Genomic DNA, 274598 nt, shown 5'->3' with positions numbered 1-274598 from the left:
TGAGGGATTCTGAGCACCACAAGAGAACTGCACAACATCTGCCCTGCGAGTAGGTACTCTGAGAAAGTCAAGATCTTCCTCTTCAGGGTGATTGAGTCCTTGACACAGGTACAAAACAAAAACTGCAAAGGATAAATAAGAAATGAAAGCAGCAAGCCTGTCATCCTGGTCTACACAGCCACCACCTCGAGAGCATGCACAAGTCTGACCTGGGCAGTCAGTCCCAGTGCCACGGGCACCCCAGAACCAACCTCAGGTCCACACAGGTCAAGCAGGGCCACCACAGCATGCGTGCAGGTCCAGCCCTTCCAGTAGTGCAGCCCTGGCTGCTGGTTCCTGCACGGGCACAGCCGGTGACGAGCCAAATTCAGTGTTCACCCAGCCCACTGCACAGTGCCAAGCACGCGGGGCTGCCCAGCTGTGGTCTGTGCCCCCCATAACAGCTCAGAGCATCAGGTCTACGTAAGATATCTGCTGACCTTAAAACCAACACATTTTCCCCCCTCTCCCTGTAAGATATGTAGAACCTCTCCTACTTTGAGGCACTTTTCATCAATTATCTCAACCCATCTGGCTTCTTCTCCAAGTTGCATTGATTATGAGCATCCTGTGCCCTAGAGATAAAACCACCAGCCCCATCTCCCCCCTGTGCCTCCTCCACATTGGCTCCTAACGGGATGAGACCGGTGATGAATAGCCTGCTGGGAAATCAATAGGAGCACAGACATGTCACAGCCCCAGGATTAATGGAACTGACTTGGCACAGAAAACTTCCCTTCGTTCGCACAGCCAGCCCACAACGCTTGTCAGTTCAAGTTTCCTTAACCAGAGACACGTTTGACTTGCATGGTCATCCTCAAAATCAGAGTTCACCCATTTCCACAATCCTTGCTGCAGAGTCACCAGGAAAAAAGCCTACGCCGAGCTAAATCCAAAGAGACCACAAAGACCAAAAAAGTATCTTTCTTCCTAAGTAGTCATGAGCAGAATAAAAAAAGCAGCCCAACAAAAAGCCCCAAACACTGTCTTCACAGATTGGTTCTGGCAGGTTAGCAGCTGTATTTGGTTAATGATAATCATTTTTGGGAAGGCCAATTAACTTCTCTATTAATCCATCAAACCAGTCCCACACCTTGCTTTAGTTTCAAATCTGACACAGCTCAGAATCACTCTTCTCCAGTGTGACCGCTGCACCTGCAGCCCGTGAAGGAGCTGATGGCCAGACCACCTTTTCCACATTCCTCCAGAGCCTGAGCATCCACTCTTCATCCAGCACAACCCTGACAAGCAGGTCTCCCACTGCAGAAGTCCCTTTTCCATCTGTAATGGAAAACCCTCAGACTCTAAAATCTCTAGGAAAATAAAATGGACTTCCCTAAAGAACAGCTGTATTGGTGGGTGAACCCAGCAGCAAGTATTCCAGAAATCACGAAAAAAGCAGGAAGGCAGAGACAACAGGGTGCTACAAATCTTACAACATGTGCAATATGCACCCCAACAGGTGTACATTTTGAACCACTTTTGATTAGCTATTAAGTAGCAACAGCTGCCATCAACTCCAGAACAGCAAGCTCAACCAACTCCAAGAATCTGTTCTACTCAGTATTTTCAGCTCATTTTCCCTCTAGATCCTGTGAAACAGTGCAGTCTGAGATTGCCTTCCCAACACAACGGAAAGGACACGGGGATATCTACACTTTGGCACTGCCTAGCACAAAGAAAAATGTTTCTTAAACCAGATCCCACAAGGCAAAATATTTGTTTCTCCGCACCCTTGGTGTCCAGCCCCCAGTTACTTTGCAATATTCTGAAATGGGGCAGGGTATGGACAGCACTTCTGTTCATTCCCAACTCTTGGTGACACTGTACTGTAATAACATGGATTATTCCTTGATCATTTGAGAGCATGTACAACTGTACGTAACTCCTCCTGGAGGGTGGGGGAGATGGAGGCTTTCATGGCTTTGAGGCCATACCACCACCACTCAATGGATTTACCCACCTCCACACTTAAGACCTGTTAGTTTCTGGTCCTTAAACATGGAATAGAGCACTTGATTTACCTGCAGTAAAGTCAAAATCATCACATATTGATTCCCCCAGAGCTGGATCCTCCATCCACCACTCAGGAAAGGACCTCTGGTGACATTTCCAGGGCCAGTCCTCTGCAGGCAGAATTTCATCCTTAATGTTTCCAATTACAAGGCACTAGAATTAAATAATTTAATTTTCAACCTGTATCTGTAGGGCTTAGAAACCACACAGTACACAGCTGCCCCATTGTATGCAAACTAGAGAGCAGCCCTGAAAAGCCAACCTGGATCCTGGAAACAGAGAGGAGTGGGAGGAAGATGAAAGAGCATGTGTGTAAAATATAGATAAGAAAGCAAATCCCAGCTGTCTTCCTTATCAGCCCTTCCTATTTCTCTGGCAAGAACATGTAATTTTGTGCCGTAATAGCAAAGGTTGGAGTGACTGCTGTCACATTTGAATGATACTGCTATAGCTTCCCTCTTTATATATCTGAAATGGGAATCTTGGAATCTGTTCTCTGGGTACCACTCGTTTTTTCCAGCGCTTGTCTTAGTCCCTCCTTTTCTATAAAATGCACCTTTCTGAAGAACGGACTAGAGATAAATAATAATTCTGTGCCTTGCATGTTCAGAGACTTTCAGATATGTCCTATCATTTATCCTTTCAGTGAGTTATAATTTGTGCTCACATAAACACCAGGTAAAACTGACACCAAAAATAAGATTCACCCAGGCCCAGAGCAAATCCCTGTTCCCTCTGCTTAGGGCTGAAACATACACTTAATTCCTTCCTTGATTAAAAGACCCAAGAATACACTCACCTTTGAGAGCTAAAGGAACAGCCCAATTTTATAGCACCTATGAAAGAAGCACAAATGACTTCAAACCAACAACTGTAGGTCTAAATGGTTGGTTGGATGGGAACAGGACCACTCAGCTTCTCAGGGAGGCACCAGACCTGGGGACTCTGCTTAAGTGTCAGCTGAGATCCAGCAAATCACCTACACAGGCTGTCACAGCTCGTCTCAGTCTACAAGTTCCCTCCAAAATACTTGTGAAGAATCTTTTCAACACTTACCTGTTGTAGCCTTAAGCACACACTTCATTCCCATTCAGCTTAAGAATTTTACTTTTCTAATTGTGTTAGCATTATACATAGATAGTATTATACATGATCAAACGTACATGAACAAGAAACATGAAATTCATGAAATTCTAGATAATCAACAATTTTGCAATGCAACTGTAAGCAAGAGTTGAATTAATCTTCTGTTTCAAACCTTAAATCTTTCCTTAATGTGTACCTAAGGACATAGCTTAAATTCTGCATAAGCACACTTGTCAGGTTTTTTACTAAATTAATGTGGTAAATAGCTGCAGAAAAAAGATTAGGTGAAATAAATTCAGAGACTCGTGAAATTACAAAGGCATTCATTTTTTTCTACCCAGAATTCCAGGACTAAACTATAGCTTCACATTCCAAGCCCCTAGAATACAGCCTTTAAGAATTCACATCAGGTTCCCTTGTTCTGCAGGGAGAAACACCACTGATTTTTTTTTAATGCACTGATATTTCATTAAAACGGACCCAAGCCGTGGTTCCCCTTGCACTGCCCCAGCAGTGGCAGCACTGCCTCCTCACTGCACGCTCCATTTCTCCCATGAAAAACACCTTTCAGCCCCACTTCCCGAGCTCTGCCACTTTGACTGATAGCACAAAATTGAACTGCACTAAGCACACATTAGAAAATCTGATAAATATTGTTTGGAAATATAATTGAGGTTTAACTGGAGCATGAATTTTTCACTTTGAAGCACAGATTTCTCCACTTATTTATGAGAAAGATTTAGTGTTACAAACAACGATGACAGTTAAGATAAATGTTAGCCAAAGTTATGCTTTTCCTCATAACCTGCAGAGCCCTTTTTCAGAAGTGCTTTATGTCACCACTGCACACATCACCAGACGGAGCTGCAAAAACCTCAAGACCCTCCCACCCCCTGCTCTTTTCAGGGGCTGCACAAGAGATCAGAAGCATCCAACACATTTGGGGTTCAAAATCCTGAGGAAGGTTTGTAAGCTACGTGTCAAGGCTGAGGCTTGGTTTACCCTTGGATCAGGTTTTGTGTCAACATGACTTTGACACATCAGTTGATAGCTTTGCCATGAATATTTAAGAGCAAAGCGTTCACCAAAGTTGCTTTATGATGCAACAACACTCATCTGAGGGCAGCTACTTTGCTTTCAGCCTGTACAACACTTCCACAAATTGGTAAAGAGAAATCAGATCAAGACGGCCAGATCTGGGTACCTAGAGATAACAGGAAAAGGCTATTGGTTTTTAACCTAAAGCTTTCTATTTTAATATTCTAGGAAACTTCTTAGCTACGGTGCTGACAGACTGGTGAGAACCGCAGAAGCTATCGTGTGTCAGAGCACTCAGCCACGTCCTCCACCTTGTGCCAAGCACTCTGCAAACAAAACAAACCTCACACCTCCAAAAACCTTCCAGTCCTGGGATGTTAAATAGAACATCTTTAGATAGATGGGGAAAAGCTAATTCATTATAATATTATCACAGTAGTTGATCTTAAACAATATTCTTACACTTTCATCTGTGTTTTCATAGGTTTAATTCTGCATTTGAATGCAACAAGGCTCACACTTCAAGTGCAAAAACATGTGCTGCTCTAATCAGAGCTTCACTAACAAGGAACCACTGGTATCAAACAATGTTAGATTAAATCAAGAATGAACATTAAAAATTCCTATAGAGCATCAGGTCAGAGCAGGCGCTGGACCTGAATGCTGATGGCTCAGCCCTCCTGCTCTATCTGTCTATTAACACTAGTTTTCAACTGTGCAAACAAGATAGTAACAACACTCCACTATGCAGCAAATGCTAAATTCACATCCTAGCGCCATGCCTCATAAATTTTCATCCTGGCATCACTTCTTGTTCTTTTTACAGCATTTTAAAAATGTAGGTTATCCTTTGCATTTTAAGCAGACACGATTGTATGAAATGCCTGGATTTTACAGCAGCCAAGATGTTCCTAAGTTTGATGAACTGATCTCAAGTGAGATAGATTATGTCAGTTGTCTGCTTTGTCAGTAAATCAGGAGTTGACATTTCCCTGATTTGTAAAGGTATGTTACAGTGAAGAGAAGTATGCTCTTGAAAATCTGTATGGCAAGGTTAGATTAATAAGCAGTTTAAAGAAAATGTCCCAATGTAATGGGCTTGGAACATCCAAACTCAATTCCAGTTCATTTGATTTTTCTCAAGCTTTCTTTTTTAGGAATTCAAAAAATGCTGTATAAAACATTTTATGGAATATTCCATCTACGTGCTCTTTTGCTTTACAATAATTGACAACATTTACATATATTTCCATGCCATATTATGCCATAAATTTGCATAGATCCAGGTAAAATTGTTCAGATTTAGACATGCTGCTTCAATGAATTTCAGGAGCTGAATCATAGCTCACATCCAAATTGCACTGCTCCCAGAATTCCCTCTCCCATAAAGCACTGCAGAACATATCCCCAGTTCATACCCTGATGGCACTTCTGCACTGTCCTGCCCAGCTGCACGGGCACCTGTCTGTGGCCATGTCCTACACCAGGGCTGTTCTTCCAACCAGGCACTGCAGAGGTGGAACCGCTCCGTGCTGCTCAGCCCCTCGGCCACTGGCCCCACAAAAGGTCCCGTGCTGCCCTTCTGTAATCGTAACTCTCCCTGGTCTCTTCTCTTATGCTTAATTGAAGGAAATGGGGTTTTTTGGGTGGTGACCCGGCATTGTTCCTGGTGGCAACACATTTCACAAAAAATGGAAGAGAGGTTCTACCAATATTCAGACTGTGAAGCTAATTTAACCCAGTTTAACCCATGTTGTTCATTCATACTGCTTTCTGGAGCTATTTTTACTGCTCTGAAGCCATGCTTTAAAAGCACAGATGGTTCCCGAAAAGAACAAAAACAAACCCTACTTCAGTCAGACTGGGAACAGTTATACTAAAGTGTTATAATTTTTTGTAAGTAATTTGGGGTTGTGTTTTGATTTACACTAAAATGCACTGGTTCGCCGCAGAGATGCTATGAATTTATATGTGACATTTGGCAAATGTACTAGCCATCTGGCCCCTGTAAAGTGTATACAGGGCACCACAGAACCTCACAGGGGAAGCATTTACTTAATTACACTTTGAGCACCATCAGTAATTTTTTTTATAGGACCAGTCATCACCAAATCTCACTGAGTAGAGGCTTTTGCATTGGGAAGTAGAAACTAAAACAATGGGAGGTTACACGTTAGTTCCAATATCCTTTTGAACACAACCAAGAGACTGCTGAACCATCACTTCCACAATGAGCTCAAATGTTTTTCCTTTAGGGAATAAAGCCAGAATCCAGCTACAACACCCAGGGGCTCCATCACCAGTGCAAACTTCTAGTAAGGCAGTCTCAACTCCCAGTAAGGCAGTCCCTTGCCATTGAAGCCGATGAGACACAAGCAGAGACTAACAGCTTTGTAAGAGAAGCTTCCCAGGATCTCAGAGCAGGTCACTAACCCAGGAGCAAATAGCAGACAGTCCCCAACATCTAGCTCTTCCTATTCAACAGATGGAGCTGAAAGGCAGCATTTGAGAAAAGAGGGACTTTGCCCCAGTAAGGAGCTGCACAGCTTCCTTGCAGGAAGTAGAGCTCTGATCTGAGCACGTGTATTTTTAATTACTAAGAGGCAATAAGCAGGAGGAGAAAAATAAACAAAGCATTGACTGAAGAACCTGTACCACTGAGCACATTTAGCTCTTGCTAACTCCAGCACCCTGTTTTTCCTGATCTGGCACCATACAGCCATGAAATCTTCAAACTGAAGACCAGTCAAATTCTTCCCCCAGCAATAAGCCAAGCCTTCAATCATACACTGTAAAATATATTTTTACCTCTGCAACTACAAACCCATGTTCAAGATTTTCAAGTGTAGAAATTCCTCTTCCTTCAACTCCACTTATAGCCATAGCCAAGATGAGCAGTCAGCCAACGTCAAGGGTAATCAGGAAACATTTGCCTCTGCCAAAACATCCCCAAACCCTGTCCAGCTAGAGGAAGATGCACTACTAGATTTGCCTCAGCAGCCTCCCCTTGCCAGACCCCTCTCAGCCCACCCTGCTGCCCCCCAGCACTGCTCTGCCTTCCCCATGAAACCCTCCCCAAAGCTGCCTGAGCTCCTGCTCAGAATTAATGTGGTGCTCGAGGGCAGTTCTAGACAACAGACACTCTTTCCACATATGCACTTCTTGGGACCTCGTTTAGTTGCTGCTTTTAAAGTATAATAGATGCTGCTACTTCCCAGTGGCGAGAAAAGATGAAAACAGTTACAGGAGTACATTAAGTTAAATATTAAAAGCAAGAACTGAAACTTAAGGATGCTAAAACCTAACCCTGTATGCAAATACTTTTAGTAATGTACAACAAGAAATGGACAAGTAGGGACAGTGTATCACAGCCTTGCAAGATTATCTCGTGGAAACAAACAGCATCCAAGCTTGCTAGATGGTGCCAACAGCTCTTTACCTCCATCTGCCTTTGTTATTATCATTTGCATCACAATAGTGCTGAAAGACTGCAACAGAAGTCAGCATACCATCGTGCTTAGCGTTTGACAAGTAGCAGAAATAGGTAATTCCTGCCCTGAAAACCCCGGAGCTCACACCTACAATAAGAGGAAAAATAATTAACTTTTTACCAGAGAAACACTTCAGCTGTGTTTGGAGACTGAGCTCAAATCAATCGACACCCAGTTCAGTGTTGGCATCAGGATTCCTCTCCAGCCTGCAAGGCTGTATGTTTTTCCCACTCCAGGAGCTGGGAGTAAGGGTTTGGTTCTTCCCAGGCCTGTGGAAGGCAGAGGTGGCCACAAAGGAGACTGTTGGTAGTGTTGCTGCAACCTTTTGCTTTCATTTCATAGAGACTTAGACACAAGAACCCGCATTCTGCTTCGTTTTGCAGCCTCCGCGGATGCCGCAGTGCATGCCAAGGCCAATGCCACGCAGGAGCCTGCCCCGTCCAGCCCAGGGCTTGGGCACCGGGGCCATCACAAACCTCAGCTCGCTGCTGGTGAGCACTTCCTCGCACCTCCCAGGAATGAGGCACAACCGAGACCCAGTCCGCAGCAGCAATCCTCTACCAAAACACCCTTTGCTCATGGATGCGGCCAAGATAAGCACTTAGCATCAAACAGGCGAGTAAGAGGGCTGGAGGAGCAGATGACACCAAAGATTCCCAACAGCCCATGGCAGTGACCACGACAGCAGGACAGGCAGCTTCATTCCACGGCTGTTCGATTTCTGTGCAGCCCATTTCCCAGCCAGGACAGGAGCACTGGGAACACAGGCACCCAACCCAGGTGGCCCACACATGGCACTTACATGCCCAGGGAAGAAGCGAGCGAGGATCCTTTTTGCATCAGCTGCTTTCAAAACAACAGGGGATGTCATTGCTCATCTTTTGGTCTAGATTTGAGACCGAGTTGAACTCTGCTGGCTTAATTAGCTAACCATAAATAAACATCATTTACAAGACCTAAACATTTAAAACACCCTGTTAAGCATCTGAAACATAAATGCTTTAATTATAGACTAGCTCGAGATTTAAGTAACACTGGGATAAATGCTATAGAGCAGCTGTCTATGAATATTTTACAATGAGATTGCTCTCTGTTCTCCAGGTCCAGAGAGACTATCAGGTCGGGAAGAACAGTCTCTAAAACGCCTGTTCTCCTTTCCCTGCAGGGTGCAGCTGCCCAGCTATCACCACCAGCTCTGTTTGCTGAAAGCTTTGTCCTCAGTGAAGTGCCCACAGTGAGCCCAGATATTTGGGGTTTCTCTGCTGCTATCCTAAATTCTGTTCTTTTCTTCTGTGTCTCCACTCACTATCCAGCAAAACCACTAGGATTCCCTTGACTGCTTTGGACCAGACCCCAGAGTCTACATGACCATCCTTAAAATCTACAGATCAAGTCTGGTTTTCATTTTCTCTACAAAACTCATTTACATTAACAGAGCAGTGCGAAGAGACCAACGGCTGGAAAATAAGGCCACAAACAGCTTCAAATTACAAAGACGACCAAAAGTCACTGGTACAGCATTTACTCTTGTCTCAGCTCCAGCACATTATTGCAGTGGTCCCTGCACTTGTGCTGACTCCAGCTGGGACTCACTGCTTCGCAAATGCAGCCCTGGGAGGTTTGACTGAGCAGGGAAGGATCGGTGCTTTCCTGGCTTTGTCCTGCTGATTCTGAGATTTGCATCTCAGAGCATCCTGGTTTCTGACAACGAGTTATGTACCGTGCAAGAGCAGCTTGTGAAAGCCCAGCCAAGCCACTATTGGAGCTGATGCTGTACCCTCACAATGTAAAAATTGTTTCTTACTCCAAACAGATGCAACAGAAAAGCCATCAGTGGCTTGACCCACGATCAAGTCTGTCTCCTGAGTTCCAACCTAATGCTGAATCTCAGACTTGGATATCTAGAAAATGGCAAAAAGGACTTACACTGCTGACATCCCTATTTCATCAGGAAAATTCAAAATTTCACTAGTTTGAGTCAGTAGAATTTACTCTAAAGATAAGAATACTTAAGGGCTTTTGTCCTAAATATTAATGATGGTCACAGGTCTCTTGTTTAATGCACAATATGAGCAGACAAACAGAATCAGTCTTCAAAGAGCAGAAGGCAGCCAATTTCACCTTCAGACAAGGAACACTTCATCCACTGAATCTGTTCAACACCTGCGATACACTGATTGCACTTAAACAGCTGCCTTTAGAATGCTAATTTCATCTCTGCCTCCAAAACGCAGCATTTCTTTACACACTAAGCTCTAGCTGTTCAGCTTTTTTTTTTGCTATATATAGTAAATGGAGCGAATTATTCTTTTTTTTCATTAACTATAAACTGGAAACTTCATTCTTATTACAGTGACAGTAATCTATTAGTTAAGGAAATCAAGTTTTTACTCACTACAGGAGGGGAAAGAGATACTCAAGCTTTTATGTCAGTTCATTCTCCATTAATGATAAACACTGGAAGCCTGGCAGGAATAGATCATCTTGCATTTGCTGCTATGAGTATATTAAGAATTAAGAGCAGACAGCGCAGTAATTAAACACCAAATGTCTTTACCCACCCCATTGCCAGAGCCCTTCACTGTGCAACGGGCTGACCAGAAGCACGTACCAAAGAGGAATCTCAGTGCAAACCGACAGGAGCTCCTGCCAAAGGCACGGCAGCCCAGGGTTATCCAGCCCTGCCCCAGGAGATGCAGGAGGATGCCAAAGAACCTGGGAGCCTGCAGATGCCTCCTACCCCCTGCAGCAGCAGGTGCCTCAGCCCTGCTCCCCAGGGGAAGGCTACCAGCATCCCAGGGGATCAGCCCCACCCACCAAAAAAACTGCTTCCTATTGTGTTACTGTTACTAGTGCTGGAATTAAACTTTATTTTAAATTTTATATTCTTCTATTATTGCAAGTTTTTTCCTACCAGTTTCTTTTACTGTTATTGCATCAGCTTAAGGTTCCCACATTCCAGTTTATTTATGCTGTCATAATAAATTTTAAGTGTATTCCATTTGCATTATGTTTTCCCTTTTCTCCCTTATTCAGTGCTTCCAGATTTATTAAATACAAGTGCTCTAATACATGCCAGCCTTGTTATCCTTCTAGAAGACCTCAGGGCATATTTGTTTTATTAACCATCTTAGATCAAAGTACTTAGTTTATATTAATGTAAACAAAATACAGATTACCTTAATGAGAAGTTAAAGCTTCATTCGATTCTTTATATAATGTATGTGTTTTCAGATGACAAATTTTCACAGCCCATAATTTTTACTCAGGTTACATGCATTCCCTTATCAGGAAAAATCCTTAGAAGTCCACAAAGAATTTTCAAAAAAAATAAAGTGCACATTTTTATTCTGTCTCCTAAGGTTACTTTTCCCCATCCTCCAAAAGAACTTTTCTAAGCAACTTTCCACAACTTCGAGTTCTGTTCAGTTTAAGTAAGTGTCCACACATTCTGATGATCATCTGAAGTTTGTCTGAACTGCTTTGGAAAAAATCTGATTGATTTGCACTGTGCATCATGTCTCAAAAGATCCAGCTCTAGGCCCTGGGAGAAGAGCGTAAAAGCCTAGAGCTTTACAAAATTCAAATGCTTTTTGCCAAAATCCTGCCAACAAATTGTGCTTTGATCCACATTAGTGCACGCTACCCACCTCTGGAGTTTCAGCATGACTGTTCACAGCAATCCAAAATCTCTATACAAAGTCACAGCCAAAAGTTCTACTTAGTTTGATGCCAAAGCCAGTTTAGAATTTTATTTTGTCACACATTTAGTAGGAAGAACTTAATTTTTACTTTTTTTTTTTTACAAAAATCTGTTGTTTCCAGAACACTCATTTCTTTAGAAACCCTCTTGAGTGGTTGGACCTGCAGCATATTCCAGACATCTGATGGGAAGCCCTTGGGGGAAGGTACCATGTGCTACAGAGCATGTTATACACACAACCTCCTTTGGACAACTCCAGAAAATATGTAAAAATCAAGACCTCTGTAACAGGAGATAAGGCTGCCTGCAGCAGCCAGACCCTCCAGCCCGAGCACGCTGGCCCGCTCACAATACAGTGGAACAAATACACCACGCAGCCAGGTCTGCTAGCTGAAAAAGCTTCTTGAATGCCTGTGTGCACAGCACAATAAATCACTGCTCCTGCCTTTCCTGGTTACTGCTGCCAGCTGAATGGCCTGCAGAGCTTTTCCCCACTGTTTCTTATACTGACAATTAAGCAGATTTATGCACAGAACAAAGTAGTGAGGAAAGATGCAAGTGGATTTTCTGTAAGTGAAAAGGGCTCTGCCTTTGCTGCACACAACAACTCCAGCTGTCCTCGGTGCATCCACAGGAGAAGACGAAGTAACCAGCTCTTCTTGGAAGAGCAGCATCTGCAAAGTTACAGTAGTTTCAAAAGCTAAACTGTCCTAAGACAACACAATCATTTCACTGATGCTCCTGCTCTCGCAGGACTCAAGCCTGCAGGATCTTTTACTGTTTCTTAAGAGATCTGGACTCTGCTAGAGCAGGTCTTGGGGTGAAAAGGAATGTTCATCTGGTTCCCACTCTCAAATAGGTATTCTTGAAAATTCCAGCCTAACTTTCACATTATTTGCTTTACGAAACAATCTGAAAGAAATCGGAACTTTGGAAGGACTTCTATCAAATGTACATATTAGCAATTTTTGCTATGACCTGTTTCTCAGGCATTCTTATGTAAAAGTATTTATAGCAGTTCTGCAGAAAGAACTGAAATTAGAAAAACTCCATGAATAGAGCAGAACACACATTGTGGTTCATTTTATTATTTAAATGTGGTCCTTTCACTCTAAACAGCAAAATTAAATAAAGAAGGAAAAGAAATATTCTAGCATTCAGAATATTTCAAGAGTGACTTGCATTCATATCTGTGTCTACATCTCTATATTCATGCATATAGGGGATGGGAATGCATCCATTCTATCCAGCAAATGGAGTTAACTCTCATACATAAAATGTGCCATTTAAATTCCAGAAGGGATAATGAACAGCACAGGAGAAAAGACCACAAGAAAAAACACGATAAGCAATTGAAAATAGCTTTCAACAACTACAATGTATTATTTCTTTCCAAATCTGCTATGCAGTATTTCATTGCTGAAGGTATGGACACTTGCCCAGTTTGCTGGAGTAGGTAAGTCATGTAACCTATCAGCCATCTGTTCCAATTGGACATGCAGCCCAAAGAAACATTATAAATATGCGAAGAACCACAAAAACATCCTGATGGAATAGCTAGATAACAATAGCTTTAATTTTTCATTTGTTTATTTGATTTGCTGTAATGAATGAGTTACTGGAGCAACATCTGAAGTAAGTGAAATGAGACAAATGAAACTTTAGGGCAAAATAAGGCTGTCAGAAGCAAACCTGCACTATTTTTTTTTTTTTTTTTGAGTTAACACTCTTTGCTCAGTCATCTGCACCACTTTGTCATGGATAGATGGATGGGGGTCCTGGTTTTGTTTATGTATTAACTGCAAGCTTTGAGGGACTCTAGTTAAATCTGGTAAACTAGACAATTTCATGGCTCTGTCACTCACAATCAAAACGGCTGATTTAATGCTTGGAGCAGACCAGAGGAGTCACTGCCCCAAATGAACTGAATGATGTATCACATTTTGCCATCAAAGATGTTGAAAGCATTTTCCCCAGATCTTTGCAATTCAATAGCATCAAAAAGTATAATTGCAACTGGAGGGCAAGGACGGATGGACTGATGCGAAATCACTTGAACAAAAAAACTGTCATATTATAAATGACAGGAAGCTCAGGGTAGCCAAACCTACACTGCAGCTTTGCCAGAGAGATGAGAACCAACAGCAGAACAAGGTCTTCAGAACAACTGTAAAAACTTAAGTGCTTTTATAGAAACAAGGGAGAGATCCACCAGAACCCTACACCATCTCTTAACAATTGAAAACCACCAGTAGGCATTTAGTACAAGCATTTTCCCAGAAATTTTTTTTCCATACAGCAGGTCACAGTCTCCCAGCAAGGCAAACCCCAGCAAAATATAAGGTGAGAAAACAAAAGACACCCACAACAAACATCCTTGAGCCCTGCAGTGTTTGGCCAAGGTGTCCAGGTGATCCTCTCAGATCACTGCTGCAGGACACTGCAGCTGGATGTGACCTAGATTTTCATTTTGCTTGTATTTTGGTTTGGAGAAGTTGCCTTTGAAGAACAGAGCAGTGACAGGATCCACACGTTGGTAGGAGACTCACAGTAGTGAGGTAGAAACTACCTCTGAACAACACCTACTCCCAACACCAGCAATTCAGACAGAGCTTTAATGCACCTTACTTCAAGCAGCAATTCTGAAGAGGAAACAGCAATCTTCATTAAGGATTAGGTAAACAATTACCTTATTATGTTCAATCTTTTTAATGTGTGTCTGGATACACAGAAATAAAAACACAAACATTACAAGGGGGAAAGTTACATTGGTTTCCTTATCTGAAATGAACCCTTAGTAAGTTTTGCCTTTGATATCTCAAACTTAGTGCTCCAAAATCACCTCATCTGAAACAGGCTGGTTAATCATGAAGCTACAGAAGACACAAGTCTTGATGTCTCTCCCAGTCAGTTTAAGGAGGTCAGGATTTGGTCCTGCATCGTTATCTTCTGGTCTACACATGCTCAGGGTATGCACCGCCCTCGCCTTGAAGCTGTATTTAGGCCTGATACAGCCCAGAATAGTTGTTTTAATAGTGCTTAGGTTATTAAGATTTTATATTCCACCACAAAACCACTGTTAATCTGGTTTCCAAAGAGTAGGTGTCATGCTGCAATGCCAGTTACGAAGCATTAACTTGAGCATAAAACACAGGAGCCACCCCCAAGCAACCCATTCCTCCTCCCTCAGTTCTTCTCCACTGTAAGGAACAGCAATAGATCAACAGCACCAAGACACCTGACGTTTTCCAGAAAATCTTTGTCACATTCTGCTCTAAGCTTTTTTGTTTCTTTGTTTTATTTTTATGGGACTTTTAATAGGAGGTTTCAACAACCCCATCGTTAAAAGAAAAGAAAAGAGAAATAGAAAAAAGAAAAAGAATAATTAAATTTTTAAAGGTTCTTTCTGAAGGAAAATGGTCTTATATCATTTTAAATGTTTAAAATCTAGCTGACTCCAGCATTTCTGCTGATGACTTCAGCAACTTACAGAGCAATTTAAAGAAATGAAGAGAGCTTGGAAATACAGTCTCTAGTAAAGCTACATAGATTATCCCATTTGAAGGAAGAAACAGCAGAACAGATGTTCTTTACTTCTGAGGAGGCTTCCATAAATCTCACATTCGTATGGGCCCTCACAACACCACTCCCCACCGCTGTGGGTCCGGACAGTCAGCACGCAGTAAGGAAACAGATCCCTGGGACTTGGCTGCCCACGGGAACCAGCCAGAGAGAAGGAAGGGAATGAGTCTTCCACTGGGACAAACGGGCCCAACACATGCAGCACACGCTGAAGAGCTGCAGCCTGTTCCATGGACGTTTCTGCACTCAGGTCACTTGCAACAACGACTTATTTGGCATGTTGGATACCCAGAGACTGCGGGAAGCCAAGCAGCACCCATCAGGAATCGTTCCACTAAACAGCAGTTCACCCAGCTGCTTTATAAAGCCTCTGGCCACGGCCAGGGACACACCTCTGCTTTCCAGTCCCACCAGCACATACCACAGCACAAACCAAACCACACAGCCCTTCGCTTGGGCGCAGCATTTAGGACGACACACAGCCACAAAGTCAAAGTCTCCAGCCAACAAGGGGTGCAACACATCCCCAGGGAAGCCGCTCTGAGGCTCAGTGCCTCTCTCCATTAAAAACCAGCACCTTGCTTCAAGCTCAAACTGTCCCACCTTCAGCTCTGGACCACCAGACCATCACACATCTGCTAAATTCACACTTCACCTGCACCGCGGGCCTCACCGCGTGGGCACTGAGCCGCGCAATGTCCTACCTTTTGGAGACAGGCAACACGTCCCAGCATGCTGCTCCGACGGCAGGGACCGGCACGCAGCAGCCTCCTGGCTGGCAGGGGCTCCGGCAGCATCTCCTCATGGCAGTGTCTCTGGCAGCGGGCACCCAGCCTGGGCAGTCCAGCAGGGATGGCCTCAGGCCCAGACCCTCGAGAAGAGCCAGCTCATCCCACTGTCAGCTGGGGTGCAACTGGGATGGCGTGTCCCTCATGGAAAGGGCACAGAGGGGACCCCACTGCCAGGGCCCACCCCACCATCACTGGTGAGGCAGTGCAGCTGTGGGTCCGCACCAACAGCCCAGAGCACGAGGTGCTGCAGCAGGACAGCAGCCACGGTGAGCACAGGGCACGTCTGTGGCAACGGGGCCAGCACAGTTCCAAGCCCGGGCCACGAGCAAGCAGGGCTGCACAGGGGCCACCCCGAGAAGGTCACACAGGATCAGGCAGAGCTGGGCAAGGCCAAGGTAGAGGCAGAGCTGGAGACCAGCGTCCCACAGCACAGCAGGACCGACGGTTCGGCTGGGCGGCGATGGGCTCCGGCAGAGAGGCTGAGGTAACAGCTAACTGGGGCGGCCAGTGCCCTCAGGGCGGCCCCCGCGCTGCGCTGCGCTCCCGTCCGGCTGGCGAACGCCTCCGTCCCACGGGAACGGTGCCTCGCGGGGCGCTCCTGGGGCCGCCTCCGCCGTCCCCGCGCGTTCCCAGGAGCAGACCCCGGGGGTGGGGGCAGGACCCCATTTATTGCCCGCGGCGGGGCGGGCGGGGCGGCCGCTGCCCTGTAAAGGCGGGGGGGGCCGCGCCGCGCGCGCCCTTCGTTAACGGCCGCTCGCGCGAGGCGCCGTCGGAGCGAGGAGCGGCTCGGGGTCGGGGTTGGGATCGGGCGGACGGACACCGAGAATTCCCCCGGGCGCTGTGGCGAGCGGGGACCCGCCGGTGCGGTCTTTGGTGTTTAAAACTCTCGGTCCCGCTTCTGCTGAACTGGAGCCACGGGGATGGGCGCTGGGAGAAAGGGGGGAAGGTGCTGTCGAGTCTGTTCTAGCAACACCAGCGGGTGCGGCTGCAAAACAAAACTTTATGAATTGTTGGGTTTTGAACGTTGTTTCCTGTATCAGCGTAAACATTGCTAAGGAATGCTTCCAGTCCCAGGTTTGTCTCTTTATTGGTGCAGGATTTTCTGCAGAAAAAGATCTGTGGAGCAGCCTGAGTTAATAGCAAATTACAAATGTGATACAACACTAGGAACTGGAAAAAACTTGAGAGCTTGCTTCAGAAGGGGCTGGGAAGAGACCTTAAAGCTTGTTCATGCTGTGGAGTGATTGTTTTGCTTCTGCCTTATGAAAGGTCCTGGAGCTGCCAGAGCCTGGCTGTGCTCCAGGAGCAGGGGCACACAGCTGCTCTGGATGTCATGGGTGATGGAGAACTGCCCTGTGAGCTCACCTGAGCTTGTTCTGCTCACTTAGAAAGGAGCAGCAAAGCCTTTTCTGCACAAACTCTCAATTAGAACTGAGATTTGGTATTTGTAGATACTGCTAATCCAGTTTTTGAACTCGCTGTGGAAGGCGTAAGGAAGCTCATAAAGCCCAAATTACATGGAAGCTACAAGTAGGATCAAGTAGGGAGAGATGAGATTGTATCTGTTTAGGTTTTTCCCACCTGATTTTGTTTAAGGTTGCCCTTCTTGCTTTGATGCTGGCTTCAATAGGAGTCTTTTTCTCCTGATGTTCCTAAGCTACTACTGAGACTCTACTGCTGACATTTATTTCTGTGAATGCTGCAGAACTGTTGTAGAAAGTTCTAGCAAACTTTAACACAAAGTGTTTTCCCCTTTTCTCTCTTCTGAGCTTTTAGGGCACTCAGCTGTACTTTATTTGTCTCTAAGGGTAATAAAGTAGAAATGTTGCCAGTTGCAGGTGACGGGAATGAAGATCCTCACATAGTTACGAGACTCCCAGGTGTTTCCATCAAACCAAAGTCAAGAGTCTGATGGTGAAGTAGATTGTTGGCACCTGGGCAGCCCTGCTTTCACCTGCCAGGGGAGAGGAGCAGCTTTCTTAAAAGAGGAAAGCTGGAAAAGGGAGCAGCAATCAAGTTGCACTTGGTTGAAGCTGTGAGTAAAAGCTGAAGCAATGCGTTCAGCCTTGATGCTCTTTGGGTTCTGATGTTTTTAAATGAAGAAAGAAGGCTGGGCTGGGGGAGGGAGGAACAAGAAGAAGGGAAAATGAAAGAAATGTGGAAGCTAATCCCAAGCACTGTGGAAAGGTCATGTGTTTTGATATGAGTAATTAATTTTCTTAGAGCAATGTTGAAAAGGTTAACCTGATTTATGGAATGCAATTTAATTTAAAATGTGTTGTGTACCTTGTTAAAAGGGTCCAATTATAACTGCTAATTCTGTGGACTGACACACATGCTATGGTCTGATAATAACCCAGTGTGAGGGGGAATGTGTGCCAGTCAATAATTAGACATGGGCTCTTGAAATTTGAAGGGGAAGGAAAAGGGGTAGAAATGCTGAAAGAACAACTGCTTTCTTTGTATCCAGATCCCATCGTGTCCTCTTTCAGCTACCTGCCCTCTGAGGTACTCGGTGATTCATTTCGAGTCGGGTTTGCAGCTAGAGTGGTTTGTCATGGTGCTTTGAGACAGCAGTAAAAATGCCAGATATTTACAGATCGGCCCCTTTGCTCCTTGACCTTCATTCTGTTAATTCTTCTAGCAAAAACGAAAATAAACCCCACCATCCTCCCTCCGTGAGTTGGTGAACAGTGGGTGACAGGATGACAAAATGGCACTAGTGGTGCTTGTATGTAGATCTTGGTAATAATCCAAATACCCCAGGCTGTGTGGAGGGGGGGTCCTCAGCTAGAAGGACTTGTCTGAATTTCCAGTCTGGAGATTTTTGTCCTAATTCACTCCTTGCTGAACTGCTCATCCTTCCTGGGCTCTGCAGTGTCCCCATTACTCCCAGCCCCTGGGGACTGTGTGCCTGGCATCTGCAGGGACCTGCTGCTGTGCCCCTCGGAGCCGCCGTGCTGCTCTGCTCCTCGGCAGTGGGTAGAGTGAAAACATCCAATGATGACGCAGCCCTGAGGCCACTCACTACCCAAGTTGCAGTGAAATATGTTTAATTTCCTCTTGCACCTTCTTACTTTCTGTTGGTAGCCAACATCAGCAGCCAATGTTACTCCCTTTGTATTTTGTAGCCACTCCTTTAGTGAGCAATTAATGCAGCGAACGTTAATGCAAAGTGACTAAGAGCTGTGGGGGCATTCCTGCATGTGGTACACCCCCCAATGTTCTCCATTATTCCCTCCAACAATGAGCCTCTGCTCAGTTTGATGTGTTTAAGATTAATGGAGGAACAATTGTAACCCAAAGAACTGGTTGACAGGATGCATATTCCTATTCCTACAAGGACCAGAATAAATTAATTGATTAATGCAGCTCCAAGCTACCACTTGTTCCTAAAGTGTATTGATAAATGGCTGCCAAAATTGTGTGGCTACGAAGGGGTAGCCCCAGCTGCATGGAACAGGAACCGTATTGCCTGAAGTGCAGGGCTGTGCCTGGCTCTGAGCAGGAGAGGAGATCGGCAGCTGAAATATGCTTGTGGCTGCCATTTATCATGAAGCCAGAAAATATGCCCTGTATTCAAAATGGACTTTACCTTCAGAAACTGGAGGTGTTTCTGATGTCAAATGTAGTTAGTGAGATGTGTGCAGATGGATTCCCAAATTATTGTAGACTGTAAGTACTGAGCAACTGCTACATGACAGGCACTGCGTCTCCCTCCTTCCTGGTACTCTCTCATGCATCATCTGTCAGCAGTCTTTGGGGAAAATAAGCTGAGATGTACTCAAGAAGGGTTATTTGTTGATGATGAGCACAGCATTCTTATTCCTTTGGTATTACATCTGCTGAGAAAAAGAACATGTGTGTATCAGGTTTTCCTAAGAAACTTCATAGAAGTGCTGTACTACCGGAGAAATGCTTTTCTGCTCAACAGCACTGAGTGGGCAGAGGCGAGAGCAGCCCGTATTTATATTAACCTTTCAGATTCCCATTGCTGCCACATTGAGCATTGAAACTTTTTTGACGTTTTTAGCAATCAAAGCATAAAAAAACCTTGTCTGAAAGGGCAAGGATGGTGGAAGAAACCACCTGTCTCAAATAACTCCAACTATCTTCATGTTTGCTTCTGCAAACAAAGCCATCTTCCCAACCTTTACCCAGAACTGGTTTATGTTACCATCCCCAAATTAGCTCCGCAAGCTCCATCTTGTGATAACTTCATTATGTTATATTGACTTCTCGGGGAGCTGAAAGGAATGTAATGGCAATTTAACGTAATGGATAACTGGAAGGGGAAGCCAGGCCAGTGAAATGGCCGTTCCTTCCTCTACTCGTACCCAGTCAAACCACTGTCACACATTTCATTTTCTGATACGCGTGTTAGTCTCTTATCAAGCGCTTTCTTGCACAGAGAAGATTCCGCCCTCAGAGGAGCATACAATGATTAGCATCAGATGAAAAAAAAAAAAAAAGCTGCTTGTATTATCAGAATATTAAAGGGGCAATTGTAATTTCTCAGCTGCAAGGAACACTTAAAGCAAATTACCTCGATTAAGAGAATAAGAATCAGGGAACTGCTTTAAATTTGTGTTGAAAAAACATTCAGATAGGGTGCTCGGTGTCTGTCATTGGAGGCTTAATATTTACTTCTGTTGATGAGGCTTTGTCATGCTCTATTACAATTCATAGACTTGTGTTCCCAAATTTTGTGCACCAAAATGTTTTGATTTATAGGGTATAAGTTCTTTTTTCTCTGCAAATTCCTTTTATATTGTCATAAATGTGGTCAGTGATGCTTATCTCATGACATTAATGTGCCTCATTTAATTATATTGTCTTGCTCAAGAAGTGCACTTAGTTTGAAGGAAACTACAAATTGTTAACTTCTGGTAAATGCACATTTCTCACTAGAGAACTGCGATGGTCCCTTCTGCAGACAGCAGTAGAACAGACATCTGGGCAGGATGGTGTGTTACTGCCGGGTCAGTAACAACTCGGGTCCTTTCCGTCTGCGTCCTGTGGGAGTCCCGGCTTCACACCTCCTGGCCACCAGGTTCTGTGCTTGCTTCCTCATTCCCTGTTCTGGGGCTTCCCCCTCCCACCATAGGCACCCACTGAAGACACATAACACCCTGCTCGGAGCAGACACTGGTGCATGGTGCTGTGGGGTGCCGGTGCTGCCTGGCTCACCCTGCCCTCCTGCCTGGTGCCCAGGGATCCAGAGGGTGCTCCTGGGTTTTTACTGCCCTGTTTTTAGGGTCACAGTGGTATGATTCCCTATTGATTACTTGATCTGTGTAATTACGATCTAAACTACAAGGATTTCAAGCCTGATTGACTGCAAATTAGAAATCTATTGGCTTGGCCGGACTCCTAATGACCAGGATTAGGCGAGAACATGGTTTGGGTCTGCGTTGTCTCTGCCGGCTTCGTTTTAGGTAGCTGAAGATTTGAGGAGGTGGTTGTGAAGGGGGGCACGCATCCACTCTGCAGAGTGGGGTGGAAGGGGGGATTTAGCTCCTTCATATGTGCCCAGCTGTGGTCAGGAATCTGTGCAGCTGGCATCCTGGTTTTGTGACCTTTCTGCAGTGACATGGAGTCTACAGGAGCCAGAGGAACAGAGGCTGGGAGTGACTGCAGGAGGGGCCAAGGAGTTACCTCGCCAAAAGCCCCACTCCCAGCTCCTCCCTCCATCTGGGGGTCTTTGGCATCCGTCCTCCTCTCTGGTGTCCCCTTAGCCAGCCCAGAAGCTGGCAGTGGGTTTCCCCTTCCCATCACTGTGCCAGGCACAGCAGCCCCTGCCGTGCCCGGGGAAGGCAGAAGTGCCAGGGAAGGGCAGGGCAGAGGGTGATGGAGCTCACCCATTCTCCCTGCCCAGGGGCTGACCAGCAGCCAGTACTTGCTGCCAGAAAAAGTCTGGGGCCTGAAGTTCGTCTGTCTCCCCCCTCGGAAGCTGAGCGAAGGAACATCAGCAGGCAGGGAAAGGACCTTTTTCTTTTTTTTTTAAATAGGTTTTCATTTAAAAGATGCCAGAGCCAGCAGATTAGTGTCTTGACTATATAGGTTTCCTAAAGATAAGGCAGAGAAATTGATTTCAATTACCAAAGTGGATAGACAGGCTGCTCTGCGCTCTCCAGAGGATTGTTAACCCTCGAGAGGCAAGAAGTAAAAACCAGGAGGGGATTTTTGAACCTCAAGCCATTTCCTTAGGAGCAGCTGTGCCTCTCACAGAGCATAAATCCTCACAAAAGGAGAGAAGTAAAGAAAGGAGGTTTATTTAAGGATGTACAATGATCCTTGTGATACTCTGGGATTTCAGCAAGCTTTCAGATCCTTCAGCGAGGCTCAGGAGGCCAAGGGTTAAAGTGGCTGCAGGGATTAAAGGATTTGGTGACTTTCAAGCACCGGGTTCACCTTTTCCAAGAGCAGCCTGGCTGCTGGGAAGTTTCCCTGCGAGGCTCCAGAGCTGGGGTAGCACAAGGCTGCACAGTGCTGGACCCCAGCGGCACTGGGAGTGGGTTCCCACGGTGGGACTGGGCTCCTGCCGAGGTTGCCCTCAGCATGTCCTGCTGCTGAGACTCACCATCACCGGGGGCACAGCCGGGTGCGTTGCAGAGGTTGCCGCTTGCTTGTGACAAGGAGCTGGGGGCCGTGTGGCTGCCTGCTCCGGGCACTGTGCAGGGCGCTGCACGCGTGCGGCTGCAGGAGAGCCCAGCTCTTTGTGCCAGGCTTAGACCGGAATGAGCTAACAGAGCCTGGTGCCCACAGGGAAAGATCAGCTCCTTTGAAAATTCCCACTAGGACATGCAAGGGGCATTGGGAAAATTCCCAGTAGGACATGGAAGGGGCATTGGGCTTTGTTGCAGAGCTTGTACCATCCGTCACCTTCACCTGCAAAGCGTTTATGGCACAGGGTGGGCACTGTGACATGGGCTGTGGGAGCAAAGGAGCAATTCCCCCTGTGTCACTGAGAGCCAGAGGGGACCCGAGGGGCACAGGCAGAGGAGAGGCTGTGCAGGGAGGGAGCTGTGGGGCTCAGGGCAGCGGGAAATGGGGTCCTCCGTGTGCTGCTGGGAGGGAGGGAACTGCCTTTGGCAGCAGAGTTGGGGTACGGAGGGGACAGCTGCCCGGGTGCGGGCGGTGGCAAATGCAGGAGGGACCGTGGTGGGACTGGGCAGTGTGTGGGAAGGGCAGGCAGCTGGGTGTTTCCTTGGCACGTGTGCGGAGACCACTTCTACCCTTTCATCCTCGGACCTCTCCCGTCTGCTGTTCCTGCGTTTACACACCCAGCAATTTCTGAAATGCCTCTGTAATTGTGCCCACAGGGTGCCTGCTTCCCTTCCCTCCTCAAATTCAATTCTCTTTTTTTTTTTTTTCAGCTTCACTGCTGCTTGATAATGGGCACCTTGCAATAGATTTTTCTGCTATTCACTTGCTGAGTCTCTTTGTCCTGCCACAGGGAAATTTGCCCCTGTAGGTCTCTCAGTAGGCTTCTCAGCTGGATTTCGCACTGGCTTTTATTGCCAGCAGCATCTGCTCTCCTCTCCGATTACTCCAGCACATTTCTTTGATAATATGCTTTACTGGGTTCACCAGCAGCTTCTGCCTCTTGCTAAACTCCCATGCAGACTCTCCCCCACCACCTCTGGGTATTCTGGTGAGGGGTTTCACTGTGGTCAGAGATCTTACGTTGCACATCATCATCTCTGAAGAGAAGGAATTCGGTGGTGCTGTGCTGCAAGAAGACCAATGTGATAAGCATATTTAAGCAATCACAGAAAAACACAGCATATAAATAAGACTTTGTTTCAGGCCATGGAATACGTTTTGTTCCTGGAAGCAGCTCAGCAACTGCAGCTTTTGTCCTTTCAGATACAATTACATATTTCAGAGAAACATCCTGTGATGTGTACTTTGCATTATTGGTAACGTGGCACAGCAGTCTTTTTTCCTTCCTTTTGCATTTCTCAAAGCCCGGCGTGCTCCCAGGACAGAGGATGCTCCTGCCCTGCCAGGGTGGCACAGCCGCTTCCAGGTGTGGCCTCTGGCACTGTTCCCGGGGCAGGAGGCTCCCAGGGAGGTTGCAAACCAGCAAACAATATTTCTGGAGATGCTCGGTTATTTCCTCCTTCCTAGTGAAAAATGTTTTCTGACATACTGGAAATGTTAGCAAAAATACATCTAGATACGGAAATATTTAGGCTTTGTGTCTCAAAACAAGAATGTTTTCCATTCCCAGCAGTGTTTTCTGCAAGGAAAACCTAATCATTTCCTCCCCAGCAGCTCGGTTATTTTCCATCTTACTCTGGACAACTCCTGGCTTTTCAGATAAAGATCTCCTGCTTGAATGCTGAAGGAGGGGGGTGTCAAAGAATGTATTAATGGCATTTACCCTCATGCTTGCCCAGCTTTATCCTCCTCTGCTCTTTGGTGAGGAACATGCTAAACCTTGGTGAGACTGTAATGGACTTTCTGGAAGTGCTGGAGGTGGATATTGCTGAGACAGGGATGCTTTGAGAGGGCTGATTGGGTAGAACTGGGTTCGCTCATAACCCAGGATTTCCAATAAACTGGCAATTTTTTTTCTCCTTTCCTCTTAGCTGCTGGCACCATTAATGCCTGGATTTAAGATGACAGAGCTTTAATTGTACAGGACAAAGGCGCCTGGTTCCCTGCTTCACTGATCAATTCCAGTTCATAAATTATAGCAGAAACAAAACTCTTTAGCAAAGCTGACAATTAAGTAACATCCTGATAAACATCCCCTTTTGTTTTATTTAAATGAAAATGCCTTTATTTCCGCAGAGTCGCATCTTGTAACAATAAGATTCACTGTCCCTGAAGCTTGGTTAATTAAACACAGTATTTGCAATCTACCAAAACAAGCTGTTTTATGCAAGCTGATAACAGGGTTTCCATTTCATAATGTGAACAATTGGGTTATGCAAATGCCAGGATTTTAAGCCCCTGTGATCTGTTTTTGTCGCCTTATTATCTGTTTCTGTCTGCAAACTCCAAATATAGACATCCCAATTAAAGCAGCTAAATGCCATTAAATCCAACTAAAGATGTTTTTATCAGTTAAAAACTTCCCCAATTTAATTAAAAATATGGTTTGAAATTGGCCTTTGTTGGCCCAAACTCCACTCCTACAGTTCCATCTGTTTGAAATAATTCTCCCACTGTCTCCACCATGGTTTTCGTTTCTCGGCATAGCTTTTGAGATCTTTGGAGATGCAGTGAGAGACTGTTACCCACCTTCTCCCTCCAACTGACTCAGTCAGCCTTGCTGGATGATTTGGTAAAGGAGAAGGACTTAAATGTGATAGATTAAACCACCTGCCCAGGCTCCTAGAAGTGGTGATGCTCATGGGAGCTCATCCTGCGCAGCTGGTCTGGTATCCACTGTGGCATGTTGTGTGTTTGCTGTGTTGAGCCCATCCCATACCTACAGGTTAGAACCAAGAAGAGAATGTAACTGGGATAGAAGGGAATAGACACAGGTCTCTTCTCCAGAGCCATCCTGATACAGACAGTGGCTCCTGGTGTGCCCTCTGACATGGACACTGGCTGCGGATCAGCCTGCCTGAGCACGTCTATGGAGTGGTGCTGTGGGCACCAGGGACAAATGTGAGAGTCCTGTTCCCTCATGGACCAGCTGTTGCTGGAGATCTTCCCCTCCTCTGCGGGCACCGCGTGCCCCGTGGCCCCTGCAGAAGGATGGGGCCCTTCTCTGCGTTGTGACTCGCAGTTTCTCCGCGCAGCAGAGGAGACACGAAGCTGGTGCCGTAACGGCCGTGCGTGGCGGCGAGGTGGGCACGAGGCTTCCTGAGCGCTCTTGTGATGAAATCGGTGGATGCCTCGACTCCCAGCTTTCCGCAGGAGGATGTAACAGATCACCCCAGCTACATTCAAAGCTTTGCACAGCTTCCAAAGTGCAGTAATTTAACTTTATATCAGCCATATTTGCAGCAGCTGTCAGTCACCATGACAACAATATTAACACTTGATATCTTTGTTGTGAGCAGCAGAGAATGTAATATTCTTGAGGGAAGAAGCAGCGATTGCTTGAGCAGTTGCTTACAACCCAAGTGACTATTGAACTGGGAGAGGCTCAAACTGTATTTTAAACACACAAGAAAGGACTTGCTTTTAGAGTATAAACTGATTTGAATTAACTTTAGGCTGACAAGAGGAAGCAAAGGGACTGCTGGAAAAAATGTGTGAGACAGGGGGATGAGAAGGACATTTTCTGAAGTCTCATACAAATGCAAGCTCACTCTTTTCCAGGGCACTGACTCTGAATTGGCAGATTTACATTTCTTTAAACTTGGGAGGAGGAGAATAAGGGCGATTAAAAGGGGGGTTGCCAGCCTTGTGGTTCTTGTTGTCTTAGGTAAGTATAAAATGGTTACTCAGAGTATACTAAGGGTAGTTCCTAGTCTGAATTTTCTCTAAGTAAAACGGGGGAAATAAGCATACTGGGTTTCAAACACTGGAGTTTATCTCTTCATCTGTTTCCTTTATTGGGGAAAAACAAGCAAGCATTCTCTCTCTCAATATTTAGTTTCTTTAATTGTTTCCAACCTCCCTCCTTCCCCTCCAGAGATACCCTTACATTAAGATAAGGCATTGATCGTCTACACTGGTAGAATGCATCCTAGTTAATTAGTTCATTATTCGTTTTTTTTGCACAAGATTGATGACTTATTAAGCCATGGTTAATTACAGAGTTTATTACTTTGAAAATAAAATTAAAGAAAAAGTCCACATCTTCAGCTGATTCTGCTCTTGGCCAGTCTATTTCTGGCATCACTACGTACCTGTACGCTGTATCTGTTTGCTCTTCTTCTGCACCCTGCTCTTCATTGGAACCTGGTTTTGGGGTGTGCAGCTTTGCACCTCTGTGGCCTGATTGAGAAGATGTGCTAGTGACCTTCCAGCTGCTGTTTTTTTGTGCAGGTCCAGTGCTGGAGATCCCCATAAACTTTAGCAGTCTGCCTCAGAAGCTGTTGTTGTAGGGCCTCGGTGAGTCCCAAAGCTGGAGCATCACCCCTGGCCAGAGGCAGGGGAAGGCTCTGCGAGGAGCCCAGCCTGACCTGTTGGGAAAGAAGAAGAGTTTGTGAGAGGGGAGAGCACCAGCTCAGCCAGCGGAGGTATCGTGTGCGTGCTCGGAGCGCGCCCTGGGTATGGCTCCCTGCTCCTGAGAACGGAGCCCGCGGCACCGTGGGCTGAGCACCTCGTGCTCCTCGGCAGCGTACGGTGGAGATGACTAATGGAGACACAGGAATAGCTTGCGGGCTCATCCATCACGTCAGAGCTGATATTATCAGTGGCAAAAACACCCCAGCCTTTGCCTAAGAAGCAGCGAGGTGAGCAGCGAGCGCAGGGCGGCGGGGGGGACCGCTGCTGCAGCACCAGCCGTGGTTTGGGGAGGAGCTGCCAAACCTGGAGGGCAGCGAACGCGGTGTGCTGGGAGGGTGCTGCTGCCCAGTGCCAAGGGAGCCCTCAGCAACAGTTGTTACCCATGTTATCAGCTGCGTTCTGAGCTCTAAAATAGAAGGTTTAGATGCTAAAATTAACACCAAGCAGGCTGGAATGAAGGAAGGTGTGATAGTGGATCGTGTAACTCCGAAGCGTGAGAGGACAGAGAGCAGGCTGCTTGGCTTGCTGCTTGCACAGCTCCTGCGATTGCCTCTTACGTGGCATTTGCACTAGAGCAGTGCCAGTTTAGTGGAAAATTAAAAAATAACCAAACATTTGTAACCCAAACTGTTTGCATGGGACAGTCTGCAAAGCAGTGGACCAGAGAGGAGAGGGGCAGAGGGAAAAGTCGGGATTCGGTGGCAGATTTCTCTCCCAGCACGGCATTTCTGAAGCAGTGGTGGTCTCTCCAGGCTGTGTGTAGGGCTGACACAAAGGACAGGCTGTAAAGACACCAGTTTTCAAGCAGTATGTGAAACGAGCCAACGGGCCAAAGTTGGAGCAGGCCCATATTTTTCATTGTAAATATTCCAGGTGGTGGAGAAGCCATGAAGGAGATGCTGCAGCCTACAAAGCTTTCCTTTGGATCCCCTGCCTTGTTTCACCATCAGGACCACAATTAGCCATGAATCCCACCTCTCCTGCCTTGTGAAAATGTCAGCTTCCCTGATAGTCCTAAGAGAAAACGTTTTCAAGAAAAACACAGATGTTAAATCAATTCTTCCATCTTTCCTCCCTTCCATTTTTTTCAAGCTACTGACATTGTCCTTTTGGGAATGTACTTACGAACCATAAACATCTGTCAGTTTGCTGCAAACAATTCCCAACCTTTAGCTGAATGGCCTCCTCTCTGGTTCTTTGTATTTCCCCAGCAGCCTTCCGAGTTGCACTGGGTCTGGTTTAGGATGAGTGGCACCAGCGTGGGTGCCCACAGGCAGAAGCCAACTGACGTTTTGCCTTGATCCATGGAACGAGTGCTCATGGCTTGTTTTTCACCTCCAGAGGCAGCAATTTAGAGAAAAAGGAATTAAAAGGCATGGGGATAGGAGCAGAGATCGCTCCAACAGCAACTCAAGAGAATGAATGACAGAACATAGAGGTTACAGACGCGTCAGTAAGTGAGCCTCGTGGTAAAAGTTCTGGAGTCTGTCCCCTCGCTGTGTCCTGCTCCGGCACCAAGGTGGTTGTGTGGGTTTGCACCACGCGTGGCCCGTGCTGCCTTTGACGGGAGGGACAGTCCCCCCGGGAGCCGTGCCAGCGCCCGTGCGGTGGCACCGGCTGGAAGGGACGGTGCTTTTCTCGGGTCAGCACGGGGGGAGCGGGCACTGGCAGCGCTCGGCTCACCTCGCTGGGCGTATCGCTTTGGCCCTCATCTTTAGAGAAATGTAATCCGAAATTTCCATCCCCAGGCTCCAAAATCAATTTAAATTTTTCTTTTCTAGGGGCCAGGACCCACCTTTTCTGCCTGTGCCACACCATGTAGCTCAGTGTGACCTGGCAGGGCTCTGTCCCCTGCAGGGAGCGATCCTCCCTGTCCCCTCTGGCTTGGAAATTCAAGGGAACACCCTGCCCAAGCGAAGGGGATCAGATCCTGGTTCCCAGCTGTGAAGCCAGAACAGCTCTGGGGGCTTTTGGATTCCTTCCAGCTGCCACCTACTTCCCCTCCATTGTGTGGCAGTTGTCCCTACTGAAAAATAGCTCAGCTGTGTGGCTTTTATTCTCAGTTTTACGAAGAATATTGTTGCTGTTTTGTTTTATTTTATTTTCCAGAAACATTCACACTCAAGGATAAAGTGCCATTCACACAGGAAGATTTAGTCCCTCTTCATAAAGTTATATATTACAAGTGAAAGGGGAACAAGCATGGGCTGGCAGCAGAAAATTGAATTAGCTCAGCAGCACGCAACACAAAATAAGATAAATATTGTACAGAAATATAATTGAAGCTGTATTATTTATCCTCCTCTTTGGGGTTATTTGTCAAAGTGAGCTGCAAGTTGCAAATTAAAATAGCTATTGACTCTAAAGTTGTTTTAAAATATTTTCTACATTCAGATTCTTTGAAACAATTATCTCAAAGTGGCATCAAACAGCCAAATCCTTATTTCCATCAGGTTCGGGGAGATAATGCGTTTCCAATCTCTCTTCATGGTTTGTGGACATTCAAATGATACTTTTTAATAGAGATGTCATCCTCTGGGAAGCAACAGGAGTAAAGGTGGGATCAGGGCAGTAGGTTTGTGGTGTTGACTTGAGCATCCTGGTTAGTGCCAGCGGCACTGGAAGCGGTGGTCCACGGTGCTGGTGGCACGGCATGGCTGAGCCGGGGCAGCGGGGCCGTGCGGCACGGCCGCTGTGTCGGGATGAGATGGATGGGAGTGCGGTGCATGTACAGGGAGCAGTGCCCGCTGTGCCCTCCTGGCAGGATCTGGGCTCCTCCTGGGCTCTCTGTGCTGAAACAGAAGGGAAAACGCGCCTTGTGGTTCGTGCCCAGAGGAGCATCTTTGATCAAAATTCTCCCCATCACCCTTTGATGAGCATACACCTGCGGATTATTGCTCTAATTTAAGCCCGAGGTCAAGGCAGGAGAGCACTAAGCCACCATTAAACTTGAACCGACGTGACGCAACCTGCAATTTGCTCCTGCTCCCGGTGATTAGATGGAGCTGCGAAAGGAAAACGCATCACGGGGTCTGAAATTAATTTAGAGTGCAGTACAGCAGTGATGGGACGAGCCTTGCAGCCTCGTGCTGTCAGGCTGGAAGGAAAGGAGTTCAAATGGCAGCGTCGTGGTGGAGCTGCGTCGTGGTGGAACAAGGACGGAGCTACGGGCAGGTGGTGGACGGGGGCATTGCAGCCGTTGCTCTGGTTTGACCTGTGCTACTGCTCAGGAATTGTACTGATGTCTCAGTGTAGGTCTGAAGTATTTTGCAGTGAAAAATTTCCACTGGTTCTCTGGAAGGTACATGCTTACTGTCAGTTATCTAAAAAAACAAACACATTGTAATTTTATGTCATTTTATAGTCATTCTACTTCCATATTTACTTTTAAACACTGATTTAAAACCAGAAAAACCTTCCTGGACCAAACCAACCAGCAGCCTTGGGAATATGTTGCTGCGTCATAGAGTTTAACTCCTCAGTGAAAAACTCTTTCAGCTCTTCAAATTTACACTGTTACGTTTGCTTCTTCCTGTGCAGACGTTTGAGGCTCACTTCATCAAGCATGAGTTTTCATTCCATGGAAGAAATCATAATCTTCAGCCAAAGCCAGTGTCGATCCCCGGCCCAGGACCCCGCCGCCTCCAGCCCTCAGTCCCACGCGCATCCTCTAAGCCTTTCGAAATCATCTACTCCTGTGCTTCACCAGGACTAAATGGAGCATTCATCCAAGTCTTGATGAGCTAAGGACTAATGAACTAATTAAAGAGGCTTCATTGTCTCAACACGGTAGATCAATACCTTATTATCTTCACGAGAAGAAAGGCTGAAAACAGAGCAGCCCCGCTTTTCCAAAGGAGCAGCTTTCATCCCAGCATCGAGTGTTTTTTCCACAGTGGAATTACTTTTACACTCCTGCTAAACTCTCCCGCTGTAGCAGGAGGGCAAATATTCCATCAGATTATGTTGACCATTCGTTTTACAAAACCTGGAGAGGTCACCCCGCTGTTTTCCCGTGCAGCCCATCCAAGCCTGGATGGATGCCAACGTGCTGGCACAGCCTTCCTGCCTCGCCTGTGTCTGTGGCAGAGGAGACTTGGGGACAGTTTAGGGGGGCTGCTTTTGTTTTGCAAAATAAACAGAAAACAGCCCTTGTGACTATGAAAGAAAAAACAAAATGCATAAAAAAATCCATCCGCTGCAGCGTTTGAGCCGTTCTCCATGGGTCCTCGGAGCCTCTTACTGTTTGAGTTAAGGCTCCTTATATAAAGTTTATGGGTCCCACCGGGGTGTTTTTAGTAGATTACATTCCAACCAGCTCGCGCAATGCCGTGCGAAGCAGTCAGTAAATCAGCTGGCTGCGCTCGTACATGGCTTTCACGATGGGTCTCGGGGCTGGTATAACACCTCTGGTTAGTAGCTGACATCTGGTAACCAAAGATCCTGCTTTGGCACGCGCCGTCGGTGCCCGCGCAGCCTGGGATGCGCGCGGGGCGCTCCGAAGGAGCGGCAGGTGTGCCCGCACCGCGGTGACAGCGTGCCCGGCGGCGGGAGAGACGCGCTGGCTTTTCGCGGCCGCTCGGAGAACGGCCCCGCGTCCCTCTGGTGTCCGGAGGGGTCGGACCCGGAGGGAGATGGCATCGGGAGCTCTCGGATCTGCTGCGTCTTGTGCGACCACGTGGCAGGTGTCGTGGTCGGTGAGATTTACGCTTCCAGAGCGCAGGTTTTAAGATCTCCCCAGCTCTGCAGGCGGCACCAGTCTGGGTTATTTGGTCGATGGGAGGACAGGTTTGTGTGAGCTCCATGAGCTCTGGGCTGCGACAGCTGATGCGTGTCACGGGCCCCTGCAGAGCGTCTGGTCCTCCTGGCCAGAAATGAGACAGAGACTTCACTTCCTGGGCTTCTGTTAGGGAGACATCTCTCTCTGCCCGTCACTTGACAATAACGTGTCATCTTGTTTCCAAACAGATGCTTCCAGTCTGGATTTCACTCCCATACGTGTGTTTATTGTTCTCGGCAGCAGGCTTTGATTCGAGCACCAGGACTCCAAGCAGCTCGTGTCTTACACATCGCTCTCACGATGCTGCTGTTGCTGTCCAAGAGCGAGCGGGAATGGGAACCTGCCATCTGCATGGAATGCATTGCATTGGAAGGAACAGAAATCATTTCTCTGACACGTGGCGACAGTAGATATGTGATTTGCAAGGAAAGTCATCAGCAAATAATTCTTCCAGTGGCAGTTTATTTAAATCAACTGCATACTGATTTATTTACTGTGCTCTAATTGCTGAAGGAGAAGGACTGAATGTCTGGTATTAGCAAAATCCCTCGGCTTGTAATTGCCACCGTTGGCGTGGTTTGTGTTTCACAGTGCGCCACAACACGATCGCTGCCACTGCCATGAGAACTTCAGCGTTTCCTTAAGGGCAGATAAACTGGTATCTTTGCCATTTCCAATTCCAGTTCTTGCACAAAGCTGTGCCTTAGGAGAGGCAGAAGAGTCTGTGTGCCGGATATCCCCTCTGGAAAGCTCAGACAACCTAACACAAAGCTATTCTCTTTTTTTCTTTTTTCCCCACTTTACGTGGGAAGAACTGCGTTTGCCTGGCACATCCAGCATCTGCTGGAGGTGTCCGGGCTGGCAGCAGCTCTCTCCAACAAAACGTCTTCGTGTGTGCAGGTGGCAGCAGGAGGAGCTGGACTGGTGCCCACCCAGCATCCCGGGGGCGGTGGGTCCCTCCCAGGGGCGAGGGACCGCTGCCCCGGGACACCAATGGGATCCTTCCTTCCTTTTCTCTGAGGAAAATGAAATATTCTTTGTTGTTCTGGAGCCAGAAACATCTTTCTTTCCTTAAGATGTTAGTCATTTGAAAGCTGCAGCTTAGGCCTCTGGAGCAGAAAAAGCTGAATGTTTCTACATTTAAAAATGTTTTTGAAGTTCTGAATTTTTAGAAGTAAAACCCTGAAATGTTCAGTGAAAACCCTTTTCTGTGGGGAAAATCTGTCCGAATAGACAGTTCCGAGCAACCCTGTAATTGCCACGGAGTAAATAAACAGTCTTGCTTATCAGTGTCTGCCATAAATTCTGAGAAAAATAACATTTTAAGATACAGAAGCATATCTCTTTTTTGATAAACACCTCTCCGAGTGGCACGTTCCGCCTCCCCTGGGGTCTGTCCTTCTCTGCTCGTTATGTTCTGTGTTCATCATCAGAGAGTCGCATCTCCTCATCGTTTAGATAGCGCAGCTGATGGTGTTACGTGTGGCGTAGTTGCCAATGGAGGTTCTGCTCCAATTTCCATTATGCATTACCTCGTCTGACTCCCTTCTGTTGTGCAGTGGAGTAAACGACCTCCCAGATATGCAGGTTCAGATGTGGATGTGATGGTAAATTTAAGTCCTGAAATTTCCATCCAGCGATAAAATGGAATAATAAAAAAATCACTTTCTTCTGCTAATATCTGAGCTCCTTTTGGCTGTCACAGCAGCGTTATGACTAGATTGTATTTTGTAATATATAAGCATGGAATTCAAACGGTACATGCTGGTTTCTCTTGTTGCAAAATAATGCAGCATAGGTAAGAAAAAATATCAGTATATGAGTTGTTCCACTTTTATTGCTATCAGTTTTACATGAACTTGACAGATGATTGTTGGTATCACATTTGTCGAGCATTTAATTAAATATTCTTCCTCTTACCAGTATTGAACATCACCTTGAATAAAATTACTTGCCTCAGATTCAGGCTCAGAAAGGTATTAGCAGAAAGGAATAGGTCCTTAATTGTGTGGAGTCCCGTTGGTGCGAAGGCTGCTCCTGCTCCCGCTGCCGTGTCTGAACTCCGCTGGGTTGCAGCTGGAGATGGCTGCTCGGAGCCCACCGTTAGTCTTACTGCTGTGTAGTCCAGAACATGAACAGTCCTGTTTGTTAGAACACAAGTAAATGGAGAAAACTCGTCTCTCCTCCTGGAGCCAAATGCCCAGAAGCTCCATCAGTGCTTGTGGCACTCGTCTGCCCCATCCTCCGGCCACCCGCGGCCCGGGAAGCACCAGGAATGACACGAGAGCACCGAGCGAGACCGTCAGCTGCCACCTTGCACCTTGTCTCGTCCCTCACGGGGCTGGAGTCCTAGTTTGGGGGTGCAGAGCAGCACGGTGCGGGAGCAGGGCTGGAGCCCAGGGCCGTGCCAGGGCTGTGCCAGAGCAGGAGAGCTCGTGGGGCTGCGGAGCGGGCAGGAGCGCGTGGGGCAGGCAGGGCAGCTGTCTCGGACGCGCCTGCGTGAGTTCATCAGCATCTGTGGCATTTCTCAGTGTCTTTTGAGGGTTAATTAATTAATGGACCTGATGCCTGAGCTTCGTATTAGTGTATAACCTGCGTATCAGCTGCTCTGTGATTGCTGCCCGAGAGCCCTCGGTGCTGCATTAGGGAGCCCAGCGTTTTGTTATTACGCTGGGTAAATGTTATCGTGTTCATCTGATGCAGAAATTTATCCGGTTTACACTGCAACCGAGAAACATTAGTTCTTTAAACTCAAGTAATCTTTCTTTAGAAAACAACTACCCAATTACTAACATTACTTATTGGATTGGTTGCTTTCTCTATTAAATGGGACACGGTGCCAATCAAATCAGATAATTCAGCCACAAAATCAATGGCACCACATTTACTCAATCAAATACATTGCTTAGTAAATTATATCCATATGAAATTAAATAGATGAATGTACTAGCTGCACACTGGAATTGGGCTTCATGACTTTGGCACATGCAGGTTAAAAATAAGGAAATCGATGAGCAAGAGAGAATGTATTTGACATCAGTCACTGCTTTTAATACATTAATTTCTTCACTAGATTAATCAACTATCGATCATCCTTCAGCTTTCCGAGAAGCCAAGCATGTGATGGCTGTGTGCTGAGCGCTCCCCGTCACAAACCCTGGGCACAGGGATTAAACATCCCGCCAGCCTCTGCCCGGGGGTTTGGGTGATGCACGGACCAAAGATGCGACTCTGAAGCAGCGCAGCCTCATCCCAGCTGCCCGTGTCCTGGAGCTGTGCCTGGGGTGAGCCAGGCTCATCTGACCAGGCGTTTGCTTGGCCTCTCGGGTGGACCTGGCCGCCCGTGCAGAGCTCTGCGCCGAGGGGGTGGGTGTTTAACGGCGAAGAGGCTGGTCCCCCTGTCCTGCTGGCTCTCCCATCCCTAGGCTTGGCTCAGCACCCACCTGGAGACTTTTGGTAGCCAACACAGAACCAGTGGGCCAGATTTGCTGCTTAAATCTGCTCTTTGCTTTTGTGATGGCATCACGGGGGGGGGTTTCCGCGTGGTGTGCATGTACTGAGAACAGAATCGGGTTCAGTCCTTCCACAGTATGAGTGGAGACTTGATCCTTGCCTTTTCCACTCCAAAGTGAAGTGTTCAGAAACCGTTTGAATGGAAAATTAAAGTGCCTTGCACGTAAGAGGAGGGCAAGAAATCGTCGTATATTTGCAGGCAAGCGACAATTTCTAATCTCAGCTTTGTGCAGAATCTGATTTACACCAGAACTGCTTATCTTTATGCCATTGCTAACCTCTAGCTTCCCTTTCTCAGCACTGTGCCAGTAACACAGCTGTTGTTTGTCTCCAATAAAAGAAAAAAAGAGGGGAGAGGGAGGAAAAAAAAACATTATAAAAATACATTGTAAGGTACCAAAATAGAAATCGTCCAAGTGCTGTGTCCTACTTTAGAACACACTGATGCAAGTCAGCAGAGAGCAAGTGCTTCAGATTTGTAACTGGAGTTGGCTTGTAAGAGCATATATCCCTCCTTTGCCCTGAAGTCAATTCTACAAGGCTTAGGATTGCCTAGGTTTGAGGAGAAGATGACAAGGGTGATAAAATTAATTAGCAAAGCAAGAGACAATCCTCAAGCTGGTTTGACTGGCCCAGTATATGACACATCAACAATGGCTTTATCTGCCCGACAAAGAGGGCGGCGCGTCCCGCTGGAGGTTATCGCAGGTGATGTGACAGGCACAATTGTTTCCATTTCCAGATTGTGCATGACGGAGCCAGACAGGTTATTGAAACAGCGATTTTCCCGCTAACACATGCCTGCCAGTCAAGTGAATTAGTAAATAAAGGGCTCTGCTCACATCCTGAACTTACATTAAACCCACGGATGAACTGGAGCAGCCTTCTTGCTCCCCCCCACCTCCTCACCCATCCGCGCTCCACACTGAGCCAAATTCCTGGGGCCAAAATTCATGTCTGTGCAAATGTTGCCCATCTCCAGCTCTGCCACAGGAGCCGATTTAAGACCAGTTCAGGGAAGTTTCCAGGCAAAGGGGACCGTTGTCATGCATTTTTACAGATGGCACCGCGAGTCACGCCATGGCCAGCACCTGTTGGTAAGACTCGTGCTGGCATGTAGGATACCAGCAGGTGCTTGCAGAGACTTTCACTCTCTGGTGTTTTCCAAAGATCCAGGCTCATGGGCCGACACGCATGGCTGTCTGCGTCCCAGGTCAGTGAAATGACTCGATGGAGAATCTGCAGAAACGAAGCAGATTCATTCCTGAAGCCCGTTCATTAATCTCGGCGCTCTGACACAGCAGCCTCACATCGACTCGCCATCAGACTGTTCGTCGATAATCCGGTCACACTGGAGCCCATGTGAGAAGACCGTTAGACAGATCTCTAATAATCACAGCTACTCTTGGAAGAAACAAAGCGTCTTTCTTTCCAAATGCAGAGACAATAAACTAGAAGGATCAGTTTCTTGATTTCAGTTTTCCTATGGATGTGTTTTGACCATGAGAAAAGCTTCCCACGCAGAGATACAGGACAGGTAGATTCTGAGGAAGTGAAGTCAGCCCTTTTCTGCGACCCAGAGGTGGGCTGCCAGGAGGTGAGATGGCTCTGTAATGAAAAGATGAGGCTGAAATTCCACACTGGAGACATCTGAGATACACATGCAATGGGAACTTCTCTGCAAAATATAATCCTTTCTCGACTAAGTAAATCAGCTTTTGCTTTTTCCGAATGGGTAAGAATGACCAAAACTATGTGATGGGACATCAGAGCAGACCCCGTACCAGCGGGGCCAAGGCTGACCCAGAGGTGTCACGGCTGGTCAGACGCCGCAGCTCGCCCCAGCAGTGGCAGCCCGGGCACGTGCCGCGCACGGGGACCCATCCCAGGGCACATCCCTGCAGCCACTCCGACCCCTGCAACAGACATCGCAGCCGCTCCAGCCCCAGCCAGGAAAACTGGTTTCAGAAAACGAGGCAGGCTCGTTCCCTGTTTCCCCCAGCAGCTTTCTCCCTGCTCATTGACCGGCTGTCTCGCGTTAGGCGCACGCAGCCTCCCCTACTTCACAGATCGCCATTTATCTCCCAGGATTGTTTGCTCTCCTGTGCTCTATTGACGTATAAATCATAAACTTTAATGGGCAAAGAGACTACATCTAAAAGCAAAGACTCCAGAGCAGAGGAGCAGGTACCCGGGCAGGGGAGGGCTGTGCAGAAGCCCGGGGTTCGTGCCGCAGCCAGCCCGCGCCGCAGCGCTGCGGTACCCGGGGTCAGCCACGGCTCCTCCTGTTCGGGGCATCCCCCGGTGCCAAATGCTTCGGCTGCAGAGCTGTTGGAAAGAAACTTGGGAAGGCTGGAGCCTGAGGCACAAAGCTTTTGAGGCTGAGAGGATTTATCCTCCATTTCACAAAGAGAAAGGTCCGGATGCACAGCAGGAGAGTGCGTGGGAGGGAGAGGAGAGCACAGGGGAGGAGGGCAGGGACCTGTTCCCAAAGCACCTGTGTCTCAGGAAGTGGCATCAGGAGCACATAAGTAATTCAACAGTGATTAAACTTGGGGTGGAAGCTTCCAGCGTGGTTTTGAATCCCAGTTTCAGGCACAGAGGTTTGCATGGCATGCGTGCAGCCAGCCAGCGTGGCAGGGCTGGTGCCCCGTGGGGAGCAGTGATGGTGACCGTTCCTGCAGCAGCTCTGGTGGGAGTGACAGGTGTCACACAAGGATTTCTCTCCCCAGGAAGGCCCAGTAAGGGAAACTCCCCTCCGTCAAGCCAGCGGTCTCCTCCACTTCCGAGGATGTCCTTTATCTCAGCCCCACGTTGCAGGAAGCCAACTGAGCCAGAGCCCGAGGACAAGGGCAGCTCTCCAAGGACTTCAGTGGACTCTGAGTTAGGTCTTTGGGGTCCTGACGTGGTGGCAAAGTCAAGCTTTTCATCAGCTGTGGATCCAGGCAGCAGAGGTGATCAGTGCTCAGGGCCGTGCGCTGCTCCTCTGCGCTCCACACCTGCCTCCCGTGCGCTGCCACTCTGCTCCTCCGTAGCGTTATTCCGTTGTTCCAAAGAGGGATGCAGGAAAGCACAGGGTGCTTAGCAAAGCACAGAGCATTTGTGAGTGGCAGTGGGTGTGCAGGTGTGCGTGTGTACTCAGGGATTAGCATGTACATCCTCACTTAAGCAATCTCGTTTGTAAACCTGAGCAGAGCTTAAGGAGCACAATTCTGCAGAGAGAACTTCTTAGCTAATTGCCACAGTTTTGTTCGATTGACTCTTTGGCAAAATGCCCTGCGCTTATCAAAACAATTAAAAGCCCAAATACCCTCAGTTGGTGTGTAGATTTATTGGATGAATTGGGGTAAAATGTCACCAGCCAGCTCTGGGGGCTTTCTCTGGATGTTCCCCCCACTTTTCTGGTGTGACACCTGAACTAGCAGTACAAGACACCCTGCAGACCCATTTTTAGTGTCGCTGTTAGAGATATAAAAAAAACCCAACACGCTGATACACAGTGGCCCTCAAGGGACAAAGGCACAGGTGTTCTGTGCGGTGTAACCGTTCCTGTCGCCGTGAGCCATGTGCAAGTTGTGCTTGGGTTAATACTATTCCAATTATTCTAGTTCAGTTATTTGAAACAAAATGTCTTTCTGCAAATTTAAGTGATTAAATAAAAGTGCCTTGGTTTCCAGAGTCGAGGATCCCATCAGCTCCAAGGAGAATTGCAGTTGCTCACGTTCCAGGAGCAGCCTGTCTCTGGATTTAAGCGCTGTCCTCGGGCACAGGGGTTGCAAAATGGGAGCCACGGGCTTTTGGTCAAACTTAGCTACTCGCTCCGAATTGCAAGCGCTGGGGAAAGACGGAGGAAGAGCACCAGAACAGATCGAGGATTGCTTGAAGGGATAAGAGCTTCTTACATGCAGAACAGTCAGAGATTGTTCTCTTAAAATGCAGCTGGGCTCTCATGCTGATATTAGGCTTTTATTACAAAGGATTTGGTAAAAAGTGACATTTTTTACTTTTGCGGCTTTCATTTGTGCTGTGTAAAGTGCTGCTGCCTCTAATTATCAAACTGCCACGCTTTAAGTGAAAAATAGCCAAGGAGCAATAATGATTCTGGCCTTTGGGCTGGATGCTTCAGGCCAGCAGGAGGCTTTTGCAGGGACCGTTTGCCCGGTGGCTGCAGGAGGTGTGCCCTGGCGCCCGGCTCGGTGTGGCAGTGCCAGCGGAGGGGCTGCCCGACTCCGGCACGTGTCCGGGTGGGAAAGGCCGGCTGACGGTGACCCCCACCCCTCCGCTCTGCGCCTGGCGCCTTTGCTGCTCGCCGGTGGGGACCCTGGTGCCGCCGTCCCGCGGTGCGGGGGGCTCCGGAGCACCGATGCCGATCCCCCTGGTCGCGGGGAGCCTCCCGCGTCGCCCGCGCAGTTATCCAGCAGCACGGAGCGGTAACGGGTGATGGATAACCTCCAAGGTGCTTCCCGGCAGCTTTTACAATGCTTAATGGGGTAAACTAATTGTAAATTGCAGCAAAATGGGAAACTTAATGACACTTCAGCTCTTGAAAGGAATTTAAATACTGAGGAATTCGCTAATATTTCTAGGTGTTGGGAAGCAGCAGGGAAGCCCCGGCGTTGGCGCAGATGGGCGTCCCGGTCTCCCGTCAGCCTTGCCGCGCTCCTGCCGCACGTGCTGATCACCTCACACACGGATTCGGTCCCTGCTGGAAACGTGGTGCAAAACACATTTTTAATTTGGTGGTTTCAAAAGCTCTGGGGCTCCAGAACAGGAGCGGGGAATCAGCTGCAGGGGCCAGGAGCCCCCTGCCCAGCCCTGCTCGTGAGCCCTCCTGCCTGGCAGGGGCGTAACCCTGCTTGTCCTGGCACACGAGTCCCGACATGGGACCAGAAGTGCAACCAAAATGGGAAGAATCTTGGCGTCTGGCTGATTCCAAGGAGTAGGAGCCTGTTCTCACTTTATCTCTTGTGTTGAAATTTAACTGGCTGCCTGTCAAATTGCTGAATGCGAACAAAATTACAGCGAAGAATCCTGAAATCCTGGAACAAGCTCGTGTCATATGTTCCCGCTGAAACACTGCTACCCCTCAGTTACACATCCCCACGCTGCCAAGTCTGTGAGACACATGCAAACTTTTCATATTGTATAATATGAAATATTCATACTGGCTTTGCAGCAGATGTCAGTGGCTGCACCAGCTCCTCCGCTCCAGGTTCCTTCCTCTGCTCCAGTGAAATTTCTTTCTCTTTACACAAAATCCGTGAAAGCTGCAGATGCTCTGATCTTGCAAACAAGCAATAACATTCCCTGGCATTTCGATTCAGACCTGACTTTGCTTTCTAGCTTTCCCTTACATGTCTGCAGTTCGGTAGAGGTGGTTCCGAGATGTCACCTGCCCAGTACGAATAGTGAGCACCGGGGAACTGCTTCCCGGCCGGCCAAGGCTGGGAATGCTTCCCCCTTTCCACTGGGAATGTCCTGGTTCTACAGAAGGCTGCAGCAGCCCACCTCAGTCCCTGATAGGAATTTCCCCTGTTAAGTTACGGACCCTAATAAAGGGCAGAGGGGTTGCGGGGATCCTGGGTACACTGAGGCAGGACTGGTTTTGCCCGTTCCTTTACGCAGCCTGACGAGACGTCTGGGTGGCCATTGAGGATGGGTGTTTATGGAGCTGCACGTGCACAGCTGACCCTGACCAGATCCAACATCAGTGGAGCCGTGTGGAGTTTTTCCAGCTGCTGTCCCACCTGAGTGGAAATTTAGGCTGACTTTTCAGTGGGCAGATGCAGAATGCCTCCCCATCCTCTGATAGACTCAGTAAGTTTTGCACATTCAAATATTGACCTTTCATAAATCCTTCTCAGCCTCCCGCTGAGGCTGCCGGGAGTGAAGGGAAGGTTGGCAGGACATGAGCAAGCTGAATATCATTCTCCTTAAACAGCTCTGAGATGTTCAGGGCATAAAACCTTTAAGAGCTCCAAATGGCATTTTTCAGCACGCTGCCTCCTTCTCAAAGGTCAGATGGGAGTTAAACTGGAGGCTCCTCTTCTCTCCATCTTAATCAGCCATTGCACACGCTTATCAAATTTCACTCCTGTCTCCCAACTCCGATGGAATTGATAACCTGATCTGAATTCTCCCAGAGCTTCACTGACGGAAGATCGCCGTGATGCAGAGCAGGGCGATGCCAGGTGCGCGGTGCCAGCTCTTCAGCTGCCCCTGACCTGCCGCAGAGCCGTCGGCGCTGAGCTCCAGTTCCTTTCTGTTCTGAGGACAGCTCAGCTTTCGTGTTCCTCTGAGCATCTCTGTGCCTCCGGCCCTTCCCAGCTCAGCCTGGCAGCTCCTTCCCTTGGCACAGGGCTCGGGGGGTGCAGGATGGTCAGTCTTTGAGGGGAGAGCCAGGGTGGGTCACGCCGCAGGGCTTAGGGGAATAGGGGAAGCAGGAGTGGTAGATGAAATGGGAAGAGGCAGAGATTGATGGAGATGGAGGAGGAGACTGTGGGCACAAGGAGTTTGGCACCAGAGAGAAGGAAGATTCTGCAGCTAAAGCGTGAAGCCCGTTGAAGCACGGGGAGATGTCCTGACAGAAAGCAGCTGTGGGCCCACAGCATTGCTATGGTTCAGCTTCCAGAGGACAGGAGGTGGATTCACACCCTGTCCCTCTGCAAGAAATGCTGCTAATGCCTCCGTGCTCAGCAATCCTTCGCTCCAGAAGGCTGGCAGTCACAGCCTGGCCACCCAACTCACGGCTCGCTTTCCACCCCAAACACAGCGTCGCTCTCAAAATGTAAAATGAAAGCACCTAAAAAAACTTGAACCATGAATTAATGAAACCTTTAAATTAAAAATAAAGCTCATCGCAAAGCCAGCATGCGACCGAGCTGTGACAAAGCGGGAGAGGTACAAGGAACTCCACAAGGTCCGTGCTTCGCTCCTGCCAGTTTTGCAGAAGGGGAGGTCATGAGAGGAAGGCAGTGGGATTCGTTTGAACTGAGCATCACCCAGTTTGCCTCAAGCCAAAGCTGCCTCTAGAAGGAAGGGCAATAGCTGCAGCTGCCAGACATCTGCACAAAGTCAAGTCATTGCAAGAGCTGTGAGGTTTGGATGCTTCAGCTGGTTCAGTGCTCAGAAGTTACTGCCGGTGCTTTACTTGCCTGTGGTACCTGCTCTGACCCTGTCCCATTCCCTCTGGGATTTCCCCCAGTCCCCGCAGTCTGCGGGCAGCAAGGCGGAACCCGCTGCCCTTCTCTGAGCTGTCGCAGGCTCTCGGGACAGGGCACAGTGGTGGGGAGCAGCATCAGACCCCGTCTGCCTCTGCTCTCCCCATAACGTGGCTAAGCTGAGAGCTTCGTTAACATTCTGCTAATGAGTCATTTCCAAAGCTCCCTCCTCGCCTCCCTCCTCCTCTCCCCTAATTACTCGCAGACAGACATGCCACCGTATCACCAGTGACAGTGATGAACCAGATATTTAGATGATCGCTTTCCAGGAGGGACTTTTCCTGCCACCCTGCCTGACTTCAAAGGTGCGTGAGCGTAGGGAGGGGAGCGAGGGAGGGACCCCCGCAGCTCTCCTGGCAGCTCAGCTCCAAACCCCGGGCACCCGCTGCTGCAGGCACTGAGCAGTCGGCTCTCCGGGCAGCCTGGCAGCACGGCGACCTGATTTTCCTTTGACTGTGGTCTCACCAGCCTCCCCAGGGAGAGAAACATCCATTCCCTGAGCCAGCTGCACATCCAGCTTCTCCGCTGCGGTGCAGGAGGTCCCTGCAAGCAGGGTGAGCCGGAGGCTGCTGCTCGTCCTCCTTGCCTGCGGGTGACCCCGGGGACGTCCAGGGGGTCGTACCATGGCAAGGTGGCTGCGAGGAGGAAGGGACCTTCCTCTGTGCTGGCTGGAAGAAGCTGATTTGAGAGGAAGACCGAGATTTTTCCCAAGAGAAGAATTGTTGCCTTCCTCCTCTCCTGATTTCTTTTACCTCCTTTTTATTTATCTTCCCCAGATATTTTGCAGGCGGTGGTTGAACTTGTGTGTTCCGTTGCAGACACTTATCATCAGCTCTGCAGATCTTCCCCACACAGTGCCCACAAACCTGCCCTTCCTCCCGTCCCTGCGCCCAGGACAGTCCCGAGACCATCCGTGCTGCCGACCGAGTCCGGAAACATCCCGAGCCCGAATCGCCCACCTGCCACTGCACTTGTACCTGTCCTTACGGCTGCGGGCGCTGAGGTCCAGCATGCTTTGGGCAGAACTGGGGCAGGATTCTGAGAAACGCTTCTCTGGTTTTTAGAGGAATTTAAAGAACTGTCACATTTGGAGTCAAAATCTGGCAAAGACATTTCCCATAACTGGTTCACCAGCCACAAATATTCAGAACTTTGGAACTTGCTTTATAGCAGCAAATATTTGCTGAAAAACTCTCTGTTAAACAAAAAACTATTTTTCCAGCAATGTCATCACAGAAATGTTTTAGCCAGCCCAAACCCTGAGCCTCTGAGAAGGAACAGCAGGATGGAAGTCAGCAGGGGCCGGGCTGGAGTGGCCGTTCGCAGCCATGTGTGCGCAGCCGTGAAGGATGTGCAGAAAAGGACAGATTTGGCTGCTTACCCGCGAGTTCCTGCCCTTGCCAGGTGGGGAAAGCATTTGTTATGCCTCCTGAAGCTCTCACCTTTGCAGAAAAGTCTTTCCAATCCACGAGCGTGGTGGGCAGAGGGTGAAAATCCTGCCTCTATTTCTGGGGCAGGATCTGTCGCGCTGCTACCCCCGGTCGGTGCCAATCTGCTCAGCTCCTTGGATGCAGCCCCACTTGCTGAAAGCAGATGCCATGCCCAGATTTCTTCTGCTGTTGAATCTCAGCTGTAGTTTGGCAGTTCCACATTGATTTAGTGTTTTTCTCTCCCTCTCTGTCATGCCATCCCTCCTCTAAGGTGAGCTGGCCACGTTTTCCGTCAGCTGTTCATTCACCCTGATGTTTGCATTCCCGTCTCCTTCCAAAGCACCACGGATCATTCTGCTTCTCCCTCATGCAAATATCGGCCTCCCGAGGGGAGAGGGAAGGCTGCAGAAAGACATCCTGGGAAAGGAGGTTTAGTTCTCTACCTGCTTCAAAAGGAAATAATTTTAAAATGGGAAAATCTCTCCTGGTGTTAATTAGTTGTTTAAATATTTGCTGTACTTGAAGCACTAACTTGCTTTTCAAATTCTGGAGGGCAGGAAATATCACAAGGATTTTGACTGAGGAAAGTGCATACACACCCCCTCACCCCCTATACCCCCCTAGCTACCAGCACGTCCCAGTAGTGGACGTCCCAGTGGTCAGCACGGAGCACTGAGCATCCCACACGCCGGGGCTTGCGGCCTTCTGCAGGAATCCTTACCCTGGCAAATGACTGCAGCATTTTAAAAGTCAAAGAGTTGCATTATGTGTCAGAAGTGGTCAAATTAAGTTAATTTGACCTTTAAACTCCATTTTTTAATCCCTTGCTTTGACATCCAGTATGATTTGCATTCCGCTATACTGACACTCAGCCTAACAAATGACTTTCTTTCCAAACTGCCTTTGAAGTATCTGAACTTAATGGACTATAACATTTATGAACATCTGAGTTCTTCTCTCAGCAGCTGCACTAGGTTATTGATGATCTAATTGAAATGCTGGCAAATATATCCCAGCAGTATATGGGGAGCAACAGACTACTCGGCAAGACCCAAGAGTCTTGGAAGCGTATGTTTTTCATGCTATTCATTAGAAGCAGGCAGTATATTTTCAGCTATGTAAAAACAACAACAAAGAGCAGAGTAAAGACACTTGAAGAAAAAAAAAAATCCACATGCAAGAAAAAGGCTAAGATTTGTTGATCCTCCGTGGATCCCTTGGCAGCTCAGCCACGCAGCGGGGATGGAGGCCAGCCTTTACAAATGGGATGCCTCTTGGAATCTGTAATTTATTTACAGCAAGTAGCCAAGGGCAGTTCAGGTTATTCAGGGTACAGTCACCTTTCTGCCTGCACAGTGTAAAAATACGTGGACAAGCTGGAAACAAAACAACTGAGTACCAAGAAGTGGGTTTTCTTGTTGTTATGTCCAACAATCATCCCTCTCTTCTGAGCCCCGTGAGGGTTTATCTAAGCTGGAACTGCCCTAATTGGAGGTGGGAGCCCATAAGCTGCCTCCATTGCTGCACAGAAGCACAGCCAGCATGTGTTCCCAGCGAGAGTTAAATAACTTGAAGTTTGGAAATGCCCACTTACTTAGTAAGATCTGCAATTTCATTGCACTCTAATATTTATCCAGGAACCAGCTGATAGCACTGCTTTGCTCTACACTGATTGCCACGTAATTAAGCAAAGGAAAGAAAGTCATAATGTTTAGCAGCAGCATCACTTGAGTATTCAACAATAACAGGAAAGATATGAACGGTATGCTGCTAAAAATAAATAGGGAATGTCTTATTAGGAGGTGTATTTAGTTCCCATGCAGTGAATAGCTTCAGGCAGTCCATTCCCTTCCATTTCATTTCATTTGATAGTATCCGATTTACACCAGGGATAAAAGAGGAAGAAAAAAGGATATTGAAAAAGAGGAGAAATTTTTTGACATGAAAATAAAGACGAGGGGAAATCAAATTTGTATCTTAGAGCAGATGGAGGCTGAGCCTTTCCTGGCATCATCCACACAGCTGGATTCACTCTCCTGGTCCAGGCTGGCTAAAAGACGCCGATAAAAATGAAAAATGCAAATGAATTCTCTACACCTTACTGGACATACAGAAATGGAGGGTGCCACTCAAAAGGCAATCTCTCCAAAACATTTAAAAACATTGTGCAATTTATATCTTGTGCTTGACAGAGCATCCAAAAGTAATTTCAACACTGTGTACCAGTGCCACAGCTCTGTGCAGAGGGTGCCAGTCACCGCGCTGCGACTGCGGCGCTGCTGTATAATTTCCCTTTCCTCTCCGAGCTGCAGTGCTTTAAAATGTAATACGAGTTGGCTGCTGGCCTCTCATTTCTGCTGGAAAATCTGGCTGTGCCAGCATGTGTAAGGTCAACTGCACAAAGTCTGCTTATTAACTGGAAATTTGGGGGATCTGGTGCCAGAAAATAGCTTTCAGCCTTTGTGAAAATGAATAAAGAGGTTTCGGGGCAGTGGTTTGCTACAGAGGAAAATCAGGTTTGAGCAGATTTCATTGACCACCCATTGCATATATTTGCCTCCCTTCCCGGCTATCAGGAGCTGTGTCTTCTCCTTCCAGAGCGTTCAATGAGACCTTTCTAATCCAAGCATAAAGCTCTTCCAAAACGCATCGCCTGCCCACAGCGTTCCTGTCGCACAGACCACCCGGGGACGGTGTCCCACGACCCACAGGCACTGGGGGAGGGTCTGGCTCCTGGCTGTCGTAGCTCCAGGTGTTTGGTTATTCAGGGGTATCAATACCATTTTGGGATGAGTCACACACGAGAAACTCCTGGCTGCTTTCAGGAAAAATTCTGGGCTTGGCTTGGCCAGCATGAACGTCCAGTCCTTCCTCCAGCGCTGCGTGGCCCTGGTTTGCTAAGCAGAGATTTACTGTTGAGAAGGGACGGTCGGAGCAGGGAGGAGCAGGGGTTTATTTCCCATTTTTTCCTCTAAGTGGAAATTTGCAGTGAGATTTTTGAGTATGAGAAATCTTAGCAACTGGGCTGCAATCCGGTAAGGCATTTAAGTGCGTCCTAAACACAGGAACATCTTCAGCTCCACCGAGCTTCACAACGCTGCTCACGGACTCGAGTTTACACGAGGGCCCTGGTGCTTTGCTTTTGGGCCAGTGGGGTTAAAAGCAACACGGTTTGTCATGTGAGAGATGGGAGGAAATATTTCCACTCATTTACCACTTTAGTTTGAAAGTAAATCTCTGGGTGCTAACAAGCTGTTGTTCTCTGATGCACCAAGAAGTTCTTACAGTTTGTCCGTTGCTGGATCTGACATTGTTTTCAGGTAGAAAAGTCAGGAGGAGAGAGTCAAACCTGAGATTTCTCTGCGCCCACGTACCAGATCCAGATGGAGCAGGCAGCAGGATAAAACAACCAGTTGTTTGTCTTGCACACATGGTACGAGCAGTTCTTTAAGGCTAAAAATGTCTCTCTCTTTTTTTTTAACTTTTAGCCTTTTTGACCTTGAAGTCTCTCCCTGCTCTTGTTGCAGTGATGTTTTAGGAAACGGACAGTAGTTCACGAAATGAATTTCTCCAGTTCCCAGCAGAGGTGAAAGGATTTACACTTTCGATGCTAAGAAAAGAGTATTAAAGCAACAGTATTCCACTAATTTTGCAAATAGATTTCGGATAGAAAGATTAACATTTCTACTCCTGGCTAATGTATCATGTAAATTCTAATGATAACGCAGCTCCCCTCTCTCTCGAGCTGTTAAATGGTTTCCCGAGGCTCCTCGCAGAATACATGCTTCATTTAAATCCCCTCTCTTCTCTCTTGCAAATAATGAATACCAGATTCATTCTGTGGATTTGTCACTTAAAATTTCTATTAGGAAAGGGAGTTTTATGTTAAAAGCGCAAGAGTTTTGGGCCAGTTAGCACAAGCTTTGACAGTGCTTCATCAGTTCTGTTTCCATACTAAACAGTTACTGAGACTTTCAACATAATTAGCTTTCCTTTGTAAGCACAGACAGAGACTGGGAACAATGGTACCCTCTGGTCGGGGATTTGGATGCGTTTGGGCTGGGAAATGAGCACACTGAAGAGATAAGGCAGATTAATAATGCAGAAGGGATTTCTGCAGACCGTTCTGTCAGTCTCACTTTGTGCGTTTTTGTGGACTGAAATTTTATTCTGATTTGAAGTTATGCAAAAAATGCACGGTATAAATCATGGTATAAATCAAGCGATGGAGCTCTGTCTAGGTCAAAGCCAGAGGGAGCCTGGGAGCCTGGTTTCTTTCCAAACATATAAATCATCCTAAAGTGATTCCAAACTCACTGGAATGCTTCATGAAACTTGGGAATGTTTCCAGCAGACCTGGCATTAGTCCCAGTGTAGAATAAAAGTTCTGTAAAATTAGATAAATTTCACCTGAAACGTCACCTGTTTTCAAGGTTTCAGCTACAGACTTGTGGACCCCTCCTGAATGTGACCCAGCGTCCGAGGAGAAAAGGCAGAAATACTCCGTGTGGATTTCAGGTTTCTGTTTAGGACAAGGTGGACCAGCAGAGGCATTTCATATCAGGATGCTGATAGACCTCCATTCCAACAAACTCAGAGGAATGTTAAACAGCAATTATTAATGCTAAAAATAATGTTAAATTCTACAGATTTGGATAGCTTACCATCCAAGAGCTGCTGAAGAGCTGGCCAGAGTGGTCTCTAGATCATTAATACTCGTTTTTTTTCATGAATCTTAAAACACTGGATAAAGTTCAGAGGCTCAGAATCAGGTTAAGGCTGTGTTTGTGTTGAAAAGGGGCGGTGTGGTGATACAGTCGTGGTGCATCTGCTAATGCAACGTCCAACCAGTGCGACGAATGGCGAGGTCTTGATTAGTGAAAAATTAACAACTGATTGACGTGGCTTTGGGGAGCCCACGGGTGGGCTGGAGCAGCCGCTGCCCACGGTTATCCTGTTGCTTTGACCACGGGCAGTGCCCCGTGGGATGCCTGTGAGTCGGTGGCGTTTGGGGGTCCCGCCAGGGACCAGCCCCAGGGTGGCCGTGCGGGCAGTGGCAGAGGCAGGGCTGCACCCCGGGCACTGCCCCTGTCCCGTGCCCTCCCTCCACCCAGGGGCTCGGAGAAGCTTTGTGAAAACATCAGACCCCGTGGCAGCGTCTCCAAACCAAATGCCAGCTGCTCCTGAGGTTCCCCCTCGCTGCTGCGGGGGTTTACATTAGAGTTTCATGTAATGGAATATCAGACAATTATTTTTTTTTTTTTACAACGTTTTTCGTTCCTAAGTGAACACAGCGTGTTTTCTGATCTGCATTTCCCTGCTTTGATCATCTGTTCTGCAGATCAGTTTTCATGTTTAGAGGTACAGCAGGGTACGTAATGAATGCAAATGCAACGCGTTCAGAGATAAATGTCTAGACTTCAGAGCCTAATCCTCGCGAATCTTACACCCCGATACAATGTTTTCATATTAATGCATTCTGAGGGATTTTACTTTTATAAATAATGAACTAATCTCATCTTCAAGGCATCACTTTTTGCAGTTTAGGTGTTAAAAAAAAAAGCAATACTCTGTGCTCAAAAAAATCTATTTTAACCAATATTAACAGATACCTCCCTTCAGATAAACGCTGTTTCGAGTTTGGCAGGTGATTCCTTTTTGAGTAAAAGTGTACTGGAAAATTACATTGCAGGGGGCATGGCAGGAACTGGGATGAGGAGACACCAAGGAAGCGGGGGGACACACGGTCTCTGCGGGCAGGGAGCCCATCTCTCAGCCCTGGGCTTCGGGCAAACCCCGCGGCCGAGGGGCTCCTGCTCTGCCCCTCCTGCGCCAGCAGCCGCTGTGCCAGCACGCTGGCTCAAAGAGAAGGACCACAGGTGGGCAGCAACCAGGATGTGGTTGGTTGTCCAGACGAGATTATGGTCTTCGTTAGAGTGAACACGTACAGTCGCGCTCCGGAAGCGACAGTCGCACCGACACGAAGCGCTCGGTCCTGCGCGTGAGCGTGCACACGCGTGGGAGAGGTGCTGTGGCACAGCACGTCTTGGGGCCCTGGCACGGAGGAGGGCAGAGGAGCTCATGGATCCCACGCACATCTGTATTTCCACCGTGATTACGGCTGCACGCACTGCGCGACCTTCCCTCTGAGCGAACGTGGAGGAGCTGTCCCGAGTTATTACAAAATAATACGCTGTCTGCCATATTGCAATGGGTAATAATTAGCAGCTCTAAACTTAATGCTGGAACCGCTTTGCAGGTTGCAAAAGAAATGAGGCAGAAAGTAGCCTTGATTGCTCGAGACCATATGGCTCCGCACGCAACGGCTTCACGTAGCGAAACACGGAGAAGGTGCAGAAAGCAGGATGGGTGGTGGGGAAGCACCTGCAGCTCCCTGAGCTCCTGCACAGCCAGACACACAAGAAACAGTTAACTGGAATAATTGCCCAAAGCATACACGTGAGCTCTGCCTTGGACCAGCCTCGTCTTCCTTAGGGAGCCCTTCTGTTTCCATTGGATGACATGAAATGGATTTTCCTGGTGTCTGTTGACACCTGCAAGGGGAAGAAAATGTTCCGGAAGGTGCGTGAAGGTTCCCTGAGATCTACCCTTGTTGTGCCTTTGTAAAAGCAAACCAAAAATCGCCGTCTAGAGGTGGAGTTCTGGTGGTTTTCCGTGTCAGAAGGAAACAGACCTCAACCAAGTGCTTTGCAAAACTCCCCATCGTTTGTCTTCCTCGCATTCGCTGCCGCGGTGCCGGTGATGCCGTCTGTCCCTAAATCTCACCGCGCAGTATCGCACGGAGTTCCACCGCTTCTGCTCGTGTGGCAGAGTCTCACCTCCCCCGGTTCCCACTTACCCCTCCGTGAATCCTCCCGCTTCTCCGGGCTGCCGACCTGCCGCTCGCCGTCAGCACGACGTCCAAATACCTGAGAGGTTAAAAACGAACCAATTTAAATACTTTTTGTTCAATGAGGAGAGAGCAACGTTAATATTGTTTGGAAGACTTCTTTGCATAACTAATATTTTAAATTTACGAATATCTTATAATTAGTTTGAATCCCAGGGCTTGAGGTTTTGTTCTAGTAAAACCAGGTAGAAGAGATGATTTGCTCTGAATACCATATTAGCGTAATTCTGTTTCTCTGAATGCCAGCAGAGATTTTCACATTTCCTCCCAGCTTAATGGCATTTCAGTGCCTCAAAATAAATGGGAGGCATGGAGCCTGCACTGCAATAAGCAGGAAAACTCCCTGAGCTCGGGACGTCGCTGCTCAGCGCGGGGCACCGGGCATGTCAGCACCCCGGTGCAGTGCGGGCAGCGGAGCGAGCTGGCCGGGGGCACACGGGATGCCAGGCATCCGACAGCCTGTGCCAAACACGGGAGCAAAAAGAACAAAAACGCATCTTTTGGAACAGGGATGTCTCCTTTAGAATTTGTCATCTAATGGCAGGAACACAAGGCTCCCTTTAACACAGCGAGCCCCAAAAGCTGTCTGCGAGGGGGGAGAGGAGTGTCGGCTGTGTGGATGTTTGTGGAGGAAAGCACTGACAGCAGAATTACTGCATTTCCATCCCTGCACGTAGATCCCACCTAATGGCATCCCCAGAGAGGCGCCGGAGCCCGTCGCTCCGTGTCCCTGGGCAGATGCAGACGGCGGCTCCTGCTCTTGCCACCTCCTTCAGCACAGCACAGCCCATGGAGAGGATTTAAAATAATTGACCGTGGCAAGAGAATGTTTTTAAATTGGGAGCAGAAGGAGATCTGGATTGTTTCCAGGTCAGAGAGAAAAACAGGTTTCTCCCAAGCATGGATTCGGCTCTCTTGCAAGATTTTCCCCACTGCCTCGCGAGAGGACCAGCCCCATCACCCCGACCCCATCCGCGCAGGGTGATGGGAACAGGGTCTGCATCTCCCTCCCGCCCTCTGAGTGGAAGTGTGCTAACTCACACGTTACTCATGTGAGTAGCCGCCTGCGCTCTGCCAGGCTGCTCCCAGGAGTCACTGTTTGCACAGTTAAGCCGTAATTACTTTCTCCTCTTTCTACAGTCAGCCTCCGAGCACTTCTTTGTGGGGGGAATTGCTATTCCCTTGTCAGGAGATGGGATGCTGGTGTAATTGAGAGAGAAGCAGCAGCCTCTGGTTCTGACCGAGGCTCCTTCCTCCCTCCCTCCCACTCGCTGTTGCATGGGAAGGAGAAGCCCTCAAGATATGCTGGACAGACTCTTGGAAATAACCTTTTTCATCTCAAAGATCCTGCTGAATTTTAGATTAAAAAGGAACCTTTTCTTTCAATAATGTATTTCCCCCTTAGGTCCCTGGCTATCAAGTAACTTCCCCTGAACAGAAAGCTCAAAAGATGAAGCTTCCTCAAATTCAGATGCATGAACTGAATCTCCTGCCTCCCAGAAGCCTGGCTGGAGAGAGCAAAGGCAATCAGCACATGAATTTCATATTAAGAAGAATAAATAAAGCAGAAACTCTTTTATTTTATTCCTTCTGCCCGAGCAGGTGAGATGGGGTTATTAACCATCATTTAAATTAGCACATGTGGAAGGAGAGGGTCGCCCAGCCCCGTCCCTTCGCACGCCCTGAGCTGTCGCAGCCTCCAGCAGGCGGGAGCTAAGCCGCAAGATCCCAGCGTGTTTGGCCTTGGAGGGAGGTTTAAAACACGGCATTGCATTGTGGGTCCAAAGGAGAGAAAATAATTTGTGTAATCCTTCCCTTTGGCAGTGCCCTCTCCGCATCTCTAAATCTTGGCAGAGCGTTGGCGTCAGCGGACATCCCTCCTGCAGCCGCTGCCCGTTGCACAGCGCCAAGGAGACCCAACGCGCCGTCGGACGCGCAGAGGACTGAGTGCAACCATATCCTCGGTGCCCGTGGCGGACCTTCAGGAAGGGTGAGACTGTGTACAAGTTTTCCAAAAGCTGCTCTTCACCGACATCGCTTCCCAGAGGGATCTGGAATGGCAGGCAGTGACCCCGCGTGCCTGAGCTGCGCTGAGATCCCGGGAAAGGTGGGAGCAGAACGGTCCTTCGGGTCACCTTGGCAACTGCAAAAATCCTGCCCGCAGCCCACCGCAGACCTTTTCTGAGCCACTGCAGGTCTGTCCGTGCTGTGTCCCAGGCCGACTGGCACACGAGCGTGTCCGGAGCACCCTGAGCAGCTGCCGTGGTACTGAAGCTACAGCTGGCAGCCTGTAGCCAAGCGATCCGTGCGGGTTTGTGTGCACACACAGGCGTCCGGGCACGTGTCTCCTGTGGCGCGACCGCTCCGTGTGAAACGTGTAATGAAATAGGAAATAAACCTCCGTGGAATAAATGAATCGCTCCAAGCTGCCTCTCGGCGAATGATTTAACACGCTGACCGTGGCCCTGGTGTGGCTCAGCCCCCTCATGACTCAGTGTGTTCATGAAGCCTTTAATGAGCAAAGTGCTGCGCTCGTTGCGACAGGGACCGTTCCTGCGCAAACAGATTTAGCCCAGCTAAAGCGAGCCGCCTCCTAGCAGGTACTGAAGGTGTTTTTTCATTAGGGCTTGCTACTTCTATGGGATTACATTTGTGTTTATAATTCTTTTTGACTGTTAAGATGACTCCGTGCCACTGCACAGAGGGCACACCCCTCTGGCAGTGTTCATCCCCGCAGGCTGCCCAGGTCGGGGGCTGTGGGGGGGAGCCCCTCTGGCACCTCTGCCCTCCCAGCACATCCCCACCGCTCTGTCCTGAGCCGTGCCGTGCCATCGTCTCCCCGTGCCCTCTCCAGTCGCCTTCCACACAGCACCTGCATCCCTGTGACAGCAGATACACGACTTCTGCTCTGGCTGTATCCTCCCGTGCCATGTCCCCGAGCTGCGGTGGCACGAGGCTGTCCGTGATCCAGCAGCAGAGTCCCGCACCAGTGGGGTCCCGCAGGAGCCCAGGGCAGGGTCCGATCCTGCGGCCCCGTCCAGCACAGCCCGTGGCCAAGCAGCATCCTGTGCCTGCTGCAGAGCGCAGTGCACAGCCTGGGTGCTGGATGCTGGGGAAACCGGGCTGCAACCGGGACATCTCCAGATGCCTTCTCCCTCCCAGCCAGCAGAAATCATCTCCTCAGGATAAGGTTCAGTCTTTGGGCTTTGTTAATTGCTAAACGAGAGCACAGTAACACCTCCCAGGTACCTCAAAGCCTCAGAGCAGCTCCGACAGCCCCCCCGTTTCCCTGGCAGCTTAACGAGAAGTCGCTCTGCTCGGGCTGACAGCTTTGGGGGTCACTCCAAGCATCACCCCGTGCTCTGCCAGGCAGTGCCCAGCACTCCCGACCCCAACCTCACACCGTGGCAGCATCATCAGCACGGGGGACACCCCAGAGTTGGTTCCCAGCTGCTTCCACCTGGCTCGGGGCACCAGGTGCCCAGGATGGAGGTGAAGACGGCAGCACAGGGCACAGTTCTGGGCACCTCCCACCGCACTGGGGCTTGCCTGGGATCTGCTGTTGATTTCGGGGACGCCTGGAAATCCCATCCAGGCTAAAGCCTCAGCTCAGGCTGCAAAACAGCGATCCTTGTCGGGGCTAATGATGTCAATACTTCGCTGAACTGGTTCCTGCCGTAATTCCTCGAGACCTATTGTTTCTCTGTCATTGTAGCTGCTTAATGATCGCCTGGGAACCACGAGTAACGCCGCAGCCCTTTATTTCCCCGTTAACAGCACACACGTAGCAGCGGCAGAATCAAGCAGAAATGGCAGGACTCTCTCTTTTTTGACTAAGAAATAACAGAAAGCTCCTGGGGTGGTGATCCAACCTGCAATAAGGAGCCCCAGCAGCGCGTACACCCAGGGAGAATATTGATGGCCTGATCTCCTTTCGAGGGCTGTATTCCTGCACTTGGACACGGGTAACAAAAAGGCTGTGATCGATAGATGCTACGGGGGTTAGTTCTCAGGGCACTAATAGAGCATTCACTACACGTCCTCGGACTATGTGAACATGCAAGCATGCTGATTGCTTCGTTTTCACAAGCAAAAAAAAAAAAAATAGAGAAGGGGCTTGAATTCCTTTTGCTTTTCACACTGCCTAACCCTAAACTGTCTGGACTTCATCTGCTGCGGGCAGACAATGCAGACAATAATCGTGTTTCGTTCTTGGTACAGCGTATTTTTGACATAATGGCAGCAGCCAACAATTTGCAACTCCATAAACTGAATGCACGATTCTAATTTATGTATAGAGCTAATGGATCGTTGCTCCTGTAATAAACTGCTCAGAGTGGGTAGGATTTATCAGCAAGTGGGTTGCCCTTTACACGTTTGTATTTAATTTTGCTTTTTTCCGTGAGGTGCCAAGTCAACAAATGATTAAATATGAGCAAATATTTCTCCACTGGAGTTTTATCAAGTTACCTAATCCAGTTAAGAGATGGAACGTAATTGCTTCTGGAAGCAAAACTTGTTTTCCGCCAGGGTTGTCAATTAAAATAAATAAATAAATACAGGTTTTCCCCTTCTGAGTAAAACAGGAGGCTATGAAGTGTATTGTGTCTGGAAAACAAATAGGAACCTAGTTGAGATAATGGAGGCTTTGGATGGGATCTTACACACCTTTACTCTTGCAGTCGGTGTCCCAAGCAGGCGTTTTCTTCCCTTACCCGATGCAGGAAGCTGCTCCTGCCTGTTGCTGCTCAACAGCCTTGGGAGAGCCTGGTCCCCACACAGCATCGCCTCTGCCCCTTTTCCGCCGAGACGCACAGGGAGCCGAGCCGAGCTGAGCCTCCCTTCCCCTGCCCTGCTCTCCCCTCCCCTCCCCTCCCTTCCCCTCCAGCACTGACCCTGCACTGGGGCAGGATCTGCTCCAGCACAGCCGTCGCTGGGGCACGTCCCGGCTCTGCGGAAGGTACGGTGTAAGAAGCCCATTGCCTGCCCAGCTGCTCTTCTCTGTAGTTTTCCCCAGCAGCAGGGCAGCAATTACAAGAAAACACTGCAGAAAGCATGAGGGAAGGGGCAAGGGACTTTCACAGGAGGGACACGGAACGTTAGAAAGTCTGTTGGCAGCATCAGGCAGTTCATTAAACTGCTCCCAGGAGCCTGGAGACGTCCCTCTGCTCGTGGCGGCGAGGGCAGAAGGCTAAAACACTTCGCTTGGCAGACTTGTGTGATTTAGGGCTTCAGGTTCATTAGGTTGAATCACAAACCGTGTTTGAGTTACCATCAGTCACTAGAAATACTGGAGATGTGAGGGCTTGGCAAAACCTATCCATGCGAGCTCTCCATCCCTGTCTCGTCTCTCCCTCCGTGCAGCACTCCCAACCTGCCCGTGGAAGCAGCATCTCGTTCCGTGCTGCCTCTTGGCAAGAGTCGGGGTGACAAAACCTCTCCGAGGAGCAGAGCCTGCACGGGAAGGCGACGGTGGCCCAAACTGGAGGGCGGAGGAGGTGGATGGTGGCCGGAGCCCGGCCAGGTGGCTCCCGGCCGCTGCCAACAGCGAGCCCAGCCGTGGGGTCAGCTCTGCCCCCAGCATACGGCTACAGCGAGGCAAGCTCTTGCGCTCGAGGTTGCCTATATCGTATTTTCTGTTGTATTTTGTGTATTAATTATCCCAATAAACCCAGCGGAGGAGCGGGAGCCTCTGTCTCGCCAATGCTGCCATCTATAGCGGCTCCGCAGCAGCGCTGCACACCGCGCGGGGGGCACGGCACAGATTGCCCATCCAAGGGCGGAGGCACTTGCGGAGCCGCTGCGGAGGATGTCCTGGGCAGCTGGTGTGACCCCGAGGCTTCGCTCCTTCTGCCCCCCAGCCTCCCTCCTGCTCCGAAGGCACAGCTCACCCTTCCCCTCCGCCCTCGCACCGGCTCCTGCGGGCGCCGAGATGCTCCAGATGCACAAGAGCTCTTGAAGGAAGCCTTAGAAACAAGAGCTGGGCCCTGGCAGAGAGGCTAAAGGATAGAACAGGAAAACTCATCCCGGGAAAGGAGTGGGCAGCCCTGAGCTCGGACATGGAGAAGCAGAGAAGGAGCGGGTGGGGGTGAGGCTCTGGCTGCGCCGAGGCAGAGAAGGACCAACGTCGGCTGCTGCCCTGCAACTTCTGATTAATTCGGTGATGGAGGGAAAGCCGGGTGAGGGCTGTCCGTGCCACCACGTCTGCCACACTGATCCATCCCTGGCTGCCCACGGTGCTGGATAGGGCAGGGTGGGGACCAGCACCAGCTGAGGTCTCCAGGGAACCAGGCGCTCATGGGTTGGCCCTTCCCTGTGGGGATGAGGACAGAGACAGTGGAGATGGGACCCGCCTGGAGGTGGGTGTCATGGGGGGTGCCAGGTGTGGCGTGATGAGTGCCCACGGTGATGGCACAGGGCTGGCGGGAGCGGAGCCTGGGCAGAGCTTGGCAGGAGCGGGGCTGGCAGGAGCGGTCAGCCGGGATATGCCAGCTGCAGGGTGGATGCAGCTGGCTGCGGGAGCACAGCTGTCCTGTCCGTACCCCGTACTGTTGCAGGGGAAGATGCAAACAGATTTCCAAAAACCGAATAGCAGGCAGAGCCCCTGAGAACCTCCTTGTCCTTCACAAACGTGTCGGAGAAGCCCCACGCTCTGCCTGCCCAGCAGGGCCGGCACTGATGTACACGCAGTCAGAGCTGCTTCTCAACATCCACATCTCAGTGAAACGACTGTGAACGTTCAGGATTTGCTGATTCAACCATCCTTGCACCAGCCTCCACCTCCGGCTGCTCCCCCTTTGAAGTCAAACTCTGTGCCTGCAGGTACGGTTCTGATTGTAACTCCAGCTACCAGACATGATATGTTCCTCCTAGATTTCCAGCACATGCAGAGCAGCCTATAAATATTGTAGCTTTTTTTTTATTTTAATTTGAATCTGTCTTGCAAACTGAGCTATCTAATCCTTGGAACATCTGCTCGGAGCAGGCAGCAATCTCTTAAATGCCACTGTGCACTTAAGAAGTTCTCCTCTTCTCTGTGGGAGCCCCTGGAAGAATTTAACTGATATAAGGCACCTCCCACGGCTCAAGCTAATGATCACAATACAGATGACATTTGCACGCTATGATATTCCTTTTGTGCAGAAGTCGACCCGCGCGCTAACATCTATCCATCCCCGGCAGCTTGTTTGCCCTCCATCCGAAGATGATGGTTTCCCAGCCCGGGTGATAACCAGTAGCCACGCAGATGGTCACCCCCAGCCCAGCGCCTGCCCCGATCTCCCACTGCCCCTCGGGTTTCTCCTCGGTAACGGGGTGAGCGCTGCGGCCCCTTCCACGCTCGGGGGATTTCGCGGGGGTTTAGGGACATCTTTAAGGGGGAGCGTTGCACACTGGCCCCGTGCCGCGGCGACAGCGGCAGGAGCAGGTGCTCCCTTGCCCCTGGTTTCGTGCTGCGGTTTGGCAGCAGCCGTGGGCCACCTCCTGCGGCGCCAGGTCCGTCCTGACCCGCGCTGCCAGGGATGAGCAGCTGCCTGGTGGGGCCGAACCGTCCGCACCAAAATCTGGGGAAAGCGAGAAGCACCAGCGCGGCTCCAGTTTCCTGCTGTGGTCCTTGGTGGCACCAGCAAATCTCCTCAGCTCGTGTCTTTCTTCCTAATATTTTTTCACTCTTAATTTACTTTATTTTAATTCATTGGACTCTCCTGTGGTGTAACAGCTTATTGGAAAGGAAGGCAGTTCCAGATACAAAAAGAAAAAAACAGCCCTAATATTTACTCATTTGCCTTGCGGCTTTTCACAGCTCCACTGCCCCAATCCGTAATGACAGGAACCAATAATGTTTAAGCTATTGAAGTCCAAGTGACTCAAAATCAATGGCCTGATATTGGAATTCTGGAAGACTTTGTTAAATATTTTGTTTCTTATTGTTTGCTCGCTGAAAATCCAGACAGTCCCGCCAGAGCAAAAGCAAGTTAATGAATTAAAAGCTCCCAGCCGACAGCGGTTTGATAATAGCATTAACGCTGTAAAATGCATCATTAGGTCAGTGTCTGTCAGCATCACACGGCATCGGGGAGGCGAGCAGAAAGTCAGGCTGCTCACTGGAACCAGAGTCAGGAAAAAAGTTTCCTTCTTCTAAATGGCTGCATTTTATTCGCTCCTCCGTGTCCCACTGCTGCTGCTCTGCCTGCCCCGCTGCCGGGCATCCCTCCTGCCCCGCTGCCGGGCATCCCTCCTGAGCCGCTGCCGGGCATCCCTCCTGCCCCGCTGCCGGGCATCCCTCCTGCCCCGCTGCCGGGCATCCCTCCTGCCCCACTGCTGGGCATCCCTCCTGCCCCGCTGCCGGGCATCCCTCCTGTGCCGCTGCTGGGCATCCCTCCTGCGCCACTGCCGGGCATCCCTCCTGCCCCGCTGCCGGGCATCCCTCCTGCCCCGCTGCTGGGCATCCCTCCTGCCCCGCTGCCGCGTCTGCCGGGCAGCCTGGCCCTGCTCCAGAGCCCCCCACGAGCCGGCATCGACTCCCAGACAGGGATGCACTGGGGTTCACTTGCTCTGGAGAAGGTGACCACAGGCAGGCTCAGCCCGAAAGACAGAATGGGTTAGAAACCACCCGAGTCATACCCCTGCGCCCCGTGCCCCCACCGCCCTGGCAGGCGGGTGCCAGTGAGCTCTGCCGAGCTGCCGGTTCATGGCCATCTCCCGCTGGCAGGGGCTCCAAAGCCAACGCTCTCTGGCTGATTTCCTGAAAAAGCGTTTTGGTTTTTTCCTGGAAGAACAACTTCTGGTATTTCCTTTTGGAAAATAATTTACGGAGATAAAAATTAGGAGATTCCCAGGTCAGTTTGGGTTGTACTCCCTGAGCAGTGGCTGGAAGGGCTGTGACACCCCCTGCACTCTTTCACCTGTTTCCTTTATTTTTATGGGCTGTGCTTTGCCTGGATTTCGGAACACACACAGTTTGGGGATGTTAATGCATGTAATGAGTAATTGTTTGTGACAGGTGAGTTATGAAATGTTGTGTCAAACCAGGTTGGCCGCGTTGGGCGGTGGATTAGCGTGGGGTGAACCGACCCGTGCGCTCACGGGAAGCGCAAGCGCAGCCACCCAGGAAGAGACCTGCTGCCATCCGTGTGTCTGTCCCTGAGCCGTGTCTGTGCCCTGTCCAGGGCAGGGAGGGCTCACAGGGAAATCTGGGCACAGCGTGGCAGGAGCAGGATGGATCCCGAGTAACACATGTGTTTCCAACACCCCTTTTATCTTGTTGTGCAAATCCACAGCTTATTTTACAGAAGGGACTTGAAGACTAAATAAAGTAACAGCCCTTTAATTTTGCAAATCTCTCCGACCTCAGAACTGTAGCAAGAACAGGAATCTTTCTTTTCCTTTTGTTTACTCAGTGAAATGAAAGAAAATACAACAGAAGTAGCTTAGAAATAGCAACGGGTTAACCTGCTTTGAGTCAGGACAGACCTTCAGCAGAGAAATACCTGAAATGCCTCTCCCCTGCCTGCCCTTGCTGGGCTCTTACGAAGCAGCCAACAAGACAGATTTTAATGGGACTTACAACTAGGAAGACAAAAAGAGGGGAAAAATGGAGAAACTGAATTAAAAATGTTTCCAGAGCTGGGACGCCAGACAAGATAAATAGGGATCATCATTTCTTCTCTAAGGGAGGGTGCTGCCGCAGCGCCCTGCGCCTGATGAAGGCAGAGGTAAAATTAATGCCGGTTGCGGGCACGTTAATGCCGCTCATTCCTCGTCCCATTTGTCTCCCGCTGCCTGGGCTCAGCCTGGCACCTTCCCCGTGCCGCGGGCAGCCTCGCGGCGGCAGGGTTTACTCCGTGCTCCTCGGGCTTCGGCTACGAGACGGCGTTTCTCGCCTCCGGTGCTCGAGCTCGGGGCCGTCCCCGCTGCGGAGCTCCCCAAAGGCTGAGGGGGCTCGTTCCTGTCCCCGTGTCCTTCTGCAGACAGTCCTCCAGGTGACATTTCAGGAGAACTGGAAGCTGTGAAATTTAAGCGTCGGGAGCTCAATCCATTAGCATCCTGACAAGCTTTTCAGAGATTTACGACGGGTTTTACCACCTGCTGGAGGTGCAGCAACAAATTTCCATTTCTAACTCATTCTTGGACCGAGATTTACAGCTGCCATCAGCCCCGTGCTGTCAGTCAGTCCCTTCTGACACGGGAAAGGTCACTTCTTAGACACATAAATGATAAGGCTGTGACCGAACCATCTGCTCACATCCCAGCCGGGCTCTTGGCCACCAGTCCTGCATTAGCCTCTGTCCCCAGAGGAGCAGCCATCACCGAAGGCTCATCCGAGGGAGAATTAACTTCCCTGCTGCCTGTGAGAGACCCCCAGAAACTCGGGGGGTTGTGTCGCTGCTCATGCCTTCCATGGGCTCCCCGAGACCACGGAGGTTTGCAGCCAAGAGGAAAAGGGATGTTAACGAGACGGGGCTCTGCGTGTCTCCCGGGGAGGAACGAGCCCACGTGCCACTGCCGACAGGCGCAGAAGGACCCTCGGAACAGGGACGATTCTTCCCCCGGGCGTGCCCATCGTGCCCAGAGCAGAGCCTCTGGAGCTGTGGGTTGTCCCCAGCCCGTCCCGCGGGGACGTGGCCCTTGCACAGCCAGCCCTCGGGTGGCAAACGAAACCTGCTGTGATTCGGGGTCCACAATCCCTGCCAGCTTCCCACGGTCAGCAATTTATCTGTTTTTCCCAAATATTACAACCCCTGCATAACAGCCCTTCTCCTCAGAAACTCCTCTGTGCCTAATGGCTCTCCCCAATAGCACGTTTCCCTGCTGTTTAGAGTAAATCCCATCTCTTGATTTCACTCCCTTCCTCCTTCAGATAAATCTCTTCCCCTCCTTCACGCCGGCTCCTTCCAAGGATGTGCCGGGAGGTATTGTATCCTCCCTTTACACACTGCTCTTTTTTGGATGCTAAAGTGGAACATGCTTACCAAAAAATAAACCTTTTCATAACTTAACAAGAACCGCAATTGAACATGAGTGGGAGTTTATAAAAGGAAAGAAATAAAAGATGAATTTCCTCCTTCTATTTACACTGCAGCAGTTAATATATGGCAGCGGTTATTCCTATTGCCTCCAGAGTATATAAGTGGCAGTAAACATCCCTTCCCTGTACACAGTGTGCTGAGCTTTCCCTACAAGGGAGCTGGAGTGGCTTGTAAACTCAGGGGCCGGTGAAATTATCTCTAAACAAACATAAAACTGCAGCCCTTGGGAATAGCAGGAGAGAGGTGAGACAAGCACAAACACCGGAGTTTTTTCCTGCTCCGGGTGAGCGGCAGCAGCAGTAACCGGACGCACAAGCGCAGCCCCGTGCCGGGGCAGCACAGCGGCCGCGGGCAGCGTGCCCTCCCAGAGCAGAGCTGGGGCTGTCCGTGCCCACTGCGCACACACGTGGCCGCGGTCAGCCCCGTTTCTGCCCGCGGAAGGAAACCACCCATCGCAGCGTGCTGCCTTGCCCTTGCTCCTACATGCATTTAGGGTCCATTTCCAAAAGAAATCACGGAAGCTGCACCGTCAGACATTAAATGGGTAACTTCATTACGGGAGGGAGGCTGTTCTTTCTGAACGAGGTGGTTCAGAAAGAACCAGGTTTCCTGATTTCCAGTTCAGCTCTGTGGAGAGGACCGGACCTTCCCAGTGGGTCGTGGGGAGGCTCAGGGGGATGAAGGCTCAGGGGGACGGATGCTCAGGGGGACGGATGCTCAGGGGGATGGAGGCTCAGAGGAACAGAGGCTCAGGGGGACGGAGGCTCAGGGGGACGGATGCTCAGGGGGATGAAGGCTTGGGGGGATGGAGGCTCAGGGGGACGGAGGCTCAGGGGGACGGAGGCTTCATCAACTGCCCAGCTGCGGAGGCAGGGGGCAGGGAGGGAGAGGACCAGCGCTGAGCCGACTGCCGCAGGGTCCCCAACACTGGACCTGCCTAAACGCCCCCAGCCAGAGCAAAAAGCCCGGGTCAGGCAGCACTGTCTGATAGAGCAACTCCAGTCACATCCTTCTGGAAAGGTCCTGCAGACATAATAGCAGTGATGAAATCAGTGGGCCTGAATAGAAATATAAAAGCCTGTAGTAATCTCTCTTGAAACTGCAGAATTCAAGAGAGAATGACATCCCTTCTGTAAGGGGGTTTATTTTTATCCTTCAATTGAATTCTCAGAATTGCCATTCTCTCACCAGCTCCGTAAGATAGTAGGAAAAGGAGGTTTCTTCCCACTTCCAAAGCTCAGCTCTGAGCTCAGTTTTGAACTCGCAGCCCAGCTGGAAACCTCTGCGCAGCGTTACTGGGCGTGCGGCGGAATGGCCCTCGAGGGCTGCACAAGGTGGGTTACCCCGTGCCCGGGGCGAGCCCCCAGGCTCAGTGGGACCGCGGGGGCACAGACAGGATTTAAAAGCCTCTAAAACTCCCAGGCTGACTCCGGGGGCAGCTCACCCCGGCTCCGGCTGCAGTTTAAATAACCCCCACCCTGGCAAACCCCATCGTGCGTCACCGCTATTTCCAAATCGATTCCTTCGCAGCAGAGCAGCCCTTTTTGCTGGATCTTCCTCCTGCCCTCCTCTCCCCTCATTTCTCATACCACTCTGGTTTTTTTTCCTGCTGCTCTTTCACCAGATGCTTTGCACAACGCGTTTGCCCCTGATTTGCTACCGGAGCTTCTCCTCTCCCCATCCCGCTCGCGTCGTGCCGGTTCTCCGGGCGCCGTGAAGTGCCACTGCAGCCCCGAGCAGGGGAGTGCAGGGGCAGGAAGGGCACCGTGACGGGCGTGGGTCTTTGCTTGGTTTCCATGTCACCCTCCCACGGGATTTTGGGCTCCTTTCTCTCCCATCTCAACCACTTCAGTGTTACCTGCAGCAGCGATAGGAGAAAAACGCTGGGGGAAGTGCGATTTGTTCGTTGACGTTGTCCTTATAATGCACATGGGGAAATTAACTTAAAGCCTGGGTTATGAAGAGAGCTAATTAGTTAATCCATGTAAAGTGCTTTAAGACTCTCAGATGAGGGGAAAGAATAGCTAATGGGGGAGCTCAGGCAGGGCTCTCTCGATGCAAAGTGAATTTCAGACAAGAAATCCTTACTGTACAGAATGGAATTAAATTCAAGGGCTTGTCGAAAAGAAAAACCTCAGAATTGATCACATCCCAGTGAATAAAGACAGTCCATCAGTTCAAGGGCATCTTACACATATATCCATGCCCACTAATTATTCTGCTTGAAACCAGCCTTCCTGGCAGATTCCCAGAGTCGATGCATTGAGGACCTCTGTGTCAACATTAGCTTTATAGCAGACGGATAATTGGTGGTAAGTACCCAGAGCTGGACTGTGCTGGACAACATAATGGCAAAAATTAAATTCTTCCAACAAAATAGCTCTTTGCAAGCACGCTCAAGCAAAAACAGGCTCGAGAGAGAACTCCACTGCGAGGCAGAACAATTACAGAGCAATTAGAGGGGTGAACTTCACCAACTCGCCTGCACAACACCTATTTTCTCCTCTACAATCATCTCCGCCAAGCTTCAATCATTTCCTTTCTTCCCAACAACACTCCCTGGCTAAATTCCCATCGGTGAGAACACTGCAGCTGTACAGCCAGCAGAAATCTGGGGAACTGTCTCAGAGCATTTGCCAAAGGCTCCTGCGTGCCCATTCCCGGGTGAATCCTGCACTCTTTACTCCTTGGGGCGATGTTAACGCACACGGGCTGTCCCAGGAGACGGGATTGGCACCTCTGCACTGGCCCATGCAATACCTGCCCACCCTCGTGGCTCATTCAGCTCTGAAATGGGTGGGGGGAGCACCCAAACTGGGGCTGCATCTCGAGGAGCAGGGATGGATGTTGTCTGCCCAGAGCAGCCCCCGGCCCCGTGGGCGAGACTGCGGCTTTGGGTGCACCAGTGCGTGTCGGTGGGGACAGTAAATACTCCTCTGCCTCCATCCCTCTGCACTGATCAGGGGCCCTGTGGACCTCAGATAAACTTTTCCATATCTATTTTAACCCTTTCCTCCCCTGCGGTCAGCCCTCACGTGGGTGGACTTTGGATGGGGGTAACCAAGTTGGCACCGCTGCGGCCAGGGATGCCGCTGCCCTGATGCCCTGTCACCCCTCCTGCCCGGCATGGCGGGGGGCTGACCCCAGGGGTGCTGGGACGTGGGGCACAGCCGGCACCCCTACCCAGGGGTTGGCTCACCGGCGGGCAGGCGCCGGCGCTACAGAAGGGCTGTGCCGTGCCATGCTGTGCCATGCCGTGCCATGCCATGCCATTCCATGTAAGGCACGCTGGCTTGTGCTCGCCCTGAGTGGCACATGCGGGAAGCAGAGGTGACAGCGATGCAGACGGCTGGAATTGCTCCGGCTGCTCCGTCTAGTGAACAGCATAAATTGGATTATGTTGTGAAGTTCTCTACGAGGGCAGCTTTGCCGTTTGAGTGGCATTTCCATATTCCGTTGAGCAACCCACACGCCCATAAAATCTGATAAGTTTTCTCGGTCATCACTTTGTGTATTTTTATGAGTCTATTAAAATGTGATTTACATTTTTTCAATTTCCCCCCTCCTCTCATCCCTTCAATATGCCCAAGGGATGGGTGAATTGGATTGGAGGGAGCCCAGGACCATATGGCCGATTGGATTAGGCTCTCCTAAGTGTTCAGCAGAAAGTAATAGGGATTTTAAACCTGTATCCCAAATTCTGGATGCCTGTCTTGTCTGAATTGCCAAACAGCTCCATTTTTTAAGCCTCTTGCGGAGTGCTGAAGCGGGTGGCATGGGGACAAGGATGCCCAAGGTCTGTCCTGCCCACTGACCCGGTGCCAAGGACCTCGCGCTGCTCCGAGCATCGGGCCAGCGCTGGGGCGGCCGTCAGAGCGCGTGGCCACGGCTCCGGAGGACTCAGCCACCCTCACCCCCCTCCCTCCAGCTCTGAAATTAATTACCAGTTACTCGTTGCTCAAACTGAATATTTTGAGTCAGAAACAACGCTTTCTTTTCGCGACGGCAGAAGCGTAAGTCGTGCTTCCCGCGTTTCTGCTCGCTCCCGGGGCGGGAGCACAACGGAGCCGCGAGTGCTGCCGGATGGAAATTTGCTTTCAAATTTAAGAGGATATTTGTAGAAATTCCTTTCGCTGCTATTTGCTCAATTCTGCCGACAACGGGTTGCCAGCCAGGTTCAAGGACAGATGAGCAAGTGGGCCTCGGAGCAGCCTCTGTAATTCTCTTTTCTCTGAAAAGGCAGAGGGAGATTAATAGAAAAAGCGGCAGCAGGAGGATTTGTCAAGAAAAATAATCATTTTCAGATCAAGGAGGCATGCTATCTTGAAAGTGAGCAAATGGCAGGAGCAAGAGGACTCCTGAGCCTGCCCCTCATTACTGAAAGAAACAAATTAAGGCAATTGCAGTTGAACACAAAACCAACATTTGGCTTTCTCCCTCATCTCTCACCCTCTTCCTCCCCGAGACCCTCTCGGCCACCCCTGCCCGGTGCCAGGAGCCATTTCACTGCCCACATTTTGCATCCGCAGGGCAACCAGCAGCGGTTGCTCCGAGTTTCCCCGAGCAGCGCTGGGGCACCGCGCGCGGCGGGATGCTGCTGCCATCCACGGAGAGCGAGTCCGGGGGATGGCGGGCACCGGCACGGCTGGGTAACGTGCTGCACGAATGAGCAGCAGAATTACTCGTGCACCGTTGCAGGGAGCCGCAGACGGATGGGGGCAGGAGGAGGTGATGCAGCCCCAAACTAACGCCTTCCAGCCCCAAATCTGGGCCAGAGCGTCCCGGAGCCTCGGGGCATCACCCGCCTGGGGCTGCAGGAGCCACGTGGCACACTGGGCATGGGGGATGCTCCACTATCCACACCGGACACACCAGCGTTGCAGCTGCCACGGCAGAGCTGGGCAGCTCTCAGCTCCCCGGCAACACGTTCCTCCTCGAGGAGCTGCCGGGCACCACGACACGGCACCGGGACATGGCACCAGGACACAGCGCTGGGCTATCAGGGCATCAGGGCACCAGGGACAGGGTATGACCTGAGCCCCCGCAAAGGGGCAGCAAACGGGGGAAATGCAGAGTGAAGGTTTTCGTGCTCTCGGGGGCTGGAGTGTTGTGAGCCGCGTTCCCCATCTCTCCGTGGACAAGGGACCAATTCACACTGATTAACAGGCAAAAATAAACCAGATTCTCTTTCCACCTCCGTTTGCATAACATGGGGCTGCAGTTTGTTTGTTTTCCTTCTCGAATAGCCTTTGTATCCCCTGACAGTTTTCTGCTTGTAAATAGTCGAGTATCACATTCCCTCTGTGGAAAACAGGGTCGACAAAAACCTGAAATCCACTTCTTATTTTTTTTTTCCTTTTTTTGCAGCTGTGCTGCAATTTCAATTAACATATGCCTTGTTTTGCCCCCCGGGGAATGGTGGTGAGAAGATGAGGAATAGGGGAAGCGTGGCAGGTAATGAAAGACACGTACTCATTTCTGCTCCAGCAGATAGTGCAAGTGCCCATTAAATGCTAAAATTAATTGTTTAAATTGTTCTGAACAGCATTTACGAAAATCGCCTTGTCAGTGCAGCTGGGCATTTGGTTTCAAAAGCTTTCCCTGCGTTATCTGCATCTCAACGTTTCAGCGCCAAGCTTCTTCACGACAAACTAATTTGTTCTACACACATTTATTTTCTCCCTGCACAACACTTACGAGAATACGTGGCAAAAATGCAGATAATTTTTTCCCTCGTTTTCATGCCCTTCCAGAGACAAATGGCTTCGGTGCTCGGTGACACCCCCCCCCCCCGCAGGAGCATCCCGAGGCACCTGCCTCACTCCGCTCCCGCCGACAGCCGCACCAGCTGGAGCTGGAAATGCCGCTGCAAATGCACCGGTGCCACTGTCTGAGGGCACGGCCAGTGCCCGCACAGAGGGCACAGGGGCCACCCGAGACCCAGGAGGGCCAGCGAGGACGGAAGCCCTCCTGGAGTCCCCAGCCTGCCCCATGCCCTCCACCCCGCGTGGGCCCAGCTCCACTCCCATCCCGCTCCCACTGCGATGGAGAACACGTGGGCTGGCAGCGAGGCAAAAATCGATAGTCCATCCCATTTCAGAGGGCAACTGCTGCGGTGACAAGATAACATTTTGCCTGTGTGATGGAAGATTAAACAATCCCTGGCTGGCGATTGCTGGTCCCAGAGGCTGCTCCCATCAGGGACCCCGTCCCTGGTGCTGGGGCCACACTGACCACAGCCCCAGTACTGGGGCAGACGCTGGAGTTGTGGCGGGCTGGACAAAGTCAGGGAGAGGGGCAGCGTGAGGTCGAGCACTGCGAATACCGAGGGAGGCAGCAGCGGCCAACTGATATCAAACTCCAGCACAATAATAATTCTTTCTGCTTTTCCAAAGCCATGGTGCCCGGGTGCCAGCAGCGGGGACAGGGGCTGGTACGGAGACTGGCTGGGAGCAGACGTGCGGCTGCGCGGCGGGGGCAGGACCCGTCGCTGCAGGTGGGGTCTGTTCACCCTCCTGGATTTTCCTTGGTACTTTTTAATTAACTGCTGCAATCAGCGAGCTCCCCCCGACCATCCCATCGACTTCATTAACGTTATTGTCATTATTAGTTCTGCGTTTGCTGATCTGGGTGCTGGGAGGGTCCAGCCCATCCCTGGGGGTCCCTGGCCTGGCCAGCACTGCCCAGCTCCTCCTGCTCGTGCAGAAACACAGGATCAGACCCCCCCAGCTGGGGGGGGTGCTCGGGGAAGGGGCAGAGACCCTCCGGCAGCCCCGGGGCAGCCCAAGCGCCGTGCGCTGAACCCATGCGGCTTTTCCTTCTTAACCTTGTCTTGAATGGGCTGCCTTTGGGAGTAAACCTCTGAACCAAAACGAGCTTTGAAGGAATGATTTATCCTTCCAGAAAGAGCCGTCGGCTCCAGGAGAGGCTGCGAAGCCGAAGCTCTTCTCAGTTCCAGGTGCCTTCTGCTGGCACTATTTACCTACGGTGCCAGCGCAGCCATCTCGGGCGTGAGACCTGAAATCACTTATGTGACTATGAATATTGTATGGCTGCTTAGAAATTAAAATGAATTTTGAGTTGTGTAGCGTTTATATGCACTCCTAATTTATATTTGAACAGGAGAGGAACTATTTTCCGTCTTGAAATCCAAGCTTAATTTTTATCTTTATTATCTTTAGAGCTTAGTGAATAATTAATTCTTGTTCTTGCAAGTTTTTTGTTGGGTTTGAAGCAAAATTAATTCAGCCAAGGCCCTGGCTTTGTTGCTGCTGACTTTGCAGGCGGCTGTGGAGGTCCCAGAGCTGCGAGGGTCCCGCTGGGGCCACAGAACGAAGCAGGTTCGGGGATAAGGAGCCTCATCCTCGGAGCGGGGGAGCTGGGGGAGCAAGGCCACATCTCACCACCGGCAGCAGCTCAGCACGGGGGGCTCGGGGGGGGGTTCCTGCTGGCTCCGTGCCCGCAGAGGGTCCGTCTCCTCCCGCTGCCGGGCTATTTCAAGGTGCAGGATTTCCCTACCCACCCTGAGCCCTGGGCAGTGGTTTCCAGTCTAATTACGTACCAGGGCTTAAGCAGATGCTAATTCAGTCCTATTTTTCATGCTGATACATGCACAAAAAAATTTCTACCACTGCTCAGGCAGAAGGACTCTGAGGCCGTTAATTGGAAACGAATGAGGACGATACGTGTGTGATACCCAGGCAGGCAGGGCAGGATCGTGCCCAGCTTGGGCTGGAGCATTAAGCGCGTTCACCGGCAGAGCGTAGTCCCCATCCAGGCGGTTTCCCACCCGTGAGCCCTCGTGAGCGCTGCAGGAGGAACCGTGTGGGTTCGCCGTGTCCGGCAGGTGCCGCGGCTCCTGCACCGCAACCCGGCCACGCAGCATCGGCCCGCGGCTGCTCCCCGAGCCCCCCGGCTCCGGGGGACGGGGACAGGGATGGGGACCGTGATGGACAGGGACAGGGACCATGATGGACAGGGACCGTGATGGAAGGCCGGGTTGGATGAGGCTTTGGGCAGCCTGGTGTAGTGGAGGGTGTCCCTGTCCATGGCAGGGGAGTTGGAACCAGATGATCTTTGAGGTCCCTTCCAACCCAAACCGTTCTGTGATTCTATGATTCTATGACCGTGATGGACAGGGATGGGAACTGGGATTGGGACCAGGATGGGGACTGGGATGGACAGGGGTGGGGACTGGGATGGGGACCGTGACGGCCTTGTGAGTGAGCGCTGGGCTGGGGGAAGCAGCTGCGAACACCAGCAACTGCTCTGTTAGCTGCAGGGTGGGAGAAATGGTGCTGGATGTCTGGAAGGTAAACAGGTTTTGGAGGAGCGGGTTGGGCGCATGGTTTATTGGACTCTGCTCCACTTCAAGGACCGATACCTGTTTCAGATGAGATTTTTATTTTTTTTGTGTCATTGCAAAAGTTTTATTTATCTTTAACTAGAGATGAGAAGCACATATGAATAAACCTGTAGCAAACGAGGAGGAGGAAAGCACCAACTCAACTGGTAAACAGGCGAGCGGCAAACCCAAGAACGTGACTTTGCAAATAAGGAAGAGAGAGAGTCGCCATCAGCTCCAGTGCAGAAACCAGTAGGAAAAGGAAACCGGTGCGTGCAGAGGGTCAGCAGAGTGCTGAGAGCTCCGTCAGCAACGGGAATGGTGTTAAACCAACTCTTCACCTTCACTGGGCACACAAACAGACAGGATGGAGGGTGCTGGTGGCACGGTGCCCAGCTCTGCTCGTCTCCCGGGGTCTCTGACTGGTGTTCACAGCCTCCTCCAGACTCGCTCATCAAATGGGCCGGATTGGGGCAATGGATTATTTTCACAGCCAAAGTTCTGGGAGCAAGTGCCTGGCACGGGCACGTGGGCATTAGAGCAGTGGCAGCGTGTGGCTGTGCCGATGGCTCCGGGCATGAACGGCCCCGGGGAGCGCTGGCAGCCTGTCTGCTCAGGGCACAGCGAGGTTTTCTCAGCTTTTGGGATAAATTCGCTGGCAGCTCAAGGTGTGAATTCACAGAGATTAATTCTAAACTTTGTGAATATGCATTTTATTATTTCAGTGGGAGGAAGAACCCGTTATCTTGGCAGCATCCCTTTATACCCAAAAATTAGTAGGCTCGGAATAAACACGCTGTTTCAATAAGCTGTTTGCTGTCGGTGTGGGCAGCCAAGATCCATTGCTGACAGCGGGTTTGTGTGAATGAACCCAACAGCTTCACTCTCCGCATTTAATCAGTTTAGTGCCCTGTGCCAGCTTGGTGTTGAGTTTCTTCTAACAACTTTGTTGTTTCCGGGTGTTTTCCAGCGTTTCTTGTTCTCTCCAGGCTACATACCTTTACGTGCTGTTATCAGCATCCAGGGCCTGACTCTGCCCTGGGCTGTGCTCTCTGGCAGGGCTGTCGCCAGCCCATGGCCCCGCGACCCGACGGGCACCGGTGACGCCCCCGAGCCCCAGCCAGTCTCCTGGACACGGTGCCGCCGGGCTGCGGGTGTTTCGAGGGGCGTTCGGAGCTAACGGAGGGGAAGGAGGGAGCACGTGGGGAGATTGAGCTTCCACAGACGTTGTTGCTGAAGGGATTTCATTTGCACTGGCAGGAGCTGGGACCTGTTGCTGTTTGTGCTTCGCGAGATGACGACAGCCCCCGCTGTGATTGGCATCTTCATCAATCAAAGCATTCTGCTGCCCGCTCGCCTCCTCCCGCCGCGGTGTATTTCACTCCAGCCTCGACGTATTTATGAAGCAAAGCCTGTGTTTTGCTAAGATTATTGTTTCTCCCCGGCTGATGTATTTGCTCCTGTGAAGCCTGGGCCAGATGCCGCCGCCGGCACTGCCATCTCTCGTGGGCTCACTGCAAGTGCTGCAGATTTGTGTGGTTTTTTCATGTCTCAGAGCCTGGGTGGAAGGAGAACCCCGGGTCCCTCCGCGTTTAGGATGAGCTGTTTCGCAGACACTGGGGAGGAGGCTCCGGTACTGGGGCAGGACAGCTCAAACAGGGAGATTTTCGACAGTGTTACAGTGTGTACTTGACCTCCCTGACCTTAAATACTTTCACCTTAAAACGGTCTTAAAAGAGCTGTTTAAAGGAGGGAGCAGAGCTGGCTCTATTTCAGCATCGATTTGCTGCCAGCACGCTCTACCTTCTGTAAGATAAACTTCACTGATCCCCCCGTGATCCCCCTCCCGGGACGGGGCTGCCCTCGCTGCGGGGGGACAGGATGGGCAGAACACGCGGCTCGGGGGGCGAGACCACCCAGGCTGGCTGCTGCGGCACCCTCCACCGCCTGCACCCCGCTGGGAGCCAGTGGAGAGGGCCCGTGGTCCGGCGGGGACCGCAGCGGGACGTCATGGGTGTCTGCGGGTCCTCGGGCATCTCTCCACTCGAGGCGTTGATAACACACATGCTGCACAGCTCAAGCACTGACACCAGGAGAAGAATTATGTTTAAACAGAAAGATTTTGCCAAGTTTTTCTAAGAGCTTTGAAGTCTTTTTAAACAACTTTATCTCTTAATTCAAAAGTCTGTTTGAATAACCCAAATTGAGATCAGTATGGAAGGAGTGGAAGATCATCTCCTGACGGATAACAAAGAGCAGCAATTCCTCCCCATTCAACTCAATTATCCCCGACTCAGTCTTGGGGAAACAGCCACGATTGCTTTTCTGCCAGCTCTTGGCTGGCAGTTAATAGCACTGCACCCTGCGCTTGATGCACCGGAGGATTTTGCAATTACTCCTGAAGAATTTCCCTGGAAGGGGCTGGGGAGGGGCACAGGGCACAGGGCACGTTGGGAGGTGAGATGCCTCGTGCGGTTTGATGTCACCCTGCCCCTTGCTCCCTCCTGTCGGGACGCTGCGGGAGGACGGGCACATGCAGCCCCCCGGGCAGCCCTGTGCCAGCCCCGCGAGGGGTGGGCTCTGCCCGCGTTGGGTGCAGCTGAGCTGCATTGGGCTGATCTGGTTTGCTCCGTCACTTGCAGAGCTCATACACTGCAACGAGCAATAGCACGTGGCAGCCGTGCTCCCGCCCGCAGCACCGAGCCCCGCCGCGTGAGACTGGGAGGAGGTTTTGTCGGGATCCAGTTGCACGGGGCTGGATTCGCTGCCGGAGCCCATTTTGGCGTTGCAGAGAGTGGAGCAGCCCACAGGCAACACCGCCTGCCCGGCCTGGAGCTGGACCTCGGGACAAGCATCCCCAGGCAGGAGGAGCGAGGGAGGGTGCGTGCCCGGCGCTCTCGGGCAGGAGACGCGGGCCGATCGCCCGATGCTGCAGCAGCTGCGTGTCGCGGTGGACGCAGTCAGAGGGGTCTCGTGCCAGGTGGGTCTGGGCCCGGGCACTGCAGGCAGCGAGTGCTACAGGCAGCACTTGGGCAGAGGTGCCCATCCCTTCGTCTGGAGGTGATGCCCGAGGCTCAGCTGTCACCATTGGGCTGTCTCTGCCCTCTGCAGAGACACGTGGCATTGCTGCTGACCCTGACGTCGGACCCTGACGTTGCCTCCTTTATTTCCAGTATCGAGCTGCGGCCGTTCCGGCGGGACAGGCTGCACCGTCCCCTTTGCCAGCGCGTGCCTACCGTGCCGTGCTCGTCAGCCAGACCCACAGCCGCGTCTCCTCGCAAACCAGACCAGGACGGGGTGACGGGCTGAGAACTGTGTTTGCCAAAGCCGTGCGCAGCAGGGAGGGGTCCCCAGGGAGAGGGGGCTGCTCGAGTGGGGAGGGGGCACGGGGCCACCAGCCACCCCCAGGGCTGCCAGCTGGGCACAGCAGCTTTGCCAACAGGTCCTGCAGCACTGGGCTCTGGTTTCTGCTGGTGCCAGAGGTCAGCAGGCAGTAACTGGGAGTTCCAGTGAGGAAAGCTAAATAAATAAACAGATAAAATCAAACAAATAAAGAAATGTAAATAAACGAATTACACAATGTAAACACATAAACTAAACAACAACAAACAATTAAATGAACAAATACAATATAAATTTCAGTGTAAAGAGTGTTTCTTGCCCTGCTGGCTGCTGGGGAAGGGGCAGCCCAAGCCGAGTGCAGACCCCAGGCTGCCTGTCCCCAAGGCAAGGGACAAGGAATTAGGGGCTGGGACAGGTTTTGTCAGTTCAGCTGCTGACCTGAAAAATCTGGTGTTTGGGGATGGTTTGAAATCCACATATCAGGCAATATTAATTTCAGATCAACCTGTGCTTCTTCCCCTGCCTTCGAGAGTGCCACAAGCAGGAGCCGATGGAAACATTCGAGCCCCTCGTGCTCTGCTGCCGGCTCCCCCCGGAGCTCAGGGGGTGGGTGTCCCACTTTAACTTCTGGCTATAGTTAATAAATGTCGTGTGCTCCTCACCTTCACCTGGTCCTTTCTGATTCCACCCTTACACCTCCTCGTACGTTCCCGGGCTCCTCTGAGAAAGGCGTTTCACAAGATGATAAATCCTGTCTCTGCTGCGAAAACCAGCGCGGCAGTGGAAACGATGGAGGGTGGCCACGGTGCCAGCGGCCGGGCCTCGCGCCGCAGCACAGGAACCCCCTCACCGCGAGAGCGTGGCTCCCCGGCCGCTGCCACACTGTCAGGCCACGGTGTCAAACCCGACCCTCTAATCCCTCGTTAAGCACGTCGGTAACGAGAGGCTTAGCCGGGCTCCTCCACTCGCCAGGCACAGTAGCTGAGCCCGAGAAATCCCGTGCTGCCGGCGTGAGCTCTGGTGCCCTCCTGCATCCCCTGCCCACCCCGTCCCACTGAGGGGCTTTGCTCATGCGAGGACGTTCCTTCGGTCCCTGCTGTGCCCCAGCCCTGGGACGTGCCAAGCCTGAGCCTCCGGCAATGAGCAGCCCCCACCTTGGCCAGTCTCTCGTGGTGCCCCGTGGGGTGGTGACAGATGGGGCAGCGTGGGAGCATCCGTGGGCAGGAGGCCTCCACTCTGCGCTTCTGCAGGACATCTGCCAACACGTGGAGGCTCTCGAAAATCCCGACTGTCCCCAAACTCACCCTTCCTGCTTTGAACTATCACCCCCTGGCAAAGCCCTCTGGACCCCAGCAGGATGTACCTGGGACACGTCCCCAGCTCCGTCCCCAGCCGGTGCCCAGGGGCTCCCTCGGGGCACCCAGAAATGGTCCTGCTGCCCCCAGCATCTTGCTGCCCCCAGACTGTGCAGCCCTGGCCGTCCCCTCCACCCTGGCCCCACAACGGGACGACGTTTGCCGCAGACCTCAGCTCTGCCCCCAGCTCCACACGCCCAGCACAGCCATTATTTTTAACGATGGGCAAATCGGCTTAGGGCACAGCAATCAATCAGAGGCTCAACGCCTCGGTGATGGGGCCTGCTGGCTGCTTATCCAGGGGTAGGAGCTGCCTGGCAGGGCTCTTTGAGCAGAGGAGGGGGGCAAAGGCTGCAGCCTGGCTGGGCGTCTGTGCCCGCCAGACACGCGGGGAATTGATTTTGGATTGTGTTGCTGTGCAAAGGCGATATAACAATCAGATATATTTCACTTGTGGGTCTGAGTGCGGAGCTCTATTATTCATACTCCGGCTTTAAGTTATAGCCGGTGTCGTGTCAAATGTACCAATTCCAGCAGCTTTAATGGAGTTGGCCTCTGCACCCCTCGCCAAGTGGCAGCTGATATTTTCTGCCCACATCAGTTGTATCTACGCGGGAGAAATATCGAGCGCTCCCCGCGGCTGTTGTTCCGGAGCGCGTTAAGGGCAGGGGAGGTTTCCTGACCGCGCTGCCGGCGGGGGGGACGCCGCGCGTGCCCCGTCTGCCCACGTACATGTGGCCAGGCACGTGGCGTTCCCGGTTCAGACAAAACGCAGCGTTCCCACTGCAGTCGCACACCGTCGCCGCGGGGCATCGCGGCCGCCCCGCGCTGCCGTGATCCAACGGGCTTTGCTCTGGCAGCTGCAGCCCAGGGAGCCCGGGCGGCCCCTGCGCTCCCACGACGTGCTCCACACGGTTTGCAGCTTTCCTTGCTCCCACGTGCTCCACACGGTTTGCAGCTTTCCTTGCCCTTTGCCCACCGGTTGGCAACCTGATGCCCAGTGCGACCTGCCACGTATGGGTCAGTGAGAGGAGAAACAAGACGTTGCTGGGGAGCCCGGGCAGGGAGTGCCACGCAGAATGCCCTCTTCTAGCGCCCGCTCACTCGCCAGCCCGGAGCCTCTTCCCCCCCACACACCCCAGCCCCATGGCTGGGACCTCACCGCGGGGTCTTACAGTGGGAGTGGGCTCAGAAGGGGCATCCGGTCATCCCTGGCAGCTGATCCTGGCACTCCTCTGGACCCGCCAGGCATGGAGCAGCAGCTCCAGCACCACATGGGACCGAGCAGGGTCAGGGCATGTTCCCACGTCCCCTGGAGGGGACAGGTCCCATCCGTGCTCCGACACTCCTGCTGCGGCCAGGAAAGGGATCCCAGCGACATTCCGTCTGCCTCCCGCTGCTGCTCAGATCTCAGCCTTTGGTCCATAATTGGATCAGATGTTTTAAAACAAGCTTTGATCCCTGGGAAAAGGAAATTCTCCTGGCTGCCCCCATCACCGTGGCACCTATAAACAACTGGCAACCTGCCCACCTCCTCATTTTTGTAACTAATTACCTCTCGTTATCTCGCATCAGGCCGGTAGCCAGCGTGTCGCTGGATGATTAATACAACACACGCGGCAACGCGGAACCGCATCCCTCATTCACCACCAGAACGATCCTATTTGCCCTCTTGTTGTTCAGCTTAATAAAATGATGAGAAAAGAAGGAAACGCAAGAAATCAGTCTCTGCTGCTGGGTGAGCAGCTGGGACGGTACAGGAGCAACAGGGCTGGGTCAGGATGTTTCCAGGGCAGGAGAATTGTCTTTGAGGAATATGTAATAAAGGTTTAATACACAGGAGCCTCTAATTGGCTTGTAAATTCCTCTGACCCTCATTCTGCGTGACCAGCAGACACCCTGTGGGGGGGTATTTTAAACCTAAACGTCTTGATCTAAGAGAAGACAATTTCCAGAAGATGGAGAAGGTTTTGGTTTATTTGCTTTCCGTATTTTTTTCCCCGTAGCTTCTCCAACACAGCCGGGAAGGACGCAGCTGTGGGGGCTCAGGCTGCACCGTGTGCCACCGGCCAGCCTGGGCTGCGGCAACGATGGAGCGGCTGTGCCAGCCCCGTGCCCGGCGCTGGGAGCTGCCAGCCCTCTCCAAGGGTGCCCTGCCGCGCTCGGACCAAGGGGAGGAGGTCCCCACCATCCCCAAAAAGCGGATCAGAGCGAGCAGGGTGGCTCGGTGAGACCTGTGGGACCCGTGGTGGCACCGCGGGACGCGGGCAGGTCCCACAGCAGCGGCTGGGCGAGCACCCGCGTGCCCTGACGCCATCAGCGCCCTGATGACGCTGCACTAATTGCGTTCGGCGGCCGATCAGGCGGGATTAGTGCTCTGCCACGCAGCAGCGCTGGAGCAGCAGCTCCGCTCCCCGGCGAGGCCGCGCGGCTGAGATGGCGGCCACGTCCCGGTGCGCGGCGAGCGGCTCCAGGCGCATGGCTGGGCACGGCTGTGTGCGCTGAGCCAGGAAATTAAATTGGAGAGCCCGAGCAGAGGCACCAAGCTGGCTCAAAAAAACCAAATAAGCTGGTTACCCCTGAATTTATCCCATTCCACCCACTTCATCCTTCGGCGGAGGGTCGCTGCGTCGCCCTGGGAAGGCTGCGACAGCCCCGGTGCGGTGTCGGTGCTGGGAGCAGCTGGTTTGGCTGGTGGGAGGAATAACGGGGTGGGGGGCAGCACCCACTGCTCCTCGCCTGGCCCCTTCTTGCCCCTGGCAGCGCCCTGGCTCCCCCTGCTACAGGGCCAGGCGGGCGCTCACAGCGATGAGGCATTCAGCACCGACACCTTTTAATTCCCCAAATGATTAACTTTCGGCGGATTGGAGCTCGGATGGCTATTTAATTAACAGACACGTCAAGCTTGCTTATGAGTCATTAAAAAAAACCCACCCTAGTGATTGACTTGTTAATACGGAAGAAATCAATTAGATTTTTTTTTTCCCCTCCTCTGAAGTTTTTGGCTCCAGTCGAAAGGATGGAGGAAGAAAGGACGCTGGGATTCAGCTGAGCTTTATTCTTTACAGAGGAGATTGCGGAACAGCTTAACGCAGGGATTTGCAGTTTCCTGGGAGGCAGACAATGAGCCCTGACCCAGGGAGCAGCCCCTCGACACCGGGCTGGTCGGGGGGTGCAGAGCTGCCTCGACCCCCCTTGATTCCCCCTAATCTCTCCTACAGAGCCAGATTCCAGGTTTCCTGCTGCTCCCGCTGCCCCTTCCAAAAACCACCTCCCCTGAACTGCCGGGCTCTACTTTCCCAGTGAACCTGGAAGCAGGGTCGGGAATGGCTGGAGTGGGGCAGGGGGCGAAGTGAGGGCAGTGGGGGCAGCGGGAGCAGGGGCTGCCCTGGGGCTGCAGCAGCCCCCCCCCCCCCGGGCTCAAAAGCTGGGGGGGATTCTGGTGCCCAAGAAAACCCGCGGTGAGTTAAATGCCTTTCTTATGCGCAGTTAAAAATTGCTGTCTGCGGAGCCTGACTTTACGCACAGAAACCCTGATTGCTCAAATCGTAGATTGCCTCTTGACATTAATTACTATGTAAATCCGGCAGATTAACATTGTCAGATGATGAGTGGCAAGTTTCGCTTGCAGCCAGCCTCCCAGGAGCTCGGCTGTTGCAGAAGTTGCCATAGCAATTTTTTTCCTCTTGGAAAAAATGATAATAAAAGGAAACCAAAACAAAACTGCGCATCCTGGTGCTCCCACTCAGCGCTGGCGCTTTCCTGCGGCCCCTGGTACCCCGTTCAGACCCCACTAGAGCAGAAGATGAAGTTGTATTTTGAGCCATCAGTGGATTTAATGGTCTTCAACTTCTTGCCTTGGAGAGTTCGTCCTTGATGCCTAAATGACCATGATAGGGAAGACCATCACGGGGTACAGGCCAGCTCCTGCTGCCTCGGCTTTGGCGGCTCCACGCACCCCTGGTGCTCTGGGCACGGTGCAGTGGTGGCACACAGCCCCACGGGTGATATGGCTGCCTCTGGGGGAGAGGAGCTGCCCCTCTGTGTCTGCTGAAGGAGGAGATTCGGTTTTGTTATCTCGGTCTCTGAAAGCAAACAGTGAAAAGAAAAGAACCCTCATTTTTCACTTGAGATTAAAGATGCATGAGCGGAATTGAGCAGCGCTGCTCACCGCGGAGTCGAGAGGCTTTGAAGGTGAGCAGCAGAGCTCACTGAATAAATTGATAAACTGCCTCAGGTCCCTGGGCAGGAGCAGAACAGGCAGACGGTTCAAAACTGACTAAACCTGGGAGTGCTTTGAACTGCCCCCCTAGCCCGGTGCCCCTGACACGTGTCAGCCCCTGGGACTGGCAGGTGGGTCCCGGTACCCCTGGATGCTGCCGGGAGCCAGGTCTGCTCTGGTCCAAGACATCCCTACCAGGGCAGCGATGCTTCTGCCTCAGCCCCGGCCCCAGGACCCCCCAGACTCTGCTCCTCTCCCCATGGAGCTGCTGGGACGGGGATCAGCCCCTGCTCGCTCGGGGAAGAGCCGGGGCCAGAGCCCAGCATGGGGCTGGGGGGCTCCGCAGCACCCGTCACCCCTGTGTCCCCCCAGGGACGCTGCGCGGCAGAGGTGGTTTATTGCCTTTGCAAGGCAAGAATATGTTTCTCATCCATGTCATACTTCTAAAAATACCAGACGTGTTGCCTCGACTTTCCTCTTGTGCGGTAACGACAGCTGAGGAGCGACATCTGTATCATAATAGATGAGAAACAAATTCCTCTTTACCCCCGGAGAAGGCTGATTATTTTACTGGCAAGCTACATTAAAAAAATGCCTTGTGACACGAAGTAACATTAATGTCAGGAAACGGCAGCGCGGTGCCTCCGGGGAGCCCTGCTCCTGTCACCCTGATTAAATTAGCGCCTTCCCCCCGCGTCCCGCTGCCCCATCAATATTCATGCCGGAGCCGCTCCTGGGGTGTGCTGCCAGGCCGAGGCTGCTCCCGCCTGAGCGCCGGGAGAAAACGCCAGTCGGAGATGAAGCAGCCCCAGATACGGGATGCAGGAGCGGCCGCTCGGGGTGGTGCGGGAGCATCCCTGGCTCCGGCCGCAGGGCAGGGACCTGTGCCCCCGGGCTGCCCGGGGCGATGCTCCGCAGCAGCTCCCGCTCCGTCCGCCAGGTCTTCCCACAGCAAAAGACAATTCTCAGAGTGGAATGAGAACGTGCCAAACCCACAGGTTTGATGCTGAATTTTTCACTTCCAAAAACCCCAGCCCGGGGCGATTCCCGGGGTAATTCCCAGGGCTCCCTGGCTGGAAAACCCCCTGCCTGGAGCTGACACCCCCCCTTCCCCACAGATGGGAGTTGCAATTCAGGTCTCCTGCTCTAGGTAAGAAGGTAATTATGCTCTACTGGGAATTGCAAAATTCCTACCTATGCATCGCTCGCAGGGAGGAAGGTGCTGTAACTCATGAGGAAATAAATGCCAAAATCCCAACAGGGGCAATTGAACGGGGCAATTCCCAACAGGGAGTTTCCAAAGACATCACCACTTTGCCCCCTGAACACCAGCCACTCTGGCAGCCCAGCCCTCTCACTACCTGAGGGGTCCCAGCACGCACGGCCCCCCTCCCCCCGGCAACCCTGTGGTGGGACGCTTGCTCTGCTGCCCAGGGTGAAGGGCAGCGGGTGCAGGATGTGCCCCAGGCACACCTGGCCTTGCTGCTGCTGCTGCTCACAGGGCTTTGCACTCCTGAAGGGGCTCATCAGTCTGTGGTTCCAGATCCCCCTCCCCACCCCTGGCCCTGGCTCAGCAGTTTGCCCCCGTTGCACGTCATCATTCAGCTGCTCAGGGCTTGAGGCCATAACTTCTCCTGGACTTAATAGCAGCATCTCTGTAGATCTCCATGAAAGGGAAGCACGAGCTAAACACGCCCCGGGGAGTTGGCAGATATACTGCTGGCATTACCAGCTGCTGGCAGCGCTGCTAATGGGACATAATTATTCCATAACTCTGCTCGCTGCTGCAGCCGGGTTGGTTAACGAGTGAGAACGGGCCCAGGGTGATTTAAGGAGCGGTGAAGGGGCTGCCCTGGTGCTGGGCTGTCTGAAAGGTGCTGACCTGCTTGGAAGAGGGAGCCTGGACCTCATGCTGTGCTCCGGGGAGGTGCAGCCCACCTGAAGCATCACCCATGTCCCAGGTGATCCCAGCTCCATCCTCGGTTTAGGTCTGACTTGCAAGAGGACAAAGCAACATTTTATTTCAGAGATTTCCCTCCGTGCCAGCCTCCCTGCAGGTCAGTGCCCTGTTCTGGTGATTTATTTTTTGGCTGGTAACACGTGCATGATGCAGCATGTTGGGTTCCAGACACGTGCACATGCAGCTCCCAACAAGGAGCCTCAACGAGCTCCCCACCAGCTTGGGTGTGGGTATGAATTTTGTTCTGTGCTCCCCACTGCCCACTCTCCTTGGTGTAACACAGGTGGCAGCAGCAGGATTTGCCCTGGCAATGCCCAGGTGGCCGTTTCATTTGAGACAAGCTCACCCAGTAACTGCACCGTGCCCAGCTGCTGCAGGTGCCCCCGTCCTGCCCCACGCACGTCACAGAGCGGCTGGCATCGTGCCGTTCCTGTGCAGGCAGGGGTTTTGCTGAGGGATCCAAGTGCGGCAGCGAGCACCAGCCCAGCTTGGCATGTGCTGCCCGGCAAGCACTGGCCTTGCTCCTAATTGCCACCAGCCCTGCTGCAGCGTGTGGTGGTGTCGGCTCCCGCCAGCCCGGCGGTCAGTGTAGCTAACAACCTTCTTAAAAATTAACTCCCTGGGAAGATGTTATTCCAGGGTTCCGGCCATTAAGGGCTTGTTAATATTTATGAAATAATTAATAGATGCACCTATGTTCTTTAATAAGTCATTTCAAATTGTGCCATGGAATGCGAGCTGTTTGGAGGCGGTAACGGGCGTTCTGCGACGGGGCTGTTAATTATGTATTAAACGTATACGTAGATATTACAGAAAGTAATGAAAAAATAAAGGCATCTAACTCCAGAAATAACGAGGTGAGCTCTGCTACCTGGAGACCTGTTTTAAAGAGTCACCTGGCTTTGGAGCACTGCTCCGAGGACAGATTTCCAGGGAGGACCCAGCCCCCCGGGCAGGGGGGTTTCCTCCCTGCGGGTGTATTCGGTGCGCGCCGACGGGGGTGTCGGGATGGGCGAGCAGGGTTCCCCATGGGGCTCTGCCGCAGCTGCCAAGTGCCAGCTGTGCACATGTGGGGCACACACACACACAAAGCTTTTCTGGAGCTTTTCCAACACCAGCTCCTGTCGGTTGGCACGAGATGCTCCTTCACCCCCGTGACGCGCGCACAGCTGTCCTGGTTTCGGGGGTGCAGCCGTCCCCACGTGTGGGCTGAGGGTCTCTGGGGCCGCGGTGCACCGGGCTGGAGGCACTGGCAGTGAGCACATGCACGTGCTTCTACCCAAACAATGATCTATATTTTCAATTTTCCAAAAGATTATGTTTTCATCTTAAAAGATGTTGTCTCCTGCTTTTTGACCTGAATAAAGTGAAAGATAATAGAATCCAGATGAAATATATATCTGTATTAATCTTGCACAGAGAGAGGCTTCTCTGAGCTTCCAGGTGCCGCAGCAGGAGCGGACCCGGCGTGTTGTCAGGCAGACACCTTTATCCGAGCAATTTCCACTCTGCTTTAACAGGATTAAGTGGTGCTGTGGGTCGCAGCCACCGCAGCGTCCAGCCTGCTGGCACGGAGCGAAAGCATGGAGTGGGAGTACACCCGCCTGCCCACGCCTGCTGGGGGGCAGCTCGGGGGTGCATCTGCCCCAATATGCGTACCTGGGTGCATGTGTGGGACCCTGGCACCTGCGCCCGGCGAGAGGTGACACTGGGGGTTTGATGGCAGCTCTGTGCCCAGGCTGGGGCCCCGCGGCTGCCACCGGCGGAGCGGGGTGATATTGGGGTGTCAGCACTTGATGGGGACTTGCAAAGTGGGTTTTGGCAGCAGAGAAAGCGGGCAGGAGCTCGGTGGGGGCTGCCTGCTGCCCAGCCCCAGCTGGGGGAGATGTTAACGGCCTTCTCCACGCAGGAGAGAGGGTTCACGTTGCTTTGTATCTTCCCAGGTTCCTCCTGCAATTCGCATTTCAAAGCATCTCCTGCCTGTCCACCTGGTGCAGAGCTGTCCCCAACGGTGGGCACTGGACGTTGTGCAGGTGCAGGCACCTCCAGCCCCATTCCGGCCCCTTGCCAGCACTGTTCCCTGCCGGGGACAGCGTTGGCCCCCCCAGCCCAAGCAGAGCCTGGCGTGGTGGTGGCTCTGGCCAGCAGCGAGCTGCAGCCGCCTCCTTCAGCGCCAGGGAGAGGGAGAAATTGGATTTGGAGGCAGCAAATGCAGCTCCCCAGAATGGATGTACATTTTCATTATACTTATACGCTGAGTAATTGGTGGTAATACAAGAGATATGGGCAGTATCATTATAGACCAGGCTGTGCTGGAGATGTATTATCATCATCTGTCATTATCTGGGCTTCCTTGTGGCTGCTAAAATTGTAGAACATGATTTTAATAACCCTGGAAGGCAAGAATCATTTTTCTTTTGTCACTTAACAACTTGGCCTCATTCACTGATACCTTTAAATAAGAAGGGGGGGATTAATTTCTAGTGGAATAAATGCAGACCTGGTTGTTTTCTTCTCTCTCCATTTGCACAGGTGCCCCAGCGAAGCCTGACAGCTTTCAAGGAAATTGCAGATAACGAGGGGTGGCCGGCAGCGCGGCGCAGGGTGCAGAGGAGCACCTCGAGGCAGATGAGGCTGATGGGGGCACCAGCCCCGGGGGTTCGCCCCGAGCTCCCCACCAAGCAAAGAACTGCAGCGGCAGCACTGTCCCGCTGTGGCAGTGAGTGCCAGGTAGGGCGATGGCAGCTCATGGACAGCACAGCGTGAGCCTGGAGATGTCCCCAAGGGCTGAGCAGGCTCCTGTTTGTGGCAGGACCTTCGTGGGTGCCCATAGCACCTCCAGAGCTGCCTGGGCTGCCAGTGCTCAGGGCTGCATGACCGTCGGTGGGACCCCCATGGCACGGCAGAGGTGACCCCGCAGCCCCGCGCAGATGCCGTCCCCAGAGAGCCGCCCTTCCCAAGCTGGGGGAGGCAGCCCTGTCCTGCCCCTCGCCCACAGCCCGGGGTGGGGAGCAGTGGTGGAGCGCCCGGTTTGGCAACTCCTCAGGGCCGAGACCCTCAGCTGAGTCCCCCTGGAAAAACAGGCAGAAGGAGCCAAACCAAGGGGAGAGAAAGCAGAGGGCTGCGGGGAGACCGGCTCGGCATCGCCCCGATCCCTGCGCTGCGCTCACGGCAGGGTGGGCTGAGGGGAAGGACCTTAATCTGTCTTGTCAGAAAAGCCCGGTGAAATTAATTGGAATTTGCAGAAAACAAGCCAGCCTGGGCATGTGACAGCAGCAGCGGAGGTGGCATCCCTGGCAGGCTGCTCCGGGGGTACGGGCTGCCCTGCGGCAGTGACGGGTGTCCCCTGCCTGGTCTGTAGCTCCGGGCTCTGCCCCGCTCCCTGGAGCACTCGGCCATGGTGACGGTGGCAGCACGAGGCTTGGACTGGCACAGTCCTCCCGGCCGGCTGCTTGGGCTGCCACAGTGCCAGGGGCTCACTGCGGTGCCAGGGGCTCACCGGTGGGGATGGTGCGGGCACCCCGAGCCCTCAGTCCCCTCTCGCAGGGCACAAACACAGCTGCTTCTCAGGAGCGGGGAGCTGCGTCGCTCCTGACCTGCGCGGAACCGTCGGGGTTCGCGGGTGTGAGGGTGTTTCATTTGTCGCTCCCCTTGGCCGTGAAAAAAGCCAGCAGCAGGAGAGGGACAAATCAAATTACAAGCCAGCTAATGAAAATAATGGGGAACAAAGTACTTTTGGAGGCTGCTTGGTTGGATTCCTATTTCCGTGTGTCACTGCATTCAAATGGGTGATGTTTACAGCCCTCGGGAAGCAGCCATTTAATTGCCCTTTGTGATTAGCTGCAGCCCAACTGACCACGAATTTCTCGCTCTTGCGTTTGGCTGCTGAGCAGCGACCGACCCCGCGCCCGCCCCCCCGGCTGCTCCCACCCCCGGTGCTCGAGCACCCAAAGCGGGACCCTGGGGCAGCACCTCGCAGCTCATCCCAGGGTAAATGGGGTGGGGGGTGCTGAGGGTCCTCCTGCAGACGGTGCGTTTGTACAGGGGGAGATCTGGGAGGGGGGGCTGCTGCTCCATCCCGTTTCCATGGAATGGTCTGGCTGTTCCGACAGCGGTCGTCAGCGCCTGCCTGGCCAACAGCCGCCGTTTGCAGCTATTGACTCTGAGGAAATAATCTCCAGTTATATTTTTCTCCTGATAAAAGCTGATTTTTTTCTATTATTGTCAGGGGTGTTTATTAGAGCAGAAAAATAATAGCGCTGTGCTTGCAGCCCGATTGCCGGGAAGTGGCAGGAGTCGGCTGTGCCGCCCTGGCAGCTGGCATCAAACATGCTGCTTGGCACCGCAGTCGTGGGGGGCTGAGGGTGTGGGGGGGGCACAATAATCCCCCTGCCCGGCTGGTCCAATGTGGGGTGGCATCAAAAGGAAATTTCTTTTCAGCAATGGCAGAGGGAGGAGAGGCTCCACACATCTGAGGTCTGGAGCATCTTGGCAAAAAGGAGTGGGAATCTCCAGGAGCGTCAGGGGATGAGGGGCTGGCATGGGGCTCAGTCATCGGGCATGGGGGCACTCCTCTGCTGCAGCTGCCCGGGCATCAGAGCCAGTACCACACGGACATGCATGTTTTACCTGGTGCCATGGAAGATCTCTCCCTCCTGCCCACCCACCCGCAGGACCACTCTCTGGTGCAGGAGCTGCAGCCCCTTGGCATCCTTCTGGTGTCTTCCAGATTAGAGATGAATGATGGCAGGCAGCTGTCTGCCCCTCCTGCCCTGTCCTCCCCCTCCCTGTGCCCACCAGGGCCTCCCCAGATCCCAGCAACGCAGAAAATTAATCCTCCTGCCTCATTAATTACAGTAATGTGTCAGGCGCCTTGTTCAAGGTCAGCCGCGCGGACCCCGTCATCAATTCTCTCCAATTTGCAGTCGCGGCGCTGGGCAGGAGCTGGATGGCAGCATGTGAGGATGGGCACCATGGGCATCCCCGGTGCTCAGGGATCTGGTGACCGGAGCCTGTGGACACAGGAGGGTCCCGGCTGGGCTTCCCTCCCTGGGGTGGCTCCATGCTGGCAGCCCAGGCTCCCTGTGTCCCCTGTGCTGCCACCCCGAGCCGAGGGTCTGCTCCCTACCCCCCGCCTGCCCTCTGCTCCCTGCCCACTGCTGACGGCCGAACGAGGTGGTTGGTTTGAATTAATCACGTTGGACAGCAATTAGACAGCTCTCCTCATCCGTCAGAGGCTGCGGCGGGTTTTGCACTTAGATCTTGCATCCTACATGCCCGGCAATATTTTATTTTTTTAGGGAATGAAAAGAAGAAAGCGAAAATCTCTTTAGGGAGGCCGGTTCTTGCTGACAGCCAAGCTGATACAAGCCGGTAATGTACTTTATTCTGCTTAATAGCAATGATCTGCCCAGCGGGGATTAAAGGAGAGGCGCTGATAACGCGCCTGAGGAATGGAGGCAGCTGGCAACCCCCAGCGCTTGCGGTGGGAGCGGTGGGAGAGCGGTACTGGGGGGTGGGAGCCCCAGCCCCGGGGTGCCGCGGCAGCAGCGGGGTGCACGGGGGTCCCACTGCCCTGCTCCACCCTGCATCATGCTCGGAGCCCAGCGGGAGCTTCAGCAGCAGTGGTGGGAATGGAGATGCTTCGCACCCGCCCTGCGCCGGGACCCGCTGTGCCCCAGGGGGATGGTGGCAGAGCCAGCGGTGCCGCCGGGCACAGGACTCTGGGTGCTGCAGTGTCGGGAAGGGTCCGGGCCCGTCCCTGTCCATCACCTCCAGTGCTTTTGCGGATTGTGATTAGGGCTGCCCGAGGGGTCTGGCCATGCCAATGGGCTGCTGCCCAGTGCCATCAGTCCCGTCCCATGTGCCGCTGCCCAGTGCCATCAGTCCCGTCCCATGTGCCGCAACCCAGGAAAAGCCCTGCGGCCGCTTCCCCTTTCCGCCTTCCCCCTCGGATGGCAGCCCTGGGCAGGGGGGGACTCTTGCACCACGGGCTGGGAGCCCACTGCCCCACCGCTTATCCCGAAATGTGCCTCGGCCGGGCTGTGAGCACCCACCCTCCCTCCAACCGGTGCCCCCCGGTCTGTCCCACACCGCGGCCCTGTGTCACCACCTGCCTCTGCGCTGCCGCAGCCTCATCCCACAGGACCCTCTGTCACCCAGCCGGCTCTCGCGCCCAGCCAGCCGCCTCCCCACGCATCCGCTGGCCCCAGCCCCTCCAAGGACTCTCCACCGAGTGGGCCAGGACCCGTGGCTCTGGCTGCGGGTGCCCAGCAGGGATGGCCCCCTGCCTCCTGCCCCATCCCAGGGACGGGATCTGTGGACTTGTGAGAATGACTCAGAGCCAAAGGGGAACCGAGAGCACCGCCATGGGGACACGTCTGCTCCACCCCTCATCTCGGGAAGGGGCTGCTGCCCCTGGCACGGTACAGAGACCCACACCAAGATCCATGGCCCGATAGCTTGGCACACTTGGAGCCTCCTCCAGCACAAACCCTTTCCCTGCACAGCATGGGCGAGGGGAGCCTGGGGACAGGCATGCATGGTCCCACGGTGGGCGCGGGGGGAGCAGCACTTGTTTGTGTCCAGCCAGGTGTTTGCGGCTCTGCTGCCCTCCCGTTCCCACGGAGATGTCCACGTCGCCATGGCTACCCGCGGATATTCCTGCCCTGGCTGGTAAACAGCCAGCGCGCTTCCGCCCCAAAATACTGGGGGTTGCTACACCCCAGGGAAATGTTGCAAGAGCAGCTCCCCCGCCCCAGGCCAGCGGCTGTGGGAATCGCCCCGTGCCCCATCCCAGGGAGCCGGGTCCCCCACCGCCCCTGCGGGCAGCCTGGCTAGTTCCGGGCAGGGGGCTGTGCCCTGGGCAGGGGGCTGTGCCCTGGGCAGGGGAGATTTGGGGGAAAAAGACCTTTGCTCGGAATGTCGGGCTGCGAGGTGGCTGGCCGCAGCCCCAGACCACCTCCCTCTGGCTGCTGGGATGCTGGGAGTGCGTGTGTCCCTTGGGCTGCTGTGCCACGGCCCCGGCCACGCTGCCTTGTGCGGGACAGCGGGGTGGGGGGCTGCGCCGGCCCCGCGGTTGTTTGCAGCGCGGGGTTGCACGAGCGCCGGGTAACGCGCCGCTGCAGTCGAGACGCGTGCTGCAAATCCCGTAGTAAACAGCTGTTTGCACAACAGCCGCCTCCGTTGCGAAGGCTGCGAGCGCGGCGCGGGTTGGGCAATCCCCTGTTTACCCCCATGCTCCAGTCCCGTCCCGTAGCACGCGGGGTTCCCCGGCTAGGGCCGTGATGCTGGCCTGGCGTGGGTGGGCAGAGCTGCCCGATGTCCCAGTGTGAGCCCCCCGGGGCGGCTGGCAGGGCCCTGGGCAAGGGGCTGCTGGAAGAACCCGGGTTAATGGTCAGCATGGGGAGGCACCGGTGGGAAGGTGGGGTCTCGGGTCACCCTTGGGGCATCTCACAGGTCCCCTCGCTCTGGGGTGAGCTGGACTGGGTGGTGGGAACACGGACAACTGGGGTCAAATGGGGCTTCACAGGGCAGCTCACCCCGGGGCCGGGCTTTGGGAGACAGCACAGGCTCAGCTGGAAGGGGCAATGGTGCTGTGCCCGGGGACCAGGGCAGGGATGCTGGGAGGCACGTCCTGGGACAGGGACGGAGGATACAAGGATGAGCCCAGTCATCATACTGGGTGAGCACCCAGTGAGAACACGGCACTGGGCTGAGGGATGCGATCTGCGCCCAGGCAGCACCGCGCTGCGCTGGCAGCCGCGGCTGGGTCTGCCTCCTGCCCTCCCACATCCCCCTGCCCTGTCCCCCAGCCCAGTCCCACGGCTCCGGGGCAGTCGCGGCAAGGATTCGGTTGTGCCACATCCCAGCTGTGCCACGTCCCACCCGTGCCATGTGCCTGCTGCTGGAGCGGGCAGGGTGGGAGGCCGGGCGCTGTTCCCGCCGCTGGATGTGTGCGTGCCACTGGGCTTTCCTTCCTGCGGCGAGCGAGGCGGTCGCAGCCTTCAGGGAAGTGTTTTGCAACCACCTTCTTCAGAGAGTCGCAGCAATTAACGGCACTGGTTTTGAGGAACTAACGGTGAGAGCAGCATGTTGGCAAACGGGCTGAGCACAGTGAGCAGGCGGTGAGCAGCGGCCAGACGCGCCAGGCACGGAGCGAGGTAGGGATGGAGGCCAGGCAGGGATGGAGGCCAGGCAGGATGGGCACAGGGTGCTTGGGTCTGGCTGAGCACCTTGCCCGCGGCTGCTGCACGAGTTGCTCTGCCCTGTCCCCTGCCTGGGACAGCCCCAGGTGCCGGCTGGGTGCTCGGGGGTGGCTGCTCCCTCATTTCCCACAGTCGAGTCCCTCGTCTCCCTCTGGATGTCAGCTTGTAGGGGAGAGCAGCTGTGGGCACCTGGAGGTGGGCACGGTGTGGGCAGCCCCTCATGGGACAAGTGGCTGGCACTGCCAAGGACACAGTCGAGACCAGGCTGGGGCAGAGTCTGAGCCAGTGGCTGGGCAGGGGCAGGGGCAGGGGCAGCCACCCCCCCCGGGGCCATTCGCAGCAGCAGTAGGGTGCAGGTGGAGGGCCAGCACAGGGGAGGGGGCGCGGGCAGGACCCCGCAGCTCCGGCCAGCCCCACTGCGCTGCCATCGGCCATTCGTTTCCCTCTTTTGGCTTATCACCTCTGCCAACCCCAGCCCCGGCACTCACCGTCCGCAAAACCACAAATCTCTGCCCGGCACAGGCTGAGGAGACCCGAGATAAAACCAGCCGGTGCCCATGGCCAGGCGCGGGGCGGTGCGTGGGGCTGAGAGCCCATGGCGGGCTGTGCTGGAGGGGCCCTGCCAGCATCTCACCGCCACGCTCCTCCATGCCAGCGCCTGCAGCGGAGCGGCGCGGGGCCGGGGGCGGAGGTGTCAGCGCTGCACAAGGGCTGCGGCGGAGAGGCTGCCTCCGACGGCAAAAGGACATTTTGCTCCAGGAAGTGTCGATGATGGCAGCGACGCGGCTCCTCCAGCCCACCTCGTGCCCAGCCCCTTCCCGACCCACCAGGACAAGTGGCTCTTTCCGTTCCAGGTGATGCCAAAGCCACGGAGGAGAACATGGCCAGGCGCGGTGCCAGGACACCCTTCCTGCTGCGGCTCCCCCTGCTCCTGCTCCTCCGTCTGGGTGGTGAGTGGGACCCGTCCTGTTCGGCAGCTGTGTGCCCCACGCCCCCCCCACGCCATCCCCACAGGGGCTGCTGCAGGCAGGCAGGAGTGCCAGCAGCACGGTGGGTGCTGGCAGGATGGGGCCTGGCATGTGCCCGCCGGCTTGCCCAACACCCGGCTCTTCCTCTCCAGCAGCTGGGGGGCCCATCTAAGGGAAGAGGCGTGGGTCCCCCTGTCCTGCCTGGGCACCGAGGAGCTGAGATGGCTTCGTCACGTCCGTGCCCTGGCTGTGACACATTTTTCCTGCCTGCAGGGACCCTGGGCTGTGCCTTGGTGGCCGTGGGCTCACCCGTTGTGCCCCTGGGCTCGGCCGTCACAGCATCCTGCACCATCCGGAGTGAGCTCTGCCGTGGCTTGGAGCAGGGGAAGGTCCGGATCACCTGGATGCTGGACAATGAGCCCATGGCTGGGAGTCAGCACCAGGGACCAGGGGGCACAGAGGTGTCCAACCTCACCTTGCCCCAATTCAACCGCACGCGGGCCAAGCTGTGGTGCTGGGTGGAGTGGAATGGGACCAAGCAGCGCGTCGGCATGGCCGAGATCAGGGCGGGCTGTAAGTCTGCTGCTGCCATTGGTCACCTGTGTGTGCCCACGTGCACTTGACAGAGGTGCAACCTGGCACCGGGGTTCACGTGTCTCCACCCCGAGACACACGTCTGCCCTGGGTGAGCCGGGCAAAGCCGTCGGGGTGGGAGCAGCAGCCGGGGCCAATGGCTGATGGAGGCTGTTTCAGGGCTGTGCTCGGCCATGTTCCAGCGCAGCGGTGCCCAGCAGGCAGGCTGCGGGGCAGGGCAGGATTGGGGAGTGGTGGCACGGCAGTGGGGTGGGCACTGCTCTGCAGCCAGGACGGGCACTTCGCTCAGGCTCTTCCACGGCAGTGGGGTGGGCACTGCTCTGCAGCCAGGACGGGCACTTTGCTCAGGCTCTTCCCCGGCCGCTCTCTCCCAGACCCACCTGTGAAGCCCTTCAACCTCAGCTGCATCCTGAACCTCAGCGACTACGGGCTGACGTGCCAGTGGGAGCACGGAGCCGACAGCCACCTCCCCACCAGCATCGTGCTGAAGTGTGGCAGGTGAGCCTCGGGGGGTGCCACGATCCCCAGTATCCAGCCCCTGGCCACCTCTCCTGACCCTTGCCCTCTGCGAGACCACGTGGCAAGCCTTGTCCTCCGCTGAAGGCTCCCCGCGAGCCCACCCCTCTCGCTGCCGCAGGAGCAGGGCCCAGGCAGCGACAGGCTGCACGCCGCAAGGCGGCCACAGCCACTGCACGGTGCCACGCCGGCTGCTCCAGCTCTACCGGCAGATGGAGATCTGGGTGTCTGCCACCAACGCGCTGGGCACGGCCGAGTCGGAGCACCTCTGCATCGACCCCATGGATGTGGGTGAGTGATGGCCAGAGCCGCCTGCCTGGCACAGAGGTCAGGGGCCGGGGAAGGTCATCAGCGGTGACAGAGGGGTATCAGAGTGCCATTAACGCACGTCGGGCTTTTAGCTCGTATTTTATGGGCAAGTTCCCACGATAAATGGCTTGCCGGGATGAATAGACGCCAAAGCCACGTTACAGACTGAGCAGCGTGTGCCGGCGGGTTATGAGCCAGCGGTTGACCTGCCGCACTCTACAACTCTCTCCAGCAATTGATTACCCATTTATTCAGGAGGTCTATTAATAATATATCCAGCTCCTATAAACTATTTATAAAAGGAACCTTCCCAGACAGTGCGACTCGTCCTCCCTGCTCTGCACCAAGGGGAGGGCTGCCATGAACCAGCTGAGCCCTCCCATGCCCGTGCTGGGCTCTCACCCCCTGGCAGACCCAAACGTGGGGCTCTCCTGGACGTGTACCGGACTCCAATCCCACGGGATCTGTTTCTCCCGTGCAAGCATTAACCTCGCTGGGAGCCCGGGCTGCCGAGCGGTGCTGGTGCTGTGCTCCCGGCCAGGGACACGCGCTGGATCCTGGCCCTGCCACGAGCTGTGTGCCCAAATACTTCCGAGCAGTTTCTCCCCATCCTCATCGCGGGGTCCGGGCAGGCCAGCACCCAGCCGTGGCTCACAGTGTTAAACACAGCCCCGTCGAGGCTGTGGCCCCGCACACCTCTCCAGCTCTCTCCTCGGCTCTTCCTCCAGCCAAGCTGGACCCCCCGGCCCTGCAGAGCATCCAGTCCATCCCCTTCCAGACCGACTGCATCAGCCTGGCCTGGGAGGTGGCCCGCAGCAACGCGCACATGGAGCTGCAGTGCGAGCTGCGCTACCGGGCGCCCGAGGACCCCACCTGGGCACTGGTGAGTGGTGTTGGGGCAGCGGGATCAGGAGGGAAAGAGCAGGAGCCGGGACCCTCCCCTCGCTCCCAGCTTGGCCAGCTTTCCTGCAATGGGAGCGCTGGGGTGCCCACATGGGAGGGAGATAGCAAGGTGTCCCCTGGCACGCCCTGCGCAGCACCTGCACCAGGGCCGGACCCTGCTCAAGGCAGGAGCTGGCACAGCTCTCACTCCGGCTGCCACCAGGTTACTGGCATCGTCGGCCAGGCCGGCACCACGCAGCGCTGTGGCTTCCTCTTCGGCACGCGGTACCACTTCCAGATGCGGTGCCGGCGGAGCTCAGCACGGGGATACTGGAGTGAGTGGAGCCCGGGCAGGAACTACACCACTCACGAGAAAGGTGGGAGCAGAGTCGCCCAGGGGATCCCCTCTGCCCGGTCAGGCGGCACGGCCACGGTGGCACAGCCACGCTCGCCCCTCACAGCTGCCCACCCGCCCTTCTCCTGTTGCAGCCCCCGCGGGGAAGCTGGACGCGTGGTGGAGCACTCGGCTGGCGGCGGGCGGGTGGCTGGAGGTGCAGCTGCGCTGGAAGGTGAGCACGGGTGGGCAGTGGGGGCACGGGGGCTGCAGCGGCATCGCCCTGGGGACTGAGCACCCCCGCACACCCTGCCTGCACCCAGGCCCCACGGCGGCAGGAGGCGAATGGGCGAGTGCTGGGGTACTGCGTCGCCCTGAGCCCCAGGAGAAGGGGCAGGGACCCCCTCACCGTCTGCAACACCACCCACACCCAGTGCAACTTCTCCGCACCGGCGGGGACCAGGAGGGTCTACCTCTCTGCCTACAATGCCGCCGGCGAGTCAGCAGCGACCGAGGTCATCCTCCTGGAGAAGAAAGGTGAGGGCAGTGCAAACCTCCCATGGTCTGAAACCTCCGTGCACCCCACCCTGGGGCTCTGCCCCCCCGCCCTGGTACCTCTACAAGCTCTCAAACTGGGAGCTGCTCCCTCGCCCTGCACAGGGGATTCACCTCCCGGCGTGCGCGAGCAGGGGGCTCCCGAGCAGTCTGCCCACGGGGCGCAGAGCCAGGGCGAGGAGCAGGGCAGGCACCTGGGCAGGGGGCACGGGGGCAATGTGGCAGGGGTGCTCCCCTCTCCCATCATCCCTGCTGGTTGTTCCCATGCAGGTCCGCCCCTGGCTGGGCTCCGGGCAGTGCCTGAGGGCGAGCACAGCCTCTGGGTGCACTGGGAGGCACCGCCGGCACTGCCAGCTGCGTACGTCCTGGAGTGGCAGCGGGTGCCCTTGGCACCCAGCCATTGCAGCACCTGCTGGCACATGGAGCGTGATGGGGCCGCCACCACGGCCCTCATCCGGGGTAAGCCGGCGGCTGCCGGGGGGTCCCTGCCCTCCTGGTCAGCTTGGGGGGGTGCACCAGGGGGCTGCTGGATCCACTCCCGGGGTACAGCAAAGGGCAGGTGGGCTGGCGCTATGGGGCAGGCGCAGGGCAGCCAGAGCCCCAAATCCCTGGCCCCTCCTCTGCTCTCCGTTGCAGATGGCATCGAGCCTTTCCAGCGGTACAACATCTCGGTGTACCCCCTCTACAAGGACGCCGTAGGGGTGCCTGTCCACACGGCAGCCTACTCCAAGCAGAAGGGTACGTGTGCTCGCAGCAGCCGCTGGCAGGGCCCCACGGGACGTGCCCCAGACCACTGTGCCTTTGCCTTTCAAAAAGGAGAGCAGCCTTTCTGGATGCTCTCAGCTGGACCGAGCCCCACAGTGGGGTGCAGGGCCTGACGCCCAAACCTCGGGAGTGGGGCTCACCACTCAGCGCCTCCCCCTGCCGGTCCCCCACCCCGAGGCAGCAGTTCCGCACAGCGCCCCGTCGCTTGTCCTGCTCCGTTTCAGCACCGTCCTACGCCCCGAAGCTCCACCTGAAGAGCATCAGCAAGTCCGACGCGAAGCTGTGCTGGGACCCGGTGCCGGTTGAGATGCAGAATGGCTTTATCACCAGCTACACCATCTTCTGGGCCAACAGCACTGCAGAAGTGGCCAGTGAGTCCTGCCTGTGTCACCACCTGCCCTGCCCTCCCCTCCCTCCCACCTCAACGCATTGGGTGGGGACATCAGCAGACTCCATGCCCTCGTCAGAGAGGGTCGGGGGGTGTGTGGGTCCTGTAGAGGGCCCCTCGCCAGCAGAGCCCCAAGGGGCCATGCAGGTGAGGGGCACTCGCAGAGCAGCCCCCGCCGTGCCAACAGCCCCAGGGTTTCCCCAGGTGCCACCGTGAATTCCTCTCTCAGCTCCTTTGTCATCCGGGAGCTGAAGCCGTCGACCCTGTACAAAGTGCACATCATGGCATCCACGGCTGCCGGCAGCACCAACGGCACCAGCCTGACCCTGGTGACCATGGTGCTAGGTGAGGATGTGCAGCCACCCAGGAGGGTGTGGGGATGGGAGGGGACCCTCCAGACCCTGGGTCCTGCCCTGGTCTCACAGCACAGCGGAGCCAGAGGTGCCCCATGGCGGTTCCCCCTGTGACCCTGTGCCCTGTCCGCTTTCCAGATGACATTGAAATCCAGTTCCTCTTCCTGACCCTGGGGCTGATCTTTGTCCTGCTCATACTTCTGCTCATCTGCTTCCAGAAGAACGGGCGGTGAGTGCCAAGAGCCGCCGCAGGCTGGACTGGCCCTGCACTGGGCTGGGCTGCCCTGGGAGTCCCCGTCCCAGGGGCTGCCGGAGGGACGGGGTGGCTCTGGGGAGTGGCGGTGACCCGCTGGGAGCTCAGTGGGAGCTCGGCCAGCCCCAGGGCCACCGCTTTCTGCCCCCTGGCTGAGTGCCCTCTCCTGCGGCTGCCAGGGTGAAGCAGCAGTTCTGGCCCAGCGTGCCCGACCCCGCCAACAGCAGCCTGGGCACGTGGGTGCCGGCTGAGCTCCAGCAGGTGAGACCTGGACACTGCTTCCCTTGGGCACTGCCCGGGCACCGCTCGGGCACGGCACCCAGGGCGTGAGGCCGTGCCGGGATGGGGACGGGGGGCACAGGGAGCTTCCCGCTCCTGATGCTGGGAGGGTGGGCAGAGGAGGGGCTACACCCCGTACGGGCCATGACCACCGGCCGTTCCTCCAGGAGCCTCTGCAGGTGCCCAGCACGAGGGAGCCCGGCCTGGCCACCATTTCCGCCGTCACAGTGCTCGAAAGGGCGGCGGGGAAGCAGCCGCCCGCCGGGGGCAAGGAGCCCACCGCCGAGCCCACCGGCTCCTGGCCCGCCCCGGCCCGGCCCTACGTGCGGCAGGAGGCGCCGGGCCGCGGCGGGGCGGCGGCGGAGCCGCGCGGGAGCGGGACCGGGGGAACCGTCCAGTACGTGCGGGTGGTGGGCGACGGGTACAAGGGGCAGCGCCGCGCCCCGCCGCGCCTCCGCCTGCGCTCCGGCTCCGGTTCCAGCTCCGGTTCCGGCTGCAGCCCCAGCCCCAGCCCCAGCCAGCCGCTGCTCCCCGGTCCCCCGCGCTACGAGAACGCGTGGTTCCACGAGCCCGCCGCTCACGGCTGCCCCGGGGACGGGCACTGCCCCGAGGAGCCGCCCGCCACCTTCCCGCTGCTGCAGGGCCTCCGCATCGGCGGCGCCGAGGAGCTCCACGACTGCCGGGTGTTCTAGCGCCGGGGGCCTGCTCTGTGCGTCCCCTCCCGCCCCTCCCGCAATAAACAGGGACACGCTGAGAACGGCCCGGGACGCGTCTGCGGCGGGACGAGCCCGCAGCGCCCGGCGGGCCCCGGGGTGGCGGCGGGCGGCGCCCGGTTCGCGCCCCGCCCATCGACGCGCTCGGCGCTCGGCTCCTTCGCCCTGGCTCGGCGCTCGGCCGTCGCGCCTGGGCACGGCGGCGGCGCCGTGAGGCCGGGCCATGCTGGCGCTGCGGGCGGCGCTGGGCCGCTGCCTGGCGGGGCCCCGCGGCGGGGCCGCCGTCCTGCGGAGCGCTCGCGGCGGCGACCGAGCCGGTGAGGCGCGCGGGGGGAGCTGGGCCGCACTGGAGAGGCCGCTGGGAGGGAGGGAGGGCGGGAGGGGAAGCGGGGCCCGGAGGAGGAGGAGGAGGAGGAGGCGGAGGCGGCGGGCGGGGCCGGCGCCGGCGCCGAGAGCGGGGGGAAGGGGCGGTGTTGGGGGCGGCCGCGGGGGGAAGGAGGGAGCCTGAAATGGCCCCGAGAGGGAGCAGGCGGCTGGGGGACCTGGGGTGCTGCTGGGCAGGTGGGGCCGGGCTGGCGCTCCAGGCCCCGGGGGGCAGCGGGCAGGGCGAGGCGAGGGCCAGCCGGCCCCGAGCGTGCCGCAGACACGGAGCCGGGCCGGGGGCTGCCCGCTGGCCCTGCCCTGCGCGCGGTGGGACCCGCGGGAGAAGCTCAGGCGGCTCCGAGGCCGGAGGCCTCTCGGTGATCAGTCGGAGAGCCGGGCCAAGCGGCGGGCAGAGCTCCGGCGAGGCTTCTGCCGGTGCCGTTGCTGCACGGCACGCACGGGGTGGCGTGCGGAGCCCTGCGCCCTTCAGATGAACACAGTTTAGCTGGGGAGCCCTGGCACTCTCTGCTCGGTGTCTGTCTCTTCCTGCTGCTGTGTTCTCACCATTTGGATTCAGATCACCCTGAAGTGGCACAGCCTCACCTTTGGTTTGGCACTTGCATGAGAACCACGCTGAACTGTTCCACACCACTTCGGGACAAAAGACCTGGGCTGGCCACTGATCACCTTGGACTCTAAGTGCTTTGACTGATTTTCTGGTACAGACTGGGCAGTGTTTAATGTGTACATAACTAAAAAGGTGCACACAAGTTTGATAAATCTTTTATTTTCCTCTGTCAAGCTTGCAGTCCCTTCATTCAGACAGCCAGATGTTACGCCAGACCTGTGAGAAGAAAGAGGAAAGGTATGTCAGGATGAACGGGTCCACGTGCAAAACGTTCTACTGACGATGTTATCGGAGTTGTACCCTAACGCCACAGGAAGAGAGGGTATTTGGAGAAATTAGGGATTTTCACTTTAAAGATGCAGAGGTCATCATGAGAAGAGAGAGGAAATATAATCCCTGTTGCAGGATTCTGCCATCCTGCAGCTTCTTGATGAGTGTTTACAAGGGTGAGGGAGCCAGGCTCTTCTTGGTAGTGTCAAATGATGTCATGAGGGGCTGTGGTCCCAAATAGCAGCTTGGAGATGTTCCAGCTGGACACAAAAGGAAAAAGAAGTCACTGGGAAGACAGTGCAGTGTGGGAACACGCTTCACACAGGGGCTGTGGAATATCTGTCCTCAGAGGTTTTTGAGGCTTTGCGAGACAAAGAAATGATGACAGTCCCACCGTAAAGGGGAGATTGGACCAGAAACTTCATGAGGTGCCTTTGTAAAGCTTTTTGTGGTTCTGTGCTTCTAGAAATAATTCCTTGCAAAAGTTGCTCAGAAAATTCAGCAGCTCATGGACGTGTGGGAAATAATTGTCAGTAGCAAAAGATCAGTGATCTTGGTGGACTGTAGACCATGTTGTAAATCCAGAGTGCTGAAGACAAGAGGCTGGAACCAATTTTATTCACTCAATTCCTGCTGTCTCAGCTTGATCTCTTAAGCTCCGTCTTCTTGTTTGGAGAATACAGTCTGTTTTCTTTGCAGCTTGTTTCCTCTGATGTAATTTGCAAGCATGTTCAGAGCTCCGACTTTGTACTGCCCTTTCTCAGACGTTAATCTTCTCTTTGTAGACATCCCCAGCCATTTGGATGATCTCCCTCCAACAATGCTCAAGAAAGATTATGCCAATGTCCCGATAATCAATAGGTATGGTACAGGGAGAGGGAATGACTGTTCAGAGATTTGTATCGTACACACACACGACCACAAGACGTGGAAGCTGTCACCTGCTCAGTAGTTAATTAATGCTCTGTGGTCACTGGTATGCAATTTAGCATAAAAATTGCAAAGTCGTTTGGAAAGTCAAATTTGCAAAAGCAGTCGCCGATCAGGGTTATGTAAGGGGCTTGTTTAGTTAATGCAGGGTCAAGTGTTGATTGCCCATGTCTTCTGTGGACTTGGTGGTCCATAGAAAAAAGAAATAATCTTGAAATACTAGAAATAATCTGTGCCTGTCCTGAACTCAGATGCTAGAGAGTGAATAGCTCAAAATGAGTAGCTGCTTCTGACATGTGGACCTGCTGTTTAGCATTTCTGTGCTTTGATTCCAGAAATGCTCATGTGTGGTGCATGGAGAGCCCCCAGTGGCATAACTGAGACTTGCACAGCTCTTTGGAGGAGCCAGTCTTGAAATTAATTATTTTGTCCTTGTGCACTTACTTAGGGGTTAGTCTTCAGCACCCAGTTTGCATGTGACGTGTTTGGAATTGATAAGACTTCATCATTGTTTGAAATAACTGCGTACCACAGCAGCAAAACTACTCAGTGCTTCTGTAATCTCAGCCATGATTTTTCTTCGGAATGCAAGAAACAGTTTATGGCTGACAGGTTTGGGCAGGGAGGAGGGTTGCTGTAAGGTTGTAGAGTCAGTTAAAGTTGAGAAAAGTCAACGTGTTCTGAAAACCTAACCTCACTTGTGGTGATCAATGTACTTTGTTTCTAGTTTACAAACTAATCTGCAATCTCCTTGCAGTGTTGACGATGTAGTGAGAAGACTGTTGTCACTGGAAATGGCAAGCCAGGTTAGTTTCATTCTACTTGCATAAAAAAAATGAGATTTGTGACCACGTTTGTGTAAGACTTGTCTGTATTGTTACGTGCCTTTCACTTACTGTAAGTGTTGCTTGGTCACTGCAAATCTGGGGCTGTTAGATACATCAGAGTGATAAGTCATGTATGCTCTTAAGATTTTTCGTGCAGTCGTCTTTATGATAATCACGCGTACTGAATGAGAGAAGAGAATATTAGGCAGTCGTAGGGCAGATGAGCTGTGCTGTGTTACTGCTGATGGTTGGCCTGTGTTCTAGAAAATGGTACACCAGGCAGCAGATGTTCTTCACATCACTTTCACTTCTTGCATGCCCATAAAACAGCACAATTACCTTGCCAGTTGTAAGGCAGCACAAAGATCTTACCATTCCTTGCTGCTTACCTAAGCTTAAAAAGATGCAAAAAGTAAAAGCTACTTCCGTGTGAGACCAGCTTCAGTTCTCGCTTCCGTTGATGAAAGCAGCGGGGCCTCTTCCACACTCTTCCTCTGTAATCTTGGATCGAAGGTGTGTCTGGACTTTTGGTTTGAACAATGGTGACTCTGTGTTCTGCTGAGATCTTTTTGTGCTGCTTCGCTCTGAGCACTGTCCTACAAGCAGCAGGTCCTTTTTTTGCGTCGCTTTTTACACGTCCTGTGATGGACACTGAATAAAGCTGTTGATTACAAAGCCTCTGTCTGGGCATTTGGGAAGAGAGCTGGTGTGCCTCAGACCTTTGGTGTTCCTGAGAAAGTGACAAGCTCTTTTCTGTCATCCACAGAAGGAGAAGATGAAAGTAAAGACACAGCAGCTGGTGGAGAAGGTCAGGAGGTCTCCCAACGACAATGGCTCCTTTGAGGTGCAAGGTAAGTTAAAGTAGAAGGATATTGTTGGCAGATGATACATCTCTGCTTTTATTCCGCTGTTCCCACCCCAGCACTTCAAGTTTCCTGGATCAGTTAGAGAATCTCTTTCAGAAGAGCACCCAAGAGGCAGGTGGGCTGCAGCGTGCCCTGGGGGGTCTGTTCAGGGTTTGGGAGGTTGCAGAGGCAGTGCATGCACTTTCCAGCAGATCCCTGCTGGGGTGCTTTGCAAATTCCTACTCATACCCACCCTCCAAAGGCAGCGTGTGCGTTATTCTGCTCGTAGTGCTTGTATGACATGAAGCATTGCACTGCGTTCGGAACCAGAATGAACTACTGGATTTAGCCATGGAACCCAAATTTCCCTCTGCATCAGAGAGCTCTGGCTGAAGCATAGTGTAGGGACAGCGCAGGGGTGAAGGCCACACTGCCACTGACCATGATGCCCTCCTTCATCATTAATAAAGGTCTTCAGTGTCTCGGGATGCCACCAGCACCTTTCTCTGAACCCTGAAATCGCAGAGAGCTGGCTGCTGCCCTTAGAAAGAGCCTCTTCATTTGTATCTGTTCCTTCAAAGCGTAAACCAAGTGCAGTGAAATGAATGTAAAGTCACCAATAATTGAGTGCAAGAAACATTTAACAGCTAAATTCATCTGAGCTGTTGTTAAAACTTTAACCTCTAATTAAGCAGCTTCATAACAGTAGCAGTTGTGGCTCGGGTTATGTGGGTTGTAGTTAGTGGTTTGCTGGGCACTCAGAGGGCTGTGCGGTGTGTTCGCTGTGGCACGGCGGGTGCCCGGGAGAACAGCAGTCCCCAGCTGGCAAGTTGAAGGGAATGCAGGTGGTCCTGTCTCACTCTGGAAAGCTGCTGCTCTCACACGGCTGCTTCTGTCTGTCCTTTGTAGTCGCGATGTTGACTGCCAAGATACGCACCTACGAGGAGCATCTCCAGAGGCATCCCAAGGTAACCGTCAGTAATCCGAGCCCGCAGGGCGGAGACAGCAGCTGTTCAGGTGGTTTCCTCAGCTTGGAACAAAGGGATTGTAATCCCAGGGGTTGTGGCTTTCCTAGGAAGGTCTATAAAATAGTTATAGCTGTTCCCTGGAGCCAGTCTGGGAAACTGCTGGCTCAGTCACAGCTACGTTCTCACTGACAGAAATTTGGAGTGTGTTCTTTTTTCGTTGCTGGGTTGGTGGCGGTGGCTGAGCAGATAGATACCTTTGAGCAGACCTGAGCTCAATTTATCCTTGCTGCAGATGTGGCTTCACGGCTTAGTTTTCCAGGTAATTAATGTTCGCACTTCCGCAGCTGCGTTCTCTCTGTTCTGCCTATGAAAATTTCAGTGGCCGGGACTGTGTTACTGTCACAATGGCCACTGCCCTGCCTGAAGCTACCTGGGTTGAGAGCCCAAATTCCAAACATTGCAACTACGAGTTTAGGAGCAAGATACATTAAAGACTCTTTATGTAGTGCAAAAGGTGGGAAATGGAGTAATTAACTGCATTTTTAAAAAGTGCATAATTATTTGTTAATCATAAAAGCTTGAAGGGTAAAACAGAATAGAATTCAGTTTTTAGAAGAAGCTAGAAGTTGTACGAAACGTTTTGGCAGAAGAGACCTTTTAAAATTGGATAAAGCCTGTTTTTTACACAAACGGCTCGTATAGGATGGGGAAATTTGTCCCATGGGGAATTGCCCTGGATGGCATGGTTCGAGCTATGCATATTCTCTTCCAAAGAACAGCCCAAATGGTCAGATAGAGCCAAGTCACATTTTATTTTCACATTTAATTTCTGGAAAAACAAAGGTAAATGCTTCCGTGTTATTTCTGGAACAACACATTTCAGAGGAAGCAGAGGTTTTAGCCAGTAGACCTTCCCTACAGCCTTTGCCTCCAAGCCACTGCAGCTTTTGCCACCACCTGGAACTGTGTATGAGCTGAGAACAAGTCCCCAAGGTTGGGGAGGAAGGTGCAGACACAGGATGAAGAAAGCAATTTCAGTGAAAAGTAAATTAAGTCTTCTCAGATCTCCTTGTAGTGACCTAATGTGCTTGCAGTATCTGCCAAGAAAAATTGTTCTAAGATACTGTCCTTAACCTGATTGTTTCCTTTCAGCCATAATCTGCTTTACTCTAAGTAATTTATTGGGATGGAAGTATAATCTGTCTGCAATCTAGTGAACATTCGGCCCTTTGCAGGACAAAAATAACCGTCGCCGCATGCTGATGGACATAGACCGCCGGAAGAAGCTGCTGGCGTATCTCCGCCGCGTCCGCTACGACACCTTCGAGAACACCTGCAAGCAGCTGAACATCCAGTACACCCCGCGCCCGCCCTACACCCGGAGAATCACCAAGCGCTGGGTGGTGAAGAAGGCCTTCTGCATCAAGGTATGGGGCGATCTGAGAGTGCCGTGTAGCTGGAGCAGGAAAAAAGTCGCTTTATGGAAGGGCGCAATTAAGAAAAGACTGATTGATAGATCGTTTTAATCCATAATTTGAGGAGACAGTGATAATGTCTGTGGAGAAACGCACAAGCTTGGCAAAGAGCTCTACGAAAGACAGTTGTGTAGTGGGCAGTGACACGTGCTGTGCTTGAGAACTTCGGGTTGTGCTATGAGTTTGCTCAGAAACGTGTGTTTCAAACCAGCTTTGTTTCAAAGCCTGGTGTAGGGACTAATATGGGAGACAGTTAAATTGGATGGCAGCTTTGGAACGGAAGTGGGTGTGCCCGCTGTCTGCTCTCGGTTGCTCTAAATACATGGGTGTAACAGCTGTGTGCAATACATCTTGGTGCAACTGAGCAGAATCAAAAAGCTGGATGTGCCTCCAGTCTGTAAATATTAAATTTCAGTCCAGTGAAGTTATCACCAAAAGACTGGGTGGCTGTAACGGAGACCTCCGATGGGCACCCTAAAACCGGGCTGGCTGGAGCCCTGGAGGAAGCGCATGGGGAGGAGTTGCTCTTGTGCCCACCCTGCCTCCGAGCCTCTGCTGCAGGAGCTGGGATCCGTGCTGCAGGTGGTGGAGCAGCTGTGCTCAGCAGCAGGCAGCCGTCCCTCCCCTTCTCTCACCTCCTCCTCCTCCTGCAGGTTTTTCAGGAGGTGCGGAAGCTGAAGGCGCAGGAGAGGCTGAAGCAGCGAAGAGAGCAGCAAGCAAAAGCTGCGAAGGAGCAGGAGGCGCAGGGCGAGGGGACGCCGGTGTAGCGGCACGTCGGGGCTGTCGCAGCCGGTCCCTGACAATAAAGAACCACCCGAAGCCTCTTGGCATGCACTTGTCCGTGCCACGGGGAGCGCCGGGAAAAGTGCAGCGAGGGGGTTGAGTGGTTCAGAAGTTTAATTTTAAGGCTGAGGTGCTGGAGTGTGATGTGAGCGGTTCAGTTGGTGAGAGAGGAGTGCCAGGGGGCAGGGGTGCCCGTCTGTGTGCCCCCCCGAGCCGTGTCCGTGCCTGGTCACTGCCCAGCAGCCGGTGGGGTTGTGCTGTCGAGCACTGACCCAGCGGCTCGGCAGCGTTCGGCCGGGATTTGGGCAGTGGGGTGCCAAACGAGGTGAGGTGCTGCTGGTTTGGGCACAGAGCAGCTGTGCCAGCAGCTCAGGACGCCGCTCCCTGCAGGAAAACGCGGGTAGATTCGGAGCTCTGCAGCTGCAGGAATCCTGTTCCTGGTCAAATCCGTAATTCCCGTGCTCCGGTGCTCTGCCCTCCGGCACTCCCCGACTTGGCCACTCCGTTGCACCAAAGCCGCTGTTGCTGGTGACTGGGGGAACTGGTGCTGCGATCCCGGCGGTGCCCGTGGGCCAACCTCCCGCCGCAGGTGCCAGTTCCCGCGGCTGTGGCACACACGGTGCGCAGGTGGCACCGGGCTCTTTTTTTACTGTAAAACTTCATTATTTTAATAATTGCCTCACGATTTTTTCGCTTCCCCCGTGCACCAGAACCGAGGAATCGGCGTTTTAGGATTTGCGCGCGCGCACCGGGATGCGCCGGGCGGGTGTGCGCACGCGCGGCGGGCGGGCACGCGCAGGGGCGGGGCTTACTCGGCCAAGACGGCGCCTCCCGATTGGCCCCTCGGCTGCCTGGCAACGGCGGCGGCGGCGGGGTCGGCGGTCGCCATGTCGGCCCGGGCGCTGCCGCTGCTGTTCCTCAACCTGGGCGGGGAGATGCTCTACATCCTGGACCAGCGGCTGCGCGCCCAGAGCATCCCCGGGGAGAAGGCCCGCAAAGGTGAGCGGCGGCGGCGGCGGGGCCCCTCCGGAGCCGGGCCGGGCCGTGCGGGGCCGGTGCCCAGCAGAGCGCCGGGATGTCGGTGGCGATGTCTGTCCGGGCCTCCCCGGCAGACCGGCCGCGGTTCTCTGGGTGCGATACGGGAATAAACGCGCGCGCACTGGCCGTGCTGGTGCTGGACGGGCGCCGGGAAGTCACGGAGCGTCGCAGCGTCTGGCGGCGGAAGGGGCCGGCGGTGCGGAGCGGGGAGGGGGGGGTTTGGCTCGGATTTGGAGCGAAGCCCGTTGAGTTCCCGGCTCTCACGGAGCTCCGGTGGGCGCAGCTGCCCGGGGGCGTTAGAGAAGCTCATTGTGAACCGCGCGCAGCTGGAGGACAAATCCGACCGCGTCCTCGGCGTGTCGGTGCTGTCTGCAGAGGTTGGAGCTCCGGAAATCCGCTCTTGGAGTCAAAATCACTCGGGATCTGAGTGGCTCCATCCAGGTCCTGAGCTGTTTCAGGAAGACCAGATCGCTTTGCAATCCAAAGTAGCTTCCAGGAATCATTTTGTAAAGCCCGAGCAGAAGCAGCACGCGCGATTATAAAAACTCCAAATAACATAAATACGGGTCCTGAAACCCTTGTCCGGCTTGTATAAAAATCTGTCGGCCCAGCATTTTGTCAGAATTACTGTGAAACTAGAGCCCTGTGCACACACATGCGCAGGCAAAAATGCCAGCTTACAGCTGAGCATCTCTCTGTTTACCACTTCTTGAATTAAAACAGCTTTGCTTTTCAAAATCCTTGCAGCTTTCTGCCCTGGGATGAGGAATGCGCTTCAGGAAGCTTTAGCATTTTGTAATAAAAAAATCAACTCAGTATTAACTCACTATTGAAGAGGTTGTTACTGTTTTTTCTTCCCCTGCCTCTCCAATGTGAAGAAATGCTAAACAGGAGCAAAGGTTTCCCTACAGCAGTGCAATTTGTAATTATTCATGTGTGTCTTCAGAGAATGATCTGACAAAAGTTTACTACTGTTCATAAAGGCCTGAGTTTAGAGCTTAAACTAAATTAGCTAGACTTGGTGGAACACCTTAGCAGGAGAATTAGGTCTGTACTAGTTGATCTACACGTGTGTTTTGTCTTCAAAAAAAGTTGGGTGTCAATTTTACTGAGATGTGGCTTCATCTGCACTGAGGTTTTTGTTAATGCTTAAAACTGTTCACTCAAATATGGTTCACTTGTAAGTGCAAAAAAAAGCTGAAAACTTTGCAAGCTCAATGGAAAACTTGCTCAGATTCCATCAAGGGTAAAATTTTCTCTCCATTGGAGCAACAAGACTATTTCCAAGGGGAGGCCACAGTTTTGTGAAGGTGAAGTGAAGGTGTCAAGAAGAGTTGGTTCTTGTCAAGCGCTGAATGCTGATGAGAAAAACAAAGTCCAGTAGTTAGATGATTTTTTTTTTTTTTAGTTTATTTCTTTTATTCTCCTTGAAACGATTGTTCTTACTTCTTGAACTGATGTTTTTGTTTTGTATGCTTCGTGTAGATGAATGGACAGATGTGGACAGGAAACGAGGTACTGTAATCTCTTAGCTGCATGCGGCAGACAAACACCACTACATGCACACATGAGGCTCATCGTGCGTGAACACCGTGTGCTGTTCCTGCAGCCCTCTAGTCACAGTGCCAGAGATGAGTAGTGCTGCTCACTGTTCATTAAAACGCACTTTCACTACAGATCTTGGAAAAAAAATACACAGTATCTCAAAATCACGTGGCTTCAAAAATACGTTGCTAATTTAACCAAGACTATCAATAGATCAAAACCCTTTATCGTAGCAGACTTTCTGGCCAAAACGATATTTGGATTTTTCTAGCATCATATTAATGCAAACATATAATTGTGTGAGCATTGTGAAGGTCGTTTTTCTGCTTAAATGCAGGAATATTATGTATACTGCGTTTTTCTAAGTTTTTTTCTAAGTCAGTGCTTAGGGTTTTGATGAGTGAAATCCAGGGAAGATTTAGGGCATTTCCATCCAGCTGCTTATCCACCTCTGCTGGTGGTCACCGCCCTGGCAGTGACGGCAAAGGAGCAGGTGCTCACGCTTCAGCCAAGCTCATCTCGACCGAAGTTACCCCTGAGCCATCAGGTTGGGCAGTGGAGCAGCTGAGGAGTGAGCGTGCGCTTCCCCGGGCTCTGCCTTGGAACGGCCCCCTCCAGCACAGGGACTGGGCAGGAGCTGGATGGGGAGATGAATCTCTCTGCCTAGCAAAAAACCTGAGATGGTGGAACATGAGTAGAACCTTCAGTGTCTTTTTGAGCAGCCCTTTTTTGAGAGAGATCGGGGTTATGATTCGTGTTTTTCAAAATAAGCGTCATTTGTAGGTTTTGAATATTTACTGAAGGTAAATGTTGATATCCTGGAGTTTGCCCCAGCTTTTTTTTGCTACCGTTACGTGCTGTTTCCAAGAACACTTTTTTCCAGCATTTACTATCTCAAAAGTCTAACAGATTCCATGTTCCTCGCTCACCACATCCAAAACGATGAGGAGTTGCGTAAAAGCCGTGTTTGATGCTCGCGGCACAGAGGCAGACCCCGCAGTGCCCAGTCAGCTCCTCCTGCGGGAGAAAAGCGTTTGCCCCTGACGCGGCTCGGGGCGATCTCCGAGGAGTTACAGGGAGCTACAGCCCAGCCCGTTGCTGGTGAAGCCATGACGAGGCGTTTCCGCTTGTCTTTGCCCCCCTTACGAACTGTGAACCCGTAGCAAGTAGAACGTGTGACTGTTTTGAACTCATAACGTTCCCTCTGCTGCCCCGAATGTCCTCCAAGGAGCAGGAGCATAATCTGGACGTAAAGACTCCAGTCTCATGTTGTGCATCTGAGCCATGTTCCGTGACAGACGTTGGAATGTGTCCGTCACCGGTGCCATGGCACGTGTAGGCAAAAACCACCGTAAATCCTCAGCCTCTCTTCTGTCCATCGCATTGTCTATACTTGGTGTCCCTCTCCCCATCCCAGTTGATGGAACCCCTGCTGAACTGCTTTCTGCTGTGTCGCTTGGCGTGCCATTTTCCCTGAGCTAATGCTCCTGCCTTTGTTATTTTCCATTGTCGGAGTGGTGTAAGTATCTCCCCAGGGACACCTCTGCTCTAAAATCTCTTTGCTGTGTCATTATCAAACATACCGTGTGAGATTTGCCCTTTACCATGATTTTTTTATGTCTTTCTCAGTTCTTTTTATAGCCAATACAAGAGGTTTAATTTCAGAAGATAATTTATATGAGGCTGGGTGTGAGGTTAACACAGATCTTCCAGTTCCATTGTGAATATCCACCAGCCACGGTCAGTGTCCTGGGACGTTGTGTCTCCTCATGGTTTTGGTTATTAGTGACTCTCCAAAGACAGAGGAGAAGCCTTTGTGCAGACAACATATGAAAGCAACGTAAAAATATTTTTCTTGATAGCAGTATAAGGCAAAAGTTCTTACTTTTGTCATAATGGATTATTTCCAAAATGAAATATGTACTAATGCATCTAATACTAATGCACTTGATCTTCTCCGGTGAAAAAAGTGGGAATTTTTGCCTCAGACTGCATGTAAGGGTTGTTTTATGGGCAGTTTATCTGAACAGAAGGGAAGAAGAGGAGGGATTTTTTTCCCATTTGTAATGAGGTGTATTTGTAGTCCATGGTGCTCAGAAGCGGAGCTCACATCTGTCTGTATTGTCTGGGTACTTGGAACAGGAACCAGTAAGCCCCATTAGGTACAGCGCAATGGCTGTGGAGATGCGCGTGCCACCAGTGGCGTCCACCAGCCTCGCAGCAAACCTGTAAGGATCAGGTTTGAGCAAACAGAGAATTGCATCAGGAGGCACTTGCCCTCTGGAAAACAGCTGTTTGTGTCCAGGTCTCAGTGCCCACAGTGTTCCAGCAATGTTCCCAGAGAGTTAATCACCTAAGACAAGATGGAGTGAGTGGGACATTAACTTCCTGTGGCTGTTTGGGAGCCTCAGTACAGCGGGTGTGAAAACCTGGGTGTCTAATCCTCCAGTGAGTAACTAGAGCAGTACTTCAAATAGCTGATCACTACCACTGTGTGTACGTTCACTTTTTCTCCTTTTTTTTTCTTTATTACTTCTGCTGAGATTTTTCTAATCCATCAGCATCGACTGAGCTTCAGTAACAGCCATCCGCTTAGGAAAACTGTACAGTAATTGTACATTACTGCTTGTACAGTCATCTGTGAATTGAAAGAGAAATAAATCTTTATGATAATTCTGTACAATGTATCAGGTCTATGATAAAATTATGAAATCCAGCACAAAAGCTAAGATACTGCATCTGCTTGAATCACTGCAATATGTTTTCTATCTTCATTGCATGAAAAGCTCGATAACCAGAGCACAGCCCCATACTCAGCACTCCTGACCTTTGCATACTCCTGAGTAAGTCACATAACAATTCCATGTGTAAATTTACACGTAAGAAATGAAGCACTCGTGAGGAAGTGGAGAGTTCTGTGCTTTTGAACTGCTCCAGTATCTGCAGATGTTGCTGTGCAAGAGCCCTGGCTGGCCTGACGTAGGTCCCAGTGCTATAAATGCTTCCTTAAATACTTCTCAGTGTTAATCCATTTAACACAAATACTTCAAGGAGCCTTGAATCATTCAGGATCTTCTCTTTGGAAGAAAAATAGACTAATGGTGTGAAAGGCTAAAGAGAGAACAAGCAGAGTCAGCTAGCGATAGTTTGCAAAACTCTAGAGCGATGCAAAACAGTCTTATGAAGCAGAACTGTAGCTTTTAGAGATAATACTTGTCAAAGTGGCCTGGAAACACCGTTATTTAAAAAGGGAAAAGTGCTAGTCGTTGCTGTGAAAACAAGGCGACAAACCCACTCTTATTGCCACTGGAAAACAGGGTTTGTTGTCTACAGCTCGAGCAGCATCTCCGCCCCTGGGGACAGTCAGCAGGAATCGTGCTGCTCGCTCAGCATGTGGGTTTGAGGAAACATTGCATTAAGCAGCGATGTTCCTCCTCCTTTTTCCTTCTGGGGCTGTCCCCACTTTTCACAGGTGAGCATTCATGTCAGTCCTCGCAGCCGTCAGTGTCCGAGCCCTCGGTGTGGGATGGATCTGGTGAACGTGCTGTTTGAGAAGCAAAAACCAGAGGCTCTTTGTCTTTGCAGTTATGAATGACATCATCACGACCATGTTCAATAAAAAATTTATGGAAGAGCTGTTTAAACCACAGGAGCTCTATTCCAAGAAAGCTCTGCGCACAGTGTACGACCGGCTGGCTCACGCGTCCATCATGAGGCTGAACCAGGCGAGCATGGACAAGGTACAAGCCCACCTGCCCCGTCCCGCCCCGCGCTGGGCTGCCCGCGGGTTCCGGACGGCCGTAACTAGCACGCGGCGCTGTGTCACTGGAATTGTGAAGCGTTTTGCAACAGCTCTTTCCGTTTGCTTTCTTGGGAAAAATGGTTCTCAGCCAAGGAAGCTTTGGCAAAATCCATGGTAGTATCAGATATTTCAGTACCTCAGTATTTCTGCTTTAATGTGTAATTGATTTTAAGAGGTTCAGTAAGCATTCTTTATCAGATTTTTAAATATATGTTTAAAATATATACATCTGCAGCTGTGTATAAATACATATATTTCTATATTGACACTTTTTTGCAGTTGCAGGTGTTCTAATTTTTGCCTGCAACAGTATATCCAGCAGACAATTTTGAAAAAAATTGTAGTAACTGGATCACCTGTGAGACCTCTGCCCTGGCGTCAATGTCGCTGACATTGGCAGTGGTTTTAAAGGCAGTCGGAGATACCAGCAGGAGGGCTTATTTTCCTGGGAAACAAAGCTAAAATGGTTCTTCTTGCCATAGGCAGGTGTCAGCCCGAGTGTCCCAATCCCTCTCGACGTCAACGGGAGTGGTGTCGCGCTCTGTGCTGTGATGGAACCTGGGTTTCCCTGTGTTACTTTGCAGCTCTACGACCTCATGACCATGGCTTTCAAATACCAAGTGCTGCTGTGCCCTCGGCCCAGAGACATTCTGCTGGTGACATTCAACCACCTGGATGCCATCAAGGATTTCGTCAGTGATTCTCCGGGCATCCTGAACCAGGTGGACGAAACTTTCCGACAGCTGATTGAAGTAAGAATTCTTAGAAAAATGGTGGGACACACTGTTGTTTGAGATGATTTTTTTTTCTTTCAAGCTAATCTTAGAGACTAAACACTGCATCAGTAAGTGCCATATCAAGTGCGGAGGTTGGTATTTCTGAACCTCAGGGAACCATCCAACCAACCTTCCCCTCTTTTTAACCTGAGGGAGACCAGTTGGCCTCCCAGTTAGCAGCTTTTGCTCATGTAACGGCTGTAATTCTTTGGACAGAGAAGATGAGTGTCCCAGTGGAAGGGAACTGGTTTCATAAAGTGTTAAAAGTTCTGGGAAGTCGTGAAATGTTTCCAAAGGGCTTCTGGAGAGGGAGATGTCTACGAGTCAAGTGTTATTTTTCTGCTGGCCCAGTTTAAATCAATACACTGCTTATTCAGCCTGATCAAAGTCTCTACTGACTTCAGCAGACATTAAATCAGTCCCTTAGTCACGGATAATAATTACTGATAATGACCAGCAGCCTCCCTTCTGTCATTGCTGCTTCCCCTGCCACACACGGACCGGTTTGGGCTAGCAGTATTCTGATACTCTTGTTTCCACCTTCGCCTGTTGGACATGGAACACTTGCAAAGCCTTACGTGGTGGGTTTTCTTTTCCAGACGTACAGCCGTCTCTCTGCTGGTGAACTTCAGCTCATCAGGCAAACACTCCTCATTTTTTTTCAGGACATGCACATAAGGGTAAGAGCCCAATTTAGCCAGTCAGTAAGAAGAGAGGGGCGTTTGTGGCTAGAATACGAAGGTGTCTTGTCATAATTACACTGTAAGTTTGGGTTTGTTACCTATGCTTTTCAGTCATCTTGATGTGCTTGCAATTTCAATCTTCAAAACTTTACAAATCGAGCACATTTACTACAATAATAACTCTAAAATGCTATGAAAAAAGGAATATCTACTAGTACAGGTTTGCTAGTTGATAAGTATGTTTTTCCTCTTAGTAGAAACTTGATATGAAACTGAGAACCTGAGCTTGAAGTCATGGGGCTTGTTACTCGCTAAATAAATTGATCATACTCAAGGGCATAAATCTCTGTATATACATCAAAATCTTTAGGAAACCAATCCCAGTCTAGACAGGAAGGCTTGCAGCCTTCAGACTTCAAGGAATTCTAATCAGAAGAAATGTAATTGATTTTCTAGAAGGTGGAATATTCTTTTGCAGGTCTCTATCTTTCTGAAGGATAAAGTGCAGAACTCTAATGGTCGCTTTGTGCTGCCCATATCAGGCCCCGTTCCTTGGGGTGCAGAAGTTCCGGGACTCATCAGGTGCGTTCTGAACCACTGTTCGCAGTGCCGGGCACGTGTGGCTGCTCACGGAGGACCAGTCAGTCCCACAGGTCTCCTAGGGATCCAGCTTAGACTGTCATTCATGTTGCCTGGACAGGGGAACCTCCAGTACTGTTTAAAGGGCAGGATTTGGGACTAAGTCACCCAGCAATGAAATACTAAGCTGTTTCTGGTGTCCTCTACTCCAGTAAATTAGCTATTAGTCACTTAGTCACTTACCAATGTACAGAATAGGGTTTTATTCCTGTTTCTCTTGTACAGTAAGCAGAGGAAGTACTGAAAATCAGTAATAAAACTACTAAATATGTCTCAATAATGACTTGGTTTTAAGGATGTTTAATCGCAATGGAGATGAAGTTAGAAGAACTGAGTTCACCACTGGTGGAAATTATGTTACTCCACAAAGGGAAGGATCTTTTGAGCTTTATGGAGACAGAGTCCTCAAACTTGGAACAAATATGTAAGTAATTTTTGTCCTACATAGAAGCATGAAATAAACATTGATGGTTATTGAATTGTTCACGAGCACATCTTCAGCCTTGTGTGTTTAGTTTTGCCTCTTCTGCTATTACCAGCTCGACTGCTTTACGAAGCGATGGCCTGAAACAGAAGGTGTGTGGATAGATGTGTATAAAGAGCTGTCAGAAAGAGCAAAAGTTTGATTTATGTCTGCAGTAGAGCAGAGTAAAGAGCGTTCTCATCTGGTGCTGCATATTCTGTGAAATGGAATTTAATTTTAACTGCTTTCAAGAAATCCTTTATTTTCTCCATGTTTGTCTTATGTAATTTTTCTGTTCACACAGTAAGACAAAGCAGTGTTCTTTCTTACAGCTCTGTCGCTCGTACATTTAATGCCTCAATACTCCTTGGAAGTGAAATGTAACTTCTCATTTCAGTTACTTACAGTCCTCAGAAAAATATCCTAAAATTCATATTTAGATCCTGTGCTGCTCCCTCCAGTTCCTGTATCCCATACAAGTAACAGGCTGCTCTTCCTCGTGTGTTCTTCTCTCCAGGTACAGCGTTAGTCGGCCAGTAGAGACACACATGTCAGGATCATCCAAAAACTTGACATCCCATGCAAAGGTCAGTGTTGTTCTGTTCCTGCCACTGGTTAACTGGTTAACCGGCCTGTGTCAGTGAGACCTGCAGCCGGTCACACGTGGTGGGAGCATGTCCTTTGACCAGTTTCACCATGTCCACCAGATTTTACATTCTGCTTCCCTTGGCTCTTCATAGATGGGGACACTGAATGCAACACCCACATCCATCATCTCCACATCATTTACTGTACAGTTCTACTGTCTCTCCCTTTGTTCATCTCCTTTCTCAGGGAAACAATAACCATCTTTTTAGTCTACACTTACAGGATAAATTCAGGAGAACCTGTTCAGCTCTTCTCAGAGCCCCATCCAATCCTCCACGCTCCCATTTGAGCTAGGGGAAGGGCTCAAAGTTTTCCTAAAGAATCTTACACACAGGCTTATGCAATGGTGTACTTGCTTCCTATTTTAATCTCTTCAGAAAACAGAAAGCTGGGTTTAGAGATTTCTCAGCTGTTCCATTTAGCTGGAAAATTATCTTGTCCTGGGTTTATAAATTCAAGCAACCATTTTAAATATATAGCTGATAATTACTAGTTATGTGCACAATCTGTACCATCAAGGATGCAGAAATGTATTTATATCACTCTGAAGAACATTTATGTCATACCAGAAAACACAAACATTATTACAGTCCTCATCTCCCTGGTAACCTGACCATTGCTGTTTTCTGCAGGAGAATTTAGCCCCTAACCCACTTGCTAAAGAAGAACTGAACTTTCTGGCCAGGCTGCTGGGAGGTCTGGAGATCAAGAAACCTGGTGGCAGCGAGACAGGATTCCGACTGAACTTGTTCACAACTGACGAGGAGGAAGAGTACGCTCGAGTCCTTCTTGGTCTGGGGTTTGTGCTGGAGGGCCATGAGGACAGCCTTGGAGGCTGAAGCAGGCCCTGACCAGCTTTAGGGATAGAATAGCAGGTTTTTAGCATTTTCTTACGCTGGCCCAGATGGTGCCTGCAGGAACAAAAGAGGAGCAGTTTCCCTGGCTTGACCATTTTGTTCTGGCTGTCAGCGAGGAGAACCATTCCCCTTACTGGTGTCTCCTGCCATGCACGGCCTTGAATTCCCTCCAAGTGACGCTGGTGGCAGCAGCAGGTGACGATCTGTGCTTAGTTCTGTTGGAATCTGACAGACTCTTAGATCTGTCCTCTGCAGAACAGAGACATCCCTTCAGCCCTTTTATTTCTCCTCTCCCCCAAATACATCTATGTATTTCGGAGATAAGAATATAACTGCTGGGGGTGGTGAGCCTGCCAGGTGTGGACACGGTAGCCCCTCCTGGCAGGGAGCACAAGGGTATGAGACTTTTTGTTGTCATTTCTGCAGAATGTTTTTACCTACTTTTAATCTCAGCTGCAGAGATGTTCCTGCTGTTCTACACTTAGCAGAACAAATCTGGGACAGGGAAGTCTCCAAACTGGGGAGACAATTAAATACATTAATTTCCCTAGTAGGAACAGGGACATTTTCCAAACTTCATGCCTACAGGAGCCTCGTGAAATCTGATTTTTCTAATTTACTTGTATGCCTTGATGAGATTAAGCACTTTTTTCATGTTTTTAATCAAGACACGCTGCATTGACCAGACCAGATGAGTTATCTTACAAGGTTGTCAACATCGAAGCCACGCAGGTACGTACAGTGTGTTTCAGATCCCCGATTCTCATCGTTCCTGCCTTGCTAAAGGCCGAGTTTCACCCAGACTACTAACTTAAAAAATACCTTTTTTCCCCATTTCGTTTAAGCTCATTAGTAAGTAACAGCACTAGGGATTTGTTGACTATTTAATACGAGAACTTAAAACCTGACAGACATCACAGCAAGGTCTCAGCTGCACAGGCTGGAGAACCGCTGCTGGATCATTTCCCTGCTCGCGGTTACAGCGTAACGCCTGCGGCTCTTTTTAACGGGGTTCCCGGGCATCAGCGGGCAGCTGGGCATGGCCCAGTACAGCCCAGTGTGGCCCAGTACAGGCCCGCGTTAGCAGGTGGTGGGGCAACCCCAGTACCCCCAGTACGGGCCCACGTTAGCAGGCGGTGGGGCACCCCCCAGTCCCCCCCAGTAACGGCCCGCAGCAGCCAGCAGCCGCCCCGCGGGGCAGGCGGGCTCAGGCGCGGCGTCTCTCCCGCAGGAGCCGGGGCGGCGGGCGGAGCTGTCCCGCATCCTGGGGCAGCTGGAGGTGGCGGAGCCGCGCCCGGCGAGCCCCGAGAAGGGCGAGGAGCTGCTGGCGCTGATGGACGGGCTGTGAGCGGGGCGGGCGGCGGGGCGGGGCGGGCGCAGTGCGCAGGCGGGGCCGCCCCTTCCTGCCGGCGGGCGAGCGCGGGCGGGCGGGTGAGTGTGCCAAGGGAGGGGCGGGGGGGTGAGTGTGCCAGGGAGGGGCGGTGAATGAGTGTGCCAGGGGAGGGGCGGCCGCAGCACATGCCCGGGTAAGGGGAGGGGGCGAGCGGAGTGCGTGTGCAAGGGGAGGAGGGGCGCACGCTCGCGTGGGCACGAGCAGCGTGTGAGTGTGCAAGGGGGCACGTGCAGAGCGCGAAGGGGAGTGTGTGGGTGAGTGTGCAAGGGCGGGGGGCACATGGAGAACACGAGTGACAGGTGGGAGAGTGGCGGCGTGCAAGTGAGTGTGCACGGGGGGGACCCAGTGTGCGGGGGGGCACGTGGAGAACGCGAGTGACGTGGGAGAGGGGCGGCGTGCAGGTGAGCGTGCAAGGGTGGTGTGTGTGCACACGAGCGTGCAAGGCAGAGAGGGCGGGTTTCCCCAGGGGTGCAGAGACGGGCACCCGGCTGGGGCACGGCACGGCGTCTCCCTCCGCCCCAGCACAGCCGCGCGATGGAGGTCAGCCACTCCGTCAAGGAGCGCACCATCGCCGAGAACAGCCTGGTCATCCTGCTGCAGGGCCTGCACGGCCGCGTCACCACCGTGGACCTCCGCGACGAGAGCACGGCCACGGGGCGCGTCACCAACGTGGACGCCTTCATGAACGTGCGGCTGGCCGAGGTGACCTTCACGGACAGGCAGGGCACGGAGTCCTGCCTGGACGAGCTCTTTGTGACCGGCAGGAACATCCGCTACGTCCACATCCCCGACGAGGTGGACATCAGGGCCACCATCGAGCAGCAGCTGCAGGCCATCCACAGGGTCCGCTACTTCGGGGCCCGTGACAAAGGCAGGAAGGAGTTCCCTCGCACCAAGCACAAGTGAGCGCCTGCGTTGCCCGCAGCGGGACCAGGATGGACCTGCCCCTTTGGCCGGACTGCCAGCCGCCTCCACACCTCGCCCCGGACATCCCGCCCAGGAACTTGGGGCTCTGCTGCTACCCTGGCCGGTGCCTGCGGGGAGCAGGGTTGTTTTTTTCATTAATAACCCTGCTTGAAAGGGTCTGTGACCTCTCAGCTCGTTTCCTGTTCGTTGGCAGCTACTCGTGTCTCTCCTCTGGTGGCCTTGCAGTTCTCAGATAAACAAAGCCCTTTTGTCCACAGTCGCAGCCTGGAGTTGTTGGTTGGCCGCAGCCTCTCGCGGCTTTGCTTTCTCCTGCTCACAGAGTCCAGCGCCCTGCAGCTGCTGGGGGCATCACTGCCCGCAGGAGGCCGAGACGCTGGTCCTCAGCTGGGGAGACGGGGTCATGGTCACGGTCTGTCCTCTCAGCTTCCTGCTAGACAGCCGCAGCCCTGAATGCATTTCGCAGGGATGCAAGTCCGACGTCTGTCCAAAGCAGCGCAGGGCTGGGCTCGAGCGAAGAGGCAGCGCTGTGTGCCTGGAAAAGCACAAAGCTGCTTTGCCGGGGACACGGGGAACGCTGCTGCTGCCGGCTCCTCCACTTCCCAGCACTTCCTCAGCCCACCTTCACCCTGTGCCTACAGGGACCGCTTTGTCACCCGGTGCTGCCCGGCCGCCTGGGATGGGCCTTGGTGGCCCGGGCACCTCGCCGGAGCACCGGCAGCTCTGGGGCAGCCGGAGAGCAGCGCTGCTGCCTCGTTGTCCCCAAAGAGCCGCTCAGGTGGGGATGGGGCGGTTGCGGGATGAGGGACCGCGGGGCCTGCCGCGGCCAGGGTGGGCCGGGGACGTGTCCGGCCACGGGAGCGGCTGGTGATGCCGTTCGGGTGGGCGCTGGGGCGGCCGCGCCGGCAGAGGGGGATTTCGCGGCGGTGCCGTGGATTCGCTTCCTTGTGGATTTGCTTCCTTCTCCGGGGTCGGGCCCGGAGCGCGGCCCGGGACCGGCGGGGCTGAGCGCCCGCCCGGGCCGGGCCGCGGGGAGCCGGGCGGGGCGGCTCCGGGCACCGCGGGCTGTGGCGCCGGACGGGCGGGGCGGGGCTCGCGGGGAAAGCACCCGCTTCGCGCCCAATCAAGGCGCGTTCAAATCTCCCGCGTGCCCACCAATCCCCTTGGCTCCTAGCACCAGCCAATCGGCGGTGGGAGTCATCCCGCCCCAGCCAATCAGCCGTCGCTCCTTGCCTCCCTGTCCTATCCGCACCTCAACCAATCAAAGTCTGCTGCAAATAGCCCCTCCCAGCTCCCGGGCTCTCCCCCAATCACAGTCGGCGCTGGCTCAGCCGGCCAATCAGCACCGCCCCTGCCCCGCCATCTCCGCTTCGGCCGCCCGGAGGCGGGCTGATGGCGGCGGCGGCAGGGGGCGGTGGCGCGTGCGTCACTTCCGCTGTCAGGTGGCCGCCGCCGCGCAGCGGAGCGGAGGCCGCGGCCGAGCGTGGGGCGGCGGGAGGCGCCGGCGGCCGCGGCGGCCCCGGGGCCATGGGTGAGCGGGGCCGGGCCGGGCGGGGCGGGGGCGAGCTGGGGCGCGGGGCCGGCCTCGCTGCGTGCGGGGAGGGCGGCCCGGGAGGCGCCGCCGGCAGCGCCGTCTGTGCGGGGCTGCGGGCCGGACCGGGCGCTGCGCGGAGTCGCGTGGTCGCGGGCCGGGCGCCCGCCGATGTCCGGCCGCTGTACGAGGCCTCTGGGCAGCGTCACCCGGCGGCAGCCCCTCCGCTGCCGGCAGCTCGTTTGGGGCCCGGCTGAGGCCCCGGGGGAGCCCGGCCTGGCCGCCCGGAGCTCTCCGGGCCTGCCGGTGGCGGCCGCCGCGCCGGTCCCCGCGCGTGTGCGGTGGTTCACGGGCGCTGCCGCTGCTCCTCGGGCCCCGGGGCGTGTCAGCGCGGAGCTCCGGGCCGCTCGGCAGAGTTCCCCGGGGGGGCGGCCCGGCCGGTCCGCCTGCCGCTGCACCGGCCACTGGCCGGCGAAAGGCGGATGTAAAAACATCCCGCAGGAAAACTCCTGTGCTGCTGCTTCCCCGCGACAGCGCCGGTGGGCGTCTGGGCTCTGTTGGCGGCGCAGCTGGTTTCGCAGCGCGCTGGCAGGCTCGGGGCTTGCCCACGAGCAAAAGGCCCGTGTTCGGTGCCGAATTTGCGTTCGGTCTGTTCAGGAATATCTTGATTTAGTCGTTTTGGACCTGTGTTCCGAGGGGGAGTCGCGTGCGTCCCTGCAGCGAGGCGTTGAAGGCTGAGTGAGGATGAGTAAGGCGGTGAAGTATTGCTGCAGAAGCCTGGCGTGCCCTCGCCCGGGAAGGAGCTCTCCCGAAGGAGATGGGGAGGCGCACGTCGGGATTTCCTGCGCTCAGAGCCCGTTTGTTACGTGTCGGCTCCGGCCGTGGCCTTTGGGAGCTTCGCTGCCACAGCACGTGGGCGCGTCGAAGGTCTCGCAGGCTGCTGGCGGAGGGGGCCCATGGCGTGCCGGGCATCGTGGGCTCCCGTCTTGGGCAGCACTCCCGTGTCAGGAGGGAGGCAGAGAGGTTGGAGCAGAGGCCAGTGCCCGGTGTGGTGGGCCTGAGCTACTGTGCCTCCGCTGCCCATCTGCTGCGGGACAGCCGGCTCCCTTCGGGGCAGAAGGGTCACAAGCTGGGTGCAGGTGGAGGGTGGTTGGGTTCGCGGGGTGCCCAGGGTGGCGTGTGCCTTGAGGACCGGGGCAGCGTAAGGCTCACCTGCTGCCTCCGGTAGTGGTTGGGGTGCAGGACGTGTCTCCCCAGTGCTGGCGTGTTTGTGCTACATCCTTCTCTTGCTTCTCTGACATCCACGCAGGTGGTTTGGGCACATAATCACATCACTTAGAAGCACCCTCGTGTTCAGCTTTTTGTCCTCAGGATGTTACGGAATCGCTCCTTTGGAAACCACATAGAGGGAAGCCTCGTAGGCCCTTCGCTGCTGTTTGACTAAGCACAGCCCTATTGATTTTGCGGGCACTGCCCACTGTGTTTTTCCCATAGCCGAAACACGGGATGTGCCAGCTGTCTGCAGGGACTCAGCGGTGCTCTGCACTTGTGCAGCGTGTGCCTCGCTCGTGCCTGGGAGCTCTTGTTAGACTGGAGGAGGCTCCCTGCTCTTGTACTTTTCTATGTGAAACATTCTTTTTTTTTGTTAGTTGGGTCTGTGAACTTACGATGTCTGTCAGCGTGCTTTCACGCTACAAACGATAGTAACGTTAGCATGGTGGTAAATGCAGATAACTTAAACTTACTTCTTTCCGTCTAGTTAGGACTAGATGAGTAGATTATCATTAAAAACAGCAACCACACCTCACTAAAGAAAGTGTCAGCACGTGTGTGAGTCATGCGATAATCTTTGTGCGCATGAGGAAAGTCCTGCTGCGGTGGATTTATGGAATATTAAGTGTACATAGTCACATAAGCTATAAACGAAAAATAAAACCTCGTAAGACAATACACATCTCACTTGATGGTGATTTTAAAGGTAATGACTGCCTGGCTCTGTGGGAGCAGCCCGAGGTCAGGAACTCGTGTGCTGGGAGAGCACTGCAGTTGGATTTCCAGACTCTTCCCCTGCGCTGTGCCCTGCTGTGGGTGCCCCTGCTGCGAGGACATCAGGCTGGAGCGGGCATTTTTCCTGGTGGATGTGGCCTGTGCTTCCGCATGGAAGGGTTAAACTGGAGCTGGTGTTTATGTAACCAAACAGGGAACTCCCAGAGATGAGTCCTTGGCTATCTCGTGCGTTGATGCATCAGAAGGGTTTAAAGAAAGCCCAACTTGTTGCTTGCACTGTAATTACGCTGCTGGAATCCTGTGCTTCAGAGTTTCCTCAGCTGCCTGGGGAGGCCGGGGAGGAATTTGCTTTCCCTGATGGATGGCTTGGCTTGTGGAAGCCTTTTTTTTCTCCCTGAGCAGCTGGATGAGCAGCTGGAGACTGGCCACTGCTGGATGTGGGGTGCAGGCACGGCGGATGGGGGTCCCTTTTCACACTACAGCCTCTGCGGTGCCAGCTGTGCCTCGCTCGCGTGCCCGGGATTAAACTCACCAGCGGGTTGGGCTGGGGAAGGTGGTTTCCCAGTGCAGGAGGGGTTTGTGTCTCCCAGCTGGTGAAGCACGGCTCGCTCCGTGAGTTCCTGCTTCACCGGGTGCCTCCGGCAGCGCGGGGGTGCCCCGGCCCTCGGGATTCTTCCTTCTCGTCTGGTTTTGAGCGAACTTCTCGCTTCAGGAAGAGCCTTGAATGAGTCTGTGCACGTTTCCAAGAAATCTCTGAGTCAGGGCTCCTCTGTTTCTGGAGAAGGCTTCCCTTCCCGGAAGGGCTCGCGCAGCGGTACGGCGGCACTGCTGGCTGAGTCATCCGATGGGCCTTTTCTGCTATTGTTACTTCTCCTACAGAACGGATAAACTTCCAAAGCCTTTGTAAAGTTAACGTTCCTGTACAGTGGATCTGCTACAGCGCTTTGCAGAGGGAGGGTACCCCGGGAGCCCACCCCACCTGTGCCCGGCTGCCACAGCTCCTCCTTCCTGCCCGCCTGCTTTGCTTGGGAGCTGCCTGGCAAACATCTCCTGTAATCCCCCAGCCCGTGACTCCTCCGCAGGCCTGACTGATCCGAACCCCGCCTGTTCTCAGGGAAGCTTTTCCAGTGGGACTCTGTCCCTGGGAGCGCTGATGACTCGGGTCTGAGCTGTCCGCAGCCAGGTTTGCCCAGGGAAGGCGTGTGGCAACGCTCCGGGATTGTTGCTTCTTGCAGCGATGCCAACCTGCCTGTTTCCGTGCTGGGAAGCCGGACCATAATCGAGAGGTTTGGCTTGTTTAATATTGGCGTTCATGGAGGTTTTTAGGTCGTGTCCAGCATTGCTTCTCATGAGCTGGACTTTGCTGTGAGCCAGGCTTGAGTGTGAACATCGACTAATCGTCACTGGCAAATACTGCCCAGTGTGTTGTTTAGGTGGTAAAAGGTGCAGCCTGATGCTGCTCGTTTGAATCAATTTTTTTAGCTCTGTTGTTGCAAAAGCTGAGGCCTCCACTGGCTGAGAGGAGAGTGGACAGGGCGAGTGAAACGAAAACCTTTGGATGGGTCTCCAGCTTCGCCCCGGGTGCTGCAGCATTGGCTCCCAGCAGAGACAGCCGGGCAGAAGCACTGCTGCACTGGGTGGCAGGTCTTTTCCTGTCTGGGGTGGGAGATAGATAATTCATGAGCACGGAGCAGTACGGCGCTTCCCTGGGCGCCTGGTGCCGCCGCTGCGGAGGTTTGGAGCCCGGTGACGAAGCCCGTGGGGAGCGGTGATTCACGTGTCCTGTGCGCAGCCCTGGGCTGGCAACGCGGCAGCTGCCTGTGACTTGTGCAGTCCCGTCGTGTGGCCACCTGCAGCCTTTTCAGGTCAGGAGTGAGAGGTGGGTGTTGGGTGCCAGGGTGCTGGTGGCGGGGCGAGGGGCAGCAGCCGCAGCCTGGCTCCTTCGGCTGCCTGGGAGCTGCTCCTGTGGCACCCGGGCTCCAGAGGCAGGTTTCCTTTACTGGTACGAGCTCCTCGCCAAGGGAGCTTGTCCTTGGTAGCCCTGGACTTCCAGCAGACACTGGTAGGCTCTGTGATCTGCTGCTGGTTCCCAGCTGCCGGTTTGTCCCGTCCCCTTACTGCCTTGTCGCGGTGGCGTGGGGCACCTCCGGTGTCACCAGTCGTCATGCTGGGAGGTGTAAATAGCTGCTTGTTCGTCCTGTCCCCTGTTGCAAGATACAACAGCAGAAAGCGTCACGGAGGCTATCGGCCACACCGGTGTCTTGACGAGTTTCTGTGCGGCTGAGTAATCCTGGTGACGCCCCAAAGGTACTTTTTTTTTCCTGCTCCAGCTATTAGCTGCGGCTCTGGACTGCGGGACCTGCGTGTGCTTTAATCTGAGACAAAATGGGCAGTTTCCTCCCCTCTCGCTTTCCTTTGTTGCTATGCTGGGCGCTGGAACGTGGTGCAGTAATTCGGGAATTAGGCAATTTCCTCAAGCTACGTAATTAAAAGACGTTACATCTAGGTCTCCGAATTATTTGATGAAGAATTCTATTAAAGCAGAGCGAGCGCAGTTACGAAGCTTTAGTCGCTTCCCCAGCCAGATGGTGGGTACTTTGCTGCATCACGTTACAATAGTTAAGGAATGAATTTTTGTGCGAGACTTGTGACTTCGTTGTCTGTGTGAGAGGGACCGTTTGTGGTGCAGATGGTGGGATGGGGAGTGGGGGTGGCTCGATTCAGTTTGTACCGATTGGTTTTGGGGGAAGAGGCGGTGAACCCACCGCATCAGTGTCTAACAGCCCTGTTCCTAGGACAGAGTGGCTTAAGGGAGAAGTGGTTTTGTTCTGGTTCTTTGCAGAAACGTTGGATGCTCTTTCTTAAGGCTGATCCTGCAGATGTTAAAACAATTATTTTTTTTCAGTCTCAAGAATCGGAAAGTCCCGCTGTCCGTGGGGCTGCTGCAGGCAGAGGCGTTGCCACAGGGGCTGGGGGGTGCTCTTTGCCCTTACGAGGCTCTCCCCCTCTCATGGAAACGTTCTAACTTCTCAACTTTGGGCTATTTTAAATCTCGGCTGTGCTGCGGTGTAACCGGTTCGCGTGCGGGACTCCATGTGCCCTCTGCTCGCTGTGTGTGAGCAGGAACGCCGTGTGCACCCCCTTTGCTCTGGGACCTTTCTTCCCTCTGATTCATCTTCGTTCTGGTCTCAGAGGAACCTGAAATGCTCAGGTGTGAACCCTCTGGGTGCTGCTGAGGGCCCCTGAGGTTTTTGTGGGCTCTGCCACCTTCGTGGTGCAGCCCAAGCAGCAGGAACCGAGCAGGGAGACTGGGTAGACAGCGCCGTGAGTGGCACAGGATTGTCTTTAATAGCCGAGTGCCCTTTTATGTTGTTGTTTTTCTTTCTTACTCGCTCTGTGCTGGAGCTGTGATATTTAAGCTGGTGGATGTCCTTTAAGCAGCAGTAGGGCTGGGGCACCTCCGCTCGCTCTCGGCGCCGAGCCGACTCATACCGAAAGTGCTGGCTAGCCGGTGCGCGGGCGAGCGCGCCGCCGGCACGGCGCTGCCTGGCGGGCTGTCCCGCTGCCTGGAGCCGCGGCTCTGGACGGTGCTCATCAGGGTGTGCAGAGCTTCAGTGCTCCAATTCGGAAAGACCTTCAGCGTTCTTCGCAGCTCCCCTCGGTCATGATCCTGTGGTGTGTTTTGGGCAGTGGTGAGAGTTGGGTTCCTGTGTCCCAGGTGTTCCTTGTGCACTGTCCAGTTGATCTAACTGGATGCTGGTGAAGTAAACCAGTTTGGGTTAACAAACGTGCAACACGTGCAGTATCTGAGGGTTGAACTTTAAGCATTTGGTAGAGATGACATAGATTCCATTCTGGAGCGTCTGATTTAAATTCTAATTTAAATTTCTCCTTTTAGATGAGACTAGATGAACTATTAAGCAGCACTTGAGTTGAATTAGTTAGATTTTCTTTTTTAAGAGGCCAAATATAAAATGTAAAGAGGAATTAACTTGCAGTGGGGATTCGCTAAGAATAAAACTCAATGTATTCTTCTTAGCCTTTTGCAGAAATTATCTGTTTAAAGTCTGAACTTTAAGCATCAACTCTTACAGTGATTAAAAATTGCTTCTAGTGGTGAAGATTCTGTTGTGGCACTATTCTGGTTTGGATGTATTTAAGATACTGTTAAAAACAGGCGAGCTAGTACCATGTGGGGGAGGCTAAAATAGAGAACGTGTTTGTTTCTGCTCCGAAGGTCTTTCTCGCGTCACGAAATGCCTTTTGAGATCCTTGACACTTCTGTTTGTCTTGCTGTGCAGGGCCACGTGTCTGTGACTCTTTGGGGACGGAACTTCAAGAGCCCTTTTATTCTCTCATGTGATACCAGGAGCTTCGGGCCTTTTCTAAGGCAGACGAAGCCCAGATGTTTCACACTGCAGAGTTTTGGTGCATACCACGTTATCGTAATCAAGAATAATCCAGAACCACAGCATCAAGTGTATCTCGTTTCGCATTACAGAGTCCTCGACCTTTCGACCATCCAGCCTTCTCCAGGGTGATGACTCCTGTCTCCTGAGACGTTGGAAAACCTAGTTTGGAAGAAGAATAAAGATACAGTTGATGCTGAACTACGTGAGTCCTCAGATTATTTTGTTTACGATAACGCCATTTGCACCAGTGATTCCTATCCAGCTCGGATTGCACAACGGTCATTATCTCAGAGTTTCTGTGCAGTGGGGTTTCTCCAGTGGAAATCTTACTCATACATTTCCAGCAGGGATGATGTTGCAAGAAGTGGAGAATTTTATAAAGCACAATCAAATATTAGGTCAGGCATGCGGAATGAACAGAACAAGGAGCATACGGAGCTCAGGACTTTGTTCTGCTCAACTAGCTGGGTCTGGTAACGCTCCTCTGTCGGAGATCTGAACGGCTGGTGGAAGTTGGAAGTGCAGGGATGCAAAGTCTGCTGCAAGACTTCTCACCTTATCTCTCTTGCTATCTCTGATCTTGGTGACAGGTGCTGCTGGATGAGTTAATGCAGTGAGATCACGCTTGTGTCCACAGAAAGGGTGGGACTGCCAGAGGGTAAACTTCACTCAAAGCATGGTGATTTATCAGTCTCTTACGTGGTGAAACACTGGGACTTTTTTAAAACAAATAAGTACAACCCCAAAATATTTTCCCAGTCTGCTGTAGTAACCTCTTAGGGAAGACTACTGGGGGTTGGTTTTGACTTGCTCAGAGTAAGAAAACGGATCTGTGCTTAGTTCCTCCCCTTCCCCACCCCCCTCAAAAACCAGTAAAAATCTTTGAAGTGTTAGAACATGAGCATTTAATGTTTAGATCTTTGTAAAAGTCCTGGAAACTCTTTTCCAAGAGGTAAAGGTGAAGAGGAGGTGTATTGGGAACAAAACTTCATTTTGATGGAGCTGGTTTATGCTTGCAGTGAGCACGCAGTGTGTGAAGGCTAACCTGGCAGCAAACAGAAGAGGTTCTTTTCCTGCTAAACTGAAACAAGACTTTTCTTTGGGGAAGAAGTGTTTTAGTCACAGAGGCTTGAATTTATTTGGCCCTTTAGGCATTGATTCTGCAATGCCACCTCAAATTCTCTTTAGGTTTCTGAGCAGCAGAAAATGTGTGTTGGAGATCAGATTTTCTGCAATACCTGAATAAGCAGGAGTTAGTTAAGCTTTTAGTTGTTTGTGTGCTGAGTTGTAGTGGTGTGTGGACCTTGAATAAATACTTGAATGCAAAGCATGAGATTCGCATTTCATAGGTTAAGTTGCTCTTTGCATGGAGTGGTAGTGCAAGAGAGCGTGCGTACTGGCACCACAGTGTTTCCTTTCACTGGAATATCCACTGAGGGCAGGTAGTAGTGTGTTAAACCTAAACAAAGCATCACTTCTGCACGTGGAGACCAAAGTGACAGTTTTAGGTGTTGGATCTCACAATAACTAGCACGTTTTAGTCTTCTGTGCCCTTGCTGGAAAAGGTGAAAGATCCTGTTTGGTTTTATGTTCAGTGAGTTTTGTGCATTCCTGGCTGTTTGAGGGACAGGCTTGAGCCTTCGAGTTACTGGGTGAGCTGGCTGCCATGCCTAGTGGGAAGTCCTCAGAGCAGGAACCCACGAAAGTCCGTAGGCTGAATCAGAAGTAGACATCCATACAAAAGGATGACTGAGGCGTTTTCTTTCAGAGTTTTTTGGAATATGTTGATCTGTGAACTTGTTTTTGCTGTAAAATAAGCTTTAATTATTTTGACTTTTCCCCGGTATGTGTCTCAAACAACTGTTCTGGGAAATGTTGCGTTGAATAATGAGGCTGATTTATACCTTCAAAAACACATGAAGCTTCCAACCCACAACTGGTCTGTCGGTAATGAGCCGTAGCTTTTTTGCAGAGACACGAGTGTATCAGCAGGTGAAAGCCTCTAGTAGGAAATAAGAGACAGTATGAGAAATTAACTCAGTTGCTCATCAAATGTGATCTTTTTTCTTTTTCAAGAGCCAAGGATGAAGCGGCGAGCATCAGACAGAGGAGCTGGGGAAACATCCACTAAGGCAAAAGCTCTTTGTACAGGGATTTCTGGAAATAATGCCAAGAGAGCGGGCCCTTTTATCCTAGGTAAGCAGGGAGGGTTTTCTTCTTCAGTTTTCAAGGTAGCCACTGATTGCAAAACTGAAAATAAAAGGCACTATGAAATGAGGCAAAGCAGATGTGTAATTTAGCATCGTACCTCAGTGCGATTCGCTTGACGTAGCAGAGCAGCAGCCCTTGGAGCTCCGCAGCTAGTCGAGTCGAAGAGATTTGTGATACTGACGTCGTGTTACAACTGCATTCTGATAATAACTACATTTGCTCAAGAGCAAATTCATTCAAGGGGCTTTTGATCAGAGCTCTGGGGAGGTTTCAACCCTGCTCGCGTGGGATTTGCTGTCAAATCAGCATGTGGGCAACTGAATAACGCAGTAGTGGTCGTTATCAGCGGTACGTGCCAAGGCCAGACCACTCTGCTGCCTTCTGAGAGTTGCTGGAGTAGGGGTTAGTTCAGAACTAGTTACATAAGCTGTCCAAAAGATGGTGGGCTTGGCAGAGAAAACCAATGGATAACCAGTTGAAAGCTGATTGATTTAAAGTGGAGAGTGGAGGCTGTGTGTTAACTCGAAATGCGGACCGACCCGCCAACCCGCGCAGTGCCCGCGGAGGTGGCGGCTGGGTTCGGGGGTGTGCTAACAGCAGTTGCCATGGGTGTTGCTAGTAAACGTAAAAGTCGTGTGGTTCAGGCATGCAGAAGTTTGAATTTCTGAAAACAGCCGCGCCATGTGTGGGCTTCTGTTAAATGTTTCTCCAGTGAACAAATGAAACGTTGTCTGAGAAGGTTTCAGAGTTCAATACCATTTTTTTGTCCTTTAGATCATAATTTGTGGAAAGACATTTAGTCTTCTGAAAAAAAAAAAAAGGAACTTAGTTTAAACTGATGTAAACTGCGTGACACTTGCATACTGATGTAACCCCGAATTAGTCATTGCTGCTTAAAGGAAAACAAGTCTGTTTTTGCTTTGTGCTGTTAGGTCCACGTTTAGGTAACTCCCCTGTGCCAAGTATTGTTCAGTGTTTGGCAAGAAAGGATGGGACAGATGACTTTTATCAGCTAAAGGTAAGCAAACGGCAGAGCTTCCAGATCTTCAGGGCTCTTGAGCTTTAGCCCCCACGACAGAAGCGCTTGCAGCAGTGTGTGGTGCAGGCTGAGCCAGAGCAGTCGGAAACGGCTGCTGGAACTTCCCCTCGGCAGGGCAGTGCTGCCAGGCGTAGGTCTGGTGTTCAGACTAGCCCTGAGATGAGGCCTCTGTGGCTGCCATGGTGCTCTCCAGGAGCCCTCTGATCTGCTCCGCTGTGCCTGAAATGGGGGTGGATCCAGTGGGGAAAAATCGCTTGGGATATTTGCAAAAAGACACCTGATCAGCTTTTCTGTGTCAATCAAGGTCATGCTATGCATTCTGCACAGATGTTCATTCAAACAGCTTTGTGACAAGTGTGCAAACGTCAGAGCAATTCCATCAGCTGCTAAACACACGTGAATACCTAAAATGTGAGAGAGGTTTGGCAGCATTTGGGTTTTTCTGGGAGCTGTAAAGGTCTTTTCCCTTTTCCTGAAGATTCTCACCTTAGAAGAAAGGGGTGATAAAGGAATAGAAACCCAGGAGGAACGACAGGGCAAGATGCTGCTGCACACGGAGTATTCTCTCCTTTCCCTGCTCCATAACCAGGAAGGAGTGGTTCATCATCACGGGCTCTTTCAGGTACCGCTGGTCACCGTCCAGGTTGGAGGAATGACAGTAATTGCCATTGACTTGAGCTGCTTTTGTTTAATGTGCAGTTCATGTTGACCCTGTTCTTACCTGTAAAGAAGCCCCAGCACGCTGCTGAGATTGGCCGCTGCTGCTGCTTCAAACAAGCAAGTTTGTGGCAGAGGCTTTTTAGAGTCAAGTGGGATGTAACAGGGTTTGGGATTTGGGAAATGTGAGAACGTTCGAAGATGGGACGGGTGCTCAGTAGCATCCCCTTCGAGTAGGAAAATAGCTGCTTCACTGGCAAATTAATTTGTGCTCATAGAGCACCTGTTAGAACTGAATTTGTGCTTTCCAGTCTCTGTGCTGGTTTATGATGACTTGTAAGGGGACAAATTGCCAAGAAACTGTTTCAGCAAGTTAAACGAGTCAACGCGCCGATCGATGTCTCACGACAGCGAATTGCACGGCTGTTAACACCGTCAGAGGTGCTTGTGGATGTGATGGGCTGATAGGAATTACTGGTTTGGATGTTGATATCGCCTTGCTTGCTGGTTGAATTTGGTCAGCAGACCCTTCACTTGAGGCCATCTGTACTATATCTTAAATAAGCCAAACGTCCAGCTCAGCTGTGTCTTGTTTAATGTTATGGAAGAACTGCTGATTGTGTCTTAAGATTTCCGTTCTTCTCGTTAATAATGTGTTGGATCCCTCGTGTTCAGAGTCTGTACCACTGCAGAGTGTTTCCAAGTTTCACCTAAAAAGTGTTCATATGTGTGTAAACAGTATGAGTACTGACACACACATGGTCAAACAGGATAGACTTTCTCTGGCTTCTTTAAGTAGAGATCACGCATCTTCTTTTTGAAATCCCAGCTCGGGGCAAAGATCAGGTGCTGCGAGTGCATTTGCTTGTTTTGAGGTCACTGTGTAGTTGGTTACTCTCTAGTGCTCTGGATGTGCACTTGCCCAGATCGCTTCCCTGAACTGTTGCTCGTTTGTTTGCCTCCCTGTAGGACCGAGCTTGTGAAATTATAGAAGATCTAGAAGCCAACAGAATGGTCAGAAAAATGAAGAAGCGCATTTGTCTTGTGTTAGACTGTCTCTGTGCTCATGATTTCAGTGACAAAACAGCAGATCTGATCAATCTGCAGCATTATGTCATTAAAGAGAAGAGGCTCAGCGAGCGGGAGACAGTAGTGATATTCTATGACGTGGTACGAGTGGTAGAAGCATTACATAAGGTAAGACCTGGGATCCCTCTCGGTGCTGGAAGACTCTTTTCCCACGTTGGTGTAACAGATGTTTTAAACCCTCCTCGTGCAGACGGTGGCAGGGTTGCAGAGCACGGCTGTTTCCCTGTAGCCGTGTTCTGCGTGACACCTCGTGCCCCAAGCCGTAAAAGAGCATTCCCTTCCCCTGCCCTCAAGTCTCTCTGGGATAATGCAGCAGCTGCTGACTGGAGAGGGGCCAAACTGGACCAAAGGCAGGTCAGGGGAACTGCAGCGTTAGTAACCTCAGACAGGGGTGGTTGAAGGGGAGAGCGGAGGCTGATCAAATACAGGAAACACTTCAAGCTAATGGCCTTTGGAAGCAAAATAAATCTCAACGTGAGAGTTGATTTCTGAGATCAGAACCTCAAGCTACAAGTTTGACATCGATTGAACTAGAAATTATTGTAGCAAAAATAGATTCTGACCATGTTTGACTTCTTACCCTGTGACAAGGGACGCCCATCCTTCCTGGGCAGAGCGATGAAGCGTGTATCTTTTGAGGAAATGCTCATCATATTGGTGTTACTGAGCCTGGACACCTGAGTTTCAGGCCTCTTAGTTTCTGTCAAGTCTGTCTGTGTGTTCAAAGCAGCAAATTTCCTTGTTCTGTCCTTCTGACCAGAGTTGAAAATGAAGTGCACGAAGTACCTCAGGATGGAACCTGACTTGAAACTTTGATCTGTGTTATTTCTGAGACTGAAGATGACATGATTTCGAAAGATACTTAGTGCTTGTGTCCAAGTATCGAATTTATACTTCTATAACCAATATGCTTTTGCTCATGTTGTACTATTTTATGTTTTACAGAAAAATATTGTGCACAGAGACTTGAAACTAGGAAACATGGTGCTAAACAAAAGGTAAGTCTGCTGGAAAGCTGCTGTTCTGGCCGTTGTCTTATGTGTCTTCCCTGAAGGAGATTTCTGTTAGAAACACAACTGAAGCAGCACTCGTTGAGAGTGCTCTCGTGTGAGAAGGGTGAGGGAAATGGAAGCAGGCTGCAGAGAAATACAAATCCAGTTCAAAGTTATGTGAGTTAGTCTCGAAAAATTAATTGAGCCCAACCTACATAGTTCACTCTTCCCCCAGGCTTTGTGACCCCATATCAGCACTTCTTTTTGGATTCTGACTTCTGAAAACTGAATTTTGTAGTAATTCAGAAACCTGCAAGAGAAATGCTGCTTTTGTGTATATATATAAAAAAAATAAATTAAGATGTGGTAGGTGGTTCTGTTCACATAATTCACTTTCCATGCTGCTAAAGGAATTCCCAGCACTGCAGTCTGCACTATAATCACAGCAGTGTTAAGTCTTTGACTGTTGCACTGCTGTGTTTTTGCTAGCAGTAAAATATTTACTTATCTAAACAAAAGTTCTTCTGTCTAGTCTGTGTTTGTGTTTTAAATAGTGTCCTTGTTCCCATTAGCTGCTTTGATGCAAACATTGGGTTTTGATGCACTGATGTCCAACGTGTTTGGATGCTGTGTGGACACAGGAGGGCCCAGCCCTCCCGGAGCAGAGCGGACAGCGATGGTGGGGCGTGAATTCAGCAGGAGCAAGAGGCAGCTGGTGGCACTGTGCTTGGCGTGGTGGCTCCTTGGAGGCTTCTTAGTTGTCTTAGGTTATGCAGTTGTTTAGCTGGCAAGCTAGTTCCAGTTCACTCTGCTGTGTCCTTCAGTATTATGTTGCTGAGTAAATATTTTGCGCTAACTTTAAGAATGAGTGGAATTCATTGTCTTCACACTGTCTGGGTTTTCTGTGGAATGAATAAAAAACTGGAAGGCTCTAGGTCTGCAGGCTTCCAGAGTCTGCACGAAGCATGCAGGTTCACTGTGGTCACAGCTTGCTTTTGTCTCCTCCTTAATACTGTTTGAAAGCAAACAGATTTTACCTGCTGAGGTTGAACTTCTTGGTTCCACACACCCCTCCACCCACACAGCAGCTAGCAGTTTTCAGGGCCACCTGTAAATTCTTTTAAGTCGTTTCTTTAGAGCTGCTTTAAGATAAATCTCTTCTGCTTGCTTCTTTGATTCTCCACCTTGCTAGGAAGAGGCAGACAAAGGCTGCTGCTTTAAAGGATCCACCTAGAACTTCCCTTCTTTTTGGGCAAAGTGTGCAGTGGAGCATCCCACTGACAGAGCTGCACCCGGGGCCCCGCTAGCAGGGAAGGGCAGGTATTTGAAGCTTTGTGAGCACACTTGCCAGAGTCATTTTTTTTTGTGTTACACGTTATGTTTTTGCTTTTTACTAGCAAGACCATCAGCTGTGGTGAGGAAAAACTGTAGCCTCTAGAGCAGTGAGTCATATGAAAGGGTGGGTGAGGCGTAAGAATAGATCACCATGGAGAGGACCAGTCATTTGGGCTGATCAGAAATGTTTGTTCTGCTCCAGCCGTGCGCACAAAAGAGCAAGGTCTTTTCTGTTGGTGGTGGAGTGAAGGAGGCTGCGTATCACTGCAGAGCCCTAGCCAGGCGTGTTACACCCTGGGCTGGTGGAGATCCCTCAGACGTTGCACCCTGCAAGATGTGGCCGTTAGAGCCTCACGGCGTTTCCAGTTAGCCAGTGCAGTAGTTGGGCAATTGCAGGTTAGATCCGTTTTTGGTGACTAAATAAAACCAAGCAACACTGAACGTTTTAGTGTCCTTTAGAACACTGAGTCTTCTAAACCTTTAGCAAATCCTGCAGATTGTTGTTCAGCCAGGGAAATCTCTTGACAGTTGAAGCTAACACTTCTTAAACACAAGTCTGTCTTTCTTAATAATCAACTCTCCGTTGCCAGCCCACGCTTGGTTTTATTTCACTTGCCTGTTAGATTTACTGGAAATATTTTTTGGTTATTTTGACTGACTTAATTCATGCTCTCAGGTTGTGGTTGTGTAATACTTTTCAAGAATATAGAAATGTTCTAGGCAGTGTTTTTCTTCTCAGTGCTTTAAGTTGTGTGTTAAAATCCAAATTATCTGAGTGACTTGGAAGATTTAATGTGATAGTTTTGTAATGAGCTCGCTTTCCCTGGAAAGATTCGTTAATTGGACTGGGCAATACCATAGGAATGTAGGGGTATCTTAATAGAGAAATAGTGTGTACCTGCAGTCCTCACCTTTTCTGTAGGAGGTTTTTTGGATCTTGATTAGACTTTTTGTTCTGTGTACTTGCATGTGAAGAACAGTCCTGCAGATCAGGTAGAACCACCACCAGACTCCTGCTGTGGGACTGTTGGTAATGCAGAAGTGTTGGTACTGAATCTGCTCAAAGGTCCTGTAGCTCATCTGCTGGTGACACGTAAGCAAGCAGTGCACAGTGGGCAGACATGGGGCAGTCCTTCTGTATGGGATTTCCCTCAGCTTCCCGAGAACGTTGGGTGGAGAAGATGCTTTTAGAGATGGTAGTTGGGAAGCGTAGGGGAGAATCAGCAGTTAAAAGAAACTTCTACTTTGTTAACACTCGAGCCCTGCGATGGTCAGCAAGCACACAAGTGCAGCTCCTGGTGCTGCTGATGCCTGCAGGGTGCTGTGCTTCTGGCTGGGATGCTCCTAGGAGGCTGGGCGAAAGGCGTCTGCGTGGCTGCAAGGTGGGCAGGTTACGTGAGCACACTGTGCTTACCCTCAAGTGGGATGTGGGCATTGTCCATAGCTGTAAAAGAGATTCTCTTATTCCCTTTGTCAGCATGGCTTGCAAGGCTCTTACAGGTGTGGTATCCCTCCCGTCCTGTTGGGATGGAGTTGATCTTACAGGTCTGCTTGTCTTTTCCCAGCACTTCAAGCTTCCCAAAAAACCCCATAGACACATCTCTGTTTTGGTGTTAACTTCCTCTGTTTGTGTTGTTTGGGTCGTGCGGGATGGCCCTTGTTCACTGATGCCTTCCGACTCCCCCCAGGACTCATCGAATAACCATTACAAACTTCTGTCTCGGAAAGCACCTGGTGAGCGAGGATGACCTGCTGAAGGACCAGCGAGGGAGCCCTGCCTACATCAGCCCAGATGTGCTTAGCGGTAGGCGATGCCCTTCAGCCCCTGGTGGGAGTGCGCAGCCCCCACGCTTAACACGTGCTTCGTTGACATTAAGTGAAAACCACCTGGTTCTGTTCCCACATGGGACTTGCCTTCTATGAGAGCCTCGTAATTAGGGTCCAATTATGAGTCTTGGTCTGTTTTTTCCAACTGGGAAAGTATGGTGGGAATGAGTGAGTGTAACTTTTTTCTTAAGGCTAGTCTCAACTTCAAAGCTAATTAAAAGCTCTCTGCCTGTTCCTAAATAAGTCTGACTGCAGACAAGATGTTCCGTTTCCCACGTCTGAATCTTGTTCCTGAGGCTTCCCTTAAGCTGCAGGTAAATCCTTAGGCCTAAGAGGCAGTTGGTCCAAGTCCCACCATAATGTCAGCTTTTTCCAGGCCGTACACGAAGAGGAGCAGTTGCTGCAGCTGCTGCTTGCTTTCGGAAGGGAACTATTGACCTCCTGGGCTGACTGAGAGGAGTTACCTAAAAATAAAGGAATGGTCACAGCAGGCCAGAGCAGCAGTCTGTCCCGGCTGTATCTGGTCTCCAGCATCTGGCCTTTGCTTTGTCTCCAGGAGAGGCCTTAAGCAGAATTCTGGCAAAGAACAGCTTTCCCTAATGCTCTCCCACCTTTTAACTGTTTCCAGTGCGTGGCACTTGCAGAAACAGATGTGGTTTCTGTCTGTTGAGCTGCTTCAGGAGAGTCTCTTCAATGAACTGTGCCACTGTGCTGGCTGTTGTGCTGGCCAGTGGGTGTCCTGTTTGTCAGGGCAGTGGCCGTGGTGGCACTGGGGGCTTTTTTTGAGGATTCTTTTGCTCTCATCCAGGCAAGCTCGATTAGAGCGCTGGGAGGTGTATTTGCAGTTGGGACTGTGCGTCTGAAGCACCTCTCTGTACGTCTGCGTAGGCTCCCGTTACTGTGCGTTAGCTCTTGCCGTGAGCACAGATAAAATGCCCTTCGGATGGATCCCTGCAGGATGCAGTCCAGGATCACCCCCAATACATCCCATCAGCCAAGGATTATCGGTCCACAGGGCTGAGCTGGTGTTTGGACGATGGGAACGCTGGTGGCGCGTTGGGCAGCGCCGCTTGCTGAAGTGTCCGTACAGCCGGTGTGAGAGCTGGGCTCCTTCCCAGCTTGTCGCGTTTGTTTGTGCGAGGATGGCGTCTAGAGTACTGGAAACACCTCTGCTGAAGGCTTGAATTACTTTTACGGTGCCCCAAGCTATTGTATTTCAGAAATGCCCTCAGAGGGAATTAGTCTGGAAGTTTCCAGGCCTGCTGGACTCCTCTCAGTAAGGTTGTTGTCAGGTTTACAGGCAGCAGCAATAAATGTAGCTGAGCTCTTCCGTTGTCATCTGCCAGGCAGGTTTGAGGCTGCTTCCCTCCTGGGCAGGGCTAAGCCAGGAAGGGAGCAGAGGCAGGCCAGGAGGTGGAACGTGTGTTTTTTGCAGGCCTTTCCTGCTCTGCAGGATATCCTGAGGCCCCTGTAACCAGAGGGATGATAGGATCCAACTGCTCTGCAGGAGCTTGGAGCAGTTGCAGCCCAAGTGGCTGGTATCTGGTAAGGCTGCATGGAGCTGCTCCTTCCTGCTTGTCTGGGGTACCCTTCTGTCCTGGACTGCAGCCCTGCTGCCCTCCCTGCCAGCACAGCTCGGCTGCGAGCACCCGCATTTCTTCTGATGGCTCTCCTGGTGGTGGATGGACTGCCCTGTCCATGGGCCACGTGCCACATGGCACCAAACAGGCTCTTTGCTGCTGTCTCTGACAGATGAGGCTGTTGGAGACGTGCAAGGAGCAGCCTTAGTTACAGATCTGCATCCTGGACTGACCTGGGGGCGCGATCGCACTGCGATCCGGCTCTGGCGTCTCTGCGGATAGCCCGGCCCCGCGGGCCGCCTGTGCAGCCCCGTCCTGGGCTCTTGGAAATGCTGTTCCAGAATGGCTCAGTCTGCAGTTCCCCTGCCAGCATCGAGGCAACGGTTACTTGAGGACGTTCCAGGCTTCACCACCACCGTCAGGCTCTGAGCATCCCTCGGTCTGCGTTGGTAACGCTCCTGTGCAAGAGGGAGCTGAAACGCCCGAAGAATTATTCATGGTTTCAGGTCTCCAGAAGAAGCTGACTTCTGCCAGGAGGTGCCTTGTGTTTTATGGCTGCTGAAATGTCATCGCAGGAAAAGCTGGAGGAGGAGGGAGAGGTGCCTTTTTTTGAGCGTATAAAGCAAAGAATAATTAGTACAAATAACAAATGCTGCAGCAGTGACTCACTGCGTGAGTCAGAGGAAGCCATTCCCTCAGTCCTGTGCTGTGGTGCAGCACTGGAGCTGAGTTTTTTGGCCCTGGTGCACGCTGCTGTGTGCTGACTGTGTGCGTGATCCAAGGGGCTTTAAAGCAGCGTTTGCATCGAGCGGCTGCCAGGGCTGCGGCCGCTCTCGGGCACCTTCCCAAGCCCTCTGCAGCTTCCCAGCACGCTCCAGCGCCATGTGCTGGATCCGTCCTGGAGTCAGAGTCCCCTCTCGATGGGCTCCATGTGAGCTGGCTGTGGAGAGTCTTGGTCCGCGCTTCCATGCAGATCTCTGGTGCAGCGTGGCAGTGAGGTTGGTTCATCTTGGGCCACTCTGCACCTGAGGAGCGCTTGCTCTTCCCACGCTTTTTCTTTCCTGCCACCCTGTGCTTGCTGGCCCTGAAGTTCCCTTCTCCTCCGACCCAAACTCACCACAGGGTGCATCCATGGAGCTGGCAAGGCTCAGGCTGCCGGCAGGGATGGTTGGCAGGGCTGGTGAAGGGCAGTGAAGTGGGAACTCCAGCACAGGACGTGGTGGTTCCGATTACTTGATGCTCTTGGGTCGCATCAGGGCTGTTCAGCAGGGATGGCCCTGCTCTGTAGGGAAAGGGAAGACACCTGAGTGGAGATAAACAATTTGCTAATCTGCGAAGGATGCACCTTTGAAAGCGGTCCTTGATATCTTGTGAATGAAGTCTTGAGCATTTTGGTTAATGCTTAGAAACAAAGGAGCACATGCAGAGGTTGCTCAGTGCCTCTGCCTGCTGGTGGTGGGCCGCAGAGGTGAGCAGTGTTGTAAAGCCTGTTGCTTTGGTGTCTCCTTGCTCCCTGCAGGCCGGCCATACCGTGGAAAACCCAGTGACATGTGGGCGTTGGGCGTGGTGCTCTTCACCATGCTCTATGGCCAGTTCCCCTTCTACGACAGCATACCTCAGGAGCTTTTCCGCAAAATCAAGGCTGCCGAGTACACCATCCCGGAGTGAGTACAGCCTGTCCCGGGGAAGCCCTGTTCCTGGAGCCTGTGCAGGCGGTGCTCCAGGCCTTACTGAGATGGCCAAAGCTGGAGCGGCTTCACTTGAAGCCTCTGAGGGTGGCAGCAGTACTGGGGACAAAGGCTGTATGCAGTAGGCACCAAGGCAGCAGTAGCAGAGCTGGGACATCTTGTGCAAAGGTGGGAAAAGCCCCGTGCTGCAGGGACAGGGAATCAACCTCCCGTTTAATTCTGGGGTGTCTCGGAGCAATGGTGGCTCCTCGAGTTCTGTACCTCCCAGCACGGCCATCCTGCTGCTGCCCCTGCCCACCTCGGGCACTGGGGCTCACCTCACGTTCTCTCTCCCAGGGATGGACGAGTCTCAGAGAACACTGTGTGCTTGATCCGAAAACTGCTGGTCTTGGATCCGCAGCAGCGTCTGACGGCTTCTGAAGTGCTGGATTCTCTCAGCTCCATCATAGCATCATGGTATGTGCGAGGGGAGAGACAGGAAGATGGTGTCTCTGGCCGCAGGCTGTGTTGTTCCAGCTGCAGCCAGCAGACAGCTGCCAAGCAGGACACCAGAGGATGATCTGTGAGAACTGCAAAAAAGTCTTTAAACTCTGTGTCTCAACCACTGGTGTCTGCTGATGGATACAGCCAGAGTGCCTGTGCAAACAGTAGTCACTGTGACCAAGGTTGGAGTCGGTAAAGCAGTCATGTGGCTGCCGTGCCCCCCACACACTCTCCAGTTTTGATTTTTAAAGAAAATCTAATGGTCAGGAATATCTTAGGTGTAGAAACAGATCCAACCAGACGCAGACACTTCCCGCTTGTAATTAGCGCTGCGTTGTCTGCTAAGTAAAAGCAGGCGAGAGATCTCTAGGGGGGAGGAGAGGAGATGCCATCGCAGGTGGGAACACTACGTGTGCAGGGTGGGGATGCCATTGAGGGTAAAGCTGACTCCAGAACTGGCATGAACCAACTGGGATGAGATTCCAGTAGCACACTCCAGCAGATATGGATCCTGGTGGTGTTTGCCTGGTGCAGCCCTCTCTTGTCAGCCCCGTGACCTTCTGTCTGTGCTGCACAGCATGCCTGGGCGAAGTTCTTGTGCTGCCTGTTGAGTCAGCAGTGAAGTCTGTGATTTTTGGAGCTGTGGCTGTTTTCTCTGCTACCTATGCAAGAGTTAGTTCCACATCCTGTTTAAAAAAAAAAAAAAGGCAGCTCTGAGGATTTTCATGTGATTTCATACCAGGGAAATTGAATTTGGAATAGCATCCTTTAGTAGCAGTAGCCAGTGTGGCATCCAGGCAGCACTGTGCCACGCTCCAGTGCCCAGCCATGGCCAGCCAGGTGGGATTGCCCTGGCCAGGCTGTTGGGTGAGGGTGGGCGAGCTGGGTCCCTGCTCCAAGCCCTGAGGCTGTGCTCTCCCCGCAGGCAGTCTATGTCCTCGCTGAGTGGCCCTTTGCAGGTGGTGCCAGACATCGATGACCAAGTGGCTAACCCTGAAAACCCCCAAGAGGTAAGCTTTCCTACTTTCCACGAAACTGCTTTTCCATGCCTCTGTGCCAAGTCTGTCTGTAATGGAAAGGGACAGCAGCCCCTGCCACCCCTGAGCTGGGGAGGTGAGGGCAGTGGGTGAGGACCCAGCGGTGGCAGCTGCTCTACAAGGCTGCTGTGTCCATCAGAGTGTTGTGCAGCAGAAGGAAAGGCTCATGCTGCAGGAGTCACATCCTGGTGATGTTTGGAAGTGAGCTCAGCAGCCCCAGAGCCAGCGGAGGGGTGGTGTGCTCCTCTGAGCAGCACTCGCTCCCTCGCACACAGCTGAGAGCTCACATGAACTGGGAGAGCTGGGAAGAGGTGGTGGTGTTGGCTTGTGCTCCCCGATGGTTTCTGCGATGGGAGCAAACATCCTGTTTTCTTGCCAATGTATTTTGTGTTGGAAGTGGCGGCCGGTGACCTCACTGCCTGGGGACAGCCTTGTCAGAGCTTTTGCCTGCGATGCTGCAGCCGGTGTTGCCATCAGAAATCCCTCCACTGGGCTGGGGGGGACGTGAGAATGGGGGTCAGACAGCTGCAGCCCCTGGACATCTGGCAGGGTTGGGATGAGCAGTGTCAGGACGGAGCCACTGAGGTTTCCAGACCTCTGTTCCTGATGAACCGGTGACTCCTGGGGAGCCCTGCCTGTGTCTGGCAGCAGGTCCGGTTGTCCTGCGGTGGCTCAGGACCAGCAGGGGGGAGCTGTGGGACCGTTGCTGGTTGCTGTGGCTCTGACAGGCCGTTCTGTCGCAGGTGAAGGTGACCGAGGAGTGCTCGCAGTACGAGTTCGAGAACTACATGAGGCAGCAGCTGCTCTTGGCTGAGGAGAAGAACACCTTGCATGAGGCCAAGAGCTTCCTACAGAAGCGACAGTTTGGGAACATCCCCCCAGTGCGACGCCTGGGCCACGACGCCCAGCCCATGAACCCTTTGGATGCAGCTATCCTGGCCCAGAGGTACCTTCGGAAGTAGCTTCCCACGCACCCGAGAGCACAAGCACCATCCTGCAGTCTGCCTTTCACGTCGCCTACTACAGCTCAACAGCAATACCAGTGTCCCGTGATGGAGAATAATGTAGCAATTCTTCTGAGCTCTGTTCAGGGACACACACTCACACTTGCTCTGGAGGGAGAAGACTTTTGGAAAAGCTAGTTTTGGAAGCAGCAACCTCTTGGCATCTTCTGGAATCTGTTTTTTAAATCGAAGCCTCGATGACTAATCTGCTTTTAATCATGACTGTAATCTACCTCTCTTGTCTTTTTAACCATGCTGTTCTCTGGATCGAGCAAAGCCTGTGGGAAAGGAGAAGACTTCCAAGGGTGAAGCTGGTTTGCTGGCACAAGTCGTGGCTGTGCAGTACGGAGAGTCGGCTGATGGCGTTCGCTCCATGTGGTTTGAATAAGCTTAGATTTATCAGGGGTTCTTGAAAGGAAGAATTTCTTGAAACCTCCCACTTCCCTTCATCAAATCTTTCTCTGTCCTTAACGTGCCACCTGGTTTGGCTGCGGTGTCTGACCCTCGGTGGCCACGTGTGGGCTGCAGCGTGCCGAGGCCGTCGTGCGTGGCACAGAGCTGCCCGGTTACCCGGTGTGACGGGGGCTGCCCGCAGAGCCCAGCCACCACCTCGGGCAAGAGTTGCCCTTGCAGGGGATCGCTGCGAAGGTCGGATCTTGTCTGCAGTTCAGAGGTTTTGCAGGACTCGGCCCAGTGTGGCCTCTGACCTCTTCCCCGCCTTTCACTGATTCTTTTAGTTTCCTGAGGATTTATGATTTAATCTTATTTTTCCGTAGCTTATCTGAGGTGCAGTTACAATTGCATTAATTCTGATTTAGCATTTTCACACTTCAGTTGTGGTACAGATATAATATATGAGTTACAATGTGAAAAAGCTTCCCAAAATAATCTGCCTAGAATTAGGAAGGGGCTGGCTGAAGTCTCTACTGTATTTGTTCTCCAGCTTATCTTGCCATCCCAGCCTCGCCACGTGAACCTGGGGCCGCCTGTGCCCTCCCCGCGTGGCACCGCGGCGGGAGAAGGATGTCCCGGTTTGTCACCGAACGCCCCTGGCAGCGCGGGCGCCTGTGCTGAGAACGGGAACGATTGTTTCTGAGCCTCATTTTGTGAACTGGATGCCTGTCTTGCCGGATGAACTGTTCTCACACAGAGGTGCCAGGGCTCACGGTGCCCTGACCTGGGCTCCCGCTCCGGGCAGCGGCTCCCCAGCTGCCCCCTTCCCCTGCTCCAGCTGCTCCCAGCCCCGCGGCAGCTCCAGCATCACCCTCTCCGCCAGCCCCCGGGCTGGGCATGAGGAAATGTGTGAGCAGGGACAGGAAAAGCTGCTGTGGCCTGGGCTGGGGGGGCTGCCCCTGCTTTTTGGGGTGGGCTCTGCCGCCCCGGCGAGCGCAGGCAGGCAGCGAGCAGCAGACGTGTTTGTAGCGTGTCGCCGTCTCTTGCCGCAGGCTGGGGAAGCGGACTGCGTCCGTCCTGGGCCACCCCACGGGTGTCTTCGTGGGGACGTAGGGATTGACCTGCAACTCCTTGGCAGCGTCGGGCATTATGTCCTGCCTGCGACCTCGCCAGAGCCGCTTGGCAGCGGGCAGGCAGGGAATTGTGAACACTAACACAGACTAGAACAGTTGCACCAACCCCAGCCAGCTGAGCCAGTAGCCTTATTTATTTAAAGATGGTAGGTCTGTCCTGGCACACCCCGGCGTGTGCCTGTCGCCCCCCTGTGCCACCAGCAGCAGAGCAGGGACCACCTGGACCCCCAGCTGGGACCCTGCTCTCTCCATCTGGTTTTTCTCCTCTCTTGCTCCCACCTCTTTGTTTTGTGTTTTTTTTCCCAAAGTTAAAGCAATATTCTGGGGACTCTGCAAGGCTGTATCATACCCAGTGTTCCTGCGTGCCGGTCATCACCAGTAAATCACACTTGTATCGAAGCAAACTGGAAGAGGGGGTGGTGTGGGGAGGGCAGCAGCGGCGGGGGGTGCGGGCGAGGGGCCGCGCTGCGGGAAGGAGCCTGTTGTAAGAAAAAAGAAAAAAAAAAAAAAAAGGAAAAAAATTTGTATAAAGACATTATTTTTGTACTACATCGAAACTACTCCTGCATGTCGGCAATAAAACTTCATACCGAGACCCCGGCACGCAGTGACCCCGCGGGGACTGGGGAGTGGGGAGTGCAGGGACTGGGGGTTGCTATGGGTGGGGAGATGTGTGAGAGGGTGCTGGGGGCCCTGTGAGGACCCTCTGCCCTGACCCAAGGGGCCCAGCTCCCCTTACCAGGCCTGTCCCTGGGCCACTGGGGGCACACATTGGGCACAGAGGGCTGACACGTGGACCCTGCCCATGCCCTTGGTGCTGCTGCTGCTCTGGAGCAGCACGAACCCTGCTGGGGAGAGCCAGGACGAGGGCAGGACCCTGCCCATCCCCACACCTCCGCGGGGCTGGGGGCTGCCCCGGGAGCCCCCACATGCCCATCCCTGTGGCTGCCATGTGACACATGGGGCTTCGTGGCACCGAGGCGCAGCCCCATGGGCTCGGGGTGCTTGGTGAGGGTCTGGTGCTGCCAGCCCAGCTTGTGCCCGGCGGGCACAGCCCAGCCCAGGGCTGTGGGGCGGCTCCATGGCGGGGCCGAGCGCAGCGTCCCGGGGGAGCGGGACGAACCGTGGCCCCGCGCCCCGCTCGGCGTCGGGCCGGGGCTGCCATTGGCTCCGGCGGGGAGCGCTGACCGCCAGCCGCCTCCGAACTATTTCCTGTTGCTGCGGCGTTAATGCTGAACAGACCTTGCTCTCTCTTCCCTCTCTCCAGCCGAATTCGGTGCAGCGGGCTCCCGCCGCTGCTCGCCTCTCCGCCCCGCTCCGGGGCCACCCGCCACCCCGGTGAGTACCAGCCCCTGGGCACCGGCACGAGGCTCAGGGCCACAGGGGGCCGTGGGGCAGACGGGACACCCCAAAGGACCCCCCAGCACCCTGCATCCAGCCAGGTGTCGTGGATCTGCCCTCCCAGGGACATGGGGCTTGGAGGCGCCGGGCTCGGGGGCGCAGAGCTCAGGGTCTGGGGACGCAGCGGCTGAGGACACGGGGCTCGGTGCCCGGGGACTTGGGGCTGGGAACTTCGGGACTCAGAGCTTGGTGCTCAGGGATACAGGGCTGAGCACTCCGGGGCTGTGCCCGCGGGCACAGCCATATCCCGGGGTGATCCTACTCTGGTGCCCACAGGGTCCAGGGCTGCTCTGGCTCCGGTGGAGGGGACTCCGCGTTCTCCTGCTCAGCACACAGTGCCCAGGGCCTGGCACCCTCTGCCTGACCCTGGGATCACTCATACCCTGTGCCCGCTACAGCCCTGGATGTCCTGCCACGGCCCACAGCCACGGACACGGAGCACCCCTGTGCCCCTGGGGCCAGCCCTGTGGTGCCCTGGCCAGCAGCCATGCCACTGGCCGGGCTTCGGGAGTCCCTGTTGCCCCATAGCAGGACTTTGTCCCTCCAGCCCAACGGAGGGGCTGTGCAGCTCCCAGCCGCCCCCCTTGCAGGGGCAGGGGCTGACACCGGGGCTGCTCCACAAGAGAGGGCACCGGGACCCTCCTGGGGACGCTGCTGGCCATGATTCGGGGTGCCCCGCTGCGAGGGGCTGCGCAGCCCCGGGACGTGCGGCGGCCCCGCGGTGCTGGACCGTCCAGGGACGGTTGTGCTGATGTGTCACATTTTCTGCATTTCTTTCCTCATTCCTCCCTCCCTGGAGCCGTTTCTGGGAAATGAGCTCGTCCCCAGCCAGGGCCAGGCTCTGCACCGGCTCCCGCCCTGCCCACTGCCCTGCCCGCTGCCCAGCCCCATGGCACCCCACAGCCGAGGGGCACTCAGCCCCAAACCAGCACCGTGGGCAGTGAGGGGGCTGCGGGGATGGGCTGCCAGGGCTGGAGCTCAACTGCGTGGAGCCACACAGGGCTCCGGGCAGGAAGAAGTGGGTGCTCAGATGGGCACCCATGGGGTGTCGAAGAGATGGCACGGGGCACCCATGTCCCCTCCCAGCTCCCAGGGCAGGTTTCCGTGCCTGGAAGGCATGGTTCCCATACTGGGAGGGCATGGGCAGCTTCTCTTGCAGAGGGTCCGGCGCCTGCCCCTCATCTGTCCTGCCTGGGGACACGGTGGGAGCTGGGGGGGGGGCACAGGGTCAGTGTTCCCTGCGACTGTCCTGCTGGCCTTTGCCCGTTGGGCCGGTCCTTGCCCCCGCGCCGCGGGGCCCCACAGCAAACAGCCGTGGCTGGAGCTGGGCTGGGAGCGGCACGGGGGGGGTGGATGCTGCACAGGAAGGGGCTGTGTGGGGGTACACGTGTGTGCACACATGTGCACAGGCAGCACCAGCCCCGCTGGCACGGGCGGGCTCACAGGGGTGTGCGGGGACCCGGCCCCGCGTCCCAGGGGGGCACGGGGTGGAAAGCTTGGCTCAGTGCCGCAGAGCTGCTCAACGCAGTGTCCTGGAGGGGCCATATCCGTCCTGGTCCCGCAGGAAGGTCAGCAGGGTGGTGGGAGCGGGATGCTCCGGTCTGGCACCTGGTGGGGCTTTGTCCAGCTGGAGCAGCCCGGGCAGGTCCAAGTCCCTGTGCCAGCTCAGGGCATGGGCGCATGTGGGAATGGCCCCAGAGGGAACGAGGGGCTCTGGGAGGGCTCCAGTCCCCAGCAGCACCGTGCTCAGCACCCCCTGCCCCACAGATGCCAACCATGTGCCTTCCCCAGAGACGCTGAGTGTGACCGGGTGCGGGATGGAGAGCCGCCGGCGGGACATGGAGCTGCTGAGCAACAGCATGGCCGCGTACGCGCACATCCGAGGTGAGCCCTCCCCCCCGGAACCGCGGTGCCACGTCCCGGGGGACCCCGGGGCCACCGCAGGCCCTGCGGCAGCACGAGCAGCCCCTCACCCTCTCCCCTCTCCCTGCAGCCAACCCCGAGAGCTTCGGGCTCTACTTCGTGCTGGGCGTCTGCTTCGGGCTGGTGCTGACCCTGTGCCTGCTGGTGCTGCGCCTCTCCTGCCGGTCCCCCCCGCGCCCCCCACCCTGCCCAAGGGACCTCAGTGAGGATGAGGAGGACGACGATGATGAGGACGAGGAGGAAGAGGACACTGTTGACCATGTGGCATCCGAGTCGCTGCTGCCGGTGACCGAGATCCCGCTGGAGAGCCACGGCCCCGGGGACGGAGCGCTGGCCATCAACGTCTTCGCCTCGGCGGAGGAGCTGGAGCGGGCGCAGCGGCTGGAGGAGCGCGAGCGCATCATCCGCGAGATCTGGCGCAACGGGCAGCCCGACATCCTGGGCACTGGCACCGGCACCCTGGGCCGTGTCCACTACTACTGAGCTCCGGCGCACAGGCAGCTGCCCCGGCACTGTGCCCCGCTCGCCCCGGTAGCTCAGCCGACACTGTGCCACCCCTGGGAGCTGCCAGGCCCCACTCTGGGGCCAGGAGCGGGGAGGACACGGGGGCTGCTCGCCGCAGAGCAGCACTGCACCACTGCCAGCCAGACCCTGGTGCCACGGGCACTCCGGGGCCAGACTCGCCCCCGCTGCTGCGGGACACGATGCACTTTGAGCCATCGGTACGACTGCTGGCACCAGCCGAGCGGCGCCGGACCCTGCGGGGACAAGGACAAGGACGGGGCAGACGTGGCTGGGCTCAACGGCGGGCACTGGCCCCGTGGACTTGGCACTGGAGGGGCCCGTGCCCATGGGTCGCGGCTGGGCTGTACGTCTGTGGGAGCCATGGGTCCTGCCCCAGAAACATGGTGCTGTAATAAACCACCTGTGCCCAGCGTGGGGGGGCCCTGAACGCCCAGGGGTCCCTGCGTGCCGCGGCGGCCGTGGATGCGGTGCCGGGGGGGGGGCATCTGGCCACAGTCACCCCCCCTGGCCGTTTCCCTTCCCCGGCCCCACTAAAATTAGCCGTGTCCCTTCCGGCACCGCCCGCCCTGACCCAGCGCCCTCCCGGGGGGACCGGGGCGGATGTTCCCCCCCCCCGGGCTCTCGGGATGGCGGGTGCTCCCTGGGGATGGGGGTGCTCCCCGCAGGGCCGGGCCACATCCTGCCCACGCTCCCGCCACCAGCTCAGCTCTGGGGGACTGCGGGGGCCCCCGCTGCCCCCTCCCCAGCCCCCTCCACGGCAGCTTTACAAAAATAGCTCCTTCCCAGGCTGGTCCCCACGCTGCCAGAGCCAGCAGGATCCAGATGTTTTCCAGATGTTCTCCCAGTCCCATGCTGGTGGCTGGAGGCCAAGATGCTCTGGGGCTGAGGCTGGGCTGGGAAATGATGCGGGGGCTGGAGGAGGAGGAGGTGCTGCGGGTCCTACCTCCGCACCCCAGCCCGGGACGAGGCATGGGGGCTGGCGGGGGGCACTTGGCCCCCCCAGGACTGGCTGGTGGACTCTGCAGCCCTGCCCGTGGCTGCCAGCAAGTCCACTCCGGGCACCCGGGGCTGAGCGCTGCAGGCGCCTTCCCCGTGCTCTGCAGCGAGTGAGCCCTGGGGGGACCCCTGTGCCACAGTGGGATCCCCTGTGCCACGGTGGGACCCCCCCTGTGCCATGGTGGGACCCCCTGTGCTGCAGTGGGACACCCTGTACCATGGTGGGACCCCCCTGTGCTGCAGTAGGACCCCTGTGCCATGGTCAGACCCCTCCCCATGCCACGGTGGGACGCCCCCACCCCATGCCCAGTAGCACCAGCTCAGCCCTGCAGGGACATGGCAGCCCCAGGGCTCTGCCCTCAGCAGCGTCCACACAACCCAGCAATGCTCTGCACCCAAAATGGTTTATTTTAAACAAAATCTGTACCTGGGGGGCAGCTGCTCGGCCTCAGGGCCGCACCGCAGAGCTGTGCTCCGGTGCAGGACACGTGTTGGTGCTGGATCAGTGCAGTCCCAGGCTGGGGCAGCCAGGCACGTGGCACAGCACCATGTGCACGCGCCAGCCCCTGCGCCCACCCAGGAGGGGTGGGCACCGCAGCCCTTGGCCACGCTAGCAGGGCAGCACCTTCCTCACCCGCTCGATCTCAGCCTGCGGGGAGAGGCTGTGAGTGCTGGGGGGGTGGCAGGGACCCCGGCCCAGGGGCAGCTCCTCGCCCCGGGACTCACCTGCAGCTCCTGGCGCTGGGCACGCTCCTGGCACAGCTCCAGCCGCATGTCTGCCAGGTCCCGCCTGCAATGCACCGGGGATGGCTCAGCCGGGGCCGCTGGGGACCCCCCAGCACCCCGACACCCCCGTCCCCACTCACAGGTGCTGGACTCGCATCAGGTCCACGAGGATGTGCAGGGACCGGACCTCAGCCTTCAGGTCCTCCAGGGCCAGCCTCTCCTCCGGCCACGGCACTGCCGTGCTCCACGGTGGGCCGACGCCAGGCAGAGGGGTGCAGACCTCGGCACGGGGAGGCCCCCGGGGCTGCTCCCACCCGCAGGGACCCCCCGCACTGGGCGGCCGCTGACCCGGCACCCGGGGCCGCGCGGCAGTGGGGTGGCTCAGCTTGACCGTGGTGACGGGCACCGCGTTGAAGCTGTCAGCATCTGCCGAAGGGAGGGTGTCAGCACCTGGTGCCGGCACATGGCATGGCCTCAACGGCGGCTGCAGTGCCCAGTGGTGGCACCCAGCGCCCACCTGTGTCACCGGCTCCGTCCCACTTGTTGTCGGCCGGGGTGCAGGGCTGGGGGACACTGGGCCTGGGGATGGCACAGGTGGTAAAGCAGCACGGCCGGGATGTGCTCTGCCCTCCTGGGGAGACACCGGCCCCGCTCCGGGGGCCGAGCATGGACACCAGCCCGACCCCGGTGCTGGGGCATTGTGGCAGCCCTGACGCCCCGGCACAGCCGCGTGTGTCTTACTTGCTCACTGGGGCCAGTTTGGCCTTGGCAGGGATGGGGGGAGCAGGAGCCATCCTCTTGCTGGGAGGGAGCTTGGCTGGCTCCATCCTTGCTGGTGCCGGGAGCTCTGGGGAGAGGAGGCAGGACCGGGGCTGGGACCGGCACCGCGAGAGTGGGGCGGGAATTGCTTCTCACTGGGGACCCCCGGCCATGGCTGTGCCCCGGCACCAGGGACCTGCCCTGGGCACGGGGTCCTGTCCCAGGCACATGCCCATCCCTCCCCCCAGCCCAGGGACTCACCCCAGGGCTCCCTCTCCTCGTCTGCCGCGTCCTTCGCTGCCGTACAGGCTGCCAGGGGGCAAAGGGGCTCGTTGGGCACTGGGGGAAGGACCCTCGTGTGGCCCCTCTCCCAGTGGGACAGGGATGGGCTGAGTGGGACAGGAATTGGCCCCCCCCACCCTGCGAGGACCACCCCATCCCTGAACCCTCCACATCCCCACACCCTGCTCCTGCCGGGATGGGCGGGAGGCATCGTCCTGCCGCGCTCCTGGACTCATGGTTCCCACCAGCACCGTCTCCCACATCTGCCAAGGTTGGCAGCGGCACTTGGCGGGACACAGCCCCATGGCCCCACTGACCCCGGCGCCATGTGCCCAGGGCCCTGTTGGTTTGGGGGCAGCTGGTCCTCCCTCCAGCCCTGCATCCATCCCAGCACCCATCCCAGCACCCATCCCCGCACCCATCCCCGCACCCATCCCGGCACCTGGCCCCGCTGCGGTCGGCGCTTCCTCTGCACACGGCAGAGCAGGCAGCTGCAAACCTCCCCAGCGCGCTGCGCGCAGCACGGGCAGGATGCCGTCCCGCCGCCGCCCACGGCGCAGCAGCATCCCTGGCACCGAGCCCCAGGGTCTCACCAGGATGGGCTCCCCAGCAGAGCGGGATATGGGCCGTCAGGCCACAGGCATGTGTCCGTGGGCCACCGTGTCCTCGTGGTGGGCCACCCTGTCCCCATGGAGCACTGACAGCCCCGGTGCCACCTGGTCCCTGCTGCCCCCAGCATGGCCCTCACCATGGAGGCCACACAGGCACCAAAAATGCCGGCGGCTTTTATTGCCCGCAGCCGGTGGCAGCCATGAGGGCCACAGGGACGAGGATGGGGACGAAGGCGCCCGGCCCCGAGGGTGCAGGGAGCTGCTCTCCGGGCCCCGGGGCTCCATCGCTCCCAGCAGCGCTGGCTGATGGTGCCCGGAGCTGCCCAGCATCCCGCCAGCCCCTGCTCCTCCTTGGCAGCTGCCCCGGCTCCTGGTGCACTGGCACAGCCTGGGAGCAGCGTGGCCCCGCGGGTGCTGCCACCAGGATGGTCCCCAGGCATGAGACCCCCAGAGCCGCGGCCACTCCACCCTACCTGCTGGCGCGGGGCTGCCCACGAGGCCGTGCGGCGCGGTGTCGTGCCAGGCTCCCCCAGCTGCCACAGCCCCACACTGCGCACGTGATGCCGGAGGAAACCGGCTCCGCACTGGGAAGGAAGTCGAAGCAGAGAGCATCTCGGTGCTGGTCCACGCCGCGTCCCCGTGCCCCGCAGGGCTCCTCTTGACTCCTGGCGTGGCTGGTGCCCTGGCTGCCCCCACCCACCTCGCTCCTGGCCGTGGGACCGCCTGGCCGTCCTGGCAGGACACTGAGGCCCCCGGGGCTGGACAGCCACCACAGCCGGACTCACTGGACTCTGCATCCCGGGATGGCATCGCTGGCATCAACTGCAGGAGAGCGGGGTTGGGTGAGGACGGGGCATTGGCGGGCACTCAGCGCTGGGACTGCAGGCAGGGACCGCCGGCACGGTGCAGCCAGATGCCAGCCTTTGGCCCTGTGGAGCCCTCCAGGGTGCAGGGTCCAGCCACACGAGCCCTGGGGCAGCACGAGCATGGCAGCTCTGGTGCAGCCCCCACTCACCGTGGGCACCGGTGCCGGCAGGAGCTCCACGAAGTTGCTGGGGAAGAGCCCTCTCCGGTGCTGGCACTGCCCATCCCACCAGCCCTCCACCTCCGTCCGCTGTGGGCAGGGCAGGCGTCAGAGCCAGGGACCAGCCCCGGGGTCGCCCCCCGTCCCCGCACCCCTCACCGTGCTGAGGACCCTGACGACATCTCCCCGCCGCAGCGGCAGCTCGTCCGGCAGCTCCGGGGCATAGTCGACCAGGGCCTGGCACAGCTGCGACTCCTGGTCTGCATGGGAAGGGCAGGATGGGGACACGGGGTCTGGCTGCTCCCCAGGTCCCCCCAGTACCCAAAGTGAGCCCCCCTGGGCACAGCCCCGGCCTGCAGCATGGCGAGGGCTGACTCACCCAGCTTGGGCAGCAGGATGGGTGCCAGGCGCTGTGCCAGGATGGGTGCCAGGCGCTGCACTGCCGGCCGCGGCTCTGTCTGCGGGAGACGAGACCTGCTGGGGCACGAGGGTCCCGGCTCCGAGCCAGGGTCGGGGCCAGCCCGGGCAGCACCCGCTGGCTCGCAGACCCCTGTGTCACCCCAGGCCACCCTCAGCACGGAGCCCCCCACCCACCTTCTCCTCCGGGAGTCGTGCCCGGCGCTGGGGCAGCTCGGAGCCGCCCGGGTCTCGCTGTGCGTATGGCACCTTCGGGGTGGAGGGGGAAGTGAAACCTACACCGCGGAATGGGCCAAAACCCACAAACCGCAGCGCCGAGGGCTGGCGCGGCCACGCCACTGGAGCCCCTCCGCGAAGCGCGGCAGCCAGAAGGGTCCTGGGTGCCCCAGGGCTGCCCAGCTGGTCCTGCCCAGCGCTTGCTCCAGGCTGGCAGCAGGAATCTTCCTTCGGACCAAACGCTTTTGGCTCGGCACTACCGAACCACGGAGCGGGGAGGGGGCCTGAGGAGCAGCACCAGCAGTGGAGGTTTCTGCTGGGGAGTGGGAAGCGTGAGCCCTGCCCTGGGTTCGGCTGCTCAGGCCAAGGAGCTGGGAGCACTGGGGGCCCTTTGTCTCGAGACGGCTCAGGGGCTCAAACTCAAGTGCAAAGGGAACTGCCAGGGAAATGCCAACCGTTAACCCACAGCACTGGCTCAACTGCTGTTGGCCAACACCGTTAACCAACACCAGCCAGGAACGCTCCTCTGCAGCGCTGGCAGACGCTGAATTCCCCACGGAGGGTGCGCACCCAGCACCCCACCGCAGCACAGCACCCAGCACCCCACTGTGGCAGAGCAAGGAGCGACCTTCCTCTGAGGTGGCAGCAACGGAAAAGCATTTTTTGACCGGCGCCAGCAAACATGATGCCACCACTGTGCTTGCCAAGCGTTGGGGTTCAGTGCTGGCATCCAACTGGGCTGCCCAAGCCACGCTGCAGTGAGGAGCCTGGGCTCGGAGTGCCCGTTCACGGGTGACACAGTCCCTCCTGGAGCAGGGCTAGGGCTGGAACAGGGCCCGTGGCCATCTCTCGGCCAGGACGGACCACGGTGTTTTAACGCTTCCCTTCCCAGCAGCTCGGCCCTGGGGCCGGCCACGGGCCGCCGGTTCGTCCGGCCTCACCCCTGAATCCAGAGCCCCCCGACTCAGAACACAAAACAAAGCAGAGTTACACCTACTACTCATTTTATTGTATTTTATTTGCATAAACAAACTTCAGGGCTTTGCTAAACAGGAACTGTTCAAGTCAAACCAAACCGAACTCTAGTTGGTGCGCGGGGAAGCGGCACAGCAATCCTGGGGGGGGGGAGGCGGGATGGAGAGGAGAGGGAGCGCGGAGCCTTTACAGCACGTGCACACTCGGCGCCGGCGCGTGGACCTGCCTCTCCTGCCGAGAGGGCTCCGCGACGCGGCCAGAGCTACTCGCAACTTCCTCGGAGTATTTTTAAGAAGATAAAAAGAAATACACCATAACGGCCGTCCTTAACCAGCACAGGAGGGATTCGCCTTTTGTTTTTATAAAAAGATTAATAAAAAATATTGAAAAATTCTCATCTGCTTTTATAGTTTTAACCTAGTAGAATTCGGAAGTTTCTTAGAAAACTATGTTACCGTGGAAAGAGCACTCGAGTTCACAGTCAGCTGCAAAGAGGTTACACAAAATGCCTACAAGCGGTTTGGGACTCCAGCACACACCAGGCCTAACAGTGTACACAAACAGTGGTGAAACGCAGGGCGTCATTTCTTCTCTTTTTAAACCATGCTAATTTGGTTAACTTTCAACATAAAAGGAAAACAATCATTTTTAAAAGGCCCTAAACTCAGCTGTTACATTAAAAAAAAAAATGTTTAAAAAAAATCGTAGCAGTTTGGTCCCAAGGAGTTAACATTTAGATGTTTATTCACATGCTTCATCATTTTCTTATTTATAAGAACCAAAAATAGTTTCCAAAATTATCATTTAATCGATGTTACTACATACGTAAAGGCCTAAAATAAGTAGAGTATGAATTTAAAAAATTGAATACACAATTGGGGAGAAAAATTTGAACTGGCGAGTTAATCCCGACCTTCACTATTTCAAATTATAAAAGAAAACAGAAACGCCAAGACTACCGGGTTGAGATGGGCACAAACCAAAACCACATTGTCTCCAAAGCCTATCACCAAAAAAATAACCGACCGTCCAGGAAGGTCACAGACGAGAGAAAACCCAGGATCTCACCCAGTACTTGACCTATTCAGTCCAGAGGGTAAGTCTTTGGGAAGAGACTCCGCGAGTGGGTCCAAGCGAAATGATTTACCAGTTCTAGCCCACGCTTCGGGGGGCCGAACTCTGGGAACGCAGTCAGTGAACTTCGGGATTGTTCAGAGCTCCTCTGCGGGGCTCTGCTCAGCACGTCGGGGTCGCCCTGGCAGCCCCCAGCAGCAGCGTCGTGCTGCACCCTCCCCCCCGCCAGGGCGCTCGGACACGCGGCCGCTGCGGCTACTCGGCCGTCGTCTGCAAGTTGTCCTTCTCCTCCCTGTTTTCCGTTCCGCTTTCGTCGTCTTCGATTTCTCCTTCTTCTCCGCTGAATTTGTCGTGAGCCCACTTGGGGCTGGTGCTCGACTTCCGGAACATGAAGCGGCCTCTTCCCCGGGGGAAAGCACCCCGGCCACGGCCTCTGCTCACCCACTTGTCGGCGCCTTCGCCCTCCCGGTCATCGTGCTGCACAGGGGAGACAAGGACATGGGCTCACACAGACTGGCTTGTAAGAGCTGGAAAGCTCCAGGTCGGGACACGCAGCGCCGCGGCACGAACCGGACTGCCGTGCTCATGCCACAGCACATACTGTCCCCTACAGAGAACCACGGGCTTGTTCTGAGGAAGACAAGCAGCAGATGAAGGCAGCACTGCACAACTGCTGCACGGGCTCTGTGCGCACAGCAACCCGGCCTTGCCGGCAGCAAGGGTTCTACGGAATGTTTCGGGGTGGGCAGGGACGGGTGTCAGGCCTGCAGGACCATCCTGCAGTACTGTTTCCCCTTTATTTTCCTGCCAACGACACCACCTTGGCAGCTTCAGTCCCTCAGCTTTGTACTTGGGGAGGTTGGCAACACGTGCCGCTTTCGGCAGCGCTGTGCGCGAGCTAAGGCACATGCAGCTGGTGGAAGCTGACACAGACCATGTCATTGGGCTCAAACTGATCCATTTCTGCACTTAAAGTGCAGTGTAGAGACTGGATATCCCCCCAAAAAATAGAATTCTGTTTTCAACAAGATCAGAGAAAAATGCAGTAAAAAAAAAAAAAAAAAAAAAAAATCCAGGCTTTCTTGTTGGAGTTACAAGATTGAAATATCGCATTACTTAATGAGAAGGTTCGGCACCTCAAGTAGAGAGGTGGAGAAAATTTTTTCTCAGGAAGAGAAAAAATGAGCTGGTGTCTGTTTAAAAGTGCCTCTCTCAGAGAGCACAGCCAGTCACCCAGGGTTCCCAGATTAATGCCTGGTAGGGTGACAGACCGCTGTCATCAGCATGAAAAAGGAACAGTGTTAACCCATCCGGGAAGCTGGACGCTTTACGGGGACAGAACCACCACAAACAGTGAGCTGATGTACACCTTGAGTGTGTGTGCACGTTTCAGGGCTTCAGACACCTACCAAGTAGTACTTCTTGCTCTTAGGAGTGTACTCTGGATCCCACTCCTCATCTCTGCTTCGCTTCTGGAAGTCGTTGCTGCCACCGCTGTTGCTGTTATTGTTGCCTGAGAAGTTGCCTCTGCCCCATCCTCTCCCTCTTGCTCTGAACTGCTGCAACAGTAAAACACGGAAGAAAAATAAAATGGTTGCGGTGGCAATGCCCTCCCACCCCCAGACAGCTTCCAGGGCACCTAAAAGACACAACTTCAGTTCTGTAATCATCCGAGAACACCTTTAACCTCTCACGAAAATACGAGCTCAGTACATTGTAGGGTCTTTAGCTCCTCTGCTCACACAGTGCACCGCGGTTTCTATCGAGCTGTTTAACATCATGTAGAGGCATTTCCGGAGCACCCAAGAGGAAGCATTTAGCAAACACAACATGCACACATGACATCTGTGTAGCCAAGGCAGAAGAACTGCAAACAAGCAGTGTGGTTATGACAGATGAGTCACCTGGTAGCCTGCCCCAAACTGACTGATGCGCACGGTGCTGCCCATCAGGGTTGCTCAGCAAGTGACAATGCACAAAAGCTTCCAGGCTTGATTCTGTTCCACGTATCTCGAGTTCAGCTGCCCAGACTATATCCTCAGCACCCTGCTTTGTGCTCCAGACCTGGAGCGATCACATTGTGGCTCATCATCCACAGCCAGACCATGCCTTTGGGGTTTCTCCTTCACAATACGCTTTAACAGTGACAGAGCAATACCCCATGGCCGCTTTTTGACTTTAGGAATTGATTCTTGGGGCAGGGGGTGGAGAACACTTACAAAGGTTCCTCTAGCTCTTCCTCTCTCATTCGGACCAGTGAATTCTTTAGTCCCAAGTCGGGACTTGTCAAAGCCTGTGGTGCTTTCCTCCCTCTCCTCAGTCTCCTCAGGATACTCCTCCGCTTTGACAGAATGAGAGGACCGCGAAGACGATGAACTGGATCTGGATCTCTCGCGCACCCTTCGGTGTTTCCTGTTTCAGTGATAGGAAATGGAGCAGGCTTAACTCAGTCATCACTTGTTTGCTCCAGAACCATTTCTTTATCACTCCCTGCAAAGCAATGCTCTCCTCTCCTTTCCCTGCTATGAAAAGGAAGAGCCATGGCGAGAGCTCAGCATCAGCTAGAACACGCAGACCTAACACGGGTCCGAAGTCTTCTCCAGTAAGAACTCATCGCTTCTCTCTGAGGTGTTTACACCATCTTCTATTGGATAAGCATGGATCTAGGGAGTTCTAGTCAAATGGAAAATTAGGCTAATAGAAAAGGATTAAATTAACATTAAAGCAAAGCCGTTTAAACCTGGCTGTTCTCTACAACACGACAGGAACAAGGAAAAGTGACTCACCCGTGGTGACACATGGCGCCTTCTCATTTACCTTTAACGGTTATTTAGTGTTTCAGACACACCGACAATCAAGAGGACACGCAGATAACTCGTGCCACTGGAGTGCGTGTCAAAAGGCGTACAACTACACACGCCGTGCTGCCTCCGACCTTAGAGCAGAAACGGGAAAGGCAGAAGGAAACGGCTATTAGGCTTCCTACATACTTTTTCTTTGAGCCTTTGTGACTTTTCTCCGTTTTCTCAGTTGATCTTTCCCTTGAGTGACTTGAATCTCTCGAGTCCACCGATTCTCTGGATTTATCGCGTTTAAGATCTCTCTCCTTATGTTTTTTACGGCGTTCAATATCAAGGCGCAGGTCAACAGGGTCGTCCTTATATTTCCCTTCAGCCTACAAAGGCAGGAGGAGGGCAGAGTTTAGCACCAGGCTTTACAGCGCGCTAGCTCAGCACCATTACTTTGCTACTGACTGCACAGACTTCTGGAGAACAGGAATTTATCTGAATACTAATCAATGATGTAAAATAATGCACTATTAAAATAAGTTTGTCAGACTTCAATTTTCCTACTGCTTTCTAAGATCACTTTTATTCTTTTGATCTATTTTGTCGCTTTTTAACTTCTATTCTCTCTTAAACAGCATTAGAACAAACAGCCTGGTAATAAAGGAGGGAGAAACACAGAAGCTGACTCTAACGTGTACCACAGCCAGCCAGAGATGAGAACTTGGAAATCCAACTGGTTATGCACCAGAACTAACAGCTCACAGGGGTTTGCCACTGAACAGCAGCACGCTCGCTACCCTGCTGACGGGCATCACCCAGCAAGGTGGAAGGAATATTAACCACCAGGTCTGGAAACAGTACTCCAAGAGAAGCAAAAGCTGTTTGTTGCTTGGAGATACCTCAGATAGTGATTACTGATCAAAGTGGTAAGAGATGGAGGCCACTGAGTTGCTGCAACCAAGTGCACCTGGGAGAATGCCAACATCCCACTGACGTGTAGCCTTTAATGTCTGTCAAGAAAATTTACCTATAGCACTCCTTCCCCCTCGAGTGGAAGGCACCACGTGAAAGATGCCAAGAAGCCACCACAGGCGAAAGCAGGCGCTTCTCCACAGAATCCTAGCAAGTCTACTACTCCAAGCTACCCCTGGTGTTCCACTAAACAAACACCAACCAGCTGTATGAAAAACAACTAGGTTTGGGGTTTCTCTTTTTCACATTGTTAATTTACAAAAAAAAATAAAAATCTGGTAGTGATTGCTTTGAGTTCTATTTAAATTGCTACTTAAATAACGGATTACGGTAAGTCTCTTTGGAAAACGAGCAGCTGTGTTACCTGCGTATACTTTAAGACCAGTGGTACCTGGATGAGCTTCTGCTGACTGCACACACAGGAGCAGCACACGGGGACTGGCTGTGGTTCTGACAAACATTTAACTGAGCAGCAGCACGTCTGCAGAAGCCTGTGCACGACGTGCTAGCAACACCACAGAGCCTCCATGGCCGCGCTCAGCGACTGCGACTTTATTTACACAACTCTAGTCTTGGGAACTGAATGACTCTATATGCAACACACATCATATTAATCGTCTTGAATTAAATACAAAAGGATTAGTAATTCTCTAGCTATTAAATTTTTTACTTACATGAGTTTCTAAACACTTTTTTGTTTAAATAAATATGTCAAATAACGCAGGAGTGAGAGCAGGCGTTTTGTTTTGGTATTTTGCTCTTCTGCTTTCCCCAGGCAAAGAGCTTTAATTTCTACTCTGAGAATAAAACTGCTCCCAACACGGTGGATGACAGATAAGTGACAAAATCATCAGCAGCTCCCTTATGTGGTACAGCAAACACCTATTGGGGTTTGTGAGGGCACGTCTGTTTCACGGAAGGCTGGCGAGCCGTTTGGAAACCACGTTTATAACACACTCTGCCAAGCTGATGCTCAGAGTTCAGGCCCATCAAATCCATCTCACCATCGTCCATGTCAAGCCACAAGTGTGTTTGGAAAAAATCGGAAACAAATATGAAACAAGTAAGGTTTCAGCAGGACTGTTTAAAAATCTCTTCAACGTTCAACGTAAATATGTATGAAGGTGAATAAACACAGGTTAAAATCCCAAACATTCCACGTTAAGCCACTTTTATGATTGTTTACAGTGAGTGCGATGGCTTAACATTCATCTACTCAGAAAAGCTAATGCACTAAATTCCACATGGTCTGGATCTACTACAACAAGTGCTGAATGTTAAAGTAACAGCAATCAACAGAAATGGTACAGCAAGTTGTTAGAACAAAGTTTATCATCTGCTTAACAGTGTATTTGGTTTAGATAAGTATTTAGTTTTACTTTCCTCTTTTTGACATGCATGTCTTTTTGAAAACATGGTTGGAAATATCGCATGTATACAATTGATTTAATAATACTTACAAGCAGAAAAATATCACAAAAAGTCTCTTCTCTCATCATGGGCACTTGCTCCAAAAATCCTCTCTTTTTTCTCAAGCTCACCTCAATTGACTTTGGGGTCATTTACCATAGTCTAACCACTTCACAAAGGTTGTTGATACATTTTTAATAAAAATTAACCCTTTGTAGTTCATTTTTAGAATTATGCCCATCCTTAAAAGAAAAACACAAACTTAAGTAGAGAGTAATTTAAACAAAAACATCACTGTTAAGTTCATGCCCAATGCACTCATTTTGTAGAATTAAACTAATCAGAGTAACAGTTCACCTTGAAGCCAGGATCTCTGGAGCTTTTCGTTTCCTCTTGAGAGAATCCATGTTTTCTAAAAGTACTGGGAGATATATCTATCCTCCTAAAAGTAAAGAAAGTACACAGATATAATCTTGCTCATAAGAAGAATCTGAAGTTTTCAGATCAAATGTCATTTAAAGCAAACCAGTATTTCCAAAGGTACTTATAACTCCCCGTATTTTTCTGTTTTTCTGCTGAAGCTAGTCATACACTTGAATTATTCTAGAATTATTCCAGGGTTTAAGAGAAGGAGATGTGAAATACCCTGAAATGTCAGACAGTGTCTAATGGCACCAACCTGTGGATTTCAGGACTCTTTTTGTTCTTAGATGCGTCTTGTTCCATTCCTTTCTTTAGATATTTGGTAAAGCGTTCATTCAGTGTCATTCCCGACGACCCAAAGTGATGCTCTGTTGGGAGTTTGAACAAACAAGGCCAAAATATTAACACCACTTTCGTAAAAGGAAAGCACATCAGTCCTACAGCTTGGTTAAATTCAGGACACGTGAAGTACGCTGGTGATGAGCTCTAATGCTGCTTAAAAATTTCAATTTCAATCTTGAAATTGGCTATTTCTTCTTTAACCTTCCACTGGAGCTACCTTGTCTAGTGGCAGGTGTCCCTTCCCCTTCATCTGAGGGTACGTGGCCTTCTGACCTACCTCTTACATGATGGACTATAGTCACTATATGCTGAGCAAACAGTTCGGACGGACTTCGCTGAGACTGAGCAGACTGAATATGATGGAAAATCGAACGAAATTCTTGCTCTTTTTTGTTGCTGTGCACAAGGTCACGACACAGCTTGCGCTCCTGAGCCAATATGCCACTTGGACTAGAAAAAGAACAGACCACATGAGATAGAAGAACAGGGTAAAGGGAAGCCGTTTAAGATGATTCACGTTTCAGAAGTTGGAAGCTGACTGCATTTTTTATGGACTATTATGAAGGCACCTAAGAACACTGAGTAGCATGAGCAGGACGATTGTTTAAACATCGCTAAAACACACCGATCTGGGTCACTGTAACGACGTGGGTCACCTGTTGTGCTGTACTTGGAGGGCTGTGTAGGTATTGAACCCTGACGTCCTGTGAAACACACGCCTGTTCTTACACCACTAGCTGGCTGTGGCAATTTGCTACCGTTCCTAAATTAACCTCTACCATCTCACAGAGCGTGTTAACCCCTACTGGCTACTGCCATACAAATTTATGTTCTGGAATAACTTTTTACTGCCTTAAAATTTCTGGAAGCAATGCTGAAGTGGGTTCTAGAGCTTTCTGGAGTTCCAGTAACACTCTGTTGAGAATAACAGTAGTTAAACACTCTCCAGAGAATCAAATGTCATTTGAGCAGCACTGTAACTCCCCTGTACCACTAAGATTCTAGCAGCAAGTAGTCACTGAGTACCTAACTCTTCCCACAGCCCAGCGTAGCACAGATGCAGAAGTGCTTACATTCTGCATTAATCTTATATCTAGTCATAGAAAAGATTAGGAAAACTTATTTAACCTTCATGCTATACTTTCACCATCTGCAAACATCTCTAACCTCCTATCACACACACAAAAAAAGTGTCACACAAGTATTAACAAGTATTATAATGCCAGAAAAAAAATAATCTCTATCTGTAAAAAAACGAAAACTGTGAATGCAAAATTATTTAGCCTTCCTCACACTTGGGAAGAACATGAGGATCTCAGGAAGAGAAACAGGAAAAAAAAAAAATCACTATTTAGACTTCCCAAAAACCAGCAAATACTTACCGTGCAAGATCTTCATCGAAGGAATCCATTCGAATATTGACCTGGGCCTCACGAGTAATGGAGAAGGAGGACTTGCCAGGAGCTAGCCCCTCCACTTTGGTGCCTGGTTTCTCCTTTACCTCAGAAGCCTTCCTCAGTGGGGGGGAAGAACTTTTTTCCTGGCTGGATTTGTAAGTGGTCACTCTAAAATTCTTCTCAGGAACAAAGCCCCTGTGACCTGGCTCAGCTCTCTTGGCTGCTGGTCTCTCTTCTTTTTTTGCTCTTTCAGAATAGCTTTCCTCCTCCATTTCATCAGGTTTCCTTTGCTTCTCTTTTCCAGGTGGCAAGAACACCACCCCTTCCCATTTTCCTGGCCTCTCCTCTTCTTGACTTTTACTTGAAGTTGCTACAACTTTAGACATAAATTTGGGCTCATCATCAAATTCCGAATCTTTTCGGACTTTTGCCTTGTCTTTCTTTTCCTGCTCATCTGCTTCCTCTTTGCCATAATGACTCTCCTTGTGGAACTCCGGGACCTTTAGCTTGTCAAAGTCATCCCGGAACTTGTAGCGCTTGGGCGACTGGCTGCCACGGTATCCCTTCTCGGAGTCGGCTTTGGATGCATAGGAGTCAGATTTTGCCTTTCCATCTGTTGATCCCAACTCAGAGAAATTCCCTTTTTCTTTATTTTTTTCTTTGTCAACATTTGTTACTTTCTGTTCTTTGTCTTTCCCATTCTCAGTCTTCTGCTCTTCCAGATACCTGTTCATAAAACAGACGTGACAGCAGTTCTCTTATTAAAAATCAAAGAGGTTCATACTTCAGCTGAAAGCAGTCAAATTCTAGAGAACATCACGCTATACATGTACAGAAAGCTGTCTCTAGGCCCTAAAATAGTTAAGATGTAAAGCAGATTACTCAGCCTGGACTTAGACTTTTAGTTCTCAACAGATTCAGCAAATGTAGAAGAAAATGGATATGCAGAACTGATGAAATGAGGCTTAAGAACAAATAAAAAACAACTTACCCACAGATTCATTTTAAGGAAAATAGTAACGTCTTACCCACTCGGTTTATTTACTTACAAACCTGGTTCAGGAGAACAACACATCAAAACTTTCAAACTGGGCTGTTCTGCTTTAAACAACACACTGGAAATAAAAGCCTCAAAAGCTACTTCAAATTTTGGATGCAAGTTTCATAGGTAAGCTAAATATTTCATGACCGACTGTAAATACAAATAAGAGCAAAAAGGTTAACAGAGGAGAATATTTTGATGGAAGAAGACAAAACACTTCTAGTGAGAACAACAACTCATTGCAACCTAGTCTAAAGCATCAGAACCACGTTTTAAAGCACCCACTAAGCAACACCCCAGCTTTGAGGAAACACCAGTAAAGCCCAAGCACATTAGCTCAGTGCTTTGAAAGGCCCAAACGAGTTACAGAGCTTTTTATTTTTTTCTTTTTAAATTTCAGACACCCTTGATATAGAATCAGTGCAAAATAACTGTAATGAAGAGATTTAAAAGCACTCGTGAATGCCACTGTGTCTTTTTAAACCAAACGAACTGGCAGCGTTCTGACCAGGCACACAGAAACGCGGCGAGCTGGTGCCACCTGTGTGAAGGACGTCTTGGTTTGGTGATCATCTCGGTGCTTCGCTTCCTCGCACCGCCCACAAACACCGGCACAAGCGTGGCAGCTGCAGCGCCCCAGGCTGCTTGCAGCAGGACATGCACTAAGATTTAATTACATTTTGCTAATTTATAGTATCTAATGCAATTCAAGAATGCAATATTTAAAAAAAAATAAAGGTCTCTAACTGAAAAGTAACTAACCTAGAAAGGCAAGCTTCCCGTGTGCACTGCCAGGGAATCACGGGGCACATCTTCACTTCAAGCACTCATGAGCTATCAACACTTTTGCAGGAACCTACACAAACTTGTGAGCTACCCAAGCCAGGAAACTAACTCCAGCTTCCTACAACGCAGGGCCAGGTCTGTGTTTTGTTCTTTAATTTAGACAGGACCATGCCCAAACGGTGGCAGCTGGCACGCACCGAGAACCCTCACGGCGCTCATGGAGAGCGCTTACACGTGCCAGCTGGCTTGCCAAAACACTGCAGCACAACAAAACGCATCACTTGCCTTTTGGAGAAGGCTCCTCCTCCAGGAGCTGTGGTTTCCTCCTTCTGAGATGTACCGTAAATCGAACCGACTGGCGTGGGACTTTTGCACACAGGGCTCTTCCTCGTTGGGCTCAAGCCTGCCGAGCCGTGGTCAAACGGGCTCTGGTGAGAACCTGCCTGGAAGGAGGAGCTGCTGCTTTGTAAAGCAGAGCCCATCTGTGAGGGGCTGGACAGTGGAGGGCTCGACTTCTGCAAGGGACTTGGCCGAGGAGAACGCCGCCTCACCACGACCGACTGGAGAGGGCTTTTTAACGCAGGGCTGCGTTCCCGCGGGCTGAGCTCGGACACAGAAGCTCCTCTCGACGCCGAGCCTGTACCATAGGTGGCCGCATCTTGCCATGGTTTCGACCCCTCAGACGCCTTGACGTCTTGAGCCGCTGCTCCTGAAAAGGGCTGCTCCTTAGACTCATCACCTTGATTATCTCCTGCAGCCTGAGACGCCCGGGCATCCTTGGAAGATGACTTTTTCTCCTTTCCAGATTTACGCTTGGAAGACTCAACTCGGCTATGATTTGAGGAAGACCGGGAAGAGGAAGACCTCCTTGACCGATCAGAAGATGACTTATCAGAATTCCTAGAATGACTTCTAGACCTTGGTGAAGGAGACCTTCTCTTGGGTGAACGAGAGCGTGACCTCCCTCTACGAGGGCTATACGCTTGGCGATAGTTTTGCCAGTTTGACCTGTAATTCCCATATCCTCCTCTGTTATACTGGCCCCACGGGTAAAATCCTCGATTCCGGCCTCGAAAATAATACGGTCTCCTGTATCCTCTGTTATGACCTCTGAAATCCCGGTTCTGATAGACTCTCGGATGGTTCCTTTCTCTGTTATGAGATGGAGAATAGGATCTTGAACGGGATCTAGAACTGCCAAAAGAAAAAAATCACACAGATATTTTAAAGTGTATTCCTCTGTCACAAGTTTGAGTCCTTACGAAAAAAGAACTGGAAAAACGAATTCCTAAGCTGCTAAAAGTAATTTATTTGGTTTACCCTCATCCATTTGCCCTCAATAAACTGCAGTGGAACTAACTTGCGTCTGTGATACTGTCAAACAAATATGTGACTTCAGGATCACTGCAGAGGCCACTACGAGTACACACTGCTCTTCATTTTTCTAGGGTGAACACGGCTGCTATCCAGCCTCAGGAAAAGGGACAGATCTCAAACCTTCAGCCCTAGGTTACACCTCACCTTAGATCTCCTTCACAACAGAAGCCTTTCTTTATGCAGGTCATGCTACCATTATTGGAACAGATTAAAAATCTTCCTCTGCTGTCCCTCAGTTATCTCATGTGCTTTTGAAATCCTGGCGAGATGAAACCGTGCTTCTTTGCCCGGTGAGCTAATAAACTGCTACAGCTCAACAGGAGAAGAGCAGTACTGGAGCGCACAGCAAGCTGCTCTGCATTTCAAGTTTTGGAAGGTGCACCCCTTGCCACAGTTCTGAAGCTGGAGCTCCACCAAGCAGCAGGACAGCAGAGGGACATGCTTGCTCCCCAGCCCAATGCCGGGAGATGGCACTGCTCGGTGTCCCTCCGCGCCCACCACAGCGGGTGAGAGCTCTCAAAGAACAGAACTGGATCCAAGACAAGTACAAAGCCTGTAAGAATACAGATTCAAGCAGCAAAAGATTGAGGGATAATTGTTCCAATAGCCTCTTCCATTAAATTTTTGGAGCTGCAGTTGTGTAACTGCAAAAAAAAAAAAGCCTCACTGTAGCTCAGGATTAAATGCCAACTTTGCAGTATTTCACAGCTGTTGGAAAAACACAAACTTCTGAGGAAAGTCTGAGATTCTAGCAAGTTTGCATTGGTAAAACAGAAAAAGCTTCCAAACAAGTAACTTTAAATAGAAAAGAGATTTTTCCAACTGGACTTTTAGTAAACAGTATTCACTGAAATCATTCCCACTGTCCATTACATTAGGAGAGCGCCAGGCAGCTCCGAACCACTCATCAGCCACCCCAACAGACGTGCACTTCTGTTGCACACTGGCAACTAACTCCCAACTCCCTGCAGCCCCCTCTCTGCCCACCCCTCAAGCCCTGCAAGGAACGCAACGCTGCCGCTGAGTTCCTACACCATTAGCGTGCAGAAAGGAACTTCAGGTCTGGTTTTGGTGTTTCCCCCTATCAAATACAGTAAGCTCAGCAGGAAACAGTCTATTCATACTACAGTCATTGCTAGTTTAATGATAGTTTTAACATATGGCTCATCCTTTACTTCAAACAACCAAAAAACCCACGCAACTTAATCGGAGACACCTCCTCGTTTGAATAACGAGAAGGAAAAGCCCAGAGGCAGGTGGCAAGAACCAGCTGTGAGGAGCCCTTGTCAAAAGCACTAAACACACACGTTCCCATTTTCAGACAACTGCTGCATTTGTGATCAATTACCAGCAAGGGATGTGTTGTAAGCTGCTTCCAAAATCTGTTCTATCATTTTAGAGAGGCTTGCAGCAGGAAAATTTCACTCCAAAAGTTGTAAAGACTATTTACAAGAAATCTTTTCAGAAAAATACCGTAAATGTTATGCAAAAGAACCATCACAAGTAATAATTCTCCCAACTCTAGCAGCCCCTGCAGCGAGCCAGCTAACACACACTGCTCCAGGTCTAAAGCACCTACCACTTTACAACAGGTAAAAACAAAAAATAAAGTTGTAAAGAAAGTAAGAAATATTAGGCAGACTCCAGCATGGCAAGGTAATCGTTTTCGTTGTGTATGCTGAAGCACACAATAATAGATTTTTATGCCAAGATAACATATGAGACCTACCTCAGAGAACATCCTAACGCCATGCAAGATGGCTTGTCTGTACTAACCTCCTCCATTTGGATTCTTTTTTAAAAAAGGAGTTATTTACAAAGCACAAGTAGATTCAGCAGCAGCACAGAAGAAACGATCATGTTTGCACAGGTTTTGTCTTTGTTTCAGCTGTCAAAGTTCCTTCATAGCTAAGCAGATATTCCCAAATGACCACGTATCTTCCAGCATTCCAGCTTCCTTCTGTGAAGAACTCTGCTTGACTCAAGTCTCCGCCTCTAATTTAGTTTTGCCATGTCCTTCTCTTTCCAACTGCACATTTATTAGAGCCTCTGCATTTAAAAAATCTCTGTAATTGTTAACAGTTGCATGTGCTTACAGCATAATGACTTTCAGAATACATGTTTTAATTTAAGATTAGTGAAAAAGCAGCTGAACATCATTATACCCAGCCCAACTGGAATGTCTTTGCCGGATACAAAATGCTTAGCCAAAAGAAAAGGAAAAAAACAGATATCCCGATATCCAGGGAAGAGATGAGCCTTTAACTGGCCTGATCAGAAGCCATTCAGGGAGGTAAGAACAACTATTACGCACATTAATGACTTCTCAAAACTAACTGCAGTGAAATTAGCTTTATCTACTTTGTCCATCCAGAAATATCATTTCTGTAACTGACTCCTGTGTGTTGAGGCGAGGGGCAGGGAAACAACAATAAAAATTGCCCCTACCTTCGACAGCAGTATCTTAAACTGACATTAGAACTTGTTTGAATTCATTTTTAGAAACAGGGGAAAAGCACACAACGTCTGCAAAGGCCCCTCAAGTCTGGAATCAATTAAATTAAAAGCTTTTAAAAAAGCCAAAGATGTTTAACACAACAAAGGAGCACATTTTGCTAAGGACCTTCCCAACTCTTCCCCACTCTGACCAGGAACACAAACTCTCTCACAGCAGTAAAGCAAATGTCTGATCAAAAGCATTTATCAATCTCTAAAATAATCTCAGGTCAGGATAAAAAGGTATGATTTTTTTTCACTTTGTCCTGTTTTGGCAATTTCAAACACCATCATTAACCACGAGTACCTTTAATATAGGAAATTGGATCTCGGAGATCGTGTACTCAGCGTTAGGAAAAGCACAACAGGCTGTCCCACTACCTACAGCAGCAATTAACAACTGCAGAAGAACATGGGGGGAAGAACACACGTGCCTTTTGACACGGGCTTCTATTAATAACTTGGAGGAAAAATGAAGTACAGAAGTCTTCTCTAGGGGCCCAGTCTAAAAAGGCTGCAACAACTTCCCCGTGGACTGTATTCCCAACAAAATGAGCTGTACTAACAAAAACCCCTTCTGATTTAACAGTAGAGTATCTGTTAGTACTCATACTAGAGGAAAGAGACGTGCACGGAAAAGTAAAGCTATTGTTCACCAAAAACCATGCTACAGAGATTAGGTTAAGGGCTCAAAAGAAGTATTTTGACAATGCTGAGAAACAGTCACAATTTATTCTCCTAGCTCATGGAAAACACTTCAGAACAGCTCAGGCTGGCAGGAAACAGCCTAAGACACAGGATGCTATCTGTCCTAGAATCTAATCAAAGTCTTTCCCTGGAAAAGAACTAAGTGACAAACCATCTGAGCAGGACAGAGAGGAAAAACAGTTGCACCCTTGGGCTTCAGAGCTGCACGCACTCACCTAAGCCTGCGTTTTCTTGAGCGTGAGACAGAACGAGAACGGGAGCGAGACTTGGAGAAGGAACGGGAGCGGGATCTTGATCCAGACCTCGAACGGGAAGAACGGGATCCCGATTTTGATTTGTTGGTTTTAGACATCTTTGCAAGCACCTGTCAGTTGCACCTGAAGGAAAGAGGGAAACAGAAGTATTTCAAAAATGAAGTCACGTGGCAGATTTGAGAGAACAGGCAACATCTGGCAGCCTGACAAACCAGAGTGACATGAAGCTCGACAAGACTGGAAACAAGAACGTCTGAAGTGGCTGCCTAATAGCAGATGAATGGTGTTGGGCTCAGAATAGAAGGTTTATTTCAGTCTAAGGAGGAAATCTGCAAAAAGAATAAAAGGCTTTCAACCCAGAGTAATTACAAATTTGAGAGCTACAGCTGAAAGCAGCAAGTTAATGCAAAACCCAGGAGCAGGCAGAGGCCACGCTGCTAGCTTAAGCAAGAAACCCTTTAGAGAGACAAGCCATTTCCTTTCAGTCACATCACTGTCATACAGCCAGCTGTCACTGCGTCCAAGAACAGCGAGAAACAAAAAGGCTTACCGTGAAAAAAAAAAACAAACCAAAACACAGCACCAAAAAACTCACCCCCTAAAGTCTTCTCTAAATTTTCAGAAGGAATCATGACCAAAAATGATAATCCAAGATACATGATCACAACCCTGTTTGCACAGATCTGCCTTGCTATGATGCTCACAGTAAATCCTGGACATGCATCCTGTGCAGGTCATGCAGTTGCCATGATCAGTTACAAGTGTGTATCATCCAGGGAGGAGTTCTGCTGCAGCCAGAATAACTCAGACCTCTTTCCAAATATTCACAGAGTCATTCAAGCACTAAAGACAAAGCACGTCATCGTTCATCATGAGAGCTGGTACTTTCCAGAAATGGGAAGTTGGCTTTTATTTTAAAAATCATGTTACATGTTCCCATTCTTCCCTTCACTATATTAAAGATGCTGTATCGATTCAACTGAACTATTTTAATATATTCCACAGTGCAAGTATGTAGGGAAAAAAGAGATTTTAATGCTTCCCGTTACATTAGGAAAAAATAAATCACACCAGGGATGAAAATCAAAAAGCACTACCACTGAAGAAGCAAAGTTCCTTCTTATGCATGGTCATTTTTCAGAGAAAGAACGTGTGAAAGGCATTTATAAATAGTTCCTTTTCATTTACTAAATACATCTGTTGAAACAGCCACATCTCCTAGTCCATTGGCCAAAACAATCACAAGTTCAGCACAGTAAACCCAAACATGGAGGAGAAGCAGAAGAAACAAATGGTAACAGGAACTACTAGAAGACACAAGAGGGTGATCTAAATTGGAATCTAAACCAGGGAGCTGCTCCCAACTGACTCCTTAGGGGCTTTCATACAATAAAACCAGGAAAAAAAGTTACATGCTTTAAGATTACAAACAAATCCCATAAACTATGTAATTTCAGGATAGTTCTCTACTAAATGACAACTCTGTAGATCAAGAACAAACTACACTCAACATACTATGATCTGTAAGTTACCTTTATCTACACTGAACTCCACACTGCTTGAAATATTTTAATAGACTAATATAATTAAAACAGCTTTTGCCACAGCTCGTGGCGTCTCTTCTAGGAGAAATAAATCATTTTCCAAGAAAAATCACGTGGTTAGAGCTGACTGACCAAGTGGAGTAAAAGTAGCAGCAACTCTCAGTAAGCCCTGAGAAGGCTCCAAACTAGACTGTAGACGTATCACTTGCTTTGAGCTGTTTAAGAGTCTTTGTATTTTACTTTGATCCACAGCACTTACCAGCCAAACATTAGTTTGCTATGTGTGATGCGTGCCAAAGCTCTCTTCAAAGTTTTTTTTTATCTTTGTCAATATTTTTGAAGTTGATTCATTCCTAACATGTGAGGTAACTCCTACGAGAACAGAAACTGAGTTGCTGTGCTCTATCAGCACTCCAAAGGTTAAGCAAACCAAGTATTGGAGTCATCTCGGCTCCCCTGTGTTAACACTGCAGTTGCAAACTTCTTGCAATATACATTTAATTGTTGTGAGAATTAGTGACTGACTCAGATAAAACATCTTCAGCTGGTAAGCCAAGAAAACTGTTTGGAAATAATCTGTTCTTACAAAACATCCTAAGGATTACTCCGAGTCTCAAGAAAGAGGTGCCTGTAAACGGAGCAAAGGCAAAGTGAAAGCCCTCACGGAGCCCAGGGGATGCCACTCAAACACTGGAAGGTGAAACGTGTCTCGTGCTGAGAGGGGACTGCAGTGGAAGCGTTAACATGGCACTACGGAAACTTGTTAGCAACCTGCTCTGCCAGAGGTCATCTTCCCTTCCTGCTCACAGCTTCAGACCTGCCTTCCCACCACACCAGCTCCACCACTACCTTGAGAGGGACACAGCTGATCCCTGCTGCCTGATCCAGGCCTCCTCTCCCAGCAGGGACAAGCACGACTGCACACATCTGGAGGGCATGCGCCCCTGGAAACATTGCCAGGGATTTTCAAAGCTCTGCTTTTTTGCTTTGTCTTGTCTGCAGACCCAGTTACAAACAGTCCAGATGATCTTGCCAAGTGGTATAATCTCACATTCAAAAACATCTGCACTGATCCTGAGTGCGCTGAGTTTAAAAGTTCTGGTGAGGTATCACCCTGTTTGGAAACAGGCACCTGACATCTTATTTATCTGCCATAAAACTACACTGTAACATCCCTCATCATTCAACACACCCCAGATCTGAAGAAACAATCTGTATGCCAAATTAGTTCCCTAAATTCACCCACCCCACACTGATTTGAAATTAGTTACGTTTACTGAAAGCCAGATCTGAAATCACTGAAGTTGGTCCCTGAAAGAAATCTAACAGCGAGCTGGTGAGTCTGCTGAAAGCACACTGCCAAAGCAAATTATTAAGCATTATAATTTTTTTTAGATTCTTATTGTAAGAAACATGGACATTTCAGCAGAAAACATGAAAATCTGCAGATTCTCTCGTTCTGTGAGTACCACCAACTCAGAGGTGTAAAGTTCAGTCTTCTCTGAAAATTAGCAACAGACAATGCTTCACTGAACAGTACAACAAACCAGCAAACATCTCTTATTGGAATAAACCAGTTTGAATCCTTCTTCCATAGCTTATGGAAAGCAGAGGTAGAAAGTTTGCTTGAGCTGTGAAAGTCTTTGACAGCAATCAGTGACTCCAGTGAATCGGATTTCTTCCAGCAGAACACTGACTGCCACATTACTCGCATCCCCTCCCTGGCACCAGCGATTTCCCACCCTGACCCAAAGGCACGCACCGGGAACTCTTCAAAGCTGTTTCTTGGGAAGGAAACAGGCACACAAGCTGATCAGTTCTGCGTGTAGTTTTAGTAATATTTATACAAGCTACTTCATTCTGGAAGTTCTTGAGCTGCTTTAAGATAACTTTTTTTCCCCACACTACAAACAGTGCCATTCAGAAAGGGAAGACTCTCACAAAGGCAGCTAACGCTACGCTGCACAGAATGAGCTCTAGTCGAGAGCAACGAGACTTTCGTCTTTATAAAACCGGTGTGAATCTTTAACATTTACACAGAAAAAGCCATAAAACCCTGTTTTCTAAGGACCTTATCCAAACAGGACTCCTACTGCGAATTGTAGGCAGCTTGAGTCATCTACCAAGGGAAGACAAAGGCCGAAGTCTCTCCTCTTTGATGTTTAGCAGTAACCTTTGCAGACAGTGCTCTGCAGAGATCTACTTCCTAAAGAACCAGAGCAAGAATTAACACAGATACCTCTGAGGATATTTCTGCTGATGTGCAGTTGGACTAATTACTACCTTAACAACAAGGCCCATGTAGAAAGCTCCCATCCTGCCAATACAACAAACTGTTGTTCATCTACATGCCCACCTTAATCCACGTCATGACAGAGGTTACAAATGTTCTGGTTTACAAGAATGTTTCTAATCCAGACTGATTCTGTGAACCCGTTCGTATGCGCCCTACTGACAAATAAGGAGAGGTCTGACATGGAGAACCAACAAATGGCCTGGAAGCCTCTCATTCTCAGAGTAAGTGTTTCCTAAAATTTGGAACCTGTTTCAAGAAGCAAAGTTTGCCTTCTCCATTTCTAAATCCTCACAGTGATCCATCATACCACTCAAAGGGGTGAAAACGATGGAAGAGCAAATGGTTCTGCTATGCAAACCACAACGGACTTTGCCTGGAAGACAAACTTTTGTCATGAGACAGTGACAGCAAAGTTAATGTTTTACCTGTTTTAATTCCCCGGCAGAACTCAAAAGAACAGCTCAACTCTGCTGCACAGCAATGAAAAAAGTCACTGTCAAGAGTCTCTTACTGCTGTACACTTCCACAGCTTCAGAACTTAATTATTCCAGATAGTTAAGCAGAACTTTTATGGCGACTGACTGAAATCAGTGCCACACTTCAGCAAAAGAACAAATTGGGAGGGGAGGGGGAAATACGAGGGTTTAACAATTTAGATCAGTATGGCGTTTAACAATCTGGTCAATTAAAGTATACAGGGGAAGCACTCCTTTAGTCCCAAAAGTCACCGGGACGTAAATCCAAAAATCACTCAACACAGCAATAACCAAAACCAAGTAGGCACCACCTCTTCCAGGACATTCAAGAACACGTTACAAAATTGTTCTATTTTACCCTGACGTTTACCAGCTATTTGGAAAGACAGGCCAAAATATTCCAAGACATAAGGTTGAAGTTTTTTTCTTCAAATCCTGCACAGTCCTTTTGGCACAGCAACAGTAACAATGAAAAAATAATTCAACTGATACCGTTTAGTTTGCAGTATGACCAGGACAGAAGGGTGATAAAAGAAGGTGCCAAATCCCAAGGCAGGCAGTTTTCCCACTTTTGAAGATTTTATTTTCCACTGTGTGCCTACCTGCTTGAGCAGGTTCACACCTTGCACCCTTCAATAGTCAGGTGTCACCGTCTCAGCTGTCAATTAGGAAATCAGGAAGCAAACCTGCAATGAGAAGAAAATGCACTGAAGCATCTTTGTGTGCACACTGTGATACTCCCTGCTGCCAACGAGCAACAGGGGCCCAGCTTCCTCAAGCTGTCGTCCAGTGCCGCGCTCATCACGTCTGAAGTCTTTCAGCAGAGAGCGAACGCTGCAGGAGTTCATCGCCCACTTCACCACGAATTCCTTCATGTGCTTTTATGAAGAATGGAGTTTTTAAAACGGTTATTCAAGCTTTCAGAACTTTAAGTCCACTTGTTCGCTCCTTCCTCCGCCCCCCTGCCCCATCCCACCCCCTGTTACACACATACTAATTGCTGCCATTACACCGGTACAGCTGCATTGAAGTCATTTCTCTCAGCTCATTTGTATGGTCTTACTGGACTCAGGACTAAGGATTTTCCCATACTGTTAAAGAGAATCCACAAGCCAAGAGACACGATTGTTTTCCTGACAAATCCATCCATGTCGCCGTCTTCAAAGGGTGCCACCAGTCCACTGAGCTGTTTTGACAGGTCTACAATTACATTTCAGTATCCTTCCCCGCACTGCGAGAGGAGTGTAAGTTTTAAAAAAAGAAAACAACAGTAAACACAACCTCATAAATTACTGCATGTTATTAAACTCCTGATCCAACAGCGGGAATGTCATTTACCCTGTGTTCAACCATAAAATGAACTTGTTTAAAGCTATTAATTTCTTCTGTTTACTTCACTGAAAAAAGGTTTCGCGGCTACTTGAAGATTACACTTTCTCTGAAGCAGCAATTAAGTCCTATTCCCACCCAAAACGGAAGGTTGTATTGCAAAGTTTCGTGTTTTCTAAATCATGCTTACCAATCTTTGAAAAAAGCCAAATAAAGCACAGATTTTTTTTTTTTTTTACTGTTGCCATGTCCATCTGTCTAAAGGCCCGTGAAAGACAGCAATCTTGACTTCTACCTTACAAGGACCTTCGACATTCAGCCTTGTACAGGGGCTACCAGAAAAAAAAAAATCCCCATAACCATTTTTTCTTGCTTTGTGATAAAACATTTGGGTTTTGTTTGTTTTTCAGCCTGTCCCCCAAACACCAACATCACCACAAATATCTGGTACAATGCACTGTGCACAGGTGGAACCCAGATGAAAAGCTGGCTGAATCGTGTTTGTAGAACGCTGTTCTCATTTTTGGAGTACTGCTACAAAAAAAAGAACCAAGACAACACACAACAAGCAAGGACAGCTAACCTTTCTTCCAGATATGGAAAGGAAAGTAGGAAACGTGCTCAACGCTCTCTGCTGAAGCAGAATCATAGTCCAGGAGTTTCGTGTTCCAGAACACTGTTGAGAACATTTCTATAGGCCAAGCCATGGGTGAAATGAAGAACGTTTCTAGTTTTCACAAAGCCTTTTTCCAGGAATTTGTTTCCTGTTTCCAACTGGCCTGTATTACTTTAATGACTGTCTTTTTCCATCCTCAACTCCTTTTTTTGCAGTGTTTCAAGCAGCACTCAGCATTATTTCAGACCTTTCACAGGTGTTAAAGCAGAACCACCACAATCCTGCACGGAAAAGCCATCTAACAAAACGTTACAGCTGACATCCCTCCATCTCAGGCACGTCATCGAGGATGGTTGTATCATGCAGCACCACGATTTGCCGGCTCAGAGAGAAAAACACAGCAGGTATGTCCCTACCAAAAGAAGCAATTTATTTTCTTCATATCTGTCTCTAATACACTGAGCATAAACTCTGAGAACATTTGGAAGCAAGTGATGGACAGCTTATGTACATACCTTACAAGTGTGCACAGTGCTGTAAAACTTGGTGCAGGAGTTTCGGTTTATTAAATGTTAACTTGCAAATATCACATATTTTGTAAAGGCATTTATAGAAAGCTCTGTATAATTGTGGAAGGAAAACAGAAATGTACTTGTTCCTTTCTGGCTATCATTTAACAGAACAGTTATAGTTTATTTTGCTGTAAGACCCAAAGCAAACAAGATAGCACCTCATTAGAGAAAATATTCCTGCCTGGGCATCTCGTCGTCCATTCAGTGTTCACTAGCATAAACGTTCAGTCTGGCAAGAAACATCTGAACCGCCTTAATTATTGGGGAACAAAAAAATTAATTCTCCTTCAGCCAACTCTACAATTCATAATCCTGAGCTCCAAAACCCAAACAAGATTAGTTAAAAGAAAATCTTAAAATCTTTCTTAAAAGAAAATCCTACAAAATCCTTACAAAGTGTACTTTATATAACAGAGTGACAGCAATCACACAGAAATAAACTTATAAAAAAGTCACAGAACTACACAGTAAAAAAATCAGTCTCATGTCCCACAAACCAGCTTTTTAACATTTGGATAAGATATCTAAAAGGCTTACATCAATTTAAACTGTGGCAGCGTCTGTCCTAGCCCAGAAACACCTCTACGAATTTAAAATCCCAGAATATAAACGTTGTTTATTGCTGTTTGACCCCATATCCCAATTAGCGCTCTACAAAGAAATCAAAGATATTAGAAAATGCTGACAGGAACAGAAATGTCAGCACTGTGCTCTTTTTGAAAGCATTGAAAATAACAGAGGCAGAAAATCTGCCTCCCAGAGAAGAAGAGGAGGCAAGTGGCACCTGTAGAAACGTCAGAAGACCTGGGTAAAACTGCCGCTATGAAAAACTGCCACGTACCAGGTAAGCTGCAATGACAAACTACAGGAAATAAAAAGTGTCAAATAAAACACAACAGTAACTAACAACTGCCTTTTAAAGTTAATTTCAGTATGATCTTGTTTCAGTTTAGCTATCTACCCACAGAACGAGAGCTGCACTATGCAATAGCAAATTGCTACTTGAACACCGAGTAGCACCAGTATAAACAAACTGGTTAAACAAGCCAGATGTGAGCAACGGGGCTAATGCAAAACCACACGTGGAACTGTAATCCATGTGGTCCTTCGCACCTCCTCTCGTGCCTCACTGCACTCAGTAACAGCAGCCTGGCACTAGTGTCAAATCAGAGCCATCTCTGTCCGCTAGACGTGTACCTGGCAAAGAACAGCAGAGCTATTCTATTTTTTCCTGCAGCAAGTGCCCCAGCAGGGCATTTTCCACCCTGTGCACGAATTCCCTGGAAGGACCAGCAGCGCCTGCACCTGTCGAGGCTGCTGCGGGGACCGCAGCACGCTGGCAGCTCAGGCCAGGGACACAGCTAGAGGGCACCCCGAAACCCGCTGCCCCTCAGCCCAGCCACGGTCAGCACAAAGGCGCTGACTCCTGCTTCTCCTTGCAGCTCCCAGCTCTGTGCTGTATCAAGGAGCAAATCAAAATAACGACCGTAGCAGTGTCACTATCACAAACCCCTGCGTTAGATTAGAAGTTGACAATAAGATTCCTACATCAGTGAAGTCTGACAGCCATCAATACACTGAACTGAAGCTCCTGTTCTACAAGAGCAGTCCAGAAGCAGGACAGATTAACCTTGCTACGCATGACAGCTGTGTAAAAATTGATTTCCCAGCAAGCTTTATACCCCAGTTGCACGAGATTTTGCTGTGAACTTACTTGAAGTGGAAAAAAGTTTCATCTATCCACATGCCAGAGCACAGTGGAAGTGCCAGAGTGCAGAAAGCACACGTTGGTTTTGCTAGTTCAGAAATCCAAGTCGAACGACCTCGCTTTCCGCTTGCTTCTCCCTTTTCAAGCCACAGTTTGGTCTTGCACCAAAAATTAAGCATGCTCTTGATATCCACGGAACAGTTCAGGGGAAGGAAAAAGAGCCACCTGTACAGCTCCCACTGCTGGTCAGGGGCACTGCAAATTAACATGCTATTTCTAATCATCCAGTTCAAGTGTCATTAGGGCAACAAAAAGCAGAACAATTCCTCTCCCTAGATTAAGAACCCAGCACACGTTTTCAGGAGATTAATGACACAAGTTAAACTAAAGCCTACAGCTACATCTACCAACCTCCTGAACAAAAACGTTCCTGGACACTGCTAAACCCAAATCCAACAAAAACCAAACCAAAACAGGGTGTTCTACTTTAATACACACCAAACGTGCTTTGGGGAAAAAAAGCTCAGGTTATTCTGCCATGGCAAGAGAAGCGCTGGTTTGTCAACAGCAGTCCCAATTTCTCTCTAGTCTAAATGCTTTCAAAATGCAGATTTTCCTTCAAGCACGTGTGGGTTTTCACACAATTAATCTAAACCCTAAAGAAGTTTAATATCAGCTCCAGCCCCGGCTTCAGATAATCAGAAGTAGGTTCTGCAGAGTGGCAGGAAGGCTCTTTACAGGTTCTTCCACAAAGGACTGATTCTGCAGATTACAGTGCTGAACAATTCCTTTCCAAACAATTTGACCAGCTATAAACACCAATCAGTGACTTGAATTCTGACACTAGTTACTTGGCTAAAAATTATTTTACATATCTTTGAGCTTAAAAAGTCTTATGTTGTTATTCAGACAGTTTGGTGATAGGGAGCTCAAAGAAAACAAATCCAAGAAAAAGCTGATTAGAAATCTGAATGGTTTTGTTACAAAAGTCAGGTAGTTGGATTTTCTGTTAAACGTGGAATAAAACCATTCATAATTACAGAAAAAACCCACAACACCAAACACCACTTCATCAGCTTTTTGCTTCCAAACCTCCACAGCCCGGGAACAGACAAGCAGAAAAATCAGATCTTTCTCAAAACGAACGAGTCCCTCGCAGTGCAGCCCTGCGATTTTGGACAGTTCTCGGACGTGAACTGAACCCTGTCAAGGCTGCTGGGGGTCTGTGGATCCTTGTGCCTGTAGTTTCAGAAGCAGGAAATGGTCCAATTTACATAAGAAAACTATTCACAAATCAGTTAATCGAAAGAATTCAAACTGGTGTGCAATCAAAGTTATTGTGCTCCTCCTCTGCCTACATTCAGCCCGTATCCCGGGCTAAGCAATAGTCAGCTGTTCTACTACCCAGTGACCCCTCCCCACTCCAGAAGGGGAATTAAGAAAAGGAAGGAAGACCCATGGGTTGAGGGGAGAACTATTTTATAACTTAAATAAAATTATTATTAATAATAATAATAATAATAATACACAGACAAGTGATGTAGGGTGCAATTGCTCACCACCCCTTGACCAATGTCCAGCCCCTTTCCAGCTAGTGATCCTGGAGCAGGAAAATCCTGAAACTGCAATCCCAGAAGAGAGAGGGAGTGGGCCTTGGGAGCAGAACAATGGGCAAGACCCTCCAGGGACAGCGACCGTTGAGAAGGCGAATCCATCCCCAGGAAACTTCCCAATTTACGATGAGTGTGACGTTAGGTGGTGTGGAACGCCCACTTGCCAATTTAAGTGTCCGTCGCCCTGGCCACACTCCCCCCAGGTTCCTGGACATCCAGATCACCATCAAACCAAGCTGAAAAGTCCTTGATCACTGTGGACACCTACATACACAGCTGTCTACAAACTAAACCAAAGCGTCTTATCGAGTTTTTCCTCACCTAATCGGGTGCTGCAGTCGTCTTAAAGATGCAGCTTACTTTAGAAACATAGCTTTTCTGAACAGAAAAACTAATCCTGTGATTCTATCCCAGTGAAACCAGGACATCCCCATGTAGCAATGGAAGAATAAACTGTGGCCTCCAGTGAAGTTTTCAACTCTCAGGTCACGGCAGTCTGGAAACCACGCTCCCCAGGCCAGTATGGCCTTTGTTAGAGGGAGCACAACGCACTCAAAAACGTGAAAGTTATGCTTCCAAAGAAACAGCAAGTAATGTAACAAACAACTGAATCTGGGGCTCCTTGGACTATCTTCTGAAATACATGGCACAGTTAAAGCCAGAACCAAATCTGTCCTGAAGCATTACTACTCTTCACACATTTAACCCATGAAAATACACGCTCGGTAGCTTTCAGTTAAAAGGTGCAAAAAGCAAAACCATTCACACATTTATTCTCAAGCCAACCCTTGATTGAACTTGAATCTTGTTACCTCAGGGGAAAACAAGGAAAAGTATTTCCATGGCTTGGTATAACATTAAAACATTTTTCAGACAGAGAGTTTTCAGTGCTGAGCTTACTTACCTTACACACGTCTCCCATCAATTATGTTTCTGAATACTGCTTTATTAGAAGCAATTGAGCTCTCACCTAAGTAAAAAAAAAGAAAACCAAATTTAAACCAACCAAGATACTGGCAAATCCTCACATTTTACAAGTACAGGAAAGGATTCTGATTTTAGCCATTCATCCCAGCACCGTTTCCCAGTAAAAAAACAAGGCTGCCAGAATTATTTAACCTAATCAGATAGTGCACACGCAGATCCTTAACTCAGGAAACTGATCTCGCCCACAGCCCTGTAAGAGCAATTAACTGTTACAATTTACAGATACATGGCCCCAAATAACCAGTATACACCCCTGCAAGGGGTACAGCCCCTGTTACGGCATTAATGAGTTAACGGCATTAATATTCAGCCTAATTCCTTTGAGAACAGAATTCCAGCTTAATCCCCCCGCTCCCCCCCAATCCGTCACCCGTCGTGCTCTGGGAGCAGAGAAACCTGTGAGTTACCTGCCCGGCTCTCCTCCTGCCTCTCCCTGGAGCACAGGCACCAGGGAAGCGCGGGCAGCAGCGGGCCGTGCGTGGCACAGCAACGCCGGCGTTACGGCGGGGGCGCGGGGGCTGTGCAGCTGCCTGACACTGCAGATCACGGCAGGCTAAAAACGGCTGGATGACGAGCTCGGAGGTGAAGCGATGAGCGGCGCGCTCGCCCTTGCACCAAAGGAGTAGTAGCTACGAGCAGGGCTTGGCGAGGGGCCTCCTTCCGTACAACGCGGGAGAAACGCACAAAGTATTTTCACGTGTGGAAGGGAAAAGGGAAACTTCCTTGGGCAGCAAACTACACCCACCCCCTCACCCCCTGAGGGCCCAGCGTGCCCGCCTTCCCGCGGCGAGGCTGCTGTCATCTCCGTGAGCTTTTTTTTTATTACTTTTTTTTTATGGAGGTGACAGCTTCCGGTTACCATGGAGCGGAACAGCGCAAACACCATTCTCAGCTGGCACGAAATGTAATCCCCTGGGCTCACTATTCATAGCCCTGACATGACAACGCTAAATTCAGCAGGAACTCTTAACTTTCCCAAACCTGATGGCAGTGCCCACCTCCACCATGTGCCCGTTTCTCTGAGCAGAGGGGAAGGACATTTGCCGTGAGGGTACGAGAGACTCCAGACCTGCAAAGCCGTCGCGTCGCCCAGAGACAAAATGGCACCTCCTTCTTCGGCGCGACTCCAGCAGGACCGGAGGGGACAAGGGGAGCCCTTGTGCTCAATCTGACACCTTCTCCTCACCGTGGGGCCCCTCACAGGAACCCACCACAGAGTTCTAAGGCACGGTCCCAGCCTTGCCCAGCAGCGGGTGTTTGCTGAACCACAGCCCACCAGTACAGGAACAGGGGGCGGTTCAAAGCACAAATAAGGTGCCACGCACGGAGTAAGGCGGCACAACCCCCGTGCCCACCTTCAGCTGTTCACACCACCTTGCAGAGTACCTTGCACAAGCCCCCCAGGGAGCCAGCCCAGCTTTCCCAGTGAACACCACTATCCCTCTCCTTCAATGCCCATGGCCTGAACCATACGGATAAATCCACGGCAGGAATCCTGCCGCACAGAGGAACCATCTGTGTCTCCATAACTCAGAGGAAACCACGTTCCTGTACTGGCACATGCAGCCATTAAACACTGCTCAGGATATCATGAACTTTCCCAGATATGGAAAAAAGTTCAAGGGTTATGCTGCTGCTCAAACAATTGACAAGTTCCAACACAGCAAACTGTCACTTTGCAAAGACAAAGCTAAGTGAGCTAAAAAAAGATAAAATCATCAAGCTCCTGGCAAAACCGCACCATTCTTTCAGGGAGCTAGTGATACAACTCCAAAGGGAACACCAGGGTTTTACAACAAACAGCATCCTCAGGCTTAACCAGCCCAGCTCCGTCCTTCCAAGGCCTTGCAAAGCAAGATTTTTTTTTACAATAGAGAAAGTGGGAACAGGTGAAAAAAACATTTCAGTCTGCTGACTTGCACGGATTGTCACCTATTTTATATCCTGGTGTTTTATACATGCAACATTTTTGTTTTCTAAACCAACAACCATGTCAGAAGATGTTCACCAACTTTTCTGAAGCACATCAATCCCAAACACCTGAACCCACAGGACAGGGGCCTGGCTTGAATGACTGTTTTCTTAAATAGTTTACACGGCTTAAATGAGCCAAAGGAACCAGCAGACAGCTACATTACACTGTCATAACCCCACGAGAACAGCCAGTTAATTTACAATACACACGACAAAACTTCACCTTCATTAAACAGAGTTAGAAACAGCACACGGCTGCTCTGACATCCCAGCGCACAGGGAAACCTGCTTCCATCCAGTGCTTAGCGAGAGACACAAAGACACAGAGCTCGCAGAGAGACGGGAAATAGCAAGGGAGGAAAAAGCAGAAGACACCAGAGCATAACTCAGCAGAAACACAAGGCAGGGACTCATGGCCACACACTCCTGCCCAGGGAACGGTGCAGCGCCGCAGCCGTCCGTCCTCTCGGACTCCCCGCGCTGAGATCACCCGCTCTCACGTGTCACGAACGCCAACTCTGAGAGACATCCCAGGACACCAAGGCCCATCTCAGGAGCAGTATTTTGAACTGGCAGTGTCGGCTTCTTAAGGACTCCAGAGATAACTCTTCAAACTGACTTCTCAGACGTGCCCCTCCCTCTTCCTGCTAAGTGGCAACAACTAATTCAGTCCGGAGGGTGCAAAAAAAAAAAACAACCTACAGCAAGACCCAAAGCAAACTTAGACACAATCACAAGAGCCTAGACTCCACAGAGCATCCCATGTCACAAGAACATGCATTTTAGAAGCTCTGCACAATAACTGCCTTATTTTGTCCCCTTCCCTGCTGTGAGATTGTGTAACTCACGGCGCAGTTCGAAGGCAGCCATTTCCTCACCCCGTGCTCCGTGCTGGCCGCCTGCACAGTGCCAGAGCAAGTGCACAGAGGAGCTACTCAACGCCCCAGGAGAAGGCACTGTTGTGTCCAAACATTCGTTTTTTTCTGTCTCTACAATATACTCCCTTAAAAGCAACCTGAGAGGCTAAGCTCCCAGACCTCTCTCTCCAAAGGACTGGAAATGAGGTTATGCAACACGAACCCAAAGAACAGATCTGCTCTTCAGCCACAGGCACATTGCAAACACACCTAAAACGTCACACTGGCCTCACCACAAACACTGACACAACCATCTGCCTTTGCTGCTAGCGAGGAGGAACGCTGCAAGAGCCCTCTGCAGAGAGGGACTGGATTATTCCATCGTCTGTGCTCTTAGGAAGGAGCATCCTGAAACCGTCCACTTGCTGATGTGCCCCTGCAGCCTCTCACACGTGCACTCCGTGCAGCGCTGCCGCGGGAGCGACAGGTAAAGGATTCTCCTCCCACCACCAGCTATAAGACAGCCTGTAACGTTTTCCAAACGGCTTTACACGTTGTTTATTTCAATGAACAACTCTGTTCTTATGGCACGGCATCAGACACGTCACCGCACACTGAAACCCAAGAACGAGCACCCCACCTCTGACAAGCCCTGAGGAAACGCTGTTGCACACACACCACCACCCACTCCTCCTCTACACAGTCCTTACATGCAGGAGCAGACAGAAGTGAACCTGCACTTCCCCAGGCTGCTACACGGAGTACTGCTTACTCCAAACTCAACATACCACCTTCCGGCATGTAAACGCACTCAGAGAGACGTTCAAGAGGCAATTACAGAGACAATCATCTTGTGGAGACTTTGGAATATATTTATAGCAGCTTCAAACGCATTAACCTCCCTAAACCAAGAGCAGCTAGGGAAAGGGGCCCTCACCAGCCCACTGAAAATGAAGACTTGGGGCTCACACGTGTCGCTGTGCCCCTGCAGAGCCCATTGTGCTGCATCACCTGAGCTTCTACCAAGCTCCACTTTCACACAGGAAGATGCAGAGCGGGGAATGCAAGTGAACAAACCCATCGTGCTGAGCACCAGTGCGAGAGTCCCGTGAAAGCTGCGCAGTACCGGGGGTTCAGCCCCAGTTCACGGGGTCACAGCTGCGGCCCGCACAAGCTGCTCCCCCTGGAAGCTGCCGCTGCTCCCAGCGCGGCGGGCCCAGTGCCCTCGACCTCCTCCCTCGGGAATACAGGCAGAGCCTCCGGTGCCGGTGACCCCAGTCAAGGGGGGAAACCTCCGCGGACGGGTCGAAGGCCCGAAGTGGGGGAGGAATCCTCGGGGACGGAGCCCAGAGGCCTGGACGGAGGACAGGAATCCGCCGGAAGGGGCTGGGCCAAGGCAGGGGGATGAGTCCCCGGGGACAGGCCCGGGCCGGGCCGGGACAAGGGCGGCCTCCAGGCACAGGCCCGGGCCGGCCCCAGGGACGCGAGGAGGCGGCGCGAGGCCTGGCCCGGCGCAGCCACGAGGCCCTGCTCGGGCCGGGCCCAGGGCGGCCCCGGGAGCGACCCGCGCCGCGTTCCAGCCCCGGCCGGGGGGCCCGGGGCCGCGCCCGGCACGTGGCGGCCGCCGAGGGGCTGAGGCCCGGGCGGGGAACAAGGCCCGGCCGGGGCGGGCGGCGCGGCCGCAGAGGGCCTCGGTGCGAGGCGGGGCGAGGGGAGGGGAGGGGAAGAGAAGAGCGAGGTGGCGGGAAGCGGGGCCGGGCCCCCCCGCGCCCGCCCGGCCCGGGCCCGGGCCCGGGCCCGCTCGCACTCACCGGACCCCGCTCCGCCCGCGGCCTCCGCAGCGCCAGGCGCCTCCGCCTCCTCCGCACGCACTTCCGCTTCGCGCCCGCCCGCTGCCCGCGCGCGGGGGCTGCCGGGAGCCGCAGTCCGACCCCGCGCCGCGCCCATTGGCTGGCGGCGTCACGCTGACTACACCCCCCAGCGGCCTCAGCGCGGAGCTTTACGTCATTTCCGACTCCTCCTCAGCCCGCCCCTGGCGCCACGGAGAGGGCGGGGCTTCCGGGGACAGGGGCGGGGCTACGGCGGCGCCGGCGGGAAATGGCGGCGCAGGCGATGGCGCGGGCCGCGCCTTCCCCTGCCCTGCCCGGCTCCCCGGCGCTCCCGCCGGTCGGGCCCTGCGGGTGCTCGGCGGCGTAGGAGCCCGGCTCTTCCCGCCTGCACCGGGCCGGTTGCGGTTCCCTGCCGCTCCCGCCGAGCGCGGCGGTTCCCGCCCCCCGGGACACGGAGGCACGGCGAGCGCGGTTGTCCGCTTTTATTGTCGGCGAAGGTTGTCCGGATGCATAACACTGTCACAACGGCACGGAGAGCGGCGCGGGAGCACCCGCGGGCACGCAGACACCCGCGGGCACAGGGGGATAGGCGGCGACCTGCCCCCGGCCGGGCTGCGCCCCCCGCCCCGCCAGCCCCGGGCCGGGCCAGGCGCCCCCGGTGCCCGCCGAGCTCTATTTACAGTATTCACATACGTTGTACCCAGCGAGTTAAATAACTACATCGTTACACCACACGTGGGGGCGGCCCTGGCGGCTGCTGGGGCGGGGGTGTCAGTCTGATAAGGTGCGTGTTTAAAAAAAAAAACAAAACAACAAAAACGAAATAAGAACAAAGAGAGAAACCAGGCGTCCCCGCAGCGGGCAGGGGGCTGGCGGCCGCCTCGCCAGGGTCCCGGGCCGTCATGGCAGCGGCGGGCGGTGAGGAGCAGCGAGGTTCTTCTGACGACAGCTACGGTTCTGCGCGGGCGACGTGTGCGGTGGCACCGCGGGGACGTCTGCCAGGGGCTGGCCCTCACAGCACCTCTGCGGGAGCAGGGGGGGGACGGCGGTGAGACCGGGCAGCCGTGGCATCACCCCGGCCCCCCGTGTGCCTCCCGCCTCTCACCTGTCACCTGGGGGGGTTTGACCACCGCCTGCTTGAGGAAGGGCTCCTTCTCGCCGAAGGGGATGATGCTGCCAGGGCTGCCGCCGTGATGGGAGAGCTCCAGCAGCTCCTGCGGCCCCCCCGTGCCCGAGAAGCCATTCTCGTGCTTGCCAGGCTGCACGCCGTTCACCAGTGGCGCCGGGGATGCCGCCTCCTTGGCCGGGGAGCTGGGGGGCGGGTGGCTGGAGTCAGCCACAGCTCTGCTGCCCCCCGGCCCCCCCCCCCCGCCGCCCCTGCGCTCACCTGGGCTGCAGCCCCTCACCGGCCAGGCCCTTCTGTCCCCCCGGCGTCCCTGCGCTCGGCGTCTCCGTCTCAGGGAGTTCCTCCTCCTTCGGCATTGGCCCCGCACGTTTCTCGCGGCCTGGGGGTGTCGGCAGAGCCCCCCGCTCAGCCACGGCCCCAGGCGGGAGCACGGCGGGGGGAGCTGGACAGAGCGGTGGCTCCCGGGACCCCGGGCACCCCGGAGGTGCAGCAGGCTGCGGGAAGGGGCCGCGTACCTGGGGCATCCTCCGGCTCGGCTGCTTTCCCATTCACCACCTTCTTGTCCTCCTTCTTCTGCAGGGAGAGGAGAGCCGTGAGGGGCAGTGGCGGCGCTGGGCAGGGGTGGGAGGGTCTGCAGGGTCCCCCACATCCCCAGGTGCCTCGGGGCAGGGGACAGGCACCCACCTTAGCATCCGCTGCGTCCGATTTGCGCGTCCTCTTCATGATCTCCTCCAGGCGCTGCGGGACAGAGAGGGGCTCATGCACCGCCCTCACCAGCAGCACCTGCCTGGCGTGCTGGGCAGGACTTGCAGAGGAAGCCCCAGCTGTGCCACGGGCCCAAGGGTGCCCCCAGTCCTCACCTTCTTCCTCTCCAGCCGCTCCTGCTCCTCACGCTGGAAGTGCTTCTCGCGCTCCAGGCGCTGCCGCTCAGCCTCCTCGCGTGCCCTCGCCTCGGCCTCTTCCCTCTGCGGCACAGCGGGGCAGCAGGGGACGGATGGGACAGGGCACAGATGGATGGGACGGGGCAGGGATGGTGGGGATGGGGCACGGATGGATGGGATGGGGTAGGGATGGTGGGGATGGGGCACGGATGGATGGGACGGGGCAGGGATGGTGGGGATGGGGCACAGATGGATGGGATGGGGCAGGGATGGTGGGGACGGGCTGCTCGGGTGGCTCAGCACGACCCTGCCCCACGTCCCCTCCTGCCACCCTGAGCATGGAGGGGCTGTGCTGGTCCTCACCCCGGCATCCGGCTGGGGTGGGGGCCACAGGACAGCATCCCTGCCGTCCCCATCCATCTCTGCCGTTATCCCCCATCCCACCCCGCCTGCCCTGCAGCCCCTCGCCCCTGCACCCTGCCACCCCGGACCTGTCTCTGCAGCCGCTCCGTCTCCTCCCGCTCAGCCCGTGCCCTCTCCTGGGCCTCGCGCTCCTCCTGCAGCCGCCGTTCCTCCTCCCGCTGGCGTGCCAGGGCCTCCCTGCGGGTCTGCTCCGCCGCCGCCTGCTGCGCCCGCTCCTCCTGCAGCCGCCTGCAGGGACGGAGCCCTCAGCAAGGTGGGGGGCTGTGGCCGGGGGCTGGGGGGGCAGCACCCACCTCTCCCGCTCCTCCTGCTCCCGGCGCTCCCGCTCCTCGCGCTCCCGCTGCTCACGGGCCTGGCGCCGCTTCTCCGACAGCAGCCGGGCAGCCTCCTCCCGGTCTGTGGTACCCGCTGAGGGTCTGCCCGGGGGGGTAGCTGGCACAGGGGGGGTGGATGGCACAGGGCCGGGGGCTGCAGGGGCCAGGGGTGCTGCGGGGTGCATGCAGTGTCAGTGCTGCTCCTGCTTCCCCCAGCCCCACTGCCCCACAGCCGTCCCGGACCCACCTGCTGTTGGCTCTGCGGGCACCTTGGGGGGCTCAGATGGGGCCGCGGGCGTCGGGCCCCGCTCCTCCTCCTTCCTCTCGCGTGCCTTCGCCTGGCCCTCCTGCTCCCCCCGCTCCCCCCGGGCCCTGGCCCGCACCTTGGGAGAGGAGTGGGCGCTGCGGGGCAGGGGTGGCTTGTGGGGGGAGCCGAGGGCCGGGCTGGGGGATGCTGGACGGGCTTTGAGGGTGGCAGGGGACGAGGGACGGTTCTTGGGGCCGGGGCTGCAAAGGAAGCAAGAGATGGCATCAGCGGGGCGGGGGCAGCCCCCACGGTGGCAGGACGGGGGCACGGGCAGCTCCTGTGACGGTGGGTCCCTACCTGGTGTCTGCTGCGGGCAGGAGCCGGGGCTGTGCCGCCGGCAGCGACTGCCGCTTCTTGAGGCTGCGCTCGCGGGACAGGGCGCTGCGCTCCTTGGCGTTCTCCCGCTCCTTCTCCTTCTTCTCCTTCTTCTTCTGCTCCGCCGGGGAGAGACAGAGACAGCGTCAGCGTCAGCGTCGGGTGCCCTGGCTCAGCTGCGAGCCATGTGGTGCCCCGCGGCTGCCCTGGCGCCGAGGGTCCCCAGGGGAGGTGGCGCTCACGGGTGAGGACTCGGTCCTGCGGCGCGGCGTCACGTCGGGGCTGCCGGCGGTCCCCTTCCGCCTCTCCCAGCAGCGGTGCTGCAGGCGGTGGTTGTGGCAGGGGCTGAGGGGGCTGGCAGAGGCCGAGCGGGGGCACACGGGCACTGGGGGTAGGAGCAACCGCACTGTCAGGACGGAGCCCGCATGGCACCGGCACCAGCTGTCCGCTGGCTTCAGGCTCCCTCGTCCCAGGCACCTGCCTGTGCCAGGACCCGTGTGGCCCCGTGCCCCTCCCCAGCGCTCACCCTGCTCCTTGCCGTTCCCAGCCAGCGTCACGGCGCTCCGGCTGCGCGCGAGGAAGGACAGGGTGGGCGTCATCAGCCGGTCCACGATGCTGCTCTCCCACGGGCTCAGCTGCAAGCTCCGGTCTGGGGAGGGAGAAGGGCCCTTAGTGCACCCCCGAGACCCTGGGCGCCTGCCCCAGCCCCCAGCCCCGCGGCCGCCCGCCGGGAGGGAGCAGCCATGCGGCTGCAGCAAGGCCAGGGCACATGCGCAGCCCCGGGAGTGCCCGAAGCTCGGCCACGCTGGGGAGGGTCCCCACTGCCCCGCACGGCTGGCTGTGCAGGACGAGGGGCCGTGCGGGCACAGGCGTGGGTGGGCAGCTGGGTGCCTGCAGGACGCTGCTATGGCACCACGACGATGGTGTCCCCGTGCCTCACGGACACCCCAGCCACCGTGCACCCACAGCGAGTGGCACCAACGGCACCGGGGTGCAACCCTGCTGGCAGCAGCCCCATCCACTCTGGTCTCTCCTTGTGCCCGGCGCTGGCACGCACCCTCCCTGTGCCCCTGCCCTGCTGTGATCGAGCCCCAGCACGCTGCACCTGCTGCAGGGACACCGCAGCATGCCCTCACCCTGAGGGAGCCGTGCCGAAGTCGCCAAGCATGCCACAGGAGCCAGGCCAGGCTCCTGGCACCCAAGGAACAGCGGTCCCTGGCCATGCTGCCAGCTCAGCTGGGCACGGGGCTGCCACTGGCTGCCCTCCAGCACGTTGCCAGCACCGAACACCCCATGGGTGTGCGGGAAGCACCCACAGAGCCCCTCAGCCCCTCTCCGCTGGGGCCACCGATTAGGCCAGGAGCAGCACCTGCTGCCAGGAGGGAGAAAACGGCGGAGGGGACAGGGCATCGGGTGTGGCACTGGCCCAGGGAGATGCTGCTCCCACCCAGGCGGTGCCAAGAGCCCCTGGGTGCCTCTCCCTGAGCTGAGCCCCCAGTGCGGGGCTGGCAGGAGCCGCCTGCGTCATCACCGCCGGCAGCCACCCGCGTCAGCTGCTCCGGCTATTTATACCCGGCCGGGAAGGCGCGCGCCCATCGCCAGGCAACCCCGAAACACAACAGCAGCCCCGGCGCTGGACGCATCCCTCCGGCGTGGCCGGCAGCCTCGGGCAGCTCGCCCAGGGCCAGGACATCCTCACAGCACCCGACACAGCACCGCACCCACGGCGCCCCGTGGCACCCAGCCCTGGGTGCCCATGGGGACTGGCGTCAGGGTGGTGGGCACCAGCAGCGTGCCCAGCCCTAGGAGAGTCCGGTGATGGGCAGCATTGCTCTGCAGCTGCAGCTGCACCCACCGGCGCTGCCCTGGGGCAGGGAGCCAGGGCTCCCTGTCCTGGCACCCCGCAGGGCTGCCACCACCCAGTCGCTTCTCCTCCTCCTCCTCCTCCTCCTCCTCCTTCTCCTGCTCCTCGTCCCATCCTGCACGCAGCCTCAAGGAGCCGCCAGCCGGCTCCAGCCTCCTCCCGCAAACAGCAAACGGCTTCTCCTCTCTCCGCGGGCACCATGCGGCAAGGCAGGGCCTGGGGACGGGGGACCCTGTCCTCGGGGGTCCCCAGCGCTGGGCGGGGGCCGGGCTGTGCCCCCTGCGCTGGGGCAAACGCAAAGGGCTCTTACTTCTACTGGGAGAGTTCCAGAGGGTGGCGGAGGATTTGGAGAGCCGCTTGTTGATTATAGAGTCGACGTGTTTGGGGAGGTTTACAGCGGACACCGAGCACCGGCTCGCACCTGGAGGAGGGAAAAGACACAAGGGCATTAAGGTCCTGGGCCGGGGCTGGGCCCCCCGCATGCAGCATGCACAGCCGCGCCGGGCACTGGGGCAGGAGTGGGAGGACGTGGCACGGAGAGTGGGGCCGGGAGATGCTGGTATCCGGGGACATCACATGTGGCACTGGCATCTGGCACCGCACAGTGCCTGAGCCCTGGGGCGTCATGCTGGGATCATGCAGGGATCTCATCCGCCGGGAGCCAGGGCAGCTCCTGGGCCCCGCCATGCCAGGCCCCCCTCAAGTTCTGCTTTCCAGAACTGGGAGCCGGGTGGCCAGGGACACTGGCAGCACCGGGCGAGCAGCCAGCCCGGGGGAGAAGGTTGAGGGCAGCACATCCAGACAGACATGGGACAACGCTCACACCGGTGCCAGGTCCCTACAGCAGTGCCAGGAGGGTGCCGGTGGCTGGCAGAGCCTCCACAGGGTGCCAGGACCCCTCTGCCCCAGCCTGGCTCCTCTGGAGGGAATGGCCAGAGGACATCACTGCTGGCAGAGGTGGCAGCCAGGAGATCGGCGAGCGAGAGTGCCAGCAGTGGCTCTGGCAGCGCGTCCCACGTGGGAGTGGCAGGGGAAAGTGTACCCTTGCCGGAACCTGCTGGGTGCTGCACCACAGACACACAAGTCTGTCCCTGAACGTGCCACAAGCCACAGCTGGGCACATGGTGCCCATACGCATAGCCTATCTGGGCACAGCTGGCTACACAACACCGGTACGCGCAGCCCGGCCGGGCACAGCCAGACACGTGGTGCCCTTACACACGTGGTGCCAGGCACAGCCAGGCACACAACACCAGTACGCGCAGCCCAGCCAGGCACAGCCAGGGCTGCCACAGCTGCCCTGTGGCACAAGTGGGGCAGTCAGGCCCCGGGGGGCACAGCGCTCCCCTCCGTGCCATCAGCCTGCCATCGGACACGCCAGGCAGTGCCAGCACCTGCCCACGCAGCCCTGTCCCCTCGGCGGTCAGGGGACGGGGAGACTTCCACATGCCCAACACCGGTGCCGAGCGCCACGAGGTGTCCCCAAGGAGAGGGGTCGGCTGGGCTCAGTGCTCCTGCTGTGGGGCAGTGGGCACGGCTGAGCCTCCAGCAGCCGCCCCAGGGGCACGGCACGGCACAGCGAGGCACGGCACGGCCATACACACCCAGGAGCACACACAGCCACGGTCACCCCCACCTTGGGGCTGGAGGGGCCAAATGCTGCCCCCAGCCAGCCTGGATACACACCGCAGCACAGACCCCAACAAGAGACAGCAACGGCCTTGCACAGCTGCACAACCCGTGCCCAGCTGGCAGAGACCAGGCAGCGTGGCCACGGGTCCCCGCAGGCAGCCAGGGCTGTCCCTGAGCATGGCTCTGTGCAGAACAGGGACCGTGACGCAGCCTCCACCTTACGTCCGGCCTGAGGGACACGGTGCCACGAGAGCGGGTAAAAGCCAAGGGACCCCAATGGGCCCTGGCACAGCCTGGCACAGCCCGCGGTGACAGCAGCATGACCGCATGGCCGCGCGGAGTTTGGGGGTCTCACCCTCCTTGCAGAGAGCACCGCAGAGCCGTGCCCAGCCGCCCCCGCCAGAGCCACGGGGCCGTGGGTGCCCTCGCCCAGCCTGGCACTCACCATCCTTGTGTGCAGGGGAGCCGTGGTGCAGGGCCCCAGCCCAGGACCACCGCTGCTGCCGGATCTCTGCCCACGTCTTCTTGGCCGACCGCTGGATCGCCGCCTCGTAGCGCTCCTGCCCAAGGGAGAGGGATGGGTGAGGCTGGCAGCCGCGGGAATGAGGCAGGGACTGGCCGGAGCTGCCTGGCACACGGATACCGCAGCGATGGAGATGCTTGCAGGGAGATGGGGCAGAGAAGGAGTTGGGCACCGCAGAGGCTCTGCACCATGAAGGATGTGCCCCGCGGAGGACGGGCACGGTGAGCAGCTCCCGAAGGGCTGCTGGAGCCACAGGGTCTCCCCAGGGAGCGCATCCCCAGCCTGCCACCCTGACCCCCACCCGCTGCGCCCGTGATGCCCCATCCCCACCTTGTTCTTCTCCAGCTTCTGCCTCTGCCTCTCCTCCAGGACGGCGCGGCGCTTCTCCGCCTTCAGCCGCTGCTCCTCCAGGCGCTTGCGGCGCTCCTCCAGCTGCTTCTCCCGCAGCAGCCTGGCCTTCTCCTCCTTCTCCAGCCACAGCACCCGCTTGGCGGCTGCGGGAGGGAGCCGGGGCGGAGGGGTCGCACCCAAGGCAGCGCCCCAGCGAGCCCCGCGATCAGAACGCGTGCCCGTGCCAGCGGCGTGGGGCCGAGGGCTGGCTCCGGCCAGGGCACGCGGCTGGGCTCCCCGGGCGCGCGGGGGCAGGCGGCATCGCGGCCGGCCGGCGAGGGAGGGGTTTGGGCGAGGACAAAAGGGAGGCCGGGAGCCCGCCGAGCCGCGCCGGCAAACAATGGGGGAATGAGGGTGGAAAGAGCGCGGGGACGAGGAGGCCCCATGCGCGGCGCGGGGGCCCCGCTCGCCCGCCACCCCGACCTGCTGCGGGGCTGCTGGCAGCTGCCTGCTGCTGCCTGCACACAGGGGAGAGCCGGGCACTGGGCTGTGGCACCCGCACAGACCATGGGCACTCATGTGCCCAGGGGGCACTCGGACCGTTGGGAGCAGCCGGGGAGCGTGGCAGCAAGGGCAGTGGCGTGCCCGGGGCCAGAGCTGTCAGCACAGCAGCTCCTGCCCGGGCTCAGCTCATGGCAGCTAATGGGATTGGGATTGCCCATGACCCGGCAAAGCTCCTTAGCTCCTGCCTCCCCCCCCAGCCACTTTCCCTCCTGGCACGCATCCGGGGGCTCGGTGGCCCCACATCCCACCCCGTGCCCCCAGCCCCATACCCAGGTACTTGGCCCGCTCCTCGCGCCGCTCCTTCGCCTGCTTGTGCCTCGCCTGGGCTTTCTGGGCATCTGCAGTGGGGAGAGACGGTCAGAGCAGCGCCCGGACCCCCAGCCCAGTGCTGTGCCAGCACCGGCCGGGCACGGAGGCACTCAGCAGTGCCCACGGGGTGCAGCATCCCTGGAGCACCCCTGGCCCCCCCTGGCACCTACCTTGCTTGGGTCTGGGGCTGGCGGCAGGAGCTGGTGAGGCTGTGGCTGGGGTGGTGCGGTCACTCCGGGGGGGCATGTCCTTCGAGGGCCCGGCTGTGCCACCCGGGGGGCTCTTGGCATCGGAGGGGGCCCCTTCGCGTGCAGCCGGGGCTGGAGGACTGCTCCCACGGGGCAGCGTCTCTGCCGGGCAAGGGGCTGCGGCGGGGGGGCCAGGGACGGGCTGGCCGGCAGCACAGGGACGTGCCTCTTCTTTGGGGTGCTCCGTCGCAGGGGGCTGGGGGGGCCCGGGGGGGGAGGTGTCACACCATGGGGGCACGCTCTCTGCCGAGGGGGCTGTGGCTGTAGGGATGGGGGAGACGGGCTGTCCCGACGGCGTCGCAGCTGGAGGGACGGGTCGGTCACGCTGCGGGGTGCTGCTCTCGGGCGGGGGTGTCACGGCTGGGGGGCCGGGGCAGACGGGCTGCCCAGAGGGGGTCACGGCTGCAGGGACGGGCAAGATGGTCTTTTCGGAGGGGCTGATGGCCAGAGGGATGGGTCGGTCCTGCTGCGGCGGGGAGCGCTCTCCCTGCAGGGCGTCCCCAGGCGAGGGGGGCAGCGAGGTGGGGGGGGGCACGCTGTCTCCCATCAGGGACGGTGGCTTCCCTGCAACACAAGCAGAGCAGAACAGTGTCACTCGGGGGGAGCCTGGGGCAGCCCCGTCCCCCGCAAACGCAGCCCTCGGGAGCAAGGCTGTCCCTGCCCACAGGGGCTGCAGATCCCCCAGGTCCCCCCGAGAAGGCAGCAGGACCCCCACCCAAGCCCTGCTGCTGCCCCTGTCTCGGGGGGCACCCATGCCACCCCACAGTGGGTGCCAGGCACCGGGTGCACAATGCACAGAGTGCCCGGCCAGGGCTCTGCCAGGCACCACAACCACAAAGCCGCCCTTCTTCCCGTGGCAGCTGCCACCCCGGCCCCACCACGGGGGGACGCGAGGATGGAGACCCCACGCAGGCACGGAGACCCAGGCGCTTCCCCGACGCTCTCCCCGGAGGATGCGAGGCCGCTTCCGCTGGCGCTCATGGCACAGCCGGCGGCAGGATGGGCGCGGGCCCCACGGCCTGACGTCACCGCCGTGGCCCACGTCCCCCCGCGCCGCACCGTGCCGCGGCCGGGCTCGCGCATCGCCATGAACTCACGGCCCAGGAATGCACACGAGGCCACCGCTGCCAGCAAACAGCCCCCTCCCCGCACAGCGCCCGGCTGCTTGCCCTGCCATGGGGCAGGCGGGGGGCATGGTGCCTCGAGGGCAGCAGCCCAGGGAAGCGCCCACCCTGTCCCGGCCAGTCCCAGGGAACCCAGCAGGTGGGAAGCCCGGGGTGCCCGCTGCACGCCCCGGTGATGGGGATGCGGTGCCAGCCGCCAGCCGCCCTGTGAAGCCACAGCATGTGCCCTCCGCAAAAGCGTCTGTGCCAGGACTGCCCGCGGTGCCCAGCAGCGGTGAACCCCCCCCGGCCCCCGCTAACCAGTCCTTTGCAAACGCACCTGGGGCACGTGCCGGGATGGCAGCTCTGACCCCGCGCAGCGCAGTGCTCTCACTCCTGCCTGCACATGATGCCCGACCTGCACCGGGGCCATGGGCACCTGGCTCCAGCACCACAGGCACGGCTGCAGCGTGTGGCCCCAGCTCCGGTGGTGTGGGATGGCAGGAACACCAGCGACGGGCACACGCCAGCCCCGGCGAGCAGCTCTCACCGCGGGTGATGTCATGGCCCGGGCTCGGCCGTGTTTGCAGAGCTCTCCACGATAACTGGCGAGGGGCAAAGTGTGGGCTCCGCAAACACGGCCCGGCGCCGCTCCTCCACCCCACGCCGGAGCCCGCCGCGCTGGGGGCAGCCCCAGGCTCCAGGGAAGGCACCGCCAGCCCCCCCTGCACTGCAGACATGAGTGCACCCCATGCATGGGTACCATGCTGTGGTACCACAGCACCCACACTGGGTGCAGCACCCACAGCAGCACCCACATGCCCAGGGAGGGGCTGGGGTCCTGCTGCAGCCCCCCAGCAGGCCAGGGCTCATGCCAGCAGGATTCACCCACCGCAGGCTCCACAGGGGACACAGCCAGCCCCAGCCCCCCTGCAGCCCCGCGCAGCCTTCCGGGTATTTTCTGCCACAGGAAGCCGGCCCATCCCCTGGCCCTGATCCTGCACATCCCGCATCCCCACAACTGCACCCCGCAAGCTGGGCATGAGTCTGATGTGCGACCAGGAAGGTGCCAGGGCTGCAGCCAGGGGTCCCCTGCCCTGTCCTCCCAGGGCCTCCTCAGGTTGGCACCTGTGGGCAGGGAGTCTTGGCAGCCCCCAGGTGCCAGCTCTGAGGACAATACCTGCAGGGGCACTGCATGTGTCCTGTCCGGGAGGGGTGACCCCCTGGGAGTGCTGCGGCGGCACAGCCGGGCACTGCCCGCAGGGCTACCAGCCGAGCAAAAGCTCCAAGGGCAGGGTGACGGCCCTGAGCAGATGGGAACACCGCCTGGAGCCCCGGACATGTGGGAAGTGGTATGGGGGGATGGCAGGTGCCTCCTGCCACCCCACGCCACCAGGCATGGAGCCCTGGGTGCAGCTCTCGGCAGGATCCAGAGGGACAACAGTGCCCGTGGCCAGGGCAGGGCTGCCAAGCACAGCCAAAACCCCCATGCACGGCCAGGGCCAGCCCTGCCGCCATCTGTCCCTGTCGCTGCTCCAGCGCGGCAGCTGCCCTGAAACCCAACGCTGCCTGCGCCCAGGCGGCGCGGGCGTCCCCTCTCCCCCGGCCGGGGCATTCCGCAGGGGATTAGCTCCCCGGCCCCCCAGACACACGGGCACGGCTCTCCTGCAGCCCCCAGCCCAGGCGAGCCTGCGCAGCACCAGCCCCGTTGCCAGCACTGGGATGGCGCTGTGCCCAGCCACGGGCTGTGGCCATGGGGCAAGGTGCTGCCCCTCGACGCCAGAGTCACCCTGCCCATCCCGGCTCCTCTCATGGGTCTGTGTGGCACCAGCACCCGCGCCACCGAGCACCACCCGTACCTCTGACCCGGCGCGGTGCTGCTCTGTGGCCGGCACATGGCTGGGGATGCTCAGCCAGGCAGAGGCAAATTCCCCGGTGCCATGAAGCGAGAGCACATCGAGGCCCCGCGGGGCGCTCCGGTCAGAAGGCGAGCAGCCCTCGTTAACCGTCCGCCGCGCACCCCCGCGGGGCGCTTCCCATGGAGGCGGGGGGCACCCGCCGCGCTTTCACCTCAGCTCCCCCCTGGCCGCCGTATCCTCACGTACTCGCTCAGCAGCACGGCCGGGGCTTGCCATGGGCTGCTCCACGTGCAGCACCCGCCTGGGGCTGGGGGCATCAGACAGTGATGACCCCCACCCCGGGAGGAGAGGAGGGCACCAGCGCCCGGCGGGTGCACCCCGGCCACCCTGGCCATTGCACAAGTCCCTGCAATGCCCAGGGACAAGGTCCCGAGGGGAACCCCAGCCCTGAGAGCCACCGCTGGCTCTGCAGGGCTGCTCCCTGCACCCCGTGGGGACACCCGTGCACCCAGCGTGCCCTCGGGCCCTTCCCGCTGTGGCTGGTTTCCAGCTGCCTCCCCCCTGCCCCATGGCCATGCCAGAGGAGGGGGAAGGATGGGTCCGTGGGGCCTCTCCGCATGGCCAACAGGTCTGGTGCTGAGCGGGGAGGCAGCCGTTGCTCCGCAGGTGCTGGTGTCCAGCATGGAGAGTGTCTGCCCGAGGCCACTGGAGAGCCATGGGGTGCACAGGGGTGCCCAGAGCCCTGGGGGTGCCCCCGATCCCACCTTACCTCGCCATGTCTGAGATGTGCGCTGGAGCTGAGCCCTGCCCCGTCCCACCCAGCTCCCGGGATTCCCTGGCGCTGCAGCACCCTCACACCTGGATGACAGAGACAGTGAGCAAGCGTCCCTGGCACATCCCTGGCACATCCTGGCTGCAGGCGCAGCGCTGATGCACACCCTCGGCCCCAGCTCGCATGCATGGGCAGGGAGACACGGGAAATGCACAGAACAAGCACCAGCAGCCATGCATCGCGAGAGTGCCCAGTGCCACCCTGGCAGCCGCTGACAGCAATGACACCCAGTTCCCCGTGGGGGGTCCATGGTGCTGCCACCCACAGCCACCCGCACCCTGGCTGCAGGCAGCACGGGTGCTGTAGCCCAAGGCCGGCTCCTCTCCTCGCCGGCTCAGAGCCAGCAAAACGCAGCCAGCAGTGCCAGGGCAGGTGAGGCATCGTCCCACAGTGCCCCACACGCTGCCTGCAGCCCCACTTTGGGGACGGACCTCGAGGGCCAAGCAGGAGCAGGCAGGATGGGCACAGGCAGCAGGGCAGGGCTGGTGCAGCCGGATGCCCACGGTGGGTGCCAGCCAGGAGGAAGGGGCATGGCAAGGCATTGCCCACCTGGCTGGGGCCACACTGCCTGTGCCACGCTACTCCTTGGAAGGCTGATTTGGGAGGGGGCTGCACCCACTACCCAGTCTCCCCCAACAGAGGACCAGCACCACCTTCCCAGGGTCCGTACCCCGCCAAGGCATCGGGACAGGGGGCATGGGGGCAGCCACAGGGGAACCGTGCCAGCCCTCGGCGGAGGCCGCCAAGCTCCTGCGGCTCAGCACCCAGCCAGCGGTGACGTGCCGAGCTGGAGAGCAACAAGGGGAACTTGGGAGATGGGATCTCGTGGCCAGAGCGGGGCCAGAGCCGGGGGGTTTCCAGGGTTTAAAATACACACGGAGCAAAGAGCCTGAGCTGCCGCTGCGCCCCGGCACCCCCACGGCAAACTTTCCGTTTGTCTGCGGTCACGGCACAGCCCCCAACGGACCGAGGGCAGGGGCAGGCAGCACCTGCCTACCATCCATCTGGGCAGCGCCAGCAGTGGCGACAGGAGGTGCCCTCGTCCTTGGGGCGACCCGCGCGGAGCTGCCAACGCCAAGGGCAGCCGGCCCAGCCGCGCTCCTGAAAACCTGTCTGCTAGCATCACACCGGGAAAACAGAAACCTGGCTCGAAGGCAGGGCCTGCCGGGATCCGGCCTCTGGGGGAGCAGGTGCCCAGCACCTCCAGAAAATGAGTCCTGAGCCTCACAACGCGGATGGGGGCACCTACCGGGGCTGGGGCTGTGCAGGATCCGGCTCTGGTCCCAGCAGGCTGCCTGCGCCGTGCCCGTCCCTGCTCCGAGCCCTCCAACGCACGAGAGCTGCGCTAACTATTTTGGACATGGCACCACGGGACTGTCACATCACCGCTCCGCACGTCGCATCACGTTGCTCTGACGGTTTCGCAGCAGCGGCTCTGCTGGCGTCCCTGCGCTGGGAGAGCTCCCGAGCTGCCCGCTCCCAAACACAGGCACTGGCTGCCAACCAGCTCACCCTGCACCCTCTCTCTCTGCCGTGCCAAGGGAGCCAGGCTGGAAGAGCCAGGAGAACCCGGATAAGAATGAAGTCCTGCCTGCTCCCTGCCTCAGTCCTTGCTTCTCTGCCCACCCGTGGGGCAGCATCCCACCTGGGCAGCTCCTTGAGGCAGCACCCTGTCCCATCTGCTCTCCGTGAGCTCCTGCTGCCCCAGTGCCACCGGCTGCCCCACACCACGGTGGGTCCCAGTCCCTGGAGTGAAATCCTGTCCCCGTTGGCAGCCAGGACATGGCACACTGGCGGGCCGTGGGCTCCAACCAGCAGGACAGGGAGCAGCCCGGCCGCGCGAGTCACCCAAACGAGAAGGATGGGGACGGTCCCTGGAGCGGGACCCCCGGTGCCATCCTGTGCTCACGGGAGAGCAGCAGGGTCCTCCCCGCGCCGGGGAACCGAACGGCCCGGGGGGCGCGGGATGCCCGGCTGGCCGCAGGAGAGGCCAGCGCGGCCGGGAGCGGCTGGTCCTCCCTCCCCGGGCAGCGATGGCACCGGGAGGGAAGAACCGGCCGACACGGGCGGGACCCGGACGACATGTCTGCAGCGCGGCCGGGGAACCGGAGCCGGTTCGTTCGAGAGCTGCCGCTAAAGGGCGAGCGGCATTCCGGCACGGCCGGGAGCGATCCCGCCCCGCCCGCCAGGGCCCGGGAGGCCGCGGGCGATGGGTCGCGGTGCGGCGGCGGGCACCGGGGCCGAGGGGGAGGGGAGCTGCCTCTTCTCTTCCTCCGTCGGTGGGAAGCGGCTCCGCCGCCGAGCCCTGCTTAGTCACAGCCCCGCGCCGAGGGCGAGCGGCCCGGCGGGGCCAAAGAGCGCCTGGCTGGAGCCCTGCGGGCAAGAGCCAAAACAAACGCTCGCTCGGAGACTCGGTCCCGCCGGCCGCCGCCCTCCCCGGTTCGCCGAGCGGCAGAGTTCATCCCGGGGCAGCGCCGGGACCGGCCTGCCTGGGACCCCCCAGATCCCGCGGCGGGGGCGAGCGCATCCGGCCCCGGGCAGGCGGGACGGGCCGCGGCCGTGACCCCGGCAGAACCGGGGCGCGGACCCCAGGGCCCCCCACGCCCCGCAGCACGAGTGGGGCTGCCCGGGCAGGCAGGAACCCCCGCCGCGCCGCGGAGCAGCTGCCGGGAGAGGGCAGCGGGACTCGGCACCGCATGCGGCAGCGGGGCCCTGCCCGCCGGGACCCCCGGCAGCGGCGGATGCGGGGGCTCGGGGCCTGGCCGGCATCTCCCACCGGCTGGCGGGGAAGAGCCAGGGCAGCGGCAGGCGCCGCCGCCCCGGACACCCCCGCCATGGCGGGGCCGCCCCCGGGAGGGCTCCCCAAGGGCAGCTCCCCCTGCACCCCCCCGGCGGGGACGGGGGTTGCGCGGCTCCGTCCCACCCCAAGATGGAGGGGCCGTGCCCGGGCTTTGTCCGTTCCGGGAAGATCCGCTCGCCCCGGCCGCTCCCGGCCGCCCCGGCCCCGGCAGCGCGGCCCCCCGGCTCCTCCACCGCCCCCCCGGGCCCCCGCCCCGCTCTGCCGCCCGAGCGGCTCCGCGGGCGGCCCCGCCGCATCCTCCGGGCCCGGCGCAGCGCCCCGCTCCCCACCGCCGCGGCATCCCCGCCGGCATCCCCCACGGCGGGATCCGGCAGCCCCCAGGACCGGGTCCCGCACCCCCCAGGGCCGCATCGCGCTCCCCCCACGGCCGGATCCCGCTCCCCGCCGCGGCCCGGCTCCCGCCTCCCCCATGGCCGCATCCTGCGCCCCGACTCCGGCGCGGCCCCGCGGTGCGGGAAGGGGCCTGGGCGCCCGCCGGTGCCGGAGCCGGGACCGGGGCCGGTCCCCGCCGCGGAGCCTTACCCTGGGCCGGCTGGGGCTGGGGCTGGGGCTGGGGCTGCGGCTCCCGCCCGGCGCGGCTCCTCTCCATGGCGTGGCGGGGAGGCGCAGAGGGTTGGCCGAGCCGCGCCGAGCCGAGCCGCGCCGCCCCGCTCCCCCCGGCCCGGCGGGGGAGGACGCACGGCGCTCCCCGCCCCGGCCCCGGCTGCGCATCCCGCCCGGCCCCGCGGCCCCGGGCTGGGGGGAGTGGGAAAGCAGGGGATGCGCTGCCCGGGCTGGCCTCTCCCCTGCGCCAAACGCGGCCCCGCAGCTCCGGCCTGGCACCGCTGCCATCCCCCGGGGCGTCGGCCACCCTCCCCAGGGCTGGGACCCCATGCCCATCACCCCGGCCTCAGGCCTGCCATGCTGAGTATCCCCTAGCTTTACTCCGGCACTCGCCCATCTCCAGCCCCTCCTTTCCCAGAATTTGAGGCTTGCACCCACCCTTCCTGCTCCCCCTCCCCCCCCCCATTTTATGATGCTCTGATCACTTGCAAAGTGCTGGCCCTGCAGCAGACACCCCCTGACCCCCCCCTGCACTGGAGCCACGGCCAGCACTGCTCGGACCAGCTGTCCCATTTCCAGGCACCCCAAAAGAGACATTGATGTCCCGTCCCGGAGCCCCACCTCGGCTGCTCGCGAGGCCTCGCAGCTGCTTCCCCCAGCACCCACCCGTCGCACGTGAGCCTTAGTCACCGCCAGCAGCTGCCCCCCGCTCCCGGGGACAAGGGCTTCTCCGCCGCGCATCCCACCCTGCCTCGATAACAGGCAGATAAGGAGAGGCCTCCCCCGCTCCCCAGACGGGAGCAGAGGCTTTGGCTCAGCCCCGCTCCAGGGTGAAACTCCTTTTGGCCTTGCAAGAAGGGGTGGGCCAGGAGTGTGGCCCCCACCTATGCCCCACGCAGCATCCTGGAGCAAACGCACCCCGTCACGCCGGGCATGGGTGCCTGCCTGCTCGCAGCATCCCATAAACCATCTTTGGGTTCACAGGGATGTGTTGACGAACAGATTCATTTTTCTGTGGGCAGTGCCCATCACAGATGCCTGCTTTTAGGATGATGTCACTGTGGGGCCAGGAGATCCCCTGCCACCCATCCTCCCTCACCTACCAGGCAAACAGGTTTCCCAAAATCCCAGCCTTCTCCTCCGGAAGCGTGTTCCTCTGACTCAGGGGACGAGGAGCGGGCAGGAAGGCTCCTTGGCAGACGGGGCAGCCCCACTCTGTGCCACTGCAGGGGTGGCCATACGCCCCGAACACCCCAGAGCCCCACACTGTGGCTAAGCCATTGTCTTCTCGTGGCCCCTGGCCATGCCACCCGCCAGCTGCTTGCCCGGCTCAGCCAGCGCAGAGGCTTCCCCGAAACTCCCAGCAGCCTCACCCGCCGGCTGACTCCCCGCCGGGGAATGCTGCGTGGCCGAACGGCTCTGGGAGCTGTGTTGCCCCGGGGGGTGACGGGGGACAGGAGCACACATGGCGCAGGAGCGTGTCCCGGTGAACGCACAAGCACAGGGGAACAGCCCTGCTCACACGCCTGCGTGGCAGAGGCTCCGAGGGGGCTGTGGGGATGCCCTGTTTCCATGGCACACAGGGACTCGGCAGAGCAGGGCTGGAGCCCCCGATGACTTGCTCTGAGGGTGCCAGGGGGTGGCTTCCAAAATCCCTTTGCCTGGCAGGGCCATGGCCCTGTGGGTCCCGGTGGGGTGGGCAGGGGGCCCAGCATGGCATCGCCCAGAGTGGATGAGCATCCTGGGGCTGCAGGACAGCCTGGCACCGGGTCCAGCCGTGCCCAGGTTCCCTCTCCCCCACCACAAAGCCAGCCTGGAGCAGGGGGCACGGTGAAGAAGGGTAACTACGGCTGTACAGGGCCCGCGGCTGCGCTCCGCCGGTGCTCACGGTGCGGGCAGCGACACAGAGGGCTCCCGGCTGCCCTGCCAGCCCGAGTCGATGGGCTTATACAACAAGAGGAGCACGGATCGATCACTCCGCTGTAGGCAGCCCCGCTGCGTCAGGGTTCCTGTGTCCAGCCCCCCCGTTCCTGCAGTGCTGGGAACAGCCGCCCTCCTTGCGCGGATGGAAAATCCGATGAGCTCATGACGAGCACCCGCCCGCCCCAGCAGCTGCGTGCCCCAGAGCTCCCCGTGCTCCTCAGCCCCGCGGCGTGGGGTGCCACACTGCCAGGCTCCCTCGGGCTGGCCTGGGGAGGGGGCTGCACCCAGGGGGCTGTTGCCTGGCCATGGCTCGAGCCCCTGCAGTGTGCCCAGCGCCTCGCCCTGATGCTGCCTGCCGGGAGCCAACGGGGTGCCGAGCACCCCAAAATCAAAGGACAATTACAGCCGCGGCTCGGCCACTGCCCCGCCAGCACGAGCCGACGCTGCGGGAGGTTGGGTGCAAACAGGGATGAGGACGGCAAACAAAGCCCACCGGCACCTCCGGGCAAAGTACCGCACCGGACACCCCATCCCACCCGCTCCCACCCCGCTCCCCACCCCTCCCTCCTCTGGCCCCAGGACTTTGCCCCCACCCCACACTGCTCCCACCGTTCTGCTCTGTGTGGGGTGCTTTCAGGGTCCCACAAGGGCCGATCTGAACCCCTGCCCCCAAAATGCTCCAGCTGACCCGCACTAGGCTATGGGGCAGAGACCCAGAAGGAATCCGAGGGCAAGAGTCTGTCCCTGCATCCTGCCGCTCTGGTGACAGCCTGTCACCAGCAACGTGCCGGGGCAGCCACCAGCCCCTGAACACCTTGCCACGGGGCCGACATCGTGGCTGGCCGCAAAGCCCCACGGCTGCAGGACAATCCCCTGTGGGTGCAGGTGACAAATGGGCCAGGGCTGGGCTGAGCCCTGCCCTGCCCTGCCGCAGCCCTCGCCTGCTCAGTAATTATCCCAGACCGCATCTGTAATTAGTGCCCTGATGTCATGGTGTCACGCCTGGGCAGCCCCACACGTTCCCCACCAGCCCCACCTTGGCCTCCGGCCCCAGGGCTGAAGGAGATCCCAGCCCTCCAACGCCGTCCCGAGGAGCTCCTGCCCAGCTCTGGCTACCCGCCAGCATCACTACTGGACCCCTGCCCCATTCCTGCCCCACAGCACCCGCGCTGCCGTAGGGCTGGATCCATCCCTCTGGCCAGTGCAGGGCTTGGCTGCTCCCACTGCAGCATCTCTGCGCCCCGGCGCAGCCAGGATCCTGCCCACTCCTCGCCGTGCTGGCACCGCCGGCTGCCTGCACGGCTGCCACCCTCCTGGGGACAGATCCTGCCTGGGCAGGAGAGGGGCCAGCCCCTGCCCTCCTGAGCCCCCCAGGGTGGGGATGAAGGCAACGCTGCCGGTTCCCCACCCCCTCGGCACGGCACAGGGAACGCGCTTGAGTGGCCCCGGCAGCTATAAATAGAGTGGGAGGCACAGGCGTGCGGCGGCTGGGGCACACGTGGGCCTGGGTGGCCACTGCCCCACAGCCGGTGTGGGGCACGGGCAGGGTGTGGGGCTGCGGGACATGGAGGAGGAGGAGGAGGAGGGTGAAAGCCCCGGGCAGGGCAGCAGCACTGCTGTCCTGCTGCAGGGAGGCACCCAGCCCTGTGCCGGGGCACGGGAGGGGAGGATGCACACAGCCGCCGCGGAGCAGCACTTTATTGCAAGGCAGACCACCGTGCTCCTGGCATGAGTGGTCACCGCGTGCCCCTTCCCTCTGCCAGCACCCCGGGCTCCCCAGCCCTGCGGCCGCTCCCACCTCTAGCACCCGCGCAGAGGCTGGGCTGTGCCCGCGACGCTGAACCGCGCGCTCAGCACCTCCGAGGGTGCCCGTGTCTGCTGGCCCGGCTGCTGCCCTCCGGCGAAGAGGGTGAAGGTGCCAGGCTCGAGGCGCCAGTCCTGCGCCCAGACGGCGCGCTGCTCGGCTGCCACCTGGAAGAGCAGCTTGGTCTCCCGGCCAGCCGGCACAGCCACGCGGCGGAAAGCCACCAGCTGCCAGTGAGGCACTGGCACAGACGACTGCTCCCACCGCAGGTACAGCTGCACCACCTGCCCGGAGGGACGGGAGTCAGAGCCAACGGGACCCCCCAGCTGCCCCACTGGCAGAGGGACCCCAGCTGCATCCATACCCCCACGGCCGCATCGGTGTGGCGTGGCTGCGCTCACCTCTTCGCCATCCCGCTGCCCTGTGTTCTCCAGCACCACAGACACAGAGAGGTTGGCACAGATGGGCAGCACCAGGGGACTGAGCACCAGGTCCCGGTAGTGGAAGGTGGTGTAGGACAGCCCATACCCAAAGGGGTAGAGCGGGGCCTCCTGCCCGTAGTACCGGTACGTCCGCCCCTCCATGGTGTAGTTCTCCATCGGTGGCACCTGCAGCACACAAGGCCAGTGGAGCAGGGCAGGGCCGGGCGGGCACGGTCAAGCATCAGCCCTGCATCCCGCAGCTCTCCCGGCACCCGAGGCAGGGAAGGGCCATGAGCGCCACCGGTTGCCCCAGCCTTACCTGGTGCATGCCCGCAGGCCACGTGGCCGGCAGCCTGCCAGCTGGGTTCGCCCCTACCTCACCCAGCAGGACCCTGGTGATGGCGAGGCCGGTGGCCTGGGCAGGGAAGAAGCATGCCAGGATGGCCCCCACACCCTCGTGCGCTTGCGCCCAGCTCACGTCCAGGGGCCCCGCGTTGAACAGCAGCAGGATGACGGGGCGCCCGGCGGCTGCAGGGAGATGGCTGTCACCAAGAGCCCCGTGCCAGCGCTGCTTGGACGTCTCCAGGGTGCCCCATGGACGGGGAATGCCTTGGGGGGTTGTGGTCGCCCTGCCTGTGCCCCAGCCCATCCCCACCCGCTCTGGGCTGGCCCTGACCCCTGGGACAGCAGCCAGTCCCCAGGTGCCAGTGCGCTGCCCCAGAGAGGAGCCAAGCCCTGCAGAGCCCCTACCCGCCTGCACGGCGTCCTGCAGCAGCTCCAGCTGGTGGCCTGGCAGGGACAGATCCCTCCGGTCCTTTGCCTCCGTCTCCACATCCGTCCCTGCACATGGGGACAGCCAAGGGACAGCCCCTTACCCCCCACCTGGGGCACTGACCGCCTCGGGGGGCGATGGGGACCCGTTCCTCGGGGGGCACTCTCCGTCCCCAGGCAGTGCCCACCCAGTGCCCTCCCCGTTCCTACCTACCTGTCCCCAGGCAGACCACCACCACGTCAGCTGCCCCTACCACAGCTGCCACCTCTGCCCGCGAGTACTGCTGGCACTGTGGCTCGCGGCAGCCTGCTGCAAAACTGACGTTGGCCAGCAGCATCTCCAACCCTCTCCTACACCAGGGAAGAGCAGAGGGCACGGGGGCTGCTGTGCCACAGGACTGAGGCACCTTGGGGATGCCCCTCCTTGCCCCAGCCCCCAGCAAAGGGTCGAGTGGCTCCAGCAGCAGCCCCAGGCAGTGCCCAGGACCAGGGGACGGACGGCAGCACCGTGCTGTCTCACCGGGGAGTGTAGATGTACCGCGGCTCTGGCACCGGTGCGTAGTCCCCGAACAGCACCCGAGGGTTGTCGGCGAAGGGACCCACCACCTGCAGAGGGCAGAGGGGTGAGGGTGGACACCAGCTTCCCTGTGCCACGCAGCCTGTGGCTTTCTAAAGAAGGGGACACCTGCGTGCCCGGGTTACAGAGTCAGCAGCCCCTGGGTCACCATGTCCCCCTGCCCGCCTCCGTGCACGGCGCTCACGGCAAGGCGCTTGCCAGGCAGGTCCCGGGCCTGGAGGGGCAGCGTCCCCCGCACGTTCTTCAGCAGCACGAAGCTCTTAACAGCAGCTTCCAGCGAGAGGTTGCGGTGCTCGGGGCTCTGCACGGCGCTCAGGTCCAGGGTGCTGTAGGGGTTCATGGCCGGGGGGTCGAACTCCCCCAGCCGCATCCGCGTGTAGAAAAGGGGCCGGACCCGGTCGCGAAGCATCTGCGAAGATCCCAACACCAAAACCTCGGTTGTGCTTGGCAGGGGCACCCCCGGCCCCCTGCCTGCACCCCCGGCCCCGTCTCTCTGCTCACCTGCAGCGTGATGTTGCCCATGGCCAGAGCCTGAGAGATGTGCATGAAGACGTTGTTCCTCTTGAGGCCGGAGAGCTCCAGGTTGCAGCCAGCGTTCATCGAGGCTGCCGTGTCAGAGAGAAGGGAAACCACCCATCACAGCTCCGTGGTGCCCGGGGAACCCACGCCCGTCCCACAAGCTCACCGACTGCCGTCTCCAGGAAGGTGCGCGTGTAGTGGTGCCCCAGCATGATGAGCTCCAGGGCCCCCTCGTCGCTCACCACGTAGCCCTCGAACCCCCACTCACCACGCAGGATGTCCGTCAGCAGCTTCTTGTTGGCACAGGCGGGAACACCATTGATCCTGTCGGAGAGGGGATGGGGCAGCCTGGCCAGCCGGGCACCAGCCAGCCCGCCAGCAGCCCCTCTCGCACAGCCCCCGCCGCGCTTGGTACCTGTTGTAGCTGCACATGAAGCTGTAGGAGCCGGCGCGCACGCACGCCTGGAACTGGGGCAGGAAGGTGGTGCGCCAGTCCCGCTCCAGCACCTGCCACAGCACAGAGGGGTCAGCGCCCGGGGGGCCACCTGCCATCCTGCGGCCCCACCGCGCTCACCTTGGCGTCGAAGCTGAACCTGGAGACAGGGATGTTCTCGGGGCCCCCGTGCACACTGAGGTGCTTGCAGCCCGCGCTGGCCTTGACGTAGCGGGGGTGCTGGCCCTGCAGCCCCTGCACGAAGCTGCGGGCCAGCTCCCCGCTCAGGAACGGGTCCTCCCCGTAGGTCTCCTGGCCGGGGCACAAGCGGGTCACTGCTGGCACACCCAGACCCGCGCCCCTGCAGCCAGCACCCTGGGGAGCTGTGGCCACCCTCCAGCTGGTCAGCCACGGCCCTGTGCGGGCTGATCCCGGCCCAGGGTCACCCTCTTCCCGACGCTGGCACCTGGTTCCTGCCCCACAGCGGGTGCCTCATGATGTTGAGGACAGGGCTGAAGCAGCTGAGTCCCGTGTGGTCACCGTAGCGGCCGGCGGCGACGAAGTCGTTGTGTTTGGCTCTCACCTCGGTGGCGGTGGCATTGGCCACCCGGTAAATGAGCTCCGGGCTGCGGCGGGAGCGTGGGAGTGTCAGGGGACGAGGGGGGCCCCATCCCGCAGGGTCCCGTTCCCGGTGCATCCCGGGCACCCCATCACCAGTGCCGGTACCTGAAGGCGGCGGCGAGCCCCAGTGCCTGGGGAAAAGCCGTGGCCCAGCCGGGCGCCTCCGCGTCGCCCCGCAGACACTCTGTGTTCCAGTTGTAGGGCGCGATGCCCAGCCGCGGGATGGGGGGCGCGGGGCCGTTCCACAGCGAGCCCCCCCTCGCCACCTGCAGCACCAGCTCGGCGGGGCTCAGCCGGCCCAGCAGGTCGTCGAGGCGGCGGTGCCAGGGCAGCGCCGGGTCCTGGAAGGGGAAGGGCTGCGCCCGCCCCGGCCCGGCGCCCAGCACCGCGCACAGCAGCACGGCGGCGGCCCGGAGCCCCGCCAGCCCCGCCACGGCCGCTCCCGGGGCCGCCGTGCTCCGGCGGGAGGGCAGAGGGCCGGCTCGGCGCGGCATGGCTCGGTACGGCACGGCTCGGTTCCTGGGATCAGCCCGTCCCGTTCCCGGCGCCCAGAGGCCACGGGGATGGGCGCAGCGGGGCGGGGCGCGCTGCGGCTCGGCCCTCCGCCCGCCGGACGGGGCGGGGCGGGGCGGGACGGGACGGAGGATCACGGGGCAGGGGGTCCCGGGGCACTGCCGGCCCCGGGGGCACTGCCGGACCTGGCCGCGCTCCCCGCTGCCCGGGGAGGCGTCAGGAGGCGGCGGCGCCGGACGAGCCTCAGCCGCCTCCCCCGACAGAGCCGGCGCGGGGGCCCGTGTACCGGGATCTGTGTTCGGGGGGTGGCGAGGCCCGGCCAGCGGCACCGGAGCGCCATGCAACGTGCAGCCGGGCCCGGGCTCCTGTCCCGTGGCTTCCCGTGGTTCCCACTCCCGCCTCCGAGCACCTCCCGGCGCGGGCACGCCGGCGAGCAGGAACCGGCAGAGCCGCCCGGCGCCGCCAAACCGGCTCCCGGGGGCGGCCCGGCTGCAGCGGGGCTGGCAGGGCTGGCAGGGCTGGCAGGGCACGGCCCCTGCTCGGGGCTGCGAGGCAGAAGTTGCCCCACCGCTGCTCCTGTGGCAGAGCTGGGACCCGGGGCAACGAGGGGAAGGGCCTTCGCCAGCACGTTGTGCTTTAACGAGAGCCACGGAGTGTGATGCCAGTGCAGGTCCCCTGTGTGCCCCTCCAGTGCCCGGCCAGCTCAGCACGGTGGGACGCTGCCAGAGACCCATGCGGTGACCGGGGACACGGTACCTGCAGTGGCCACCTGCGCACGGGAGCCGCTGCGGTGGCCGTGGTTGCACTTGTGGTGCCCGCGGGCCGAGGCTGCTGGTCCTCCCAGCCGTGCCAGCCTGGGGACACAGCGCGGGGCTGGGTGGTGGCTTTGGTGTGAGTGTGGCGGCAGGGCTGCGGCCCGGCCAGGTGACTCGCCAGCCAGCGAGGGCTGGCACTGCATGACCTGGAGTGGCACGTGCGGCTCGGGCAGCTCCCCGGCACACGGCGATGTTTGCTCTGCGGCTTTCTCAAACGGCCGTGCCCACAAGGCAAGCAGCACGGTGACAGTCGCGGTTTGGCTCGGCACCAGCGCCCATGGAGACCTGTGTCTGAGTGTGGGTGAGCTTGGTGGCCACCTGGCTCAGGAGGCTCGTGCCCACCTCCAGCATCATGGGGTTGCGCACCGCGTGCCCCGGGATCTGCATTGCCCCCGCCTTTGGGCTCCCCTGGATGCAGTTCTCCAGCTGGGAGGTGCACCCAGCGTGGCAGGAGAGCATGAAACAGCCGTTTGCCCGCTGGTGCTGGGATGGGATTGGGAGCAGGAGGGGAGCCAGCTCACGGGCTGCTCCCCTGCGCTTCCGGGCTGGGAGACGGGCAGCACAGACATCTCAGCCTCTCTGGCACTGTGTTCTGCTCCTGCTAGGGATGGAGGCAACGCTGGTGGTTCTCCCCGCCCGAATCGACCGTGCCAAGAGCTGGTATCAGGCCCAGGGGCTCACAGCCCGCCCGCAGCCGAGCGAGCGCAGCCTGCACCGTCCCGGGAACGTAGCCATGTAAGGCAATGCCAGCGGGTCGGCCCCAGCGCTCCCAGCACTGCTGCTCGGCGGTGACAGGGAGCCATCGCCCAGTTGCTGGGTTCCTGAGCAGCTGGCGGGTAGGGGGGGGTGGGTGTCCCACTAACGGCTTCCTCTGCGCCCACAACACATCCTCCCACCCGGCACGCAGCCTCCACTGCACTGCCCAGCTCGAGCCACCCTTGGGCACGGGGCAGCAGTTGGCACTCGCTCAGTGACGCGTCTGCAACACAGACATACCCGAATAACCCGCTGCCAGGCAGCGCCCATCCGGGAGCAGGGACGGGTGCTCCCACGGCTGCACCGGCTGGGGAAGGCCGGGGGAAGCTCGGTTGTTCCAGTAAACGTTCACACGGTTTCATGGAGCCTCGAGCCGGGCTGGTTTCTGCGACAACCCCGTCCGCTGCCGCGTCTGGTTCTCACAGGCGTGAGGTGTGGAGACCCTGTGCCAAGTGGTGCCCGTTCCCACCCCGGGGCTCCGAGCTGGCCTGACCCTGCCCTGCCCGCCCGGGGTTCGCCCCGGCGACACCGGCTGCCTTTGCCCCGGGAACCAGCTCCTGCCGAGACACCGGGGCCGGGCACAGGATGCACCGGCCCGGGCACGCCGGGAAGGGAGCCCTTCTCCCGGGCAGGCCCTTGCTCTGACAACGGCCCTTTCCGTGAGGAGCTGCTCAGCCAGCAAAGCCGCTCGCTGCCGATCCCGGTGCTGCCGGGCCCCCCCGGTGCTGCCGGGACCCCGCGGGCGCTGCTGCAGGCGGCGCAGCGACGGCCGCCGTCCCGCCTTCCCGCCGGAACGGTCGCAGGGAGCGCTCCCCGGCCGGGCAGGGGCCACCCGCTCCCGCAGACGCGCGGGGCCGGGGCCGGGGCCGCCCGCAGCGCCCCGGGGCCGGCGGAAACGCCGCTCTCGGCGGGCGGAGGCGCCCCCTGGCGGCGCACGCGCGGCCCCTCGCCCCGCCCACCCCGGGTCAGGTGACCCGCCCCGCACGCCGTGATTCGTAGGCGCCTCTTCGTCACGTGAAACAGGGCGCGCCTCCGCCCGCCGCTGCGCATGCGCGCAGTGCGAGCGCGTTGCACTCTGGGGCGCGTAGTTTCGCGGCGCGGGGGCGGCGGGGGCGGCAGCGCGGCGCGGACTGCGAGTCCCGTCGTGCCGCGCGGCGCGGAGCGGAGCGGAGCGGGAGGCGGCCGGGCCGGGCCGGGAGCGCAGCGGGCCGGGCAGGATGTCGCGCCAGGCCGGCCGCGGCACCGAGAGCAAGAAAATGGTAACGGCGGGGCCGCGGCACCGAGCGCGCCCCGGAGCGCCCCCGCGCCGCCCGCCCGCGGGGCGCGGGCCCGGGGCGGGGGTGGCGGAGGCCCAGCCCGGCTGTCCGGTCGAGGCCCGCGGCGGAGCCCGGCTCTGCCCGCCTGCCGCTGGGCCGCGCTGCCCGTCCCCGGTTGGCGGGGAGGGCTCGGCGGGACCTGCCCCCTCCCTCCGCCCTTCCATCCCGCCCCCGGGGCCCGGGGCGCGGAGCGACCCGCACGGCGGGAGCTTTGAACGGAGCCCTGACGTGTCCGGTACCGGCGGCGGTGCCTAACGGGAGCTCCCGTCCCCCACACCGCGGGGAGCCGGGCAGCCCACTGCCGCGTGCCGGGATGAGGCCGGACGGGAGCGGGACGCTCCTGGTTACGGAGATTCGCGGTCAGAGCCGACGCTGTTCTCGCCTTTCTCTCCTCTGACCCCGGTCCGTGTTACCGGTCCGGCGGCGCGAGGAGCGAACGGGACACGGAACAAAACTGCAGAGCTGAGATCTAATTCTGGGTCAAAACAGATCGAATCGGTCAATTTCTGATGCAATGTCAGTATTGGAAAGCACGTAATAAATAAAAATCTGGGGTTTCCCCCTCTTTGGCCACGGCGCCGGGCTGGGTCCGGCTCAGCGGAGGCCAGGCAGTGGTTTTGGTACAAGGAATTGTGTCACTCCGTCGGGATTCCGATGGGTTTGCAGCCCCAGAACTTTGTGTGGTATCGAGACTGTACGCCAGTCTGCAACAAGAAAACATAAACACTGGAAAAGTGTTGGGCACTTCGATTCCATTAGATTGACCGAAAATGGAGAATTCGTTTCCAAATATGAATGTAGAAGTTTGCTTTGTTACAACAGTCTGCAGTGACCTGACTGACAGCGTCCCAGGCGATGACTGTGGCCGGCACTGGTTTGCACACTTCGGGGCTGGTAACAGTAGGTGACGGCTGCGTGGCTTTGCACAGTAGATGACAGCATCCTGGACTGGGAACAGCTGGATTCCCTCCATCCATTCACCCCCTACTCTCCAGCTGCCAAGCCCTGTCTTGACTAAAATTACTGAAATCCTTCGAAATAGCGTAACCTGCTTTGCATGCTGGCTAAATTCTCTGCCAAATGTCTGACGCTGCCAGTGGAGCTGAAGGAGATTTCCGCCTTGTCTTCCCCTCTTGAGCGAGGTGAACTCGTGCAACCTTTGTCTTTCCGAGATGGTAGTAAGTAAAATACCCAAAGAATGTGTAAATTCTTTAGATGTAAAATTGGGCAAAAGAACCAAGGAGCCTGACTGTTTCTTTTCACCTGCTAAAGCCTGTTGGCCACCGACTGCTGTCGGCCTCATGAATCACAATGACGAGGTGGAATTCCCTGTGTCTGCTGGCAAGCTCAGTTTCTGTTAGTTGAATGTTGGCTGTTTGGGAGCGATTCCTCCTCCTGTTTGTCTTGGCTTTGTGTAATCTGGTTCAGAATGAAGTGGATCAGTGCTGTCACTTAACTCTGATGTTGTTTGTCTCTTTTCCCTTCCTGCCTGCCTGCTGCTTTCATTCTGTAGTATTGGTACTTGCCATTCATTTCACCTTCTGCATCTATGCACCTCATGGTAGGTGATAGGCTTTTAATCTGAGATTAGATTCTCTGTAACGTTCCTGAATGCTGCAATTGAAAGCAGAAATAAATTACGATGGTGTATTTCCTGAAAACACTTCCATCAGGTTCTGTGGAAAGCTAAAACCTACCGTAGCTTTTTGTTTTGCAGCCTTTAATGACGGTGTAGTCACTGGTCTGGCTGAGTGGCTCCCAGGAAAACACACTTTGGCAGTTACTTCGGGTTGAGGATGGTGATGGTGGTGGCTGGGAGAGAAGACCTCCTCCCTTTCTGTGTTCTACAAATCTGGCATCTGTGCAAAGAAAGCCCGAGTAACTTTGATCCCAGCCAGGCACAGAAAGCAGATGCGCACGACACAGATCTGCTGACCTGACCTGAAATCATCCTCGCTCTTCCTCTTCTGGGTCTGAGGAGTTGATTTTAGTGTACGAAACAAATTATGTGCCTAGATAACTTCCTAGGGACCAGATGAGCATTGTTTTTTTCTTGGTAGCAGAATGCAGTAAATCTGTGAATGGGCGAGTGGTTTTTGTCCTGTTGAAAGGACCAGAAATGGAGCCCAGCGAGTGTTGCCCGTTTGCAGCGCGTACAGGAAACACGGAGAACAGCCGCAGTTTGAGCCAGTCTGCACCCCTGGCGCAGTGGTCCCTGGCAGCAGCACGTTTAGCAGGTGGTCAGTGGCACAGAAATGACCTGGAGGTGTCATCCCAGTTGTCTGGGGTTGTGTTGAAGCAGAGAGATGCTAACTGGCAGCTGAGACTTGCTAAGAACAGCTACGGAGTGTGAGCAGCTCCTGGCTCACCTCTTCAGGTCAGCTCCGGGACGCCGTAATGGGAATTGCTGTGTGTGTGTGGGGAGAGGGAGAGAAAGTGCGTGCTCAGTCGTTCCTCATCAAAGAGTATTTCTCTTTCCAAGGAAACTGAAGTTGCTTTGCCAAAATATGAACTGGGATCTCTCCCTATTAAGCAGCAAATTCCTTTGAGACAGCAGGTTTCTGTTCCCCCTCTCCGGGCCAACGGAAGCAGCGCTGGACACAGACGCAGCAGTGCTCAGTCACTTTTCTCTTTGGCTTGTGCTAAATCCCTTCTGCCTCTCTCTAGAACTCGGAGCTCTTCACGCTGACGTACGGCGCCCTGGTCACCCAGCTGTGCAAGGACTACGAGAACGACGAGGACGTCAACAAGCAGCTTGACAAAATGTAAGTGGATCTGCTGCAGGGGAGCCTTGGGGCAGTTCGGGCTCACAGTCTGGCACGTCTGTGTGCTGCACTAAGAATAGAAGCCTGGCAGACCGAATTTTATTTAATACTGGTATTTCTGAGTTAATTTTCCTTCTTCCACTGTCTTGTTTTATAAAAGTTGACGGTCTTTCTAAAGCTACACTGTTCCCACTCAATAACTGTTGCTCCTGGGTACATTCACAGGGGTTACAACATCGGTGTTCGGCTAATAGAGGACTTCCTGGCCCGGTCCAATGTCGGAAGGTGCCATGATTTCCGTGAAACTGCGGATGTTATTGCAAAGGTAATGGTCAAAGCGCAGCTCTATCAGGTTTGTCATGGTTCTGCATGTGAGGATGGAGTATTTGCTACTCACAAGCCTGTTCTGAGAGTTTGACTGAGATATTGGGGAGGAAAAAGAGAGAATTAGATCCCTGACTACTGCTGACTGGTGGGAACTGGGAGAAAGGAGCAGTGTTTTCAAAACCCTTTAGTAATCTTAGGAAGATCAAAGCTGTGCTGTTGCTTCATGGGGCGCATTCTTGTCCATACTCTGTTTGACACAACAGATAGCGTTTAAAATGTACCTGGGCATCACTCCGAGCATCACCAACTGGAGTCCTGGAGGCGATGAGTTCTCCCTGATCTTGGAAAATAACCCCTTGGTGGACTTTGTTGAGCTCCCTGACAACCACTCATCTCTCATCTATTCCAACCTGCTGTGTGGAGTGCTGCGAGGTGCCCTGGAAATGGTGAGCCAACATCTCTTTTCCAGTGAGATAGGTGTGTGAATAACCAAGGCATCAGGAGATACTTCAATGTCTGGTCTGTGTTTGTGACTTACGTGTTTGCTTTGCACTTGAGAAATTCATTCCCAGGAGAAGAGCAGAGCTACAGGCATGCTGGGCTGCCGTTGCCTACGGCAGCTGCGAGTCCCAGAGGTGCTGCCCGAGCCCCTTCATCTTATGAGCCAAGTACAGGCACCAGTATCTCCCTGAATTTTTACAAGGCTTCAAAATCCTCGCCTTGTAACTGCTATTGAGCCCTACTTGGGAGTTTGCTGGAACAAGAGAACAGCTGTGTCTCAAATGTAGAAGTCTGTATTTAGGCTTGATTATCTTGCTCTGCTGAAATTTTTGAAGAACATACACGGAGCAGCAGGATGTGTAACCCTGAGCTGTAGGGTTAGTTGGGCTCTGATCTCTGCAGGGAGTCCTGGTTATGCTGCAGGAGGTATTTTTGCAGAGGTAAGGTGCCTGCTGTCCACCATGTAGGCCACAGTGTACAAGGAGAATATGATACTGGAAAATCATGAGTGCTTCCCTAGAGCTCTGCCTTGTATGTCGTGCCCTCAGAGTCCTTAAACTGGTGCTTCACGGTCAGGTGGTTCCTAGAGAAGCTGCTGTGACAAGGGAGATAACAGCTCCTCTGTTTCCTCTACCATCACCCAGGTTCAGATGGCCGTAGATGTAAAATTTGTCCAGGACACACTGAAGGGTGACAGCGTCACAGAAATAAGAATGAAGTTCATCAGGCGGATTGAAGACAATCTTCCAGCTGGTGAAGAGTGAATCGCAGCCCAGTCTCCCTTTGGGACTGGAGGGGACCAGCTGGTGTTGCCCATTAGCTTTCATCACAGATCCGTAGGGATGTAGTGCTTTCATCACAGATCTGTAGGGATGTAGTGCCCCTGTGCATTCAGACTGACTCACGGACTATTTAAGATGTAATTATATTCTTCTACTGTTACTTCCATCTTCTGTAGAAGACAGTTGTCTGGTTGCTGTTTATTTCACAGGTTCATTCTGAAGCTTTTTCATAAGGTGATGTCTTTTTCCTATTCCCCTGGGGACTCTTTCTACGCTCAGTTTCTAATTGTGACGTTTGGTTGGGCGAGAACTACTGCTGAAACTCCAGAAGAGCTCCACTCTGCAAATCTGAATCCATGTTTTATTACCAGAACTGGAGACCAAACTGTGAGAGCCCACTGATTTCCTGTTAAATGCTGTCCTTAAAAAGTGTTTAAAATCCATTTGGAGATAAGTGCGTAGTATTTCTGTAGAGCAAACTGGCTTACTGCATTTAATTCTGGAATTGCTAGCAAGATGCAAGCTTGATACCAAGGGGTGACGTGGGAGAGGTTTGGGTGCTGGCACCCGTTCAGGGAGGCTCCTTTTCTCAGAGGGCAGTGGCATCACGTGGCACTGGCAGGTGCAGGAGGTTCCTGTGGCCTTTCTGCAGTTTCTTTTCCCCAGCATCTCACGACTCCCTCTTGGAAAGGGAGGAGCATTTACCTGCGGTGGAGCAGCAGAGAATATTTTTGGTGGAGAAGAGGAAAGAGGCTGAAATGCCATCAGCATTCTCCAGTGCACGGCCCAGGGACAGCGAGGCAAGTCCACGGAATGAAAACCAAAACTTAAGGCCTGGGAGGTGTGAAATGCATTTCGGCAAGTAGAGCCTGTGCTCCCGTTGCGGTGTAGGAGCGCTGCGCGGGCGGAGGTGGTGCTGGGCTGTGTTCTCACAGATGTTCAGGCTACAACACAATTTCCCACGTTACCTAAATCGGCCAGCTCTGGCAGTCTGCAGCACCTGCTGCTCTGTGAAATAAATACACAAAGTGGTGTTTAAAAGCAAGATGTGGGGAAATCAGCGTCCTCTGCCATCCTGTTCAGCCAGAAAACGCGGTCAGGCATGCAGTTCTCAAATCACTTTGCATAGCATGAAGGTGCAGATCCACAGGGATAATTAGGAGCGTCGAGTTGATAGCGCTGACTCGCTTCCACGGGAGCTGGCGGCTCAGATACCGTGGTGGGTTTGTGCCTGAGTGCAAGGTGAGCGAGCAAGAACGCTGCCGCTTGTGCTGCCGTTCGTTTAGGTTCTCCGGACGAACATTGGGCCATCTGGATGCTGGATGGCGCACCCTGTCCTCTTTTTGCCCAAATGAGTCCCTTTGGTGGCAGGGTTTGGCTGCCCGGTGGGATGCGTGTCCCGGGACGGGGCAGTGAGTCCTGCAAAAGCGGTGGAAGGATGACATTGAGCAGCAGCAGCGGTGGCTGGTGTGTTTTGGTGGCGGAGGTGCCGCCTGCTGGTGTTGCAGAGATGAAGAAGATCCGTTGTTTCTCATCGTTGACCGTCATAAGTCATTTTAGGGCTGCATTTTAAAAGCAATTGCATTAAAAGAATCTTGATGTCAACTCTTTGGCTTCCTCTTGCTTTTTTTCTTGGTGCCGCGGGTGCTGGTGTGGGGCGGCGTCTGAAGGGGGCTGGCAGGGTGACAGCAGTGCCCAACTAAGAATGCCTGGCTGCCGATGCCACTCTTCAGAGCACAGAGGGATTGTGGCAGGGGTGGGACACGGGGGCTGATGGGCAGCGCTGGGAAACCAGACAGTGCGTGTTTGCTTGCTGGAGGAGCAGCCCTTTTCTGCTGGGACTCGCCGGCCCGAGGCATTCTGCTGCAGGGAGAGCTGAGACGGGCTGCCTGCGGCCATTCATAGCAGCAAAAAAGCACCTTGGGGGGCATCTGTGCCCCCCTGTGCCAGCTCAGTGCTGGGGCTGCCCCTCGACTGTTGTCAGCCACGTGGTGCCATGGCCAGGAGCACACAGGCGAGGAACGGGAAGTGCTGGCTCTCCAGGCAGGAATTCGCGTCTCTCTTGCTCCTATAAAGGGTGTAAACGCTCCCCAGGAGCCTGCGGCGTAAGGGAGCTGCCCCACGGCGTGGCAGTGGGCATCCCCCCTGCTCGGGGGGAGCACCCTGCAGCCTCGCTCAGCCCCGGGCACTGAGCACCCCCAGGGCTGCACCCTGGCCACTGCCAGCCCTGAGGATGGGGAAGCCACGGCTTTTGCCATAAAGTGGCTTTTCCTCTCTGGCTGGAGCTGGCGAGCGTCACGCGTCGCCTGCCCGGGCGGCAGCAGGAGCCGGGCTTTGGCAGCCCCACACAGCCCCAACGCATCCCGGGTCCTGAGGCAGCCTCCGGGCAGCGGCTGCCCCTGGGGATTGTGTCCGAGGGGGGCTGGGGAGAGGGGGGGCCTGTGCCCTTGTGGATGGCACAGCTAAAGGGGGTTACTTTACAATGGCGAGCTCGTGCCGGGTCCTTTTCCATCCTTCAGCAAGCAACGGAACGCGCTCACCCCCCAGGAACAGTGGGTCCTGGGCTCCCGCCGCCAGCCCCCTGGGAATCACGGAGTTGTGCAGTAATTTGCTCGGGCGACTGGGTCAAAACCAGTCCAGACCCTCTGGAAGAACAAAAAGCAAAAACTGCATTAAGTAAATTAAAAGTGTCTACTACCGAGTAGCTCACTGTAGACAAGGGAGAATATGCAAAAAGCTCGTTTGAAACCTACTAAATATTACCATGTGCTGTTTATAGGAAACAAATGGGGAAAGGCATGCTGCATCAATAAAACCCTGAACATGGCTGGAGTTGGACTAAAGCCTTTCCCCGGCTCTAGGTTATTGAATACCCGCCGCTTTCATGTAGTGCCAGGCCTGACCCCTGGACACATACCACGAAGGGGAAAGTTGACTTGTGGGAATAATAGACATTCCTGGGGAGCGATTTAACCTGGCAGGAAAAGAAGCGACTTTCAGCCTCTCCAGTCTCCGCGTGAATTAGAGATGACAATAGCGACGAGTCGAGGAGGGGGACGTGGGACACGGGGCGGCAGCGCTGCCGGAGAGCGATGCTGCAGGACGGCGGCGCACAGGGCGAGCCCCCCCGCCATGCCCGGCCCCTGCCTGCCCACGCTGGGCCACTCTGACCACCCCGAGACAGCAGCAGATGGACTCTGCATCACCCAGAGCCCGGGTCCCAGCCCCATCCCAGGCTCCCAGAGCGATGGGTTGCAAGAGCTTTAGTTGAGGCAGTGCCCGCGGAGGGTGGAAGGAGCTTTTCCAGCCCCTGCCCTCCGGCAGCACCGTTTCCTCCCATGGGTGAGTGGGACTTTGGCTGGTGTCCTGACTGTGCACACTGGCAGGAGCCGAAGTCCCAGCGTGTGACTTACCAGGGTCCAGCCCAAGGGTTTAACCCAGTTCACCTCCCCAGCGCAGGGACAACCTGGCTGCAGCTCCCAGGGTGCCCGGGGCGGTGCCCACCTGCCACAGGCAGCCGGTGAGGGCTGTTAGCTGCCACCTGCTCTGATCACGCGGTATGGGGTGGCGGAGCCGGCGGTGAGCCCAGCCATGCTCCACAGCGCCTCGTGCCAACAGCACCCTCATCCCACCTGGACCCTTCTCTCCTCACTGGCGGGAAGCAGAGCTCCCAGCCCCACTCCTGCTGCCTACACCAGGGGTGGGCAGCAGCGCCGGGCACCGGCCCTTTGCAGAACCCATGGCCCAGCACCCGTTGATGGGGAAAGGATGGTGCCAGGAGAGGAGCCTGGACGGTACACGGGAATCTCTCCGGAAGGGAAGTGTTTCCGGACTGGTGTCCTCATTGCCAGGGCAGCTCCCACAGCTTTCAGCCAGATGTGCTTGGCCGGGGTGCTGGGTGCTCACTGGGGCCACGCGAGGGCTTGTGTGCCGGGGACGGCAGCTCCTCGACAGGGCTGGCACGGTGCCCGTGGCTCTGAGCAGCTGAGGTGCGGGCCGTGCCGGCAGGGATGGGCTGGCACCACCTGCCCACAGCTCAACAAACAGCCCCCTCGAGCCCCTCAGGGTGCTCCAGCCCCACAGCCCCAAGCGCCCGCTGCAGCCATGCATTAAAAACCCGCTGGCAGCACCAGGGCCAGGTGAGAGAACACTCAGGGTGCAGGTCCCGGCCGGCGCACGGATCCATCCCCACCCGGGACTCCGCACTCCAGCCAGCCCGGCTGAGCCCCTCGCCACACTTGGCACCACATGAACACGCTCTCTGCCTGACAAGTTTGGGTACGTGGTTGCTTTTATAAACCTTTCCAGGTCCCTGTGCCAGCTGCAAAGCACGTTTGGCCAACCTGGGCAGCCTGCAAAACCCTTCCCCAAGCCTGCAAAAGTGCTGCCCTGGCCCAAAGACGGCTTCCAAAGCCGGGAATGCCCACCAGCAGCAGCGGGGGGTCAGGGCAGCAATGCTCCTTGGCACCCACCCTTCTGCAGCATCCCTTGCCAGGGCCAAGGAAGAGGAGGAGGAGGAGGTTTCTGCAGCTCCCCGTGGGCCAGGGCACACAAGAGCTGCCCCGGCAGAGCGGCTCGGAGCTCTGCCACGTTTTGGTGGCGTTGGGTATTTCGGGTGAAGGGAAGGAAGCTCCATTGTTCCTCTTTTATTGTTCTGCGTTTCCTAAGCAGGACAGGCACCCTCCTCCCACACTCTGCCCAGCTGCGGAGCTGCTCCAGCCCTTTGAAAGTCAACGCCGCAGCGAAGGCGCCAGTTAAAGTGTTGGGCGAACGGAAACGCAGTGAGAAATGACTCTGGCACACACTGGCACCGGCAGCACGTGCGGGGACCCCGTTTGTCTCGGTGTCCCCTTTCCCCGCGCGCAGTCGGTTCCGTGCTCCCGCGTCACCGCGCTCTGCTTTGTTTCCGTACGCAGTGGCGTAGGCAGCGGCAGCTCGTGCCAAGCTGTGGTGGGAAGGGACGGCCCTGGGCGATGGCACGGCACTCGCAGGAGAACAGACTGGCACTGGCCGAGCTGCGCCATCGTTCCTGCGACCTCGCCAGGATGCCGGTGCTCTCCCGGCCGTGGGATGGTCCAGCCGCCTCCCACTGGGCATTCGGCCAAGGTCCATCCTCTCCGTCTTTCTCCTGCGGTTCCACCACTCTCAGTTCCTCGTTCCGCTCCACGCAACTAAACCCCAATAACTGACCCCACAGCCGGCAGCAGCACCGCTCCCCTCCGGAAGCGCACAGGGACACGGCGCTCCGCGGCGCCACGCTCCAGCCGGAACGGGGCAGGAGTGGGGTGAAACCCGCGGGACGGGGTACGGCCCGTGCAGCCGTTTTGCACAATAAACACCGAAGCCGTAAGCTTGCTGACACCCCAAAACCAAAGACCCTGGGGAGAGCAGGGCAGCACCAGTCCAGCCTTTTCAAATTCCCACAAAAGGTGCAAAATTTCCAAGGGACGATTACCAAATGCAACCGAAACTCCGAGAGCCCAGCTCGGGTGGATTTGCCCGGAGGTGGCTTGGGAAACTTGTTGTTGAGGAGCCTTGGCCCGTGACGAGACCTTCAGCCGCGGGCCAGGAACAGACAGGCGTTTTGATGAGAAGCGTTTGTTTTCTTTTAAAATAGTTTTAATTGTGGCTGCCAAGGGAGGGAGCTGCCGAAGTGGGCTGCGTTTCCCCGAGCCGGTTTTTCGAAGGGCGTCTAACCCTGAGACACCCATCTGAGCATCGCTGAGAGCCCATCCCCGTGGCGCTCAGGCTGACCTGGGCTTACGGACGCGGTGCTGGAGCTCTCCTCCTCCCCCCGGGCAGCCCAGCCCCTGCTCAGCCGCCCCCACAAGCTGCTACTTTCTACATTAAATCTTTCCTCCAGCGGTTCAAAGTGCAGCGTCCTGTCCCGCTCAGCTCCTCAGCCCCCCTCGGTCCCGCTGCCTGGGGTGACCTTCGCTGAGCCCTGCGGAGCCTGGCACTGCCAGTGCCCACGCCAGCCCTGCCACTGCCGGCACAGTGGCAGCACAGATGGCACCAACCGGGGCAGGGTAGGAGCCCCCCAGGACACAGCCCATCCCCGACCCCATCCCCTTCCCACCACAGCGAGCGGTTTGCCACGAGTAGGACCAAACCAGATGCCCGGGAACGAGCTGTGGTCAAGGCTTCCAAGCAGTTAATAGAGAGGAGCATAATGATTTGAAAATTTAAACCCAATCGCCTCCCCAAGTGAGGCCAAGCCCCAGACTTTCATGCCAGCCCCAGGATCCCGTTGGCTTCTCCCTGCCCATCACGTGCAGGTGGCAGAGATACGGGAGCTCATTCGGGGAAAGCACTAGCCAGAACGATGCCTCTTTTTCAAAAAAAAAAAAAAGAAAATATTGATTTTGTTTTAATTAGCACCAGTGCTGACATCCGAGAGCTCAGCGAGATGTTGCCGGGCACGGGGCTGGCTCTACCCAAGGCTGTGGCTCCACATCCCTGTCCCACTGCTGGGCAGGGAGCTCCCCGCAGCCGCCCCCATGCCCCGGCTGGAGCCAGCGTCTGCCCTGGAGCCGTTGGCATGGCCTCCTGCCCAAACTCGCCGGCCGCTATGGTCCCCCAGGTCCCGCAGCAGCCAGCCATTGCTGGGAAGGCACTTGAGCAAGATGCAACCAAGGAGCCACGGGGACATCCCCCATGGAGGGGAGAAACCCAGTGGCTTCCTCGAGCACGGAGCACCGAAACGACCTGGCAGGACCTCTGCCTGCCCGGTGCAGAGGAGCCCGGAGGGAGCAAAGAGGCAATGGGGGCTGCCCCAGGTTCCAGCATCCCCTTACCCCGGGCTCCAGCATCCCCCTGCCCTACCCTCCTGCATCCCCGGGCTCCAGCATCCCAGCCAGGCAGGGTGCAGGGAGCCGTGCCATGGGTGTCAGCTGGCTGGGAGCTGGGGAGCAGAGCGTTAACCGGGGCAGCCAGGCTGGGGAGCGGAGAGTGAGGAATGAGGAAGCTGAGGAACGGGTACCCGTAGTGGAAAGGGCTTGGCACAGGCTGTGGAAAACAGAGGCCCAGAGAAATGTGACAGCAGGCTGGACTGGCTGGGAGTACCACACAGGCACATTTAAGCCTTCAAGCCTGCCATTGTTCTCCCCTAATTATTCCCACTCCCCGAGTATTACACCCCATAATTCAGGAAAGCTGAGTAATGGAAGAAACAACAGCAATTTTAATCTCTCAGTACCGGTGGTCTCCACCAAAAAAATGCTTTCAAGAGCTCTGCGGTTGCGACTTCCTCGGTTTGGTGGGCAGCAGAGGGGAGGGAGAGCACAGCCACCGGCCCGCGGGTGCTCGGCCGAGAGCGGAGGCGAGGAGGGGAGTGGGGACAGGACTGGGACCTTCCTCCAGGTGATGGGAGAGGAGCAGGAGGAACGCAGCGGATGCCGGGAGCATCCCCGCCAGGTACCATGTGAGCCCCGTGCCAACAGCCAGGCTGGATCTGGGGCGATGGCACTGGCAGGTGGGGGCAGCCCCTCACCCCCCTGTGCCAGGTGCCCCCGGTCAGCACAGCTGCTGCTGGGGAGCGTTCCAGGCAAGGAACCCACCCTGCACCACCGGCACTATCTTCTGCTCTTGGCAAGACCACAGAGAAGAGAACTGGGCGTCACTTTTGGGTCAAAACACGTTTTCCTTAATGGGAACTGGCTTTCAGCAAAAGAAATTCTCCCGAGAAAGGCTCTTGCTTTTCAGCAAAAGCCACCGTGGGTTTGTTCCCTAAGGAGCAAACTTTGAGTACACACAGTCCTGCTCCTGCGTGGAGCAAGACCAGGAGTCAGAACTGGCAGCACCCACCTGGGGGTGGCGGGTACCCCCAGCCCTGCCCGTGCCTGGATCCAGCTGGAGCGGCACTGGCACCTTCAAGCCCAGCTCCCACCACGGCTCCCAGCACAAGTGAGCAGTGGGCTACACCAGCCTCTCTGTGCATCATCTGCCCACCAGTTCTCGAGGAGGACGGCAGCAGCGGGGCCAGGACACACGCACCAAGTGCGGCTCTGCCGGGCTGCACCACGCTGGGCAGGAAGTGAAGCACCACACGCAGGGACTGGGCACCCCTGGGCAGCACCCCGAGGCCAGGGCATTGCCAGCCACCCTGGCACATGCTGCTGGGGGGGCAGCCATCTCCTCCGTCCTCTCCAGGGCACGGTAAAGGCACCAAAGGGAGCCGGGGCTGCCCTGCTCTGCCCGGGCTCTCTGCAGGCACAGCAGCCAACTCGTAACGAGCCACACCGACTGTTTTCCCTCCCGTTGGAAGATTCAGCAACAGCAACACCGCGGCCACACAAACAGCTCACGGAGCCAGGCAGCAACTTGCCACACCGGGGAGCCCGTCGCAGCCCGTGGCAGAGGCCACACTGGGAGCCGAGGGGACAGAACCAGCGGTTTTGAGACACAGTTCAGCATCGCTGCTCAGCAGCTGAGCTATAGTTCCAGCTACGTGGTGCTCAGGTCCCTGTTATGTTTAGCAAAGCTTCACTGGGAGGTCACATCCTTGCCCCAGGTGCAAAGCCAATGACTCCGCCACAGCATCCCTTGGAGTGGGTGACAAGCCACCAGCCCCAGGGGACAGGTCACCCCGCAGCCACCGTTATCACTAACCCTAATGACACACAGCTCAACCTGCCGCATCCTCCAGCGCTGCCCCTCGGTGCGTCCCAGAGACCCCCACAGTCCCCGAGTGGCACAGGTGAGGTGGGACAGGGTGGCCCGAAGGTGGCTGTGCCGGCAGCCAGGGGTGCGCTGCCTCTGTGTGGTCTGCGGCCATCTGGATGTACTTACAGCAATACTGCAGCAATTGCTAAAAGATCAAAAATCTTCAGGCCAACCTTGATTCCCATTGCATTTTTTGCATTTTTGAGGACTCGAGTCTAAAACCTGACAGCAGGGAGGGGCATTGCCTGCACAGCCCGGGAACGCTCGGCACGGTGCTGCCGGACTCTGAGCAATGGCCAGGCTGCCCTGGCACCGCTGCGAGATCCCACAGGAGGACCCTGCAGGAATGCTCTGTTGGGCCCTTTGTACCTGGCACACAGAGCCGGGACCGTTTCTGCTGGAGGGGGTCAAGATCCCTGAGCAGGGCCCTACCGAGACCCTGCTGCACCCCTGGAGCTCCTGCTCACAGCCACAGGAATGGGCACTTCAGGTCTCCCCAGCCCTGGGGCCAGGGAAGGCACCAAGAAGTGCCAACACCCACGGCTGCCCCCAGCAACCCCGCTGCATCCCCCCTCCAGGACTGCGAACCCCCTCTGAAGCTCAGCTCTGGGAAACACATCCCAGCACCCACGAGGAGGTTATCCCAGCGCGGCAGCAAAGCCACACTGATGTACTGGCCACGTGCCACCTCTGCCTGCACTGCTGAGCACCGAGGTTTGGACATCCAGGCTTCGGGCACCTCATCCCTGCATCCCGGGGGGTTCTAACTCACACTGGCACAAAGTTTCCAGCTGCTCCGGGCCCCCCAGCCCCTCCCAGCAAAGGGAAGACAAAGCAACGCACCCAGGAGCATCCACCAGCACCCACCTGTGTCCATGGGGTACATCCAGCCCTGGCAGCCGCATCCCTGTATCTGCACTGGGAAAAAGAAAGGACACATGTCAGGGCGCTGGTTTCAAAAGAACCGTACATCTGTATCAGCAGAAAGTCGTTACCAGACCCACGTTAATTGAGCACAGCTCAGCCAGGGGCATCTCACACTGGGCACAGGCAGCTGAGCCCCGGCCAGCGCGGTGCCCGGCTCACTGCAGCCTGCGCCCAGAGAGGCTGGTGGGCTCTCGGCTTTGTTATCAGGAGAGCAGATCAAGGAAAAACCCTCCTCCAGCCCACAGTTCCTCCACCCGGCCCCAGGTATCTGCAGAAAAGTCTCCATGTCGATTTTTGGGCTGGAACAAAAGTCAAGTGACTCTGGCTGCTGAGCTGCCCCACCAGACTGATGCTCAGGGAGGTCACTGCAGGGCACCCGGGGTTCTGACCTGGGCAGTGGGTGCTGCATGGCCAGGACTGGGGTGTCCAGGGGCAGACAACACTAAGCTTTACCCCTGCTCGGGCACAGCTCCCTGCAAGGGGGGGTCCTCAGCTCCTGCCCCAGGCTGTGCTTCAGAGGGACAGGTTGGACCCCGCCCCTGCCCAGGACCCCGGTTAGTCCACAGCAGCCTGGTGCCCAGCTGTGGGCTCCACCTGGTGCTTCCCAGGACAGCACCTGTCCCAGCTCCATCCTGGCTTCTCTGCAGGTGGCTGTGCCTCTGGTTGGCACAGTGCTCCCCACACTGGTGCTCGTTCCAGCCACCTCTGCCCCTGGCACCCACCCAGCCCGGCCAAACTGGGGCTGCAGAGGGCAGGTGGCCACGTGCATCACTCCTACTGACACACAAGTTGTGGCCTCTTCTCCCTGCAGGGAGATGGCACCCTGTGGGATTTCCAGCAGGCTTGCACCCCAGCCATGGGCAGAGCTGCCCAGCCCAGGCTCAGCCCTGCCAGGTAAAGCCTGGAGGCTGCTCCTGCCCAGACCACCAGCTCTGAGCTGGGCTAGAAGGCAGCTTCACAAAAACCCTGTGTAGAAAGACACAAAGAAGCCCCCACCAGCCCAAGGGGACCCCCGCAGCAATACCCCCACCTTACCCAGAGGGAGCAGCCCCAGCCCAGCAGCTCCAGGCACACAACCAGCTCTAGGCTGGGCTCTCGGCCCCATATATAGGGTGGGTGTAGGCAGCTCCAGCTGGGGGGCCGTCAGCCCCAGCTGTGCCTGTCTCACTGCCCAGCTGTGGCCATTCCTGCCTGCACCGCCGCAGCCTTCCCACCTCACCTGGCACGTGGCCCCACTGCCCACCCTGCTCCGAAACCAGTCGTCATGCACCAAACGTAGGGGAGGAAGATTCTATCCTTGGGCATGGAAACAGTTAAACCTCCTCCTCTTCCTCCCCAGCGGGGTTCCCAGTGCCCACCCCTGGAATACCAGTGGTGGTGGGGAGCTTCCCAGTCTGACCTTCCAGGGCAAGCTGGACATGGTCTGGGCAGCCGGAGCAGCTGGCTCAGTCGGAGCAGCGCCGTGCTGGTGTGTGCCGAGCCACACGGGACCCCTCAGCACGCCAGGCATGGCAAAGGTGCCAGCCTCAGCACCTGGACACACTGGCACTGCCCACCACACATACGCATGGCCCTGGCACGTCCACCCTGCACAGAAGCTGCTTAGCGAGGTGGCAGCCCCAGTAATTAATCATTAGCTCAGTCCTCAGGGCTGGGTGGCGGAGGGGGCAAGGGGAGGTGGGCTCCCTCTCCTCTGCCAGTCTCTGCCCGCGCTGAGTGGTTCAGTCATTAACAGGAGTGGGGCTCGTCTGGCGTTTCCCTCGTGCCGCCGGGAAAGGGGCCACGCGCTGTTTTACAACTGGAATAACAAATTATTTCATAGAGGGCTGGAGCTGCCGGGAGCTCTCGGGCCGGCCGCGGTGCGGCGCCGGGGCAAGCGGCACAACATCCCGTGCCCCCTCCCCGGCGCTGGCACAAGCTGTGTCCTGGGGCCGCCCAGGCTGTGCCCAGGTGGAGCACACGGTTCCCACGGGCACTGGCAAAGGGGGCACAAGTGATGGAGGAGGAGAAGGATGGGGAGCACCAGGGGCAAGTGCTGACACATCCCCAGGGTTGCCTGTCCCCGTTGGTGCTCACCCCCTCCCGGGGACCCCATCCCCTGGCGATGCCCAGAGACCCCCAGACCCGCAGCTGACTTTCTGAGGACACGAGCTCCATGCAGCACTGGAGGCTGCAGCAGCCCCGGCACGCCGGGTTGGTGTCTGCATGCTGCAACCCTGCCCGTGGCTCTGGGCACTGGGATGCCACGTCTTGAGCACTCGGCTTCCTCTGGGAATGGGAGGCTGTGCTGTGCCCGGCTTCCTCTCGCGGGGAAGGCAGTGGGAACCAGCCCGGGCCCCCGCTCCCCTGCCCTGCCCTCCGAGCTGCTCACGCACCGTCCGGCCTCGCAGCCCGTGCTCCGGGTGCTGCAGGGCGCATCCCCACGCCAGCGCCCACCGAGCAGGGCCCCCGCGCTGCCTCCCACTGTGACCTGCTCACAGCCCCGACAATAGTGCGGCTGATAAAAATCATAAAGCAGCAAGTGCACTTCCCCAGGCTGCCCCGCACTGCAGCTGCCCGTCCCTGAGTGCCCAGGCTGGTGCTGCAGGTGGGCAGGCTGGGGGGAGCAGAGCTGGGGGGTGCCAGGAGCCTGGAGCCCGCCAGGACTTGGGCTTTTGACTCTGCTCCACTGGCCGGACCTCCTCGGAGAATGACCCCCATAAAACGAAGCAGCAGCTGTTTGGTGGATAATAAAACATTTTTTTTTTTTCTCTTTTACAACTAGTTTACTGCATAAACGTTTCAGCAGCACAGCAGAGCACCGGGAGCAGCAAACCTCCCCTCCTGCTGCTGTGTGCTCCAGGTGGGTCATGGACCCCCAGGGCAGCTCCTGGATGGGCTGCAGGACCCTGGTCCCATGGAATGGGTCCCCAGTACCCATGGGAGCAGTGTGCAGACAGCAGCACCCACCCTGGTCACTGGTGCAGGAATGGTGTGGAGAGGAGGGCTGCAAACTGGGAGGGTGATGGCAGCTGGGCGAGACTCCTCCCGAGGGCTCCTCTCCTGGGCAGCTGGGTGCTGTGGGGTGCCCCCAGCCCCGGGATGGTGCAGCCCCTGGGACCCGGGGACTCTGTCTACCCACCAGCTCTGGAGGCAGATTTAGTAGCTCGTGGCTGGGGGTGTTTATGGTGGGCTGGAACGCGCGACCCCAGCACGTGGTGAATTTACAACGTGCCAACGGGTGGATTTATTCCTGCCCCACTGTTGGTGAATTAATCACAGCAGCCACGGAACGGCTAGAGGCGCGGGGCGGGGAGAGGTGCCCGGAGAGGAGGGGGTGGGGGGCACATCTGGCACGTGGGGCACATCTGGTATGGGGGGCACATCTGGCATGTAGCGCACATTGGGCATGGGGCATCACAGGGACGGTTCCTGGCCTCCCCCAGAGAGCAGCCGAGAATTAACATGTTCAGGAAAAATACAGCCCGGGGGATTATTCACCGGGATTCTCCGCAGCTCCCCAGCCCAGCCCTGCTGGCAGGGCCCGCACTCCGCCGCGGGTGCTGCGGGCAGGTTTCCCTCTCGCCATCAGCTGCCATCGCGGTGGGCGAGGGACAAGAGCTGCCAGCGCAGGAGCAGCCGCCGCCGCTGCTGGTGTGAACGCCGCACCCCTGGGCCGGTGCTGAGCTATTCCGAGCAAGACCCTGTGGCAACGCTGGGGCAGCTGTTTTGCCTTCGCTGTGTTTAAAGGCGACGTGGGCCACGTCACCCCTCGCTCCCATCCCCATGCCTCGGTGAGCAGGGCGCTGCCCCGTGCCCACTGCCTGCATGGGTTGGGGCACAGCCGAGCCCTCGGGGATGTCCTGTGCTGGTGCCACCTCGCTCCCGTCCCTGCGACCCTCGTGGCAGCATGGGGCTGGAGACGTGGCTGTGCTCCTGCTCCTGCTCCTGCTCCAACTCGCCCGCAGTGCCCAGCAGCCCTCGTCTTCCTCCTCCTCCTCCTTTTCCTCCTTCTCTTCCCCGCTGAACCTCAGCAGCATTTCCCCTGCCGCTCTGCTGGGGCTCAGCCACCTCTGCCCACTGGCTCTGGGCACGCACTCGCCAACGAAGGGCCAGCAGCCTCTGGGGCTGCCGAGGGTGGAGGTTTGACCTTCAGCTCCTCTGGGGCTTCCAGTTCAACGTGCCATTTCCAAACAGCGGTCTGGGGCCGCCGGCTCCCACCTGGGCTGCTCTCTGCGGAAAAGGGAGCCGTGGAAATGTTAGGTGAGTGCAGTTTTTCCATGCATATGTATATAGGAGCGGAGTCAGCTGCCAAAGTAAATACAACCCTTCCCTTTCCAAAAATGTCCTCCAGGAATTGTAAAGGATCCTGGAGCAAGAATTCTGTCTCAGATCCTTTATGTTTTCTATCGGGGGAAGCGTATAAACCCGCTCCTTTTCAGCCCTAGCGAAGTCAACGCGCTGAGAGTGTTTTTTTTATGACATGCACCAAAGGCGCTGGGAGCCGGAGCCGTGGCCATGTGTACCCCGGGCAGGGCTTTCGCAGAAAAACAATCCCAGTAAAGAGCTTTATAGCCACCGAGGAATGTGGAACCTCCACCAGCCCGGCCGAGGCTTGCAAAGCTAATTGCTTTGGGATTTACTCTTTGGGGGGGTCGAGTCTCCATGGTCGCTGCCTCGGAGGGTCCCAGCTGCCCCTGCGGTTCATTAGGATGCTGAACGGGGAACTAGAGATGCTTTTAGGAGGCTGCGGCGGTTGCGGGGTAAGGGAAGGAGCCATGCGGTTCCCAGCTGCAGCCCTGCCTTCTCCCGTTACAGCCGGGGACCCTTCCCGCCCCGGCGGTGTCTGCACTCGGAGCCGGCGCTGGCAGCAGTGGCCGCGGTGGCCCCACGGCTGCTGCCAGGGCAGAGCTGGGCGCTGTCCCCCACCCCAGCAGGGCCGTGCCCAGCCTGGGCTGAACTCTGGCGCAGAAGCACAGGGGATGCTTTCGGGGGCCGCCGCATCCTCGTGTGTCCCGGGGCGAAGGCCACGGTGGCCGATCGCTGCCACTGCTTGAACCAGCACCTGGCAACCCGCTGCCGGAGCGGCCGCTCCGGGGTGCTGTGCCCGCGGCTGCCGCAGACGCTCCCCCAGGCCCCGGCTGCCCGGCGTGTTTTCTTTACTGATCTTTTCTTGCTCATTTAAGTGACTTTGGAAAATGGGATTTTGGCTCTTAAATCGTTCAGGGGCTTTTGAAAATTTGACTCTAAATACTTTCCGAAGTGCATTTGTATGAAGTAATTCTCTCCAACCTCCCACAGTGGTAGTCAGATTGCATTTAATCCATCACTGAATGTTCCCGAAGGCTGGGATCTGGCACCGCGCTCCACACGGAGCCGTGGCTCGCCCCGCGCTGTGCCGGCACCGCCGCTTGCTGCCGGGCCTCCTCCCACCTGGAGCACCTCTCACCTGCTGGCCACTGTCTGCGAAGCCGGGGCGATGCACCCTGGGCATCGAACCAGCACCACAGTGCACCCTGGCACGCGCGGGCAGTGGGCCTCAGCCTCCCCTGCCATGGGGACACCGTGGCACGCGGCCGCCAGCATGATGGGGATGGGGCTCTGCTCAGCAGAAGCGCTGCTGCCGCCCAGCCCCTGGCCCTCTCCCACCCCTGTGGCAGATTTTCCTGCTGAGCACCAAGGGCTGGTTTTCAGAGCACAATTATCCATCTTGTGGAAACATGGAAATGATATTCCAATGCATGGGGCTGATTCGATTACATCCGTGACCCACCGAAATTAAGTTAAGGCATTTTTCAGCCCTAGATTAAATTATTTCTCCTCCTTCTCTCTTGTTCCTCCTGTGCAGAGCAGCAGGATGGCTGAGATGGGGCTACTGGGGGGGAACAAGCACAGGATCCTGGGAGCAGCCCCTGGGCACAGCAGTGCCCGTGCATCCAGGGCTTGGTGCTGCTGTGCTGCCGTGGCCCTTCCTGGCTCACTCACGGCTGCTGGCAGGGCAAGCTGCATGCTGGTCTTCAAGGCATCGTCTCTTGTTCCCCTGGGAGGCCGGGGCCACCAGGGAGCCCTGGCACGGCAGGCGGGCACGGAGCTGCCAGAGGTTAGAGGCAGCAGAGCCACTAAATCCTGTGCTAAGCCCGGCTTCCCTCTCCCGCCAGGGAGGAGAGCCTTCAGCAGCGGCTTGGCACAGCCGGCGTCCGGCCCCGCGCTGCTGTGCCCGGGCTGAGCCGTGTCCCAGGAGGAGTTGTGTCTGGGGATGAGCCAAGCCTGGGGCGGCAGTGCCACCGGCAGCAGTGGCTGTGTGTGCCGTGGCAGACACACTCATCCCCAGTGCCCCACGTGCACCGCTCGGGATGGCACTGTGCAGACACCGCTGAGCGCACAGCGAGTGTCCCTGGTGCTCCGGCGCGGGCGGGCAGAGGGAAGGAGCCTGTGTGGCCATGTGGCCAGGGCGGCACGGCCAGGGTGGCACAGCTGCACCCCTGGCTTCGTCCTGGCGAAGAGGCAGGTGAGGGGGCTGCAGAGGAATGAGCTGGCGTGGGGGCGATGACAGGCGGGAGAGGCTGGCATGGAGCGTTGTGGGACGTTCTGTGGGCCAGAGGAATGTCTGTGCTGGCTAATGAGTCTGCGCGCAGAGGAAATGCTTTGCCAGTGAGAGCTCCCGTTAAACAAGGCCGCTCCGTTTCTGCGGGAGCAGCCGCACTGGCCGAGGCTCTTCCATGCTCTGCCTCAAGCCCGGGCTCCCCGGCACCGGGGGCTGCAAGTGGGACGAGGGCGAGGGCAGGAGAGCTGGCACTGCCAGGGCACAGCAGCCGCAGGGCTGGGATGGCAGCAGAGCAGTTTCTGCCAGCAGCCGTCCCACCGGAGCTGCAGTCCCCGAACAGCAGGTGAGGGTGTGCCATGGTCCCTGAGCAGCGGGTGACGGTGTGCCATGGTCCCCGAGCAGCGGGTGAGGGTGTGCCATGGTCCCTGAGCAGCGGGTGATGGTGTGCCATGGTCCCCGAGCAGCGGGTGACGGTGTGCCGTGGTTCAGCCGGGCTCCGCCGTGGCCAGGAGCAGCCTTGGGGCTACTCTAAGCTGCTCGCCGTGACCTGCGGTAGGGACCAGCTCTGGATGGACTCCCTGGTCCTGCCCGCTCAGGGCACAGAGAGGACCCCCACCCCATTCCCATCCCCATCCTCCTGTGCAGGGCAGAGCCCATCAGCATTCCTGGGAGCAGAGTCCAGCCCCGCAGCGGCCGCTCGCCGAGGGAAAGCATTGAGGGGGGATTAGCTGTCTGATGCCCCCCCCTCGCTCAGGCGCTTAATACAGAAAACAAACACCCTTGTGCACCCCGGTGGCCTCGATCCAGACGGGCTTTCTCCGTGCCCGTTGCCTGAGCAACCCTAATCTGCCTCCCGGGGCACACCGGGGCCCTGCACCCCCTGGGCCTGTGCACCCCAGCAGCTGTGGCAGTGCCGGTGGTGTCCTGGCTGCGCCTGGCACGTGGCTGCCAGCGGGACGCCACGACTCCTCTGCCTTGGGAATGGGCAGTACATGGTGCCTGGGAAAGGCTGGAAGTGGGGGCTGTGGGCACCCCGCTTTCCTGGGATCGGGGCACCTCTGTTCCGGTGCACGATTTGAAACTGTGCTGAACCAAGAGGCAGCAGGACCTGGCAGCACCAGCATGACATTCCCCCACTTTTCCACTCAGGGCAGCAGGATTTTTGGGGTGGTGAATTCCCCCCACCATAGCAAAGCGGGGGAAGCTGCCTCCTGCTCATGCTGGTCCTGTGCCCACAAAGGGAATGGGTGGTGGGTTTGGGGGAGCACGGGAGTAAACTGCTCCAGTCCTGGGCTGCCAGACGGGCCAAGAAGGGTAAAGAGTCTTGAATCCCAATCTGCCCCATCCCAGGGCAGTGGCGGAGGGGGCTTTGCAGACTAAGGGGGCTCTTTTCCCACCACCGTGGCCAGTATTGCTGGCATCGGTGTCCCCAGGGCACTGGGCATCCCTGCACCAGGCGAGGGCAGAGCGGGCCCAGGGCTGTGTGCCGTGCCCATGAACCCCATGCCCACCCTCTGGGCTGGTGAGGAAGGGTCCGAGCGCGCTCCGCTCCCACCCGCCGCTGTGCCCGGGGCAGGGGGGGCCGCACTCCGTGATTTATTTTGCGCGCAGACTCCCTCCTGCGACAGAGGAGCGGAGAAGCGGTGCCGGGCTGGGACCTCCCGGGGGGCAGGAAAGGAAAAAGGAAAAAAAAAAAAAGAAAGAAAGAAAAAAAGAGGGGAAAAGGCAGAAATCGCAGCAGCCAGCCCGGCCCGGCCCCGCCCGGCCCAGCCCAGCCCGGCCCCGCGCCGCCCGCCGCGCTGCCCGCTCCGCTCCGCATCTCCCCGCATCTCCCGGCTCCGCTCCGCTCCGCCCCGGCCCTCCCGCTCCGCCCCGCCGCGGGGGTGCCCGGCCCGGCCCGGCCCGTCTCGCCGCTCCCCGCCGGAGCCAGCCCGTGCCCGCCTGAGCCGCGCTCCGCCGAGGTAAGGGCTCCGCGCCCCCCGCTCCGCGCCCCGCGCCCCCCCGCTCCGCGCCCCGCGCTCACCTGGGCGTCCCCCGCGGGTCGCGCCGGGCTCGGGCGGGAGAAAAACCGCTTGAATTTCTCAGTCACGGGTCCCCGCAGCTCTGATCGCTTTTCGGAGGGGAATATCGCCCAGGCGCCGTCCGAGCCCGCGTGCTTTCCTTTATTTCTTTTTCCCTTTTCTCTATTTCTTTTTCCCTTTTCTCATCCCTCCTTCCTCCTCGACCCGCTCCAGTCGCGCCCAGTGAATCGGACCCCGAGACTTTGTGGGGTTCGGGAACCAGACAGACCGAGCCGTACCCTGACGTTCAGACTTTTCCTTCTGCTCTTATTTATATGTTTGTGAGAACAAAAGTGTTTTGGGGAAAGTTCTGTGACCTTTGGGCTGGCCGCTGCCGGCACGTAGCACGGCTCGGTGCCCTGGCCCCGCCGGGGGGTTGTCCCCTCCCGCAGCTGCAAACATCTGCACCCGGCGGGTACCGGGCACCGGCAGGATCAGGGCAGGTCGCCACGGCTGCTTCCACAAACACCTTGGGAAATACAAGGTGCTTATTTTATTTGGGTTTTTTTAAGAGCGTTGCTGTTAATTGGCTCCTGATCTACCAGGTTTTTCGGCTTCAAACGTTCCCAGTAAGCCAGGACGGATCCCCCCTGTACGGTAGCCCCAGGCGAGGCAATAACCTACCGGAGATATTTTCTCATCCATGGGCAGCTTTGCTATAAGGAACATGTTTAATAAATCATAAGGCCGGTGAATTCCTGGGATTTTTATTGCTTCTGTAAAAATGCAGTTTTGATCCGTCTGCGAGGGACACTGGGAAACAAAGCTGCTCCTTTCAGAGCCGGATCCTGTGAATTTAGGACACGGAGCTGGCGCTGAGGCCGGTGGCTGCAAGCCCTCTCCCGGGGAAGGGGCTGTGCTGGGGTGGGCGGTGGGAGATGGGGGCTCCTGGGGCCCCCTCCTCGACCCCGCTTGGGTTTTCTGCCTCTGCTCGTTGAGGGACCGAGCACACCCCGGGTGCCCGGATTTGCCCTGCCAGCCCCATCTCGGCTTCCCTCGTGCCGCCGGGGCTGTGGACGCGACCGTGTGTGCGGAGCTGCGGCAGCGATGCCAGGGGAAACATCACAGCTGGAAACTGTGGCTGCGCCACGCTTCCAGTTACATTTTTCGTCCTCGCCCTATTGCCCAAAGGGAAAAGGAGCAGCAAAAAACAAACTGCTAAAAAACGAGAGAGATTCTTAGTTTTTCTTCTGATTCGGGAAGCTGCCCGCTTCCCATCGGCCGGGAGAGTGGGTGCCCCGGTGTGTTTGGGCAGAGGAATGGAAATAAAGCGATTTTCTTTATTTACTTGTTCCAATCTGGAAACTGAGGTCTAGGAGGGGGAGCTGAGCCGAAACGTGAAAGGCACACGGAAACATGAACCCAGGAGCTGTCAGGAGCTTGTCAGGATTTCAGAAAACACGAGTGCCGTGGCCAGGGGAGTGGGTTATGGGCTTGTGTGGTGGAGGGTGCCCGGCTCAGCCCCAGCTGCCAGGCTCCAACTGAAAGCCCGGTCTGGCCTGGCCGCCGCGCTGCTCTGCCGAAGCAGCGGTTTGGGGATCGGGATTTGTCCCCATCTCCTGCCATGCCTTTGTTTTAGGCTGTGCGGAGCCTGGCCGGAATAGCAGAGGCGGGGAGGGAGCTTTTCTTTGTACAGGGAAGCATTTAAATTCTTTACAGTGATTCATATATTCCATTCATATGAAACACGGTCCTGTGGAGTGTGAATGGGGACTGCTGGGGGATTTTTTTAAGGCAATAAGCCCTAGAAGTGTCAAAAGTTATTCACACCTTGGTGAAATCAAGGATATTTCTGTCCGTGGCTCTTGGCTGAGGCTCAGCACAGCTCGCCTTGCGTCGGGTTTTTGGTTTCCCACTTGGATACGGGGTGGGGGGAGTGCAGGGGCAGCCCTCGCTCCCGCTGCCCAGCGCCGTAAGCGTTTCTCGGTGCTTTCTCAGCCCCCAGAGGGGCCCGGTGTGGGCTGTGCCAGGGGGTCACAGTGGCCCCCCAGCACTCGGCCCTGCATGCGATTCGGACCCCCAGTGGGTCACGCACCCAGAAAGCCCCTGGGGCTGGAAAGCAACGATCTCAGCGAGCCTGTGCCTGGGTGAGATGCTGCCCCTCGCGATTCACCGCGCGTGCGGCCGTCGCCCAGGCTGCGACCAAAACCGCAGGCTGTGCCCGTGGAGGCAGAGCCCTGCCCCGTCTGCCCCCCACCACGGCGCATACACGCCAGCTTGCGAATGGATGGGCCGTGTGAGCATCCCTGCCTGGCAGGAGCCGCAGGGAGACTTGGCATGCCTGGTGCAAGTGGGTGCCCCTCCATTGGCTGCTCCAAAACCCCTTCCCCTCCTGGGCCTTTGGGGGGTGCTGCCCTGGGGCGGCTGGGCTGGGACCTTGGCGAGAGGCTCTGGGGGTCAGGCATAGCCTTGGGGCACTAACCTGCTCTTGGGGGGCCGCCAAGTCCCTGTTGGGGAGTGTTAGTTTGGGGGGAAATAAGGCGGAGGGCTGGGAGTCAAGAGGTGCGGGGGCATCGCCTTGCTGCCAGGATGTGCCCCAAGTGTGGGGCCAGCACCCACAGGGGGCCCTCGCCTCCACCAGCCGCTCCGGGATGCTTTGAGCCGCTGTAAATCCTCTCCGAAGGAACTGGGAAGACAGTTTTATGGCTGCTGGGGAGGAAGATTAGCAGGGTGTTGTTTTCAGAGCTGATCCATCACGGGACGCTGGCGCTGCGTGCTGCATCCGAGCGCTCGGCTGCTGGCGGGCGGCACAGCCCTTCCTGTGAAGTTTGAGATAAAACCGACTGGTTCTAATGTTCCATCTCCTCTTGGGATCTGGGATGTGAGCGAGAAAACCGCCTCCGCGGGCCCCAGCCCCGTGTGTCTCCCCTCTGCCCGTGTAGCAGCCGTGCTCCTTGCGGGCCGGGGGAATGATGGATCAAGGGGATTTGGGCGATGGCACCTGCAAAAGGCATTAACCCCAGTGGGAAGGGCGTGGGGGCCGGTCCCCTCCCAGCCTCACCCACTCCCTCTGCCAGTCGCTCCTGTTTCAGCCTGACCGCAGCCCGGGAAGGAGCGGAGTTTCCATTCCCCTGCGCTAAAGAAAATGTCTGTGACAATAAAATCTGATAGTTCAGGAGGGGGAGGGATAAAAAGACCTAGAATTGCATTTGTCTTCCCCCAGTTTCTCCCTCCCAACCCCTTCCCAGTGGGATGGGGGGTGCAGGCTGTCGGCTCTGTCGGGCACACTGGGCTCTGAGCCTCCCTGCTCCCCCATGTGCTCAGTCACTGGCTGATTGGAGAGGCTAATTAACTGCCTTAACGAAGGTGGAGGGGAAGCGTTGACTCATGGCCACTCCTTCCATCGCACCCAGGGGCTCTCTGTGCTGGAGATTTTGGGGAGAGGGGCTGGGTGCTGCTGGAAACCTGGCTGTGTCCTGCAGCAGTCCCGCGGGAGCGGAGCCCTCGGAGGCGGCAGGCGAAGCTGGTGCAGGAGCATCCCACTGGAGACCCCGCAGCTCCCGCTGGCTGCTGCCTCCTCGCAGAGCTCCAGAGCTTGACTGGGGTGCCATGGGCAGGAGATGGGTTCCATTAAAACTGAGGTGGGAGAAAAAGGGAGCCGAAGGTGGCTAGGTGGGGGTTTCTGCTATACACAGGGCTCCTACGGTCCCCATCCCCAGTGTCAGCTGAGTTCACGGAGCAAAGCTGCAGATCACAGGCAGAAAGTGCAGCCAAAATCTGCAGAGCAGCCGGGTCCCGTCTCTGCGACCTTCCCTGGGGCCGAGCCTGTCCCTCTGGCCCATCTGGAGATGTTTGTCCTCAGAGGCTCTTCCAGGCGCCGCTGTCGAGGACAGCGCTTGGCAAGAAGCAGCCGGAGAGGAAGACAATGATCTCGATGTCCACCTGCTGTGGGTGCAGAGAGACGGAGGCGAGGGCTTTCCCAGCGCGGATATTTTGCACCAAAGAACTGAGTCCCTATTTCTTGCGTTGAAGTGCAGTGCTCCCAGCACGAGCTCTGCCTTCCCATGGGCAGGATGCGGCCCCAGGAATTCCCCTAAACCAGCAGAGTTCTGGAAACCTGCTGCAAACCCGCAACGCCGGAGCCCTGGGGTCTCGCCGCGCTGCCCGTGCCTGCCCTGCAGATCCCTCTGGCTGTCGCCGAGAGCCTCTTTATTGTTCTGGTAGAGGGTTTTGTTTCACTGCTGCCTTCCAAGTTCCCAGGGATCTAAATTCTAAAGCAGGGTCTTGTAAAGAGCCCCGTCCAGATGGATGAGATGATATTGCTGGTATCAGATGAGATCTATCCCGTCTTTATCCGCAGACAATGCAGCAGTGGGAGCAAACAAGGATACAGCCTTTCTTCGCAGGCACATTAGCCAAATAAGAGCCTTCTCTTTGTTTTGTACGGAAACCCAAGACCCCGCGGCCAGACCGCCTCGCGTAGCCGTCCCGATCCCCGCAGCCACGTGAGGATTTACCCCTTTTCCTGCATAATCCCCTGTGCCCAAGTCGCAGGCAGGGCAGGGCAGGTGAGTCCTGCCCATTGCATTGCGAGGGGGGTTCCCCTCTGGCTCCTGCTCTCAGGGGTGCTGTCTGTGCCCCCCCAGCCGGGCAGGTCTCTGTGCTGCTGCAGGGATGGAGCGGTGCTCGGGGCTCTTCTGCTCTCGGGCAAAGAGACATGAACCCGGCGCCTGCAGGAGGTGGAAGTTGCTTTGGTTGTGCCCATCTTTATGGGAGAGCGGAGCCCGTTCAGCCATGGATCGGGGCCGTCCGGAGCGGCCGAGTCCGCTCCGTGCACAACGCTTGCAGTGATGCTCAAAGCCTGCGGCCAGTTCACCTGCTTTCAGATTTCATTACAAGTCCTAAAATTCAGCCCAGGTTTGTTTTTAAGAAGTTACCGGAGGCTGAGAGAGCCTGGGACTGATTTATGGGCTTCCCATCAAAATCATGTGGTTTTACCACAAAACTTGGAAGCTCCGGCTGCATTTTTGGCTTTGGAGATTTTGGCTTTGCTCCAGGCTCGGCTCCGAGGGGTGAGAGTGTGAATCCGGGGTGTGCATCAGGGCTGGAGCGTTCGGGTGCTGCAAGTGAAATGGAGAAGATCCGGATGGCCGCAAAGAGAATATTTAATGCCAGGATAACACAGGCATCTTTTCCAGGGAAGCACCGATAAGGCGACGGGAGCCTTGGCACGGCGGGGAGCTGCAACAGTTCCTTTGCTTTCAGTGTAGCTTTAATTTCAACACTCGCCACTTATCGCCCTGGAATCCCGCTCGCGGCTCAGCGCCTGCGTGCCCGGGTGGGTTGCGACGTCCCGCTGCTCTCCCCGGTGCCCGCTCCCAGACCCGCGGGGTGGGCCACTGGTGCCCACCGGGGTTAAGTACGTGGCCTTTTGCCAGAGAAGCATATTTTCAGCCTCAAACATGCGTTGTCGATGACTGCAGAGAGGTATTTCTCGGCTGCTCCGGTGTCCTGTGAGCCAGCCAGCTGGCGGAGAGGAACAAGCCTACTTTTATTGCTATTTCTTCATCTTTCCTGATATTGCCAGTCTGGCACTCGCAACCCACGGGCAGATCCCCGAAGGTCTTGGGTTTGGATTACAGCAGCGATACTTTTGTCTTTTCTTTGCCTTTAATTTCAGATGCCTTGGGCCCCGCAGGGGTCAGGCCGATAACCCACCCGCACAGCCGGGCGAGCAGCCCGGGCAGCGAGAGCAGACCACAAACTGGGCCAGTGCAGGCGATGCGGGGCCGTGCCCCGGTGTCTCGGGTGCGGCTGGGGCCATGGTGGCACAAGGGTCCCAGAGCCCAGTGACCACTGTGTGCCCGCGGACCTCTGAGGGTCACGCTGGGAGTCTTGGCTGCTGGCTCATGGGCAATGCATGAAGAGATGAAACCAGTGCTTTATGTTACATAAATGCCAAGGTCAGGGTGGCTGTGAGCTGCTCTGGCCACGAGCGAGCGCCGCGTCCTGCTGAGCATCCCCGGCGCGGGGCCCAGTCGGACAGCAGAGAGTTGCTTCGGGGCTTGGGTGGCTTTGTGGTTTTAATTTACTGGCTTTTTAAAGCAGAGATGAAAGGGAGAGCCGGGCAGCGTCGCATCAGTTCCACGTCTGCCTCCAAAGGAAGCTGGTGGGGCCACACGGAGCACCAGCGGCTCCGTGCCCGTGTCCCGAACCTCCGCTCGCTCCTTCCCACCACTGGCACAGAAACCTCTGTGCTGCAAACGGGCTTCGTCTGTGCCAAATGCCGCGCCATGCCGGCTGGGAGTCGCCAGCTCACGTGGCGTGGCCCTGGTGCGAGACGCTCTGGTGCCCCTCACCGCTCCTCTGGCCGGGGTGCGTGAGATGCTGCTTGGCACGTCTGCTGGTGCTTTCTTGCACCGCGCATTCTCCCGTAGGTGTTTCTTGAAGACCACGTGTGGTGTTATTGCCAAAGACAAACCACGAGCTAGGAGGAGACCCCAGAGCTCCTCTGAGCACTGATAAGCAGAGCTATACAATGAGTTTGTGATTATTTTATACCAAGCCTGGCATTTTCCTCCCCCCAGGGGAAGGGCAATACAGCGAACGAGAGCGGGCCGGTGCCAAGCCGTGCCCAGGCAGCGCTCTTATGAAGTCTTGGATTCGTAAGAATTAATTTCATTTAAAACATTCTTTTCGTTTTTCATAAAGCACAGCAAATCCACGGTACTTAGGGCAGGAATGCAGCGAGAGCACTGCCGGGCAGGCAGCAAATTACCCGCGGCAGATGAGCCGTGACGGCAGGGTCGCCCGCGGACCGGAGCTCTGCTGGCCCCGGCTTCCCCTGGGCATCCAGCTGGGAAGGAGGGAGATGCTGGAGCAAGCATCTCGGACACAGCCAGGCACGGGGCTCCGGCGGCCGCCCCCTCGCATCCTGTGCTCCCAGGGGACGGGGGAGTTCGGGCGTGTTTATCCCCAAAGGTCAGGCAAATGCCAGCGTGGCCATTTCCCAGCCCAGTGCCCATGTGCGGCGGGGCTGCGGCATCCTGCCGGCGTGGGATGGGGCGTCACAAATCGGCTGTTTGTGTCCCCGGGCTGGTGGCGGCTGGTCCAGGGCTGGAACTGGCCTGGAGCCCAAGCAGACTTGCTCAGGGGACAAGTTGCAAATCATTCATGTGAGTTTTTGGGCTGGGGACGCCTGGCCTGGGCTGGGTGCCAAGGGCTGGGGCTGGATCTGGGAGCTGGCAGCCATTGCTCCTGCCCTGCACGTGAAGGTGTGAAGACCAGGGCTGCTGGAGAAGCAAATCTCTGTTCGCCTTGTTGCGGGGCTGCGGGAGGCATGGCATGGCATGGCATGGCATGGCATGGCACGGCACGGCATAGGATGCCTTTTCAATGGCAACACCCCTCTGGGGCTGGCTGCGTGGGCGCTCTTGGCATGGGATGGAGTTTGCTTCCTGGGGTCCAAACCCAATTGGAGGAACAGCCCAAAAATCCCACCTGGAGGGCAGCCCCCCTGGGAAGGGGTTTAACTCTCCACCCTTCAACCGTTTCCCCCTCTTGCTGCCGCCCAGGACGGGACCCAGATGGGTACCTCCCATCCTCGCAGGATGCAAACGGGTGCTCATGACCTTGGGCACGCTTCTGTGGCGACCTTGGGGGTCTGGCCATGAGAGCGGGCACAGGACGTGGCCGTGGGAGTTAGAAACCGGAGGCAGACGATGGATCCATGTGTCTGGTCCCACTGCCGGGCTGGGATCCCTCCCCGTGGTGCTCCCCGGCGCTTCCAGGGAGGCTCCTCGCTATAAATCTCTGCCTTCCACTGGGCCAGCGGGCGCCAAGCCTGCCGAGAGTGGAGTGTGATGAAGAGGAGGAGGATTAGAGGGTTTAGCAGGTGTCAAACCTCATCTTTCATCCCGCTGCGGGGAAGTCCGTGGCTCGCTCTTCCCTGCTCCTGCTCAAGCCCTGCCGGAGCCGGGGCTGCGCTTTCCTCCTTCGTATTTGCTGCTGAGCTGGAGGGAGCCGGAGATGGGGTTTGCGATGGCGCAGGGCGAGCTGGCAGCCCTGGGCTGTGGCAGGGGGTCTGTGGTGTGCCCAGCACCCTCCGGCACCGTCCCGCTTTGAGCGTTACACTTCTGCTGGGTAGGTGAAGCCCCCGAGAAGGATTGGCGAGCCGCTCGCCGGCACGGCACGGTGCGGCCGCGCAGCAGCTGGGGCTGGCAGAGACGTGAGATGCCCCCGGAGCGCGGCGAGCTGGGCGATGGCGTTTGCCCGCCGCGGTGTCGGGCTGAGCCCGTGGCGCTCCGCGGTTCGCTGGGGAGAGCGCGGGGCTGGGCGCGCCGTTAATTTTGGTTAAATTGAATTTTCTCCGGGAGATTGGGGGCACGGGGGAGCCTCCAGACAAGGGGCTTTTGTGAGCCGGGCTGCAAGCCGATCCCCGTTTGTGGTTTTGCTGTTTTGGATGATACAATTTGTTATTCCAAGAACTACCCAGCGATGGACCCCGTTAGCCGGGTCCCCGAAGTGGCTGGAGCAGGCGCTCGCGGTGCCTTTGTCTGTGCCCACCTTGGGCCTGATGGGAGCCGCTGGGTTCGCGTTACCGCAGCGCCAGTGACCCCGGACGGTGCCAGATGAGATGGGGGTCTGGGGGGGCCAGGAGCTGCCATCCCTCCTTGCAGGCTGTGGGGCTGTGGCTGTGCTGATGGGGCATCTTACGGGATTAGCCTGGGCTGGGAAAGCGAGTGGGAGAGGCGGAAAGCGCCGGGGCTGTTGAATTCCCAGCACACTCATGTCCCTGGCAGCATGCTGACAATAACCCGATTGTTGCTGTGCTGCCGGGGACTGGAGCCAGTGCCAGGGGGGAGCCCATCCTTGTGGCAGCCCCTTTGCCTCCTCGGAGGGGGCTGGACCCTCACCCTCACCTCTGGCCACCCGAGCTCAGCAGGAGCTGCGGGAGTTTGCATCCTTCTCTGTGCTTGGGCACGAGGGCTCTGGCCCCAGCCCCAGCTGGTATTTAAGGTGCTCCCCCACCCAGCACCCCTGGGGAGGGTGCTGACCACGAGTGGGGCCGACCGTCCCAGTGGAGGGTCTGTGGAGCAGTGTTGGGAAGTGGGGGGCAACCACAGCATCGGGGGTCCCACGGCGGCTGCAGTTGTGCAGTTACCCACAGTGGCTCTGTGGCACCCTGAGCCGGGCACGGGCACTTCTGTGCCATGCACACGGGTCCCCAGCACTGAGTGGCAGGACTGGTGTTGGGGGCAGCACACCAGGTCCCGCCAACAGCCCCCACCTGCTCCGTGGCAGCCCTGGCACACGTGGGTCCATCCCGGGCGGCTGCGCAGACACAGCCTTGTGCTGTCGAAGCCGGGCCCAGGGGCCGTGGTGCCAAGGCATGTCCATCCCGCCGGGCAGCCCAGGGCTGGGTGGTTCAGCTGGAGCATCCTTGGCCCGTGCGGTGCTACCTCCTACGGTGCGGGGATGCTGCTGGCTCTGTTTGTCTTGGCTCCAGCGGGGTTTTTCCTGCATGTGAGCCGGCTGGAGCTGGGCAGGAGCCAGTGGGTTTATAAATAAAAGCATCAGACACCTCTCGGGGTGGTGCCGAAGGCTCCCGAAATAGCCCTGCAGCCCCGCCACGGCGCGCGTGGCCGGGATGTCTGCAGAGACAGCCCCGGGCTGGGTGTGGGAGCTCCCCCCTCCCCAGCTCCCATGCCCACTGGCCCGTCACAAAGCCCCCCGGTCTCCCTCCTGAGCTGGGTGGGCACCCACCGTTCCGGCAGCATCAGGACAGGGTGCCCTGGCCAGCTGGGATGTGTCCCTGCCCCTGCCAACCTCCCGATGGGATGTGTCCCCAGGGCTGGCTGTCCCCAGCGGGGAGGGTCGCCCCAGGAGCCGCAGCAGCACCAGCCGAGCCCGGGGCCGGGTTTGCCACAGGGGCTGGGTGCCTGCAGAAACCTCCCTGGCAGTGCAGGCACACGGTGCCACGAACAGGGGTCAGCACTGGTGGGGACCCGCTGCCACGCTCCCACGAGGGGACCAGAGCATCCCTGCGGCACGGTGCGTGCCGGGCACTGCGCAGAGGGGACATCGGCTGCGGCGAAAGGGCCCCTTGGGCAGCTCTGGTGGATGGAGAGGAGCTCCAGGAGAGCGCCAGTTTGCGGCTTCGCCTCCCGTGCCAGCACTGCCCGCCTGCCCACCAGACTTTCACCGCAGTGCCAGCCCAGCACGGGCAGGGCTGGTGGGAGGCCGTGGGACACTGCCCTTGCACGGCGTTTGCTTTCTGCCGGCGGAGCAAGCCCGGCTCACCGGCCCTGGCAGAGCCCGGTGGGGCCGTGGGAGTGGGCAGCCGCAGCATCGCTGACAAAAGGAGCCTGGCAGCGGGCAGGAGACGGCGCCGGGAGCCAAGTGTGAGGGCAGGACCCTGCCCAGGGCTCCTCGCGCCGGCCGCCTCCGCTCGACGCTGCCTGCCCAGCCTGCGGCGTGCCGGGAGCGACGGTGGCGGCGGTGGCCTTGCGGACCCTGGTGCCCCCCTTGGGGGCGGCCGCAGCGCGCCAGCGGCCAGCACGGCCGGGGGTTCCCGGCACCCAGCCACGGCCAGAGCTGTCCTCGCACCGAGCCCCTGCCAAATTCCACCCAGGGCCTGGCATTTCGATGTGCCGTGCCTTCGGAAAGCAGCATTTTAATGCTTTTGCTGTAAATGAGTTGGAAAATGTCCGTGGGCTCGTGCGGGAAGGCTCCCGGGAGCCTGGCTGCCCCGTCGGCATGCTGGGGTCTGGCGAGCCCTGGCCCAGTGGCTGGGGCTGGGGTGGGGTCCTCTGGAGCCCCGCGTCTCTCCGGGATTCCCTGTGATTGCAAGCCAGCTCCGCTTGTTCCGGTTATTTCCATCGCAGCAGGGATCGGGGGCATTGCCCACTGCCATCCCTGTGCCATTCCAGCCTGGCCAGCACCTTTCCCTGCTCCATTCCCACACAACTGCTCCCGGGCTGGAGGCTGGAGGGTTTGTTGGCTTTCTTTTATCTTCTCTTTTTTTTTTTTATGATTGTCTTCTAGAAAAATGGAATGAATAGGTCCATTAAATTTTTTCCCCATGTTTTGTTGCTGTATGTGAAGGTGAGCATGGCAGCGTGGCACCCCAGGCCAACGCTCTGCGTCCCGCAGGGCAGCAGGGATGTCCCTGGTGCTCCCGAGCCCAGGAGCTGCGAAGCTCACTGGCTCCTCCGTGCCTGTGCCAGCCGGCTCGCTCCTGGCACTGCCCTGGCTGCTCCTGCCGCTCCTTTCCCTGACCTGGATCCAGAAGCAGTTTTTCCCCTGGGATGGTTTGGGGCACACGAAATCCATCCCATTTTCCTCTGGGCTGCCCTGGTGCGGTCTGGGTCTGGCGGCTCTGCAGGGCACTGCGTGCCCTGGGCAGGGCAGCTCGGCCGCGTCGGGCTGCGTCAGGAGACACAGAAGCAGCAGGAGAGGCACGTGGGTTGTGGGCACAGGGCACAGGGGAGGGGGATCTGGAACCCTTTAGAGCAAATTAAACGAGATACTCGATTGCACTGGAAATTAGGAGCCTGGTAATGAGATTGTGGCTTCGGGTAGTGGCACGTTGGCATTTCTTTGTGACGAATAGAGACAGTGCACGTGGGAACGGCGAGTGGCCCCCGTGTGCCGGGACACAGCACCCGGCCTGGACCCGGGAGCCCTGCAGGAGGGGGAGCGGAGCTGCCCCATGGAACTCACTGCCGCCTCAGCCACGGGGAGCAGGGGTTTTGGCGTGATCCCCAGGAAAGTGGGACCGCTGGAATTCCCTGTGAGGCTTTCGGCTCCGAGACAAAGGAAATGTGGAAACTAAAAAAAAAAAAAAAATACAAAAATTTCAAACTAAAAAATCAAACCAGCTGATTCAGCGATGTTGAAACATCTTGTGACAGCGTCGGGCAAATTTTTTCCAAACAAAATTCCGGGGAAAAAAAAAATCAGCCTGATTTTACACGACCCACGTCTGCCTCGACGGAAGGGCACGTGCTGGGGGGCAGCGTGGGGGCTGCCCGCAGCCGGAGCGGTGCTGGGCCATGCCGGGGCTCAGCACCCACCGCAGCGCCAACCCCACCGAAACGGTCATTACGGAGCGCGGAGGAAAATCTGAAATCCAAGCCGGCAGCGCGGGGCCCGCGCCGGCCGGGCGGCGGGAGCGCGGTTTATGGGAGCGTCTTGTCAGAGTTTCCACTGAACACCTCAGGCTTGCTGGGATCTCGCATCAGCTCACATAAATTAAATTAAATTAAATTAAATAACATAAACGCAAAGTCTGCCGAGGAGCGTGTGCTCCAGCCCCTGCCGGGGTGTGAATATGTGTCAGCGGCTGCTGCCGCCGTGCCAGAAAAACTCCTTCATGGTGCACGGCCCCGGGGGGGCAGGGGATGGGATGGGGATGGTTCCTGGGACAGGAACAGGGCAGGGGTGGGTGATGGCACGGGGGTAGCGACCATGCGCTGATGTGGAGAGGAGGGTCACTGTGCCTGTGCTGCCCGGAGGGGTGCCGGAGGGAAGCACCCAGGATCGGGACCCCCGTGCCGCCCAGCTGTGCCTGGGGAGCAGCATCTGGCCCCGGCGAGCCCGTGGCATGGGCTCGTGCCACCGAGGTGAGGGCAGATTTGGGCACAGGCACGTCCCTGCCCCGACAGGTAACCCTATCTCCCCGCGCCCCCGCGCCGCCCGCCTGCCCGCCAGGGAGGGACGCAGCCGAGGCTCCCGCTCCTGAAATGTATTTTAATGTAAACCTAGCTCTGAGGCAGCTTTTTCTCATTTTTAAACTATTTCATATCAATCCTTGGCCTGACATTTGTTTTCTTTGAGTGCGGTGGGGAGCGTGGTCGGCATTGCTGAGGATATCTCCTCAGGAATCTTGGCAGAGGCGGCTCCCTATCTTTGAAGAAATGGCAAATGCAAAACAGAAGGCAGATATTAGAGAAGCATAAACAATATTTTCCCCTGCTCACCCCAGCAGCGGTGCGGCGGCCGGCTTGGGGACACGGTGGCGGGGGGACCTGGTGCCCGGACACGCCGGTGGCATGGCACCTGCCCGGGTTGAGCCCTGGGGCAGGAGGACCGCAGGCCCTGGCACCGCACACAGGCAGATGCTTGCCACCTGTGGCCTCGCCGTTGTGCGGAGACACGTGGCCAACCCACTCCCCACGGGCTGTGACCGACCCACCGGGACGGGCAGCGGTGGCAGCCGAGGAGTGGCGGCACCAGGAGGGTGTGCAGTGGGTTGGGGGAGGCTGGTGCAGCCAGGGGTGTCCCCACTGGGGTCTTGTCCTGTTGGAGGCTGGGAGGTGGGCTCTGGGGTCGCCCCCCACGTGCTGAAACCCCAAGGAAATGCTGCTCCGAGGGAGAAGCTTGTTTCTCTGGTGGGTTATTGCAGTGGGGTTTCAGGATACTGAACTGGGACTGGCAGGATAAACACCGGAGGGCAGCTTCCCATCCCGGGCAGCCGGGCTCGCCGGCGGGGGCGGGCACCGGGGTTACGTTCCTCGGCGTTTTGCACACAAGAAGTTTTCACAGCAGCTCACAAATTTGCCATCGTATCTGGGCAGGCGGGAGAGCAGCGGAGGGCGGCGCTGCCATGGAGCGGCGGTGCCCAGCCTGGGAAAACAACGGTGTGAGGGATGCCGCGGCGGTAACGCTGTGCCAGGGAACGAGCTGCCAACAGCGGCACCAGCCCTCCCAGGGGCAGCGGGAGCAGCTCGAGAGCTGCTGTCTCCATGTGCTCCCGCTTCTCCGGAGCCCGTTTCCACCGGACGGAGCGTGTCCGTCCCGCGGGAGGGCAGGCGCTGCCGTTGGGGCTCCTCGTTGCAACCGGAGCCGCCGTGGGGATTCTTGCAGGTGGCGAGAGGGGAGCCAGGCGTCGGGGCTGATGGACGGAGGGGCTGGGATGGCGAAGCCAGTGCAGGGCTCCTGGCCTCACCAGCAGTTCCCCGTGGCAGCAGCTCCCCCAGTGCTGTCACAGGCTCGCGCTGCTCCGATCGCCCGCATCCCCCTTCACTGGGGGTCCCTCCCGCAGGGTGCGTGGACAGGGGCCGGAGCAGCCGCAGTGTCGCTGCGCTCGCTCGGGCACCGAAAACGCGTCCCCCTGCGGTGCTGGTGCCAGTGCAATGGGCTTTGGCAGCACAGGCTGCTCTGTGCCGTGCCATTGCCCCGGCTCTTGGCGGGGACAGCGTGGATGGGGACCCAGGAGGTCTCTGGAGCATCCCTGCCCATCCCTGCCCCACACATCCCGGGCTGCAGCACGAGCCCCAGCCCCCAAGCACGCTGCCCCGGCCCCTCCAAGCGCCCCGGTCCCAGAAGGCTCTGGCCTGACCACAGCTCGTTATAATTAAACTGGTGACCCCAGCACGAGGCTGGAAGTTGAAATGTCTGCGGTTGGTGGCCACTTGCCCGCAAATTCCCTGAGATGGGAATCGCTCTCTGCGGGTCCCCTCAGGCTTAGCAGATTTCTTTGCAAAATTCCCGTTGCATTAGAAAACGCCGTTTGTGCACAGGAGCTGCGAGGGTCTGACCCCCAGACCCCGCGTGAACACCCTCCGCTTCCCACCGGAGCGTATGTGTCCCTGGAGCGGGGCTGCTTTGGCTGCCGGAGCCGGCACGCGTCCCTCGGGGAGCCATGCCTGGGGCTCCTGCGGCGCGCTGGGGCTCAGCCCGCGGCCCTCCCCGGGGCGTCTGGGCAGATGCTCCGCATCCCGCAGCGGGATGCAGCCGCCAGCGCTGTGCTGGGGTCGTGGCGTGGGCTGGGGCTCACGTGGCAATGGGGACCCTTCTGCATCCAGGCCCCTGCCACTGCGTCTGCACGGAGACCCCGGGAGAGGGGATCCTGACCCAGCCCAGTGCTGCCGGGGTGGCAAAGGGGACGGGACCCTCCGGCACCACCGTCCTCATCACAGACCCCAGCCCCAGCCCTCAGCCTTCACTCGGCTCCATCTTTTGGCTATCGGGGCTGGCATCACGGCTGCTCCCCGGGCAGGCCACCGTCCCGCCGGGAGGAGGAGGAGAAGAGGAGAAGAAAAGGGGAAGAAAAAAAATGAATCTCCACAAAAATGTCTTCATAACAGGAAACGTCTCATAAAATACCTGTGGTTTGGCATGTGTGATCCGACTGGTCAAACTATGCACCTGGCAGGCAACCCTGCTATTAATGCTGCGCGCAGTCTGGAATTTCGGTGGAGCTGAGGCTGGCGGGGGGAGGAGGACAGGACCGGGGAGCTCGGGGTGCAGAAACCCTCCGTCGGGGCCGGGGCGAGGGGCAGAACATGTCCCTTGGGTGTTGCTCGCCTCCGTGTGCCCCCGGGGGGCCATCGCCACCGTGTCTCGGGTTTTCCACCCAGCCCTGGGTGAAAGCCCAGTGCAGACCCGGAGGTCTCTGTCCAGGTCTCCGAACACCACGGTGCCCACCATTCCCCAGGGACAGCTTCGCACCGGTGCGCATCCTCGGCTCCGGCCGCGCCGGGCACATGGGCAGCCGTCAGCCCGGGGCTCTCCGGCGCTCACCGGAGGAGTTTTGACAGCTGGAGGTGAGGGATTAAGCCCTGAGCCGTGACCTGCGGCAGCCTTGCGCCTTGCTGCGTGCCCGGCACACACACCGAGGGTCAGTAATCCGCCTGAGCTGAGCCCTGACCCCGCGGCTGCGGGATCAAGCGGTGGCACCGACCCTATTGGCAGCACCACCGCCGCACCCCGGGCTCCTCGGCTCTGGGCAGCGTGCACCGTGGGCAGTGCACACCGTGGGCAGTGTGCACCGCGGGCAGCGTGCACCGCACAGACTCCGGCTATGGTCCAAGTGCTGCCTGGCACAGATGCAGGGCATCGCCCGGCCAGCATGGCAGGGCAGGGTGCGGTTCCCGCGCGCTCCCCGCTCTCTGCACATCGCAGATGGCCCAGGCATGTCGGGAGGCGGGTCAAGACAGAAGCACCCGGATCGGTCTTGCAGCGAGCTCCTTAGCAGCTGCCTGCAAACCAGCTGGTTTATGAGTGGCAGAGCGAGCGGAGGCTGGCATCCCACCGCCTCGTGTCGTACACCCATCCCCAGGCTCCCGCCGCCGCAGTCACTCCGGTACCAGCTCCTCTGCTGCACCCTGGCACAGCTGCCCCGAGTTGCGCACGGGCTGGCTGGCCCGTGGCTACCAAGAGCGGCTCGGCCCGTGGACTCCCCGTCAGCCCTCCCCACCCGCCTCTGCAGTGGGTGCTAACGCAGCGGGAGTTAATTAGCGCGGAGCCCCCAGCCTCGCAATTAATTTGGCCACAACCCCTGCATGGGCCAGAGCAACACAGATGGATGCAGCCACCACCCATGGCTGAAGGCACTGCGGGGCTGTGCCACGGAACGATGCACCATGCCATGCTGTGCCATGCCATGCCACGCCATGCCACACTGTGCCATGCGGTGCCATGCCATGCCACGCCATGCCATGCCATGCCATGCCACGCCATGCCACGCCATGCCATGCCATGCCACACTGTGCCGTGCCGTGCCATGCCACACCGTGCCATGCCACACCGTGCCGTGCCATACTCAGCCCGCTCTGCGTGGGGCCAGGCGCGGGCACTGCAGGGGTGGCGGGAGGCGGCTGCCTGCAGATGGGGTGGGGTGTTTTTCTTTCGTCAAGGAAAATGTTTTCTTGTTCCCTGTGCCGAGGGGCGGGCGAGGCTCCGGGTCCGTGCGGCGCGTACAGCGGCTCTGGGATCGGATCAGGTGTCGTGCGTTTAAGGACCGGCTCGTGCCAAGACTCTCGCCGCGCGCTCCGGCGCTGCTGGGCGAGCCGCCGCCTGATGCCTTTGGCTGTCGCAGCCTGCCCTGCGGAAACAACGTGCTCGCTCTGCGTCTCCATAGCTCGCTTTTCGTTTTCGACTCCTTTTATTATTATTTTTAAAGCACGCGTAGCGCAAACCGAATCATCCACCTCCCGCTGGAGCCGGTCCAGCCCCGTGCTGGGCTTGGAAACGCTCCCTGCTTTATTTTTCATTGTCAATGACCGGAGGATGGAGCGGCTCGACGGGACACGGCGGTGGCCAAGCCCGCGCCGCTCCAGCCCACCCACACGCGCCAGCTGCTTTCTGGGTGCTTTCTCTTCGCAGTGCCCACCCGTGCCGGGCGAGCGCGCGGGGTGCTCACTGCCGCTCGCCAGCAGCCCGTGGCATGGCGATGGGGATGGCGATGGGGCCGCACCAGTGAGCCTGGGCGTGTGGTTGAAGCACATCAAAAGCCCCATCCTGGCTCATCCCGTGTCCCAGGGAACCTCCGTGGGGGCCGCGTGGCCCCGGGTTTGACGTGGGGACGGAGCCGGGGCGAGGGCCAGCGAGCGGCACGCCGTGCCCCGCACCGATCGCGCTTTTACTGCCGCGTTTAAACAAGTTCTCCGTTTTCCTGACCTTCAACCGCAATCGCCGATCCCCCGTGGATCCCATATATTGACTTAAAAAATAATTAGCCTTGAAGGGAGCAGGCGCGGTGCCCGCCTGCCAGGCCCATAATTAATATTTAAATAACAGGGGCCGTAAATCAGCGGCGGCTCAGCGAGCAAGCGCCGGCTGTGTGCGCGGGGGAAGCGCGCGGCTGCGCTGCTGGCAGCAGAGGTGCCCGGTGTGCGGCAGCGCCGTGCCCGGGACTGTTGACATGGATCCCGTGGGAAGAGGGGGACGGGGCGGCAGCAGCTGCTTTCCGCTGGGAATGGCCGGGAGCTGCGTGCCGGGAGCGCGCCAGGCCGACCAGCACAAGCCAGGGACTGTTTCTGGAAGGATGGGGGCGGTTCGGGCTCCGGCTGCTCGAGCCCCTGCGCTCCTGCGAGAACAAGGTGACATTTCTTGTCTCCTTTCTCAGGCTCTAAGTGTGAGATTTTTTTCCTTTTCCCGGAGCTTTCATGGCGTGCCAGGGGTGTTTAACACGTCTGCTCCCCGGCTGCCAGGGGAGCAGACACTCGCACAGCGAGCGCGGCGGCGGCCGGCTCTGAAGCCGTGCCAGGGGTCTCCGTGCTGCGCCGCCGCACCGGCTGCAGCCGGGTCGGGCCCCCGCTCCCTCCGGAGCCGAACAGCGCGGTGCTGCCGAGCCCCAGCCCTGCTCCGGCATCCCAGCGGAGCAGCACCGCGTCGCCGGACCCCTCGAGCTCCCCCCATGAGAGCTCTCTGCCGAGCTTGGCTTTTCTGCAAGGAGCGGTTGCGGTCGAAGTGCCAGGCTGTGCCAGCAGCTGGAGCTGCCTCCAAAGGACGGTGTGTCGGCCAGTTGCGATGCCCGGGTGGCAGAGTGGGGTGAGCCCCATCCCGCAGCACCGGGGCCAGGAAGGGCCACGCTTGGGAGCCCCCAAAGCATCTCCCCTGCTCCAGGTGGGAAAAAAGTGACTCCTGGTGGGATTTTGGCTGGTCATACTGGAGCAGCTTCCAGCCCCGCGGGACGACGGGCAGGTGACACCCAGCCGTAGCCGTCACGGGCGCAGTGGCATGAACCAGGCGACGTTTGCAACCTGCCGAGGACGTTGCACGGCTCCGCGTTGTGATTAATTATCATTTCATAACGCAGGAGGTTTCAGGCATGAAAGAGCCTCTTCACAGACACGTTGTGCACACTTTATCCATCATACAAGACTCCAGATGTTTCCATTTTATTCTTATTAAATCACCGCCTGGAGAGCCCGGGTAACGTGAGGCCTCCTGCCCCAGCGCCGGGCACTGCCGCGGGGGATGGCAAAGCACCGCAGACCCCTTTTCCTTGGGGGACAGAGCCACGTGCCTGGGGGGCTCAGGTCACACTGCCCCCATCGCCCCCGCAGCCACTTGGGAGAGCAGGGGCAGGTGGAATGCCCCATCCGGACCAAGGGAGAACATGCTGGAGCTCAGCCCGTGCCTGGAGACACTGGGTTACAGTTGGCCACCTCGCCGTGGAGCAGGGGGACTGGATTCCACGTCTGGCCGGAGCCAAAGCAGCCGGATCACCTTGTCCTTCCTCTCCCTTCCCCCTGGCCACGGTTTCCCCCCAGTCCCGTGGCTCTCCAAGGGCTGAGGTCTCGCAGAAGGACAGAGGGACATTTGCAAATGCTCCGCAGTGCCCAGCAGCGAGGGGCTGAGCCACCCCAGGGTGCTGCTGCCGCAGCGCGGGCTCGCGGGAGCAACGAGCAGCATCCCGTGAAAACACGCCAGTGGAGGGGAGGAGCAGGGGAGAACAGAGCCCAGGTGGGAGAACGGAGCTGGGAAGGGAGGGAGTTAGGGACGGAGGCCCAGGGGTCATACCAGGTAAGGAAAACAAATAAATAGCTGATTCAGGGGTTTGTTCTCCTCTTTTATTTAGCAGAAACTGTATTTTTACAGCTGCAATCCCTTAAAATGGGATTCTTTTTCCCTTAAACAAATCCTTGTAAAATAATGCTTCATAAAAACAAGCGTTCCTCTTCTCGACCCCAAAGACAGAAAAACAGTAACGCCGACACTGGCCCTCCCCGCGCCGCCGCCGCGGCTGACGGTGGCTGCCACACGTGTCCCCCGCCACGGCACGGCGGGAGCCCCACCGTGGGAACGGCACAGCACCGGTACCACCGGCTCCGGCAGGACGGGCAGAGCAGAGCTCCTCTCCCAGCATCCGCCGTGGCCACCTGCACCCTCACAGGGTCCGGGCTCCGTCGTGCCACCAGCGGCAGAGCCGTCCCCGTCCCCCCCAGCCCCGAGCACGTCGCGGGAGCACGAGGAGCCCGGCTCCGTGGGCACTGATGGGGCAGGAGAGCAGCGGCCAAGGCCACCTCGTCCCTGGAGACCCCGACAACCTGCCAAGCACTTGTAGCACCAGGAACGATCCCACGTCAGGGCTCCCCCCTCCTTTAATTTGCTTTAGTTTTGTTTTAATTTGGGAGCTTTTTGGGGTGGTTCTTTTCTCCAGGCCGCAGCTTTTTTTTTTTTTTCTCACTGCTGCTTCAGCAAAAGCGATTCAGGAAATTCCGATGAAATCCCGGCGCACAGCAGCCCTGCCCCTGCTCCCCGGCGGGAGAGGCAGAGAGCTTAATTCTCATTAATAACCACCACGGGTCAATTATTGCGAGAAGGAGGAAAACTAGCAAAGCTCTTTGGCATCACGTGTTATTTAAGCTTCCGAAAATAAACGTTCTTTGCAAATCAATCTGTTTGCAGCTCCGCGCGTGGAGCTGGCACAGAAAAAGTTGCTGGAGGAAAGGTGCATTTATAGAGGGCATTTATTTTAAATAAACAGGCACTTCAGGCAGAGGCTGCTGCTCCCAAGCGCCGCAGCCCTCCCCTGGGCTTTCCCGGACAAGGGCTCCCATCCTGTGCCCTCCGCGCGAGCGCCCGTCGCTGCCCACCAAGTGCCACGGTTGAGCCACAAACACAGCAAGCGTTGGGCTCCAACACCGTGGTTTTGGGCCAGCGCCCACTGGGAGACGCAGCACCCACCCAGCTGCTCCCGGGGCAGGCAGGGATCAGCGCTGGCAGCCCGCGCTGCCCGCCGGAGCCACGGCCAGAGCACACGTGGCGCGTGTTAGAGGAGACCCCGCTCGCTTGAGAGATGCCACAGCAACGCTCGGCTCAGCAGCCTGTGGTTTTCATCGTGACGTTTTTTTCCCCCTCTTATATATGTTAAAATATACAAGAGAAGCCTGACATGGGTATAACCCCAGACAGACAGGCACTGGGCAGCCTCTGACAGGCTCTGCTGGGTGCCCGCGGTGAGTTATTGCTCATAAATGGTGTATTTGTTGTGCATCTCCCAGCCAGCGTGTGTTGGGAAGGGTAACGCGTTCAGGGCAACTGTCCTCTAGGAAAAGGCAAATCTGGGGGAGTCCCGCTCTGCCAGGATCCTTCCCGGGGCTGAAGGGTGCAGCCGGGGGCCGTGGGTGCCCGCTCTCACTCTCGCTTTGTCCGCAGGAGCCGTGGGGAGCAGGATGCTGCCGGACGCTGCGGTGCTGCTGGCGGTGGTGGTGATGGTGGTCAGCCTTCGCGCGGCGGCGGGAGGCGGCGCGGCAGGCTACGCCCAAGTGAAGTACATGCAGCCCATGGTGAAGGGACCCCTGGGACCCCCCTTCCGCGAAGGCAAAGGGCAGTACCTGGGTAAGGGCCGCGCTCTGCGAGGAGGCGGGAGGACACAGGGCTGCAGCTGCCCGGGAGAGCTGCTGGCATGGCGGGAGGGGGCATCGCATCCCGCAGCCATCGGGCACTCGTCCTCCCCGTACCCTCGGGGTCAGAGCAGCCCTGGGAGCAGCCTGGCATGGCCGAGGGTGCTGCTGTCTAATGTGTCTTTGGCCAAGCACAGAGGGGCATTTCGGTCTCCTTAACCCATTGCAGGACAGGGACAGGCACAGAGGGAGGCTCAGCAGAGAAGTAGAGCCCTTTGCTTGGGCTGGGTGGGCACCTTTGGGTGCTCAGTCTGGGAGCTGGTGCATGAAGGGGATGCACGAGCCCCCCTTTGCTTTCCTTCTCCTCCTCCTCCTTCCTTCCTGCACGTTTGCCGGTAGCTTTGAAGCTCAGCCCCGGGAGCCCCGGCACTTGCCATCGCTCCCTCTTGCCGCAGTTAAACCCGAGCCGTCCCTGCAAGGCTTTTTCCACTCCTCCACCTATTCCGTTTTCCCTGTCTGCCTTTTGCACCAGCTGGAAAAGAGGGCCAAGGCCAGAGCCGAGACCCAGCCCAGCGCGGGGAGAGCAGGAGAGAGACGTTTCCTCCCTCGGAGAGCAGCGGCCAGACGCTCCACACGTGTTAAATCACTCCCCACCGAGCGACACGTGCCGTGTGGAGGGGCAGAGGTGCCAAGGTCATCGCTCCGTGCAGCCGGGCCTCCTGCGCCATGTCCAGCCCAGCCCCAGCCTGTCGTAACTGCCTGTCCCCAGCTGCCCTGCCTGCACCCATCCCCTGCCTGCACCCCCTGCCTGCACCCATCCCCTGCCTGCACCCCCTGCCTGCACCCCATCCCCTGCCTGCACCCATCCCCTGCCTGCACCCCCTGCCTGCATCCATTCCCTGCCTGCACCCATCCCCTGCCTGCACCCCCTGCCTGCACCCCATCCCCTGCCTGCACCCCCTGCCTGCTCCCCATCCCCTACCTGCACCCCGTCCCCTGCCCTTGCTGCCATCCCCCAGGGCTCCTCTCATGCCCAGCCCTGGCTGCAGGTGCTGGAGGCTGGAAGGCACAGGAAGGTCCATCAGTGTCCCGCACCGGGGGGGTTATTAGTGTCTCTTAATTTCACACCCCCTGGGGAACGGCGCAGGGACAGGGGCAGTGAGCTGCCTGAGCTGCTCCGGCACTTTTGGCTCATCGGGGTGTCCCCGTGCCAAGTGAGCCCCCAGCACCTGAGGGGCACGCAGTGCTCGCTGCACCCAGGGCGGCAGCAGCACGGGATCTTCAGCTCAAGGCGGGGATGGAGGGGAGGGTCTGAGCCCTTTCCTTCCCACCAGAGACGGTCCCCAACACCTTCCCAGAGCCGGCCACTGCCAGCAGCGGGACAGGGCAGTGCCGGGGTGCCTGGACCCACCAGGTTGGTGCTTGGCCCTCGGGAAGAGCTGCCAGTGCCCTTGCTGGGGGTTCACACGGACCTGGACCCTCCGGGGAGCCGAAGTCTTGGCTCTGGGAAGAGAAACTGGAGAAGGCTCGGCTGCGGTGGCTGATTTACCGCTGGGCTGAATGGCTTATCAGGAGTTCGGCTCAGCACATGTCACAAAACACACAGCAAAACCTGGAGCCGACACATGCTACGAGCCCCCCCTCCGCCCCCTTCCCAGCTGTTGTAAAGCTGCTCCCTGAACCCCAGCCAGGGACGAAACCTTCCAGCGCAGTGCAGGAACGTTTCAGCTGCTGGTGGGACTGGATTCAAATATCTCCGTGCTGCTTTTCCTTCTTTTTTCCCCTTCTTCCTATGCATCCGAGCGCTTGTGCTGCCTCTGAGCAGTGCTGCCGGCTCCTGGGGCAGAGAGAGGAGCGTGCCAGGCTCTCTGCAAGGTGCGGTTTGGGTGGGAGCTTCGCCAGGTTAGACTGGGCATGGCTGAGAGGGGACACTGAGGCAGGGCAGAGCATGGGAGACCCCTGGACATTACTCTCCTAAAACTGCTGGGAAAGAGAAGATGGGCAGGGGGATGCGGGCAGGGGGCAGATGCAGCCTGAGCCACCAGATGCAGGGCTGCACGGAGGTGGCTGGGGAAGCCGGTGCCTCCTGGATCCCACCGAACTCCCATCTCTGCTTAACCTCTAATTTGGCAAGGAAAATCCCCGCTGGCCTTCTGCCCTGCTCAGGGAGCTCAGCTGACTCGCCGCGATGGCGCAGGCCGTGCCGTGCCCCTGCGGGTTACCCCGAGTCAGTGGGGAGCTGTGTGGGGCCCCCCCTCGCTGCTCCAGCCTGGCCCCGGGGCTCAGACCCCTGCCTGGGGAGCCCGGCTCTTGCCAGCCTGCGGGTGCCATCTAGTGAGAGCCAGGACTGGTTTCCTCAGGGTGCCAGACACCTTTTCTGACCCAAAACTAGACTCCCCAGGAGCACAGAGGGCAGGAGACACTGCTAAATGCTAAAAGCATCGAAGCGGATATTTGCACAGTTGTTTTTTGTTTCGGCTTGGTTAAAACCACGTCCATGCAGCTTGCAGCCTGGTAAAACCATCAGTGGGTGCTGGCCGTGGCACAGCGTTTCCCCATGCACACGGGGAGCCAAGCCAGTGGCACCCCAGCTCTGGCACCAGTAAGGGACAGGCGATGCCTGGGGGCTGCCCAGTGTCCCTGGAGCAGGTGGCCCACGAGCCCGGCTGCTTTTAAAGAGAGTCCGTCCTTTGATGGCTGTGGGGCTGCTGCACGTGGCCAAGGGGCCTCCAGCTCCCTCAGCTCCTGCTCACAGCAAAACTTTGCCACTTCCATGCTCCTTTCTGTGCTCTGCTCCCGTCCCCTTGCACGGCAGCTCCCATCTGTCAGGGCTGGGGCTGGAGCCCGCGCTGAGCCTCCCCGCACGGCTCAGGGCACCCGCTGCCATGGAACACGGGATGAGAGATGCTGTAACACGGGTCCCACGCAGTGTCCTTATGAGCCTGTGAAACTCGCTCTCACGAGACAGGGCTTGGCAGCAGTGCTGGAAGGAGCTGGGCCAGGCTCTGCCATGCAGCAGCCAACCTCTCCTTCCTGCAGTGTCATCCGGCCGCGCGGGCCAGACCCGCTGCTGACTGCTCTTGGCTGGGAACCACTTCCCATCTTGCTGGAATATTCCTCTGCTGGCCGGTCCGCACTGCCGGCTCCCTCCCCGAGGCGTGCGGGGGTCCGTACCGGGGATGCGCGCAGCTCCAGAGGGGCTGCAAGATCCGCCTGGACGTGTCCATGCTCCTCTGGAGGTGCAAAGTTCTGTGGTGCCCAGGCAAGAGGTTGCAGGGGCTGTGCCCCCCTCTGCCCCTGCCCCTTCCAACTGCCCCAGCTGGCTCTTTGCATCAGCATCCACGGCAGCTTTGTTCATGCTCCGGGGGGAACACATAACCCCATGCTGCTGCTGTGAAACGCAGAGCTCCGAGACATGCGCCCGTGGCAGGACATGGTCTTTGAAATCGGATACCACTGGGGCTGCAATGTCCCAGTTTCTCTCCGCTAACGTCCCTGGTTTGGTTTTCCCGTCTGCTTTTTTGGCCGCCTGCGAGTTGGCAGCTCTCGCCTGGCGTTTCTCTTCGCTGCCTTGTGTGAGAGTGTGAGTGCGCTTTTTCCTTCCTCTGTGGGCTCAGCTGTAGATCCTTGTTCTGATTCCATGCAAAATGACCTAGAAAACTAATTCTTTTCAAACCATTGCAAGAAGAGAAAAAAAAAAAGCAAGGGAGAGGAGAAAACACGTTGAACTAATTTTCTGGAGAATATTTTTTTCCAGAATTCAAACCCCAGAAATCTGCTTTAGTGCAAAACACTTTGCATCTCCCTTGCCTTCTTTCCCACACTGTTTTCTGGGATGAGGAGCAGGAGGTTTGCAGAAATCCAGTGGCAATGTCATGACAGACAAGTATTTCCTTAATCGAGACAGCCAAGTGACCTCTTACAGCCTGGGATGTGGGCCAGGACTCGATATGTAGATAAGCTCTGAAAATGTTTCCATTACCAAAAGAAAAACAAGCAGGTACCAGGCTTGGAAACGGCCGGAGCTAATTGCTGTGCTTAGGGAAGGTAACGCCACCTCGGATGCTCCGGGAACGGTGCCCGCTGCTGCCGCAGTTACTCTTTTCACGTGTCTCAAATCCCCCCTAATCTTTTCCCGTTGACTGAGAAAAATCTCTGTGTCGGTGGATCCTGGTGCCACGGCTGTCCGTGCTCCCGAGGCTCAGCTCGCGGAATGCCCGGGCTGGGGGCCGGGCTGGCAGACCTTGGGGGCCCCCCCGCCGCCTCCTCACAGCCTCATCTTCTGCTCCCATCCCAGATGAGATCCACTCCCATCCCAGCAACTTGCCTGTACAGATCTGTTCCCAACTGGAATGATCTACCTTGGGCAGATTTGCTTAAAATTTGCCCAAGATGCCAAGGCTCTTCCCTCTGCCCTTCGCGTTCCTCATCATAGTCCCACGTACACGTGACTGCCAAGTATCTCCTTCATTTCCAGCTTCCCGAAAAAGAGTTTGTCAGATTTACTGTTTCTCACCCATTCCTGGGGTCACACGGGACGCAGCACCCTGCCTGGGCTGGCCTCGAGCTGTTATTTATGCTCAGGTCTGCGCTTTGAGCGCCGCGCGGCAGCGGGCAGGGAATCTGGCTCCGCTCGCTCTGCGGGCTCCCAGCCCATTAAGCTTCTTTCTTACATCCGTTTGCAAAAGACCTCTGGAAATTCTCTAAATGTCAAGTGGTTACGGCCTGTTCCCAGCTGGGCTGACTCACTGGGACGTAGCCGCGGTTGCGTTTCCCTCGCAGCTATTGGCTTTTTCTCCATCCTCAGCGCTTTTTTTCTTTTTGGGGAGTTTTGCTCTGCCCTGCTGGACACGGGAACCGTGCCAGCGGGCACCGCGGGCATGTCTTAACCCACACACAAACCACCTCTTCGGTCTCCCGAGTACATGTCCAAGAGTTTTCTTTTAAATCCAAAAGGATTAAAGGTCTCCCTCGGACTCGAGGGATGGGGTGGAGGGATTACCCTCAGCCCTGACTCGCTCCGTGAGCCCCGGTAGGGGCGACTGAGTCCCACGGTGCTTTTGAGGCTGCTGGGAAGTGGGGCAGCGGGAGGTTTGAATCCAGCTCCTAAAAAAAACCCTCCACAGTGGGTGATCAGCAGCCAACGCTGCCAGAGCTGACGGCAGTCGCTGGTCCTGTTGACACCCTCTGCGGAGGGATGGATGGAGTAAGGCTTGGATTAGTCCCCGCGGCTCCGGCCAAGGTCTCGCCTGCCGATGTGGTGGCCCAGGAAGCTGCTGTGGCCGCGTTTAAACAAAACCATTTCTAGAGAAGGGCACTCTCGAAAACACAGACACGGGCAGCGCTGCAGCCCCTGGCTTGAACGCCCCCGGGTGTCCCGCACCGGGCACGTTCCTCCGTCCACCGCCGGCCCCACTGCAGCTCCGTGTCTCCTCTCTCCACAGACATGCCGCCGCTGCTGCCGATGGACCTCAAAGGCGAGCCAGGACCGCCGGGGAAGCCTGGCCCGCGTGGACCACCCGGGCCCCCCGGCTACCCAGGAAAGCCGGGCACAGGGAAGCCGGGAATGCACGGCCAGCCCGGGCCCGCTGGGCCCCCCGGCTTCTCGGGCATCGGGAAACCCGGCATCCCAGGGCTCCCTGGGAAGGCGGGCATGAAAGGGATGCCCGGAGCCAAGGGAGAGCCCGGCATGCGAGGGGAGCAGGGGCCAAGAGGACTGCCCGGCCCCCCGGGGCTGCCGGGGCCAGCTGGAATCTCGGTCAGCGGGAAGCCGGGTGCCCAGGGCGGCCCCGGGCTGCCCGGGTTCCGGGGCGAGCCTGGCCCGAAGGGAGAGCCGGGTCCCCGCGGAGAGCGAGGGATGAAGGGTGAGAATGGGGTGGGGAAGCCGGGGCTACCGGGACCACGGGGGAACGGGGGCCCTCCCGGCCCCGCAGGGCCCCCAGGGCCCGTTGGCGTTGGCAAACCCGGCCGGGACGGGCTGCCGGGTGCGCCAGGGGAGAAGGGCGACACGGGCCCTCCGGGTGCGCCCGGCGTTGGCGGGGAGCCGGGTCCTGCGGGGCCCCGGGGTCCCCCTGGCATCGACGGCATCGGTGTCCCGGGCGCCGCGGGGGTGCCAGGGATACAGGGCCCCACGGGGCCAAAGGGGGAGCCCGGGATCCGTGGTCTCCCTGGCTTGCCAGGCCCCACGGGCTACGGGAAGCCGGGATTGCCTGGCCTGAAAGGGGACCGCGGGCAGCCTGGGGCGCCAGGGGCCATCGGCGACAAGGGGGAGCCCGGAGCTGATGGGGAGCCAGGGGAGCCGGGCCCCGCCGGCATCATCGGGCCACCGGGTGTGCCGGGGTCCATGGGTCTGCCGGGCAAGCATGGGCTGCCCGGTGCCAAGGGCGACGTGGGGCCGAGCGGGCCCCCGGGGATGCCAGGGATGCGCGGCGACCAGGGCCCCAGCGGCTTCGCGGGGAAGCCGGGGGTGCCGGGAGAAAGGGGCTTGCCTGGGTCGCAGGGACCCCCCGGCCCGACCGGCCCCAAAGGAGAGCCGGGGTTCATCGGCCTGCCAGGGGTGCCAGGATCGACGGGCGGCCCCGGGCCGAAGGGGGACGGCGGGATCCCGGGGCAGCCCGGGCTGCGGGGCCCCTCTGGCATCCCCGGCTTGCAGGGACCCACAGGGCCCATGGGGCCCCAGGGCTTACCGGGGCTGAAAGGGGAGCCTGGGCTCCCCGGCGTGCCTGGCGAGGGGAAGACCGGCGAGCCTGGCATGGCCGGACCCATCGGCCCCCCGGGAATGCCAGGAACGCCGGGGCTTAACGGGCCACCGGGGCCACCAGGGCCACCGGGGCCACCAGGAGCACCCGGGGTGTTCGACGAGACTGGTGTGGCGGGGCTGCACCTGCCGGACGGTGGCGTGGAGGGCGCCGTGCTGGGCAACGGCAAGCCGGGCAAGCCGCAGTACGGCCGAGGGGAGCTCTCCGCCCGCATCGCACCAGCCTTCACCGCCATCCTCACCTCCCCCTTCCCGGCCTCGGGCATGCCGGTCAAGTTCGACCGGACTTTGTATAACGGGCACAACGGCTACAACCCCGTCACCGGGATATTCACCTGCCCCGTGTCCGGCATCTACTACTTTGCCTACCACGTGCACGTGAAAGGGACCAACGTCTGGGTGGCGCTTTACAAGAACAACGTACCCGCCACCTACACCTACGACGAGTACAAGAAGGGCTACCTGGACCAGGCCTCGGGCAGCGCCGTGCTCGAACTCAAGGAGAACGACCAAGTCTGGGTACAAATGCCCTCGGACCAGGCCAACGGGCTGTACTCCACGGAATACATCCACTCCTCCTTCTCCGGGTTCCTGCTTTGCCCCACATAACGGCTGTTGGGAACGTTTCCTTTTCACCCACTTTAGCCATAAACTATCTTTTTTTTTTTGTTTTTTGAGATAAAAGGTTTTTTAAAATTAATACAGAAAAGAAAAATCACTGGGAAGAACGCGCAAGCCGTTGTCACGGGACCTTGCTTCACGCTGTTTGATCCACGAGTCGAGGGTAATCGGAAAGGAGACGTCTATCCATCTCTTTTTGGGGGAGGGAGAAGGGAGGGAGAGGAGCGACTTCCTCAGCAAAGCATATTTGGCATAAGTTTTACCCTAGTGACTGTACATCAAACACAGGAAGGCGCTTGGGATGGCAAGGATCTGGCTCTGCAGTAAACTGCTCCGTGATCCAGAGAGTCGTCTGGAAGACGAGACCTTTCTGGTCTGTAGTCAAGTGCCCTCGTTTCCCGTTTGAGTACCAGTTAAATAAACGGCTGTTGTAGCGGATGGTGTGTTTGGTAACCAGCACAGGGGTCCTAGGCACTTAACACAAACCTGTACAGCAGCAGAGACCCATGATGGATTGAGAAATTTCCTTCCCAAACCATCAGACTCCCAAGTTTCGGTCTCACTGGTGCTGATTTTTTCAGACTGTGCTTTGAGACAGTCTCTCTGATTCACTCCGGATTCAGTGTGGTTGGATGAAAACCATAAAAAGTGACACACTTTGCATAAGCACCTTCTTGTAAGAAGTTAATATTATTTTTAACCCGCTCCTCCAGCACCTTTAGGAATAAAAGCATCCAGGGATTGGCATCTGGATGACAGATGACCTATTCCAAAGCTGTTGAGGGACACTGGGACCCCTGTGATGAACAACGATCCTCTCTCTCGGGTTAATCCGAGGCAAGTCCGAGGGCTGGTTCTGTCCCATCTTTCTCTGCAGCCCAAAGACTCGCTGGGCCTTGTGAGCATCCCATTCCCTGATGATCCAAGGACGGCACTGCAAGCCCGGCTGACAGTGCTTCTAGCCTGGTTTGATAGGTTTAGTTATGCTTCCTTCAGAGTGCCACTTACGGACAAGTTGCTTTTACTGTCTCACTATTTTGGGATGTGTAAACTTTTGCATTGGGATCCCCCCCTTCCCTGGGGACCTTTTAATTAAGAAAAAATAGCGTTTGGTTCTAACTTTCCATTCAGTCATTTTACAACGGTGCTATTATCTACTTAACAATGCTATTGACGAGTCTAGTGCAATATGTACCTGTGCGAGGGCACCATTCCAGGTGCCAATCTGGGACTTAGCGTTAAAAAAAACCTAACAAACAAACAAAATCACATTTGTCTGTCCTTACCACTTTGTCTCACTAATGCTTGAAATGGTACCGACCTGAGCAGGAGCTGCAAGGTTCTGGGAAGGGTATGCAGATACTGACCACTTGGCTGCTCTGTCCTTTGCTGCAGGGAGCAGCTGAGCCCTGTCGCTTTGCAGATTTTCCCACGGTAGAACAGTCATTGCCACCTGCACTCCCAGGAAAGCGACTCTTCCCACCCCAGGCAAGCAGCACGCTGCTGGAGTTAATCCACGTGTGACACTGCGTGTCCCTCTGCAAAGGCACATCCCTGAGAAAACAGGAACAATTTGGTCACCGGCTGAGCAATTACCGTTACATTTTCCCAAAGCCTGTTCTATGGCCAAAGAAAAGAGATGTAGCAGGAGCAGGACTTGGGATTGTTCTCCAGATGGACTGTACGAGATATTTAAACGACTTTTTTTTTTTTTTTTCCTATTTCTGGTTTTTTTGTTTGTTTTTCTCCTTAAGCCTGTCCTGTGTTTCTGCCTCTTGCCACCCAGGGCTTCCTTTTAAACACACACCTGTTCCCGAGACGCAGGAACACGAAAAGGCAGTTTACAGCTGGAAGGCCCACGCTTTGCCGCCCGGCTGGGGCTGCCAGGGATTTTCTCCACGTAAAGCTACGAGTTTGATATAAAGATGAAACCTTCCCAAGCTGAAAGGCTGCCCCAGTGTCCGATCCCACCAGATGTTTTTAGCTCCTGAGGCAGGGGGGTGCCAGGGCCACTCGGGTTTTGGCCGTAACAGGTTATTTCCCAGCAGGAACAGGAGCCGTACAGTCCCTAGAATGGAAAGTGGAAGCTCGGATGTTTTCTTGGAGCCCAGGCTTGGGAGGGGAGGGTGCTCAGACGAGGCCTCCATCTCCTTTTTTGAAGCATCTTTCCCATGGAGAACGGCAGCGAACCGGAGCCGGTGCCAGGCGGGGTCCCGGCGAGCGGCCGGGTGCGGCTGGCACCGCGTGGCACCGCGGCGGCACGGCCGGGAGCATCCTGCAACTCGGCAACGCGACTTATTTATACTGTGTTCTCACCTACGCCCCATCTCTTCTCGTTCTGGTTTTTACTCGAAACTTTTTGTTCTAGCTGGCAGAAGCGATGACAGAAATACTCACTATAACCGCACCGAGACATTAACTCCTTCAGTGCTGTAGATATTCCTTTGCAACTTCACTTTCCCTTCACGTGCAGAGCATAATCCGTAACCAACCTTCCGCAGCTGTCCAACCTGTTCCACTTCCACAGCAACTGAAAGGCAGAGATATTGCACGCACAGAGTTAGGCGAGAAAAAACGATGCACAGGGTGAGGGAGGCTGTTCACTCAACCGGACACTGTCGGGAAGAATTTTTATTTTTTTTTCTGGAGTACTGAGTACGTGATATTCGCCAGCAGAAAGGATTGTTTTCTGTCGTGTGTGTGAGCGCGTGGGATTCTGGTTTCAATCACAATAATAGAAGAGGTTGGGTTGGATGAAGTATGTCTATTTTTAATTATGAAAACTGCATTACGATGTGCATTTTTATATACAAATTCTTACTATTTTTTTTAAATTTGCCTCTAGTATCTTCATTTCTAACCTAGTATATAGAGGTTTTTAGTTTTGTAAATACTTATTACATGCACTGTCTGTCATAGTAAAAGTTGGTTTAAAATGCACTCTTTTTGTGATCAGAAACTGGCCTTCTCTTCGGAACTAAAACTGCAGTACTTGATTGTATTGACAAAACATCAATAAAACTTATTGTATAAAAGGTGGCTCCGGTGCCTTTGTCCTTGCTCAGCCTCGCTCAGACCGTTCACACAGACCTCCTGCACCGTGTTTCCCTCTCAAATCCAGCTCACTTGTGCCCAGCAGTCCTGCAGATTCGCTCACTAATTAACATCCTTATGTCAGAAGGTATTGCATGTTCCTTGTGATTAAAGATTCCTGTCTCCACAAGCCCTGTTTTAAAAAGTGAGGAAACCCAGACCCTTCCAGTCTGGGAATTACTAATCTGAGGAATTTAAGCCCCAGCAGTGGGGATTCCCTTTCCCTTTGTGTTTTTTCCATTACACTTTTTTCGCTGCGTTACGCAGCAGCCCGTTCAGCAGCACACGGAAGAAATGGTGAATGACCTGGAAGCAAATCACTTTCAGATGCTAAAAGAAAAAGGAATAACGGGAGGAAAATACGTTTTCCCACCTGATCTCTTAGCTGGAAGAGGAGCTGTTAATTGCTCCAGGTGAAACACTTCCCGAGCAGCCTGGTTGCCACGCGGACTCCTTCGGAAGCTGCCTGTGAAGAACAAGCCACTCTCCTGCTGCCAGTTGCGGGGCCCCCAGCGGGCTCCCTGCTCTGCACGACCATCACACGCTGGACTCCAGTGGCCCAACTCCTTCCAGGCGCTGCTCCTCGCACAGCAGAGGGGCCTCTCCAGCGAACTCCCCTGCAACGCACGGCACCGCTTCCGACTCGCCCTGCTGCGAGCGGGGACCGCTGCTCCGGGGCTCTCACGGGCTCCGGCCACCCCGTGCTGCTCGCAGGCAGGAGCAGCCAGCTGGAAGCAGTTTCCACAGCAGATTCCCAGTGCTAGAGCTCACCCCAGATGAAGCACGAGTCTCGGCCACGCGCACGATGTCTCCATCCAGCACCCAACAACTTCGCTCTGCTTGACTTGAATGAAAAGACGGAGGCAGTGGCAATTAACAAAGATAACGAAGTGATTTTATTTCTTTCCAAGGAAGTCAGAGCTAAGTGTTTTAGTACACATTTAAATCCTGGCCTAAAATGAGCTGTATTTTTTAAACAGGAGCTTTTCTGCCCTTTATGAGTTCCAAACGCTTAAAATTATAAAGCTGCCTTAAAAGGCCAATATCTTCTTTTAAATAACTCTGTGAATTATTCCACACCTCTAGCAGAATAATGTGAAAACCTGACATTTTACATCTCAGATCTGCAGCACAATATATAAATACACAAAACTCCACATGTTCTCAGGACAAGATACTCATTTATACAAGTAAAACCCATTAGAGCACCAGGCAGAAGACTGGCACTTGAAGGAAGGAGAGTACAGGAAAAGCTGGAATGACCCATCACAGCCAGATCTTCCACACGTGCGTGCAGCCGGACACACAGCCCCCACGTGCCGATGCCAACAGGGAGCGAGCCCTGAGCAGAACGGTCGCTTCCCGGTGCCACAAGAAATACCAGAGATTATAGACAATTACGCTGTCAGAAACATTTCCATACGATCATGGAGTCATAGAGGCGTCTGGTTGGAAGAGCCCCTCGAGATCATCGAGTCCAGCCCTTCCCCCTGCACTGTCAGGGGCCCTAAACCGTGTTGCTCAGCACCAAATCCACACGGTTTTGAAACATCTCCAGGGATGGGGACTCCACCACTGCCCTGGGCAGCCTGTTCCAATACTTCACAACCCTCTCTGGAAAGAAATTTTTCCTGATATCCAACCTAAATTTCCCCTGGCGTAACTTGAGGCCGTTCCCTCTCATCCTGTCATTTCTAACGTGGGAGAAGAGACCGACCCCCATCTCCCTACAACTCCCTTCCAGGGAATTGTAGAGACTGATAAGGTCCCCCCTGAGCCTCCTCTTCTCCAGACTGACCCGTCCCAGCTCCCTCAGCCACTCCTCCTCACAGGACAAGTTCTCCAAACCCTTCACTAGTTTCGTTGCTCTTCTCTGAACCCTCTCCAGCACCTCAACATCCTTCTTGAAGTGAGGGGCCCAAAACTGGACACAGTACTCAAGGTGTGGCCTCACCAGTGCTGAGTATAGGGGGAAAATGCTCAACTCTTTTTTTTTCTTTTTGTTTTCAGCTATTAAAAAGCTTTTAATCCTTTTTAGACATGCTGTACCCAAGCTGTTACTCCCTTTTTGACCAGCTCCGTTGAGCAAAGGTTTGAAACTAGAAACTCTGAAACAACACAGCTTTGCTAGAATATTCTTGGCCACCAGTACCAGCTTCAAATGCACAAATTCTTTTAAACTCGAAATAAATCTCCCCCAATTAACCCAACTTTCCCTTTATTTTTGGATCATTCTTACCAAGTACAGAGTTTTAAGGCTGCGAGAAGTTAACTCCTGCTTTCCGCTGAAGTCATTTTTGTCACTGACTGCAGCAGAACCAGGAATTCAACATTACCTTTCACAACTATCTCCACCCACAGATTTAAACAGCAATCTCACTTGGTGCTCTGGACATACACAGGACAGCACTGAAAGTGCAGGATGCACGGATTAGGAACAAAGGAGCAGCCAGAGTAGCTGCAGCAATGTGAGCCAGCTACACCAGGAAACACAGAACACAATGGGTCAGGACGGTGATGGATCAGGAGCAGCAGTGAGTTATGCCCTCTTTCAGCAGTAACAAGGAGCCAACTGGGATTCTGTGTGCATGCACCGAAGGCATTTCTCTAATGCCACTGGCCATGCAAAGAAATCTCCTCTTCAGTCTCTGGCACTTTTCATTCTGCCTTTAAGGAAGTGAACCTCCGGGGAGGTCTACTCTCCAGCATCCTCACCCCACAACACAGGTGGAAACCTGTGCCACCACGCAGGACGTCCTCCAGGGATGTGTCCCTCTGATGACTTCCATCTACGCCCCTGGTGCAGCTGGGTGTGAACTGGTGTTTGAAGAGGGTCGTGAAGCCTGTCAAAGCCACTGCAGGACAGGTCACTAACAACTGAAACAAAGGCCAGGGCACACAGGAGTAGAGGAAAACAGCAAGAAAGTCAGTGGATTCAGATGCCCATCGAGTCATCGTAATGACAGAATGACATAACGGCAGAAGGGTGGGACAAAAGAAGCAGAAATCTTATGAAAAACCAGACGCTCGTGTACACTTCAGAGGACAGGCGCCCACTGCCCACAGCACCACGCGCGGCCTCTTCCCAGCTGAACCGTAACTGAAGGATACACCCCCCCTCTTCCAAACCAGCTTGTCTTCCACCCCTCAACTCCCAGCAGCAGGCATCTTTCTGAGGTGGAGGCTCGCTGGTGGCTGCAGACGGTGCAGGTCCACCACCGATTTCTGACCAGACACGCAGAGGTGTCCACCCGCTTCGCCTTCAGAAAACAGGCTCCCCTCGGAGCTCAGAGCCGCTGGCAGTACAGTTCATACAAGCTATTTGCCAGCTTCTGTGTCTCTTGAAAAGCTTCACAGCTCTGCTCCCAGCTGGGGGGTATCTGTTCCTCCCCATAATAAGCCCCTGCGATGGCTCCTGCCATGGTAGCAATGGTGTCTGTGTCTCCACCCAGAGAGATACAGTAGATGATGGTCCTCTGCAGGTTGTTGTAGTGATCAGGAATATCTGGGTCAGCTTCCATGCAGCGCAAGAAGGAGTAAATTGCAGTCGGGACAGACCGCAGAGCAGCAATGCCATTGCCTGTCAACAAAACCAACAGTCTCCAGTGCTGCACAACACTCGTGCCTTCCTTCCCGCAGAAGCACCTTTTCTCTTTTCACTGCCACTTCCTACTGCCAGTTACCTGCAACACTGGCATCACGGATTTTAGCACAACAAGGTGCAAAAGTAAGTTTGTATCAGAAGAGAAACCTCCCCATGGTTCCCCACTACTACTCACATCCTACAGACTGACTCCCCGCCACACCAGTACAGTCTGGCAATACACATCTACTCATTCCCATCCAACATGAAGATCCAATAGCCATTAAGAAACATAATTCCTAAGTTTTTCTCAGCAAGACGTTTTTTTCCCCATCAATAGAGAGAGGGAGTTGCTGGGTCAAGACTTGGAGAATTACTGGATGGTAAGCACAGGCAGCCTTTCCAGCACATTCAGTGCCCGACGGGCAGCCAAGGCCAAAGTGGCAATCTGGAGGAGGACACATGAACTAGGCTTGCTGAGTTGGTCCTGCTTCCAGCTTCTTCCTAATACTTGTAGTAAGAAGGGTACTTACCTAATTCAAACAATACATCTGCTTTGGGAACACTGCTGAGCTCTAAAAATTCCTTTATTTTCTTTAGACGCCTTGAAAATGGAAAATCCTCAAATCCCAGCCTGGGAAAAAAAGGGTACAATGAAGAAGAGAGAATGCAAAGAGCCAGAATGAGCTGTAGAGAGCAGAGTCGGTGCTCCTCACAGCTACTTACGCTCGGGCATCAGTAAGAGACTTATCATCTGCCTCTACATCTTCCATGTGGCTAATGAGCTGCTCCAGGAAGGTCTCCTTGCTGAGCTCTCCCTGCAGGGCGAGGTGCACGGCCAGGGCCTGCAGGATGGCCCCGTTGTAGCCCAGGGAGTTGGCATGGGTTAACTCAGCACTCAGCTTCGCGAACTGCAAATGGAAACACGTCATGAGCAAACCCACACGAGAGACCGCGGTGAGGCTCGCCTGACGGCAGGGCCCCCCGGAGCCGAGGTGCCCAGCGGAGCCCAGAACGGCACCTTCTTAACATCCTGGACGTCAGAATACACGAGCGAGATGCCTGCCACCCTCATGGCACCGCCGTTGCCGTAGGAGCCCTTCCCGTTAAACTGGGCTCTTGCTGGTTCAAACACGTCGTTGCACTTGGGGCTCAGGAGCTTCTTGAAGACATTGACAACAGCCATCCCATAGCCCCTGTTGGGTTCCTTCTTGTACTCCTCAGCAAACCTGGTGTGGGCAAGAGAGCAGCAGTTGAGCAGGTGAGGAAAAAACCACACGGGATGCTTGGTCTGTTACTGAAGCTTGTAAAGAGGTTGTATGAATCCACTTGATAAAGGGAATTAAAAACACAGTGACACAGTGACAGTCAGGGTTCAAGTGATCCAGATCTGTAGGGAAGGAATCCGATTCCCAAAAATCAGTGTGAAAGAAGGAAAGGGTGTATAAACATCTTTCTCAACCCGCTTGTTTCCCTCTCAACTTTGCCTTGAAATAGAAGCAAACTGGAAACATTTCCGTGGGTCACAACCACAAAGAAAGCCTTTTGTTCAAGTTCAATGGAAGCGTTTTTTAAACAAATAAATGTTCTGCCCTAAGTGGAACCAACTGCTACCAGGGCTGTGGATTCCCAAGGGAAATAGATCATAAACAAACTGAAGCCAGCCTCACTAATATTCACACTAAATTATGGGAAGCACGGACGTAAATAGCAACAAAGGAACACAAAAGGAAACACTGAAACTTCTAAGCATCACCTTCCAACAAAGGTGCACACACACGGCTGCAACATGGCGCGTTCCACCTTCCTTCCTCCCAAGTCAGACCTGGACCCCACTAAAGCCAACGGTGCTGCGTGTTCCGGGACGCGCAAAGCACACAACAAGTTACAGCACCAGCCGTAACTTTTCTATTTCCTTTTCTCCACAAATTAACGATGACTCTGCCATAGCCCCTGTCCCCTCTCACAGAACGTTACAGCGACGGCTGAATCCCAAGGAAGTTTTGCCTTCACTCGGAAACGTGAACATGCTGGCCTCCGGGGCTGGCTGTAGTCCTTACCTCTTGGCCATATCGACTTCATCGAACTCTCGCTTGGCTAGCAGGGACTGCACCACCGACCTGCTCATGGCCGTGTCGTCCGTGTACGAAAGCGTTTCTAGAACAGAAGGTCAAAACATAATGTGACCATCCAGGGACACGCTCTCCTTCTGTCCTTCTCACTGTCGGCACTTCCCTACTCTCCAGGCTATAATTCCCTGTATACTTGGAGTTAAAACTCTACCAGAAGTTCCCCAGCACCCTGAGCTTTCACTACCCAGAGTCACCAGAGTGAGAAGACACAGAGCAAGAGAGATGCATCCACGGCAAGCACGAGACAGGAAGCATTTCAAGATTAATAAGAAAGTCTCCTGAGCAGAGGCACGTACGGACAAGCCAGACCAGTCCCTTTCTCACGGAGTTTACGGCGTACGCTGACGGGCAGAGACGAGAACGCCGAGCTGCGTTTCCGGACAAGACCACAACAGCGTCAGGGCCCTTCAAGATCCTACTGGAAGGGTTGACGGGGCTGGGTGCACAGCTCGGAACCCCAACGTGCACCCATCGGCCCTCGCTGAGAGCTAAACGCTGTTCTTTGCTTCTCTTACTCTCCTCCTTCCCCGTTTTTGGCCCCTCTGTTCCGCGCTGCCATACCCCCCTTCCCCGGGGGGGGCCACAAGCCGGGCACCGCTTCGCCACGGCCAAACTCCCCCCCCCCAGCGCACGGACACGCCGCAGCGGGGCTGGGGGCAGCCCCGGGAGGTGCCCCCCGCCGAGGTGCGGGGCCGGACAGGGGGTCCCCGCGCTTCGGAGGAGCGACGGACCCCAAAGCCCAGCGCTGGGGGTGCTGGAGGCCGGGAAGGGGATGTGCTCCGGGCCCCACCTCCGCGGGCGCTCCCGGTGGCATCCCCGGCCTCGGGCGGCGCCGGTTCCAAGCCCCGGAGGAAGCGCAGCAAATCGGGCGGTTTCACCACGCTCCTGCCTTCGAAGACGGCGCCCAGGCAGTCCCCCAGCAACGCCCCGGCCAAACAGCCCCGGAACCGGGAGACTCCCGGCCGAGGCCGCGCCGCCGCCATCTTCGCCCGCACCGGCGCCGCCGCGCTCCTCCGGGTCGCCAGGGGGCGCATAGCGCCCCCTGGCGACCCGGAGGAACGCGGCGGCGACAGCGCCCCCTGGCGGCGTGGAGGAGCGCGGGCTTTATTTCCCGACTTCCAGGAAAGGGAAAAATATTCCTTTTTTTTTTTTCCTCCCTCCTCAATTTCTCATCATAAAACACATTCAGCCCGAGATGCCGGAGTTAAATCCGGGCTGCTTTGCACCGGGGGCGGTTACCGAGCATCGATGTCGCGGCGCGCGAAAATAATTTTAAGAAAAATCCCCTTTCGCGTCGCGAAATAACGGGGTTTGCGAAGGAACGCTGTCTCCCGGGGAGCGCACCCAGAATAGAAACAATAAACTCAGCAGCGGCAGGAGGCGAGCGCTGCGAGTCGGTTTGCACAAGCCCGTGGCCGCAAAAGCCGGAATGGGCTCCGGCTCGGAGCTTTTGGAGCCGTGTCAGCTCGGCGGGGCGAGCAGGCAAAGGGAAATCCCAACCCCAACTTCACTTTCATCGTTAAAGCGAGCGGGTTCGAGTCAGTACGCCCACGGAGCAGCTCTGGGTTGCTGCCAGCGCTGCACAGCCCCTCGCCGGAGCGCAGCCTTGCGCTTCCAAGGGCTTCGAACAAGAGCCCAGATGGATCCAATCACCGCGAAACGCTTCCAACGCTGTCGGATGACAACCGCTCTCGGGGACAGACTCTTTATTGTTTATAACGCTCCTCAGAGCGCGAGAGGCTATAAACATCATAGAAGGGGACAGACGGTTATATAACAAACTGGGAGGAGGCAGGAGGATTACATTATCCTAACGCAACGCAGATGTCCGCTTTCCTTGCCTGGGAACTGAGTCACTGGGAGCTTTCTCCAGCGCGGCTCGTTGCACACAACGCTCCCCGGCGCACTACGCCAGCTGCCCACTCTTCAGCGAGGAGAGCGCACGGCTCGTGCTCCGGTGGAAAGTGTCGAGCTCTGGCACAAATTTCTCATCAGGGAGCACGAGCTTTCTCCGGCTGTCCAGGCACTTGTTGTCCAGCACCAGGGAACTGGCTTTGCAGTCAACAGACGCCCGAATGCGGTGAAGTTGTCTGTAAAGAGTGTCCAAGGCATCCCTGGGAACAAGCAGAAGCGAGAGGAGTCGGGTTCAAGCACTGCAATTCATTTCCCAAGCTGGACAGGAAACACCCAACTTCCCACTTTCTGGCAGCAGAAAGATCCTCGCAGCGTTTGCCTTTGTATGAAGAACAAACGCCTCAGATACTTCGTGGTGCACAGCAGCAGCATTGTTTGGGTCTGGGAAGAGCCAGCCCACACGCTGCTCCTGGAGCGCAGTGCAGAGATGCGCGCCCTGGGAGCCCGCACCAGCCCAGAGCAGCACTTCTATTTCTTCCTTTTCTTTTCACTTTTTGTTTTTCGCTTGTTCTTTTTTTTTTTTTCCCCTTTTAGAACTGCCTGTGCCTGGTGGAAGAGTCAAGCAAGGACCATGGGAACCCCATTCACGCTCGCACTGCACAGACCTCTCGTGCCTCGCCTGCACCCTGCTGCCCAGTCCACCTCCCCACCGAGCCCAAAGACTATTTCCACTCCTGATCTGAGCAGACACGAGTTCCAAAATGCAGCTTCTGGAAGTGAGCCAGGTCCCTCACGTGGGCAACGCCGGGCCACTGCTCTGCCCCAGGGAGCAAGAGACTCACTGTGACTCTGCCAGCTTCCGTTTGAGCGCACGGATCGTTCCCTCCAGCTGGTGGACCTCATCTGTTAGCCCGTGCTGGACCTGCGAGGCGCGGAGGGAGAAGGGCACAGCAGTTAACAGGGCTGAAGTGTTGTTTCTCTCGTTCCCGTTGTAGCCCAGCTACGACAGTTATTTCCTTCCTTTGCTACGTGACTGTGGGGTCCATTGCTCAGCCCCTCTGTAGTTTGCTCCATTTTTGAGACCCACGCAAGCCCCCGCCCCGGTCAGTTTCCCCCAGCCCCTCCTGGCAGGGAGCGTGCCAGGCTGGTACCTGATCCCGACAGAGCTCCATATTGGGCCGATATGTGCGGGTCTCCAGGCGGGTGTGTGCCACTTTCAGATCTTGTATTTTCCTCCGAAGATCTTCGTCCAAGCATCGGATGTCTTCCTCCATCTCAGCAATTTCCTCCAAGGTCTAAGGATAAAGACACGTATCATCAGGGACAGCCAGGGATACAGGCTGGGAAACAGCCCCCATGTATCCTGAGCTTTTACCGTGCTGGGAGTGAATTTTAAGCAAGGGCTGGTGGGCTTCTGAGTACTGAACCCCTCTGCTTATAGGTGGGGCTTTTCACACAGACCAGGCATGGTGCTGCTGGGGCTTTATGGCCACAGTGGTTGAGAGCAGGGGTGAAATAAAAAGGCCAAAACCTGGCACAGCTGCTGGGAAATGCCAGTGCAGCAGCTGTGATGGGAGGAGGAGGTGGGATGTTGCAGGGATCATACACCTGCCACCCAACAGCTCTCCTGTGGAAACCCTGCTCAGGCCAAGCAGCTCTGCACATAACAAACAGCCTCTTGGATTCAAATCCCACCCAAGGTTGTGCTCGATAACAAAAGAAGCAACATTTACATTCTGCTCCTGCCATTTCAGCTCATCGTAGGCTCTTTCCAGGTCTCTAATCCTCTTGCGCAAGGCGAACTCTGTGGCTACACGCTGAGCCTCCAGCTCGTTGTTTGTCTGAAGACAGAAGCAGCTTCAGTCACACACGTCTAGAAGGTGTCTCCCTCCCAGCAGCTGCCAATGTGACCATTCCATGAGACGACCTGCTGGGAGGCTGGGACAAGCCCACGAGCAAAACCAGCGGGGTTCTGGCGCTGCCCTGCCTGTGCAGCTCACGCACCCCCTGTAGCCAAAAGGCAGGGACCAGTGGGCAGGCTCGTGTCTTCCAGGTTGCTGAGACTGCTGCAAGCTCTGCAGCGTAACCAGCTCCCCGTTCAAACCAGGAGGGCAGCTGCTCTCAGAGAGAGGCCCCTGGGCCACTGCTGTCTTGTCTCCCTTGCCCTGGCCACAGCACATGCCAGCCATTTCTCCCACACTGGATCCAGAACTTCTGCACCACCGATTCCCAGCCAAGGGACTGATTTACCTGCGCAATGGCAAGCACTGCTGCTTCTCGGAGCTTGGTCGAGGTTTTTATTTCTGCCTCAGCATGCTCCTTGTTGCATCGGCTCTTCTGTTCCCACTCAGCAAGCGCAGTCGACCTGTGAACAAATCAGCAGTTGTGAAAACGAGCTGTGTTTGCAAGACAGTTCAAAAGGAACCACCTGCTGCAGGCCAAGGCGGCGTTCCGCAGTGCAAAATGACTCAGGAATTCTGGAGGTCACATCCTGTCTGATCTCCTCGCTGCACCAGCTGGAGTTGCTACCCCATGGCTCCTGCACTGAGCCCAACATCTGCTCAAAGCGGGGACACATCCAAACCATGCTATGAAATGCCACGGGAGTGAAAATGTGCAGCAGCTCCCCCGTTAGCTGTGCCAAAGGCTGCTTCCACACTGCTTACTGAGGGTCACCTGCAGCCAAGCACGAGGCAGGCAGGGCAGCCAGCTTCTGTTTTTGTGGTGACAATTTAGGTAACTCCCAGAAGTCTGTGGCTTCACAATTCAAGAGCCGACTCCTGTTCTGAGCTCTCTCTGTAACTGCACCCATCCAACCAGGATACAGCATGGAAGGAAAAAGCATCCCAGGGCTTTTTCAAGCATCAGCATGGATTTGGCCACACAAGGGCAGGCTCTTTCCTTACCCATCTGGGACCCGCGTTGGGTTGACCTTGAAGGAGATGTTGGGAGAGTTCACGTTGAGGGATAAGCACACACGATCCACTTCCAATGCTTCCGTCTTGCACCGGTGGTCACAGCTCAGCTGCTGGCGAGCTTCCTGTAAGAGGCTGCAGAAAGCAGGGCTGGAGTCAGCGGGGAGCACGCGGAGGGGAGAGGCAGCTCACAATTTCCAAAGCTTTCATCACCACCTCCGTCACCTTTTTAAGAAGAGGGATGAGTTTACTTCCAGCACGTCTGCTTTACTGCCTGCCCCGTGCTCTGCCCTGGCAGCGTGCTGGTGAACTGAGCCACCCGCCCTCCTGCAGCGGGCAGTGACCCACAAGGATTGGGGCCTGGGAGCTTTAACACCTCCAGGTCACTGGTTCATGAACCAAGGCAGGTGGCACAAGATATCTGTCCGGGCCAAAATTTTCCGCGGATGCTTATGAAGTCTCCCTTGACATACTCTCCCCTACAAGCCCCCAGACTCCACAGACCCTGACAATAATCACCAAAGGCTCCTCGGAGGGGCTCACTGCCCCAGGGTAACCGTGCCTGGCCCGCTTGCCCATCTCAGCGTGGCATTAGAGGCACATTTAACTGCTGGGGTCAAGCAAGGAGCACAGAGTCTGGTCGAAAGCTGTGTCATTAGCCTCACCAGAGCTGTTCGAAGGCTTCGTTCACTCTCTGCTGCAGTTCTCTCTTGACTTTATCTATCACCTTCACCTCCTTATGCAGCTCCTCCTCCACAGGGTCCCTCACCACATCGATGGAGCAGCGGCCCTCTCGGAGCATCAGGCACTCAATGGAAACGTCCAAAGGCAAGTTCTTTGCCTGGAGGGCACATTCTGCTGCTTCCTTCACCTGGAGGAAGAAACCAGCTGGGTGTGGGGAGGGTCTCCTTCAGGGACAGGAAGAAGAAAGGAAGGGGAACCCACTGATACCCTTGCTAGGAGGACCCCCCACTGCCTGTCTTTGCAGTTCTGAAACTTTTTAGCAAGTCTGGAATGAAAACTGCAAGAGCCAAACACATTAGTGCTCTACCTCTGCTATTTGCCTTGGGAATCACACCTCGCTGGGGGCTAACGACTCCAGCAGCAGCAGCCTCTGGTTTTGAACTAAAAGAATCAGAGAGACGTCCCACTGCTATTCTCTATTTAAAAATCAAACATTTTTGAATGATAGTGTTAACATATTTCTCATTATCCTTCAGAACTTAAAAAAAACCAAAACAAAACCCAACAAAACCCACCCAAAACCCAAACATGAGCATGCAATGCACAGCTCCACACAATGCCTTGGCTCAGCCAAGAACACAGCACGTTGCTTTCCATGAAGTCATTTCATCAGGTATGGATCTCAGGATACCCGTAATAAGCCCCTCCTTGAACTCCAGACGGGCTTGCCCATTGCAGAAGACAAGCCTCAATTATTTAACATCCCATGTTGAGAGTGTAAGTTGATTCCCAGCCATCTGTTTTCCCGACATACTTTGGCTAAGGCATCGATTTCCGCATCTATGTCTGCGAGGCATTTGTCCAGGGTCTCTTTCCATCTGTTCACACTGCTGATACGTTCAGCCAGGCGGGTTTGGTTGTCATGCTCATCCCATTTCGTCTGGAATTAGAGGAGAAACGCCATGACTCTTTTTTAAATTGCAGTTGTGGATATTGCTGAAGCTTTTCCCTGTTTTCAGGATTGACTGACCCCTCACAGGAGTACAACACGTTGCCGTTCGGGGTAACAGTCGTCTACGCAAACGGAGAGCACAGAAAACAACCCAAGTTGCATCGGGCACGAGAATCACCCCCAGGGATTTGATGACAGCACCCACGCGTCACCGCACGGCGTTTATAGGAAGTAAACGTATATATTTAGCAGGTTCTGTAGAGGCAAAGCCTTCTCCCATTCCCTTGTCCATACACCCACCTCTAGATGCTCTCCCATGCTCCTCAGCCCGTTATTTCTGACAAAGCTGGAAGCAGCCAAGCTGCCAGAAGGCCCACCTGGTTGTTGGTTTCATTGCGGAGGGCTCGTGCTTCCTGCCGGACTTGGTGGGAAGCGGAACGCTGGCGTTCGGCATCAGCCGAGGTGAGCTGGACGTCGGTGTGCCACTCCGGCACGGTGAACCGCTGCCCCGGCTTTACACTCAGTGCAGCCATCTCCCTAAACGGGTGACTGGAAGGGAGCGGAAGATTTTCCTGTTTATTCATGGAAATACACCAGAAATGGGAGATGTATCCACAAACTGGAAAGCTCAAGGGAAAAGCAGCAGCAAGCTCTAGCCGGGCATCTCGCCCAACGCAGACACACACGTTGGCACAGCCGGGAAGCACAAGGCCGGGTGGTTGGAGCCACTCTCTGCCCCTGGGCCAGCGGGAAGCCCCGTCCACCTGTCTGTCCCTGGAGATGGGTGCTGTTTGCAGAGAGACAAGGGGTCGCTCGCAGCACCG

General features: G+C 55.8%; 14 protein-coding genes across 22 annotated transcripts; 8 read left to right on the top strand and 6 right to left on the bottom strand.

Moving 5' to 3' along the window:
- Nucleotides 1-89134: 89134 nt before the first annotated feature.
- CSF3R (colony stimulating factor 3 receptor) lies at nucleotides 89135-96089 on the top strand. 2 transcript variants are annotated; one of them, XM_086626116.1, is made up of 16 exons: nucleotides 89135-89156; nucleotides 90056-90151; nucleotides 90443-90742; nucleotides 91138-91261; nucleotides 91401-91570; nucleotides 92317-92471; nucleotides 92694-92847; nucleotides 92960-93039; nucleotides 93128-93341; nucleotides 93630-93818; nucleotides 93996-94097; nucleotides 94349-94495; nucleotides 94717-94857; nucleotides 95004-95094; nucleotides 95298-95379; nucleotides 95565-96089. In XM_086626116.1, exons 2-16 carry the CDS (start codon nucleotides 90082-90084, stop codon nucleotides 96087-96089), a joined length of 2544 nt encoding a protein of 847 aa, XP_086482242.1. In that variant the 5' UTR covers nucleotides 89135-89156; nucleotides 90056-90081. The 2 variants fall into 2 exon arrangements, with proteins under 2 accessions (XP_086482242.1, XP_086482241.1); XM_086626115.1 differs by lacking the exon at nucleotides 89135-89156 and having other exon boundaries at nucleotides 90066-90151; nucleotides 95298-95396; nucleotides 95549-96089.
- A 244-nt stretch (nucleotides 96090-96333) lies between these two features.
- MRPS15 (mitochondrial ribosomal protein S15) lies at nucleotides 96334-103230 on the top strand. The gene is made up of 8 exons (XM_086626206.1): nucleotides 96334-96427; nucleotides 97276-97338; nucleotides 98157-98232; nucleotides 99059-99107; nucleotides 99895-99979; nucleotides 100883-100941; nucleotides 102177-102368; nucleotides 103070-103230. Exons 1-8 carry the CDS (start codon nucleotides 96334-96336, stop codon nucleotides 103181-103183), a joined length of 732 nt encoding a protein of 243 aa, XP_086482332.1. The 3' UTR covers nucleotides 103184-103230.
- An 856-nt stretch (nucleotides 103231-104086) lies between these two features.
- OSCP1 (organic solute carrier partner 1) lies at nucleotides 104087-114998 on the top strand. 2 transcript variants are annotated; one of them, XM_086626089.1, is made up of 11 exons: nucleotides 104087-104198; nucleotides 105723-105752; nucleotides 109368-109522; nucleotides 110169-110336; nucleotides 110960-111040; nucleotides 111522-111625; nucleotides 111978-112106; nucleotides 112663-112732; nucleotides 113426-113565; nucleotides 114319-114382; nucleotides 114882-114998. In XM_086626089.1, exons 1-11 carry the CDS (start codon nucleotides 104087-104089, stop codon nucleotides 114996-114998), a joined length of 1170 nt encoding a protein of 389 aa, XP_086482215.1. The 2 variants fall into 2 exon arrangements, with proteins under 2 accessions (XP_086482215.1, XP_086482214.1); XM_086626088.1 differs by lacking the exon at nucleotides 105723-105752.
- A 579-nt stretch (nucleotides 114999-115577) lies between these two features.
- On the top strand, nucleotides 115578-116167 carry LSM10 (LSM10, U7 small nuclear RNA associated). Its single transcript, XM_086626220.1, has one exon. The coding sequence runs from the start codon at nucleotides 115578-115580 to the stop codon at nucleotides 115947-115949; it is 372 nt and encodes a 123-aa protein (XP_086482346.1). The 3' UTR covers nucleotides 115950-116167.
- A 1299-nt stretch (nucleotides 116168-117466) lies between these two features.
- On the top strand, nucleotides 117467-140794 carry STK40 (serine/threonine kinase 40). Its single transcript, XM_086625963.1, has 12 exons — nucleotides 117467-117498; nucleotides 124007-124119; nucleotides 125994-126113; nucleotides 127061-127146; nucleotides 127646-127789; nucleotides 128794-129021; nucleotides 129859-129911; nucleotides 132929-133044; nucleotides 136167-136311; nucleotides 136672-136791; nucleotides 137744-137828; nucleotides 138599-140794. Exons 3-12 carry the CDS (start codon nucleotides 126002-126004, stop codon nucleotides 138815-138817), a joined length of 1308 nt encoding a protein of 435 aa, XP_086482089.1. The 5' UTR covers nucleotides 117467-117498; nucleotides 124007-124119; nucleotides 125994-126001; the 3' UTR covers nucleotides 138818-140794.
- A 2767-nt stretch (nucleotides 140795-143561) lies between these two features.
- EVA1B (eva-1 homolog B) lies at nucleotides 143562-144192 on the top strand. The gene is made up of 2 exons (XM_086626247.1): nucleotides 143562-143670; nucleotides 143780-144192. Exons 1-2 carry the CDS (start codon nucleotides 143604-143606, stop codon nucleotides 144190-144192), a joined length of 480 nt encoding a protein of 159 aa, XP_086482373.1. The 5' UTR covers nucleotides 143562-143603.
- A 1648-nt stretch (nucleotides 144193-145840) lies between these two features.
- MNMIP1 (manchette microtubule inner protein 1) lies at nucleotides 145841-150111 on the bottom strand. The gene is made up of 12 exons (XM_086625911.1): nucleotides 150097-150111; nucleotides 149227-149298; nucleotides 149012-149090; nucleotides 148792-148892; nucleotides 148624-148722; nucleotides 148394-148430; nucleotides 146977-147024; nucleotides 146698-146803; nucleotides 146474-146535; nucleotides 146097-146382; nucleotides 145957-146020; nucleotides 145841-145879 (listed from the first exon to the last, which is right to left on the bottom strand). Exons 1-12 carry the CDS (start codon nucleotides 150109-150111, stop codon nucleotides 145841-145843), a joined length of 1008 nt encoding a protein of 335 aa, XP_086482037.1.
- A 153-nt stretch (nucleotides 150112-150264) lies between these two features.
- On the bottom strand, nucleotides 150265-181131 carry THRAP3 (thyroid hormone receptor associated protein 3). Of its 4 annotated transcripts, XM_086626278.1 has the most exons (14): nucleotides 181094-181131; nucleotides 176369-176434; nucleotides 171539-171983; nucleotides 170229-170312; nucleotides 165272-165433; nucleotides 160761-161669; nucleotides 158633-159373; nucleotides 157528-157700; nucleotides 157165-157276; nucleotides 156843-156927; nucleotides 154305-154489; nucleotides 153534-153726; nucleotides 152724-152873; nucleotides 150265-151791 (listed from the first exon to the last, which is right to left on the bottom strand). In XM_086626278.1, exons 5-14 carry the CDS (start codon nucleotides 165406-165408, stop codon nucleotides 151570-151572), a joined length of 2907 nt encoding a protein of 968 aa, XP_086482404.1. In that variant the 5' UTR covers nucleotides 165409-165433; nucleotides 170229-170312; nucleotides 171539-171983; nucleotides 176369-176434; nucleotides 181094-181131; the 3' UTR covers nucleotides 150265-151569. The 4 variants fall into 4 exon arrangements, with proteins under 4 accessions (XP_086482404.1, XP_086482403.1, XP_086482405.1 ...); XM_086626277.1 differs by lacking the exon at nucleotides 171539-171983; XM_086626279.1 differs by lacking the exon at nucleotides 171539-171983 and having other exon boundaries at nucleotides 152724-152870.
- An 880-nt stretch (nucleotides 181132-182011) lies between these two features.
- On the bottom strand, nucleotides 182012-197190 carry MAP7D1 (MAP7 domain containing 1). The gene is made up of 18 exons (XM_086625910.1): nucleotides 197124-197190; nucleotides 189870-190511; nucleotides 189660-189728; nucleotides 188827-188990; nucleotides 188419-188533; nucleotides 186652-186762; nucleotides 185004-185126; nucleotides 184720-184862; nucleotides 184460-184593; nucleotides 184103-184362; nucleotides 183835-184027; nucleotides 183610-183769; nucleotides 183098-183202; nucleotides 182922-182975; nucleotides 182753-182810; nucleotides 182499-182616; nucleotides 182224-182422; nucleotides 182012-182134 (listed from the first exon to the last, which is right to left on the bottom strand). The coding sequence occupies exons 1-18, from the start codon at nucleotides 197188-197190 to the stop codon at nucleotides 182012-182014; spliced, it is 2838 nt and encodes a 945-aa protein (XP_086482036.1).
- A 3677-nt stretch (nucleotides 197191-200867) lies between these two features.
- On the bottom strand, nucleotides 200868-207348 carry LOC147527135 (uncharacterized). Its single transcript, XM_086625909.1, has 15 exons — nucleotides 206890-207348; nucleotides 205828-205968; nucleotides 204320-205314; nucleotides 204060-204219; nucleotides 203735-203905; nucleotides 203576-203667; nucleotides 203327-203484; nucleotides 203143-203246; nucleotides 202826-203050; nucleotides 202585-202670; nucleotides 202279-202415; nucleotides 202044-202133; nucleotides 201613-201821; nucleotides 201273-201479; nucleotides 200868-201155 (listed from the first exon to the last, which is right to left on the bottom strand). The coding sequence occupies exons 1-15, from the start codon at nucleotides 207346-207348 to the stop codon at nucleotides 200868-200870; spliced, it is 3522 nt and encodes a 1173-aa protein (XP_086482035.1).
- A 149-nt stretch (nucleotides 207349-207497) lies between these two features.
- Nucleotides 207498-213579, top strand: TRAPPC3 (trafficking protein particle complex subunit 3). Of its 4 annotated transcripts, XM_086626172.1 has the most exons (6): nucleotides 207498-207557; nucleotides 209128-209175; nucleotides 210282-210379; nucleotides 210605-210704; nucleotides 210970-211152; nucleotides 211852-213579. In XM_086626172.1, exons 1-6 carry the CDS (start codon nucleotides 207516-207518, stop codon nucleotides 211969-211971), a joined length of 591 nt encoding a protein of 196 aa, XP_086482298.1. In that variant the 5' UTR covers nucleotides 207498-207515; the 3' UTR covers nucleotides 211972-213579. The 4 variants fall into 4 exon arrangements, with proteins under 4 accessions (XP_086482298.1, XP_086482300.1, XP_086482299.1 ...); XM_086626174.1 differs by lacking the exon at nucleotides 209128-209175; XM_086626173.1 differs by lacking the exon at nucleotides 209128-209175 and having other exon boundaries at nucleotides 210581-210704.
- Nucleotides 213580-251012: 37433 nt separating this feature from the next.
- Nucleotides 251013-258549, top strand: COL8A2 (collagen type VIII alpha 2 chain). The gene is made up of 2 exons (XM_086626165.1): nucleotides 251013-251178; nucleotides 256628-258549. Exons 1-2 carry the CDS (start codon nucleotides 251013-251015, stop codon nucleotides 258547-258549), a joined length of 2088 nt encoding a protein of 695 aa, XP_086482291.1.
- A 5124-nt stretch (nucleotides 258550-263673) lies between these two features.
- ADPRS (ADP-ribosylserine hydrolase) lies at nucleotides 263674-268403 on the bottom strand. The gene is made up of 6 exons (XM_086625908.1): nucleotides 268160-268403; nucleotides 267298-267394; nucleotides 266259-266466; nucleotides 265964-266148; nucleotides 265771-265871; nucleotides 263674-265234 (listed from the first exon to the last, which is right to left on the bottom strand). The coding sequence occupies exons 1-6, from the start codon at nucleotides 268401-268403 to the stop codon at nucleotides 264942-264944; spliced, it is 1128 nt and encodes a 375-aa protein (XP_086482034.1). The 3' UTR covers nucleotides 263674-264941.
- An 872-nt stretch (nucleotides 268404-269275) lies between these two features.
- On the bottom strand, nucleotides 269276-274358 carry TEKT2 (tektin 2). Its single transcript, XM_009986156.2, has 9 exons — nucleotides 274152-274358; nucleotides 273637-273762; nucleotides 272804-273009; nucleotides 272130-272273; nucleotides 271474-271588; nucleotides 270957-271064; nucleotides 270375-270518; nucleotides 270066-270145; nucleotides 269276-269483 (listed from the first exon to the last, which is right to left on the bottom strand). Exons 1-9 carry the CDS (start codon nucleotides 274356-274358, stop codon nucleotides 269276-269278), a joined length of 1338 nt encoding a protein of 445 aa, XP_009984458.2.
- Between the last annotated feature and the right edge of the window lie 240 nt (nucleotides 274359-274598).

This window comes from Tauraco erythrolophus, chromosome 24, assembly GCF_009769465.1.
Source record: "Tauraco erythrolophus isolate bTauEry1 chromosome 24, bTauEry1.pri, whole genome shotgun sequence".
NCBI lineage: Eukaryota > Metazoa > Chordata > Aves > Musophagiformes > Musophagidae > Tauraco > Tauraco erythrolophus.
This window is presented reverse-complemented; position numbering and strand designations above follow the sequence as displayed.

Excerpts from the sequence above, each read along its gene's own strand:
- CSF3R (XM_086626115.1), top strand. The coding sequence starts at position 90,082 with ATGGCCAGGCGCGGTGCCAGGACACCCTTCCTGCTGCGGCTCCCCCTG. Across the intron at positions 94,858-95,003 it reads CCTGGTGACCATGGTGCTAG|ATGACATTGAAATCCAGTTC; the intron begins GTGAGGATGTGC and ends TCCGCTTTCCAG. Across the intron at positions 95,095-95,297 it reads TGCTTCCAGAAGAACGGGCG|GGTGAAGCAGCAGTTCTGGC; the intron begins GTGAGTGCCAAG and ends TGCGGCTGCCAG.
- MRPS15 (XM_086626206.1), top strand. The coding sequence starts at position 96,334 with ATGCTGGCGCTGCGGGCGGCGCTGGGCCGCTGCCTGGCGGGGCCCCGC. Across the intron at positions 96,428-97,275 it reads TCGCGGCGGCGACCGAGCCG|CTTGCAGTCCCTTCATTCAG; the intron begins GTGAGGCGCGCG and ends TCCTCTGTCAAG. Across the intron at positions 100,942-102,176 it reads ATCTCCAGAGGCATCCCAAG|GACAAAAATAACCGTCGCCG; the intron begins GTAACCGTCAGT and ends GGCCCTTTGCAG.
- OSCP1 (XM_086626089.1), top strand. The coding sequence starts at position 104,087 with ATGTCGGCCCGGGCGCTGCCGCTGCTGTTCCTCAACCTGGGCGGGGAG. Across the intron at positions 112,107-112,662 it reads CTCAAACTTGGAACAAATAT|GTACAGCGTTAGTCGGCCAG; the intron begins GTAAGTAATTTT and ends TCTTCTCTCCAG. Across the intron at positions 114,383-114,881 it reads TCAACATCGAAGCCACGCAG|GAGCCGGGGCGGCGGGCGGA; the intron begins GTACGTACAGTG and ends TCTCTCCCGCAG.
- LSM10 (XM_086626220.1), top strand. The coding sequence starts at position 115,578 with ATGGAGGTCAGCCACTCCGTCAAGGAGCGCACCATCGCCGAGAACAGC.
- STK40 (XM_086625963.1), top strand. The coding sequence starts at position 126,002 with ATGAAGCGGCGAGCATCAGACAGAGGAGCTGGGGAAACATCCACTAAG. Across the intron at positions 129,022-129,858 it reads TGGTAGAAGCATTACATAAG|AAAAATATTGTGCACAGAGA; the intron begins GTAAGACCTGGG and ends TATGTTTTACAG. Across the intron at positions 136,792-137,743 it reads AGCTCCATCATAGCATCATG|GCAGTCTATGTCCTCGCTGA; the intron begins GTATGTGCGAGG and ends CTCTCCCCGCAG.
- EVA1B (XM_086626247.1), top strand. The coding sequence starts at position 143,604 with ATGGAGAGCCGCCGGCGGGACATGGAGCTGCTGAGCAACAGCATGGCC. Across the intron at positions 143,671-143,779 it reads CGCGTACGCGCACATCCGAG|CCAACCCCGAGAGCTTCGGG; the intron begins GTGAGCCCTCCC and ends CTCTCCCTGCAG.
- MNMIP1 (XM_086625911.1), bottom strand. Across the intron at positions 146,383-146,473 it reads GGACGGAGCCGGTGACACAG|ATGCTGACAGCTTCAACGCG; the intron begins GTGGGCGCTGGG and ends TCCCTTCGGCAG. Across the intron at positions 146,021-146,096 it reads CTGATGCGAGTCCAGCACCT|GCGGGACCTGGCAGACATGC; the intron begins GTGAGTGGGGAC and ends GGTGCATTGCAG.
- THRAP3 (XM_086626278.1), bottom strand. The coding sequence starts at position 165,408 with ATGTCTAAAACCAACAAATCAAAATCGGGATCCCGTTCTTCCCGTTCG. Across the intron at positions 154,490-156,842 it reads CCAGAGATCCTGGCTTCAAG|GCTGAAGGGAAATATAAGGA; the intron begins GTGAACTGTTAC and ends CTGCCTTTGTAG. Across the intron at positions 151,792-152,723 it reads AGAGCAAGAAGTACTACTTG|CACGATGACCGGGAGGGCGA; the intron begins GTAGGTGTCTGA and ends TCCCCTGTGCAG.
- MAP7D1 (XM_086625910.1), bottom strand. The coding sequence starts at position 197,190 with ATGGAGAGGAGCCGCGCCGGGCGGGAGCCGCAGCCCCAGCCCCAGCCC. Across the intron at positions 188,534-188,826 it reads AGAAGCTGGAGAAGAACAAG|GAGCGCTACGAGGCGGCGAT; the intron begins GTGGGGATGGGG and ends TCCCTTGGGCAG. Across the intron at positions 182,976-183,097 it reads AGCGGCTGGAGAGGAAGAAG|CGCCTGGAGGAGATCATGAA; the intron begins GTGAGGACTGGG and ends TCTGTCCCGCAG.
- LOC147527135 (XM_086625909.1), bottom strand. The coding sequence starts at position 207,348 with ATGCGCAGCGGCGGGCGGAGGCGCGCCCTGTTTCACGTGACGAAGAGG. Across the intron at positions 205,969-206,889 it reads TTCCCGGCGTGCCCGGGCCG|CTGGAGAACTGCATCCAGGG; the intron begins GTGCATCCTGTG and ends TGCACCTCCCAG. Across the intron at positions 203,051-203,142 it reads TGGGCAACATCACGCTGCAG|ATGCTTCGCGACCGGGTCCG; the intron begins GTGAGCAGAGAG and ends GGATCTTCGCAG.
- TRAPPC3 (XM_086626172.1), top strand. The coding sequence starts at position 207,516 with ATGTCGCGCCAGGCCGGCCGCGGCACCGAGAGCAAGAAAATG. Across the intron at positions 207,558-209,127 it reads GCACCGAGAGCAAGAAAATG|TATTGGTACTTGCCATTCAT; the intron begins GTAACGGCGGGG and ends TTCATTCTGTAG. Across the intron at positions 211,153-211,851 it reads TGCGAGGTGCCCTGGAAATG|GTTCAGATGGCCGTAGATGT; the intron begins GTGAGCCAACAT and ends ACCATCACCCAG.
- COL8A2 (XM_086626165.1), top strand. The coding sequence starts at position 251,013 with ATGCTGCCGGACGCTGCGGTGCTGCTGGCGGTGGTGGTGATGGTGGTC. Across the intron at positions 251,179-256,627 it reads AGGCAAAGGGCAGTACCTGG|ACATGCCGCCGCTGCTGCCG; the intron begins GTAAGGGCCGCG and ends CTCTCTCCACAG.
- ADPRS (XM_086625908.1), bottom strand. The coding sequence starts at position 268,403 with ATGCGCCCCCTGGCGACCCGGAGGAGCGCGGCGGCGCCGGTGCGGGCG. Across the intron at positions 267,395-268,159 it reads CACCGGGAGCGCCCGCGGAG|AAACGCTTTCGTACACGGAC; the intron begins GTGGGGCCCGGA and ends CTTCTGTTCTAG. Across the intron at positions 266,467-267,297 it reads GAAGTCGATATGGCCAAGAG|GTTTGCTGAGGAGTACAAGA; the intron begins GTAAGGACTACA and ends TGCCCACACCAG.
- TEKT2 (XM_009986156.2), bottom strand. The coding sequence starts at position 274,358 with ATGAATAAACAGGAAAATCTTCCGCTCCCTTCCAGTCACCCGTTTAGG. Across the intron at positions 272,274-272,803 it reads GAAGCCTTCGAACAGCTCTG|CCTCTTACAGGAAGCTCGCC; the intron begins GTGAGGCTAATG and ends TGCTTTCTGCAG. Across the intron at positions 271,065-271,473 it reads CAGTGCTTGCCATTGCGCAG|ACAAACAACGAGCTGGAGGC; the intron begins GTAAATCAGTCC and ends TTCTGTCTTCAG.